At 44.6% G+C, this 288,358-nt stretch overlaps 3 protein-coding genes and 1 non-coding gene across 5 annotated transcripts; 2 read left to right on the forward strand and 2 right to left on the reverse strand.

Moving 5' to 3' along the window:
- Positions 1–154: 154 nt before the first annotated feature.
- LOC127190176 (U6 spliceosomal RNA) lies at positions 155–259 on the reverse strand. Its single transcript, XR_007830692.1, has one exon. It is a non-coding gene; the product is annotated as a U6 spliceosomal RNA (small nuclear RNA).
- Positions 260–9,679: 9,420 nt separating this feature from the next.
- Mettl9 (methyltransferase like 9) lies at positions 9,680–54,090 on the forward strand. Of its 2 annotated transcripts, none has more exons than XM_051145159.1 (5): positions 9,680–9,908; positions 23,010–23,200; positions 27,784–27,993; positions 33,058–33,242; positions 53,359–54,090. In XM_051145159.1, the coding sequence occupies exons 1-5, from the start codon at positions 9,744–9,746 to the stop codon at positions 53,559–53,561; spliced, it is 954 nt and encodes a 317-aa protein (XP_051001116.1). In that variant the 5' UTR covers positions 9,680–9,743; the 3' UTR covers positions 53,562–54,090. The 2 variants fall into 2 exon arrangements, with proteins under 2 accessions (XP_051001116.1, XP_051001115.1); XM_051145158.1 differs by having other exon boundaries at positions 9,682–9,908; positions 53,356–54,089.
- Igsf6 (immunoglobulin superfamily member 6) lies at positions 43,936–51,777 on the reverse strand. The gene is made up of 5 exons (XM_051145160.1): positions 51,711–51,777; positions 47,644–48,003; positions 45,721–45,824; positions 45,099–45,149; positions 43,936–44,786 (listed from the first exon to the last, which is right to left on the reverse strand). Exons 1-5 carry the CDS (start codon positions 51,775–51,777, stop codon positions 44,550–44,552), a joined length of 819 nt encoding a protein of 272 aa, XP_051001117.1. The 3' UTR covers positions 43,936–44,549.
- A 16,310-nt stretch (positions 54,091–70,400) lies between the features above and the next one.
- Positions 70,401–145,541, forward strand: Otoa (otoancorin). The gene is made up of 28 exons (XM_051146986.1): positions 70,401–70,491; positions 71,339–71,367; positions 71,460–71,490; positions 71,608–71,635; positions 73,507–73,594; positions 75,854–75,985; positions 78,589–78,824; positions 82,186–82,289; positions 87,622–87,722; positions 94,579–94,718; positions 98,248–98,371; positions 101,836–102,051; positions 105,207–105,374; positions 107,266–107,403; positions 109,816–109,874; positions 110,546–110,663; positions 111,645–111,718; positions 112,071–112,206; positions 113,207–113,397; positions 116,615–116,708; positions 121,237–121,366; positions 123,755–123,942; positions 125,906–126,061; positions 136,334–136,476; positions 136,887–137,023; positions 137,539–137,636; positions 142,773–142,968; positions 145,402–145,541. The coding sequence occupies exons 1-28, from the start codon at positions 70,401–70,403 to the stop codon at positions 145,503–145,505; spliced, it is 3,450 nt and encodes a 1,149-aa protein (XP_051002943.1). The 3' UTR covers positions 145,506–145,541.
- The last annotated feature ends 142,817 nt before the right edge of the window (positions 145,542–288,358 follow it).

Below are 288,358 nucleotides of genomic sequence, written 5' to 3' on the forward strand. Positions count from 1 at the left end.
ATCTCTCAGACCTGAAATATAATAATAATAACAACAATAACAATAATAATAATAATAATAATAATAATAATAATAATAATAATAATAATAAAAAAAGACTTCCTCCTCCTTGTTCTCCCTTTTGAAAATGGCTATGCACCTGCTCTTTAAGGTTAAAAATATGGAATATTCTTCAGATTTTCATGTTGTCCTGTGTAGGGAGCTTGCTAATCCTTTCTGCTTGTTTCAATTTTAGTGTATGTACCGACAGAGTGGGTACTCTTTACTGCAGTAGAATAGGGGTCTAGACATAGTGGCTCATTCCTATAATCCCAGCACTCAGAAAGCGGAGGCAGAAGAATCATTGCATGAGTTCAAGGACAACCTAGAGGTGTCACAGAGTAAAATTTTGTCTCAAAAAGACCCTAAAGACCTTTCTAGGAAAATATTACAGCTGATTGATAGATCCATGCAGCAAAGTAGCAGGACACAAAATTAACACACAAACCCCAGTAGCCTTTGTATATACAAACAGCAAACTGAGAGAAGAAATCAAGGGCTGAGGAGGTGGCTCAGTTGGTAAAGAACCTGCCTCACAGGCTCACATGAGGCCTGAGTTGAGACCTCCAGCACCCATATAAAGGCTTGGCACGTATTTGTAATCCCAGCACTGGGACAGACGAGGAGAGGTGGGGCCATCCTTAGAGCTCACTGGCCAGTGAAAAAAATCAGTCCCCAAAAATAAGGTGGAGCATGAGCAAGGAATACAGCTGATGTCAACTCTAGTCATGCAAATACACCTGTGTACACACTCGTGTGCACCTGCGCACACCCACTCACACCCACACAAGCATGTACCTACTTTACACAGTATACCAAAAAGGCAGTGACTACGTATAACTCACCTAAAGCAATTTGTTTAAATTAGATGTCCATTTGAATTGCAACAAATTTGGCTCCACTGCCATTTATAACTTTGATTATAAAAAGAGATATTTCTTGGTGGGAGACCAGCCTGACCTATATTTACATGTACACTCCACCTTGCTTAAGTTCTTAAGCAAAACTGGCTTCCGCGTGTCTCAGCGGTGGTATTGGGGGTAGCATGTGGAATATGAGTTCCATCGGTCATAGAGGAGATTTTGTGCTTGAGAAAGGCTGCTGGAATTGAACACATCCTGAAATGTCTCAAACTTTTACCAAAGGCTTCAACATTGAGACCAGGCATGTAGTTAACGTGTTCAGGACCTTGACTCCAATAACCAGTATTTTGATCTTAGAAAGCTAATAAACTAAGAACAGAGTAACTCAGAAACTGTTCAATATTGACTTCATCTATGTTTAGGACCCTGTATGAAACAAACTTTGAAAAGTGGCACTTTAACCAGAGAGGAAAATAGTAGGGAGTTTCTCATTCTGTGTTTAAATTTTTAAAAAGAGACAGTGTCTTGTTATGTAGCTTCTCCTTGGTCTAGAACTCACTATGTAGCCCATCTGGCCTTTGCCACATAATCCTTTACCTCGCCCTCTAAAGTGCTGGGATTGCAGACAGGCACTGCCATTGCTGGTTTGATTGCCCAAGCACCACTCTCTTTCATCAAAATGTTCTGGTTTGTAGAAGTTTTCTGATGCTCTGTTCTCTCTCTCTCTCTCTCTCTCTCTCTCTCTCTCTCTCTCTCTCTCTCTCTCTCTCTCTCTCTGTGTGTGTGTGTGTGTGTGTTTGGAGAAAGAGTCTCATGTAGGCCATCTCAAACTTGCTATACAGCCAAGGATGACCCTGAATTTTGTGGGTGTGGTTCCAGGTTGTGTGCATGTTTGTGGAGGTCTGGGGACAACATTGGGTGTTGTTATTCAGACACAGGCATTGTCTGCCTTTCTTCTTCTTCTCCTCCTCCTCTTCCTCCTCTTCTTTTTTTAAAGATGTGGTCTCCAACTGACCTGGAACAAATGTTTCTGTCTCTCTAGTGATGAGTTTACAAGCATGAGTCATCATTTGTGTGTGTGTGTGTGTGTGTGTGTGTGTGTGTGTGTGTGTGTGTTCTGGGGATCTGACTTAGGATCTCATGATTGCAAGGAAAATACTTCATTATCTTTTCAGTCTGACTTTGGACTTCTTATCCTTTTGTTTTCCTCTTTTGAGTGCTGGGATTATAGGTATGCACTACCATGTCCTGTTTGTGCAGTGCTGGTGTGCTAAACTAGGGCATTGTGTATGCTGGGCAAGCACTGCGCTATATCCTTAGCCATGCTCACTTTGTATGGTATTGAAGTCTGCACCTTGCACTTCATGCAAGCTCAGGGAGCACAGTATCAGCTGAGCTCCAGCCCAAGCTCCAGCTAAGGTTCCTCCCCCAGGCTCTATTCTCCCTCACCCCCACAATGAGTTGTACCCATATTAATTATGAGGCAGATCCTAGACTTAATTATAAAACAAGCCCAGATTATATGTGGCTATTAAAAAAATGAATCACAGTTTTCTCCAGAGAAGAGACATAGTTCTGTCTGATTTCTGGGTTGGTGGATTTCCCAAGTACCCCCTTTCATCAAAATGTTCTTCCTCATTTCTAACCACTTTGTAATTGTGCAAAGACAAAGTAGACACATGGCTATACAGTGTTACAGCATACAAACTCTTCTAGATAACTTTGTTTATGTATACAAATATTTGCTCTGTTAGAAAATATTTAGATTTTAAAAATGTTTTAAAAGGATTCTCATGGTTCTGGGCAATGTTTTTGTGTCTCATATAAAACAGAAGTTTGAATTTTTTGAGTCGCAAAATAGGTTTTTATAGTCTCAAAGTAAGTGTATCAAAATGAGGTGTCATAAAGTTATATTGTGAATTGGGTGGAGAGGGAGAAGTCACTCATAAGGCCAAACCCACATATGTACAAGAGAGAGCAATTAAGAGGCCATACATAAGGGTTGCTTTGAAAGCACATTTAAAAGAAGATGAAAGAGCTCTGGACCTTTGAAAATGCCTCAGAAAGAATGAAAACAAGAGCTTTCTCCTTTTATCAGGCTTCTGACTCATAAACTCACTTGAAGGGTCCATATTTAATACACACACACACACACACACACACACACACACACACACCCCACATACACACACACACAGCCCTTGGTTTTTGGATAGTGTCTCACTGTGTAGCTCAAGATAATAAGCTTGAAAGGATACATGTGGCACACACACACACACACACACACACACACACACACACACACACACTGGACTAAATTGAAAGTGATGGCACACACAAGTGGCTAAATTGAAAGCACACACACAAGTGGCTAAACTGAAAGCGATGGCTGCATATCCTTGAGACTGCTAAGTACCTTGTCTAGAGACAGTGGGGATGATCATCACTGCCATTTGATTGCTGGCTGAATGCAAAGCATGGTTATAGGTTTCTTCAAAATTCTATAACCATGATTGCTCACATTCTAAAAGGTTCTAGGAAACATCCCATTTCTGTTTCTGTAGTCATTCAGGGTGTATCTATAGCCCAGCAGGAACTTGGCAGCTTAGAAGATGTCAGAGGGAGAAGAGCATGGTGGCTTCCCAGCACTCAGGAGGCAGAGGCAGGTGGATCGCTGTGAGTTTGAGGCCAGCCTGGCCTACAAAGAGAGTTCCAGGACAGCCAAGGCACACAGAGAAACCCTGTCTTGAAAAACAAAAAACAAACAAACAAAAACAACATCAAAAAAAGGGAAGATGTCAGAAGGAGGGCCACAAAGCCGTCTATCCTTAGAGCAGCTTGCCCTGGAGAGTCCTGCCTCCAGGACTGTGTTTCTCTAAAGCTTTCTAAGAGTATACAATTCAGCTTTAGTACTCAGCACTCATTTCATGGTTGCCGGTTGGGTCTACCTCCACAGGAGACAGCAAGCTTGAGGGATGTGAATTGCTATGCTTGTGTATTGTTCTAGTTCTATAGTCTTGGGGCCTGGCTTGCAACCTGCCTTGCTCAACAACTATTACTGAGCATGTGGAAGTTTCTTTCCTTTGTACCTTGTGACATAAACCGAGGTCGGTGTGAGACTGTCATTCGGGGAGAAAGGGGGTTGAACTAGTTCAGAATGCTCTGGAAATAGGTGAAGCATCATGCCTGCTACAGAGGCAAAACGATGAATCAGGTGGGAAAAGTTATATAAATCAGAGAGCAGGAGACAAACAGCTCTGAGAAAGTAGATAACTTGGGTTTGCTGCTTGAATTTGTGATTTTTGTTTGAACATTTGATGGCTTTGAATTTTGTACTCCTTGCCCTCTGTTCTCATTCTCATTCCCTTAGGACAAAACCTTGTAAGCTTAGATATTACATCATCATGCTCATCGTAATGGCAAAATACTTGACAGAGACAGCGCGAGTGAGGGAAAGTTTCTTCTGAGTCTTGGTTGCAGCCCATCATGGTGGAAAAGGCGTAAGCGTGAGGCGGTGACTGCCTGTTCACACTGTGGCTGCCCAGGAAACAGAACTAGAGAGAAACAAGGACCGGTTGCCAACCTTCAGACCCTGGCTCAGTTCTACTTCCGCTAGCCAGGCTCCGCTTCTCTAAGGTTCTAGTCATCGTTCTCTGAACTCCTACCACAGACAGCATCATCAACCGGAGAGCAGGCATTCAGAGCACAGGCAAAGCTGGGGGAACATTCCAGACATGTTAGCTAAAAGAAACTACCACTCTAGGTCTTAAGAAAATGATCTGTGAAAAGACATAAATCACATTAGGATCATGCATAATTATGAGAGGGTTATATTATAGTTGACAAAGATTTCAGATCATTGATTATCACAGATGAATTGTAAAATCGACCAGCTGTAGGTGAAGAAAGGGCGTCTGAGGAAAGAAACGATGATCATCCAAGTTAAAGATGATAGCACAGCAGGTTCTCACTATGTGTTGAAGTGCTATAATAAGCCTTTCAGCTTTGGAAGAGAAAGACATGGAGAGGTCAAGTGATTTTCCTCCAATTACATAAGCAAGAAGACGCAGCCCGTCTTCCACACCATGTAGTGTCTCAGGCTCAGATGCTCAGGTGGTGCAGCTCCCACGTGAGCAGCCCTGAGAGGTCTCCAGGGAAGCACACTTCGTGATTTGTGTTTGCTACTGCAGGTCTTCAGGTCTTTAGGCTGCTATTTTGTTTTAAATTAAACTGTGTGTATGAGTGTTTTGCCTGCCTGTGTGTGTGTACCCTGTGTCTGTCTGGTGCTGGCTGAGGGCAGAAGAGCGTGTTAGATTCCCAGGAAACGGAGTCATAGATGTTTGTGAGCCACCATGTGGGTGCTGGAAATCAAACCCAGGTCCTCTGGAAGAGCTGAAAATGCTCTTAACCACTGAGCCCTCTCTCTAGCCCACACTGCTATTTAAAAAATTTAAAAAACAAACAAACAAACAAAAAACCCAAACCAAACCTGTTTTCAGTTTCATCTTGACTTTGATTTTTTTCTGAGATCAAAATGATTCCACTGCAAATGAGTCAAGTTTCCAGGGGGGGGAAAAAAAAAGTCTGTCACATTCATTAAGGAAAAACAAAGTTTAGCCAGGCAGTGGTGGCACATGCCTTTAATTCCAGCACTCAGGAGGCAGAGGTAGGTGAATTTCTGTGAGCTCGAGGCCAGCCTGGTCTACGAATCCAGTTCAGGACAACCAAAGGTACATAGAGAAACCCTGCCTCAAAAAATGAAAAAAAAAAAAAAAAAAAAAAAAAAAAAAAAAAAAAAAAAAAAGAAAGAAAGAAAAAAAGGGTGGGGGAAGTTAGTAGAGGAAAATGTTTAATTCCGGACACTTACATTTGTTGCTTTGTGGCAAGAATACCTTGATGGGAAGTGTGGAGAGCCAAACGGCTCACCTAATGACCGCCAGAGAGAGAGGTTGGAGTGGGAGAAGAGAGGGACAGGAAAGAAGGAAGAAAAATAATGGGCATGCACACACGCACTCACATGCACTCACACCCACTCACACAAGCACATACTACTGGCCTAACATCCTTCCAGGCCCCATCTCCAAAAGGTCTTATTGCCTCTCAATAAATAAAAGGTTGGGGACCTGTAGGAAAGACTAAGTTTTGTCACAGGGGAAAGCAATCTTGGCGGGCTTTACCCTTGGACACACCATGGATACCCTGAGAAAGACTGGGTGGAGCCATCCTGGGCCTGGATTTCAGGAAGCGGGCCTGGGGACTCCACCTGGACTATTTTTTTTCTAATCAACCCTCAATGGGAGAAGGAGACCACCCTTCGCAGAGAGGAGAGAGCAGCAGCAGGTTCAGACCAGGCTTGAGCGCACGTGGATCAGCAAACAGACCGGACCAGCACACAGGCCAGAGACACCTAGGGACCCATCCTGTGGAATGGATACCAGAAGGTTCACTCTTTTTTCCCTCTTGTGTAAGCTAGTTGGGTTGTATAATAAAATTTAATTGTTAAGAAACAGAGCCTACAGTGACCAAGTCTTTTTCATAGGGACCCTATGGAGATATTTAAGATTGGAACCACCAGCTGGGTGGTGGTGGCACACCTTCAATCCCAGCACTGGGGAGGCAGAGGCAGGTGGGTCTCTAAGTTCTAGGGAAACCTCATCTATAGAGTGAGTTCCAGGACAGCCAGGAAACAGAGAAACCCTGTCTTAAAAACCAAACCAAACCAAACCAAACCAAACCAAACCAAACCATAATAAATAATTTACTAATCTTAGTTTTTAGATAAGGTGCTTAAAACCACAGGACACATTTAATTTAATATATTGGGCCAAACATACCTTTCTCTGAAGGTGTACCAAATATTATTAAGAAGCTTAAAAACATTTGTCTGTGGGCTGGAGAGGTAGTTCTGTGCGTAAAGTGACCTCTGCACAAGATGAGGACATGAGTTCATATTCCCAGCATCAATGGTATGGTAGTAAATGTATGTAACCCTACTGTGTGTGTGTGGGGGGGGGGTGGCAGATTTATCAAATTCTTGTGTCTTGGGTCTAGTGACAGACCCTGTCTTAAAAAAATAAAAAATAAAAAGAAAGAGGAGAGGACACCTGAAGTCAGCCTCTGGCTTCCACAAGCACACACACAAACATCTGAGAAAACATTCAATTACATGAACCTTTTTAGACCATTAGCTGCACAAGAAGTGCACAGTGGTTTTATGTCTTCTGCAAATCCAAGTCTCTCTATCTTTCTGTGCTTTTTCTTCACATTGTACCTTGAAATCGAAAAGCAAATATGAAGCTGGGAGTGGCAGCGGATGCTTGTGATCCCTTTATTTGTGAGGCTGGATGATTGAGTTCAAGGCCAGCTTAGCCTATACAGCAAGATAAAAAGGAGAGGAGGGCTAGAAGGAGGAGGGAAAGGGGGGGGAGGGAAAAATTGGGGGGGGGGAGGGAACTATTACTTAAGGAACAATTCCCTTGGCTGGATATTTGGAAAGTAATCCAGCCACGGTTTCTGGTAATAGAACAGAAATCTAGCCTAGACACCGGAGGTCAGCAGGCACAAGATGGCAGGTATGTGACTCTTGAGTCTTGCTAACTGCATTTCAAAGCCACATTGCAAAGAATATTGGCTCATATTTTCCTTTTTGTATTAGGGGTCTCTTTTGCTATTCCACCAGGAGGTTTTAAGGTACAGAAGTGACATCCTAGTAAGGAGGCCGTCCCAGAGGGCAATCTGAACTTCTGCTTAGGATATTTACCCTTGCAGCTTTCCTTCCTCCTGATTTGTCATTCAGGAGGCTGAGAGGAGCCACGGTAAGGCTTCTTGGATGGATCGAACAACCAAGAGCTGGGATACCACCTTCTGTGAAAAGGTTTGCTATCAAATTTTCTTTTCATTTGCTTATGCTGTGATGTGATTTCTTCCTGTGCTTCCTAAATGCAAATGACACCTCCGCAAGCAGTTTGTGATTATAGAGTAGTTTGAATGTGAGGGTAAATTTTTTTTTTCTAGGTGTGCTTCTCAGGCATAGAATAAAATTTGCTAGGCTTTTAAACCTCTCAGTTGGCCCCAAATTCTTCAGATCCTATCAGATGCATCTTTGCTTTTTGTTTGTGTGACATAGAGGTCCTGGAGCTGCGGTTAGGCAGTTTTCTGTGCCCTTTGTCTTCAGAAATGGAAATGCGTGTTACGTACACCTGTTGTCTGCACATCTCCCTTTTACTTAAAAAAAAAGATGAAAGCTCTAGTTTGTTACAGAAGAACGTTATTGGGACTCAAAGAGCTGATGTAATACCATCATTTGCTCTTTCTACTATCGTTTCTTTTAAGCATGTTGGACCAGCACTTCTAGAAAGTTGAACTCTATTTAGTAAGATATAGTCTTTGTTTTTATACCCAACAGGGAGATGTCAGGGAATCTACCAGAATGAGAGAATACAAAGTATACCCTCATCTCTAGCCTTGAATTTTGTGTGTGTGTGTGTGTTATATTCAATGCACATTAGGAACAAAATACTCTTATTAAGGAAAGATGGCAAGCTGAGATTCTTTAGCATCTAGAATGTTTGTGGGTAAGAAATATTTCTCATTTGTGGGTCACTATTTCATAAATGAAAATATCTTTAGTATGAAATTTAACAAAAAAAAAACGAATTAGTTTTAAACCAAAATTAATGTAAAGAATCTCTGACGCTGTCAAAGGAAAAGAATGTTCCAACAAACAAACCTAGGAAGGCGTGAATAGCAGGCCAAGGAAATATGTCACTTTTTAGTTGTAGCTGAGTAGCAAGCAGGAAGTTGAGAAACAGGAACTCCTCCTGGCCCTTCAATTTGGAAACATTAGGCTTCTTCCTGCTATAAATGATCAACGAAACATCCGGCTAAATCTCCCAGAGCTGATCGACTTTAAGGGTGCTGGGTCTAACTTCTGTCAGCTTAAGGAAACATGACAACCAGGGGCTAACTTGTGGCCTTCCTTGGCCAGCAGGGTGCTATTTCCCATTGCATTTCCTCGAGTGGTCCAGCAGCATCAGCTTCCAACAAAGGCAGCACTTTCACTTAGGAGGGCTTCGCAATTGTGTGACAGCAGCTCTTCGGGCTGGGGAATGCTGAGGCCAGGAGCCTTTCCCCTAGATTCTCTGCTTTGCAGCTGCTGGGTAGCTTTTGGGGTAGGGAGTCAGGTTTATCGGCCCCAGATAGAGATTATTAGCTAGATAGTCAAGACCGCAGTACGGGCAGCGCTGGTCTGTCTGATAAATCTGGGTCCGAGTGGGTCTGTACTTGGAAAAGAAAGGGATCAGCTCCCTTCTTCCTCGAGTCAACCTGAACGATTAGGTCACAGTCCCGCCAGGATGTAGTGGAGGGGCCCACAGGCAGCTACTAAGGCAAGGAAAGACCGGAAGTCCTGCAGGCCCCACTTCGGAGCGGCGAGGCTACAGTTAACCCCTTTCGCAAGACTCCCCAAATCTTCCGCCATTACACGCCCGACGGCCGCCGCAGGAAACGTGCACGCCCTTTTTCCCGCCTCCCCAGCCGGCCTGTCCCCGCTCATTGGGCAGGGAGAACGCCCCTCCTGCGTCCTGTACGTGCTCCGGGTGGAAACCGGAGCTGGAGCAGGCGTTGGCGTTCCGGGACGGGAAGGGCCCCGCGGGGGACGTGAGAAGGCCGCACGCCCGCCGCTCCTCCCACCCCCCCCCCCCGCCTCGGCCCCGAAGGGGGCTGCTCGGGCGAGTTGGCGGCGATGGCTCGAGCTCGGGCGGCGGCGGCGGCGGTGGCTGGAGGCGGCGGCTCCTCCTCCTGGGCCCGGCGGTGATCCGAACTGGCGGCCGCGGCCCCCCGATGAGACTGTTGGCGGGCTGGCTGTGCCTGAGCCTGGCGTCCGTGTGGCTGGCGCGGAGGATGTGGACGCTGCGGAGCCCGCTCTCCCGCTCCCTGTACGTGAACATGACGAGCGGCCCCGGCGGGCCGGCGGCGGCCGCGGGCGGCGGGAAGGACACGCACCAGGTACTGGGCCGCGGGGCCCTGCGGAACGGGGGCGTGGCGCTCGGCCTTCCCGCGCTCGGCCCGGCTATTGTGCGGGGCGGCGCGCGCGGGCCTCGGCCCCCCGGGCCTCTCACAAACTTTTCCCGGCCGGGGCGCGCTGGCCCCGCGGCGCCTTTTGTTCCGCGGCGCGGGCGGGGGCGGGACGGCCTTCGCTGCCGGGGCTCCCCGGACCCCAGCTTGGGCGCCCAGGAGCCCCGCATTGTTCCCGGGCGTCCGCGCCCGGCCCTGGAGCAACTTTGGGGGTGGGCCGCACAGCTGGCACTGGGGCCTGAGTCAGAAAACAGCCCTCAGCCATCACCCGGGGCCAACCTTCCTCTCCGCCCCCCCCCCCCCCCCCCGAGGAACAAAACCGAAAACCGGTCTCTCTTTTTGTCTAGCCGAATCTCCGAACATACAAAGGGGTATAAAGAAATTTAACCCGGCCTTGTGAACGGTTCGGCTGACATTTTCCCGAAGCACTTAAAAAAAAAAAATGTGTTTGACAGGTCTGGGCTCCCAGCCTAGGAACCCTTCTCCCCTTCTGCCTAAGAGACTAAGAGACGTGTCCTTTAAACTTGCGTTTAGTTAGCTGACCAGAAAGGTTGGCATGAGGAGGAAAATGATGCAAGCTTTAAAGGGAGAGGTTTTTTAAAAGTCTGAACTGTGCAGCTGTGAATTCTTGTTGTAGTTAATGGATCTTTGAGCCGTGGGATTCTACTAGTTGAATGGTCTTTTTCATTAGCTGTTTGTACCACTTACAGAAGTATGCATGGTTCAGCTGTTGAATTAAGAAGGAGGCATTTCATATTTGACCGTAAGTAGTTGGTGGCTAACCTTGGAGTCACTGAAGAGAAGCCTTTGAATTTAGACAAACTTTGGGTTTCTAAAAGGCAGAGTTTAGGACATCTTGCTTTTACAGAGAGAGAAGTAAGGGGTTACTCCTCGTGCCATTTTGGACCTCACCTTTCCATGTATAAAAGTAACATTAAGTTTTTATTTGCTAATTACTGGCATGTGTTGCTTTTTTATGATGTTGGAATGGAACTCAGGTCCTGGAAACTGTTCTATTGTTGATACTCAGGTCCCCTTTTCTACTTTGGAAGGATTCCTAGATTTACATTAAAAAAAAAAAAATCACCTAGTGATTGTGATGTTTTAATGGCCACTCACGTGGTATTGTTAGGAGTATACAATCTTAAATGTAATATCCATATTTATCGCCATGGTTTTTTTATGCTGGCTCAGTGTCATAGAGACAACTCTGAAGGGCTGTGCTGTTGACTATACAGGTGTCAGAATGCCTCGTGCCCATGTGGAGCAAGGACTTGAAAGTGCTGCTTTTAACAAGGAGTGGATAGGAAAAAAAAATATTCCCTCTGATGAGGAATTATGGCTGGGTCTTCCAGTTGTTGGTATTTATAATAACACTTGTGATTGCTGCAGTGGCTTGATTTAAGTGCTCATAAAAATGGTGCTTATGGGATGGTTCAGTAGTTAAGAGAATGTGCTGTTCAGTTTCCAGCACCCACATCAGACGGCTCACAGCCCTGTAACTCCAGCTCCAGCAGGATTGGAGATCTCTGGCCTTCTTGAGCACACACGTGCAATCACACAGTATGTTTTAAAATAGTTTTAAAATTGTAAAAACCTAAAAAACTGGGGGCTGGAATGATGACTCAGCAGTTAAGAGCACTTGGCTGATCTTCCAGAGGACCTGAGTTCAATTCCCAGCACCCACGTGGCTGCTTACAGCTGTCTGTAATGCCAGTTCCAGGGGATCTCACACAGACAGACATGCAGGCCAAACACCAATGCACATAAAATAAAATAAATATTAAAAACAACAACAAAACCCCCCTGAAAAGCTGCCTTCTATAGCCTAGGGAGAATGAGAGCAGTGGACACTATCTTAGTATTTCCTAATAGAAAGCATTTTCTCATTGTATACATTCATTTATTTCTATGGCGCTGAGGATCAAACCCAGGACTTGTACATACTAGGCAAGTATTGTATACCACTGAGCCACATCCATAGTGTGTGTGCGTGTGTGTGTGTGTGTGTGTGTGTGTATACATATACGTATGTGTGTATGTATTTAATTTTGATACAGGGCATTGTACCTCTGGCTGGCCTAGTCTTTCTTTGTAGTCCAGGCTGGCTTTGAACTCAGTCTTTCTGCCTCAGCTCCCAGAATGCTAGGATTATAAGTGTTCCACTACCATGCCTGGTTTGCCCCTCTTCCTTTTTCTTCTTCTTTTTCTTTCTTTCTTTTTTTGCTTTTTGAGATTGGGTTTAACCCTGGTTGTCCTGGAACTGTAGACAAGGCTAGCCTTGAATTCAGAGTATGTGCTGGGATTAAAGGCCTGCACCATCACTACCACCACCTGGCTGCCCTTAGTTGTTGTTGTTGTTGGGTTTTTTTTTTTGAGACAGGGTTTATGTAGCTCAGGGTGGCCTTAAATTCACAATACTCCTACCCTAGCTTCCTGAGTACTGGGATTATTGTAAGTGTGCATTACTGTACCCCTCCAGACATTATTTTTGAGGTGACTACGTCTGTGCTATGAGAATAAATGTCTCTAGGTAAAGGTGAAAATGACCAGGAAAAAAGTGTATGTGCCTAGAAACCACCATGAGTGAACACAGAGTGGAGACTGTCCTTTCTGTACCCCGGCAGGGTGTATGGTTTATTTCTTTTATATTTCAGAATCCTGGTTTGCTGCATAACTTTGTTGCTTGTGAAGTAACTTTAATGGCTTCCTCCCTTCAAATTAATAGTTTTATAGAGGTTTTCTGGTGTTCATGTTTGCTGTGTGGGTTCCGTGGCCAGCCACATCTGTTTCTTCTGGTGTTCATGTGGCTGTGTGGGTTCCATGGCCAGCCACATCTGGTTCTTCTGGAGTTGCATGAGCGAAGAGTTATGGGCTAAATCATACATAGCACAGGTTTTCTTGGTAGTGTTTTATGCAGGATTTATGGTGCAGGCTTCTTTGGTTAAGAGAAAGATCTGGGGTAAATTTTTTCTCATTAAAAATTGCTGGTTAGTAGTTTGAGCTGGAGATGCAAGGCCCCACTGGTTTAGCTAGAACACACAGTGCCTCCGTCCAGTGTACTCCAGAGCTGGGTTATGCTGTACCTTGATGAGAAGCAAGGGTTTCTTTTGGAGACGGACATGACCAGCAGACTCAACTGTTCTCATTGATTTGGGTAGCCTATGAAATAAGAATAGTCTCATGTTTTTAAATCATTAGCAATGGGGGTGGAAAATAATCTTTTGTAGCTTGAGAATTTCACATATGAAATTCAAATGTCAGAGTCTTCAAATCACGTTTTGTTAAAACAGCCACCATGTTGGTTTGGCTATGGACTGTGGGTGTGTCCAGAGTAAAAGACACAGAGTTGAGTAATCACTGTCCAGTAGTACTTTTTTTCTGGTCTCTTAAAAGTAAATATCTTAAAAAGTCTGTTTTTTTCCCCCCTCAACAGAAACATCCCAGCTTAGTTAATCAACAGTATATTCTCAGGCACAGGCTGGGAGGGTGGACAGACTCACTGGGAGAAATAGAGTTAGATGCCACTCACTGTCAGCGCACTCAGACAGAAGAAGAAAGCAAAACCCCTCTGGCTGTCATCTTTTTGGTGCATTCTACCTAGTGCTTAAAGTTAAAGAACTATTACGGAGCTATTGAAAGTTGAATGGCTGCTCAGGACCCCAGGAACTAGATTCTCAGTAATAACAGTCATTCATAGCCTCTCAATTGATGGATCGAAAGGTTTTTATAAAACTCGTTGGCACTAAACTATGGCAGTTTTTTCAGGTGAAAAACTTCAGTTTTTTTTCACATATAACATTTAATACCTGGAATTATTTGGGGTCACTTAAAATTGCAAGTTACATGTATAACTGGTGCTTAATATTTTTACCTTCGTATATAAGATCAGAACTGCTGTGCCAGCCGCTACAATAGATTGAAGGTAGAATTGGAATATATATTTCCAAGTGAAAGGATACTTGAATGTCACAGTCAGAGTCAAATGTGCTAACGGACAGGCTGAGTTTCCTGTCCCTTTATTCCTCGTTTACCGTGTGAGGTTGGCAGAAGGGAGGCGTGAGTTAAGCTTGCCTCAGAGTGCTGGCGAGCTAGGCAGACAGACTGTATGGATGGGTATCTCTCTCTGCCTTCCACTCTGGAAGCCTTTGCAGCCGAATACTAAAGACTCTGGCGAAGGTTCCTTTCCTCTTTGCACCCAGTGCTGAAGCCCTTACACAAGTGCTTGCCTCTGTCCCGTGGAGTTATCATGTCACTCTTTGGAAGAGCCTTAGAGGACCCTGAACTCTTTACTAAAAACAGTCTGTTGCTTGGCTCATCAGAAGTTTTGTTGAAATGTTAGGGTTATAACATACTAACCATGAGAAATATTTGGAATGAGGACTGCTATAACAACTTGATCTAATCTACATAAATGGTTCTCTCCTATGAATACGAGGGCACCTTTCATTGTGTGCATTGAAATTGTTACTGGAATCTACAGTTTATGCTGCTGAATGCTCTACAGAAAATGAGCATATTGAAACTGATGGAAAGACTACAAGAAGACCATTAAGGCTGGCAGACTGGATCCAGGTGGGTCAGCTCAAACTGCTGTACCAACCAGGGACAATGGGTGCAGTAAACCTAGAATCCCTATGCAGATCCAGCCAATGGACAGCACATTCTCCACAGCTGTGTGGAGAGCTGGGACTGACTCTGACATGAAGTCTGGTGCTCCATATTTCACCACTTCCCCTTGGTGGGGAGGCCTGGTGACACTCAGAGGAAGGGGAAGCAGGCTACCAGGAAGAGACCTGATAGGCTGTGATCTTATAGTGGGGGACAAGGATGAAAGAGGGAGGGAGCGGGGAATGGGAAGATACAAGTGAGGAGATAACAATTGAGATGTAATCTGAATAAATTACTTAAATTAAAAAAAAAAAAAAAGAAATTGGTGGAAAGACATAGATTTATTTACAAGTTTTGGCCAGTACTGGAGAGAGAAAAATTCTCAGTCAATCTTGTCCTTGCCAAGTATTATAATTTAAAGAAAGTTTGCACCAAAAGCCAGGAAACATGCATGTATCTATTTAATTATGGGCCTAAATTACCAGAATTGGGTGCTAAGTCTCTCTCCTGGTCCATGGGCCAGGGCTTTGGGGGCTAGCTTTCTTCCTTCACTCATTGTTGATCTATCTTGGAGGAATCCTAATTCCCAGGGCCCCATTACACATCTCAAGTAAAGAGATACATTGTGTTGTAGAATCTGGGGATGAAATTTTTGAGTACTTAACTTTAAAGAATATAGTTCATGGGCTTTTTCTGCCACCTCTTTAATTGGAAAGACTGTTGATTCATTAAATTTATAAGCTACCTCTCCTTTTTTGGGGTCAGGGCCCCCCCAGGAGGAGAATGACTTGGGTGCCCAGACTGGTAGTATAGCCTTTCCTTGAACTGTTTGCGCCCCCCAGACCAGCCAGCAGTTTCCTTCAGACAAATGAGCAGTCATTAAGCTTTTATTGGGTGCCTGGTACCTTTGAGTAAGTCAGGCTTTATAGCCCTTACAACAGCTCTTCTTCTTCGCAGCCGGTGCCACTTTAAGTTGAAGACTGAGAGCAGAGAAGAGAGTCAGTTGGTGGGTGGAGTTGGGATTTGAATCTAGCTTTGTTTCAGTAAAAGGCCCAAACATTCTCCATTACTTCATATAGTTCTTTCCAGCAACCATGTGTTCTCTGAAGGCCGTGTGAAAATGGGCTTGCCTTAATAAACTGCATCCACTCCCATGGGCCTCTGTGGAGGTGCTAAAACTAGGGCAGTGTGTATAAACTAGCTGAAGATTTGTGGCTTGTGGTTACTCAGTGGTAGGACTGCCAATTGATGTTCTGCCTTTGTCCCGTTCGACCATGCTTTGGTAAAACTTAAAGCGTCAAGACAGGGGCAGAAGTCAGGTCACAGGGCTTAGTCCCACCAGACTGCCACTCACTTTAGAGGCGCAAGTTCCAGGTCCCCAGGCTGCCATTGTCTTTCATCAACTTGGCTATATGTTCAGAGGTTCCTGCAACCTCACCCCCCAAGTTTCATAATTTGCTGTAATGATTCCCAGCTTTAGGCATAATGGATTGAATCACTGTTTATGGATGGCCAACCTCAATCTTAAGCATTTTTCTGTTCTTGGGGTTGTAGGGTAGGTTGGAATGTTCCAGCTTCCTAGTCATAACTTTTCCTCCTTCCTGTTCTGGGAATCATCTTATTCATGAACAAAAGACATTCTTCTTAACTAAAAAAAAGATTTGCTTATTTTTATTTTATATGTATGAGTATTTTTTGTTTTCCGAGACAGGGTTTCTCTGTGTAGCCATGGCTGTCCTAGACTCACTTTGTAGACCAGGCTGGTCTCAAACTCACAGTGATGCACCTGCCTCTGCCTCCTGAGTGCTGGATTAAAGGCATGCACCACCTTGCCCGGCCTGTGTATAAGTATTTTGACTGCATGCATGTCTGGGCACCATGTGCATGCCTAATTCCCGAGGAGGCCAGAAGAAGGCATTGGATACCCTGGAACTAGAGTTACAGAAGGTGATGAGCCACCTTGTAGGTTTAGCTGCTGAGCCATCTCTCTGGTTCCCAGAAAACAGTATTATGACCATGAAGATTTCCCAGAAGTTTAGGAGCTCTGTACCAGGACTATTTATTTTTTTATGTCACACTGTGTGAAGTCAATAAACTGTGAGGGTTTTTTGTTGTTGTTGTTGTTTTGTTTTTCTTTTCTTTTTTTTTTTCTTTCCCTTTCTAGTTTAGACAAGATTTCTCTATGTAGCTCTGACTGTCTTGGACTTGCTTTGTAGACCAGGCTGGCTTCGAACTCAGAGATCTGCCTGACTCTGCCTCCCTGAATGCTGGGATTAAAGGCATGTGCCACCGTCTGGCTAATAAACTATGTTTTATAATTTTCAAGTTCTTCTGTTGTATTTGTATTTTGAAAGAAAAGAATGCTCATTGTATAGTGTATGTTTGGCTGGTAGAAAGTTCTAAAAAATAATTTTAGACAAAGTTAACTGTGTCCCTTAGCCTTTGACAATCAGCTGTGATTTCATAGAAAATTGCATTTCTTTAACTCTAAAAGTGACCCATGAACTAAGACTATATAAGTATTAAGAAATGTTTATGTGTCTAATGAAGTTTTAATTTGTGTATGTGTGTGGTGGGTGCATTCAGCGGGCAGGTGCACGGGCTAGAGGAGGACATTGGGTACATTCATTCCTCTGTCACTCTGTCTTATCCTCTTGAGACAGACAGGCTCTTTCACTGAACCACAGCCTCATGGTTTTGGCTAGGCCACCTGGCCATTGAGCTTCTGGAATCCACTTGTTCCCACCTTCTGACCCTAGGATTACATCTCACACAGACATGCCGAGCTTTTTATGTGTGTGCTTGGGATTTCACTTGAGATTCTTATGTTTTCAGAGCAAATGCTGTTACCCAGTGAGCCATCTCTCCAGCCCATGAAGAAGTTTTGAAAGACAGTATGATTTCATGTCCCATTTCCTTGATTTAGTAATACTGTCAGAAACACCACCATGGTACTGTTACCTACCCAATGCAAGTAACCATAATATTGCTAGGCACTATAATTTTAAAAGGTGTTTATCACAGCCTACTGTGCTTAGCATTGGTAGGTTGTTGGGTTTCAAAGTTTACTTGATTAATAAGCTCGCAGACCTTTAAAGGAGAATGATAATGAAATGCCCTTTTAGACACTACAGCTGAGGAGTTGAGCCCTATGTAGTACTGGCACACAGCCCTTCCACCATGACATTTAATGTGTAGTATTTTGTTCTTGCCCAGTACACCTTTGTCTCTGTAGCCTTTGAGGAACATTCATTCAAAGAAGTTATTATGTTGGAAAATGCCCATGAGTCTATAGGCAGTCACCCAATGCTGTGAGCTCTGTAGCGCTTAGCCTTGTAAGCCTGGTTGTCTGGAGAGCAGTGACTACAGGGCTACCACTAACTGTGTGGGAGCTTGTGCACTGTCTCTAGTGGCTTCTGAGCAAGGTTTGTTTATTGAGGGCTCTGCGAGTTGGAACCCAGATCATAGTCTCATTACTACTTGTTTCCTTTGGTTTCAGGTTTTATTTTCCCCTCCGGAATTCAAATTCCCTCAACCTAATGAGTCCCTCCTTTAATTTAATCAGCAGCAGTCTTAGACCACAGTTAAGCCAAGATGGGAAACACTACTGGCTAAATCCAGTTCTCATATAGGTTCTCGGGCGGTGGCCGCTGCTTGTTCGCTGGGGACATTCTGTGCACTTGGGGTGGTGCTACTAGCATCTGATGTGTAAAGGTAATCTATAACAAAGGATTATCAGACGCAAATGTCAGTGCCAAGATTGAGAAACCCTGGCCCATAGGAATACACTGTCCAGACTGGTTTTGGTTTTTTGTTTTCAAACTTGTCCAGACCAGCTTCATTGGAGCTATGTTGTTTTGAAGCCATACTGGATACAGTGAAGCAAGAAGAACCTCCCCCCCCCCCCCCCCGCCCATCAAGACAGGGTTTCTCTGTGTAGCCTTGGCTGGCTTCGAACTCACAGTGATCCACCTGCCTCTGCCTTCCGACTGCTGGGATTAAAGGCGTACAACACTAAGCCTTTAAAAAAAAAAAAAAGATGCTCTTGGTATATAGTCCCATGAACGGAATCTAGAACAGCTGCAGGTGCTCTGGGACTCTGAATTTCCTGTGTGTTCACAATATAGGTGGTTTAACCCACATGGAGTAGCTCATGACTGTAACTCTAGTACTTGGGAGGCCAAGGTAGGGTGATGGCCTCTAGTCTGAGCTACATAATGAGCTCCAGACCAGACCACCCTGTCTAAACACAAACAAACAAACAAACAAACAAACAAACAAACAGGTTTAAGACTTTGTCTAAAAACCAACCAGCCAACCAAGAAGTTATGTGGTGTAATTGCAACATAAAGATTAGACAGAAGTCTAGTGGGTACTCACTGTCTCTCTTCCATGTTTGATTGTGCATGGTAATGCAGTTTTGTGATCGCTAGGTAGATAACTTTAACCACTGTTGGCAAAGTTGGGGTTAAGCAAGGCCTTGTAGAAACCCTGGAGTTTGAGAAACAACCCAGTGACAGGATGTCTCTGTGGTTATCCTTGTTAAAGATGGAAGTTGTTAAACTTGCTATGCGTGAACGCTTTGACAGATACATCATTTGTCTCTGTCTACCAAGCTGAAGGCAGGTATTTTCCCAGTCTTTATGGTTCTTTTAGTCTGTGAGGATGGATACCAAGCATGCAGTTGTTAAAGTTGCTATTCAGCTGATACATGTTGCCAAGGAGACATGGGAGTATCAGAGAGGGTTAGTACAGGAAACTCTGAGCTACTCTGGAAGTTCATGGAAACTGAGGGAATGCTGAGGCTAGGCTGTACTAACAAGGAGAGGGAGCACAGCAGGGAGAACAAATGGCATGTGAAATAGCTATGGGAAAGGAGCCCTTAGAGAGCGCAGAGCACTGTCAGTGAGGGCAGAGTGTCATGGTAGTACATGCTGCGAGGTGAGCCTGTGAACAAAAAAGGGACAATAACCTTGTAAGGCCTTAGAAACCATGGTGAGCTCTTTGACGGTTATTGATGTTATATATATTAAATTTTACATGCTAAGAGGTTTGCTAGGTCATGTGTGTTTTCAGAGTGCTTACTTTCTATAGGATCAAACTGCCCACCTACAAGTAAGCGTGTTTGCCCTGAAAACAGTGCAGATGAATACGAACATGTGTGCATGTTTGTGAATGTGGGTGGCACTCAGCATAGCCTTAGATGTCATTCCTCAGGAACTGTCCACTAGGTTCTCTTTGAGATGGCCTGTCACTGGCCCGGAACTTGCCAGGTAGGCATGGCAAGGCTGGCTGGCCAGCAAGCCCCAGGACTTTATCTGTCTCCATCTTCCAAGCACTGGGTTATAAAGTTAATACCACATGCCTGGTTTCTTCATCGAACTAAGGTCCTCATGTTTGTAAGGCAAGCAGAGGTATCCACAGTCTCCACAAAACATTTAAAATGTATAATTTGATAGTTTTAAATATTTTCGGAGTTGTGCAACCATCACTAATGTCTAATTTTGAAAAAAAAATTACTTCCTCAAAAAGAACACTTATGTCCATTAGAAGCCACTCGCTATTGTATTGTTGCCCAAGGCCTGGGCCATGTTATCTGCCCTTTGTCTCTGGATTCCCATAGCATGGATGGATGTTATAAGCAGACTAATTACACAGCGGGTGGCCTCTTGGGACTGACTTATCTTACTTTTTGTTGTCAAAGCTCATCATCTGGAGCATCAGCCTGTACTCTGTTCTTTTTATGGTTCAACGGTGCTGTCTTGTATGTATTCCCTACACTTTTTACTCATCAGTTGATGGACAGTTGAGTTGTTTCTGCTTTTTGGTAATGATGATTGATGCTGTTGTGGACTTGAGGCTTGTATCGCATAACTTGTCAGGGGGACATGGACAGAGAAGAGCTTTACTCCTTTTTATTCTGCAGCAAATTCCATTGACTAATGACTTCTGTCACTTTTATTTCTGTGAAGAGATACTACCACCAAAGCAACTCTTATAGAATAAAGTATTTAATTGAAGGCTTGCTTACAGTTTCAGAGGTTAGTTCATTATCATGGCAGGGAGTGTGGTAGCACACAGGCAGGTTGATGAGCAGTAGCTGAGACTACATCCTGATCTGCAGGCTGAGAGAGGGACTCTGGCCTTGGCATGGGCCTTTGAAACCTCAAAACCTACCTCCAGTGACACTCTTCCTCCAACAAGGCCACATCTTCTAATCCTTCAAAATAGTGCCACTCCCTGGTGACTAAGCATTCAAATAGATGAGCCTATGGGGACCATTCTTATTCAAACACCACAAAAACTTCTGTGGCAGGAAAGGTTCAACCACATGTGTTATTATTTATGAATGGAGAAATATGCTATTAAAATTTGGGTTTTTCCCCCCCTTGGAGTTTTAAAGCAATAATAGCAGTTAATGATGCCTCTTCTTGCTTACTTCTGAAAGCCAGAATCCATTGTTATTCTTGTTGTCCATTTACAAAAGGATGCTGAGAAATTCTTAACTCCTGGTTTTCAGTTGGATGACTTCTTGCCCACATTAATAGAATGTTCCTGATTGCCTCTTAGCAAGGTACTGGATTTCAACTTGATTAGTCATTTCAAAGTAAAAAAAATAACCAAAAGTCAGAGTAACTCAGAGTTCAGAGTTCAGAATGTGCACAAGGTCATGAGTACAATAAAGATGGTTTATGAGCTGTACTGGGGAATAGCTTTGGGCTCTGTAAGTTTTAAGGATTAGTAAATGATTAAACAAGAACATTTCCAGACCAAGAAGAGAAGTGTAGGCTGTGAATTTAAGCCATTTTATAGTTTGTCACTGTAGGTAGAGACAACAAGGAGTTTTAGGTAAAGCCCAAACTGTTTTGGTAATAGTGGTTAAATAGTAAGTTAGTACAAAGTAGACAATAGTGAGAAAGGTTTGATTTATTCAGTTTGGTATATATAGGGTGTATAAAGGATGAATCACTGACATTTAGTGTGACCTTTTGCATGTTTTTGCTGGCTTACAATTGTTTTTCTTTTAATGTTAGTGTCAGGAAGACTTACTGCACTCAGCATTTAGTGATCATAGAATGACTGTAAAATTGCTCCATTAACTATGCAGGAAGTTATGGGACACTTACTGCTGGTAAATGTTCAGATTTGTCAGGATTTAATAAGTCACTTTTGGCTAGTGGACTCCTTGTTTGGAAAAATTAGTATTTTCCTAACAAATAATGCAATAAAAGTGTTTCCACTGTGTTTAATGGGCTTGTTGCTATCTGACTATGTTAGAAGACTCGCTACTACTGCTTTCACAGGGGTCTGATAGTATGCTTTGTGCTGAGCCTCAGGACTTACCTGCACTGTACCCTACCAAGGTAAATACTAGTGGCATCACGTTTGTCTGCTAAGGAAGGCGAGTCTGAGCTTTCCCTTGCCTGAGCTCACATAGGAGCTGTAGACCCATTTACTTAGGGCTCTGACACGGAAGCTGCCATGCAATCTACTCTCTCGCTTTTCTGCTACACAAAGTCTAGGGAGACTGGAAATGTTTGTTTTGGAAGGCTAACTAAAGAAAGGAAAGAAATTATCTATGCGTGTGACTGTGTTGCTTGTGTGTACATACATGCATCATGTACATGCTGTGCCCATGGAGGTCAGAAGAGGCATTGGATCTCCTAAAACTGGAGTTACAGGTGGCTGCAAGCTGCCCTGTTGGTGCCGGGGAACTGCATCTGGGTCCTTTGCCAGGTCAGCCAGTGCTCTTAACCACTGAGCTATGTGTCTAGCCCTGGAAGGTTAATTTTGTCTATAGTGGTGGACTTTTGTTTTAACAAATATGTTCTGGCTAGAGCCTATTCCTAAACATTTTTGGAGTGAGTCATCGCTTGATCTTGACTGCAGAGGGAACTCAGGTGGCGTCTTGAGCTTCTCTTGCAGTCTCTTGAGAGCTGCTCACGGGGATGCTGCTAAAGCACATCCCAGGATGCCCAAAGGTCTGAAGAAAATAGGCAACTGGATCTGTTTTCCAGAGCATTGATTAATCTTTGCCTGCTCTGCTGCTGACTTAGGTGGCGGCCTTGAGGTGGTCATTGGGTTGTGTGATGCTGACTGAGTCTCAGCTAAGGAAGGTCTTCTGTCTTGACTCAGGTGTGATGGAAGCATGGGTCAGGGTTCTAAGACCTGGGCTGATGGTCTGCGGCCGGCTGTGCTGCATGACCTGAAGACCCGCTCTCAGCCTTCCTACCCACCTAGAGGGCTGCGTGATGAGAATGAAGTGAGAGGTCACATGGGCAGAAGCAAGGATGAATGGCCTCAGAGTCATGAGATTATATTTGAAGATCTTAGACTAGATTTTGTCTTTCTGGTTTTTGTTGTTAGATTTCTCAGGTATGACATCAATTATATTTAATCTTTTCTTTTTTTCTTTCCTAGTGGTATGTGTGCAACAGAGAGAAATTATGTGAATCTCTTCAGTCTGTCTTTGTTCAGAGTTATCTTGATCAAGGAACACAGATCTTCCTAAACAACAGCATTGAGAAATCTGGCTGGCTATTTATCCAACTCTATCATTCCTTTGTGTCATCTGTTTTTAGCCTGTTTATGTCTAGAACATCGATCAATGGGTAAGTGAACATTAGAGCCCCACCCCACCCCTTTCATTCTTAGGCTTAAAAAAGGAAAGAGGAAGGAAACCTTGTTCTAGAGACTACTTCAGCTACAGCTTTGTGAACTTCGACTTTCAAAATTTATTGTAACTTTGTAAGTAGCCTTATTAGCCTAGATTTCTGTGATGGGAGACTTCACTTAGTGCATTTCTTGCTCCTAATGTCCGTGGAATCACCAAGAGATGGCGTTAAAAGGTAGGTTCTGAGTGGGTTGGTTCTGAGAGTCTCTTTTTTGTCGTTTTGTCTTTTGAGACAGGGTTTCACTCTATAGACCAGGCTGGCCTCAAACTTACAGACCCATCTGCCTCTTCCCCACATGCTGTGACTGAAAGAGTCCACCGCTGCACCAGCTGTGGATCCCCTCCCCAGCTTTTCAAGACAGGGTTTCTCTGTAGCTTAGGTTGGCCTCTAACTTACAGAGATCCATCTGCCTCTGCCTGCTGAGTGCTGGGACCAAAGGTGTGCACCACCGCCGCAGCCAAAGGAGTGCGTTTTAAACAGACTCCTGGCAGTAGGCTACAAACTGTGGTCTTTGGAGTAGCAGACGGAGGCCCTTATGCTGAAGGGGAAGGTCTTTGCCTTAAGCCCACATCCTACTGGTAGATTTTTTTTTGGGGGGGGGTATCTTATTTAGCTCAACAGTAGGGGAACAGTGTGTTTTGAAACATCTGACACTTGTCCTTAACATAATGCCTAGGCTTACCACAAACTTTGTCACCTTAGTGTAGCATTCTCTGCCCACACACCGGTTCCTTCATATATCTACAGAAGAGACTAGAAGAGACTTTATATATAAATGTTATTTGTCACTTCTTAGTTGAACTTTTAAACATTCCTATGGCCCTAGAATGGAGAAAGCTAAATTTTAGCAACCAGTCATGATGCTTAACAGGCCTTGTTGTGCCTTCTTTTCTTTTCCCTTGAGGTTTGGATCAAGTGTTTGCTAACCATCTGGATCCCCAGTCTATCATCTGGTCCTTAAATATGTTTTCAGCACCGCAAGCCATCCCTCAGGAGTTCTTACTTGATTTTCACCCTTGTTTATATGAGCTTGGCTTATGTTTGCTTCAGCAGACATTTGTTATTTTGTATTGGGAGTTGAATTTATACAACCTAGCCTGATGTTTTGTTCCTAAAATTGAATGTGTTGAATTTCTGTCCTATGCCGTTTATTCTTTGATGGAATTCAGATGAGTCACCATTGCAGAGATTCTTTATGGGGATTCTCTATCTCTTGAGTGATAAGAGGTGGGAGTCTTTTCTTTAGAAAGTGCTTACACTCAGTACTTTATATGATTCTATCAGTTTCAAACTAAAGTATTTCCCTTTTCCTTTACCTGTTGGACCCACTTAAAATTCCTTGTTCCAGAATTTGGTAGTTTGATCAAAGAGACAATATAATTAGTTACCTTTGGCTTCCTTTATCTGTAACTCTTCTGCCTTCACCTTTCTGTTTCGATGGAGCCTTGATATGTTGTCCAGATTGGCCTCTAACTCCTGTTTTCTTGAGCTCAATGATATATCTCTTGCATACTGTCTGTCTTGCTCATTTTACTTTTTTTAAAAATCTTTTAAAAAAATATTAATTTATTCATTACATCTCAATTGTTATCCCATCCCTTGTATCCTCCCATTCCTCCCTCCCTCCCACTTCCCCTTATTCCCCTCCCCTATGACTGTGACTGAAAGGGACCTCCTCCCCCTGCATATGCTCATAGGGTATCAAGTCTCTTCTTGGTAGCCTACTGTCCTTCCTCTGAGTGCCACCAGGTCTCCCCATCCAGAGAACATGGTCAAATATGGGGCACCAGAGTTCGTGTGAAGGTCAGTCCCCACTCTCTACTCAACTGTGGAGAATGTCCTGCCCATTGGCTAGATCTGGGTAGGGGTTCAAAGTTTACTGCACGCATTGTCCTTGCCTGGTGCCATAATTTGAGCAGGGCCCCTGGGCCCAGATCTGCCCATAATAATGTTCTTCTTGTCTTTGTGTGTATGTGTTTGTGTTCGTGCACACACATGCATGTATATATGCCAGTGCCAGGGCGTACCAGTGGACAAATGTGGGAACTGGTTTTCTCCTGTCATGTGGACCTGGGGATTGGATTTAGGTAGTTAGGGTTGGCACCTTTGTCCACTGAGCCATCTCACTGCCCCTCCTCCCTTGTTAGATGTAGTGCCCTAGTGTCTCTGTCCTTGCTTTGTCTCCTGTTCTCAACTTAGAACTCAAGTTTGAACCCACTGATATTTTCCATTATGCAGTGGTACTCTACAATAGGAATAACTACATAGTCATGGCGAAACCTTGAGCCAAGATACTTACCAATTTCTTCATGGTAGAAAGAAGGCCAAGTGATGAAGAGAGCTGTTGTTTGTTGTTTGGTTTTGTTTTTGCTCTGTGTTTCTGGCTGCTCTTGAGTTTGAGGCAGCCCTCCTGCCTCTGTCTCCCGGTTGCTGGCATAAGAGGCATGTGCTTCCATCCCCAGTTGAAAAGTATTTCTTTTCTTTTTAAAAAATTGGTGGTACTGGGGATTTTACTGCTTGGTACAGTTGAGTCAAGGACTCTACCTACCACTAAGCTGTATTCGTGGAGAGACATGATAGGGCCAGCACAGTGGAGGCCTTCTCTCTCTTTAGTGTGTTTCCCAGAGGCCTTGACATCGTACTAGGACAGATGTACTCGGTAATCCAGTTGTGTAAGCTAGACATTGTAGGAAGTTTAGCTTTTCAGGTCTTGCTGTGCTTCTTGAAGGATGGATTTGGTTCTGCTTAAGTAACTGGGCTTGTGGATTTTGACTCTTTTTGACATTGTCTTTTTTTTTTTTTTTAATGGAGCCTCCATTCATTGTTTATGTTCTTTGCAGATAAGGTGATATTTTCCTTTTATTTTTAAATTTTTTTCTTAAATGTAGAATTGGCAAGTTAACTTTGTGAGTTTTGACCTCAGATGACTCTGAACCCCGATAATTTTATAGTGTCACATTAGGGTTCTCCACATCCCAAGTATATGGCTTGGGAAATATGTTTTATAGCTGGGAAAGTTTTAGGCAAAATATTTTGTGACTTATTTGGTTCTGTGGCACGAAGTCAGCATCAGGGTGTCTGCTTGACTGGATGCTGTGTGGATTTCGTGCAGTAATTTCAGCAAGTACAGCCCTTTTTCTCACGTGTGCTTGTTTTCCACCAGCAGTGAAAACAATGGGGATTGCTTATGTCTCTACCAGATATGGCTTCCTTTGGTGAGAAGTGCTTAGCAGCATGCTTAGCTGTCTTCGGGGTCTTCTTGGCTCCTACTCCCAGTCTTTCAGCATTTGTGTGAGGCAGAAGATTTGTTGTAAATACATTATTAGATTTTGTTAAACTCTCTTATGGCCTTAGTGGCAAAAGAAGAGAAGGAATTTATTCCATTAGCTCCATGCCTTTTATTACTGTTGCTGAAGCTGCTCCTACTGCAAGCACCGTGTCGCAAGCATCTTGATGGTCATTGAACAGGAAACCTGTTTTACATTCTGATTATTTCCAGGAAGTGACAGGAAGGTGCAGATTTCTCTGCTTCTTGTACCAGTGGTTTTCAGTCTGTTTTCCAGGATCTGAGGAGGAGTTGCCTCAGAAGCTGCTTCAGGCTAAAAAGGAAATCTTAAAAGTGGCTGCCAGCAGCTGCAGGCTCTAGGCCTCGCTGCAGTGCTAAAAGCCCCATGGATTTTGTACAGCTTGAGTTTCACTTCATTTGAAGAAAAGGTTGTTTTGCTTAATAGGGAATTCCTGCCTCAGACAAACCAGGATTTGGGAGCAAGAAGGGAGTAGGGAATGTGCGTGGAGGCTGGCTAGGGCCGCACCTGCTTTTCTGAGGGAGTGCTCCTTTGGTCTTCATTGAACCTCTGTCAGCCTTGTCTTATTGCTTCAGTCAATATTATCAGTTTGAAGTTTTCTTTTCTTTCTTTCTTTCTTTTTTCTTCTCTTTTCTTTTTTTTTTTGGACCTTTAATAAGTTATAGGTCTTATCTAACTGTAAAACAAACTAACCTGAGTATGGACCCACTTCCTTAAGGCCAGTTGGCTGATCTCACACGGGAGGTTCTTTTCCTCTTTTAAAACATTAAAAATGTATTTTTAGGGTATCTTAGAGCTCTTTTATACAAAGCTATTATTTCCTGTCACCCATTGTTGAGTCCATCTTTCTGAAAGGCCAGTTTGACTCCTCTGCTGAGTGCTGTGGTCTGGCTCTGTTAGCCTGGCATTTCTGCCATTCCTTCCACCTTCTCTTTCTATTCTGACTTCGGTTCTCACTTCTATTATTTAATTTCTCCTGCACTTTCCCTTCCTTCCCTCTACCATCTCTATGTATTTTGGGGTATCATTCACCACTAAAAAGAAATCATATCTTTACATGATACTTTAGTGAATTTGCTTTTTAGCCGTAAATGATAAGCTATTTTAATCACATAATAATTTTATAAAGTCAGAAACTTTTGGTGCTGTTTTCATTGTGTATACAAAGAAGCCCTTAATATTTGTAGATTTCAACTTTTGTCCTTTTTTCTTCAGGTTGCTTGGAAGAGGCTCCATGTTTGTGTTTTCACCAGACCAGTTTCAGAGACTGCTTAAAATTAACCCGGACTGGAAAACCCATAGACTTCTTGATTTAGGTGCTGGAGATGGAGAAGTCACAAAAATCATGAGCCCTCATTTTGAAGAAATTTATGCCACTGAGCTTTCTGAAACAATGATTTGGCAGCTCCAGAAGAAGAAATACAGGTACCAGCTCTAGAGGTGTGCTGGGTGTGCTGGGCGTTTCCTGGCTTTAGATGGATTTCTTTTTGAGAGTGTGTGTATGTGTATTTACATACTTTTCCCCTCGCTCCCTCCCTCCCTCCCTCCCTCCCTCCCTCCCTCCCTTCCTTCCTTCCTTTTTGGTGGCACTGAGGATTCTCTGCAGGGCCTTGTGCTTGTTCAGCAAGCACTCTACCTCTACCACGTCCTAGTGATAAACAGTTTTCCATGTTTAAGAATTAAACACACACACACACACACACACACAAAGAATTAAACACAAATCATTGGCAAACCAGAGGAAGGGAATTTCCTGTGGTAGCAGTATTCTGAAGCACAGGACTTGCTATCAAAGGGAAGACAGAATGAGTGAGAGACAGCTGGGATCAGGGAGCTATATAGGAGGACATGTGCTCTTGATAGGACCTTGCCATGTCCACATATTTTATACACTTAAAAACTATTTTTTTTTTTTTTGGGTAAAATATATTTTATTCTAAGATATACCATTTTATTAATTTAAAAATCTATAATTAGGTCAGTGGTATTGCTGCATTTTATCATCCATCCCCACAACTTTTTCATCTTCAGTAACCACCCTCTTAAATAATCATCATCTATTCTTCTTTCTTTCTAGCCCATAATCACCATTCTACTTTGAATGAGTTTGACTATTTTCTGTACCACATCTAAGAGGCCTTATGAAAGCCCTTTGACTGGCTTATTTCATTAAGTACACTGTCCTGGTGGTTCATCTGTGTTGTAGCTTTACATTTCCGTAGTATATTGTATATACGCCATACTGTCTATGTTATGGATGTTTGGGTTGATTCTGACATTTGTCTTAGTTACCTACCTACCTTTCTTTCCTTTCTTTCTTTCTTTCTTTCCTTTCTTTCTTTCTTTCTTTTCTTTCTTTCTTTGAGACAGAGTCTCTCTATGTAGTCCTGGCTATATTAGAACTCACTTTGTAGACCAGGCTGGCCTTGAACTCAGATCTGCCTGCCTCTGTCTCCTGAGTGCTGGGATTAAAGGTGTACATCATCACCTGATTTGTCCTAATTATTTTTCTTGCTGTGCTAAGACACTATGACCAAGGCAACTTATACAAGAAAGAGTTTATTGGGCTTGCAGTTTCAGAGGATGAGTCTCTGACCGTCATGGTGGGGAGCATGGTAACAGGCAGGCGTGACCCTGGAGCTGTAGCTGAGAGCTGAGACAAGAGCCATACAGCAACTGGGAAAGGCAGGAGTGTTTGAGCAGCCGCAAATCCCACCCCCAGTGTCACCTCCTTCAACAAGACCTCCTCGCCTTTCCCAAATAGTCCTACCACCTGGGGACCAAGTAGCCAAGTATATGAGCCCATTGGGGCCATTCTCGTTCAGAGTACCACAACCATGCCAGAGGATAGTATAAATGCCTGTTTAAGCCCCTGTGCTCACTTTTAGGTATATGCCTAAAACGTGGAATTGCTAGATCACATGTTAACTCTGTGTTTTTTCTTTGTTTGTTTTAGATCTATTTTATGTGTATTATGTCTTGCCTGCATGCATGTCTTAGCACCATGTGCATGCCTGATGCCCACAGAGGCCAGAAAAGGATTGTTGGGATCCCTATAACTAGAGTTACAGATGATTGTGAGCCACCGAGTGCTCCAAACTTCTGGCCGTCTCCCTAGCTCCCTAAGTCTGTGTAACTTTTTTTTTTTTGACAATTTACCGTACCTTTTCCATAGCACATATATTGTTTACATCTCCACTAACCGATTTGTTTACATCCTTGAAGGTGAATAGTTGGATCTCAACCCCCTTCACCCCCCTCTCCCCCCCGGCAAACAGCTGTCAATAACGATGGGTATCAAGTGTCAGGTTCAGTTTGCAAACAGTCTGGTGCTTGAGAGACACAGGAAGAATATTTATTAGGTATGAAGTCTGTGAGTTCAGGGACTTTGGAAGAAATTGTAAGAGGCTTCTCTATACACATTGGCTGCTTATACAGTGTGGAGGTGAAACCTGCCTTTAGGAAGTTTGGAAGCCTTGGACAGAGAGTTATATCTTCACTCACTTTCCTGTCCATGTGTCTTTACTTAGGCTAACCTTAGTCATAGCATTCGCAGCTTTGGTGCAGCAGGACCAGATAAAACCTTTGGAAAACATGGGACATTTTGGATTAGAGAAGGGACAGACCAAGGGTGGTTGAGGAAGGGAAGATTGCTGTAAATATGTGATGAGACTTTAAATGGAGGGAGGAGGCAAGTGTAGTCTTTGCTGTGATCAGGGACAGCTGGGTTCCAAAAGTGGAGTTACGGATAAGGACATGAACCTTTCTCACATCAGTGTTAAATTACTGTTTGGGATGTTATATAGTAGGAAGTTTAAATGACAGCATAGTCTGTTTTGGTTTCATCCTCAGTGTGTGTGCTGGAGGACCTACATTGTAATAGTTAAAATACATTACCCCTCCAATTAGAAGTTAGTTCATAGTGAGCTGGGTGTGGGGGCGCACACCTGTGTTCCAAGCACTTGGGAGGCAGAGGCAGGCGGATCATGGATGTTCGTGAGTCCAAGGCCGTCCTGGTCTACAAAGTGAGTCCAGGACAGCCAGGGCTATTACATAGAGAAACCCTGCCTCCACCCCCCACCTCCACCCTTACCCCCACAAAAAAGTTCATATCAAAACGTGAATAATTTGGCCTTTGTTATAATGACATCTTAAGTCATGCTGGGTTTCTAATCTGTTCCTACTTAATCTCCCCACTTAATTAACACTCAGGCAGGACCGGTGAGCATGATGGTGGGAGGAGAGAACTGACGCTGCACGTTGTGTTCTGACTCCCACACGCATGCGTGCAGTGGTACAAACATACACATAAATGTAATAAGAACTAAAAACAATGCTTACAGTGGTCTGGGAGGGAGAGTAACAGCCTCTTCATTTACTTTTCTTAATGGAAAGATGTTAGAGGCTGAAGTGCATGGATGTCGGTCATGCTTAGCTGCGTAGCCTGGCAGGCCTTCTTTAAGGAGAGTTGTCATGGTTTCCCTCACCTTAAATGGCGAGGGCCAGAGTCCTTCACCTGAACAACATGCTAGGAGGGCCTCCAAGTTCTAATTTCTGTGCTACATTGTGAACTTGCTCAAGACACTTTTCATCTTGTCATAATAGGAAAAATTCCAGCACCTTACTAGTGCAGCTACTAGTACAGCTTAAAGAATGGAACTGGGTTTATAAACGGAACTTTAAGAAATGAAGTAAGGATGAGATTGACCTGCTGTCAGCACAAATTTTACTCTCCCAACGTTAACACTTTCTAAATTTTGCTTCAGAGAGTGTTTTTCTGTTTTCTAAAATTCCTAAAAATACAAAGGGACTGGAGAAAAAAAAAAAAAGAGATTTTTCACTACATATCCTTTTGCAAACAGCCTGAACAATTTTACCATGAGTAATTTTGCATAAAATTATTATTTTAACCAATTAATCATGTGCTTAAATTTTCATTTATCAACCTAATCCTCCTTAATTACATCCTTTTCTCTGGATAGGCCTTACCTGATTACCAACCGCTAAGGAAGACTAGGTGACGGAACCAAGTAAACAGGCTAAAAAGAAACACAGGAGACTGCTTTTTCCAAGTTAGTCTAAACAACAAAATTGTTCTTAAATACATGACACTGACCATACGCCCCCCCCCCCAAACACCCTGAATAACCATCTCACCTATAACTGTTTTTGTTGTTGTTAAAATATTAATTAGCCATCAGGCTAAGCACACTCGGCACCTCACACAAGCCCACTCTGCCTTGTCTGTGGCTGCTCTGAGGTGGATTGAGTAAGAAGTCATCTTAGGGAAGCGTGCTGCTTTGTGTCTGCTTCTCTTCTGTTGCAGACCGAAGAGGATTGGTCTTTATCTAATATGTACTGTTAAAGCGTTATACAAGTATTTCTATACAGCTTCTTCCATTGCTTCACAGTAGAACTGATGACATTGTCTCCTGAAGGCAGTCTGCACAGTAGACTCTGTTCTGAAGCACTTGTGTGACGAGTTGAATCCAGCTCCTGATTTCATCACACAGCAGTCTCACAGTGACAAAGTGCTTCTGAAGCGCTAAGGCCACAACTGTTTCAGGAGGTATTTAGTGCAGACAGACACCTGTACAGCACAGGAACTGCCTGCTTTCTTGGTTTGTTATATACTTGTTTGGAGTAGGCCTTAATTTTACAAAAACACAGATTGAAAAGAAGATACACCTGAGTGGTTTGTGTTACTTATTGTTGTACTCAGAGACGTAAAATACCAACCAGGCATCGTGGAGCATACCTGTAATCTCAGTGCTGGGAGGCAGAAGAAGGAGTTGGAGGCCAGCCAAAGCCACATAGCAGTATACCAGCTCAAAAACCAAATTTAAAAAGAAAGAAAGGAAGGAAAGAAAGACAGAAAGGAATGCTATAAGACAAAATATGGACTGGGGATCTAACTTAGTACAGTGTTTGGCATGCAAGCGTGAGGATTTAAATGCAGTGCCCAGTACCCATGTGAAAAAGCTAAATGTAGTGGCATGGACTTATAATCCTAGCACTGGGGAGACAGATCAGGAGAATCCCTAGGGCCCACTGGCCTGCATAGCCTAATTATTGAGTTTCAGGAAAATTGAAAGTGGGTGGCATCTGAGAAACAACACCCAAGATTTACTTCTGGCCTCTACAGTTGCCTTTTCCCCCTTACTTGTCCTTTGTATAATTGCACATATAAATTATAGGTACATAGTTTGAATCTACATTGATTTAGAAAACAAAGCTTAGTTTATTAATTGGCATCTTAGTTTTTGCTTTATATCTTTTCAAGACAAGAGTCTCGCTATGTAGCTCTGGCTGTCGTCTAGGAACTCACTATGTAGACCAGGCAGGTCTCAGATTCAGAGGTCTACCCGTGTCTGCCTCCCGAGTCCTGGGGGTAAGGCTTGCATCACGACTCCTTCCTCATCTTGTTATTTTTAAAGCTATCTCTAAACGGGAGAAATATTAACCAAGTTCTTTTTTTTTCCCCCCCAGAGTGCTTGGTATTAATGAATGGCAAAATACAGGGTTCCAGTATGATGTCATCAGCTGCTTAAATCTGCTGGATCGCTGTGATCAACCCCTGACATTGTTAAAAGATATCAGAAGTGTCTTGGAGCCCACACAAGGCAGGGTCATCCTTGCTTTAGTTTTGCCCTTTCATCCCTATGTGGAAAACGGTAAGTATAGGCAGGCCAACTCTTCTCAGAATGCCTGTCTATTGGTATTTGTGATGTTATGTTATAAACAACTAAGCATAGCCTCGTGTTTCTGTATTTGTGCTGTGTACAGTACATTTGTATCTGTCCTCTCTGGCTTTCAATGGAGCTTGAACCACTTAGTGGCTTATAAGCCAAGTCAAGCAGTAAATTGTATCTTTTAATCTGCTAGTAGATATTTGCTAAATGTCATGGCTGTTTTGTTTTACATTTTGTGATTCTTGTCCCAGGCTCTAAAAATGATGAATGTTCACTTTTGAAGATTAAAAATTAATTTTATTATTTTTAGGATTGTCTGTGTGTATAGTTGTGCATGAGAGCACAGCATCTGCAGAAGCTAGAAGGTAGTACCAGATCCTCTGGGACTGGAGCCCTGCATGAGTGCTGGGAGCTGAACTTGGGTACATGCCCTTCACCTTGAAGCCATTCGTTTCTCCAACCCTTGTAGTATGATTTTGTAAATGAATGGTGCTCCTCTTCAGCAATACTGATTAAAGACTGTACTGGAAGAGATGGGTTCTTTCCTGGCAGTTATGTTCAGTATAACTTCTGACCCTCACTGAACTTAGTGTCACAGTCATTCATACTTTAAGCTGCTGTGGTTTGTACTTTAAGTCATCTTGAAGATTATGGCTTTAATTCTGTCCTCTGTTTGATAAGTTAATGTATATTAATATACAACTACTTGTTATATATGTTAATATTTTTAAAGTTTTTAGTTCTTTTTTTTCCCTGAGACAGTCTCATGTAGCCCACGATGGCCTCAGACTTACTATGTAGCAAAGCAGAACTTGAAGTTTTGATCCTCCTGTCTCCACCTCTCCAGCGCTAGGATTTATGTGGTGGTAGATTGATCTCACAGCTTCCTGCTGTTTGGCAAACACTCTACCACTCAAGCTATTTCTGTACCTCCTACTTTTCTAATTGCAATGCCCAATTGGACATTTCCTCAGCTCTCAAGTACTTGCAGATATTTTAAAGGAATTCCTTGGTATTTTGTAAGGGTTAGAGTCACTAAATATTATGGAAATCCATATTTTAATGAATAATGTTCCTGTTTTCTGTAATTGTGGAATACTGTGGATTTATATTACTGTGTGTGTGCTTGCTCCTTAAATCTCTTCTTTTCCTTGTTTTTCACCCAGAGTCACAGTCCTTCCTTTTTTCTTTCCTTTTTCCTCATTATTTCTCATTTGCTTGTTTGTTTTTGGAGACAGGTCCCTGTAGCTTCAGCTGGCTTGGTCATGATCCTTGTGTTTCAACTTCCCTTGTGCTGGGGCTACAGTGGCACCGAGACAGGCCCTCCCTCCCTACTCAGTGCTTGTCTGTGCATTTACTAAATAATAAAGGGTTTTGTCATTAGTAGGGAAAACAGGAATAGGAAATCTACCCCCTTCACCTGTGTGCGTGCGTGCGTGCACAGAGGAGGTTGACATGAGTTGTCTGTTGCTCTTCATCTTTGCTTCGTGAGACAAGGTCTCATTGGACCTGGAACTCCAGCTTTACGGCTGGACTGGTTGGACAGCAAGCCCCAGATAGCTGCCTGTTTGCACCCCGCTGAAATTACAGTTCCACGATGCCACACCCATCTCTTCTGTGGGTGCTAGGCATCTGAACTCAGGTCTCATGCAAGCATGTTACCTACTGAGTCATCTCCCCATCCCAGTTCTTTCTTTTTTTTTTCTTTTTTTTTTTTTCATTTTCTTTCTTTCTTTCTTTCTTTCTTTCTTTCTTTCTTTTTTTTTTTTTTGAGGCAGGGTCTTAGGAACTTGCTGTGTAACTCAAGATGGCTTGAACTCCTGGTCTTTTTCCTTCTTCTGCCTCTCAGGAAGTGGGCCACAGGTGCTTATGAACATACCAGGCTTAAAGATGGAAAACTGTAGACATGGGAGGGCAGGGAGGAAATGGATGGACTAAATGCCCTCTCTTCGATCTTACGTCTTGTACATTACATTCCTATTGTTGAATGGCTTTTTACCCTGCTTTAAATGTGATATATGTATTATATCGTATGTGTGTTACACAGTGAAAAGACCCAGTAAGTGTCCTCTGATCTGACCTTGCTGCAGTGCCATTCTCTGTGGTTAAGCATTGGCTCTATCTCTGCATTGTACTCACTACTCATTGCGTTGTAAGGATCTGGCTTCCTGTGTCCTGTTGGGCAACCGCATGCTAAAACTTAAATGCTACTTCCTGGCATAGCAGGAGGTGGAAAAGCAGGAGGAAGAAACATCAATCTAACCACAAATTTCATTTCCTTGTGTTTCTGACAAGAAGAATTGAAAGGAAGTCAAGCTAAACAAGAGAACAGTCTTCAGTTAGGGCTGAGAACAAGCTCCTTGATTGTGGGTGTCCAGAGCCGCCTGTGGACTCTGAGGAGTGGCCTGTGACACATTACAAACCTGAGACAAAGCTTTGTTGCTAGGGTGACCTTTATTGACCTGTAACTTCTGCAGATTGTCTGGTGCACTCTGTTGCTGCTGTTGCTGCTTCCTCTCTTCAAGTCTCTAATTAGATCCTGATGATTTCCACGGGAAACTGTGAGGCCAGGAGACCGCAGGGCACAGAGTGGGCTTGTGTGAGGTGCCGAGTGTGCTTAGCCTGATGGCTAATTAATATTTTAACAACAACAAAAACAGTTATAGGTGAGATGGTTATTCAGGGTGTTTGGGGAGGGGGGTGTACGGTCAGTGTCATGTATTTAAGAACAATTTTGTTGTTTAGACTAACTTGGAAAAAGCAGTCTCCTGTGTTTCTTTTTAGCCTGTTTACTTGGTTCCGTCACCTAGTCTTCCTTAGCGGTTGGTAATCAGGTAAGGCCTATCCAGAGAAAAGGATGTAATTAAGGAGAATTAGGTTGATAAATGAAGATTTAAGCACATGATTAATTGGTTAAAATAATAATTTTATGCAAAATTACTCATGGTAAAATTGTTCAGGCTGTTTGCAAAAGGGTATGTAGTGAAAAATCTCTTTTTTTTTCCTCCAGTCCCTTTGTATTTTTAGATCACTTTAATCGTGCTTCAAATGTTACTCTACCTGTATGCAGGTAGAAGCCGTTAGGAATACTTCAGATGCCTTTTCTCTTAAATATATCTAGGAACACATCTTAGTACTACACGTGTCATTACCTGAATGTAAGCATTGGTGTGCTGAGCTGGCTCAGACTGATTCATAGGACCTGACTGTGACATGGAGTGGATGCTCTGAGTGGGCTGTTAAGTAGGATTGTTATTGCTTTAGATCACTGTTTAGTTGATACTTTTTAAAAATTAATTCACTTATTTTCATTTTATGTACAGTGCCTGCATGTTTGAGGGAGTCAGATCCCCTACTATAGGAGTTATAGACAGCTGTGTACTGCTATGTGGGCGCTGGGAATTGAACCCAGGTCCTCTGGAAGAGCAGTCCATGATCTTAACTGCTCAGCCATGTCTCCAGCCCTGGTTGATATATGTATGTATGTTTTCCTGTGTAACAGCCCTGGCTGTCGTGGACTCTCTTTGTAGACCAGGCTGGCCTTGAAGTCCCAGAGATCTGCCTGCCTCTGCCTCCTGAGTGCTGGGATTAAAGTCATGCACCACCACGCCCGGCTGGTTGATATGTTTTTGACAACTCTGTGTAAGAGTGTACAAATCTAGGAGTTAATACTGTGTTTTGTATCTGAGTGTTCAGCGTCTCTGGAGATGATCATACTAAAGACACCCTCTTTCCACTGGGAGGCCTCTTTCAGACAGTGGCACGCTGGCACTTCAGTCTTCTACCATTTTCATTTAGTGTAGCACTGGGTTGTATTTGTAAACATTAAACATTCTAACTGAAAATTTCACGAATGCTATTATTACTACCTTTTTTTTTTAAAGCAGTGCTAGAGATTACACCCACAGTCTTATATGTGCTACACGGGTGCTGTACACTGAAGTGTATCTCCGGCCCTTTAACATTTTTACATTGCTTTATTTGCTTCTTTGTGTGTGTGTTGGGAGATACATATGTGGAGAGCAGAGGCCAACTTGTGGGACATGATTCTCTGCTTCCACCATGTAGGTCCCAGGAATTGAGGTCGTTAAGCTTGGCTGCAAGCACCTTTACGCTCTGAGCCATCTTACTGGCTCCCACTTTTTAAAAACTGATTTATGTACATGCGTTGGGATATGTGAGTGTAGGTTTTTGAGAAGCTGGTAGATAAAAACAAGGAAATCCCAAAATTTGTGGACAAATGGATGGGACTAGAGATGATCATACTGAGTGAGTTAACCCAGAAGCAGAAAGACTTACATGGTATATAATCACTTATAATTGGGCACTGGCCCAAAAGGCATGTCCCATGAAAGTCTTCACTTACCAGGAGATTGGGATAGATGTGAGGACATCCTACTGAGACTCTAGGTAAGAGAAATATAGGAGATGGGGAAATAGAAGGACCCAGAGTGCCCTAGAAACCTACAAGAAGAGCATTGTGATGGGTGGATTGGGGCCCAGGGGGCTCTGCGCAAACTATGGCACTAACCAAGGACAATACAAGTAGTAAACATTGAACCCCTACTCTGATCTACTCAATGGACAGGACATTCTCCATGATTATATGGAGAGCGGGGACTGACTTTGACATGAACTCTGGTGCATCATATTTGACCACCTCCCCTTGGTGGGGAAGTCTGGTGGCACTCAAAGAAAGAATAAGTAGGCTACCAAGATGAGACTTAATAGCCTATGACCATATAGTGGGGGAGGAGGTTCCCCTCGGTACATAGATCTATGGGAGGGGAATAGGGTGAAAGCGGGAAGGAGGGAGGAATGGGAGGATACAAGTGATGGGGTAACAATTGAGTTGTAATCTGAATAAATTAATAAAATTAAAAGAAAAAAGAAGCCAGTGGATTCCCAAGGAGCTAGCTGTGTTACATGGGTGCTGAGAAGCACAGTCCTATCCCTGTTAGTGCGGTAACGGCTCTGAACATCTCTCCAGTCTCTCTGCACCCGCGCCCCCCCACCCCCATGTCCCTTAGTGTTTATTTGAGATAGTGTCTCACGAGGTTGTTCAGGCTAGCCTTGAACTCGGATATCCTCTCTTAACTTCTGAAGAGATAAGATTAGAGGTAAGCACAGTGCCTCATGGACAGCATTAATACTATTGATAAGTAGTTACTTACAGCTGATTTATGTTATTCTGCCTTTATATCATTGTCTTGCTGATTTTGTAGAAAGTAATTAGAAATGTTATGCTCTGTTTTATTCCTTGGAATTTTTTTTTTTTTAAATAGAGGTTTATTTATTTACCATTATGTATACAGTGCTTTGCCTGCATGTACACCTGCAGGCCAGAAGAGGGCAACAGATCACATTACAGATGATTGTGAGCCACTATGTGGTTGCTGGGAATTGAACTCAGGTCCTCTGGAAGAACAGTCAGTGCCCTTAACCTCTGAACCATCTCTTTAGCCCAATTCCTTGGAAATTTTAGAATTATTCTTTGAAAGTGTTTAGGCCTGTGCTTTTGAGGAATAACCTGTTAGTGACTGTCTTTATAAGGTCCTGGTCTGATTAAATTAGACTGTTGCTGCTGCTGCTGTTGTTATCGTTATTGTGTCCTGCTATATAGTCTTGGTTGGCCGGAAACTTGCTATGTAGCTTGGGCTGGTCTCAAATTTATGTTTGTCGTCCTGCCTCTGCTTCCTAAGTGCTAGGATTTATAGGTATGCCCATTATGCCTAGTCAGACATTCAGCCGAAAACTCTCACGCAGAGAGAAATAAGCAGGACTCCCAGTCTGTTTTGTGGAAGAGCTTAGTATCAGAGAACTAACCCCAGTTTGAATTTGAAATATGGGTTAGCATGGCCTCTCATTAATCTGAGAGCCTCACCTAGCCAGAGTGGCTAATAGCAACCTTGGAGTTTGTTATGAGGGTTAAGACATGTATTGAACAGTGACTGACTGTATGGGTCTGGATTTTGGTACTTGATCCATGCTAGATTTATTCTAGTCTGTCCTTTTTTTTTTTTTTTTAACTGTGTTTTTATTTGGGACTTTATTGATCATACTTGTTCATAGTTCCTCAGACAGAAGTATTTGCACCTTTTAGTCTGCCTTAAACTCATAAGGAAAGCGTCAGAATCTGAAGGCTTCGTTCTGCACTATAGCTGACTCAGAGTGTGCTTTCCATTGCGTTGTGTGCTTCCACGGCTAGATTCCTATTGCTCACAGGGTTGAGATTCCCACAGAGGTGAAATTGGAATCAATGCATTTGAAAATCCCATTGGCATATCTTGGCGGGCAAATCAGGGTAGAGACTATAGAGAGAAGACTTCTGGGTGCATTTGCCTTTTCTGTGTTAAGCCTCTCACCATTGTGCCAGGAGGTGGGCCCTTTGAGAGGTGACAGGGTTTGTGAGGTGTGTGTCTTTTGCTAAAGGCCCCAGAGCCTGCACTCCGCCTTCAGCAGTTTGGAGGAGGGACCTCATTAGAGCTCATAGTGACCATTTTGATTCCACTTCAGCCTCCAGAACTCTGAAAAAGACATTTCTGCTGTTCTGAAACCACAAGGCCTACAGCGTCTTCACTGTCATGGGAGACTCCAGTTGTGGGAGGGTACAGTTTAGTCTTTTTTTTTTTTTTTTAAATAATTATTTATTTTTATGTATTTGAGTATTCTATCTGCATGTACACTTGCATGCCAGAAGAAGGCATCAGATCACATTGTAGGTAGTTGAACCACCATGTAGTTGCTGGGAATTGAACTCACGACCTCTAGAAGAACAGACAGTGTTCTTAGCCACTGAGCCATCTCTCCAGCCCCAATTTAGTCTTTTTTAACAGGGAAATTTTTCTGGGTGTTCAGGGTTCAGCCAGGAGCCTCTGGAGAAGTGTCAGTGAAGGGGTTGGCGGGCGAGTGTTTCTCATCTCAGTTGAAGTGCAAGAAGTTTTAAAATTGTTGTTCAGTTGTATTCATACAAAGGTATTTGAAGGCCTACTATGTGCTGGGAAGAGCCAGGCAGTGGAAATACAAAGATAAGTGGACAGCAGTACAGGCTGTAGCTGTGATAGGCAGTGTCGGGATGATGTAGTAAGAGACAGGGCATAGTGCTGTGGGGCTAGAGAAGGCAACATCACTAACTGGGACTAGGGAGGCTTTGTGTGCACGGCACTGGGCTGCTGTGCTTGTTGTCTTTGTTTTTACAGTGCTGGGGTTGAACCCCGGGCCTTGTTCTTTTCTATTGAGCTGTCTTCATAGTATGTTGCAAACTCACAAGAATGCATGTAAAAGCATGAAGATGCAGATTTCATGGGGCTTGGGGCAGAGCAGGTTCATTGTAAGCCAAACACAGAGTGCAGAGTAGCCAAGTGCTCAGCGAGTATTGATTGGGCCCTATTGTGTGTGACATCGAAGATACAAGTCCTTCTTCTGAAAATACCTTCCAAATTTTAATCTAAAGCCACCTTTGAGGCAGTTCTTGCATTCATCCTTCAGCACACACATATTAGAATGCAGTCCTAATACATTAGAGAAGTGTTTCCTGGGAACAATATCAGAACACAGACACTGACAGCAGCAGTAAGTGGTACATGCATCCAGTACTCTGCTCTCCTACATGGATCTAGTACATGCCCCTTTTCTGCCACCTCATGCAGAAGTTCATTTATTTTGCCTAAGCTGCTAGTTTTACAGGGAGGGGTTTGCCTCTTGGAGTTCATAGGAGGTTCGTTTTGGAGTGTGGAGGCAGAAAGATGAAGAGTTCATAGGCGACATGAGGCTGTGCATCAGAAAGGGAGGGAGGGGGCTGGGGGGATGGCGCAGTGGTTGAGAGTGCCGTTTCTTCCCATCACTCACATTGGACAGATCACAACCACCTGTATGTCCAGCATCAGAGGAGCTGATGTCCTTGCACACATGTGCACAGACACAGACACATCATACACATAAATAAAAAATAAAATAAAAATTTCAAACAGCAAACAAGCCAACCAAAATACTGCTGTGTGTGCCACTGTTTTTATTCCTTTTGTGTGTGTAAATTGCAAACATACATATGCATGTGTATATTCTATACATAGAGATTGTGTGTGTGTACACAAATAAAATGAGGTTACCTGCTCCTTCCTCTCCAGTTTTTGGGACACACATTATCAGGATTGCACTGATTGGAGCCACCAGTGTCAGACTCTTTCCAGAGAGACTTAGAAGTGTGTGAAGACTGGATTTGTATTTTAAGAAGAGTGTGTGTCATATTTTAAGAAGAGTGTGTGCCATTTAGTACTTGTTTAGAAGCCATTGTACTGAGATGATACACTGTGTTCGAATTAGTGAGCAGTGCATATAAAGTTGATGCTTTATGTTCAAAGAACAATCCATGTCAGACTCCCTCATCCACCTCCTTTTGTTTTCTCTGAGACAGTGTGTCAACGTGTAACAGCCTGACTATCCAGGAACTGGCTTTGTAGACCAGCTGGCCTCAGACTCACAGAGATACACCCGCCTCGGCCTCCTAAGTACTGGGATTAAAGGCATTTGTCACCATTCCTGGCTTGTGTCACCTCTTATTAAGATAGTGAGGACCTTTCTGTACCAGGCCCGAAAAGTGCATGGCCCTGACCCTCCTTGGGTCTGCAGTTCTTTGGTAGCAGGCTGACATTCAGAGTCAGGTGTGTGCACTTGTTCTGAGGCATTTTCTGATCTGCTTTAGGTTTCTCTGTTAATATTCTTCTAGTGTCTCTTTTAGTCTTGATTTGGTTGGTAGTACAACCTAAGCTGCTTTGCATACCTCAGCAAGAGACTGCATTGCCCACTGCTCTTTTACAGTATCAGAAGAAATCATTTTTACAATGAATTTCTCTTACTCAGAACTTGGCCTTCTCCTCATTCCTTTTGCCCCTCTCACTTGGTTCTGGTGGTTTCATCATTTCCACAACTTAGGAAGCTATTTATCCCCTATCAGAGCTGAGACTGGGTGACTTTAGGCCTTATCCCAGCTGTTGGGATCCCTCACCTAGGATGTTGGGTGAACTGACAGGATACACATGATAACGATTTTAAAAGACTGATAAGATGAAGGTTTTTGTTTTTGTTTTTTTGGTGGTGGTGGTGGGGTGTGTGTGTGTGTGTGTGTGTGTTTGTGTTTGTGTTTGTTTTTTAATTAGGCTCCTTAGACTGTGCCTGGAAAATTAGAGAAAGAGATCCTCCAGTTGGATTTTCTTGAGGCGTTCATATTTTGTAGTTACTGTTAGTGACAGCTACTTCTGCTCTCCCTTCTGGGCTGGCTGCTGTCTCCTCCACTTGTCTTTTCTTTTGGTGGTGGTGGTTGTTTTTGAGATTTTTCCTATAATCAGAGGTGACCTTGAACTTCTGACCCTCTTTATACCACCTTCACAACGTTGGGGTCACAGGCTTGTGTCCTGCTGCTGAGTTTATGTGGTGCTGTGCATCAAACCCAGGGCTTTGTGCCTCCTAGACACGCACTCCGCCAATTGAGCTATACCCCACTCTCTGTGGTGCCGTTTTAATTGGTTTGTGTCCATTCACACTGCCGTAGATGCTGGAGTTGCACTGTGAGTGGTTTAAGTAAGAAGTAAGCACATCTATGGTCTTCCAGGGCTGGGGAGTGCTCTTCTGTTTTCGTAGGTGCCGTCTGTCTCCTGTGACAGGAAACAGTGAGCTGAGTTTAAGGTTATGTAACCAGCGCTGTCATCCTACAGCTACATAGGAGCTACTTTGTAACCACACAAATTTGGTCTAGTGTACACTTTGAATCATTTTTTGGGTATGTGTGTTATGTGTGCACACATGTGCTTGCATACACACATGCGAGGGCACATGTACGTGTGTACAGTACATGAGTAGTTTGAATTTCCTTTTTACACGAGGGCCTTCCCCTCCCACCCTTTGTTTTGGTGGTGTGTGGTCTTTTGAGACAGGCTATCATGCAGCCCCAGACTGACTTTGAACTTGTTGTGTAGTCAAGGACAACACTGAGCTTTGACCCACTGAGTGCTGAGATTACAGGTGTACGTGACCATTCATTCTCATCTTGGTTTTGTTTCTGAAATAGGGTTCAGGGTCTTGCTGTGCAGCCCAAGCTGGCCTTGAGCCCTAACCTCCCAAGTGCTGGGGTGACTTCTATGCACATTGTCACTTTTCCAGTTATTCTGAAAGTCTGCTTACCATTTTTTCTTTCTTAAAGAACAGTGTCTCACTGTATAAGTCTAGCTTGCAAGTTGCTATGTAGACAGGCTCTGCTTCCCAAGTGCTGGGATCAAGGTGCACACCACCACATTTGTCTCACTTTATTTATTTATTTATTTATTTATTTTTCCTTTAGAGTAGGATGGGAACTAAAATAAACTCTGTCTGGAGGCTGTTGTCAGATCTTTGGCGTGGTGCTTTAAAGTTCTTAGTTCTAATCGTCTTTCAGAGTGCTTACTTTTTTTTTTTTTTTTTTTTTTTTTTTTGGTTTTTTTTTTTTTTTTTTTGGTTTTTTTTGCTTTTGTTGAAAAAGCACCCTGGAGCCAGAGGCAGGCGTGTCTGTGAGTTTCAGGCCAGCCTGGTCTACATAGCAACTTCCCATCTAGCTAGAACTACACAGGGAGACTCTTTTAAAAAGTAAGATAAAATAAACCCTAGCTTTAATGGGAAAAAGTGCGAACAGGTTTTTGTTTTTATGCTTTTTATGTCACACGGGATGGGTTAACTATGTGGATGATACTCTCTTTTGGTTAAAAGGGTTAGATTTTTATATGTAAAACTGATGCTGGGGATGGAACCCAGGCCTTAATGAATATTGGGCAAGTGCTTTGCTGTGGAGCTACACCTCTGGTCCATGGAAAGCTCTTACAGATTGGGTAACTCTTCCATCATCTCATCTTCAAAGGGTGTGCGTGGGGGAAATCACACTTTATAGTCATCATCCTGTTGTAGTTTTTTTCTCTCCTAGTCATCAGTTCTCTGTGTACGTTGTCAGAATGCTTAGCATCTGTGCCATGCATTGTGGGACCAGATCTCCTTAAGGCAACATTCCCTTGGGAATCCTGCCTGGCTGAGAGGCACTATGTCTGGAAGTTGTCCAGACCATTCTGTCTACAGCGCCTTAGCCCTACAGCTAGCAAAATGCTGCATTTGTATTATTAGCAAAGTTGTTTTTCCTTTATTGGTAACAAGTGACTTAAAAAGACACAGGTATGTAGCACTGACTCTGGGCCTACTGCTCACTGGGTGTAGTATGAAGTAGTTCCTAGTCGATAAAAGCCCCTTGCCTGTCCTTAAAACAGTTTCACATCACTAATAAGGAGGCCTCTGACTGTTGAAAATATTTGCCATGCTTTTTGCGGAACAGGTTCTCTGATAAGCACACTTTGAGTGTTTTCTAAAGGAAAAGTTATTATTGACAGCTTGTTGGCAGCATATTCTTTTCAGTGATAGGTACTGTTTTATACTTACAGGTTGTTGACTTGTTTCCACATATCTCCTATGGTATAATTCTTGAGCGATTTCCCGAAAGATACGCCGAGCACTCATCTGCAAAATAAAAGGGAAGGTGTATTTTTCAGGAGGATGAGCTCTACCTTATTGCAGGGGGCTCAGCAATGGGACCCCTCCACAGCCACACAATTAGCTCCTGAGCTCTGAGTGCATTCAGTAGAATTTATGGCTGAAAGCTGTCAGATACAGATGGCAGCGTCCTCCCCAGATACTGGCTATGGATCCCTAACAGGGAATGGAAGCCTCCAGGGTAGAAGTTACTGTGTTGTTTTCTGGGCCTCCTAACACAGTTTATGTTTGAACTGGTTCCCACCCACAGCGGTGTGAAAACACAAGTTCTAGCAGTACCTTTTGAGAGTCTTCTTTGGTGTCTCTGCTTCTTGGGCTGTTGGGTTTTAACTGCCAGGAATAAGACAATCTGTGAGCATTTTGTGATCTTATGCTGAGAGAGGGATTAGCTGGCACAGGGTTGGAGTGACACACATGAGGTAACTTCATAACATCTTAGGTGGTTTTGTTTAAAACTTCAGTAGATGCTTATTTATAACATACAAATAAATCCTAGTAAGTATTTATACCTCAACTTTTTAACTTATATACAGACCAGAGATATTTAGATCTTGAATATTTTAAGGCAACTTCTAGTGTCTTCATTAACTATTTCTGCTCTTAAAGATTGTTCTTCAGGTTTTCCTAGATAATAGAAACCTCTCCCCTCCCCAGTCCTCACCCTTGCAGTAGAAAGCCAATACAGGGGCTTAATCCCCCAGTCTGGGCTTTAAAGAAGAAACACTGTGAATGTTGTCTCTCATTAATAGTCTCAGTGGTGAAGGCTCAAAGTGACTTCAGCCTCTGACGTGGAGGCCCCTGAAGTTGTGAGCCAGGTAGTTGCTGGACCAGCTGTTTCTGAGGCAGACAAATGAAAATACCCTCTTTCTGGTAACATTCAAGATGAGAATATTAGACTTACTTTGAAGAAGACTATGAAGATCACACACACCCCGATGGTGTAGACAGAGAGCAGTGTTAAGAGTACTATCAGGAGACTGTGCACATGCCTGCCGAGAAGACTTTCTTCATGGAAACAGAAAGGACCAGTCACTGTAGACGCATATTTCTGCAGATGTCTATGAGAGTCACTTAAGCTACATTAGAGGCGGAGCCTGAACTTGCTGTGCTCACCCATCCCAACAACGTCTCCCTGGGGCCCCATGAGTAGAAGGTGCTCAAGAACGTGATAGAGTCAGCTCAATGGGCTTTAAATGTGTTAGACCAGAAATGCTTCTCCATAACATTAAAACATAAAAAAATTAAGTTGAAGAGCCAAGCATGATGGCTCACACCACGACACTTGCAAAACAGAAGCAGATGGGCTCTGAGTTTGGGGCTACTCTACTTTACATAGTAGGTTCCAGGACAGTGAGGCTATCTCAGACAGACAAACTGAGTTGAATATGTTGTGGTGCTAAGACTGACCTATGTTTTAATTTTTCTTTTTTCCAACGTTCTTACAGTACCATACTGCTGATTGAACCTAGTGCCTCACACATGCGTAAGCCTTCTTTCTGCTACTGAGCTACATCCAGCCCAAGAATTACTTTTTAGAAACATTACTTAAACACACAGGCATTTACATTTTCTTTGGTTAGAAGTGATGAACGAGAGTCACGAACTCTGCTGGCTCAGTGCAGATATTTTCTTGTGTATTTGTTGGTGTGGCTGTTAAAAGCTAACTGGTGCTGCCTGGTAGAAACTGGAGGAGGCTGTCTATTGAGGAGTGGAGAGCCAGCTCCTTGCTTTAACGGTGGCTGCTCTGTGTGACATGTGCTTCCACTAGTGAAGCTCTCCAAGGAGAGATACTGAAACCATTTTCATATTCTGAATTCTCCTTTTGGGCAGGAAGTGACCTGTGTTCAAAGGGGCGATTAAGTACCATGTGTGCTTTTCAGTACTGATTATGTAAAACACAAGGAACAGTTATATAAAATTATTTTCTATTAACCTATAGTTTTAGCTAAATATCCCATATGGACTCAGTTTATATAATGCACATTTTTTTTTTTGTTTGTTTGTAAAACATCGCAACATTTTGCTCAGATCCATAAACTCTTATCTTACAAGCACAAATTATAATATAAATCTGGCAGTATAGTATGTTAGCCTGGGCATTATCTTGACACAAGCTGCCAGTTTCCAGAACCTCCTTGACTGACTCCATCTAGTATCCACAGATGCGGAGGCAATGGTAGACCTTCCCAGTTTTCTCTCCATCTGCAGACTTACTCCTGACAGCTGAGCAGCCACTCCTCTTTATGCTGCAGTGTCCTGTGTGTTTTACAGCTTTCTTAGAAACCGGTTAGCCATCGCATCACCTAGAGCATCACTCTGTAAGCGCAGCAGAAATGACCAATAAATTGGACTCAGAAAAAAATGAAGAGAATTAAACATAAATTTGGAGGGAAGCCAACAGTAGATCCTTGGCCATTGTCATTATGCCTGGATTTCAGGGAAGAACAACTATCGACTCTGGCTTCCTGAAGAGATCCCTGACAATCCCTCACTCAAATGCAGGATTCAGACCTACCTAAACACCAGCGATGTCACCAAGCCTTTCCCTTGAGTAGTCTAAGATAAAGACATTTCAAACAGAGTGTGGTAGCACATGCCTGTAGCACCAGCTCTTTGGGAAGCTGAGGGAAGAGGAGAGCTTAGAGCAAGAGTTCAAAGCCAGCCTAGAACAATAGATAGCAAGACTTGATTTCTTTTAAAGGAAAAAAAAAAAAAAAAAAAAGCGAACAACATAAGCAACAACAAAAATTCAGAAGAAGGCTTCATATAATCATGAAACTAATATACATCTTAACAAAAATGTGATGTAGCTCTTTGGACTGACCTCTTACCACCAGTGTTGTCCCGTTTCCGGTCTGTTTAGCTCTCGGTGTCACTTCGTGAGGAAATGCTATTCCACAGATGTAAATTGCACTGTCATTTGGAGACACCCTGTTGACAGTGAGGAAGACTTGGTTCTGGTCCAGGATTTCTTTCACTGTGAACTTGTCTGCCTCATTTCTGCATCCATCCAAGCACAGAGCCTCAGGCTGGTGAGTCCCACAGCGAAACCACAGGCTTCTTGGTTGCTTTGAAGAACATTCAGTTGTGGAAAAGGTGCATTCCATGGTGACAGTCTCAGAAGTGTAGTCCACCTCTAGGTAGCCTGGCTGCAGCACAGAGACTGTACAGGCGCCCACCACACCTGTGAGGAAGCACATGCATATTGAGGGCTTTGCTGTTGCTGCTGTTTGTCACTGTTGGGCCAGGGACCAGTCAGTCTGTTTTTTGTCCTGTTCCCATTGAAAGCAAGACTGTAAAGACAACAGGGGCCCTTACCTGTGCTAACTCATTGCTGCTGTCTTTCCTCATGGTCATTGGCATGCCATTTGGCTAAGTGAGGATAACCGCAGAGGTTCTTGTGGGATCAGTGTGGTTGTTAGAGGTAGTGTACCTGAAGCCAGAAGGACACTCAGTGCTGACGAGCATTCCCTTGGTTTCAGGCCACCCTTGTAATCTTGAATGTCCTCATGTGCACCCGTTGCTGTGGGTGTGATTGAGCACATGAGCACATGAGCACATGAGCACTGGCAGATGTTTTGCCTTTTGGCCTGGGCTGCCTAGAGATGAATCTGTGTCCATTTGGGAATTAGGATGACAGGAAGGATGTATCTCTGAAAAAATAGAGCCCTGGCTCAGCTCATGGCTTCCCTGACTGCTGTAGAGCTGAGGCCAGGGAGGGAGTCCGCTGTGCGTTAGTTACTGTACAGTAACAAAGAGAATACAGACTGGAGTTGGAGTCTATTTCTGTGATTGTAGTTCTGAGTGCTGCATGAGTTCCTGCCATGGTGGGGATGTTGCTCCCTCAAGCAGTTATTGTAGAGTCAAATGTGATGACACCAAGGCCACAGTATTGCTGCCCCTGCTGTTGCTATTCTCCATCTGTGGAGGTGCTTCAGGCTTGAGTTTGCACCTTCACCTTCTAGCCCAGATAGGATGCTGAAAAGTCATTCAGGTGCTTCTTAATAGGAAGTCCCCATAAGCCCTTTGGAGCAAGGAGCACCATATACAACGTAGTATTGGGTGAAGCAGAGGCGAATTTATGTGAGTTTTTAGTTCAACTTCTGCCTAGTTGTATTGGCCATATGGTCTCAAAATAATGGTCTAAGTGGTTTTACTCATCCTACTGCTCCTGAGAATGGAGGGAAATATCCTCTGGGCGGTGGTGGCACACACCTGTAATCCCAGCACTTGGGAGGCAGAGGCGGGTGGATCTTCATGAGTTGAGGCCAGCCTGGTCTACAAAGGGAGTCCAGGACAGCCAGGGATACACAGAGAAACCCTGTCTTTTTTTAAAATCCAAGTCCACTGTTGGTTATATTAATTTAGCAGTGGTTCTAAACCTTCCTAATGTTGCAAGCCTCATGCTGTGGTTACCCCAACCATAAAGTCATTTCACTGCTACTTCATACCTGTTGTGAATCAGCTGTAAATAAGCAGGGTACCTGATAATTGACCCCAAAGGGTGTGACTCACAAGTTGAGAGCCACTGACTAGGGGCTATGGCTCTTTTTCACTTAACATTTTCTTCTGCAGGTTCCCACCCAGAGCAGCAAAGGCAGTAAGGTTAGTCACCGCATTTGGGGGAGTCTGTTCTTGTTTTTCTTTTTGAGTATTGTGTGCTTTGAGGTAAGCTGAGGAGGCTCTGTGCTGACTTGCTGAGAGGAGTCAGTCAGCGGGGAGTACCACCTGGCTTCCTGTGTACCAGGAGGCCCAGCCCCAGGGAGTGGGCTCAGGCTAGTCTGCGAACTGCAGCCCTGCTCTGCCTTAGAAGTCCAGAGGCTGCTCTACAGATTTGAAATGCACTGTCCTGTCGTTCCAACACTGCAGACAGAGCCCCGGTCTCAGGTGGCTTGCTTTCAGGTGAAGATTGTAGAAGTAAAGCCAACTTTTAACACTGTAAGAAGCACTTGCAACTTAGGAGTTTCCTCTCTCAGTCTCAGGGTGGGAGAAACCAAGCAGGCCTGGGAGGGGACAGTGCTGTACCCTCCCCCTCCAGTTGAGCAACACTAGTGAAAAAGAGAAGTCTGGATAGTGTCTCACCAGAGCCCTCTCCTGTGAAGTTTTTCTTTTAGGAATTTTTAGGTTCTTTTCGTTTTTTGTTTTAAATCAGTTTCCACTGAAAATGTTGAAAGTTTAGCTTGGTGGAGGAAATAAAATCAACCTACTCTTTTTTGAAAACTTAGAAAATAAGTAAGAACTTAGTTTTGGATACCTTAAGCTTATTTTGTGGCTGCTGTGTCTGTCTGCCTGCCTGTTCCAGTGTGGCCATGTAGGCATGAGTGTGCAGGTGTGTGTGTAGGCCAGAGGACCGCCTCAGCTGTGTGCTTCAGAGTTATTTTACTTTTGTTTTTACACAGAGAGTCTCAGTGGCTGAGTAGGCTGGGCTGGCTAGTGAGCCTGGGGGATCTGTCCAGCCCTGCCTCGTCATCACTCAGATTTTAAGTGTGTGCCACCAGGCCTGACTTTTTTTTACATGGGTTTTAGAAATCACATGTAGGTCCCTCTGCTTACGCAGCAAGGACTTTACTGAGTTAATCTCCCAAGCTCCAATATTACTTTTATTATTGTTGTTGTTGTTGTTTTTAAGACAGGGTTTCTCTGTGTAGCCCTGGCTATCCTGAAACTTGCTCTGTAGACCAGGCTAGCCTGGAACTTAGAGATTTGCCTGCCTCTGCCTCCTGAGTGCTGGGATTAAAGTTACACACCACTGTCCTGCCCAACATTTATTATTATGGAAAATGTCAAACAGATGCAGCAGATCCCAGCACCGCCTGGGCTTACTCAGTCTTGTCCATCTCTCTGCACTATCACATCTGTTTACTCCTTTATTATTATATCTGCCAACATTTCATAATAGATCTGGAAAGATAAAATTTTTCTTTACCTCCGGCTAAAACAGTGAACAAAAGTAGTGTATATTCATTGCAGACAATAGAACAGTACAAGACAGCACCACTTTTCTTTAGCCAGAAGAGCCACTGTTAACATTTTGATATAACTCATCTCTCCTCCCTTTCCCTGCCTCCCCTTCCTCCGCTATTCTCCGGTCTGTTTCTTGTGTGTGCTGGAGACTGGACCAGAGCCTTGTGTATGCTAGGCAAGTGGCCTACCACTAGGCTAGCTCTACCTTGTATTTCTTTACAGATGAGAAAAAAGATTAATTTCAACAACTTTGGCTTCATTTCTGCCCCGCAATCTTGTGAGTAAAGCTGAGATTATTTAAACTATGATGAAAGAAATAACTGTTACAGCGCTAGAATAGGTACAAGGCAGAATTGAAGGTTAGTTACATTATTGGGTGGCTTTTCTCTACAAGTTACAGCAGCGTTAAAACTAAGTTCTTTTCACCCTTCAGAAACATTGTCCTATGGGAGTTTCAAGCAAATACTGCACAGCGTGCAGTAGTCCAGAGCTTGCCTGTGTAGGACAGACTGTTGGTGACTAGCGCGTGAGGTCCTGAGCAGGCTCTGTTTGCTGAGATGTGCTCAGAGCCGCGCAGCAACGAAAGGGCTAGTGTGAAGCTCTTCCCCCGCCTCCCCCCGAGACAGGGTCTCTCTGTGTAGCCTGGGCTGTCCTAGACTCACACTGTAGACCAGGCTGGCCTCGAACTCACAGTGATTCACCTACCTCTGCCTCCTGAGTGCTGGGATTAAAGGTGTGCGCCACCACTCCCGGCCAGCAGTGCTTTATTACCTAGTTCTGTGTGGAAGAAGAAAACCACTGCCTTACTGTAGTGCCGTGCACCTTAGACTATCTGGTACGAGCTTAAAGTGTACATACATTAGGTGGGAAGCAGCAATTCATGTAACGAAATAGAGAAAAGGATAAAAAAAAACCGACCCTTCTTACCGATATGAAACAGGATCAGGCTGATTTCTAGCTGGAGGCCGATCTTGCTCCTGCTCACAGGGCTCATCTCTCTGTGCATGTGCTGGGTGTGCCCTCGGGAGGGTGGCCTTCCTTTCCTTTTTCAGAAAGGAAGAAGTAAAGAGAGGAACTTGGATTAAGCAAGCGCAAACAGGAACTTTTAGAAATTGTGTAAACATGGTTTGTAATAAGTTTTACCATTTAAAGTTGAGATTTCAGTCTGGAGCATGTTTCTAAGTATGTGTGTCTATTAGAAATTGTAGACATTTCATGTTCTCTGTGGAAGCGTGCTTTACTCCCAGCTGTGTTCCAGAAAGTCATGTGGTTCTCAGGCAGTACCTGACATTTTCAGAGTGTTCTTGTTGGTATGGTTTGCTGTTGAATGCCTCTCAACCTGAGCAGCAGTAGGAGACCGTGTTTTCTGTAGGCCTGGGAAAAAACCAGTGACCACAAGTACACAGCTGCTGTTGAACATGTGCATCTGACTTGAACTCAAAGACTCCTTACTGTTCCCAGCCCCTACTAGTCAGATGGTTCTTTGTAAGTAGCAGGAACTAACTCAGGCTGATCCAGCAAAAAGACTTGTTACCAGGATTTGAAATGGCTCCTGGAGTTTTGGAAGGCCTGGAAACCATGTGAACTCAAAAGTCAGGAGGAACTTGAGTCCTGCTGTGACCCTGCTCTGATGCTGGGCACTGGGTGCTGCAGGCCTCTCTAGCACCCACTAATCAGTCCACCTCCCTAGCCCCTTGATGTCAGTGCCTCATTTCCTTCTGGGTCACCAGCTTCTTGTCCCAGTCTTGACAACAGACTAAGGTGCTGCACCAGTTTGCTGTTGCAAGCAAGGCCAGAACAGCATCCCCTCCCACCATGAATTAACTTTCCTGTCCAGGAGAGAATGCAGTCCTGGCCACCGAAAAGAGCGTGCAGTGCTGGCCACGGAAAAGAGAATGCAGTCTTTCCCCTGTTCCCTGTGTACTGTCACCTGCTGGTGGTAGATCTCCTTAGCATCAGAACCTTCACTCTGTGTTTAGTGGCATGTCACCACAGCCTCTAGGAGCACCCCACATCCAAATGTGCTCTTGGTTTCGTCTGTGTACAGTCAGAGTAGGGAGCATGAGGTTGCCTGCTTCCCACACCCCAGGCTCCTAATACACGTACATTTGGAAGTGATTGGCAGATGACTTAAGAGAATGGGTCAGCTTCTCTTGTAGAGCTCGTGTATTTCTGTGAACTAAAATTCCCCATGAACCTATTAATTTTCATCTAGGCAACTCTAGACAGGAGCCTAAGTGTTTTTATGCATGTGATTCTTGTACTGTCCAAAACCTTCTTTGAAATACTAGTGGTTATTCTGACAGCATATTTCATTATTGCTGGCTATTTTTCTGAGTCACAAAAGAGGCTCTATCAGTGTAGGCCATGGATGCGGGTAGCATGGGAGCATTGCTTTGAACAAGTTCTGTCACTCTTTCCAGGATGTGCCTACCTGCCTTGAAGAGTGTGGAGAACCGTTGAGACACGGCGCATCTCACATTGGTACCTGGAACTCTAGCTCTCCCTCTCCTTTCCTCTTCTAGTGAGTCATTTGTTCAAGGATCTAACTTAATGTTTTTATTTGTTCTAGTAGGTGGCAAGTGGGAGAAACCATCAGAAATTTTGGAAATCAAGGGACAGAATTGGGAAGAACAAGTAAATAGCCTGCCCGAGGTGTTCAGGAAAGCTGGCTTTGCCATCGAAGCTTTCACTAGACTGCCATACCTGTGTGAAGGCGACATGTACAATGACTACTACGTTCTGGACGACGCTGTTTTTGTTCTCAGACCAGTATAAACATGTGGAGGCCGAAGTCTTCAGAGTCACTCCTGGAATCTGCCCTGCAGAAGAGGGGATGCGTCCAGTGATGTGGGGGGAGGGGACCTCCGGGGACTGCCATTCTCAGTATCATGTAGGAATTTAAAAAGCCAAAATACTAATTCTTTCTTTGTAGTGTGTAAAGGAGTGTTTTTAAAAGAAAACCCAACTCTTTGTGTATTTTTAATCAATCAACTCGTTACTCAGAGTCACGCTCCAATGCAGGTCACTCTCCAATTATGATGGAAGATATTTTTTATACTTAATTGCTTAGGACTCACTTCCAGACAAAGCAATAGTCATGATGTCATGGAACCGATAAATGGATTGTTTTTAATAAATGAAGACTGGCAATAAAGCTGTTCATTCAATTCCAGATATTGGTTATAAGGTAGAGCCACTGATAACTCTTTCATGTTTAGAAACTCCTTCTGTTACTATTCAAAAAATGTTTTTAATCATGCTAATAAACGTTTTTGGAGATGACTCTCACCCTCCTTGCGTTCTGTGCAGCTTTGCCTTCAGGAATGCCCAGTAGGAGCATGGCCTGCAACGTGCAGGCAGAGCAAGGTAGGCAGGCTCCGGAGAACGCAGCTTGTGGAGAACCCCAGACAGTGTGACACCTCTAAAATGACCAGCCTTATTGGGATACAGTATTCCAAGCAGCACCTTCCTCAGTGTTGTGAAACACCTGCTTCTGGCCAGCCTCTCCCACAGCTTTGTTTTCCTAGACTTCCTCATGTTCTAAGGATTGAAGCAGTCCATTGCATTGACTGACAAGATGCAGCCTGACGTGTTTATTCAACTTCTTCATATGCTTTCTTCCCAGAATCTGGCTTATCTTCAAATCCTTAACTGAGAATAAGGATGTTTACTGAAGGCCATATAAAATACATGCTAGAATCCAGGGTACCTCCAATAAACCCAGAAACATGGTGATAGGAGAGACCTCATTAGCAATATCAGTAATTGTGGACATTAACCCAGAACATAAAAGTTCCAGTAGTCAGAGCAGTGACATTGTTAGTGACGTAGTCACAGTGTGTTATCCAGGTGCTCATCTCCTGTTCACATGGCAAAAGCGACAGGGTGTTCATTAGGAGCAGCATCCCCCCAGCTCCACCTCAGCAGCCCGCAACTGTTGCTGTGTAGTCATACAATGGGTTTGTGGTTGATTCACAGTTGTTCGTGGTGTGTTATATTTTTTTCTAGGACTTCAGGTAAATGAAGTATAGATGGAGTCCTAGATAGTGAACATAGGAGTGGAGCAGCCCTAACATACTTCTTTTGCAGTGGAGACTTGCTTCTTTACCTAGCTGGCATCATTAGGGGCTGCTCTTTAATCCTGTCAAACCGGGGAAGGCTATTCAGAGGCAGGTAGCTTCAAAGGAGCTCCTGTCTTTGAAGTTGAGGTCTATTGAGGAAAGACTGTAGAAAAGCATAGAAAGCACTTGTGTATACGTATTTTAAAGACAATTTCTCAGGAAAATTGGAGGTTCTCTGAAGACCAGTTTATTTAAAATGCTATTTTGTGGCTTAGAAACCAGATGCCCATGCATTTCCTATCTCATCTGGGAAGTCTTGCTGGCTGTGTTGTGACTGCTGGCCACCAGGTGGCGGTGTTGCTTACTGTATGGCAGTGGTCCACCTGCATGGAATCATGCTTTTCTCTCCAAGTAAAACAATGCTGCCTTGAGTACACCATACCTGGTGTAAGTGCTCCAGACCCAGTGAAGGTTGTGTTTGAAAAACCAAGAAGAGCCCCATCTGTGGTCAGGCAGGTTTGCCAGTTGACCCTAAAGGTAAGTGGAGAAAGAAAACAACTTGCACCTGGGATTCCTGGTGCCCTGCACCTGCCTTCAAAACCCCTGGAGTGTTGAGAGCATTGATTACAGAGAAGGGAGGGGAGAGGACACAATGTCCCCAGTCATTTCCCCTTTGGGTGAGGTCATTACAAGTGATACTGTATTTTCCCCCATCCTGTTTGAATTGTCAGCAGGCTTTTTTTTTTTTTTTTTTTTTCTTGTTTTGTATAGCCAACTTATAATAGTAAGCTGGACTGGGAAATAAATGAGCGCTTGATGTTTCCAGCCTCTCTGTGAAGCTCTGTCTTCAGAATATGTCATTAGGATTGTATAGAAGTCAGGCTTGGCACCCCACAAGCTTAAGAGTCCATGTAGCAACGATGTAACGGGTTGGCAGGTAGCTGAGTTGTTTGTTGAGCAGGCATGAGGACTGGAATTTAGGTCCCTGGGTAGTCGCGGAGAACTTGAAATTCCAGCATCTGGGAGCCAGACGTCCCTGGAGCAAAGTGGCTACCCCGGTTAACTGAAACAGTGAGCCACAGGTTCACTGAAAGCTCCTGTCTCAGTATATAGAGTGGAATGCAACTGAAGAAGCTACCAGAAGTCTGCCTTGGACCTCAGCGCACACACCCACAAATGTACCCGTACACCCAAATAGACACATGAGTGTGTGCATACACAATACAACATAATGGAAGAAGTTCATATTATATCTACCCGAAGACATACTTCTGATGCAGACGGGAATGAAACACCCTGGAATTAAACAGTATGTTGCCTGGGATTCTAAGGTCTCTTGTAACTAGTGGTCAATGAGACACTGGCTACGAGGCTGTGACAGGCTTGCAGCTGTACACATCTGCATTTCGCTTTATTAGTTCAGTCTATCTGTTCTTCCAGGTAGGAATTCTAAAATTCTAGAAGCGTCTTAATTTTAAACCATTTTAAAGGTAAACTGACGGGACTAATTCTAGGTTTGTAAAAATGAGAGTTTTATCTGATTTAACAGTCATCTAGTTGGCCCTAGTGCTGCTATTCGGTGGGCCCATCTCATGTTCAAGGCTGTTGGGGTTTCACTACTTTTTCTTATGGGCTTTTTCCTTTACTCAGTTTCCATTCAGGAAGTCCCACCCCATCAGCTAGTTTTTGTTTTGTTTTTCAAAGAATTATTTTTATTTCATGCTTATGAGTGCTTTGCCTGCATGTTTATGTGTGCTGGCATGTGCACCCGGTGCTGGTGGAGGGCAGAAGAGGGTTCCAGGTCTTCTAGAACTGGAGTTCCACTCTACTGTGAGCTGTTCTTTGGGTGCTGGGAACTGAGCCCAGGTCCTCTCAAGAGCAGCCAGTGCTCACTGAATAGAATGTCATTTGATTTTCTTCTTTTCCATTTTTTTTTAATGCAGTCAAATACATGTAACAGATTAACCACCAGCCATTTTGTTAGGTGTAGCCATTACAGTATGATCTTTTCTCTCATTTGGCTCTAGAACACTTCTAGAACCCTACGTATTAAATAGCCAACTCTGTTTCTAGGTTCTTTGCATATATAGAATCATAAAGTTTTTGTTGCTGTTGTTGGTGGTGAGTTTTTTGTTTTGTGTGTGTATGGTGTGTGTGACTGGCATATTTCACTTAGCATATATGAAGTTGCAGCCATATTTATACCATGTTTCAGAATTTCCTTTTTAAGACAATACTATCCCCTTGTATGGGCATAACCACATTCTGCGTATGCATTTCTCTACCGATAGATAATCGGAGTGCTTCCATATTTCAGCTGTTGTGGACCATGCTGCTGGGAACATTAAAGTATAAATGCTTCTTCAAGACTCCTTTCAGGTTTTGGGAGCAGATACCAAAAGTGGAACTGCTGGGTCCTATTGTAATTCATTCTAGTTTTAGGTTTTTTAAAGAAACTACAGTGATGAAACCATTTTATATTCCCACCAACAGTGCACAAGAGTCGCAATTTCTCCACGCCATTGCCATTATTTATTTAGATAGGAGCCACCTAATGTGTATGAGGTGACACTGTTTGGTTCTCACTCCCTAGTGATTAATGCATCATACTTTCATAGTTCAGTTTGGGGCATTTGGCTTCGTTTTTTCATAAAGTACTCTTTGTAAATATCTTCTGGTACCCCAAACAACAGATTCCTTTCTCTCTATGAAATCTTAGACTTCGCTGGAAAATTGGGAGAATATTATTACATAACTAGAATTTAAGAGTCCCTCTGGGTTTGAAAGTCACTGTGTTCCATTCAGATGAATTAATGCTTTCATTATAAAGTCATTTTAAAGTTACTTTGAATACCTGCAAAACAGTGACATAACACTGCCTGTCTGCATTTCAGTTCTAGAACATAAGTAGGAACAGATAGAATGCCTACATGCTGTTAGCAGACACCTTGATTAGGATTTGACATGATATTGATTTAATTTTGAGCTGGGGGTCTTGCTACGTCGCCAGGCTGGTCTCAAACCGAAGAGTACGCAGTGATCCTGGTTCAGCTTCTTGAGCAGAGGGACTGCAGCTTTGTGCCACTGCCTTGGCTGGAACATTGTGTTTAAGTGTCTGTGAGTCCCCAGCCCTCCCCCAGGGGTGAGTTTGAAGTGGCCAGGGCCATGAGACTGTCCTTAAACTCAGACTCAGTCCCTCAGCACTTGTATCTGACACATTGATGGCTGTCACAAAAGCCACTGGTCACAGAGCCCTGCTGAGCTTTCTGCATTCCAAATGTCACACTTCAGAAAAGAAAAACATAAAAAGAAGACCACGAAAATGTGCCTAGGTCTGTAGCTGCTGTGCACTGCTGTTGACTGTTCTTGGTTGGTGTCCATGCAGGGCTCCCAGTGCATGTGTGTGTGTGTGTGTGTGTGTGTGTGTGTGTGTGTGTGTGTGTGTGTGTGTGCGCGCTGGTTCACATGGGAGTAGATGCTTTTATTTCTCTAGGAGAGGTCATGCAAAGCTCACAGGCACCTGGCTTCTAATCAGAAGCTGCAAAAGATGCAAAATGTTTCCTATCATTTAGGGCTTGAGAACAAATTGAACCAAGGCCTCGGGGACAAAAGGATGATTTTGAGCATGTTGGAAAAAAGAATATAAAAATTAATTGGTGGGCATCAGAACACCTCAGCGGGACCTTTCTGAAGAAGATGTTTAATGTTGTTGTGACAAAATGATATAAAATTTAGGATGACTGAGATGTTTCATTAAATGGGAGAATTGCAAGAAAGCCTCTCGGGTCCGTGATTATATTTTCACTGAGTAAGATGAAAAACAGGTATGCACAATCTCACTGACACAAACCCATTATTTTAATGTATTTGTATCTCATTTTAATAAAAGCACATATATTAGTAGTTGCCTTTTTTGTTTTGTTTTGTTTTAGAGATGAAAGAATTTTCTTGTGTTTTTATTATATGATTTTTCTTAAAAGATAGTCTTTCCATGTGTGGAGGGGCCCAGGGCCTGGCATGTGCTAAGCTCATTCTCTATCCATGAGCTACACTGTCAGGCCAAGACTATTGTGCAGTGGATGCATGGTCATCTAGCCACAGGCTTGCCGCTGAACACCTAGGATGGCTCTCTCCCTGCTGTCTCTGATATGGGTGCATCAATTATAGCCTTGCTAGTAAGAATGGCTTCTTTTTTCTGCAAAGTTCCCACCATGTTTTTTTTTTTTTAATGCATGATGCGTTGTCTAGTCTCATGTCTATTTGATAAACAAACTAGAGTTATCTGAAAAGAAGGAGCCTCAATTGAAAACCCAGAAGATCCAGCTATAAGGCAGTTCCTTAATTAGTGATTGATGGGAGAGGCCCAGCCCACTGTGAGTGCTGCAGTCCTGAACTGGTGGTCCTGGGCTCTGTAAGAGCCTGGAACACATTGGCACAGGAGACAACTTCCTGAACAGAAAACACCAACAGCCCAGGCCTTAAGGTCAACCATTAATAAATGGGACCTCAGGAGGCTGAGAAGCTTCTGTAAGGCAGGAGACACTGTCAACAGAACAAAGCGACAGCCTACAGACTGGGAAAAGATCTTCACCAACCCTACATCTGACAAAGGTCTAATATCCAAAATATATAAAGGACTCAAGGAATTAAACACCATCAAACCAAATAACTCAATTGAGAAATGGGGCTCAGAACTAAACAGAGAATTCTCAACAGAGGAATATCAAATGGCTGAGAAACACTTAAAGAAATGCTCAACCTCCTTAGTCATCAGGGAAATGCAAATCAAAACAACTCTGAGATTCCATCTTACACCCATCAGAATGGCTAAGATCAAAAATTCAAGTGACACCACATGCTGGCGAGGATGTGGGGAGAGAGGAACACTCCTTCATTGCTGGTGGGAATGCAAACTAGTATAGCCACTTTGGAAATCTACCTGGTGCTATCTCAGAAAACTGGGAATAGGGCTTCCTCAAGACCCAGCTATTCCACTCCTTGGAATATACCCAGAAGATGCTCCAGCACACAACAAGAAAATTTGCTCAACCATGTTCATAGCAGCCTTATTCATAATAGCCAGAACATGGCAACAGCCTAAGTGTCCCTCAGTAGAAGAATGGATAAAGAAACTGTGGTACATTTACACTACGGAACACTACTCAGCTATTAGAAACAAGGAATTCCAGAAATTTGTGGACAAATGGATTGAACTAGAAATGATCATAATGAGTGAGTTAACCCAGAAGCAGAAAGAGTCAATTGGTATATACTCATTTATATCTGGACACTAGCCCAAGGGGCATGTCCCATGAAAATCTTTATTTTCAGTAAAGTGACATAGAGGGGAAGACATCCTATTGGGACTCTAGGTGAGAGAACCATGGGAGAATGGGGAAATAGAAGGATCCAGAGAGTCCTAGAAACCTACAAGAAGAACATTATGATGGGCAGATCTGGGCCCAGGGGTCCTGCTCAAACTATGGCACCAGTCAAGGACAATACACGCAGTCAACTTCAAACCCCTACCCAGATCTAGCCAATGGACAGGGCATTCTCCACAGTTGAGTGGAGGGTGGGGTCTGACTTTCACACGAACTCCGGTGCCCCATATTTGACCACATCCCCTGGATGAGGAGGCCTGGTGGCACTCAGAGGAAGGACAGCAGGCTACCAAGAAGAGACTTGATACCCTATGAGCATATACAGGAGGAGGAGGTCCCCCTCAGTCACAGTCATAGGGGAAAATGGGAGGGAGGGAGGGAGGAATGGGAGTATACAAGGGATGGGATAACAACTGAGATGTAATATGAATAAATTAATAAAACATTAAAAAAAAAAGGCAATGCAGTCTGAGCTAACCATGAGGAGCAAGCCGGTGAGTGGCACCCTCCACGGTCGTTCTATCAGCCTCCAGGTTCCTGCCCTGTTTGAGTTCCTGTCCTGACTTCCTTTGATACTGCACAGTGATAAAAAAGTATAAGCCAAACGGACTGTTGTTTTTAGTCATGGTGTTTCATTGCAGCAATAAAAACCATAAGACACATGGCTATCATGTAAAGAGCCTTTCTCACCCAGCTTCAGCAACTACAGACACATCCCAGTCTCATCCCATCCTGCACCCCAGGATTCCATCTCCTTCATGCATTGCTTTGCCTACCTTACAGTTTGTAAATATGTTTACAAAACTTTTTTTTTTTTTTTTTTTTTTTTTTTTTTACTTTGAAATAGGATTCGCTATGCAGTCCTGGCTGGCTCAGAACTTGGTTTAAAGGTTAGGCTGGCCTGAAACTCACAGACATCTGTGTTCATCACACCTGTCTAAGATGGGACTTTTAAGGAGCCTGCTACAAGGAGCATGTCTTTAATTAGCCTGACTGCCAAGTATCCAGAGGCCATATAACTCCAACTGTAATTGGCTTTTTTGTTTTTTGAGACTGGGTCTTGTAGCCCATGCTGCCCTCAAATTCATCCAGTCTCAGATTCCCACATCCTGCAGTGACAGGTGTGCCTTCACTCCACCCAGCTCGCTCGACTTTTAATTTTGAATGGTGTCTTTGAATCTGGATCCAAATAAATTCCCTGCATTGTCATTGGCTGCTGTCTTCAGTGAAGCTAACCGCCCCTGTCTGGCTGCTGGGTGCAGCGGGAGACCCCAGGCAATCTGGCCTTGGCAGGGAAGCGGGTGGAGGAGCTGCGTGGGGAAGCCGAGCTGTCCTGAGAGGTGTGGCCCTGGCCCCACTGCCACCAGACACAACAGTGGAGCCTGAAGCACAGCAGGTGAGGACCTGAGGGCCAGGCACTGGGGACTGGAGGAGTGAACAGACTGAAGGATAGTGTGGGTACACAAGCCTTATGGGCTCCTTGGTATCCGTAGGATGGTGAGAGAGAGAGAGAGAGAGAGAGAGAGAGAGAGAGAGAGAGAGAGAGAGAGAGAGAGAGAGAGTGTGCGCGCGCGTGCGTGCACGTGTGAGCTGACACGTCTCTGAAAGGCATCAGAACCTGCTTAATAACAGCAACAGAGATACACTATTGTAAGAACACTTGCAGCAACAATAGCATTAGTCACACATAACAGCTACTGCTGTTTGAGTTCGGAGAGCTGGACTGGGAGCTTTGGGAATGTTAAAGGTGACATGGCAAGGTGATAGTTAATGTTTGCCTGGTTCTTGTAAGGAAATGTGAAAAGATGGGGCCAGTACACACTGGGTATATAGTTTATTTTGCACTGGGCAGCGAATGCAATCCCTACACACATACTAGATGACCAAGCTCTCCCCATGAGCTATCCCAACCCTCCCATGATACATTTATGAATGCCTAAAAATACAATTTCATGTCATCCTCATATGTAAAGATAGAAAAGGCCAGAGAGGTTAAGGAATTTGCTCAATTGTACACAGCTAGAAATTGGTAGTCCAAGTTAAAGTTGTGGTCCTATTCCTGGGTTGTGTCTGGTACCTTGGTTTGGGATCTGGGATTGTTGAGCATGTCGGCATTTGCAGTTCCTTAGCTCAGACTTGGCTCTGTCACCTAAGAGCTGCATAGCTTTGGCCTGTTGACTTGACTTCTGAGGAACAGCTTTCTCATTTGTGAAGTAGGCACATTGGTGGGGTTTGCCTCAAAGTTTCTGCAAGAATTTAGTGTGACGATGCACGTACAGGGCATATCCCTGGCTGTCTCTGAGGGCAGTATTTCTGAGGGCCATGAATCTTAGGGGTACTGCCACTGGGTTTTAGAGTATGCACTGCCATTTGCTTGCTGTGTGAGCTTTTCAAGTGCATGAACTTGCCTGTGAAACACAGCAGAATGAATGCGGCTGATAGAGTAAACAGCGAGGGAGTTAATATGAAGGACCCCTGGTGAGGACGGCATACAGGAAGTGCCACCCCTGGTGAGGACGGCATACAGGAAGTGCCACCTCTCCTCTCCTTCCTTGCATTACAGAAGTCGGAGCCTTTCATTGCCGGTCAAGGCAGGTGTGACTGAGAGTTTGTGTTCTGGGCAGAGAGGAATAGGTACTTAGGCTCCCGCACCCCTTCCCTACAAGCTCACTATCCCCTGATTTTGGCAGCCCTAAAGTAGGGGGTCCCAACATCAAATACTGAAATAAAATGTCTCTGTTTGTTTTGTTTTTGTTTTGGAGAAAGGGTTTCACTATGTAGCCCAGGTAGACTGGCCTTGAACTGGCAGTGGTCCTCCTATCTCTGACATCCTCCAAAGTACTAGGATTGGATTATAGGCATATGGCCACATATCACACTCAACTATGAAATAATATCCCCTGTGTGTGTGTGTGTGTGTGCGTGTGCGTGTGTGTGTGTGTTGGTGTCCATGGGCCCATTTGTGGTGCTCATGCCACAGACTTTAAATGGAGCTGCCTCACAACAGTGGAGAACTGTTGGTAGATGTCTGGGTGGCATGTCCCAGCCTGAAGGAAACTCTTAGCATCACTTCTCTAAGTGCCTGGCCCACAGCCTGAGCAGTCTGAGCAGCCCCAGCAGCCTGCTACTGTCTCAACAGTGACTGGCAGGTTGTGAGTTACTATGGTGGAAGCTCCTCGGTTACAGTTGGCAGGACAGCTGGTCACTCCCTCAGGCCACCTCTGTCCACAGGAGCTCTATAATGATCGCTGCTGTCTTCATCAAGGTCCTACCAGGTGGTTTGGTGGCGAAGGGGCAGGGCCACTGAGACAGCTATCAGCTGTTCTCCACCAAATGGCCCATGCCTTGCCCAGTCCTTTCAGTCTTTTGACCAGCCCTCTAAAAGAGAGTACCCCAAAGGAATTTTAGTTAAAACCAAATCCTCAATTGGCAGTGGGCTGGGGTTTCACTGGACTGAAGACATTCTGTGGCCAGAAAGAGGAGCGTTTATTTTGTAATCGTAAACCTCTCACAGAGGTAACAGGATAAGTGTAGCCATGAGCACAAGAAGCCTCATTGTCTGGGAAACCAGAGAACCGTGGATGAAGCTGATGGCCCTGAGGCGTGTGACCAAGGAGAAAAGGGAAGGAGGCCAAAGGTTTCCCAACCACCCAAATCCAGGAAGTGATTGTTAGAGCTGAACATAGCAGCTTCCAGGGGCAGGTGACACACAGAATGTTCTAGAGTACCATGGGCTCTGGTTGTTCGGATCCTGTCAGAATGCAGGGTTTTGGTGTCTGGAGATTTTGAAAGCATTCTGGCCTGCCTTTACCCTGGAAAGTCAAATGATCACAACCGCTTTTTGATGTTTGCTGTGGAGGCTCCCTGAGGGACTACACACTAATGTAATAAGTTAGGAGATACTGATGAGAGTTGGACTAAGGAGTGTTGGGGTGCCTGTAATTTCTAGATACCACCAATCCAGCGTAGGGTTTTCTTTAGCACCAGAAGTTCCTGTTAATACTGAAAGAGGGTGCTCTTGCTTCCTTAGTGCTGGAAAAACTGAGGGAAGTTCCCTTTTAAGGTTCTTAGTCTCATAAACAGTTTATACCCTGATTCAGAAGGAAGGTTGAAAACAATTTTATTGGAGTTTAAGAGAAAAACATAAAGAGGGGAGGTGATAGTCAGGGGGGTAGTGGGGGGTGGGGAGGGGTGGGGGAAACAGAGAGAGCTCAACACCCCAGGGCTCTGTGGTCTCTAATAGCAGCCCTTCACCGGGCCTTCTTTCATGCTGTGTTCATTAGATGAGGCCAGCATGAGGAAGTCTCCCTCTGCAAACCAGCTTCTTTCATGTTAGTCCAGTCCTAATTACCACTCATATCAGCTCTCTAGGGTGTGGCCTGCCTGGGGTCAGTAGAAGCAGAGTGCAGTTCATGGTCTTCATCCTACTTGATCCCCGAGCACCCTTGCTAGGCCTCCTCGTGGTCCCCTCTCTAGGGTGTGGCCTGCCTGGGGTCAGTAGAAGCAGAGTGCAGTTCATGGTCTTCATCCTACTTGATCCCCGAGCATCCTTGCTAGGCTTCCTCGTGGTCCCCTCTCTAGGGTGTGGCCAGCCTGGGGTCAGTAGAAGCAACGTGCAATTCATGGTCTTCATCCTACTTGATCCCTGAGCATCCTTGCTAGGCTTCCTCGTGGTCCCCTCTCTAGGGTGTGGCCTGCCTGGGGTCAGTAGAAGCAGAGTGCAATTCATGGTCTTCATCCTACTTGATCCCCGAGCATCCTTGCTAGGCTTCCTCATGGTCCCCTCTCTCACCTGAGGTCTCCCCACTCTATGACCTTTCAGTTTTCTTTCCTGCTTCCTCCACATCTGCCCAACAAGTTTTTTACTTAAAAACAAAACCAATAGCCAGAACCCAAACAACAACAACAAAAGAAGTGTTTACTACAGCTGAGATAGAGAAAATGTCAAGCATTTACACAAAGAAATGTGGACATGCATTGGTAAGTGGTAGAAACAGTGCATGGCACTGCAGCATTGCAGATTAAACCATTGTGCATGCTTATGTAGTCCAGATACGACAGGTCAGTCCTGCCATGTGGTCACTTACAATCAGAACTGGCTAAAATGTATATATGAGGTTTCTGTTGCAGACACACAATGTTTCACAGTAAGCAGTTTAAAATTCCATTTATGTATTGATTTTGTGTGTGTGAAAGTGTGGGTGTGAAAGTGTAAATTTCATATGTGGAGTGTTTATGTTGTCAAGAAATATTTTTTCTTTTCTTCTTCTTCTTCTTCTTCTTCTTCTTCTTCTTCTTCTTCTTCTTCTTCTTCTTCTTCTTCTTCCTCTTCCTCCTCCTCCTCCTCCTCCTCTTCCTTCTCTTCTTCTTCTTCTTCTTGAATCAATCAGCTTATAAAGCATAAAGGTCTATTTCAACTCACAGGTTTGGAGGCTCCTCCATGACAGGTCGGTGCCTGTGGTGCGACTGCTCATCATGTCTGGAATGTTTAGTAGTGCATAACTGTTCACTTCATCAGCCAGAAAACAGGGGAGGAAGAGGGAGGCTTCAGGATGCCACAGTCTCCTCCCAATCCCCTTTGAGCACCCTCCTGTCACTGACCCAACCATAGAACCTTCCACAAGGTTCCACCTCTCAAAGGCTCCATCACCTCCTGAGAGTGCTATCCTGGGGAGCAAGCCTTTAACATGAGCTTTGAGGGGACATCGGTTATCCAAACCACAGTTCCATTCTGCACTCGTGAGCTCTATAAATCAGGCAGCCATTTGAGCTGACCAAAGGTGTAATCTGCTAACCCCTCCATTAAACTGTCAGATGGCTCAGCAGAGGCCCTTGCTGCAAGGCCTGATGACTTGAGTGCTATCCCTAGAATCTGTGTGGCGGAAGGAGAGAACTAATGCCTACAAGTTGTCCTCTGACCTCCACATCAACCCTATGGCATGCTCCTCAAGAGAAATAAAATTATTTTAAAAGATGAGGGCTCCTTAGAAAATGTAAAAACACAGTTTTCATGATCAGATTTAAAAATACTAGTAATTATTCTTTGAAATATGCACACACTCAAGGCTTAGATTTCTCTAAGTTGTTTGTCTTTTTTTTTTTTTTTTTTTTTTACGATAAAGGCTGGTAGAGAGCCCAGGTTGGCCTTGAAGGAAGACTTGAACTTTGACCCCCATGTCTCTGCCGTCCGAGTGCTAGGATTCCAGGTGTGTGTCAGCACGCTTGACTTATGTGGTGCTGGGAATTTAGCCCATGGCTTTGTGCTAGGCAACTGGACTGCATTCGTAACCCTAATTATTTTCTTAATGTTGTATTGGAATCAGAATTCAAATTAAGCACTATGAGTGATGGCTGTATCTTTTGAGCCTTCCATTTTCATTCACTAGATGTGCTAGATTGTTTGCCCCAATATTTTCCAGTCTTGACTTTGCTGTTTGCATTTGGGTAAGCTGATGACAGAGTCTCGCCCTCCTCCAGACCCACCATGTGTTGCTCCTGAAACATCTCCTTCCTCTCTGTGTTTGTTTCTCTGTGATCTCATCTAGTTCATATCCCCAGTGCCCAGGTAAAAGCCAGAGGCAGTGGTGCACACCTATAATCCCGGAGCTAGAGAGGCATCCCTGAGGCTCGATGGCCCACCAATTTTGCTGAATTGGCAAGGTCCAGCTTCAAAGAAAGTGGGAAAGCCTATCTCAAAAGGTAGGAAGAGTGACTGAGGAAGGCACCTGATGGCAATTTCTGGCCACTACAAGCATGTGTGAATATACACACACGCGTTTGCGCGCGCGCGCACGCACGCACGCACACACACACACACACACACACACACACACACACACACACACTTGCAAATAAATTATGCTCCCAACTCCAAAGGCCTTTGTGTCTCTTTTCTTTTTCTTTTTCTTTCCCCAGATATTCCTGTAATTCATTCCTTCCTGTCCTCAGAGCTTCCCTGCATGTTTGACCATGGCTCCCATTCCTTCCTTACTTCTCTTTCCTCCGTGGCATCCATCGCTCCCTGACGTAAGCAGAGTTGCTCGATTGCCTATTTGTTTTCTTCCTGTCTCCCCAACAAGCTGCTGAATCCTCAGAGTGTAGAATAATGCCTGGCCCCTGGTGCTGCTCAATAAACATTTGATAGATGAACACATGAAATAATTCTGCAGATATAAATATGTTCCTTAGCCATGCCCATGCCTGGTTCTCTACAAGAGAAGTAGTGGCTTTCCCACCTGGCTAATTGTCTCGAAGTCTTAGAGAATTCACAGAGGGCTCCGTGGAAGACTTGGGATTTATAATGAGTTGAGTTGACCAGGCCAAAAGGGATCTTTAGCCAGGAGGAATATTCACAGAGGATTGTGACCTGGGGAATATGACATCTTGGAAGGTCAGAAAGAAGCCCTGACTAGAGCCTGGGGCGGGGGGGTGAGGCACAAAAAATTAGGTGGAAGGGCCACTAAAGGGGTTTCTCCCAGGGATAAAAAGAGTGTAAATGACAGGCATAGACTAAAACTTTGAAAACTGCAACCGACTTCTTTGCTTATTAAAAACTCATGCTCAGAACATGTTCCGAGCAAAGCTCCATTCAAAGGGACTAATCTATTTCCCAAAGGGCAGTATAAGGTGGGTGCCAGGGCTGGTTAGTTTTGTCAACTCAACACAAACTAGAGTCACCTTGAGAGAAGGAATCTCAACTGAGAATTGCCTCAGTCAGACTGGCCTGAAGGCATGTCTGTGGGAGATCTTCTTGGTTAAAGAAGTAGGAGAGCCCAGCTCACTGTGGGTGGGGCCACCCCTGTGCTGGTGGTCCTGGGCTGTACAAGAAAGCAGGCTGAGCAATCTATGAGAGCAATCCAGAAAGCAGCACCCTCCATGGCCTCTGCCTCAGCTCCTGTCTCCAGGTTCCTGCCTTGATTTCCCGGGATGATGGACTGTAAGCTGGCAGCCAGATAAACCCTTTCCTTCTTAAGTTGGTTTTGGTCAGTATTTATTTGGTTTCCGTTACTCTTTAGATTTCAGCTTTCAGGATGTAATAACATCCACTTGCTAAAAACACACATGTCAGTGAGAATTGGTAAGTGTGGCTTCTGTGTAAGACCCACTGCAATCAAAAGGTAGACATTCCCACACTGAGACCGGAGAGACGACGCAGTTCAGAGCACAAGCTGCTTTTCCAGAGGACCCAGTTCAAATCCCCGTAACTCCAGTTCCAGGATGATCTGATGCCCTCTCCTGGCCTCTGCAGGCACTGCACACATGTAGCTGCAAGCAACCACTTACAAACACAAAACAAAAATAACGTGAAAGAAGTTTCCATCATCTTCCCTAAAATTCTCTTTTGCTCTTTTGCAGCAAGGCCTCATAGTGTCCCAAAGTCCTCCTGACTTTGTCACAGTCTTGGAATTTCACATAAATGGAACTGTACAATATACCTTTTTTTGTAAACAGTGTGTGTGTGTGTGCGCACACGCGTGAGCATGCGCACATGCGAGTGTGTATGTTCACACATGCTTGTAGTGGCCAGAAATTGCCATCAGGTGCCTTCCTCAATCACTCTTCCTACCTTTTGAGATAGGCTTTCCCACTTTCTTTGAAGCTGGACCTTGCCAATTCAGCAAAATTGGTGGGCCATCGAGGCTCAGGGATGCCTCTCTAGCTCCGGGATTATAGGCGTGCACCACTGCCTCTGGCTTTTACCTGGGCACTGGGGATATGAACTCAGGTCCTCATGCTTGTGTGACAGGCATGTACCTATGGAGCCACCTTCCCTGCCCCGTTTCTAGATTTTTTCACTCTGCTTGTTGCTGATATTCATTCTTGCTGTTGCATGTATTGATCATTTGTTCTTTTGTTCCTGTGCACCACATGCTTTTCTTTTATTTATGGTGCTTAAAATGGTTTTGCAATTTTGAAATACAGATTGACAGGAAGTTAAAAATGTGGAATGAGGAGGCAGGCGCGGTGGCGCACACCTGTAATCCCAGCACTCAGGGAGACAGCGGCCGGCGGATTGCTGTGAGTTCGAGGGCAGCCTGGACTACAAAGCAAGTCCAGGACAGCCAGGCTACACAGAGAAACCCTGTCTCGAAAAACCAAAAACAAGCAAAGTGGAACCAATCTTTGCATCTACATGTTTCTATTTCTCTTGGAAAAACCCGAGATTGAAATTCCTTTTCTTTTCCTTCTTCCTTCCTTCCTCCCTTCCTCCCTCCCTTCCTTCCTTTCTTCCTTCCTTTCCTTTTTGGAGATTGGGTCTTACATAGCCCAGGCTGCCCTTGAACTTACTAGGCAGCTGAGGATAACCTTGCACTTCTGACTTTTTAGCCTTTCCTTTCTGAGTGCTAGGATTACAGGTGTGTACCTCCAGTGCCAAGTTTATGGTGCTTGGATAGAACTTAGAGCTTTGTGCATGCTAGGCAACCTCTCAACCAACTAAGCCACACCCCAATCCCTGAAATTCCTTGACCATAGAGCACTAAGTATATGATTTTATAAAACTCTAGCAAATAGCTTTCTAGTCACACCATCACCATTTGATGCTATCAGCCTTCCTCTTTGAGTCACTTTAGTGAGTGTGTGTGTGTGTGTGTGTGTGTGTGTGTGTGTGTCTCCTTGTGGGTTTATTTTACCTTTGGTTTATCCCTGGGATAATAGGAAGGTGTGTGCCATGCACGGGTTTAAATTATGAAAACAACCGTCTGTCCTGTCTATTTATTAAAAACCACAGATGGAGCTTATTTTGAGCAGGTCCCTGCATAAAGTGACTCACATTCTGTGCGCATACTGGACACTTTTATATCAATTTAAAGCAGTTCACTTCTGTTTTCCATTGATCCATCTTCTTGCTGGATTGTAAGATTTCTTACATTCTGGATCCAGAGCACGTGTGAAAGATGATAGGGTGAGCACTGTGAGGCACTCCTCTTTTCTGGGTGCAGTGGAACAGGGGTGGTGGTCAGAATAGAAATGGGGTGTTGAGGTCATTGGAAGAATGATGAATGCGTTTTACACACACACACACACACACACACACTGGACCCATTAATATTTTAAAACATTTTTGAAGAATTTGTAGCATGTCCCCTTTGCTACTGAGTATTCTTAAATATATTTTTAAAAGAAAAAGACACCTGAATCACCTCTGTGCTTGCCTTAATGGCAGGAGAATGTCTCAGGAACCTAGGATGTGCTCCCTTCTCCTGGTCTTCCTTCTGAGCCATGCAGGTGCATGTCAGAAAGATGCAAGCTCCACGCAGGGTAAGTCTCAAGGAGAGAAACACCTTTTATGGCTTCCACACTTTTAAGGGATGTAGCTGGATGTGTCAGTCTTAGCTCATGATGCATTCAGGTGAGAGAGGGGTGAGTTCTGTGTGCCTGTGGATAGGTGAAGGTCTTTTAGGTTTATTATGCATGGTTTGTCTTACTTTTTGTTAGTGCATATTATTTGTACAAAATAATAAATTAATTATAACATTTTCACACATGCACACCATGTACTTCAATGAAATTCACCCCCAACACCTTTCTTTCCCCTACTCCCCATGGGCTCACTAAAGCCCACATATGAGGGAACACCCAGTGCCTGCCTTTATGAGTCTGCCTTATTTTGATTAACATGATGATTTCCAGTTCCAATGTTTCTCCTGCAAATGACATAACTTCATTCCTCTTTATGGTTAAAAAAAAGAATACTCCGTTGTTTATATAGACCACATTTTCCTCACCAGTTTTGCTGATGGATTTCCAGGCTGGCTCTATATCCTGGGAACTGTGGATACTGCCACACTGAACACACATGTGCAGATACCGCTGGTGTGCTGCCTCAGCTGCCTGCGTGACACTGAGTGGATCATACGGTAGTTCTTGATTTCCACAGCAGCTGGACAAACTGACACTCCCATTGACAGTGTGGAAAGGTTCTCGGTGGTGGTTGTAAACTAAGGTTTTCTTACACTGGCCATAGTGCAATGGCTACAACTCATGGAAAGCCTGAGGGGCTTTTGCTGGGCTCCTGTGGTAGCGACGCTGGTAGCGACGCTTGCCTTTATGAAGGTCATACTGTTCAGTTCTAGTCACACATCCAATGGCTTTTTTTTTTTTGCAGATTTACAGCCATTGTTGCAGAAAATGGCGGTGAGTGTTCCATTTTTATTTTAATCAAAATCCCTTCCACGAGCGCTGCCAAATTTGAATGTTATACTCGATGTTATCTCTTTGCCTTTTAGGAAGAAATAATAGAGGGAAGCTATCTGCATGGTAATGTCCCCAGTCTGTCCCCATGTGTACCTTCTGAGACCTTCAAACAGAGTACGGGTCTGGCGCCTGTGGAATGATTCCGTTTAAAGCTGTCTCTTTATTTTGTCCCCACTGTAGCATTACTGGATCTCATACAGTTTGAAAGGTAATGTGCCTCTGAGGGGTTGGAAAAGATGGTCCCCGCCCCCCCCCCCACCCCCCCCCCCGCCCCGTCCTCCTCGTCCTCCCCGCCGCCCCCAACAACCGTCAGGCGGAGTTCCTTACTTGAGAAAAGTAGTATATACTCATTGCAAAGAGCACCAGCCAACATCCGGTGTTTTAGTTGAAACATTTGCTTCCCAAATACTATTGCGCCAGTGATGTAGCTTAAGACCAAGGTGCCTGAAGCCCTCCTGAGGAGGCAGCACTATCCACAGTGCAGCTGCAAGAGAAACACGGCTGTGTTTACTGCCCCCGCAGGCTGGGCCCTCCCCCTGCTCTCTATCCCTTTGGGCAGGAGAATGAAGCTGAGGGTTGGGGGGAAAGGGAGTGGAGGCCCCACCGCTGGGGAGTGGCAGAGCTGGAGCGTGACCTTGGCACCTGGCTCCAGGGCCTGTTGCCACCACTGCTCTGCTCTCTGCTGCTCAGGCCTGTACGAGAGACTGAAGAGATGGGGTGATATGGCAGGGTGGCAGAAATTCTATAAAGAAGAGGGAACGCAGGCCTTCTACCCCCACCCCGCCCCCAGGGACAGCCAATCATTTCTAGGGAAAGGCCCCTGTCCCCATCCCTCCCCTATAAGATCTCCAATGGGAGGTATTAGATACACACTCTCAGGCTACACTTTATTAACTTACTTATTCTATGTCCATCCATCCATCTATCTGTTTATCTACAATGAAAAAGAGATGACCAAAAAAGCTATTTGTGTCAGGTGGGAGTGGCACATGCCTTTAATCCTAGCACTCAGGAGGCAGAGGCAGGCAGACCTTTGAATTTGAGGCCAGCCTGGTCTGCAGAATGAGTTTTAGAAAAACCAAGGCTACGCAAAGAAACACTGTCTTGAAAAACCAAACCAAACCAAACCAAACAACAAAAGCAGTTTGTAGGGGCTGGAGATGGCTCAGTCAATAAAGAGCTTGCCTCACAAACATGAGAGCCTGAGTTTCGCTCCCAGAACCTGCATACAAGTTTTTGGCCTGGCCATGCTTGTAATTCCAGGGCTGGGGCACACAGACAGGAAGTTCTTAAGCTTTGCTGCCTAGCTAGTCTAGCTGAATCAGTGAACTCCTGGCCAACAAGAGACCCTGTCTCAGTGATGCTTGAGGTTGTCTTCAGGCATTTCCATGAAAACACACACACACACACACACACACACACACACACGCCTGTATACACACAATATATACCTATATACACACACACATCTGTGTATACACATACCTGTATAGGCATACATACCTGTATACACACACATATTTGCACAAACACCTGTGTATAACACACACCTGTATATACACACATACCTGTATACACACACATATATACACACACACCTGAATACACACATATACACACCACCTGTATACATAATACATGGACACACCTATATGCACACACACATGCACACACCTGTGTACATGCATACATACCTGTATACACACATATATGCACACACACTTGTATACATACATGCATGCACACACCTGTATACACACATACATACCTGTATATACACACACCTATATAGACACATACATGCACACACCATACATGCATACATACCTGTATATACACATACATACCTGTATACACACACACACACACACCTATACACACACACACTTGTATGCACACTCATGAACACACCCCTTCCCACATTGCCAGGTGAAGGCATCCCTTATTTCTTGACATAAAGATCCCTGGCACCCCGGCCCATTCCCACCATCCTCTCTGAGCCTCAGAGCACATGGCTGATACAGCAGTGTTTGCAGGGGATCTGGCCATTGATTTCCTCCCATCTGTCTTTGCTTGAAGCTCCCATGTGTGGACTACAGACCTGTCCCAGAGAGTCCTTGCCTATCTGAGCTCACGGAATGTGCCCTTCACCATCCCCAGCCTGCAGGTGTGTATGTGAGACCTGTCCTTACGTTCTGCTATTGGTCACATATTAGTGCAAACCAGCTGTGGAAACTGGAGGGACTTTACTGATTAAAGACCAGCAGGGGTGGATTAGACACCTTTCTATTACTAAACACAATCTCCGAGACCAGGGACTTCTGTTTCTACAACAAAGTCCCCAAGACAGGAACGAGTTTTGGCATGAAGGAACGGATCAGTAGCTAAGAGTTTTTGCTGTTCAAACATGAGGACAAGAGTTCAGATCCAAGCACCCATGTTGGTGGCTCACAAATGCCTGCAACTCCATATACAAGGGATCTGATGTCCTCTTCTGGCCTCTGCGAGCACGTCTATACACATATGCACACATGCTCACACAGATGCATATATACACAAACATGAATATTAATTGACTTCACAGTTCTAGGGGCTAACAGGCCATCGCCCCTATGAGAGGGAAAGATCACATGGGGAGACAGGAATTTGGGGCAGGGTTCATGCTCAAGATCACTTTAATCCTTTCTTCAAAACGGGACAGTGTCTCACAGGAACTGTCTCAGTTCCTTCCAAGGGCAGCAGCCCTATCACCTCCCATTCACACAGTTGTTGGTGACAGCAGTGGACATTCAGCTAGAGCACCAGGAGGGCACAGTGTGGGGTGTGATTGATGACTGGGGTGTCTCTGCATGCTGGTAACTCAGGACGATACCTTGAGAACAGCACGTGAGACCAAGGATGTGTTATCTCGGCACTTGCACACCACTGCTCTGTTTAGCAAAGATGCCACCTCGAAGTTGGTGAGTAAAGAAACCGCACAGTTCTTTGTTATTTCCAGTTTTAATAAAAACAGAGATCTCAGCAGACAGTCACACCCAAACTGCACCCACAGGGCTGCTTGCTTGTTATTTGATTCACCTTACGGCTGGAGGGGCTGTCGGGCCCACATTGCCTCTGTCTTCATCTCTCCCAGCCTTGTAATTAGCAGTAACAAGTAACCTTTGTCTCTCTGACAGTAAGATTTGCCATATTGTAGGTATATCACCGCTACATGCACATGCACATCTTCATTCTTAGCTGATTGGCATGACTGCAGACACCAAGAAGGAGTAGGGAAAAATGGTGGCCACTGCCGAGCACTGCTGCTCTAGGCACCTTCAAGAATGCTGGAGACATTTAATTCTCACAACACCCCACATGGTGGGGCTATGTTTTCCAGATGTGAGTTCTAAGGCCCAGGTGTAGGACTGCCAACTTAGTAAACAGATAGAGGACGTCCAGGGACTAGAGGCATAGCTAGGTTGATAGAGTGGTTGCCTGGCATGCATGGAGACCTGGGCTTGTGCCCAGCACTGCAGGAAATGGGCACGATAGGCACACACCCACCATTCCAGTGCTGGGGAGGTGGAGGCAGAAGAATCACAAGTTCAAAATCATCCTCGGCTGCACAGTGAGTTTGAAGCCAGCCTGGCCTACATGAGACCCTGTCTTAAAAGACAAAGCACAACACTCAAATAGATGACATCTAATTAGACTGACGTTCAGATAAGTGTGAACTTGAAGATTTGCATACGTTCAATCTGTCTTTTATATCCAGTGTTTGCCCACAAGCGTTATTTCACACTGGCTTCCCAGAGCCTATTTGTGTAAGGAATATTTAAGCAACTGAGCATGGCCAGACAACTGTAACCCCAGCACCTGGGAAATTAAGGCAAGAGGAATGTCGGTTTAGGGCCAGCCTGGAGCACATAGCTCCAAAGCTGAACAACAGCAGCAGCAAAATCCAAAAGCTCCGAGGTCAAGAGGAAAACAAGTTCATAAATAGCAGAGAAGCGGCTGGCAGCCCGACGGGGCACTACAGACACAGATTAAAGTGCCTGGGTTTCCGTCTGGGCTCAGCACTGGGGATTGAGTGGTAGGAAGAAACCAGGGAATACTTGGCTTTCTAGAAGAGGTCTGCGGCTGAGGGCATGGACCAGGCAGGCCACAGAATGGGGAGATAACCTTGACCACCTGAGGGAGAAGCACGCTCAGTGTTGTTCATTCTTTGCATTTCCTAAATGGAATTGGAAATTTGGATTTTGTAAAGAAATCCTCGACTTCACAGTATTTGCAACTACAGCCCCCCCCCCCCCCCCCCACCCCATGCAGGCTTCTTGACAGCTGGTGGACTCTGGTGAGTCAAGGGCAACAGCTAGGCTGCTGGCCATGGTGCTGCTCCGCTGCTCTGTCTTCTGTCCTCACGGATTAAATCTCTCATGCCTAGGCAGTCATGGAAACCCACTTGAAGCAGTATCTGTACCAGCCCTGGAAGCTGCTGGAGGACCTGAGGGACACCGATGCCCAGCAGTTCCACACTGCCATGAAATGCCTTTTGGAAGAAAAGTGGGACCGGCTGGTGAGGCATCAGATGAATACCGGGGAAAGTCGGTATTTGCTGGGCCATTCTTGACTCCTTTCTCTCTTCTGCATCACCTCCCCAGCCTGGGACTCTAGGACCTGGCTTTTCTCCTTCAGTTTCTCCATGTTACATTTTTCTATTCTTATGGGCACTAAGTGTGCTGACGGTCTTCTAACAGTTTGAGTTGGTAAGCCTGAGGGTGATTGCTGTGTGCAGTGGGTGTAGAGAGAAAGGGCTGTGCCTGTCTGTCCTTAAGGTTACAGTGTAGGATAAAGACAAACAAATGATCACAAAACAAGGTTAGTAACACTTGCAGCACAGAGAGCAAGATCCCCAAACCCCAGAATGCCTTGAGGCTCCAAAGCTGAGGGCTAGCATCCATTTATTGGGGAGAGTTAGGTGTGGATCATTGCTCCAAAATGGAGTCAAGCCTTTGCCAAGCCTCAGTTTTCTCATGTGAGCTCAGGATGGAAAGATGATTCTCGTCCTCCTCCTCCTTCTTCTTACCAAAGATTAGTTTATTATTTTATTTTTATTGTATGTATACGAGAGTTTAGTCTGCACGTGTGTATGTGCACCACATGTGTGCCTTGTGCCTGTGGAGGTCAGAAGAGGCCATTGGGTTCTCTGGAACTGGAGGTTCTGGAAGGTGTAAGCTGCTCTACACGGGTGCTGGGAGTTGACCTGAGGTCCTTCGCAGGAACAGCAAGTACTCTTCATTGTTGAGCCATCTCTCCAGCTCTAAAATGTTAAGATTCTTATTAGCTTTAATTCACATGGATTTTTGTGAGGATTTAAACATTTTAATGATTATATATTTATTTTTATTTAATTATTTTGGTAGTGTTAGGGATCAAACCTAGGGCCTCAGGAGTGCTGGACAAGCTATATTCCTAACTCTTAATCCGTCTTACTTTAATATTAGCTATTAAAATGTAACAGCCACTAGTTTGGTATGAATAGATTTCGTTTTGAAATGAACTTCAGCTTTTAAAATAGATTCAGTTTAAAATCTATAAAAATATGTTATAATGCTTATTGAGGCATATATATGTATATATGTGAAATGTTTTTCTAAGGGAATGACCAGCAAGGAACAAGTGAATAAAAATGTAAAATTTGTAGGCCATATCCCCCAGTCACAATTAGTTAATTCTGCTATTAAGTATATGCCAATAAAACTTTATTTACAACAACAAGAAGTGACTCAGTTTTGTCTCGTGAGACAGATAGCCTGTCTGCCACTGTTTTAAGGATTTAGCACATATGGATTAATTTAATCTTCATGGCATACTTCAAAAAATTTAAAAAACGTCACCATTTAAAGCTAGGTTTGCTGGCTCAGGGCTGCCATCCGAAACTCAGGAGGCTGAGGCAATATGAGAATTTGGCATTTTCTGGGCTACATAGAAAGTTTCAATTCAGACTGGACTACAGAGTGAAGCACTGTACACACACACACACACACACACACACACACAGAGGAAAAATCTCTGAAGGTTTATCATAGTGTTCAAGTGCTGGCATAGGATGCACAATGTTCTTAATTTCATCCATAGTACCTGTAAACAAAATAAAAAATTAATTTTGCATTTTAATAACTAGATGAGGAATGGAGTCTTCGAGAGTCTAGTGATACACCTTGGAAGTATTGACTCTGAGGTTGGAAAATAGGTTCTTGCCCATGGAAGCTATGGGTCTCTCCAGAGTGATGTTTTAAGGATCTATGAAACAAAATATAGGCTACAAAGGAAGTCAGTTCTCTTGAAGATCACGTATAGAAAGGCCCAGTACAAATGCAGAGGTGAACTACGCATTTCTTTAACACATCCACTAACTAATAGAGCTCAACGGCAGGTTTGGTGACTTCTGGAACCCTCAGTAGGTATTGACTGTAAAGCTCTCAAGATTAACTGTGATGCACTGTGAAAATGCCCACCATCCCTGCCCTGACAAAGATCCTGCTCTCCTGTGAAGCCTGGTGCCTAGGATGCCCCCACCCCAGAGGACACACCACAGTTCTATGTAATGAAAGTGAAGATGTGATACCCATGCAGTCCATCTGGTACAGGAAGAGCAGGTGAAAGCCTGGCCTCTGACCCAAAGGTGATGGAAACTTCTAGAAGTTCCCACCTAGCAGCATGATATGAAACTGTGACCCTGAATTTCTTCACGAAGCAGAATGTGAGTCCTTTCCAGTACTGTTGAGTCAAGAGGCAGCTTGCATGTGACTATAATGGTTTGAATATGAAACATGCCTCATGAGCTCATGGTCCCCAGCCAATGGGACTATTTTGGGAGATGTGGTGGAAACTTTAGGAGATGGGGCCTAATGCCAGGAAGTAGGTTACGAGAGGGGCCATGGTTTGAAGATTGTGGTGGTCTCTCTATTTACCTGTTTTCTGTTAGCAATGCAGTGAACAGCCCCCCTTGACAAACTTCCACCCCCGTCACGTTCTGCTTAAGGACATGGGACCAAGTGACCATGCAGCAATCCTTCTGAAACTAGCAGACCAAATAAGCATCTCCTCTTTCAAGCTGTCTTCTCATGCTCTTTGGCCACTAAGCTGCAGTGACTGTAATTGCTCTCACCCCTCCAGGACCTGAAGGACACTGTCATCAACTTGAGAGACATTCGGGAAGAGGCCCTTCAGAGCCCTGGTGTGAACCGCAGCCTTTTCCTCATCATACTGGAGCGGTGTTTCCAGGTGTTGAACCCCTTGGAGTGTGTGGAGGTCCTGGGCAGGGTGCTCAAAGGGTCCTCAGGCAGCTTGCTGCAGCCAGACATCACAGACAGGCTACCCCAGGACCTGCGCGAGGATGCCTTTAAGAACCTGTGAGTCATTCCCTCTGAACTCTTAATGCTGTGTGCTGCTCAAGGTCTGCTGTGAGGGTTCAAGGAGGTTAATATCTAGCAAGGGAGAAGGGAACGGGCACAGGTAGACATAAGTCACCTCAAACAGAGCTGAGAGATGCTTTGATCAAAACTGTCTTCTCTCTCAAATTGTAGTCACCTGGAAACTAGTCCAGTTTTTGCCACATCTATCCACCAGCTGCCCTGTGGTCTGTTTCATGATTTTATTATTCTTCATCTTTTCCACTAAAAAAAAAAAAAAAAAAATTGTGCTTTAGGGCCCGGAGAATGGCTCAGTGGTAGAGCTTTGGCTGTGCAGGCATGAGGAGCAGAGTTCAGATTGCCAGAGGCCATGTAAATGGCAGGAGGATGTGGAAGTCTGCCTGTAATTCCAGCCTGGGAAGGTAAAGACAGGGCATCTCCAGGACAAGCTGACTGGGGAGTCCAGGCTTGTCATAAAGCTCTGGGCTTGATTCTGCCTCAATGAAGAAGGTGGAAAAAGCAAGCAATGAAGATTCCCAACATCAACATTAGCCTCCACAGGCACGGGCACTCACGTGCTCCCACACACGTGCAAAGAGACATGTGCACCACACATAGATACATGGAAAAGAAAAGAGTTAAAGAAAATTTGGCCTCATTTCCATAAATGGGAAACCAGTATTTTTGTTTTAAGTAAAAAGAAAAAAAACTTAAAATACACTGAAAAGCAGTGCTACTGTATCCTAGCTGTCTGCACTGCTCTCTTGAATATATTAGTCAGTTGTAGGTCAGGTACCTTGGACAACACACACTTATCTCTGGGAGCTGGGACATCCAAGGTCAAGGCATGGTAGATTTGGAATCTTTCTCCTTTCTGGTTCATAGCAGTGTCCTTTCGCCATGCCCTCTCCTGGCAGAAGGGGCACAAGAGCCCTGTGGAGTCTCTTAGGCAAGGCCACTAATCCGTCAGGAAGGCTCCAGCTCCTGACCCTGATGTGATTTGTCCCATTTTTCTCTCCTCTTCTCACTCTACCTGCCCTCCCTTTTCTCTTCCTTATGGATGAGGAAATCGAAGGGTGGAGAACCTAGATGGCTCACCCTAGGGCAGTAGTGTTCCATAGGGAATTGTAAACAGCAGTTTTTGGAGTGAAAACTCTTTTCTTTAAATGATGCTTACCATTCTGCATGCATATGTATTTGTTTGTTTGTGTGTTTGTGTGTCTGCATGTCTGTGCCTTTCCACTTTCCCTGGTTTTTTAACCATGGGGTGGCAGTGACGGTGGGCTGCTTTTAATCCCAGCACTCATGGAGGCAGAAGCAGGTGGATTGCTGTGACTTTGAGGAGAGTTTGGTTTACAAAGCAAGTCCAGGAAAGCCAAGGCTGCACAGCAAAACCCTGTCTCGAAAAACAAAAACAGCAACAAAGAAAACAAAACAAAAAACCCAACAAAACAAACCAGGAGGTGGTGGTGCATGCTTTTAATCCTAGAACTTGGGCGGCAGAGGCAGTTGGTTCTTTATGAGTTTGAGGCCATCTTGGTCTACAGAGTGAGTTCTAGGACAATCAGGACTACACAGAGAAACCCTGTCTCAACAAGCAAGCAAAACAAAACAAAACAAGCACTTGCTGCTCTTCCAAAGAACCTGGCTTTGGTTCCCAGCATCTGTGTCCTGCGGCTCACAGCCACTTATAATTCCAGTACCAGGGCATCAGACGCCCTCTTCTGGCCTCTGCTGCTACTGCACACATGTGATGTGCATACAGGTAAGCAGGCACACGCAGAAATATACACAAAATAAAATAAAAATTTAACAAAAGACAAAGGGAAAGAGAAAGAAATAGAAAATATAAAGACAGTGTGGGGGTTAAGGGGAAATTTATATGCTCACACACAGAATGCCTGGGGAAGGGACTGATGGGACTGTACATTAGAAAAGGCGGATGGATGATTGACATGGTGAGTTGCAGTCATGGTGCTAATGTGGAAAGTTGTACTTATGGTCTGGGTGTGAGTGGAGAGGCTCCCAGGACACAGAAGTTTGGAAGGTTTTTTCAGGATGAGCTGAAAGGCTGGGCAGTTCCAGAGGCTATGAAGTAAGTGGCAAGCCCGATTTTTTTTTACTAACTGGGACCTCTGGGTTGGGTGAGAAGGAGAAGATGGTGGCTGGACCCATGGGGGTAGTACAGCAATGACAAATCATACTGCAATGACTTACAAAGTGATAAGATCATTTCACAAGAGCAGGAAGTTATTTGTCAAAACACCAGAGACTGACAAGTCTTGAAGACAATTAGAAAAATCAGAGATGGGCTGTGGTGATGGCAGAAATGCACAGTGGTATAGCTGTGGTGGAGACAATTGGTGGTTCCTGAAAAGGCTAAACAGGAGGGTGGGGGTGCAGCTCACTGGTACAACAGGTGCATCACATATGGTGTGAGGCCTCAGGTTAAATTCCAAGCACCAACAAACAAAACAAAAGGTGAAAACAATCTAAATATTCACTGGTTGATACTTTGACAACCAAAATGTAGTCTACCCACATAATGGAATATTATTTACTCATAAAAAGGGACGAAGGCCCGATACATCCTCCAACATATGTCAGCCTTGAAAACATCCTACAGGAGCAAGAAGCAAGACATAGAAAAGATGATTCAGTCTCCAGAACAGGCAAATCCACAGAGAGGAAGTGGGTTAGTGGTTTCCAGGTTCTGGGGAGCTGGGAGTTGAGGGGTGACAATAAGCTGCTGGAAATGTTGACAATGATGGGTTTTAGTGAATTCCAGATGTAATCAAGTTGACAACCAAGAGCAGCCATCACACACCCACTCTCACACAATGCATATGTGAAAGTCAGAAACCAAGATTTGTGCGTGCTGCCTTTGGAGGCTGAGTTACCTCCCATAATACAATATTTTTAGTTCCACCCATTTCCTTGAAAGTATCATGATTTCATTTTCTTGAGACATGATATTCTTATGCAGCCCAGGACAGCCTCAGATTTGTTTCATATCTAAGGCTGACCTTGAACTCCCAACTTTCCTTATTCTATTTTTGGGAGTGCTGGTGAATTACATACCTTAAAGAGATGAGTTATAGGGCTCGTAAGCTGTATATCAAAAATGTTATTGCACACAAAGAAAGAATTCAGAGCGGAGGAAGCAGAGACGAGACCCACAGGCTGGCCTCTGCAAGGTGCTTGGTTGTGAATGGGAAGAGAAGAATGAAGAAAACAGTCAGCACAGCAAAGGCATGCGAGGGGTTTCTGCACTGCAGCCCTGGCAAAGTGCCGCATGGCTCCTTCATGGTGGGCATCTACCTGTGTGTTGTTAATGGACACCCGTGTCTGTGCGTCTTAGATCTGCAGTGTTCAAAGACCTCTATGACCAGACCTCAGCCCATGCCCAGAGAGCTCTCTACTCCTGGATGACAGGGACCCTGAGGACACCCTTCAACGTCACTGGTGAGACCTGCTTGTCAGGGAGGGGATGGGGTTGCTTGGAGTCCTTTGGAGGGAAATTCCACCCTCCAGACAGATGCTTCACTTCCCAAATCGGGGTTGATTTAATCGCTTTTGTGATTTTCATTCCATTTCCTCTGCCACGCTTCCCAAACAGCCTGCTCTTCAAACGCTGGAGTTTCTGAGATGGGGATGTGTCTACCTTACAAGTGACCGCTGCGTGTCCTTGTTCTGCGGTGATGTCTTTCATTTTATGAGAGCCTTTAGAGTGGGATTACAAGTTTAAAGCCTGTGTAAAATGTGTGCATTGAAGTGAGATAAGATGGTTTTTGTTAGAAAATTTTCTGTTGGTTCTTGGCAACCAAAGCAAGGATTCCTTGGGGTGCATTTATTTGACAGTTGTGCACTAAAACCTTGCTTATGTCCCACAGTGGCCAAGGCGGAGGTGGGAACAGTGTAGAGCTCCTCTCTCTCTCTCTCTCTCTCTCTCTCTCTCTCTCTCTCTCTCCCTGTGTGTATATGTGTGTGTGTGTGTGCGCGCGCGCGCACACGCATGTGTAGAGATCAGAAGGCAACCTCAGTTGTTGTACCTCAAATCATCACCATCCTTTTTGAGACAGGCTCTCTCTCAGAGATCCAGGGCTTGCTGGCTAGGTAGGCTAGCTGGCCAGCAAATCCCAGGGATCTGTCTGCCTCCATTTCTCCAGTACTGGAATTCCAAGACCATGCTACCACATCAGGCTTTTGTTATTGTTGTTTTATTTGTTTATTTTGTTTTTGAGACAGGGCCTCACTATGTAGCCTTGACTGGCCTCGAACTCACTAAGCAAACCAGGCTGGCCTCAAACTTATGAAGAACCGTTGTCCCCTACCTCCCCAGTGCTGGGATTAAAGAAAGGCATGGATGGCTTGAAAAAATGAGTTCTGAGTATTAAGCCCAAGTCTTCTTGTGTGCTTGACAAGCACTTTACCAATGTGTAGTCAATTGTGTGCACTGAGCATGTGTAGACGTTTCACTTGTCCTTGCTCCCTGAACAGTTAACAACCGTTAGTGCAGCATGCTCATTCTGTTTGGCATTATAAATGATATAGATATGACTGAAAATGTAGGAGGGGAATGTGTGATGACTGCTCATTTAGATAAGGGACCAGAACAATCAAGGGTTTGGGTGGTCTGCAGGGCGTTATAGGCTCTTGGCTCATTATGTCTGATGACATTACAGAGACGGAAAGAAAAGAGAAAGAGAGATAAACAGGGAATCCTGGAAGAAGTTGGTTAGCTAGTCTACCTAAGTTGGTGAATTTTGGGTTCAAATAAGAGACCATGCCTCAAAATATCAGGTGGGGAGCAGCCAAGGAGGACACTATATTCAGCCTCTGACCTTCACATGTGCATGCATACATACACACACGTACATCATGCAAAAGCTAGTCAGTGTTTTAGCCTTTTAAGCTTGTATGTCATCAGACATTGGATCTTGAAATCAGTCAATGACAACGGGTGAATGAGGGTGGGGTCTTACCCCAGTAAGGCTCTATATGGACATTGGTATTTAGACTGATACAGTCTTCTTGCTTTACCAAAAATCAGTGGTTCTTTTTTTTTTTTTTTTTTTTTTTTTTTTTTTTTTTTTTGAGACAGGGTCTCTCTGTGTCGACTTGGCTGTCCTGGACTTGCTTTGTAGACCAGGCTGGCCTCAAACTCACAGCGATCTGCCTGCCTCTGCCTCCCGAGTGCTGGGATTAAACGCGTGTGCCACCACGCCCAGCAAGTTAGTGGTTTAAAATTTTCAACCATGTAAAAGCTATTCTTGGTTTTCAGACTATGTAGAAACTTGGTGGCCCAGGTTTGTCCCATGGGCTGGGGTTGGCCAGTTTCTGAACTAAGAAACCAGGGGAAACTTCCCCAATGAATGTTATCTGAATTAAGTCTGAGATGAAGAGGTTCACTCTGCCATGTGAAGCTCAGTGAGGGGAGACACTCAAGGGTGAGGGACAGCAGGCACAAAAAAAGCTTTGGAGTGAGAGTGAGCTCATTGTTTTGGGGGGACACAGAGGAAGCCAACAGATCAGGGGAACAGGATATGGTGGCCAGTCCTTCCCTGGAATTAGTCTCCAAGAGACCTGTGGGAGTAACTTTAAACAACATATAACCAATGTCTTACACACATGTGTGCATTCACTCTGCCTAGCTTTAGTCATGGCTTCCAGGAGCCTGAACCTCACACCACATAACCCTGAGGAGGTCACTCAACTCTTTATTGTCACTCTAGTTAGGAACCAATTTTCCTTCTAGAATTCCCAGATGTGGCAAGTTCCATTGTTAAATTACAGTGAATTCAAGTGCGTTCTATTTGAACCCTAAATTCTCTTAGTCCATGAACTTCCCAGAGGTAATGGGCTGTACTTTGACCATTAAAATACTCCATGCCTGGGGATCATGGCTCTGCAGAAATGCAGCTCATACTTTGTGATTGGTTGGAAAAAGGCCAACTCAGTTTAGATCTTGGTGAATGTTGTGGTCCTTCCTTGTGGTTCTGTCCTTCACCAGTCATCCCAGATGTCAACAGTGGTAGCTACACACTTTAGTTTAAAAGTATTTGTGTGTGTGTGTGTGTGTGTGTGTGTGTGTGTGTGTGTGTGTGTGTGTGGTGTGGGTGCATGTGCTCATGTGTGTGATGGCTAAAGGTAGTAGACATCAGATGTCTTCCTCAATTACTTTCCACATTATTATTGCAAGACAGGGTCTCACACTGAGCCTGGAGCTCACTGATTGGCTAGACTAGCTGGCCAGTGAGCACTGAGGATCCATTTAATGATCCAAACTCAAGTCCTTGCACTTCTGAGGCAGCAATGTACCATGGAGCCCTCTCCCCAGCCCCCAGCCCCTGCACCTCTGACTCCCTAGCTTGAGTAGATAACAAGGTTGTTGTTTGTTTGTGAATCAGCCCATGAAAAAGCTGACATGTCTGTCTCATTTAGACCTTGCCAGTGTCCACATCTCCCAAAACAGCCCTTGGTGTCGGATTCATATGTTCTCACTTTTTCCTTTTCCCTAACAATACTATGCTGTGTGTAAAGATCTGTACCAAGGGCCTGGGGTGGGGCAACCTCAGCTTGCCCAGATCATTGAAACTCCATGTTGGGTCGTGACTGTGACTGTTCTTAAAGACCTAATGACATGTCATAAGTGGGGGATTTCAAATGCCAGAACTCAGTGACGCAGACGCCCCTGGGAATTGCCAAGAGAAAGAGATTATTTCCTTCTAAGGAGATAAAAAACAGCTTAAGCTGGATTTGATAGCACAATCCCAGGTATGTGGGAGGCTCAGCAGAAGGATTGCAAGTTCAAGACCAGCCTGGGCAAGTGAGTAGGACCTTGTAACTAAGTGAAAACAAGGCAGAGAGTTTTTTAGTGGCAGAGAACCATTCCTGGCAAGTGTGAAGTCTTGGATTCCATTCCTAGTATCACGTAAATAAAAAAACAAAACAAAGCAAAAGCAAAAGAAGCAAATCTGAAGGGCGGCGTGGGGGTAGGGGGAGATGGCTCAGTTGGTAAAGTGCTTGTCCCGCAAGCTTGAGGACCTGAGTTTGATCCCCAGAGGCCACTCAAAAAAGCCAGGCCTGATGGGGATATGTTCATAGCTTCAGTGTTGAGAAGGGAGAGATAGGTGATCCTTGGGCTCACTGACCAGACAGCCTAGCTTGCTCAGTGAGTGCAAGTGAACAATCCCCCAAACAAAAACAAAAAATAAACAAACCAAAAAGGAGTTGGATGAGAATGAGAAATGACACCGGAAGTTGTCCTTTGGTGTACACACACACACACACACACACACACACACACACACACACACACACACACACACATACACACACAAAGCTTCATTCCAGGCAATCAGAGGTTCCAGGGGACCTTAGGAGAGCTTGCCTTCATTCAGATACAGTGCATGGTAGTTAAGGTATAATCTAGTTATTATGACTAACCAGATTTAAATGAAGGTGGCGATAGAGAGTCAAGCATGCTGTAGGCTGTCAGGTTACTGACTGAAGAATTGAACTTAAAGTAAATCACTATATTTTCTGGTCTCAATTGTTGAAAAAAAATCTGAGGACCTAACAAGTTCCAGGTCCACTGATCTGCGTGCCACACAGTCAAGTAGCGGGTCTCAGTGGTGGCTATCTGTGGCTTGTGTGTAGCATGGGGCTTCACAGTGGGACTCAATAGATGGCAGCTGAATGAATTAAAAAAAAATGCCATAAAGAGTCCTGACATCAAAGATGCCTTGGGTCACCACACACCATGTGGCACAAACGCACATGCACGTATGTGGAGGCTGAGGTCAGTGCTGGGAGTCTCCCACAGTCCCTTTCCACCCTTTAGCTTACTGCTTGTGGAGGCCACAGGAGAGGGTCAGGTCCCCTGGAGCTAGAGTTCTAGATGGTTGTGAGTGGCCCGACACAGGTTCTGGGAAACTGAACTTGAGTTCTCTACGAGAGCATTTCGGGCTCTTAATTGTTGAGCCATCTCTACAGCTCTTCCAGCTTGTGTTTTGAGACAAAATCTTTTGTTGAACCCGGAGCACACTAATTTGGTTAGGGTGGCTGGCTAGCAAGGCCCAGGAATCCTCCCATCTCTACCTCTCCAGTGCTAGGACTGCAAGTATTAAAGACAGGCCACTCTGCCTGTTGTTTGCTTTCTTTTCTTTTCTTTTCTTTCCTTTCCTTTCCTTTTCTTTTCTTTCCTTTCCTTTCCTTTTCTTTTCTTTTCTTTTCTTTCTTTTCTTTTCTTTCCTTTCCTTTCCTTTCATTTTCTTTTCTCTCATGTTGGCTCTGGGGAATCAAACTCAGGTCTTCATGACTGTATTGCAGCATTTTTATAATTAATTAATTAATTAACTTTACAACCCAATCATAGCTTCCTCCCTCCCCTCGGTCTCACCCTCCCTTCCTCTTCCATGTATCTCCCCTTCCCTACCCCTCAGAAAGGCGAGCTTCCCCACCATGTACCCATGCCAGCTCATCAAGTCACATCAGGACTGAGCACACCCTCTACCATGGTGGCCTGGCAAGGGAGCCCCACCAGCGGGAAGTGATAGAAAAACATGCAAGAAAGTCCTTGTCAGAGACATCCCCCGCTCACCTTACTAGGGGACCCACAAGAAGCCTGAGCTGCCCATCTGGTACATCTGTGTATGGGCCTAGGTCCAGTCCATGCATGGTCCTTGGTTGGGGTTTCAGTGTATTGCAAGCATTTTAACAGCTGAGCCACCTCCCCATTTAGAAGCTGTTACTTGTTTATTTGTTATTTATTTATTTCTCTTTTTCTCTGTAGATGGCTCAGTTTCATGGGTCAGTGCAGAAAAATTATGGATTTTGGGCAGATACATGGTTCACCTGTCATTTGAAGAAATTATGAACATTAGTCCCATAGAGGTAAGTTGAAAAGGTCTGTTTCCATGTCCTTGTCAATACACCTGGAGTGGGGCATTCTCTAAACTTCCAATGTTTGTAAAACAAAGATGGCCTGGAAACCATCCACCTGCCTCAGCCCATCTACCTGCCTCAGCCCATCCACCTGCCTCAGCCCATACACCTGCCTCAGCCCATACACCTGCCTCAGCCCATACATCTGCCTCAGCCTATACACCTGCCTCAGCCTATACACCTGCCTCAGCCCATACACCTGCCTCAGCCCATACACCTGCTCAGCCCATACACCTGCCTCAGCCCATACACCTGCCTCAGCCTATACATCTGCCTCAGCCCATACATCTGCCTCAGCCCATACACCTGCCTCAGCCTATACACCTGCCTCAGCCCATACACCTGCCTCAGCCCATACACCTGCCTCAGCCCATACACCTGCCTCAGCCTATACACCTGCCTCAGCCCATACACCTGCCTCAGCCCATACACCTGCCTCAGCCCATACACCTGCCTCAGCCCATACACCTGCCTCAGCCCATACATCTGCCTCAGCCCATACACCTGCCTCAGCCCATACACCTGCCTCAGCCTATACACCTGCCTCAGCCCATACACCTGCCTCAGCCCATACACCTGCCTCAGCCCATACACCTGCCTCAGCCTATACACCTGCCTCAGCCCATACACCTGCCTCAGCCTATACACCTGCCTCAGCCTATACACCTGCCTCAGCCTATACACCTGCCTCAGCCCATACACCTGCCTCAGCCCATACACCTGCCTCAGCCCATACACCTGCCTCAGCCCATACACCTGCCTCAGCCCATACACCTGCCTCAGCCCATACATCTGCCTCAGCCCATACATCTGCCTCAGCCATACATCTGCCTCAGCCTATACACCTGCCTCAGCCCATACACCTGCCTCAGCCCATACACCTGCCTCAGCCCATACACCTGCCTCAGCCCATACACCTGCCTCAGCCCATACACCTGCCTCAGCCTATACATCTGCCTCAGCCCATACATCTGCCTCAGCCTATACACCTGCCTCAGCCCATACACCTGCCTCAGCCTATACACCTGCCTCAGCCCATACACCTGCCTCAGCCCATACACCTGCCTCAGCCCATACACCTGCCTCAGCCCATACACCTGCCTCAGCCCCATACACCTGCCTCAGCCTATACATCTGCCTCAGCCCCATACATCTGCCTCAGCCCATACACGTGCCTCAGCCTATACACCTGCCTCAGACCATACACCTGCCTCAGCCTATACACCTGCCTCAGCCATACACCTGCCTCAGCCTATACACTGCCTCAGCCCATACACCTGCCTTAGCCCATACACCTGCCTCAGCCCATACACCTGCCTCAGCCCATACACCTGCCCTCAGCCCATACACCTGCCTCAGCCCATACACGTGCCTCAGCCCATACACCTGCCTCAGCCCATTACACCTGCCTCAGCCCATACACCTGCCTCAGCCCATACACCTGCCTCAGCCTATACATCTGCCTCAGCCCATACACCTGCCTCAGCCCATACACCTGCCTCAGCCCATACACCTGCCTCAGCCCATACATCTGCCTCAGCCCATACACCTGCCTCAGCCCATACACCTGCCTCAGCCCATGCACCTGCCTCAGCCCATACACCTGCCTCAGCCCATACACCTGCCTCAGCCTATACACCTGCCTCAGCCCATACACCTGCATCAGCCCATACATCTGCCTCAGCCCATACACCTGCCTCAGCCATACATCTGCCTCAGCCCATCACCACACCTGCATCAGCCCATACACCTGCCTCAGCCCATACACCTGCCTCAGCCTATACATCTGCCTCAGCCCATGCACCTGCCTCAGCCCATACACCTGCCTCAGCCCATACACCTGCCTCAGCCTATACACCTGCCTCAGCCCATACACCTGCATCAGCCCATACACCTGCCTCAGCCCATACACCTGCCTCAGCCCATACACCTGCATCAGCCCATACACCTGCCCAGCCCATACACCTGCCTCAGCCCATACACCTGCCTCAGCCTATACATCTGCCTCAGCCCATACACCTGCCTCAGCCCCCATACACCTGCCTCAGCCCATACACCTGCCTCAGCCCATACACCTGCCTCAGCCCATACACCTGCATCAGCCCATACATCTGCCTCAGCCCATACACCTGCCTCAGCCTATGCACCTGCCTCAGCCCATACACCTGCCTCAGCCCATACACCTGCCTCAGCCCATAACCTGCCTCAGCCTATACATCTGCCTTAGCCCATACACCTGCCTCAGCCCATACACCTGCCTCAGCCCATACACCTGCCTCAGCCTATACATCTGCCTCAGCCCATACACCTGCCTCAGCCCATACACCTGCCTCAGCCCATACACCTGCCTCAGCCCATACACCTGCCTCAGCCCATACATCTCCCTCAGCCCATACACCTGCATCAGCCCATACATCTGCCTCAGCCCATACACCTGCCTCAGCCCATGCACCTGCCTCAGCCCATACACCTGCCTCAGCCCATACACCTGCCTCAGCCCATACACCTGCCTCAGCCTATACATCTGCCTCAGCCCATACATCTGCCTCAGCCCATACACCTGCCTCAGCCTATACACCTGCCTCAGCCCATACACCTGCCTCAGCCATACACCTGCCTCAGCCCATTACACTGCCTCAGCCTATACATCTGCCTCAGCCCATACATCTGCCTCAGCCCATACACCTGCCTCAGCCTATACACCTGCCTCAGCCCATACACCTGCCTCAGCCCATACACCTGCCTCAGCCCATACACCTGCCTCAGCCCATACACCTGCCTCAGCCCATACACCTGCCTCAGCCCATACACCTGCCTCAGCCCATACACCTGCCTCAGCCTATACATCTGCCTCAGCCCATACATCTGCCTCAGCCCATACATCTGCCTCAGCTCATACACCTGCCTCAGCCTATGCACCTGCCTCAGCCCATACACCTGCCTCAGCCCATACACCTGCATCAGCCCATACATTTGCCTCAGCCCATACACCTGCCTCAGCCTATGCACCTGCCTCAGCCCATACACCTGCCTCAGCCCATACACCTGCCTCAGCCCATACACCTGCCTCAGCCTATACACCTGCCTCAGCCCATACATCTGCCTCAGCCTATACACCTGCCTCAGTCTATACACCTGCCTCAGCCCATACATCTGCCTCAGCCCATACACCTGCCTCAGCCCATACACCTGCCTCAGCCCAATCTATTTCTACCTTTTAAACCAAACTCTTGGAACAAAGCCTCTGAGGGTCAGTGGTGGAGTTGTATTTTATCAAAGAAGAGCTAAGGAGAAAAATGAATTGTGGATAACTGAGAGCTTTGACATGGCCAACATGATATGAAGGAAGCATTGACTATGAACTGAGACTCACATGAGGGGATTTTTTTTTTTTTTTTTTTTTACTCAAGAAAAGCCAAGAACAATAGCTATCGAGTTTCTAGTCCCTGGAAGCCTGAGCTCAAGCCAAAGTAACATGGATTAATGGCTGCTTCTATTAATGGTGACTTCTATTAATAGCGACTTCAATACCAGCAATGATTGGGTCTGAGCTCCGGACTTTACAGTGGAGAAATGTTTGTGGCTCATGTTACTTAACAGTCAATTTGTCTCTTTCCTTCTGATGTTGACTCAACGGCATTAAGATCCCTTCTGCACTGCGACTTTGAAATGTAGCTTCTGGTTTTGTTTGTTTGTTTGTTTGTTTGAGACAGGGTTTCTCTGTGTAGCCTTGGCTGTCCTGGACTCACTTTGTAGACCAGCCTGCCCTCGAACTCACAGTGATCTGCCTGTCTCTGCCTCCTGAGTGCTGGGATTACAGGAGTGCACCACCATGCCCGGTGAAATGTAGCTTCTGAAGAATGCTCCAGTAGAGGTTTCTAAAGAGCAGGGGGCTGAACTCAATTGAAACAAAAACAAAAAGCACACGAGCCTTGTCCTTCCCTTTTCATCAGATGACAGTCTTCTTCAGAGAGCAGGCCACCCAACAATGTACGGTTGTTACAAAACCCAAGGCAAGACTTGGTTCCTCTCGTAACATTGTGTGTGTGGTGTGCATCCGTGAGTGTGGGTGTGCATGTTGCCATGGTGCCTGTCTGAGGGACCGAGGACAGCTTTCAGTTGGTTCTTCTCTTCCAAGGTGAGCTGAAGAAATTGAACTGAGGCTTGCACAGCAAGCGCCTTTCCCTGCCAAGCCACCTTGTCAGGCCTGATTCCTCTCCATTATCTAGGAGGCTAGGAACACATCAGACATCTTTGCTGGTTCCAACTCTTGGTCTTTAGAAATTGGGGGACTTCTAAGATTAGGCATCCCCGGGCAACTTCTCATGACCTACAAAAATAGAGAGTGATGGGTTTATATATAGTCAATGGGTATAATCCTCAAGGGAAGATTTATGGTCGCATTCTTTTCCGTGGTGTCTGTGTGTGTGTGCACACGCATGCACACATGTGTGAAACTACATTTACATATTTGTGCAATAGTTTATGTAGGCCCAAAGTTGGTGTTAGATGTCTTCCTGGATTGTTGTCCACTTACTTTTTAAAATTATTACTTTGTTATTTTTATTTGTATAGTATTTTGTCTGCACATATATCTATGTGCCACCTGCAGTGCCTGGTGCTTGTGGAGACCAGAAGAGAACATAGAATCCCCTGGAACTGAAGTTACAGCTGGTTGTGAGCCCCATGTAGGTGCTGGGAATTGGACCTGGATTCTCTGAAGGAGCAGCAAGTGTTCTTACCTGCTGAGCCTTCTCTTCAGCCCCGGCTCTCCTCTTTGTTCATTTGGGCAGGGAGTCTAGCAGAGCCTAGAGCTCATCCATTCTGGCTGGGATACAGGGGGCTGCTACTCCTGTCTGATTCTTTATGTGGCTTCTGGGGATCTGAACCCTTTTCCTCATGCTTGGGTTTTACCCACTGAGCTATTTCCTCAGCCGATTGAGAACTTTTTGAAATACAGAATTAGAGTGCACCAACACATAGAATGCAAAGCCCCTTAGAAATAGGAAGTAAGAGCTGGGCATGGTGGCACACACCTTTAATCCCCGCACTCGGGAGGCAGAAGCAGACGGATCGCTGTGAGTTCGAGGCCAGCCTGGTCTACAAAGCTAGCCCAGGATAGCCAAGGCTACACAGAGAAACCTTGAGGAAAAAAAAATAAGTAAATAGGAGGTAAAACTGTAATGAGACCTAGTGCAGTACAAGATATCAGTGTGACACCTTTGGCCATGTGGGCAAAATGGAGCAGGAGTATAGAGTCTGAACAACACACTTAGTGCTATGTGTAATATAAACGCTACATTTTATATCTTGCACAGAGAACACATACTCTATCCATCACCACAAGGCCATCTATAAATTTGTTCATCCATTTCAAAAATAATTTTAATTCTTCAAAGCAAAAAGAAAGAATTGTAGATTGTATTGTCTGACCTCAGCACAATAAATCTAGGAACACATGCACAAATTTTAGCTGTAAAAACTTTCAGCCACTGGGAATGTTAAAGAGTAACACCTACCTGCCCAGCCTGGTGGTGCGCAACTGCAATTCCTTCCCCAGGACCTAAAAAAATGCTGGTGAGGATAGAGAGAAGAGGGAAGCTTTAAAGCCGGGCATGGTGGCGCACACCTTTAATCCCAGCACTTGGGAGGCAGAGGCAGGTGGATCTATGTGAGTTCAGGGCCAGCCTGGCCTACAAAGTGAAACCCTGTCTCAAAATCAACAAACAACCCCCAAACTAGATCTCCCATATGACCCAGCTACACTACTTCTGGGTGCTTACACTAAAGCTTTTTAAAAAAAAATAATTTATTTAGTTTTATTTTTATGTGCATGGAATTGGAATTACAGACAGTTGTGAGCTGCCATGTGGGTGCTGGGAATTGAACCTGGGTCCTTTGGAAGAGCAGGCAGTGTTCTTAACCACTGAGCCATCCCTCCAGCCCCCTACATGAAAGCTTTAAAGGCAGCCCTCACAGAGACACTTGCACACCAGTGTTCATCGCAGCACTCTCCAACAGCAGAGTGATGGAGCCAACTCGATACCCAAAAAAAGAGGAGTGGATAAGGAAAATACGGTCTCTGTGCACAATGGAACTTTTTTTCATCATACCCTTTTTGTTTATTTGAAATTAGTGTGATTTTTACTTTTTAACGATATTGTGTTAATTCCTTAAGAATTTTTAATTATATTTTGAATATATTCACTTTTATACCCTTACATACAATGTTGATATTGCTGGTTTTTTTTTTTGTTGTTGTTTGTTTCTTTCTCCCATGAAGCACAGTTTTACACAATGGAAAATTTCAGCCACAGTGAATGAAGTGAGGTTGTTTGCGGGCAATGAGTGCAGCTGGAGATAATCATATCAAGCTAATTAAGTCAGTCTCAGAAAGACAAATATAGTTTTTTCCTGATTGCGGTGCCAGATTTTATTCAGATACATAAAGCCATGTGTGTATGTAAGACATAGAAGTAGAAGTGAAAATTTTAGGGGAACAAATGTGGCTAAGAAGACAGGGAGAGGTGAGAGAGATGAAGGGTAAGGGACTCTGGGGAAAATAAGCTCAACATACAGTATATTCATATAAATATATTTGTGTAACATAGTGCCATATACAATGAATACATACACCGAACATCTAAAAAATTCATAATAAAAGAAAAGAAATAAAGCAATATGAGGACTGGTAGCATAGCCACATGGCTGAGGTGGGCACAGCACAAGCCACTAGGATGGGCCCCCACTGGACCACTTGACCCTCCTCACTGACCTCCCTCATCTCCCCATCCTTGTTTATCAGATTGGGCTGTTTATCAGCTATGACAATGCCACCAAGCAGCTGGACACGGTGTATGATGTCACCCCCGAACTGGCCCAGGCATTTCTGGAGAGGATCCGCTATTCCAGCTTTGACATGAGGAACATATCCACCATCCACAGGCAAGGGCGGCCCTGGGCCCTTCTGATATTTGGTCTAAGGCTTAGGGAGATGGCTCAGTTAGTAAAGTGCTTGGCAAATGATCGTGAAGACCCGAGTTCGAATACCCAGCACCCAGGTAAAAAGCTGGCTGTGTCAGCGTGTGTGGTCCCCCATCACTGAGGGAGGACATCAGGCAGAGAGGAGGATACTGGGAGCTGGCAAGCCAGCCAGGCTAGGTAACTGATGAACTCCCAGTTCACCGAGAGACCCTGTCTCTAATACATAAGGTGGAGGGTGACTGAGGAAGACACTTGATGTTATCCTTTGGCTTCTACATGGATACACACACATGTGGGTGCATTCTTACACATGTGCATGTGTGCTCATGGGTATACACACACACACAGACATAGGCACACGCACACACGCATGCACACACACACACAGATATATACAAATGCAGGCTACCAGCTACCTGATTACAAATCCACGGTTCCCTGAGAGCAACCCCACACTTCTTTGCAATTGAAGAGAGGAATTTGCTCCTATGGGCTTGTCACCCTTCAAATATTTCTTGAAAGGGAAAAGGGACAAATCCTTGAGCATCACCTAGAACCCAGGCATTTTTGTCACCTACCCTAGCACTTCTTCCAGCCCTGAGATGGAGCTAGGCCATCTTCAGTACCCAGGGTGCCACTGTAAGGTGCACGTAGCATTTCCGTTAGTTTGGGGCAGTGTTGGAGGCAGCTGGTAGGTTCCCGTGTTTGAGAGAGAACCCCTTGTTACTACTAGGCTGTCAGCTCTAGAATTTAGTCATGGTACCATGACCCTCATCTCTAGCCATTTCTAGTCAGGGAGGTCTAATCCTGGAGGGAGGGAGTGGGTCAAGCAGGGGAGGAGGTGGTGAGAGCATCTGTCTTAGGTTGACTTTTGTTGCTTTGATAAAATATCATGATCAAGAGCAAGTTGGGGGGTTATCACAACTTACAGGCTGTAGCCCATCACTGAAGGAACTCAGGGCAGGGACCTGAGGGCAGGAGCTGATGAAGAGACATGGAGGGGTGCTGCTTGCTACCTTTGCTTCCTATGGCTTTCTCAGCCTGCTTTCTTATGGAACCCAGGACCATTTACCTAGGCTTGGTACCTCCCACAGACTTGCCTACAAGCCAGTCTGATAGAGGCATTTCTCAATTGAGGTTTCCTCTTCTGAGATGACTCCAAGGTTGTGTCAAGTTGACAAAATATCTAACCAGCACAATATCTCTCCATCCTCTCGGGGTCTTGGATGTTACATCCCATCTTACCCTAAAATACCTCCTTAGGTCCTCTCAAAGATTTATATCTGACATATAACATGTGCTTAGTAAATAGTATTCCTTTCCTAGGACTGTTTTGCAAATAAAGTTGTGTTTACTTTTCGTGTATAGAATATAGTGCTGGTCAATTTTTGTCACTGTGGCAAAGTGCCTGAGAGAACTAACTTAAAGCAACAAAGTTTCATTTTGGCCTCCTGGATTTGAAGGATTCAGTCCATGGTTGCTTGGCCCCTTAGCTTTTAGGCTTGGGGAGGTGGAAGCAAGTGACAGAATAAAGCTGTTCAACTCATGGCACCCAGGGAGATTAGAGGTGGGGGCGGGGAATGAAAGTATCAGGGCAAAATATGTCCTTCCCAGTTCCTGCTTCTTCTAGAAAGGCCCTGCCTCCTTATGTCTTTACTACCTCCAATATCCTATGAGACTGCGCATCTATCAATGGGTTAATAGACAGGAGATTCTAGCCCTTATGATTTAATCACCTCCCAAAGGGTCCACCTCTGAACACAGCTGTGCTGAGGACCAGATTAGCAACATAGGAACCTTTGAAGGACATTCAAGACTGAAACTACAGGGTAGAGGAGATGGCTCAGTGGATAAAGCCACTAGCTATGCAAGGGGGAAGACCTGAGTTCAAATCCCAGCACCCACAGTGTAAGCATCTGTAACACTAGCTCGTCTATGAAGAGATGGGGGAAGCAGAGACAGGAGGATCTTCAGAAGCTTGTGGGCCAGTGAGCTTGGCATATATATCTGTGAACAAGAGAGACCCTGTCCTTAACAATGTGGAAGGTGAGGACTAAACCCTAGAGGTTGTGCTCCCACCTTCTCCGGCCATGACACTCACATCACACACAAGTGTGCACAACCCACACATATTCATGTCCCTACCCATGAACGAAAAAAAAATAACCCATAACATATATATAGATTACCTTCTATATATACATTGTGTGTTTGTATGCATGGTGAGAATGTTTAGTGTCTACTCTGAGCTCTGTTGTTAACTATAGTCACCATGGTCTCTAGAACTTATGCCTCTTATCTAATTGAAATTCTGTGTCTGTTGACATTTCTCCTCCAATACCTGGTAACCACCATCTTATTCTTTCATTAGCTCAGTGATCCTCTGTGTCCATGCTCGAATACAGCCATATCATTCTGAGGGGGTTGAATCAGGGCGCTTGTGGTCAACCAGCCTGTCTGGCCGTATTGAGCTGGCCAGTCCTCACATGATCTCTAAAACTCATCATTGGGTCTGCCTGTCCTGACTTCCACAGTCACCCTCAATTTCTCATGATGCACTATGAACCTAGTTACTAACAGTTCAGAAAGACAGGCTCCTCCTTTATGGTAGCCCACAGCATGTGCTGCACTTTGGTAGGCAGCTACCTCAAAGAGGAGTCAAGCAATTCACCAGAGGCAACTATCTCACAGAACTAGCCTTCAAACTCAAGTTGGCCAGATTCTATGCTCTCAACCACTAGATATATTGCTCCTAGCTAGACCAGAGTTTGAGCCCCTCTGCTCTTGAATCATTCTGCCTGTTTGCTTTGTTTTGAAGTCTTAGCGTAATCTGGGTGGGTAGGCAGTAAAGTATCCTGGGAATAGAGCTGTCATTCCGGGTGGATGATCCTACATTTCCAAGTGGGAACAGGAAGGGCTTTGGCGTCCTCCTTTCCCTGTGTTTCCCCTCCCAGGAGACGAAGTGGCTTAGTTGGATGGATCTAGATTTAAGTTCCAGCTCCATTACCTGGGATCAAATTCCTTGATCTCTCTGGGTCTCAGTCTGCCCTTCTGTGAAACGAGGATATGTTAGTTATTTTTCTTGTTGCTGTGATTAAAATACCTGACAGAAGCAACTTAAAAGGAGAGTTTGATTCTGGCCCATTGTGGTGAGGAAAGCACGGCAGTGGGGGTGAGGCTACGGGTCCTTACAGCATGACTGACAAGAAGCTGAAAGCAAGACCAGAAACAAGAACAGGGTATAACCCTCAAATGTCACCTCTCCAGCCATCCTGAGCCTGGGGATGACATTCCACATTCAGCCAGTACCAGAGGCTAATGAAAACCTTCTAGTTGTTGAGAGGCAATGATCCAGGTAGAGGGCACAGGACAAAGCAGGTGAGTGATGGCCTCTGTGTTGACATGACTCTCACGGTTTGGATTGTGGGAAAGGGTTGAGAGGCTCTCAGCTCTGAGCAGCCCCGCCAGCCTCTCTTATCTTCTCACACAGGTTGGGGCTGTTGGTTTGTTTCTATGATGATGTGGAGCTGCTGGACGCTGCCCTGGCCCAAGTCCTCCTCCACCAGATGCTGAAGTGTAGCCGCCTCCAGAGCTTCCAGGCTGGCATCCAGAAGGTACAGATGAGGTGTGGGTCACTGGCTCCTTAGCCTCAGTTTCACCAGTTTGTCCAGCCTTTGAGAACAGAAATGTGTTATTAGGTACTCCAGCCTCAGCAGATGGTATCTTCAGTCCTGGAGGGGAGGAGCAGAGGGAGGAATTAAAAAAAATGTAAAGAAAACATGGATGTGTTTTAACACCATCAGAACATCCATGGGCAGCTGAAATGAGTGGAAGGGTCATCGGAGAAACTGAGCATCTGTATGGAGCACATCCTGGGCATGCTAAGTGCAGATCCTCTCAGCTTTGGGGTGAGGCCAGCAGTGCTGACAAGTGGCTGAAGGGCAGACAATGCAATAGTAGTACAAGGGGCTCCACAGGAGTAAAGGTTCTGCCACACTCACCTCAGGGACAGACGTTTTTTGTCTGGGGAAGTGGCCTGGGCATGCCATGTTTCTAAAGAAGTCCAGAGGCCCAGCATGTTGGCACAGGCCTGTGATCACAGCTGCTAGGTCATCTGAAGTAGGAGGGTCACAAATTCAGAGTCAGCCTGAGTAAGACCTTGTCTCAAAAAAAAAAAAAAAAAAAAAAAAATCGAAAGGATTTACAGCAGAATTCTTGCATAAATTGTGTGGGTTTAACCCTGAAAATTGCAGAGACAAAAAACAGTTGCCAGGGCAAGAACCAAGCTGATGACCCAAGTTTGATACCCCCAGAACCCACATGGTGGCAGGAGAGAACCGACTCTTGTAAATTGTCTCCTGATTGCTACAGACATACCTGGTGCATGAGTGACCCTCTTCTCCATGAATGAACGGATGTATGAATGTAAAATGAAAGTCTTTGGTGGCTCCCAGCACAGGCAGGATGGAGGCACCCTGGATGAGTGTCTGTTATTTACAGAGCTCCTAGACTTCTTTCTGGTCAAATTAGCAAATACAGATGGTTCCCTGCCTCCACCCTTTTCTCTCTCAGTTTATTTTAGTTTTTGAGTCAAGCCTGATTATGTAGCCCTGGCTGGCCTCCAATTTGCGATCCTCCTGCCTTAGCCAGCTGAGTGCTGGGATTTCAAATATGTGTTACCATACCAAACCTTCTTATTTCTATGTTATTTTCTCACTCAAGTGTCAGATCATCTTTTAATCAAAAGATTAGAGCTGTAACATTGGAATCTTGTTTTATCAAGCGGGGGGGGGGGAATCTTGGTAAAGCCATCATCAGTACTTCTGCAGCAGTTTTTCACACAGAATTTCAAATGTGTTACATTTGAAATTGTTATACTTGGCATCACCCATCATGGTCATCTTTGTGTCAAGGCCTAATTTTGTGCTTGAAGAGAACATGGGGGACACATTTGGGTCACTGGGAAACAGGTTAGGGACCCGGAGCACAGCAGTTCTCAGACTGGAGGGTGCACTGGGTTCATTAGTTAAAATGCACACAACTGGGTTCTGTACCACCAGCTCTGATCTCTCAGGTCTGGTTGTGGCCTGGAACTGTGCATCTCTAGCTGTCACGTGCTGCTGCTGCTGCAAGTGACCAGGCTTTGAGAGCCACCACTGTCATCCTCCCTCCTTTTCCAGGAAAGGGAGCCTGCTGAAGTGACTCTGAGACAGTGTCTTCCACTTAGCTTTGCTGCCTCCCAGTGGCAATTTCAAGATTGCAATTTCAAGAGTTAGACAAGTTCACCCCCGTTAAAACCGTTCACTTGCCTCATGCTTACCAGTTACTTATTTATTTTTGCTTATTTCTTTTTTATTAATTTATTCAGATTACATCTAAATTGTTATCCCCTATTTGTCTTCTCCCGTTCCTCCCTCCCTCTCTCTTTTACCATATTCTCCTCCCCTAGGTCTGTGACAGAAGGGGACATCTCCCCCCACCATATGGTCACAGCCTATCAAGTCTCGTCTTGGTAGCCTGCCTATTCTTTCTCTGAGTGCCACCAGGGCTCCCCACAACAGGGAAGTGGTCAAATATGGGGCACCAGAGTTCATGTCAGAGTCAGCCCCTGCTCTCCTCACAACTGTGGAGAATGTCCTGTTCATTGGCTAGATCTGAGTAGGGGTTCAGTGTTTACTGCACATATTGTCCTTGGTTGGTGCGGTAGTTTGAGCAGACCCCCCCTGGGTCCAGATCCACCCATCATGATGTTCTTCTTGTAGGTTTTTAGGACCCTCTGGATCCTTCTATTTCCCCATTCTCCCATACTTCTCTTACCGAGAGTCCCAAATGTATTTCTTTATTGTGTTGGCGTGTGCATGTTTCTGTGTGTATGTACATGCACATGGTGCCTATGGAGTCGGAGAACAACACTTGAGAGTCAGTTCTTTTTGTTCACCTGTGGGGTCTGGGATCCAACTGAGGTCATGAGGCTTCGTGGCCAAGAACATCCACCTGCCGAACCATCTCACTGGCCTCTCACGTTCTTTGTACAGAGGACGTGATACAGTTGGTGAATAGGTGGTAGGACCTTCTTCCTTACCAGAATCAGATGGGAATTCTTGACTGTAATTAGGGAAGTATACTACAACAAAAATAGTCATTAAGACAGTCTTAGAACCATGCAGACATGTATGAGACATGCTTTAGGTGAAAATATAGAGCATTAACTAGTCCTGTTCATCTTCATTATAAATCTATAAGAACTTCATACTGTATATTTCTAAAGGCATTAAACCAATTAGACAGATATGCAGATATGCATCAACTTCTTTCTTTCCTTCCTTCCTTCCTTCCACCCATCCCTTCTTCCTTCACCTCTCCTTTCCTCTCCTCTCTTATTCGTTCCTTTATCTCCTTCCTCCCTTCTCCTCTTTCCCTATGACTCCCTCCCTCCCTCCCTCCCTCCCTCTATCTCCCTCCTTCCTTCTCCTTTCCTCCTTCCTTCCTTTCTTCTCTTTACTTCCCCTCCCTCCCTCTTTCCTTCCTACCCCTCTTCCTTCCTACCTCATTTCCTTCTCTCCTTTGGAATGTGTTCTACAACCAAACCCTATGCCCATTTGATCAGTTCCATAGTTACTTTCACAAGTTTGGACTTTCACTTTGTCTTTCTTGTACTGCTGATAATTATTTTTATGCAGATTATATATTACCATGGAAAAGCCCCTGGATAGTTCACAAAAGAAAAGCAACCAAATATATGGATACAAAGTTCAAGAGCACAAAGGAAAATAGACACTACAAAAATGTGGTGGAGTCATAAGGGAATAAAATTCTTCCAGCCATGCCTTCAGATTGATTTAACAACCCATTAATATTTAAATGAAACCCGAAGTGAAGTTTCAGCACATGAAAGCCAGGCCTGGAGGATGCATCCTCAGGAGGCCAGTCACTGCCTATGGCCAAGAATCCCTTGCTTTGCCGTCTCTGGGCCCATGGCTAGGGAGGGCGGTATGGAGTCCTTACATCCAGATGCGGTTGGAGGGAGCCACTGACTTGCTTTCTGTCAAGGTTCATAACCAGTTTGTTATCCTTCTAGCTCAAGGCCAACCTCCTGGACATTGCCACAGAGAACCAGACCCTCAACGAGACGCTAGGCTCTCTGTCCGATGCGGTTGTGGGTCTTACCAGCAGTCAACTGGACTCGCTTTCTCCTGACGCAGTGCACAGCGCCATCTCTACCCTCAACCAAGTTAAGGGCTGGAGCAGGAGCCAGATGGTCATCCTGTCTGCCAAATACTTGGCCCAAGAAAAGGTCGGCTGGAACCCTCAACCTTCCTGGGGTGCTTGAGGGCCAGTGGAATGTTAATCAGGTTGCTGTAACAAAACAACACAGAGCTGGTGGTTTAAAAACGACAGAAATTTCCCTCTTACAGTTTCGGTAGCTTCATTTTGAGGCCTGTTTTTTGGCTGTGGACAGCAGCAACCGTCTTTCTATGTTCTTATGTGAACTTCATGACAGCAAGCTTGCTCTCTGTCTCTTGGTGTATATTTGTATGCTCATTTGTGTAGTTATGTGTGGAGGCCAGAGGGATGTTGAGATGCCTTCTTCAGGCATTCCTCTGCTTTGTTTTCTTCAGATAGGATCTCTTATTGACCTTAGAGGTTGGCATTTTGACTAGACTGGCCAGACAGCAAACCCCAAGGATCCTGCTGTCTCTGCCTCCTACCCCAGTGTGTTTATGTGGGTGCCTGGGACCCAAACTTAGTGTCCTCATGCTTGGGCAGAAAGCCTTTGCCTATGGAGAGCTGTCTCCCCAGTATTGGGTTCTCTTCTGGTAAAGGCATTAACCCTGTCAGTTCAGGGCCTGCCCAACTCTAATTATCTCACGACTCAGGTTTTCTATTCCTGTGGTAAAACACATGGCCAGAAGCCACTGGGGAGGAAATGGTTTATCATTAGGGGAAGCCATGACAGGAACCTGGAGACAGGAACTGAAGTACAAGCTATGAAGGAATGCTTCTCACCAGCTTGTTCCCCATAACTTGCTCAGCCTACTTTCTTGTACAATCTTGTACAACTCAAGGCCATCTTGTACTACTCACAGTGGGCTGGGCCTCTCCCACGTCCATCATCCATCAGGAAACTACCAGACAGACTTACCTATAGGCCAATTGAGGTATTTTTTTTTTTCAATTGTGAGTCCCTCTTTCCAAATGACTCTAGCTTATGTCAAGTTGGCATAAAACTACCCAAGACATCTCGTGACCTCATTGCAATCCGACAGCATCACACAGGGGTTAGGATTCAGCATATGAATTTTGGGGAGGACACAAACGTGCTGTCTATAACCATCAGCTGTGTGCAGACACAGCAGAAGCAACGATACAGAGGACATGCTGAGGAGATTGACTGGGGTTTCATCTCCTTGTTGTGTGACATGAAGTAATTGCTTAATTTCTCTTTGTCCCAGTCTCCCTATTGGTAAAATGGCTCCTGCCTTCAGTACTGCTGCAGATAACTCCTGCACTGCACAGGGAGGTGGTTGAGCATGGGGGTGGGATGGGGTGGGGGAGAAGGGTCAGGCTGTGAGCTCTTAGAGCGAGCTGCTACTGAACCTTGGATACTTGTTGGACACACCCGCTGGGATTTTCTTTGTTCTTAGAGCTCCCTGACACACCTCCTAACCTGCACACTAAATGGATTGCCATGGCTGTGACAGCCACCTGACAGAACCAGGCCGAAGAAGGAAAGATTTACCTTGCTTTGTGGAGTCAGAGATTTCAGTCTGTGTTTGGCTGGCTCTGCTGCTTTGAGTATGAGGTTATCGCACAAAGCTTGGTGGAAAGACTGTGTGGAAGAGTAGGCTGTTCATCTTGAGGTGGCCAGGAAGCTGAAAGCTCTCTGAAAATGTTCTAAAGGGCACGTCCAGAGCGTGCGTTGTCTCTTAGGTATCTCTGGATACAGGTTGGCAGTCAGGATTACCCATTACATGAGGGTCAGGTGTGAGGCTGTTTTATCTCAGCATTGCTGGACTGTGGAGAGGGAACTGTGAGGGAAGGAAGTCCCATTTGGTGGGTGGGAGCCTTGGTCCACAGTGTAGCTTTCTTCTGGACTGTCTTATGGTGTGTGTGTTGGGGTTGCCTCTGTGTTGGGTCTAGTTAGAAAGCCTCCAGACCCCTGGGACTTGGTTCCTAAGCACTTAGGCATCCCACTCTTTCTGTTTACACTCTTCACCGCCTCCTAGGATGTCAATAGGCTCTTGACATTTGGATCGGGACCAGTTCTAGTGTGGCAATAATAACAAGCATTTATGAAGTGCTTATTGTATGCTGGGATCTGTTCTAAGTGGGTTAATAATTTAGTCTTCCTATCAACCTAATGAGCTCATGATGTTAACAATCTTCACTTCTGAGGTTATTTATGTGGGACACAGAGAATGTAAGGTACCAAATTGCCAACATCACAGTGGAAGAGAAAGACAGCAGGCAGAACCCAAGGCATCTGCTGCAGAGTCTGCCTATGAATGAATGCCTTCTCCATCACCGCACCATGACCATTGTACTGGCTTGTTTTACTTCTTATGTCAGCTATACACAAGCTAGAGTCATCAAAGGGGTTGGGGGAGCCTCAATTAAGAAAATGCTCCCATAAGATCTGGCTGTAGACAAACCTTTAAGGTATTTTCTTGTCTAGTGATTGATGGGAAGGGCACAGCCCATTGCGAGTGGTGCTACCCCTGGGCTGGTGGTCTGGGGTTCTATAAGAAAGCAGGCTGAGCAAGCCATGAAGAGCAAGCCAGTAAGCAGCAGCCCTCCATGGCCTCTGAGTCAGCTCCTGCCTCCAGGTTCCTGCTCTTTTGAGTTCCTGCCCTGACTTCTTTCCTAAGCCAAATAAACACTTTCCTCCTTAACTTGCTTTTTGGTCATGGCATTTCATGACAGCAGTAGTGACCCTGAGTAGGACAACCATGATTCTCTTATGTTTGTTTAATTTTGTACTCAGGCCAAGACCGGCCTTTGTTTTGTTCCTCTAGGTTCATGGTGAGGCTCTGAAGACCTTAGATTTTCGGGACCTTGACTAAGGCTCTTGGGGTGGGACGGGACGTGTCCATGATATTTTCTGTGCGAATAACTTCAGGGACCAGAGGAAGATTGTTGCATTTCCTCCCTATGCTGGACAAAGAGGCTTGTGTCTTCCTTAGTGTCAAGTACCAAAATCAAAAGCCCATTAATAGCTTAAGGGTAGCTATTATGATCAGCATGGGCTTGCAAAGTGTAGCAGTCTACACCAGAAAGCTTACTATGGCCACATGTTTTGATATTTAAGTGTCTTTTTTGATAAGAGGAAGGAAGGTCTATGAGCGCAATATCTGCCTTGCTCCCTCCCCATTGGACCCCTTGGTTGTCACTCATCCAGGTATCTGTGTCAGGTTGGCCCAGTGATCCCCATGGCTGTTTCTCTGCTAGGTGCTGTCTTTCTACAATGTCAGCCAGATGGGCGTGCTGCTGGCGGGGGTGGGCACACAAGCCTTCTACAGCATGGATCACAGGGATCTCTGGCAGGTGCTGAGAAGCCCTGTTTCCCAACATATGTCTGATTTGTCACCTGCCCAGAAGCAAGGTGTCCTCAGCAAGGTGAGAGGTCCTTAGCCACGTGGCTTACAAAGGAGGTGGTTTTCAGAGTCTGCAAATAAACTATGGCTTTGGGCTGTTGATTTTGTCTGGAGTTATCATGGTGGTTGGTGTGTGTGGGTGTTCTGAATCCAGAATCTGTGGCCCCTGGTGGCACCCTCTTCCCTTCCGGACAGAGCACCTTTAACCATGCTACACTTTTCTCAGACCCCATTGCTTTCCTAGAAAGTCTGATATGGAAGAATTTTCCCAAACCAAGCTTCTTGACTGAATTTTTATGATCATTATTTTTAAGGTATGATCTCATTGTGGAGCCCAGGCTGGCCTTGGAGTCTCTGTTCTCCAGCCTGTGATGGAGGCATCTCATTGCCTGCACGTGATAGAAGCATGTACCTTCCATTACAGTTGGCCCTTAAAACATTTCATACATTTGTTTGAATCCTGAAGTTAGCAGAGGGGTTTGGGCCCACTGTGTTGATCTTTTGGGCATTTTGTTCCGCCATGCCTATTGTGTTCAATTACAGAATCTGCTAAGAATCCAAACCCAAGGTGCTTGCTTGAAAACACCAGGCTGGAAAAAAAAAAAAAAAAAGGGCCCAGCATGGTGGCGCATACCTTTAATCCCAGCACTTGGAAGGCAGAGGCAGGTGGATTGCTGTGCATTCGAGGTCAGCCTGGTCAACAAAGTGAGTCCAAGGCTACACAGAGAAACCCTGTCTTGAAAAACCAAACAACAACAACAACAAAAAACCACCAAGGCTCTGTGAAGAGCAGTAGTGAATATGGTTAAAATAGAATATGAGTATATTAATAACTTTCTTTTGTAATTTTAAACCCAAATACCTGACATACACAAGTTAAGGGAGGAAGGATTAACTTGGGCTCATGGGTTCAGGGTGTCAGTTCATGGCTACTTGGCCCCATGTGCTTGGACAGAGCATCATGGCAGTAGGAGTGTAGTCTTAGAAGAACTGTTCACCTAATTAATGGCTGATCGAGAAGCAGAGAGCAAGACAAAAAATGGCCAAGGGTAGTACATCTCCAAAGAGCTATCCCCTACTGACCTACTTCCTCCAAGTAGGCCCCATTTCTTTTTTTTTTTTTTAGCAATGTATATATGTATATATGTATGTATGTATGTATGTGTGTGTATGTATGTGTGTGTGTATGTGTGTATGTGTGTATGTGTGTGTATGTATGTATGTGTGTGTATGTGTGTATGTGTGTATGTGTGTATGTGTGTGTGTATGTATGTATGTGTGTATGTATGTGTGTGTATGTATGTGTGTGTATGTATGTGTGTGTGTATGTGTGTGTGTATGTATGTGTGTGTGTATGTATGTGTGTGTGTATTCTCATCTCTTTACAGCCTGATCCCAGCCTTCTCCCTCCTCTCTTTACAGTCACACCCTCATGCCCCTTCCTTTTATCCTTATCCTTTTTCTCAGAAAAGGGGAGGACTCCAAGGGGTATCAACTCACCCTAGCACCTCAAGTCCCAGTGTGACTAAACATGTCTTTTCCTGCTGGGGCTTGACAAGGCAGCCCAGCTATGGGAAGGGATCCAGGGTCCTGCAACAGAGTAGAGACAGCCCATTCTCCCATTGTTAGGGGACCCATATATTGATAGGCCCCCACATTTTAAAGTTTCTCCCAACTCCCCCATAATAGTGTTACCATCTCAAGGAACTAGTTTCCAAACCGTAAGCTTCCAACATGCCACTTTTAAGCCTCAGTTTCATTACCTGTAAAGTGAGATAGCAACAGTCCCTACTTCCTGTGGTTGCTAAGCAGATTGAATGACTTTTGTGGACCAGTAAGCAGTGTCCAGATACACACAGAACTCAGTGTCCCCTTTATAAGTCTGCCACTATCTTTCCTTTCAATTTTGGCAGCTGATGGAAGCAGAAGATTCTTCAGCTATTGTGGAGGTACCAAGAGTTCTCTTTAAGGAAGTGTCTCTCTATGGTTTATGGAAAGAATCCCAATTCAATGCTTCAGTCCTGAAGGAAAAGGAGCTTCGAAGGAGCCAGGTAGGACTGCAGTGCTCACAGATCAATACATATTTCTTTCTATGGCACCGAGAATAGAACCCAGGGCTTCCTATGTGACAGGTGAGTGCGTTTCCACTAAGCTACATTGCCAACTCTGAGTACACACATCTCACTATCTGTCTTTATGGGAATGATTTCTTTAGGGTCAGTCTGATAATACACTTTATTTCTTTGTTATTAAACCTAAGAAGCAGAGTAGTGTGTGGCAAGACATTAGACCAGGTGGCAGGATGAATTCTGGCTGCTGTTTATTAGCTGGGAGGAGTGACTTCTCCTTGCATGGACTCAGTTGTCTTATGTGCAAAATGAGGATGATTACAGGCAACAGTTTTCATATAGGACGCCCCGACCAAGAGCCACACGCTGTAAATGTTCCACACCATGGGACTTATGGCTAGATAGCGCCTACATTCAGGGTGCTCGGAAAGGGCGGTGCTACCTAGCCTAATCCCTGGCCGTGGGACCGTCCCAACTTTCTATTGAGTTACTCACTTTCATTTTCATTCATTCTGAAATAATTTTACACATGCATGTGTATGCGTGGTACATATCTGTGCATGCAATGTGGAGGCCAGAGGTCAACCTCCAAGTACCTTTCCTGGTCACCCTTTACCTTGCTTTTTGAGATCAAGTCTCTCAGCTCTCACCTAGAACTTGCTGACTCAGCTAGGTTGTCTGGTCAGGGAGCCCCAGAGACCCCCCTGTCTTTATATTATCAGTGTCACCACACCTTGCTTCTTTTTTTGGGTTCTGGGGGACCAAACCTGTATCCTCATGCTTGTGTGGGAAGTGCTTTATTGACTGAGCCCAGCCATCATCACTCCTGAAATGTTTATGTGTGTGTGTGTGTGTGTTGGTCAGAGGACAAGCGTGAGTATCATTCCTCATCTTCTGTCTTGCTTGAGACAAGGTTTCTAGTTGTTCACCAAGGCAAACATGCAGCTCGCTGGCCTAGGAGTTTCCAGGAGTTCCCTGTCTCTGCCTTCCACCTCGCCACAGAGGAACTGGGATTACATACATATGCTATTGTGCTTGGCTTTTACGAGGGGTTGGGAGGTACCAACTTGGGTCCGCGTGCTTTACCTATGGAGCCATCTCTCCAGGCTCTGGAAATGTTTGTTGAGCACAGACTTACCATGTTCTCGGCACCACTGAGGAACCAGGAATGTGGGAGCGAACGAAACAGCAGGACGCCGGCCTTCGTGGGGTCTTTCCTGAGGCTGGATGGTGTCACATCACCCTTGCTATGTGACAAACCACTGCCAAGTTCAGCAGCTTGAATAATTGTTTTATTTGGAAACCTCACCTTTCTGAGGACAACACTAAGATACTTTTGTCCCAGTAGTTAGGCTGATGGGGGTTTCATTTCCTGATATCCTGAAGTCTGCTGGGGAGGGTTCCCAGGCCTGCTGTCCTGGTTACCTCAGGGGCTGTACACAGGGCATTGGAAACTTCCTTTCGCGCAGCTTTTTTTTTTTTTTTTTTTTTGCCTAGGCCTTTATGAGACTTTAAGCCCTCAGCTGTCATATCCCAGAAGCCTCTGTCTAACTCTAGCTTATAATTTACTGCGTTTGGGGAATTACGTTCAAAGTTTTAGAGTCTATAAAATAGACAAATGTCGCACTCGATCGCTTCTGCAAGTTAGGTATTCTGTAAAATTTCATTCCTTAAAACAAATGGCTCCCCTGCCTACACTGTAGCATTCTAGAGTGCTCATCTGGGAGGGCGTGAGGGGAGTGTGTGCTGTGGGCATGAGCGTCTTTATTGACGTTACTTCTGGGCCATGCTGGTCGCATCATTGCTGTTGTCTGGGTTCAGGACCAGCAGGTGAGCACATGAAGGGGAACCAAGGGCGGGAGAGGGGGCCCTTTACAGGGGAGCAGCTTTGTGAAGCTAAAACAGTAAGATGTCAACCCTGCCACCCTAAGTCACTGCTCCTTTAGGGCAGTGGTTCTCAACCTTCCTAAGCCTGAGACCCTTCAATACAGTTACTCGTGTTGTGGTGGCCCCAGCCATACATTATTTTCGTTGCTATTTCATAACTGTAATTTTTGCTACTGTCATAAATTGTAATGTAAACATCTGATATGCAGATGGTCCTAGGCGACCCCTGTGAAAGGGTCATTTGACCTCGAAGGTCTTGAGACCCACAGGCTGAGAACCAGTGCTTTAGAGCATGGAGACTCATCTGGAGTGCGGAAGGCTGTAATCTGAGATTGCTCCTGACATTATTTCACCTTCTGGCTAGTGGTCGGAAGGGCCGTGGGTTAGTAACGATCTGGCTTCAGCCTCTGTTTAGCCATCTATGCGATGAGATCACAGTGTGGCCCTTTCCCTACGGGGCCTTGATATGCCAGACTCCACTACTGCTGCCCATCTCTCTTTTCTCAGGCCCTGTTCCTCTATGAGCTTCTGGAAAAGACCACAGAAAGGCCCGAGGAGCTCCTGAGGTAGGACAGCATGACAGCCTGGCCTGAACGGCTCTGTGAAACCTTCTGCAGAGAAGCCTGATTTCACAGCAGGGCCAAGTGAGCTGTGGGGAACTATCAAAAACCAAGTGAGGGCCAGTGAGATGACTCAGTGGGTTAAGGCGCTTGCTGCTAAGCCCGATGTCTTGAGTTCAAGCCATGGAACCATGGGGTAGAAGAGGAGAACCAAGTCCAGCAGATCGTCGTCCTCTGATCTCCACATGTATGCCATTTACATGCGCATGCATACACACACAAAATAAACTCAATTAAAAAAAATTTAAAAGCGACTTAAAGGAAGAAAAGTTTTTGTCTTGGCTCACAGTTTCAAAGTCCTCAGTCCATCATGGCACGCAGGGCAGAGTGGAACACAGCAGTTCACATCATGGTGGGCCACGAAGCAGAGAGGAAGACAAGATGTAGCCATGCTCCCAAAGACCTGCCCCCCAGTGACCTATTTCCTGTTTCTAGAATATCCCAAAAATAACACTCTGAGGACCAGATGCTGAAATTCAGAGCCTGTAGGGGTGTTTGATGATCCCATCATGAATTAGTGCTATTTAGTGCTCAGCCTGTGTTAGGTGAAACATGCCTTCTTTGGTCCCTTCCTTCTTCTTCTCCCCTTTCTGAGAGGCCCTCGTTTTGTTTCCCAGTGCTGGACAGCTGGTGAAAGGGGTGCAGTGCTCACACATTGATGCCATGAGTGCCCATGTCTTCCTGGCCCACTTCCAGTATTTCGAGAACAATTTCTTCCTGCTTTCACCAGATCAGGTACCACTGGGGCGTGTTCCTGCTTCTAGCTCTCTCCTCATGCCAGGGTTGGGCTTAGATTAACTGTGGTGTCTAAAGATATTTATACCAAAACTATGCAGATAAAATATCGAACTGGCTAGAACCAGATATAGAAAGCACATCTGCTCCCAGGGTGGATGTCACTGATAAATTATCTTCCTGGGTGGATAACAGGTTGCATTCCAGGTTCCGGTAATTCTTTTTGTTTGTTTGATTTTTGTCTTTTGAGAACAGGGTTTCTCTGTATAGTCCTGGATGTCCTGGCACTGACTCTGTAGACCAGGCTGGCCTTCAACTCAGAGATCTGCCTAGCTCTGCTTCCTAAGTGCTGGGATTAAAGGCAGGTGTCACCATCGCCTGGCTCATCCCTTACCTCTTATCTGTAGGCACAAAGACCCTCTCTCCAATATATGTAAAAAAACATGAAGTCATACTAACTACCTTTCTCTCTCTCTCTCTCTCTCTCTCTCTCTCTCTCTCTCTCTCTCTCTCTGTGTGTGTGTGTGTGTACAATCATCACGATACTATATAAATCTACATTATTACATCAAAATAGTGGCATAAGGACCATAAAGCACTTTCTGTCAAGCCTGGAAACCTGAGTTTATAGTCCCTAGGATACACATGGTAGAAGAAGACAACTGACTTCTGAAATTGTCTTCTGAGCTCTAAGTGCATTCTGTGGCATACTTGCTCACATACATAAATGAATAAACATAATGAAAAATCAAAACAGTCACATAATATCCTGTGCTATTCACATGCCAGGCATTTGACTTCCTATTGAGGGACATAGATGCTATCTCATTCTTTCTTTTGTAGTCATAAATGAGATTGTTCCCTCAGCTATTAGTGTTCAAAGGAGTGGTACCTACGCCATGAGGCACTCTGTTACATAAATGGGCATTTATAAAGCATTGTATGTTCTTGCTTTTATTATTGTTGATGCTTATCTTGCAGGTCAATTGTTTAGCATGGAAATACTGGGAAGTTTCAAGGTCCTCTATGCCACCATTCCTCTTGGCCTCCCTCCCGTAAGTGAGCCCCTTTCTGACTCAGCCACCAGATAAGGAGGGGAGTCCCCAGAGTTTGTGATCCCCCTGGCTTTTATTAAGGAACCAGAGGCAGGGTGGAGAATGCCTTAGACACCCCATGACCTAGGAATTTGGGATTACTTCTGAGCTCTGAATGGACAATGTTTCACATAGACTCTAAATTAGATTGTGATGGGCAGGAGACTTGTTTTCACACACAAGGTACATCTCTGGGAGAGCTCATGCCTACAGGGCATCCCTGGGGGTGGTATCTGGTGCTGATGTTGCCTCTGGTACCCGGGGCCAGTGTAGAGCAGACACTGCTTTCTTTCATCTTCTGGTCTCTCTGTAGGTCCCACCTCCTGGCATCAGTTCCTCCCTCTCGCTGTGTGCGTTTTCTTATCAGCTTGGGGAAGAGACACTTGGACACCTTGGTTTTAGATTCCCACAAAAGAAGTTTGATCATCAGAAAAGTGCAACATTGTGTGGTAAGAGGAATTCCTGAGAGACACTCTCCTTAGTACTCTGTCCATTCTGTGTGTTTGTGACAGTCTCTGGGAATGTGTGTGTGTGTGTGTGTGTGTGTGTGTGTGTGTGTGTCTCCAGAAGCTGTGGAGGGGAATTTGATGGGACCTTGAGCCTGCAGTAATGATTACCAAGTCTGCCTTGTAAAAGCTCTGACTCAGAGCTGGCACTGAAACTATTGCATGGGGTGATCTTTGCCATTCTGGAGACTTCCATCTTGGAGAGAGAATGCTGGACAGCCACTGTGAAGGAATGGGTTCTTTTCAAGCCTTGTGAGCAGTTGGTTCTGTGGAAAAACCCTTCCTCAGCACCCTCGTGTGTAAGGTGGATGCAATAGGACCTCATTCTGCAACTCCTGTGGGCATTAAGCGGGTAATGCTTTGCTGAATGCCAGGGTCCTGGACAGAATGTTTGGGGACCTGGACATTTCTTTATCTTTACAAAGCACAAATGACTGGTTCTTATAGTTCCTTTGATAGTGGAATGGACTGAGGCCCATAACACAGCACAATGTCCTACCCCTAGCAAACACTCTGTGCATGCTACGTTTTGAGAAAGAGTTCTGGAGGCTCAAGTGCTGCTTCCTATATCAGGCCATGATAACTGCCTTATGTTGCTGATGATGGAGCCCAGGATCGCGTGCATTCTGGGAGAGTGCTCTACCACCGAGCTGTTTGTCTTACCCTTGCTTATCAAACTCCACAATATTCCTAGAACATTAACAATGACAATAGTCTCCGTTTACTGAGTGCAGAGCATGCACTAATCTGGGAGTTCCCAAGCACCTGAGACCCGCTTTCCTGAGTCAGGGAATCAGACTCGCCACCATCTTTGGTGGTCTGTGGCAAGGCAGGCTATTCTGATCCAGGAAGCTTTTTGGGGTTTGGGGATGGGGAGTTTTCTCAACAGGTCATGAGCTTGCTCCTAGCTGGGTCTCTCATCAGCTGTACTTGTTGGTTTCAGGATGGTGTCATTGCTGATGAGTACACTGTGGACATTGTGGGTAACCTCCTGTGCCACCTGCCAGCTACCTTCATTGAGAGAGGGATCTCACCCAGAGCCTGGGCCACCGCTCTGCATGGCCTCAGAGGCTGCATGGCTCTCAGCTCTGAGCAGAAGGCTGCTGTGAGATTCAGGCTCCTGGAGCAGTGGGGGTAAGAGGGGCCTGCTGTGGGGGTGCGGCAGGTTGGGTGAGAGTGGCTTGCTGCTGCTTCCTCTTCTCTGCGAAGAAGACCACTAGATTAAGAAAAGAAACCTCTGCTGACTCTGAATATGTGACCTTTCACCTCTTGGCTTCAGGCTCCCTGCCAACTGGAACAGTCGCAGCTGGCAGCAGGCCATCAACTCACCTTGATGTTTGGAGGTGAAGGAGTTTTGAGGAGATGGTCCTTTAGGGCCTCATTGGCTGAGTGCTTGCTGCACAAGCATTGAAACTGGAGCCCAATATCCAGAAAACATGCAAAACAGCAAGGTGTAGTGACATGTGTCTGTAACCCCAACCTTGGGGAAGTGGACCTAGCTTAATTGTCAAGCTGCAGGACACTGAGAGTCTCTGTCCAAAAACGACAAGAGGTGGACAGCTCTTGAGGACTCACACCCAAGGTTATCCTCTGGCTTCTTCACACACCTGTACATATATGCACAGGGACTCACACACATGTACATGCACTCACAAAGATATGACACTTTAAATGTAGTATATTGGTATTCCATTGTTTTGGGGGCTGCTTTCTGAATGCTGGGGATAGAGGCCAGTGCCTTGTTCATGTTAGGCAAGGGCTCTTCCATTGGGTTCCATCCCCGGCCCTTGTTATTTTGAGGCAGGTTTTTTTTTCTGTGTAGGTCCAGCGGGCCTTGAGTTATGTAGCCCAGGCTAGTCTTGAATTGTAATTGCCCTGTGTCAACTTCCTGAGTCCCAGGATTATAGGAATGTATCACCGTACCTGGCAAGAAGAGTTCTTGGCTCATAGAGAGGTTGAGAGGAAGATAGAGACTCCTGTGTATCTCCTCTGCCCACTGAGTCCTCCGGCATCGCTTCCTTATTCCGTCATTCCCTACTACAACTGTGTGTGTACTCTAATCCATGAACTGCGTATTTATTCTAATCAAATCAGCATCATTGTTGACATTATCACCCAAGGTCCCGAGTTTACCCGAGGGCTCACTCTTGGTATGCATCCTTTAGACTTGGGCACATGTGTGATGCCATAGTCCCCATTAAAATTTCATCACACTGAGCCCATTAAAATATCATACTTTAATCCCAGCATCAGGGAGGCAGAGTTCAAGGCCAACCTGGTCTACAGAGTGAGCTCGAGGACAGCCAGGGCTACACAGAGAAATCATGTCTTGAGATGCCAACCGTCTCAGTCGGGAAATGCATTTGCAGCCAAGTCAGATGGCCTGAACTCTGCTCCTGGAACCCATATGGTGGAGGGAGATAGTGGAAAACTGTAACCTGTTTTATGACCTTCCCACGTGTGCCATGGCACGTGCTCCCCCATAATGTAAAAATGATAAAATGAAAAATAAGAATATTTAGTGTTTTTCTACTCTTACCAGCCTCTGCTCTGCCTAGCCAGTCCTCCACCCTTTCCCCCTGGTCACCACTGATAGCTTTGTCTTCTCTGATGGTCACATAGTGGGAACATGCAGTACTTAGCCTTTTCAAACAGGCTTCTTTCACCTAATGCCATTTATTTATTCCTGCCTTTTCATGGCTTGATGCTTCATTTAAATACCCCACTGTCTGGAGGTGTCTGGAGTGATTTATCCACTCACTCACTGGAGGGCATCTCCATGCCTTCCAAGTTTTGGCCATTATAATTAAAGTTGCTGTAAACATTTGTAAGCAGATATTTTAGGGACATGAGCTTTTAGAACCCTTTTGTAAATGCAGAAGTGTGCAGTTGCTGGGCCATATTGTTTTGTAAGAAACCATTGAAATGTCTTTCACAGAGGTTGCCCCGTCTTGCAGTCTTACCATTAATGAGGGACAACTTCTATTTCTCTACATTATTATTTTTGTTAAGATGTTAACAATTGGCCAGTGACATAGCTCATGGAGTAAAGGTGCTTGTTGCTAAGGCTACGATTTGAATTCTATGTCCTGGATAATTTGGTGGAAGGAGAGAATTGACTCCTCATGCCCACTGTGACACATGCCCTTCCTCCATAAATAAATGAATGCAATAAAAATTTAAAAATAATATTTATGCTGGGCAGTAGTGGTGTACACCATTAATCCCATCACTCAGGAGGCAGAGGCAAAAGGATCTCTGGGTTCAAGGACATCTTGGTGTATAGAGTGAGTTCCAGAACAACCAAGGATACACAGAGAGACAAAATGTATTTTAAAAAGATATTATTATTGATGATGAAGAAGAAACCTGGATCTAGGTAAATGTGAACTTCCTGGATCCAACCAGAACTGTCATTTCTTACATAGAATTTCCTGTTGTGGATCAGACATGTCAGTAGGACCTTGATATCAGTTAGTGTTGAGATGACAACTTTAAATGTTTTATATTTATATTTAATTTTTAGGTGTATGTGTGTGTGTGTGTGTGTGTGTGTGTGTGTGTGTGTGTGTGTGTGTGTGTGTGTGTACATAGTGCAGGTGCCCATGGAGTCCAGAAGAGAGCATTGAATCTTGAACCCCTTACAGGTGATTGTGGACTGCCTGATATGGGTGCTGGGACCCAAACTCTGGTCCTTCAAAGAACAGGAAGTGATCTTAACAGCTGATCCATCTCTCTAGCTCCTTTCCCCCTTTTGTTTTCAGTTCTTTTGGAGACAGGATCTTGCTCTGCAGCCCATGCTGGCCTGGAACTAACTCACTATGTAGCCCAGCATGGCCTCAAACTCCTAGTGTCCCACCTCAATTACTGAGTGCTGGGAATAAATATTTTGACACTAGTCATTTGTCACAGGCATTTTGCTATTTTCTAGAGTGTCAATGACTCTTCCTGAAATGTTTATAGGTAAAGAATTCTATAGGTGGACTTCAAGTACGGCTGGATCCGTGCCCTCAAATGGTGTTATTATGGTTTTATTTCTCCCACCCCTCATCTCAGTGGCCTTAGTGTGGCCTGCATTTTCTCCATGTGGTGACAAGGGTGACCTCTAGTATTTTCTTTCATGGGAGAGATACCAGAGAAAAGGAAGAACCTCCTGGTAGTTCCAGCAGAAGTTCCAGGGATGGCTCTGATTGGTCAGCCTATACTGATTACCTATTGTTTTTTCCTTTTGGTCAGAGAAGTGAGAAGACTTCACTGACAGCCTTTCTGGGAATGAAGGATGGTGGGATGCAACAGTATCAGCTATCACCACAGCACGCCCTTTCATTTTGCTTCTTGTATCTCTTCCTAGACCTCCTCAGAACTGGACAGCAGAGACGACGAAGGACTTGGCACCTTTCTTAGCATTTTTCTCAGGAGATGAATTACACACTGTGGCCACAAAGGTATCACTGTGCCTTATATTAAGAAGGCTCATGGAGGGGCTGGAGAGATGGCTCAGTGGTTAAGAGCACTGTCTGCTTTTCCAAAAGACCTGGGGTCAATCCCCAGCACCCACATGGCAGCTCAAAAGTGTCTGTAACACCATTTCTGAGGTATCTGACACCTATATACCAATGCACATAAAAAAAAAAAAAAGTCCAAGAAGACTGAAGACTGAAAAGTCCAAGAGACTGAAAAGAAGAGGAAGTGTGGTTGATTATAACTTGTCGGTTTGTTGACAGAGTCTGTGGTTCTTGAAACTTCTACCAAGTCTCAGACACCTCTGATATTTCTGGCTTCATGTCAGATTATCCAAGGCTCTAGGAAAGCTGGTAGCTAGATGAACCCAAGACCTTCCCCATGCAGATGTGGTCAGTGCAGCTGCTGTCACTCATCTTAGCACTCTGCTGTGTGTGAGCACCTGACACACACGCCCATTCTAGATCGTAGACCCAAAGGGGAATAGTCACATGGACAATAATCAAAAATCTTTACTGTGTGGACTTCAGCTATAATGTAAGTGAGTCAAAGTCAAGCAGCAGGGAAAACAAGCACGAGCCTGCCTGCCCTCCTCTGCTGTGAGCCTCCGTGGCTGTGAGCAGGGCACGGGAAAAGCAACAGAGGGAGTCATCCCGACTCAGGGGTTTGGAGGGTTGGTTAGTTGGTGCTGTGTGCTTGGGCAGAACCTCACAGCGGCAGGAGGCAGGAGTGTGTGAGGGAGGCTGTTCTTCATTCCTGGTTCATGGAAAGCAGGGGGCAAATTCAGGACAAGACCATGGCAGGTTGTAACCTTCAAGGCTATGCCCTCAGGGACGTACTTTCTCTGACTAGATCCTGCCTCCTTCCTGTTCACCACCTCCCAATAAAACTGTCATAACATGAACCCATTAAGGGAGTGATCTATTGATTGGGCCAAGCCCTCATGATCTAATCTCACCTGGAAAACTCAGAGACACACAAAGGTGAGCTGCACTAATCTAGAAGATTCTTAACCTAGTCAAGGAGACAATCAAGGTTAATCACCCCAGTGATGACAGTCCCCACAGTCTTACTGGCATCGACCGGGATGGGGTTGTTTCTCTCCCTCTGCATCCTAAGTTGGCTTCTGAAGCTGTTCATGGCTCTCCTGACAGTGCAGGGCTCACACTTTAGGAAAAAGAATCCCATTCGCTTGAGGGCTTTGGCTGGACAGTGGCACACCACCAGCCAAAGGCAAAGCTCTTTCCTTGGAGGTAGAGGAAAGTGATCAGTTCTAGGGCAGATCATACCCCATGTTCGCATACCCATGCTCGTGCATGCGTGCGCGCACACATACACACACACACTAGCACAAAGTGCACAGTGTGTGTGCTTGGTGGGGCCTGAGCAAGGGCCTGCCACCCAGTGTCACATACTCACAGCATATATGTCCAGCCATAGAAAAAAAGATCTTTTTGGTGTCCAAATATGTAATCACAAACAATATATATGTGAGTATTATATGCAGATCTGGTATTAAAAAATCACTTGTGAGGTTATAAAAAGACTTCTATCAACATGGCAAGACCTGAGAAACAGCATGGGGGTATAAAAATCCCTGCACTGCAAATGACTCTGGTGCTAGGATACTCAGTATATGAGTAAATATTAGCTAAATTAATTTTGAGCATGTGCAAAACAGAAGTGGTTCAGAAGTGTACAGGAGAATGGTTAATGCTAAATTCAGGGTCATTGTTGCATCTAAGAGTGAGCGAGGTGGGGGGGGAGAGGTAAGGGGAAGGGTAGGGAGAGGGGGAGGGCTGAGCCTGTCAGTTGTATCTGTGATGTTTTATTTCTGAAGCTGCAGGCGTTGTTGGATTATTCTCTATGCTTTTAAAAATAAAACAAGATATACATACTTCTGGTTAAACAGATCCTGAATGTCCCAGAAGCTCTTGGATGCAAAGCAGCCCCCCTTCCTTGAGAGGCAGTCTCCACTCTCAGATTCCTCGGGTTCTTTTCAGAAAGCCCCACCCATGTGTGCATGCACAACCCTCTTAAAACTAGAAAGGAGAAAATCCCAGGCACTTGCCTATGCACTTTGCATAAAAAATAAAACAACAACAACAACAACAACAACAACAAAAAAAACCAAAGCAAACCAAACAAAAAGCCCCCAAACCCTTATAACTGTAAAGGCCATGGCTAAAGGCACTTGCTGCCAAGGCTGAAGATCTGCGTTTGAGCCCACAGACTTAGATGATAGAAGAGAACTGACACCCCAAAGCTGTCTTCTGACCTCCACACATTTGCCATGGCATGTGCATCCCCCAAATAAATAAATGTTTAAAAAGTAAAAATATTAACTATTAATACAGTCACGAGGGATGGGGGAAGCACAGGAGAAATACATCCTAAGGTGATTTCCTTATTGAGCAACACTGTAGACTAGAACATATCACACAAACTGATAGCAACAAGTGACATCATCTCTTGGGCCCACTGTTATTATGTGGCCCATTGACCAAAAATTATCAAGCAGGACCTAGCTATCCCTTCAAAAAACTATCTTCCTCCCTCCCTCCCTCCCTCCCTCCCTTCCTTCCTTTCTTCCTTCCTTCCTTCCTTCCTTCCTTCCTATGTGTGCGTGAGCGCATGCATGCATGCACATGTGCATGTGAAAATCAGAGAATAGGGGAATCAGGTCTTCTTCCACTATGTGGATCCCAGGGATGGAATAAAGGTCGCCTAGCATTGGCAGCAAATGCTTTACTCACTGAGCCAACTTGCTGGCCTTTGGCTGGCCTTTTGTATAACTGCTTAAGCAGCATTGACACACACACACACACACACACACACACACACACACACACACACACGTGGGACCATTATTGTACTTGTTGTCCATCCTTGACCGAAGGGGAATTGACTATGCAGTGTGTGAATGTTGCAGAACCTTAGTGGACATTAGAATAAGCTAGAGAGAGCCACTTGGTGGCACAGACTCATAATCCCAGCACTCTGGAGGCTGAGGAGAGAGTATTGCAAGTTCAAGGTCAGCTTGAGCTATTGTAAAGTGACCCTGTGCAAGGGGAGCAGGGAGGGAGGGAGGGAGATAGATAGATGAAGCTCTGAGGAGACTCTGGAGTGGTCACCATACTGGACTCTCTGACTTAGCATCTATGGCGTTCAGGGTTGACTGTATAATTTATAGGCATCTCTTTCATCCATCCAGGGATAAGAACTGTATGTGTGCCTGGTGACTCTAGTTCTGAAAGGGGAGGTGCCTCACCACAGGTCTTTTCTCTTCAGGGGGCACATGTCACAGTGAGGCAGGGCCCTGTTAGAGGGCCTGATACATTTTCTGGGCCCATAGGCAGGCTTCCTAATGACATCTCAACAAAGCAGATTGTTTCTATATGAGGAATGACACCTCCTCAGGTGCCCCCCAAAACTCTCTCATTGTTAACCTGTACCTAGAATTTATATGTAACCCTCCTCTGCCTATGTATCTTATGTGTATTTGGGCTGGAGAGATGGCTCAGCCATTAAACGTTAGGCTCACAACCAAAATACTTTATGTGTGCGAGTGTTTTCCCTATGTGTATGTCTGTGCACCGTGTGCAGGCCTGGTGCCTGAGGAGGTCAGAGGGTTTTGGGTCCCCTGGAACTGGAGTTTTTGAAGATAGTTGTGAGGCATCTTGTGGGTTCTGGAAATAGAACTTGGGTCCTCTACAAGAACAGCAAGTGCCCTTAACCACTGGGCCATCTCTCCAGGCCCCAAGTTTGACTTCTTGACATGAACTCTGGTGCCCCCTATTTGTCCACTTCCCCTTCGTGGGGAGATCTGGTGACACTCAGAGGAAGAGTAAGCAGGCTACCAGGAAGAGACTTGATAGTCTGTGATCTTATAGTGGGGGACGCGGTCCCCTTCTGTCACAGACCTAGGGGAGGGGAATAGGATGAAAGAGGGAGGAGGAGGAATGGGAAGATACAAGTGAGGGGATAACAATTGAGATGTAATCTGAATAAATCACTTAAATAAAAATTAAAAAATATTAAATATAAAGCTAAAAATTAAAGTAGTTCCAAACCAAGAAAGATATGCAAACTTACATCTTTTATAGATATTATCAGCCTGCTTCGTGATGGCATACCATTCAATAGTCCTGGAAAATCTCCCATTATCAGTCCCCTTGGTGATGGAGTACCATTCAATAGTCCTGGAAAATCTCCCATGTGCAGTCGTTTACACCAAGTCCAGCATTAATTATTATCACTTTATTTTTGTCAATCTGATAGGTGGAAGGTGATGCATGTCTGTTATTTAGCATTTATCTTATTGTTGTGGAAATCAAATATCATTTTGGTAGTATTCCTTATTAGAGACAGCATTAGTTGGATGAGGGATTAAATTTATATATCAGGCTATTAAGAAGAAGAAAACCCCACCTTGAGGCATTAAGTAGTGATACAGTTTAAATTCTGATTTAAATGCATCTCACGTGTTCTTTCTTTTCCTTTTAACTCCAGTTTCCTGATATCCTTCAACAAACAGCTTCTAAGATGACTGGGATGTTGCTCCCCAAAGAATTCCTCTGGGCTGTCTTTGCGTCTGTTCGGAATAGCAGTAAGGAGAGCCCCACCTTTGACCCCACCTCTGGTGAGTGTCTCTAGGGTGTCTGACCCTGCATCTAGGGTGGCATTATTTTAGGTCGAGTTTGTGACATAACCGAGCTTCCTTCTCAAATGGCAAAACCCACAGGACAAAGAGTGACAGCTCTGTAACATGATTTGAAATCAGGTACCAGGCTTAAAGGTTTGATGAGTGAACATGTGACAAACATTTCAGTAGATTTGGCTTATGGATTTTGAAGATTTATTTATTGTTATTTTATGTGTATGGTGAGTTTTGCCTACATACATGCACGTGGCACATGTGTGCAGTGTCGTCAGAGACCAGGAGAGGGTGCTGACCCAGATGGCTGTAAGTTGCCACCTGGGTTCTAGGAATTGGACCCAGGTCCTCTGAAAGAGTTAGTGCTCTTAACTGCTCAGCCATCTCTGCAGCCTTAATTTGTCTTATTTTAAAGGATCACTATAGCTTAGCAGCTAAATGGCATAGGTCGGTAGGGTTTGAATTCTGACTTTGTCACTTACTGGCTGTGTGACTTTCTCTAAGATCTTCAGGCTCTCAGTGACTCAGGTCCCCCTGCTCCTTTCTTTACTTCTTTCTTTTTTTCCTTAAAATAACTTTTATTTGGTACTTTAAATTAAAACATTTTTTTATTTTACTTTTATTGAATGTCTATGATTTACATGACATGCCCCAAAATCCCTCTCCTCCCCCCCAGTAAAATAAAACAGACAAAAAATCTTGTCACAGAAGCTGTAGTGTATCACACAGTATAGCCTTTTGTCCACATATATTTCCTTTCAAATGTTCACTGCTATGAGTCATGGGTCTGGTTTGAGGCCTACCCTATTGTTACTGGGTCCTCACTGGGGCTGCTGTCAGATATCCCATTGTTGCCGTGTGTCAGGGAGATTCTTAATCTTTGAATCTGCAGGTCTGGCCCCTTCATGGTGAGGTCCACTCAGAGCTCTGTATCACGGCCCACTCCCTTGTCTTCAGGGCAGGGCCCACTCTCTTGTTCCCATGTCATCATGGCAAGACCTGCTCTCCCACTCCCCGTCCTTGGTACAGGGCCAGTTTTCCCGCTCTTGTCTCCTCAAGCCAGGGCCGGATCACTTGCTTCCTTGTACTCAGGGTAGGGCCCGCTCCCAGGTCATCATGGCAACTCTGGCTCTCCTGCTCCCATGTCCTCAGGGCAGGACCCGCTCTCCTGCTCCTGTGTCATCATGGCAGGGCCTGCTCTCCTGCTCCCCTGTCCTTGGGACAGGGCCAGTTCTCCTGCTCCTGTGTCCTCAGGGCAGGGCCCACTCTACTGCTCCTGTGTCATTGTGGTAGGGCCAGGTGTTATCATGGCAGGGCCAGCTTTCCTGTTCCTGTGTCCTCAGGGCAGGGTGCTCCTTTCTTTTTTTTAATAGTCAGAGTTTCTTTCTGTAGCCTAGTGGCTTGCAACTCACTGTGTAGTCCAGGCAACCTCAAATTCTTATTCCTTCTGCATCAGCCTCTCTAGTGCTGGGATTACAGGGCAGGGCCACCGTGCCTGGCTGCATCTCAGGTTTCACCTCTGAGGTGGGGTTATGTGAACTCTGGATTGCAGTGGTCACTGTGGTGGTTAATGAGCTTAAACTTCCCCAGTCTCCAAAGGGCTTGAACACTGGAACTTACCAGAAAGTACTTCTTCCTCTGCCACCTGCTTTTGAGACTGGGTCTGGCTATGTCACCCTAGGTTGAGCCTGAACTTTGAGTCTTCCTGCCTCAGTCTCCTGAGTACCAGGCCTACGAGGTGTGTCACCATTTTTATAATCTGTACTGAGTGCCTGGTAAATACAGACTGGTACCTGGCATGAGGAGAGCGGAGTTAATCAGAATTGCCAGTGATGGTGATGGGGGCAGTGGTGGTTGGCAGCTGTTTGCTTACTCATTTATTCAGAGTGAGATTTCATTGTGGTGTGGTTGCTTTAGGGCCACCCATAGCCTGGGAAGGAAATCCTTACCCATACTCCGTAATTAAGCTCAATAAGCTCTTTGTTCCCTCAAGTTAGAGTTGGCTGGAATTGTGCACTGGTTTGCGTTGGAGCCCTGTAAGGAAGGGGAGACGTTTGTTTAGGTCTCCCCAGTGAAGACTTCCTGCAACACAGGCTCTCTCAGTGACCTGTAACTCACAGATTTGGTCAGTAAGGCCTCTGACTCTGCTCTCCTAGGACTAGGATTACAGGCATATACCACCTGCTCATTGCAATGCGGTGAAGCCTCTTGGTGGATGTGTAAAGCCAGGTCATGACCACAAAAGGCCAAGGGTGGGAGCCCTTGGTTTCCTTCTATCAGCTTTAGTGAAGATTATCACTTAAGAAAGCAGCTAACATTTCCCGCAATTCTCTTCCCCCTACTACTCCCTCACATCTCATGAGTGCCCCTCAGGTTGCCATGGAGTTGTGGCTCCCTCTTCAGATGATATCTTCAAGTTGGCTGAAGCCAATGCGTGCTGGGACCCTGAGGTCCTTCTCTGCATGGAGGAGGACACTTTCGTCAGGAACGTGGAACTGCTGGGGGCTGTGAAGGGTTTCAGCCGTGCTCAGCTGACAGCCCTGAAGGAGAAGGCGGCTCAGGTGAGCTAGCCTGGATGAACAGAAACCATTGCTGAAATTTAGTAGTGTGGCCATGATTTCATCATCTGAGTTAACATGTCTGTCCTGGGGCAGAGGCAGAGCACAGGTGATGTGTGCCTCAGCCAACCAAATTCTGTGCATGTTCTGACTTAAACTGCTTGCAGGAATGTTACCTTTGTTTGCTGCTCTTGGAGAACCCCAACAGCTGTCTGCAGCTGGCCTCCCCAGCAGCTGCTGCAGATTCATCCAAAAACAGGAAGAGGGTGTGAAAGGGATTGGAAGTAATTTGTCATTTTTAAAAAGTTCCCTTGGGGGACTGGGGAGGGGGATGGCTTGGTGGTTAAAGCACTTTCCTTGAGGGTGTGGGGAGCGGAGTTTGGATTCCTAGCACCCAAGTTAAAGCAGGTGGAGTAGGGGGGCCCAGCATAATCCCAGCCATTGGGAGGTAGAGATGGGGGTGAGCAAGATCTCTTAGCCCAACAAACCCAAGCAGTGAGCTCTGGGTTCAAGTGGGAGACCCCTGCCTCTCTTTATAGCAGTGGCTCTCAACCTTCTCCATGCTGTGACCCTTTAATACAGTTCCTCATGCTGTGGAGACCCCCAACCAAAAGTTATTTCATTGCTACCTCAACACTGTAATTTTTGTACTGTTCTGAATCATAATATAAATATCTGTACGGGTTGTTGTGTCTGTGGCTCTCAGAACATGCAGATACAGGATATCTTGGTTTGCATTATCAGTTACAAAAATGATATCACACTCATAATTCAGTAACTTGTCTTCCACAAGCAATGTGGGTTTTTTCCGTATTAGAAAGATAAATATACATCACTGTTTTGTGACTGGTCTTTATTTAGCTAGCCTTAAGCTTTGGATTCTTTGACTTTTTTTTTTTTTTTAATAATATTAATTCCCCATGCCAGCCAGCTTTCTATTGCAAATGTGACAAAGTACCTAAGTAAAGGTGACCCAAAATGAGGAAAGGTTCTTCTTGGCTCATGGCTTCAAAGGCTTCAGTGTAAGGTCAGTGGCTCTGGGTTTGGGTCTGAGGTAAAACAGAATATTGTGGTGGGGGGCCATGATGAAGCTTATGTGTTCATTCATGGCAGCCAGGAGAGGGGGATGATGATGACAGACAGACAGACAGACAGACAGACAGACAGACACATTCTCCAGTACCCTTCAAAGGGTTGTGCCTACGTGACTTTTTTTTTTTTTTCATCCTCACATCCTAATAGTCCATTTGGCTGTGAACTCATCAATGTGTTAATAGCTCCCCCATGGCCCAACCACTTCTTAGTCATGACCACCAGATGGAAACCAAGCCCTCAACAAATGAGCTTTTCAGAGAAGGCTTCATGTTCAAACCCTAAATAAGCCCTTGTATATGTTTGAACATACGGCTTTGAGCACTTGTCTCATAATTTTCTTAGGTTAATTTCCCAGAAAAAGAATGCCCCCAGTGAAAGACTATCAACTTCGGCAAGGATTTTGGCACAAATTGGTACAAAAAGCTGTGTGTGTGTGTGTGTGTGTGTGTGTGTGTGTGTGTGTGTGTTGTGTGTGTTGTGTGTGTGTGTGTGTGTGTGTGTGTGTGTGTGTGTGTGTGTGTGTGTGTTTCATTCTATGGGACTGCTATAAAATACTTTATACTGGTTAACAGTTCTGGTGGCTAGGAAGTCTATGATCAAGGCTCTGACAGATTCCATGTCTGGTGAGTGTGAATTTCTTTTAGATGATGGTTTTCCACAGCATCTTGCCCTAATACAGTGGAAGTGGGCGGGAGCTCTCAAAGTCTCTTTCACAGGGCAGGAATTTCATTTGTGAGGGTGGAGTAATTTTCTAATGCCATCACCTTGGGGATTTTTGTTTCAGTGATGGATTTTGGGAGGATAGTAAGTATAGACCATGGCAAGTTCTGTGACTCATGTTTGGTCTCGTCTGTTTTCGTCCCACCTAAAGGTTTGGGGCCTGCCTTCTCACTGGAAGGAACACCACATTGTCTCCCTGGGGCACATTGCTTTGGCTCTTAATGAAAGTGAGTTGGAGCAATTGGACCTCAGCTCCCTGGACACTGTAGCATCCCTGGGCCAGCAGACAGAATGGACCCAAGGACAGGTGAGTAGCTGTTCCTGGATTCTTAAACGATTCTCATTCCCTTAATTGATGACGTCTGACTTTATATCCCTGAATAGATTTATAGCATTAATAATAGCTTCTTTTGTGTCCTTGCTAATACTTCCATCATCATTGTCATTTCTCAGTCTCTTTTTCTTTCCTTCTTTTTAAAAGAGATTTGTTTTTATTGTTAAAAATTTTATGTATATGTGTGTGTTGTGTGTGCAGAGGTGTCCTTAAAGAGCAGAAGAGGGCATCAGTCCCCACGGAGCTGCAATTACAGGGGGTTGTGAGCTGCCTCATGTGTTTGCCTGGAATTAAAGTCTGGTCCTCTGGAGGATCACATAGTCATCTCTCCTGCTTCTCTCAGGATCTTTCTCCTAATTAAGGGTTGTACTTATTTGAGAGCCTAGTAATTTTTCACTTGCTCAAAGGCAAGGCAGGGAAACAATGACACCTAGTAATTTTTCTGGTTGATGGGTATTATAAACGTCACATCATTAAAAGTTTGATTTAGGTGCCAGATGGTCATGGTGGAAGCCTTTAACCTCAGCAATTGAGAGGCAGAGGCAAGTGGATCTCTGAGTTCCAGGGCAGCCAGGGCTACACAGAAAAACCCTGTCTTGTATCTCCCCCAATTTAAAAAAAATTTTAGTTGTATTCTTATAAAGAATACTAGGCTTTGCTGTGCTTTGAACTATATCTAAGTGTTTGGTAATAATTTTTGTCTTTTTGTTACATTCTTTTGAGCTTCGCAGGGCCAGAGTGATCTTTATTCTGTGGCTAATCCTTCACTGAGATATGGTTCTTCTATAGATTGTGACTATTTTCCATGTATTTCAAGGTCTTTCCACTCTGGCTGGTGGGAGTGAAAGCTTCTTTCCAATGCCACATGAACTTTAAGAACTGCTTAGCCTACCACTGTCTCCTGACTCTTATTCTCTGTGTGGTTTTATTCCTGGCATCCAGATGTGTGGAAAGCTGGACTCAGTGTTCAGGAAGACGTCTTTGCTGATTTGTAGAACCCGCTCTGTCCATTTTCCTCCTCTTTCTTTGTCCCTGAAATGAGAGATGCCTCAGCCTTCCTGAACTTGAACTTCTCTCTTACCTTTTTGTATAATTATTTATAGGAAAAAAAATCCAGACTGTCAGTTCTTTGAGGCTGCTCTTATAGGAAGAAAACAATCTAAGAGTTTGATTTCATTTCTCTGGGGACTACTTCCGACATTTATACGGGCTTAGGCTAGATCCTGGGCACAGAAATTGTATCCATAAAAGATGACTAGCACATATTTTTTTTCCTTAAAAATATATGGTTACGCATGCATGTTTCATCACATAATAAATATGCATTGAATAAATGAATGCTAAGGTACTCTCATCTTCTAAGGGCCAGCAGAAGTGGGCTGCTACTTGCTGAGTGCCGGGATCTGAGCTGGTGGGGAGAGTAGCTTGCTAGGTTTGCTATTTGCCCTCATATCTATGTCTTGAACACAGCTAGCCCACTGGGCTCCTGGGTTCCTGCCTGATGGTGTAGAAAGTGCCTTGGAGGACAATTTTAAGGCTCATTTTTGCTTACCTTGCTTCATGATCACCGTTACACGCATGCTCCCTGGCTGTTCAATTCTTTAATGCCATTACTTTCTATGATTTGCTCAGTTTTCTAGTTGTTTATGACGGGTTGAGAATATTTCGTTGTTGATCTCCTGCGGGCTAAAGAAGGTCTCCCAGATTTCAGTTTTGATTGAGCGAGGTATTTGGGGTATCTAGTTACAATCGCCCCCAGTTAGCTTCATTTGTGGCCAGCTACCCCTTAGTGGTTATTTTCAGCTACCTAACTAGCAGCGTCATCAAAATGCATCTCTTCCTCATTTGTGATATCAGAAAGTCCCACCGTTAACACCACTCAGCTCTGAGCAATCACTCCTATTTGGGGTAGAATATGTTGGTAGGTTATACCTGCTATAGTTGAGTGGAGTTCCTGTCTTTATGACTACACAGTGATCTGAGAGCCGGGCTGGGTGTGTAGCAGACTGACTAAAACTCTTCCACAAAGATCTTTAATCAGAAGAACTTTCTAGAAACCCACAAATGCAACTGGTTCCACTGCAGGAAGGAGCTTTACAGACAAAAGTCATTTAAAGATCTTGAGAGGGAGGCTGGACAGACAGTGGTTAAAATCATTTGTTGCTCTTGCAGAGGACCTAGGTCCAGCTCCCAAAGTTCACAATGCACGGCACACAGGGGCACCTCACTCCAGTTCCAGGGGATCTGATGCCTTCTTGTGGCATCCACAGGTACTTGCACACATATGGTACAATACATACACTCAGGCACATACCCATATACGTGAACATTAAACAAAAAAAGATTTTGAGATGTGAATTATCCTGTTGGGCCCAGAGTGATCACAAGGAGCCTTCTACGAGGAAGCCAGGATGCCACAGCCATAGAGGAAAGTTCACTAAGGAGAGCAGAGGCGGGCAGGGTTTGAGGTACAAGGCTGATGGTTTTGAAGATGGAAGAAGCAGTCATGAATTAAGAAATGAACTAACTAGGAGTTCGAGAAGCCACGGAAATGCAGCCTCTCTAAAGCTCTTGAATGGAACCCACCCTACTGAGTTATTTTAGGACTTAAAGCCTCCAGAACTGTAAGTGAATACTTATGTGTTACCACCAGGTGGTAGTTTGTGACAGTAGCAGATGTGACTAATGCAGAATAGTTGACAAAAGGAAAAGTAGTGGCATCATTCAGCCACGGGGGTGGGCACTAGGCAGGCAAAACCAAAGCATGGCCTCTTCTCTCACGGGGTTTTCGTAATCAATGTTCTGATGTCCCATGATTCTGTGTGGCATCTTTCAAACACAGCATGGTGTCAATCATGTCTTACCTGGAGCAGGGCAATATGGAGAGCCTGGCCACGAGAGTTGAATGAGTTAAAAGACAAAACCTATTGAGCAGTAATATATAAAGGTCAGTAAAAGTTAATTGTTGCTTTAGTTACTTTTCTCACTGTTATGACAAAACACCTGACAAGGAGCCATGTCAGGAAGGAAGGAGTTATTTTGAGTCACAGTGTGAGGGGACATATTCCATTGTGGGGAAGGTGTGGCTTCAGGCAAGGAAAACATGGCTGCATGAGAAGGAGGCCAGCCGGGTCACACTGACTGGGCAGTCAGGAAGCAGGAAATGAACAGGAAGTGAGGCCAAGTTAAAACTGGCAAGGCTCACTTCCCCGTGACTCACTTCCTCCACAATCACTTCCCTTTCTCTGAGTTGGTTTCCCTGTTTGAGGAATGAAAAAGATTAAACTCAACAAACTGAAGTCCCTTCCACCAGCACTGGGCAATCCCATGGTTCTCTGACTCTAAAACTGGTTTTGACTAGTTTGTGAAGAGCCACATTCCATTCCTGATATTAAAATGATTTTATTTGCAGCCTGGAAGAAACTGAAAAATAGATCTAACTTAGATGCTAGTGCATCCCTTCCCCACGCGCCAGCTTTAATTCCCGTGGATGGCAGTGAGATACACCAATATGTTTGGAAAGGATATGAAAACGTAACATTTGCATATATCATTTGCAGTCAGTTCTTCAACTTCAGCCTCCAATCAAACCTTTAAATGCATGCTTTTAGATTAATAGTCAGACCTGGAGGAACTACATTAGCAGATAGTTCAGCTTAAAACCTAATATAAGGGAAAAAACCTATTATAGAAGTCAGAGGGATGAACAGAGAGACTGAAATCTTACAGCCACTCATTTTTCAGTAGTTATTATTGCCTACAAGCATTGGTATTAATTGCCTCGGAAGCATCACATATACAGTGGCCCAGCCCTTCAAGGAAATACGTTTTGACTTATGACCTTGTAGGCTGAGCTTGCATTTTTCTGGGTTCCAGGGGCAAGGACAGTTTAATGCCACATCTTCAAAGCCGTTTTATTTGAATTGTAATTATGCACTTTCATTTTAAAAATGAGCATCCATGATATTTGAGAAGCACAAATTGCCATGAGTCAACTAGTAAAACCTGATTGTGAAGATCTAAAAAGAAAAATTGTGTCTGTGGCCATACCATTCTGAATGAGCCAGTCTTGTCTGCTCTTAGGAGCTAGGCAGAGCGGGGCCTATCTAATACTTGACTGTACGGGGATACTGGGTACTGCTGAATCTCCAGTTTTTTTCCCTTCAGAGGCAAACATCTTCATTGGCTAAGATGAATGTGGTCTCTCACTGTCTGGGTTTTAAAATTGTGTGTGTGTGTGTGTGTGTGTGTGTGTGTGTGTGTGTGTGTGTGTGTATGAGAAAGAGAGAGAGACAGAGAGTGACAGAAAGAGAGAGAGAGAGAGAGACAGAGAGAGGGAGAGAGAGACACACACACATACACGTGCACGCACACACACACACACTCAGAAAGAGAGAGAGAGAGAGAGAGAGAGAGAGAGAGAGAGAGAGAGAGAGAGAGAGAGAGAGAGAGAGAGAGAGAGAGAGAACCCTTGGTCGACACTAGGAGTCTTTCACATGCTCTTTCCAGTTTATTCAGGGTCTCTCAATTGAACCCAGATCTCACTGATTTGCCTAGTCTAGCTAGCCAGCTTGCTCTGGGGATCATGCCCCTGGCATCAGAGTGCTAGAATTACAGGTGAGCATCCATGCTGACCTGGCATTAATGTGAGCTCTTCTTCACACTTTCATGGCAGGCCCTATAAGCCATGCCCCTGCCTCTGTCTGGTTTTTCACTATAGAATTGTTAGTTAATATTGTCTTAGCCTCTTCATACCTCAGGGAGTTATTTGTCAAAGAGAAACAATACTAATATTTGGCTACTAGGGTTGTGGTGAGGAATAGATGAGACAGTGTGGGTAAAGCTGTCTGAAATGGCGCTGCAGACGCTGATTACTCAACACGCTAGCCTTTATTACTCTGCATGCATATTACCACCCAGTCAGATGCATGGAAGCTGAAGCAGGCCTTCTGAGCTCATCTATAGCAGCTAGGAGCTAGGTAGCCACTGAGGGCCACTCATCTGCAGCCAGTCTGCTAACTTCTTGTTTCTGTAACAAAGCACCCAACACAAATAAGAAAGGAAAGGTTTATTTCATTCATGGCTTCATAAGCGTTGGCCCATGGTCACATGCCCTCATGTGCTTGGGCCGAACATCCTGGTGGCAGGCGTTGGGGGGTGGGCGGGACATCCTGGTGGCAGGCATTGGCGGAGGTGGGGGACTTCAGCTAATGGTGGAGTAGACACACAGAATAAGGAAGGCACTGGGGGTCAGGATGAATCTTCAGAGGGAAGTCACAGTAGTCTTATTTCTTCCATGAAGCTCCACCTTCTGAAGTTTCTACAACCTTTCGAACTAGTGCCATCAATTGGGGATCAGGCGTTTAAGATATGAACATTTTATGTTCACAGTTTTGTCTTGTGATGGCATCAAAGCTGTGCCCTTTCAGAGAAGCATGTATTTTTCCTATGATATCTATGGGTCATTCATTCTGATGGCCATTTATTCACTCAATCATAAAACACATAGCCGGCTTTGTGCTGGACATTTGGAACACAGCGGCGAGCTAGACATGGTCCTTTGGGAAGCTACCAGTGAGACGGACAAAAATTTGAAAAATTGTGAGAAGTGACACAGAAGATGGATGGGATGCTCACACAAACAGTGCGAGGGGATGCTGCTTGAGGTGAGGGAGTCCAGAGGGATAGTTGTCTCTCTGAACGCAGAAGCTAAATAGACTTGAGGGGCATAGCAGCAGCCACATGGAAAGTGGAACCCCACTGCGGCGTTTTAGTATTTCTCAGCACTTCTCTCAACATCATAACCATTGCATTGTGTGATGCAGATGACTGACACAAAGAAGGGGCCATGGTGCCTGTGTCCTGTGACCTATGCTCCCACTGCAATGCTGGGTGTCCATGCTTGGATGCCTTCACCTCATCTTTGTCTTCTGACCTCTTGTAATCAGTCTTACCTGCTCTTACCAGCACTGAAGGACCCCCACACTTCCTTATGTAGCTCAGCCCCAAGGAATTGACTCGGATCCTTTTCAGGTACAGTATAGGTAAATCAAGTGAATCAGGGCCCATTCACTTATTAGCAGCTACAAACCCAGCGTAAACTAACCTGGGTTTTAGTTACTGTTCGTTTGCCATATCAAAACACTATGAGCAAGGCAACTTATTTTTTTGAACTTGTTTTTTTATTTAATTAATTTATTCAGATTACAACTCAGTTGTTATCCCATCACTTGTATCCTCTCATTCCTCCCTCCCTCCTGCTTTCACCCTATTCCCCTCCCCTAGGTCTAAGACCAAGGGGGACCTCCTCCTCCACTATATAGGCTATCAAGTCTCATCTTGGTAGCCGGCTTATTCTTTCTTTGAGTGCCATCAGGCCTCCCCACTAAGGGGAGGAGGTCAAATATGGGGTACCAAAGGTAATGTCAGAGTCAGTCCCCGCTTTCCACCTAACTGTGGAAAACGTGCTGTCCATTGGGTAGATCAGAGTAGGGATTCAATGTTTACTACTTGTATTGTCCTTGGGTAGTGCAATAGTTTGAGCAGACCCCCCTGGGCCCCGATCCACCCATCACAATGTTCTTTTTGTAGGTTTCTAGAACCCTCTGTGTCCTTCTATTTCCCCATCTCCTATATTTCTCTTACCTAGAGTCTCAGTAGGATGTCCTCACATCTATCCCAATCTCCTGGTAAGTGAAGACTTTTGTGGGACATGCCTTTTGGGCCAGTGCCCAATTATAAATGAGTTTATAACATATTAATCGTTCTGCTTCCGGGTTAACTCACTCAGTATGATCATTTCTAGTTCCATTCATTTGTCCACAAATTTCGGGATTTCCTTGTTTTTAATAGCTGAGTAGTATTCCACAGTATAAATGTACCACCGTTTCTTTATCCAGTTTTCTACTGAGGGACATTTAGGTTGTTTCCATGTTCTGGCTGTTATGAATAAGGCTGCTATGAACATGGTTGAGCAAATTTTCTTGTTGTGTGCTGGAGCATCTTCTGGGTATATTCCAAGGAGTGGAATAGCTGGGTCTTGAGGTAACCGTATTCCCATTTTTCTGAGATAGCACCAGATAGATTTCCAAAGTGGCTATACTAGTTTGCATTCCCACCAGCAATGAAGGAGTGTTCCTCTCTCCCCACATCCTTGCCAGCATGTGGTGTCAGTTGAGTTTTTGATCTTAGCCATTCTGATGGGTGTAAGATGGAATCTCCAAGTTGTTTTGATTTGCATTTCCCTGATGACTAAGGAGGTTGAGCATTTCTTTAAGTGTTTCTCAGCCATTTGATATTCCTCTGTTGAGAATTCTCTGTTTAGTCCTGAGAACCATTTCACAATTAGGTTGTTTGGTTTGGTGATGTTTAATTTCTTGAGTTCTTTATATATTTTGGATATTAGACCTTTGTCAGATGTAGGGTTGGTGAAGATCTTTTCCCAGTGTGTAGGCTGTCACTTTGTTCTCTTGACAGTGTCTCCTGCCTTACAGAAGCTTCTCAGCCTCATGAGGTCTCATTTATGAATTGTTGACAATAAGGCCTGGGCCGTTAGTGTTCTGTTCAGGAAGTTGTCTCCCGTGCCAATATGTTCCAGGCTCTTCCCCACTTTTTCTACTAACCGATTTAGTGTCTCTGGTTTTATGTTGAGGTCTTTAATCCACTTGGACTTGAGTTTTGTGCATGGTGACAAATGTGGGTCTAATTGCATTTTTCTACATGTAGACATCTAGTTATACCAGCACCATTTATTGAAGATGCTATCTTTTTTCCATTGACTAGATTTGGCTTCTTTGTCAAAAATCAAGTGACCATATGTGTGTGGATTCATTTCTGGGTCTTCGATTTGATTCCATTGATCAACCAGCCTATTGCTGTGATAGTACCATGCTGTTTTAATTATTGTTGCTCTGTAGTACAGCTTGAGATCGGGTATGGAGATTCCTCCAGAGGATCTTTTATTGTTTAGGATTGTTTTAGCTAATCTGGCTTTTTTTGTTTTTCCATATGAAGTTGAGAATTGATCTTTCCATGTCTTTAAAATAGTGTGTAAGTATTTTGATAGGGATTGCATTGAGTCTGTAAATTGCTTTTGGTAGGATGGCCATTTTTACTATGTTAATTCTCCTGATCGATGAACAAGGGAGACCCTTTCATCTTCTGATGTCATCTTCAATCTCTTTCTTCAGAGATCTGAAGTTTTTTCAAACAAGTCCTTCACTTGCTTGCTTAGAGTTAATCTTAGATATTTTATATTGCTTGTGACTATCGTGAAGAGTGTAGTTTTTCTAATTTCTTCCTCTGCACGATTGTCATTTGTATAAAGGAAGGCTACTGACTTTTTTCAGTTAATTTTGTATCCAGCCAATTTGCTGAAGGTCTTTATCAACTGTAGGATTGATCTGGTGAAATTTGGGGGGGGGGTCACTTATATACACTATCATATCATCTGCAAATAGGGATAATTTGACTTCCTCCTTTCCCATTTGGATCCCCTTGATCTCCTTTTGATGTCTTATTGCTCTGGCTAGAACTTCAAGAACCATATTGAAGAGATATGGAGAAAGTGGGCAGCCTTGTCTGGTCCCCAATTTTAGAGGGATTTCCTTGAATATTTTTCCATTTAATTTGATGTTGGCTATTGGCTTGCTGTATATAACCTTTATTATGTTTAGGTACGTGCCTGAGCAAGGCAACTTATAAAGGAAAGTATCGAATTTGAGGGTTTACAGTTTCAGAGGGTGAGCCCAAGGCTATCATGGTGGGGAACATGGCAGCAGACAGGCAGACAAATAGCTGAGTTCTGGAGCAGAAGCTGAGAGCTTACATCTGATCCACAAGCACAAAGGAAGGAGCCGGGGGTGGCACTAACTGGAAATGGTGTGGGCTTTCAAAGCCTCATAGCCCATCCCCAGTGACATACCTACTTCAACAAGGCCACACCTCCTAATCCTTCCCAAACAATTCCCACATATGAGCCTGGGGGGACATTTTCATTCAGATCACCACATTGCTCACAGGTTACAGACCAGATAGTTTAGTTTTACAATTAAGCTTAGTTGTTTAGGGGTTAAGATGTTTTCAGGTCTAGATAGATGTTTTAAGTTGATAATGACAAAATATGATAGATATTGATTTACATTCAGAATTTTAGACGCACCAGGATAGGAAAGATGCTTTCTTCAAGGCTGCCAAATACAAATGGCCAAAACACGATGAATCTAACATTTATATAATTCCTGATTGTTTTGTGTTTCTTCTTGCTATAGGTAGTCTATTGTATATTTGTGTAATAATATAAATGCACATGTAAAAAAAGAAAAGTTTAGTTTCACAGTTCAGGTACGCCTTCATGCAGAAGTTTCATCACAGTTGCTGGGAATCTAGCTCTGCATATCGAGGGTCTCTGCTTTCTCTTGTGTTTACTTCATTCTGAGGTGGGAGGCCTTCTCAGTGCAGTGGGTTTGAGAAGATACCTGTGCACGCCATTCCAAGGGTCCCTGTGTGTTTCTTTCTGAGTTCAAGATGGAAAACAAAAGCTCTGCTAATTAATCTAGCCAAAAATCTTGGTTAGTCCTACCTGGAACACATGCCTAATCTAGAGCTAGTCACTGTGGCCGGACAGAGAAATGGCACTATCAGGGGAGGAGTAGGCATGTGGGACCTGTGGATCCCATGATGCAGCTGGCTCCAGCTATAGCACATGAGAGAGAGTGGTTTTCCAGTGGACAAGTCATGAGGTTTGAATAGTTTCCCTGCTGGAATTATGCAAGACCCTGTAATCAGACAAACTTCTTTGGAGACACCCCTGGGGAATTTTTTTAGCATAAAAATAATTTATATTCTCTGAAATTAATGACTGAGGGAAACATACAGTTCTGTAGAAAAGAGAGTAAAAATCATTTAAAATCATTCTAGCTTGAGCTTTTCATGCAGAAATAACATTTGAATTGGGCTAAAACACAAAGGATGGTTGGGCTTAAAGAGTTGGAAATACAGAAGCATGTTTCCTATGGAAGAAAGGATGGAGCAGAGGCAGGGAGGCAGGGAGGCAGGGAGGCAGGGAGGCAGGGAGGCAGGGAGGCAGGGCATAGGAGGCTTTGTTGGAGAGTTGTAGAGACAGATGCTGGAAATATCCAGCTATGGATGCCCAAGAACTTGAATGGTCAAGCCACATGGAAATTATAATGGTTTCCAAAGGAAATAAAATAGCAGATATTTATTTTATCTTATTATTTTTAATAGGCTAAATCCATTCTGCAGTCATTCCTTGAAGATTCAGGCTATCGTATCCAGGATCTGAAAAGCTTCCATTTGGTTGGGCTTGGTTCAACTCTGTGTGCTATGGACACCACTGAAATACCACTCATAAAAGCCTCAGAATTCAGGTAACCAGAATACTAGTCTACAAAATGGCAAATGTTCTATTTACTCACACATTTGCCATTTCATCCATTCATTTATCCATCCATTTATTCTCCCTCTCACTGATATGCCCACCCATCTACAATCTGTGCATACATACACCCACCATTCATCCACTCATCCATCCATCTATCCACCCACCCATTCATCCATCCATCCATCCATCCTTCTCCACCCACTAATCCATCCACCTACCCATCCATCCATCCAGTCACATACTTTCTACTTTGTAATCATTGTCCCTTTCTGGGGTAAAGAAGGCAGTGGGATTCTCTGGATCCTGTCTAAGTGCCAAGATTATATATCTTTTGCACACGCTGGATGGATGGCTGGAGAGTCCCCCAGACTCACCAGATCCCTCCTCTCTAACCAGGGCAGTGGTAGCCAGAATTGGGACACTGCTCTGCAGCACCCCTGTCTTGGCTGGGTTTAAGAAGAAAGCAGAAGTTGTATTTGGGACACCCACAGAGTGGACCAGCTCCATCTTGCAGGAGCTTGGGACCATCGCAGGTAAGAGGTCCCTGAGCACATCCTCTCTCTTTGAATTTAAAATTGGGACTAAAGTAAAACATAACAGAACAAAGTAGTAATCCTTGGCCACATGAAGCAAACATGAGGGAGTTCTAGCAGGATCTGGATGTCAAGACTTAAGCTGCAAGGGACAGTGCTCATAAGTCTGCATTTTAAATGAGCCCTCTTGGGGGTTCTTGTGCACACCATAGTTTCAAGAACATTGATCTAGAATGTGATTTAATTGGCCCCTAAATAAATGCATACCTAGTCTTAAAGTGTATAAATGAACCTCCTTCTGGGTATACACTCCACGGTGGGAGGCCAATCAGGGTTAATGTGACCCACATATTTTCCTGAGTTGATTAAGGAGCTGGGTTCCTTAGTTGGCTTTCTGGTGAGGTAAGGAATAGTGCTTCCCCAGACTCACTGACCTGTAGATTATGCAGAACTGTTAACAACACTGTAGAGTTCCGGCAGCTTGAGCTAAAGACTTGTGATTCCTTCCTCCCTAGCTGGATTAACTAAGGCAGAGCTCCGAATGCTCAACAAGCAACTGATGCCACATTTCCAGCCCTCAGCCATAAGATGCCTGCCCGGTGAGATGTTCAAAGTAGGTGCTCATTGCTTCAGGGAGTGACAGGATCTCAGCCTCATTTCAGGTCATACAGAGAAACAGGTGACAGGCCTGGCTTCTTGGGGCTTCTAGGCAGCTCTTTGCTTTCATGGCCAGAGAAGATCTGTGTGCCAGAAGTGGATGCCCACATGGTAATTTCATGTAGCTTAAAAAAAAGTAGCTACATTTATTTGTTTGTTGCTTCAATTAATTAATTAATTAACTAACTTTACATCCTGGTAGGAAGTTCCCTTCCCTCCTCCCCTCCCAGTCCTTCCCTCTCCCCTCCCCTCTCCTTCCCTCTCCTCCCCTTCCGTCCCCTCCCCTTTACCCCCTCCCTTTCTTTCCATGGGTATCAACCTTGGCATATCAAGTAGGACTGGACCCATCTTCTTCTATTGAGGTTAGACAAGACTGTCCAATTAGAGAAAAGAGATCCAAAATCCGGCAACAGAGTCAGAGGCAGCCCCTGCTCCTGCTGTTAGAGGTCCCACAGGAGGACCCAGCTGTACCTCTGTTACATATGTGAGGGGTCTAGATCTGTCCTATGGATGCTCTCCGGTTGGTGGGTCAGTTTCTATGAGCCCCTATGGGTCCATATTAGTTGATTTTTGTAGGTTTTCTTGTGATGTCCTTGACCTCTCTGGTGCTTTCAATTCTTCCCTCTCTTTCATAAGATTCCCCAAGCTCTGCCTAATGTTTGGTTGTGGGTCTCTGTGTCTGCCTTCATCAACTGCTGTGTGAAGGCACTCAGATGATTGTTATGCTAGCCCCCTGTCTGCAAGAACAGTAGAATATTATTAGTAGTGTCAGGGGTGGGTTCTCTCTTATGGCATGCCATTCAAGTTGGGCCAGCATTTGGTTGGCTGGATCAGAGGCTTTGTGGGTGGGTTAGTGTCCCTCTTCCCTGCCTGGCTACAGGAGTGTCCCCTGTGGTCCCCTGGCTACATATCCCCTGATGGAAGGAGTCTCAGCTAATGTCACCACCATAAACTTCTGGGAGCCTCCCCAGACTCACAGATGCCCCCCACAAGATTTCAGTTCTCTCTCCCAGCCCTCCTTTTCCCCACACTTGACGCCCAGCCCTCATTCCCCTCCCCACTTCCTCTCTCACCCAGTTTTCTCCCTCCATCTACTTCAGATGTCTATTTTATTTCCACTTCTGAGCGAGACTTCTGTATCCTCCTTTGGGCCCTTTTAGTTATTTAGCTTCATTGGGTCTATGAATCATAGCACGGCGATCCTGCACTTTATGGCTAATATCCACTTATAAGTGAGTATATGCCATGCATGTTTCTGGGCCTGGATTACCTCACTCAGGATGATAGTCTCTAGTTCCATCCATTTGCCCGCAAATTTCATGATGTCCTTGCTTTTAATAGCTGAGTAGTATTCCATTGTGTAAATGTATCACAGTTTCTTTATCCATTCTTTGGTTGAGAGACATCTGGGTTGTTTCCAGATTCTGGCTATTATGAATAAAGCTGCTATGAACATAGTTAAGCAAATGTCCTTGTTGTATGGTGGAGCATCTTTTGGGTATATGTCCAGGAGTGGAATAGCTGGGTGTTGAGGTAGCACTATTCCCAATTTTCTGAGAAAGCACCAGATTGATTTCCAGAGTGGTTGTACAAGTTTGTACTCCCACCAGCAATGAAGGAATGTTCTCCTTTCTCCACATCCTCACCATCATGTGCTGTCACCTGAGTTTTTGGTCTTAGTCATTTTTATGGGTGTAAGATGGAATCTCAGAGTTGTTTTGATCTGTATTTCCCTGTTAACTAATGATGTTGAACATTTCTTTAAGTGTCAGGTGATTTTTAAGGAAGTTAAAAACTTTTTAATCTTATTATTCTTTTTAGCCCCCTTCTCTTCACAGCACATGGTACTGACTTTCTCTTCCTGGAGGTACAACAAGTTCATAAACCTTTGTGCAAAGCCCCTGCGGACATATACATTTCAGAATTCATAAACTTTCAGGTTTTGTAAAGGTCACATCAATGCATAGTGTGTGCCTTAACACTCTAGCAGTGTCTGAGAGAGCATTGGCAAGCAAACACATTAATTTGGGGGGGAGAAATCTATGACCAGCCACACTAGACATACTAGAAATAGCCTCCTCTCCATTCATGTCCAACTTCTGCTGGGTTGTAGTAAACTTTGGAAAAAAACGTTCAGTTTTCAGAGTTTGTGGGCTTTGGGTTTGCAGCCAGGGATCACAGGGTTCGAGAGGACAGTCTGCTGTGATGATATAGGGGTGACCTGCATGTGTGCCACATATGTGCAGTGCCTGGCAAGGCCAGAAGAGGGAATTGTATTCCCAGAGACTGGAGTTATGGATGACTATGAGCCTCTGTGTGGGTGCTGGGAATGAGGAATGGAATCTGAGTCCTTTGGAAGAGCAGCAAAGGCCCTTACCTGCCAAGCTCCCACCCCCCACGCACAGCCCAAGACAGCATCCTTCACTGAGCTAGAGCTAAACAGAGGGTTTAGGCTGGCTGATGAGCAAGGGACTCAACTGTCGCTGTCTCCCCAGTGCTGGGATACTGGATGAGATTCTCCCCAGCCCAACTGCCGCTGTCTCCCCAGTGCTGGGGTACTGGATGAGATTCTCCCCAGCCCAACTGCCGCTGTCTCCCCAGTGCTGGGGTACTGGATGAGATTCTCCCCAGCCCAACTGCCGCTGTCTCCCCAGTGCTGGGGTACTGGATGAGATTCTCCCCAGCCCAACTGCCGCTGTCTCCCCAGTGCTGGGGTACTGGATGAGATTCTCCCCAGCCTTTTCTGTTTTTGGCATAGTGCCTTATTATGTCGTTCAATTTGCTTAAACGTGGTACGTAGCCCAGGCTGACCTCGAACAACATCCCCTGTCTCAACCTCCCGAGTGCTAGGATTATAGGTGTGTGCCATTACTCTTGGTTCAGTTTTGGTGCTGTTGCCTTTAGGGTAACACAAGGACACATCCTGTCTACCATACCAGGATGCTGGACACCTACAACACATCTGCACCCTGCACTACTATTTGGAGGAAATAAACAGCTAGCCTCAAGGCTACTGCACCACTGTTGCTGTGACACACCCACCCCACACCCCCAAACCTGAGAGAAGCAACTTAAGGAACAGGGTTGTTTTTTTTTTTCATCTCAGAGTATAGTGGATTGCAGTCCAGCATGGCAGCTGGAATCACTAGGTCTGTGTCAGACAGGAAGCAGAGAGGGGACCAGAGGCAAGAGCAGGATGTATTCCTCAAGGCTCACTAGTGCTATATACTGCCAGTGTTCTACTTGCCCAGGTAGGCCCTGTGTCTCAAAGGTCCAGCGAGGGTTGCTTCTAACTCAATCATTCCAGCTACTGAGCAAAGGCCTCCTTCCTCTCTGGACAGGCAGCACTGGGGAACAGCGAATCATGGCATTTCCCCAGCACTTCCCTCTGGTCATGTTTGGTGTATAGTTGGTGCAGCTTTTTTGTTCAGGAAGTTGCCTATTCTTGAAATTTCTATTTCAACTACATTGTAACAGGCTCCAGGTTAGACATATCTGGGGGCTAGAGATTGTCTATCGGAAGAGGTTACAGCATAGTGCCTTCAGGGGTCAGGAGTGTGATGCCAAGGATGCAGCGGGCTGGGTGTGGCCTGAGCTGAGCTGAAGAGGCCTGGCTACAGGGGAGAGAGAGAGAGAGAGAGAGAGAGAGAGAGAGAGAGAGAGAGAGAGAGAGAGAGAGAGAAGAGTGTGTGTGTGTGTGTGTGTGTATGTGTATGTGTGCATGCATGTGTGTGTGTGTGTGTGTGTGTGTGTGTGTGTGGTGAGTGTGGGCATGTGTATGTTTCTCACCACAGCTACATCGATGCAGTGTGACCACATGGACCCAGTGTTGCTGGATTGTCTTTGCTTCTTCAGGGACAAGCAGCAATCTCCATTCTCATGTGAAATCTCCTGATTTTACATGCTGGCAGCCAATTTTGAATTTATACTTGAAAACACCATGGGCCTAGGGATCCAATCTGGCTTGTGGGTCACAAGTCAGCAGCAGTCGAAAAATAGATAATTTTTGTAGTACGACTCTGTCAGTGATAGGTGTGAGTCAGCCTGGCACCTACAGAGGGAGGGACAGTGTCTTGCCCCCGCCCCCCAGCTAGGCGGGAGGGCACGAAGAGCTGCTTCTGCCTGGGGGAGTGCAGAGGCTGGAGAGGCAGGCAGGATTCCCAGCCTGAATACCACTGCTGAGTTCAGCAGCCTGCGCTGTGTCCTGGGCTGCCGGGGAATGCTTGGAAAGACTGTAAACAGAGGAATTCAATTTCGGGAGGGCATCTACTTGGACAGGAGCAGGAGTGAGTGGCCAATAGGAAAGAAAGGGATAAAGGAACATACGGATTCCTAGCTTACTTGAGGGACTTTAAAACAATCAGGACATGTCAGAGGCTCTTCTGCCATGCCATCTCATCCTAGTGTCCCTGGAGCTAGCCACGGAGTCCTTTTGAAGCTATGTGACTTCAGAAAATATCTTGTTCATAGCCCTGAAAATCACAGTGTGCCCAGTAGAGCCCCCAACTTCTACTGTCCATGGTAGTAATAACAGAAAAATCACTGCCCTCGCCCTCCTCTGAGATACCAGGATTCATCCTAGAGTATTCTGGTAGTTATGACAGAGGGGCAGGGACTGGCCTTGGAGGTGAGTCCTCTGAGTCACCTCAAAGCAAGTCCAAAAGCCTAGAGAAGTGACGTAACTTGGGAAGGTCACAAGGATGGTATGTGCTCAGATTCAGGCTGTCACTCAGGCCAGAGCTTGTTTCCTCTGGTACAAAGTAATAACCAACACTTCTATGAAAAGCCAAGACCCCTTTAATGTTTCTAATTACTTCAAGGCCAAAGTCTCAACTTGGAGTTAGAATGGCTTCATACCCTTGTAATACTTAAAAAAAAAAAAAATCTCCCATGCTCTCTTTTTTAAGGCTGCTGTTGGTGGACAAATCGAACAGGATTCAAAGATAGTTTCTTTCAGCTTTTATCTAATGCTTGCTTACAGTCACGGTGCAGGGGCATGACAAAGCTGTGAAGCTTTGAGCAGACAGATAAACGAGGTTTGGAAAATCCAGAGAGAATGTACCGATCCCCGCCTCCTGTTTCCTGCCTGCAGGAGCTCTCCACGGAGCAGATCGCTTCTTTGGGTCCTCAGAATGCTGCCTCTGTGACCTTCTCCCAGCGCCTGCAGCTCAGCTCGGCACAGCTGCAGAGCCTCCAGAGAGCGCTAGATGGCGCCAAGACTCCCTCCTGGCAGACCGATCCTGAGAGTGCCAGCCCTACCTGGCTAGCCTCCACTGGGTCCCCAACAGGTGAGCAGAACAGCACTTAACTCAGCCCCACCCCTAGCCCCCTTCTCTGAACCTTTATCTACCCTGAAATGTGGGAAATTCCCATGATTCTGGGTGGAGACTTGAATATCTGCTCTCAAAGATAAACCGGAAGTTCCCACCTAGCTTCCTTTGAACAATTCAGCTCTTGCATCTTTGAAGCCACCTGGGGGGAGTCTTTAACAGACTTCAAATTCCACAGAATCTGAATCTCTCCGGACTAAATTCATTTCAGTGACTCCTTTCATCCGCCTACTTGCTGTCCAGTATTTTTTTTTTTCTTCGTTTTTTGAGACAGGCTTTCTCTGTGTAGCCTTGGCTGTCCTGGACTCACTACGCAGACCTGGCTGGCCTTGAACTCACAGCGATCCGCCTGCCTCTACTTCCCAAGTGCTGAGATTAAAGGTGTGGGCCACCACGCCCGGCTTTTGCTGTCCAGTATTAATCAACCACTGTATATCTCTTTGAAACCTATTATATAAAGGCTGAGAATGTGGATGCAAGTAGGACAGGTGATGATGGCCCCTTGTCAGTAAGAGCTCAAAGCCATAAGGCTAGGGAGGCAAAAAGCAGGAACAGATGATGGCAAGTGAGGGCAAAATAGGGAGAAAAGAGGAAGAGAGGGAGGGAGGGACAGAAGGAGGGACGGGGGGGGGGGGGGGCGGGTGAGAGAGGGAGGGAGGGGCGGAGGGAGGGACAGTCCCCCAGAGTGGATGCCATTACTCCTGCTGCTATGGCTTTCTCCTCTTACTCCTTTGACTCCTTTCCTCAGCCCCTCACTCCCTCACATCTTCCTGACTCCTGAATTGAGTGGGTACCTCCTTTGGATTAGGTGTGGGTCTATACTTCTGGGAAGACAGTTTAGAGCAAGCCAGACGCATCATCCTTGCGCTCACAAATTCAGTGATGGAAGCGTAAGAGAAGGCATGGTGCTGATGTGACTCAGAGAGAAGATGGTGGCGTGTGTCCCAGGAGGGAGCAACCGGAAACCACCCACACTAGAAAGAGAATTTGGTACCTATCTAGGACCCCCTTCCCTTTCTCTCTTCCTCCACCTTTTTTCTTAATTAACAACCACCATGCTCACTCCTTTCCTTCCATTGAGGATGGAGAGTTGAGGACCTAGCAATATCTGTGGCCACAAGCAGCACTTCCAAGTAGGAGCCATATTCTTGGATACACTTGTGTTTTGCAAATTTTCATGGAAACATAGAATTCATATGGTATTTTGCATGGTGATACATAAAGTGGATAAAGCATATAGTTTTGAACATATAAGGCCTGAAAATTATGTGATGGACCTTTCCCCGCTGTCCCCCATCTCCCAGCTTTTCAGTTCCTCTCTCCAGGGGTAACCAATGTTAGTACCTGGTGTATTTGTCTGCACGTACACAAACAACCAGGTCTACACAGGCCTTGCACATTTAATGTCCTACTGTACCCTTGTTCTGCACCCTGCATTTGGGATCGGTGGATCTAATGGAATCCCTCACTGGCATTCCACCCTCTGTGGGAACAAAACAATGGGTGGTTTTAGGGCTGAGCCTTAAGCCTGACCTGATTTATTGAGATTCTCAGTTGGATTATCATGTTTTCTGTTACAAATGATGCAGCGGTGCCATCTGTGCACATCCCAGTGGCAAGTACACTTTAAAAAAAAGGATTTATTTATTGCATATGAGTGCTTTATCTGCAGAAGAGGGCATCAGATAACATTATAGATGGTTGTGAGCCAACATGTGGTTGCTGGGAATTGAACTCTGGACCTCTGGAAGAGCAGGTGGTGCCCTTAACCACTGAGCCATCTCTCCAGCCTGGCAAGTACACTTTTAAGATAAGGGGTAGGTACTATTTTCTCTTGAAATTGCAATGTCAGAAAGGGCAAGGCAAGACCTTACATTCCCTTCCTCCATTTACCTCACAGACCCCTTAACAGCTGCCATTAGGTGAATCGGTTTTTTTTTGGGAGCCGGACCCTTTGTCCACCTCTTGTTTCTTAAACATCTGGGAGTGATGCTTAAATGTAGATTCTTGGGCTTCCCCCAAGAGTTCCTAAGTCAGCATTGCTAGCAAAGCACCTAGACACCAGCATCTTGGACAAGCTCCCTGACTCCTTTGATTAACGAAGGTATGGCATATGCCGAGTCACACAATCCCATTGTGTTCCTTCTCCTCCATCACACCCATTTAAGAGATGAAGACATGGAAGGTTGCAGGAGAGAGAGAGAGAGAGAAAGAGAGAGAGAGAGAGAGAGAGAGAGAGAGAGAGACAGAGAGAGAGAGAGACAGACAGACAGACAGACAGACAGAGAGAGACAGAGAGACAGAGAGGATGCAGGGAGTTGGTCATGATGCCTCTATCCTGTGCAGTCTACAGCAAATTCATGGACCTTCCTGCCTTGTGTTTGCTTTCAGGAGAGCCCACCTCCCGGGTTCTTTGGCTTGGCTGTCCCCTGCTGCTTCTCATGGCCCAAGTTCCTATGCTGAGCTGTCTGTTTGGTGTGGTACAAAGCTGGTGAAGGTGTGTAGAGACAGAAGCTGCTTTCAGACTGTGGGAGACCTTTACCCAAAGAGCCTCAGTGAGGGCAGCGGGACTCTGTGGCCTTGGGAAATTATTATTAAAACCATCTTGCAAATTCTTAAGCTACCATGCCTCCTTAGTGGGCTCTCTTTTCTTTCCATCCCATGTTGGCTTGGAGACAGAGAAGCTGTGGTGATGTAAGGATGAGAAGAGAGAGAGAGAGAGAGAGAGAGAGAGAGAGAGAGAGAGAGAGAGAGAGAGAGAGAGAGAGAGAGAGAGAGACTCTTTTAGCCGGGGCGTGATCGTGTCTCCAGCCTGGCTTGATTTCCCTTCCCTGGAGCACCAGGCAGCGTTGGATTTCTCCTTCAACACTTAGCTGGGCTGAAATAAATGAATCTCTCAACAGAAGCCAATATTCCTGCCTGATTGCTGCGACTAATTGATGTTTTGGTGGGTATCACATTGCTTGGAAATTAAAACATTTAACATGGCTCAACATTAAATCAATTTTTAAATACATTTTCCAGATGTTTCTATTTCCTTGGGAATCAGTGGAGTTGTAAGTTAACCTTTCTAAACCTTTTTTTAGTTTTAGTAGAGGGTGTGGTTTTAATCTGCTCTGGGGTTTGGTGAATGGGCTGAAATAAAAAGATATAAAAAATATATTGGATATGTCAATCATTGAAGCAGTTTCTGACTAGTGCAAAAAACTCAACCTCTCCCCTCCTCCAACTTGTTTCTTCTGTGATGAACTTCTTTCTAGAAATTGTCAGGTTCCTTTGATGTTAGGGACAAGAATTCAGAGCAATGGAAAGATTGGGGTAGATTGGCCTTTACTACTACTGGAAGCTGTGTCATTTGCAAGGTGACCATTGTGCCACTTGGCTCTCTCTCTCCTCTTTTAAAAAATCATTTGTTTTTATTTTATGTATAAGGATGTTTTTTTTTCTGTGTGTGTGTCTGTGCTGCACATGTGCACCCAGTGGCCATCATAGGCCAGAAAGGGGAGTTGGATCCCCTTGGATGGGAGTTGCAAATGGCTGTCAGCCACTGTGGTGGTTTGAATGAAAATGCCCCCTATAAGACTCACAGGGAGTGGAACTGTTGGCAATGTGGCCTTGTTAGAGGAAGCGTGTCACTGGGGGTGGGCTTTGAGGTCTCAGAAGCTCAAGCCAGGCCGAGTGGTTCACTTTCTCTTCCTGCTGCCTGCTGACCCAGATGTAGAATTCTCAGCTCCCTCTCCAGCAACATGTCTGCCTGTGCACTGCTGTGCTTCTTGCCATGACAATAACAGACTAAACACCTGACACTGTAAGCCAGCCTCAATTAAATGTTTTTCTTATTAAGAGTTGCCATAGCCATGATGTCCCTTCATAGCAATAGAAACCCTAACTGAGACAATGCCATGCGGATACTCTGCAGGAGCAGCAAGTGCTCTTTACCACCGGGCCTCCATCCTGGGTTTCTCCAGCCTCCATCCTGGGTCACTTAGTGAGTCCTTAGTAGCCCTTTCCACCTGAAGATGAAGATGGGAAGGGGAGCTAGTGTGAGCCTTCCAAAACCTGTGGTCCTTTCCCATGAGGCCGATGGAGTCCTACAAAGGGTGCTGTTGTCGAGGCTGATGACCGTCATCTGTGGCTGCATGGAAAACTGCCAAGACTACCCTGTGGTAGATGTGCTTTTATGCCCATGCGTGGCCCTGTTTGCTTTTCTTCCATCTTGGTGTGGAAGTGGTAGCAAATCCTGCTTCCAAGCATGGATTGCTTCTTTTGTAAGCATCGCAAGTTCCCAAATTCAATGGGTCAGACCAGATGCATCCCTTCAGAAAGGCCTTGGTCCTACCAGCTATCCTCACTTCCTATGGCCTTGATTACCCTGGAAAACTAAAGACAGCAGCAGCAGCAGCAGCAACAACCCCTTTCACTTATTGTGCTTGTATGTGTAAGGTTGCATTACATGCAGGTGTGCATTCATATGTGTGAACTTGTACGTGCATGTGAGGGCCAGAGGCCAACCTTGGGTGTCTTCCTCAATTACTGCCAACTGTGTCTTTGAGACAGGGTCTCTTGTTGGAACTTATGATTTGGTCAGGCTGGGGGATGGGGTCGGTGAGTTCCAAGGGTCTGCTGTTTCTACCTCCTCAGAGCTCAGGTTACAGGTTTGAGACACCACACTTGGATTTTATTTTATTACTTTAAATTTTTGTAGCTTGTTTTGTTTTAGTAAAAATGTAAAGTAGCAGTATAATCTCATTGCTCTTCCTTCGCTTTCCTCCCTATGTCCTTAAAAATATGTGGGTTCTGGGGACTAAATTCAGGTAAGACATGGAAAGCAGTGCCTTGACAGAGATATTGTCTAGTGTTGTATGGGTGTGGCCTGCCCTCTGGTACTCGGATGGAAGGGTGTCCACAACTCCGAGGGCTAGGAAAGTATCCCAGCCCTGAGGTGGGACAGTGTCCCAAGGTTACCCTGAGGCATGGCAGCCAAGGAACCTCACAGCTCTGAGAGGAAGCTTCCTCAACAGAGATGATGCAGCTCCCAGGAGAGGGTCACCCCCAAACACCTCAGAGCCTCGGAGCCTGAGCTCAGCTCCTTCTTCATTTCTTCTTTTTTTTCTCCTCTTCTTTATTTCTTCTTCTAACAAGTGAGTCACAGCAGGCAGTAAATCTCTTAAAAAGAGATTTATTGGAGGGGAGAATCCAGGAGTGGCTGCCTCTGCTCCAGGAAAGACACAGCCTTTGTATAGCGTTTCTTGAGGGGCAGAGCTTCCTGGGGCAGGGATTTCCAGAGTGTGGATTGGTGGGATTTCAAGCCTGAGCTGGGGGAAGCTCAGGGATTGGTGGGTTTTTGTCCAGACTTCTCATCCCAAATTAGCATAATACTACTGAGGGGCTGGGGATGGCAGTTACAGAGGTCTGGGGGCTGGATGGGCTGCTGGAGCTTTCTCAGGCTGAGGTCTGTCTGGCCACTTTTCTGCCTTGAGGGGTAATAAAGTTTATGACGAGGGCAAAATTTAAGTAGGCTGAAGCAGGAACAGTCACCATGGACAGCTCCCATGTAGGCGCTGACAATGTCAGGAAGGAGGGGATGACTGTCCAGAGGTGAGAAAAAGGAGTGGTAGTGAGCCACTTTAAATTTTAGTGGTCTGATGCTCAAGGCTAGACATAGCTTTTGGGGGTGAGGATTCAGTGGGCAGAAAGACTGGGGGTGGGTTAGCAGGGGGCTCCCCACAGCTTGGGGAAGGTAGCGTCTCACAGGGCTGCGGGGCAGGGGGCAGTGGATAGCAGCAGGCCCCATAACTTAGAGATGGGCTGCTGCGGCTTGGGGATGGGTTGCTACAACTTTGGGGCAGAATACTATTGCTTCCCCAGGCAGAGACGTAAGGGATGGGGATGGAGGTAGTGTTAGGCTTAGTCCTGTGGAGTGCTGTGGCTCTGGACTATGCTGCTGCTGCTGCTGCCTCTGCCACATGTCATCTGTGTCAATGGTGGAGAAATCCCTACATTTAGCACCCTCCGTGTGTGTGTGTGTGTGTGTGTGTGTGTGTGTGTGTGTGTGTGTATGTGCGCGCGCGTCTGTGTGTGTCTGAGACAGGGTCTCAGTATGTAGGCTTGACTCAAACTCCCACTTGTCTCAGCAGTACTAAGCTCACACCTGCCCACGGAACTCTTTGAGTTCTGCTTACTTTGTGACTTTTGTGAGTTATCTTCTATTGTGGTCACTGATTTTTGACCTTCCTGGTAACCCCTCCCCTCTGGATAGTCATAATGACATGCTATCATAATGACGGAGAACTGGCCTTGTCAGGCTGCTGAAAGGCCATTGCTGTATTGCTAGCTTATTTCACGGTCATCAGGACCTGACTGGATGGGTCCTGAGATGGTTTGCCTTTGCGAGACAAGAAGACCGAGCCCCAGAGAGGTTAAGGAGCTCTTTCAAAGGCTTCCCACCTAGGGGACTGAATCCTGACTTCTTCACCTCTGTGCAGTGCTGCCTCCTGAATGGATGACTTTAACTTCTCTAATACAGTAGATCAGAGAAAGATTCTGTAAATCCGTCACCTCCTTTTCTGGCAGGAGGCCAGCTTGCCTTACAGCACAGATAATTGGTGATGGCCTCAGGCAGAAAGACAAATGTAGCTTGTGCCCTGCAGGACCCCCGGGGTGTTGGGCTGAAATGCCTAGTCCCTTGCATGCCGGAAAGCAGTAGGTCACACTGGCAGGTGAAGTCCCATTCACCTGTCAAGGTCATCCCTCCCAGGGGACTCCATCTTCTTAGCAGGTTTGTAGAGAGATGCGGGGATGCGAGTCGTTTGCGCTCAGATAAAGCTGTGCTGCTGCCTTTTCGGTTATTAACCATTTTGAATATCATTCAGTAGGGTTTTTGTTTTTGTTTTTGTTTTTGCCTCAGCCTGTTGGCGAATGGAAGTTGAACTCAGTTTTTTTTCTCTAATTCTGGTATCCAGAGGGTCATCCACAGTAGACGGTGATTAGCTGTACTGCCAAATGAGGGTTGTTCTGTATGTGTGAGAGAAGAGTGTGGGGAGGAGAGAGTACACTTGACTTTGCTGAAGAAATACTGTCATGGGTGAGAGTGACAAGTTCAGATGAAGTAGCTGCCATTTCTTTGACCTTAGAAGTACGTTGTGCTTGGGGCTGGAGGGGTAAGAGCCACTGGTTGCTTTGTCAGAGGACCCAGGTGCAGTTTTCTGTGTCCACATGGCAGCTCATGAGAATCTGTAACTCCATTTCCATGAGACCAAACACTCTGGCCTCCAAAGGTACTAGGCCCACATGCAGTAGGTACAGTTATACATTTGGTAAAAACACTCATGCACATAAAATAAACTTAAAAATTAATAAAGTACTTTGTCTACCCTTTCTTCTTGAGGGGCCTTAATTATCTGTCTGTCTGTCTGTCTGTCTACCTATCATGTATTTGCTGAAGTCTGACCTAAGGAAGAGTTTTGCGGGCTAGGTGTGGTAGCAAGTACGTGTAATCTCAGCACTCCAGAAGCTAAGGAAAAGAATTGTGGTCTCTATGGTCAGATCCTATTTCAAAGATTCAATATATGCTGAAAAGTTAAGGATTGCCAGGCCACACAGCACACTTGGTTGGAATGTCTACAGAGTGTGGTCTGGGGATGATTCCCCATCTGCAAACCCATTTTGGATGTCTGGTGATTCTGGAGACTCAACAGTCACCACAGGCAGTTTATTATGTGCCCTCGTCTTCACTGCCTCAGGAGCTGCCTATTCCATAAAAGTAGATGAGTCCTTCTGACCCACGGGCATATCTGTAATCACTGGTAAATGGATCGTATTTATTTTCACCCCCTTCATGGGCTTTTATGAGTCAAGCCAAGATGCCAGTGACATAAGGAGCATGGTGGCACTGCTAGGAGAGAGCTGATGTGAGGAGTTCCTTCTAGCCTCAGAGACCTTCTGGCACATTCCTCTATGGTACTCCCAATGATCTGCCTACCCCTTTTGTTAGGACTACATTCACAAGTCGTTTGCTCCAGAAGCTGATTCTGTGAGATATAGTGACTCATTAGATGAGTCCACATCCCCACCCAGTTCGATTTAAGCTTTGGTCACTGCAGTGTGAGTAGACCTGCCATAATCTAATAGAACTTTTAAATGTGTGTGCTTGATGAGGCTTCCTTCTTCACAAGAAGGGGCACACGGAACAGAAATGAACTCAGTCCATACCACGGAGACAAGTCTAACCCAGCTAACCTCAGCCTGCCCAGTGAAGCCTCCGTCAATCAAAAGGCCCTGCCGTGTGGAGCACTCCATCGGCTCTTTGCACAGGGAGGGCCCTTTTCTATTGCTAGGTAGATGATGCACTTTACCTCTTGAACTGACCTTTCTGTCATCTATTCAGTACTAGGGCCTCATTCATTCAGCTCGTGTGCTTCCAAAAAGTGCTACTCAGTACCAGGGCCTCATTCATTCTGTTTCCAAAAAGTGCTATACTGCTCAACAGCTGATAATGGTCCCTCACAACCTCCCTGACACACTTATGTCCTATCTCAAAGTACAGGGGCCCTAGACATTAGGTTGAGAGAGAAGTTGTGTTTGAGTTCATGCGTCTGACATGGAAGTCCTGCACACTTTGCCAGGATAGACTTTGTGCCTAAAACCTCACCAAACTATTCTGCCTGGAACACTCACTGTTCTACAATCAATCGGTCAGTCTCTACAGATTGGATTCTTATTCAGCTGTTGGAGTAGAGAGGGAACCTCCCTTTGGGATACTAGACATCCTGAAACGATGGGGAGAGGGCTGGCTAGATGGGCCAGTCAGTAAAATGTTAGCTTTTCAAACACAAGACCAAGTCTGACCCCCAGGATCCACATATAAAAGCCGAATGCATGCCTGCAGGTCCAGAACTGGGAGGCAGGTAACATCAGGTCCTAGGAAAGGCGTTGTTTTACAAATAAACTTGTAATGTAGACAGCACTGGAGAAGAAATTAAAGTTGAGGTTGTCTTCTGGTCACAAAATGCAAGTGTACACGTTTTAAACACACACACAGAGACACAGACACAGACAGAAGGGCAGGGCAGAGAAAGAGAGAGAGAGAGAGAGAGAGAGAGAGAGAGAGAGAGAGAGAGAGAGAGAGAGAGAGAGAGAGAGAGAGAGAGATGCACAGAGACAGAGACACAGGGACAGTGACAGAGAGACAGATGGAGTGACAGGCATAAGGAAAATGCAGTTAAGAAATGGTATGTGTCTCAGCAGTTAAAAGCACTTGGTGTTTTGCTCCTCCAGAGACTCCAAGTTCAGTTCTTAACACCCATGTCAGGCACTCACAAAAAGCAGCCTGTAATTCCAGGGATCGCCCTCTTCCGACCGCTGCAGGAATCCGTGTATTTATGTGCACTTACACACACACACACACACACACACACACACACACACACACACACACACACACACATGCACGAGAATAAGTAATTAAAATGATATTAATACCGAAGGTGGGGCTCACATTCTCTCCTCTGTCTCTTCCTTCCTCCCCTCATAACTAGGTAAGTCTTCCATTGCTGGACATCCTCAGTCCTTCCAAATAAACAGCTTTTTGCTGTGGATGGCTCTGAAAAGCTTCCTAGGGTGCTGCCCACGGAAATTTTGGCCTTGAATTTGCACTTGGTGTATCTGAGGCTCTGATAGGTTAATGGGACACAAACTTTATTTTCACACAAATGGCAAAGTGGCAAAATAATTCACAAGGTTATGAGACCCAGACCTGTTCTGGAGACTCTAGTGAGTCCGTCCGCTCCCCTGGGCTGTTCTTCCTTGGGAATTGGGTCTCAGAGGTGAGTCATACATACCCGCATTTGGATTGTGACCTGCTAGTTTAACTGGGCAGATTTTTCTAGGCCTTCAGGGCAGCCAATGTCATCATTTTCCACCTTTCTCCTGATTTAGCATCATCAAGGGCAAGTATTCCGGGTGTCCGGGAGAGGCCTGGATTCTCATGTGGTTGGCATTTGCTCACTCGGCAGCCTGCTGTTGTCAAGTCTGATTTTGTAGCTGACATTCAGCAGTGTCCTGCTGCGGCTTGTCAGGAAGACCTCTCCTGCCCTTGCCCAGATAGTGTGGTCTTGGTTGCTGGTTTACGGCCAGGAGTTTAGCATCCATGACGGTCCCCATAACCAAGCATCCACACTCATCTGGTGAAGTATGCAGCTACAGAAGTGAGAACAAAGCAAAGCTAAGAACTAACATCTATTGATACTAGACCTTGATACCAAATCCTGTGAATATGCTATTAGAATTCTTCAGTCCCTTCTTTCTCCATGTCTTTTTTCTCTACTCTCTCTAATAGTGTTTCTTTTCTTTTCTTTTTTAATTTGGGGACAGGGTTTCTCTGTGTGGCTCTGGCTGTCCTGGAACTCACTCTTCAGGCTTGGCTGGTCTCAAACTCAAAGGTCCGCCTGCCTCTGCCCCCTGGTGCTGGAATTAAAGGTGTGTGCCACCACACCAGGCTTCTCATGTCATTCTTGTGGCAGGCTCAGAGACTTTCTCTGTATGGTCCAGTCCTGTACTTCTTAACAAAGCCTCTAGGTTTGGATAGGACGGCAGTAATTCCTTACCCATGATTTCAGTTGCCTGTTGTCCTAAATTATTAGACTAAAAGTTTCTGAAATAAACAATTCATAGCTTGTAAATTGTATAGTGTTCCGAGCGGCATGATAGAACCATTCTACCCAGGGTTTGAACTATCCTTTTGTCCAGAGTAGCCACGCTGTATATGCAACCTGCCCATTACTCACTGAGCACCCATTTTGGTACTAGGTTGTCTGTAGTGACATCAAAGTGACTATGTTGAAAGATTCCTTATTTTATTTAGAAAAAGGAGGGAGAGAGTAGCAATGCTGGTGAAATCAGATCTGCCAGAGAGAAGCTGCAGAGAGGTCCCTTAAGTCAAAGCTCAAAGATGTTACTTTGTGGGAAAAAGGAAAACATGCACTGGCATCACTTTTATTTTATTGTGTTCCTATAGTTGTTCTAGTTTATTATTACTAATCAGTTAATCCCATATCGTGTCTAACTTACAGATCCAACCTGGGCACATAGGTATGTATGCATAGGCAACAGCAATACATGTAGGGCTTATTCGCCTTCAGCTTTGTGTGTAACGATTCAGCTTTTGGCATCTCCTGGGGACTCTTTCCTTTCTAGGATTCTAGAATTCTCTCCTGGTAGATGTTGAGAGTGGGGAATTACTATGGTTTAGAGTTGTAAAGTCCTCATGTGTTGAAGGGTTGGTCCCCAGTTGCTGGCACTATTGGGAGGGAATGGTGGTCTTAGCAGAGGCCTAGAGGAACGAGGTTGGATCAATGGGGATATGCCCTTGAAGAGAACATGAGGAGTTGGCTGTTTCTCTCTCTCTGCTTCCTCGCCACTATGTGGTGAGCAGCTCTGCTTTGCCATGGGCCTCCCTACCACCTGTCATAGGCCTAGAGATAACAGGGTCAAGTGACCATGAGCTGAAACCTCTGCACCCATGAACCCAAACAAACCTTTCTTTCTATGAATTGCACGTCTGATTTATTTTGTCACTCTTACGGAAAGCTGACTTACACAGGACTGTAATCCTCCTGAACACTTTGCCTGGAGTCACTTTATCTCTTCTAGAGAAGATTTTCATGCCAAATGATGTTTTGTATAGAGGTTGGAGAGATAGTGCAGACTCTTAAGGGCTTCCTGTGCAAGTATGGAGATCCAAAGGTAGACCCCAAGTGCCTGTGTAAAAAGCCAGGCATGGTGTGTGCCCATAGTACCTGCCTGTTTGGTAGAGACAGGCAGATCTCTGGGCCATGTGGGCCACCTGGCTCTGGTGAACTGGTGAGCTCTAGGATTAGAGAGACCTTGTCTCGAAGAAATAAGACTTCCATATTACATATGGGTATGAGCGCACCAGCATGTGCATGTGCGCATGTGCGCGTGCGCGCGCGCGCGCGCGCACACACACACACACACACACACACACACAAACACACACATGATTTTGGAAGCTCACCTGTTCATTCCTTGGAGAGTTTTTATAACCTCTGCCATTTGAAGTAGCCCCAACCACATTGCCCAGCTTTTAAATTACATTTTGGACAATTTCTGCCTCACATCTCTACACTGCTCTGCCTTCTTTTCTCCTTTGCTGTCCAACTGGGATGGGCTAGTGGGACCCAGCAGCAGACTGGATGGTAGAAGGAGACATCAGGGTCTTTATTTGTTCAGCTTCTTCCTGACAGACTGAGAGGTGGTGAGGGCTTCGATCTCCTCGAAGGCCACTGTTCCTGCTGGGAAGTTTCGTCCTTTCTTTTTCTTTCTTTCTTTCTTTCTTTCTTTCTTTCTTTTTTTTTTTGTGACAGGGTCTCTCTGTGTAGTCTTGGCTGTCCTGAACTCACTTTGTAGATCAGGTTGGCCTCGAACTCAGAGATCTGCCTGCCTCTGCCTCCCCCAGTGCTGAAATAACAGGCAAGTGCCCGGCACCTGGCTTGGGCAGCTTCCTTATAGCTAATTTCTCTCTGGGTCTCAGGACCCCCCTCTCTTCCCATCCTTTCCCTTTCAAGCCTGGTAGGCAAGAGCTCCAGTAGTTGTTAATTCCAGGGCGCATCCTTGGTTTCTCCTAACCTTGCCCACAGTCATGTAAATAAATAGTTTCTCTTCTAAACTGTTCTCAATGATGCAATTTGAGGTGAGACATCTTTTTCCTTCCAGAGGACTGCTTCATTCCACACAGCTAGTGTCAAAGAATTAACCCTTAAAGGATGCAAGGGAGACACTATGGACGTTCCTCTGCTTCCCACCTCAACATAGGCAGAATCAGCTCCATTGATATTGTCTATTTTCTCAGATCAACTTTGTCTTTGATGCCACAGGGATGCAAATCTCTTACTACTGTGTGGGTACAACTGGATACTGTTCTTGTAGCTAATGACTCTGGATACAACTGTCAAATTAACCCTGGTCTTTCCTGAACTGCTCCAGCCAGGGAGCAATTCCAGTTCCCCAAACAAGACCTCACTAGGATGTCTGCAGATGACTGCCTCTGGGCGCCTCCTAATTGCAGGTTATTTATGCGCCTCATCGTGTGCCCTCTAACAGTCCATTCATACAAAAGCACTAGTGGGTAATTGTGGCAGACAGCCTTGAAGATGGCCCCAGATAATTCTGTCTTCCTAGTATTCAGGCTCTTGTGTAGTTCTGGCCCAGTGGAGGCTGGATTTAGCAACTTGCTCTTAATCAGCGGCATGTAGAAAAGTGATTGAATATCACTTCTGAGATAAGGTTACTAGTGACTGGGCCTTCTGTCTTGCTGGCATCAATCTGTCTTGCTTCCTCACTCTGATAAATCAGTTCCCACATGGCAAAGGCACAAGTAGGGCTTCTGACAGCACCTCACAAGTTGAATCCTGATATGGGATCTTCCCTGGTCAAGTCTTTTGATGAGGGTCTTTCATCAAAAGACCCCTGAGAGACCCTAAAGCAGACCTGCCTCACCCACGTTCCAAGTCCCTGGCCCACAGAGACTGAAGGAATAAGCTGCTGTTTGAGGCTGCTAAGTGTTAGGATGATTTTTTTTTACACAGAAATAGGCAGCTGATACCACAGTGTAGATCTTATTAATGGGGCCAATACAGTGAAGGACTCAAAGTATTTACCTTGCATTACTTACAACAAATGACAATTGATCAACCCATGAGGGTTCTGCGCGTCCTCAGCTCTTTCCTTGTGGAAGAATTTCCTCCCCTCCTTTTGTTCCCTTTCTCTGCTACTGTAGAGAGAAAAAAATCTAGTAAAGTCAAACATAGCAAAATTAAAGAATGGTTGCTCTCTCTTTCCTTCTCCAGAGTCTCTGTAATCGTGTAGTCGGGGTCCGCCTCAGCCTCGCGAGCTATGCACTACCATGGCCAGCTTTCACCTTGTAGTGGCAAATTCTATTGTTTTTCCAACACTGGGAAGAAACCCAGGACAAATGCTCTACATTGAATACATTTCCAGCCCAAGAGTGGTACTCTCTGAGTTTTTGATTCTTTGTCCATTTGGAAAAAAATTTAGTTCTTTTTTTAAACGTTTACCCCCAAATTTGCTGTGAAACTCCTCAAGTTCAGAAGTTGGGGCAACTCCTCTGTGTTAAGCACAACTCACCTTTCTTGGACAGAGCAGGTAATAGAGATGTAAAATAGTGATAGATGGAAAATATTCAGGACACACAACAGATCTGGTATGAAGAGATTTATTGTGCAGGAAGGGGAAAGAGCAGAGAAACTAAAGGGTACCCATGACTGTCAGATACACACACACACACACACACACACACACACACACACACACACACAGAGAGAGAGAGAAAGAGAGAGAGAGAGAGAGAGTGACAGACAGACAGACAAACAGACAGAGACAGACAGACAAACAGAGAGACAGAGACAGACAGACACACACACACACACACACACACACACACACACACAGACAGAGACAGAGCGACAAAGAGAGACAGGAAGAGACGGGGTGGGGGGAGAGACAGAGAGACAAAGATGGAACGACACACACACAGAGACAGAGAGAGAGACAAGGAGAGAGAGAGAGAGACAGAGAGACAGAGAGAGAGATACAGAGAGAGACACAGAGAGAGAGAGAGAGACAGAGAAGCTGAGGAAGTGACAGAGAGAAAGGGCAGTCAGGTTATAGCCTACACACCTGGTACAGGTGATGATGACATAGGACCCAGGTAGTGACATAAGTTCATGTCAGGACCCTAAAGGCCCCTGAGGGCAGGCCAGTTGAATTGCCTGCACACCAACATAACATAAAGGCCTCTCAGCTTCGGGTGTATGTCACCATATATGCTTATACATATAAACAAAAATCCAACCCAAATGCCCTCATGATGTTTAAATCGAGTCCCCCGATGTGTGTGCTACGAGTACTTTGAAAAGCTCTAGGCGTTTAACCGCATTAGATGACGCTGCAGCACAAACAGAGTTAGTTAGCCAGAATATTGGCTAGAGATTCAAGAACATGCATCTGTTGAACTCGATGAAATCATTTTAGACATCAAGGCTGTGAAATTGTTCCAGCGAAACAATGGCGTCGCTGTGACGCGTGCCTGCTTCGTGCATGCTTGCTTCATGCAGGTAGATTCTGGCAGGGCAGAGGTACCGAGACGTACCTAAGGCTGCAAGAGGGATAAATGTAAGATTTTATATCACAGTTTCAAGCATGGGAGCCAGTGAATCAGGAGAAATGCAGTGGCGTAATTACAGTAGTGGTTAGACAAATATAGAGGGAAAACCCCAAGAGATGGAGTTATAAGACACACACCAGACCATGGCAAGTGTGGGTGGCCTGCTCTTGGCTCTGCCTTTGTGCTGTAAGAACAAATTCCTCCATTTTTCCCTACCTCAGACTTGCTTCTTGTGACAGTCTGCATGCGAAATCTCTCCCAAAGTCTGGGAGTAAAGGCTTAGTCCTTATGTGAGGATATTGGGGGGTGGAGGGAACTTTGAGGTAGCACCTAGCTTTCTAGACACTGAGGGTGCAGCCCCCAGATGATAGTGGACCCTGCCTTTTCTTCTTTCTTACTTAAAAACCTGCATGTATAATCTTTTTTAAACTATAACTTAAACATACACCTATTCAAACATATGCCTACTCATATCATTTAGTCAAAGAAAGGTGAACACTGAGTATATATTGATTTGTAAATGATAATTAAGTGAATTTTTTGTCTTTTAAGAATGTTTTTAATTGAAATACGATTTTATTATTTCCCTTTCTCAAGCCCTTCTCAATCCTCCTTAAAAATCTTCCTGTGTCTTCCCCGAAGCTGACAGCCTCTTTTTCTTTGATTGTTATACACACACACACACACACACACACACACACACACACACACACACACACACACACACACACACACACACACCTGGCTGATTCCATTTCTGTTGTTGGCATGTAATGGTTCTCAGGCTGACTACTTTGCACTGGACAGCCAGTAAGGGGGCTCATCCTGGGTGAGGCTAATTCTCCATCTCCCAGCAGTCACTGGGGCTGGGAGTTCTTTAGCTTTAAACTTCTTGGCCATGAGGTGAGTGGCATCCTCTATCATCTGCCCTTTTATGGTGTTCTCTTACCTCATTACAACATGAGCCAAAATGAACCATTTCTTTAGGTTTTTATTTATTTTTAATTTTTTATTAATTTATTCTTGTTACATCCCTTGTATCCTCACATTCTTCCCTCCCCCCCATTTCCCCTTATTCTCCTCCCCTATGACTGCTCCTGAGGGGTATTCCCCCCCCCCCCCCAGTATATGCTCATAGGGTATCAAGTCTCTTCTTGGTAACCTGCTATCCTTCCTCTGAGTGCCACCAGGTCTCCCTCTCCAGGGGACATGGTCAAATATGAGGTACCAGAGTTTGTGTGAAAATCATACCCCACTCTCCACTCAACTGTGGAGAATGTTCTGTCCATTGGCGAGATCTGGGTAGGGGTTTAAAGTTTACCTCCTGTATTGTCCTTGGCTGGTGCCTTAGTTTGAGCGGGACCCCTGGGCCCAAATCTGCCTATCATATTGTTCTACTTGTAGGTTTCTAGGACTCTCTGGATCCTTCTACTTTGCTATTCTCCCATGCTTCTCTCATCTAGAGTCCCAATAGGAAGTCCTCCCCTCTGTCCCAGTTTCCTGGTAAGTGAAGGCTTTCATGGGACATGCCCCTTGGGCTAGTATGCAGATATAAGTGAGTTTACACCATTTGAGTCTTTCTGCTTCTGGGTTAACTCACTCATTATGATCATTTCTAGCTCAATCCATTTGTCCACAAATTTTGGGAATTCTTTGTTTTTAATAGCTGAGTAGTATTCCATAGTGTATATGTACCACAGTTTCTTTATCCATTCTTCTACTGAGGGACACTTAGGCTGTTGCCATGTTCTGGCTATTAAGAATAAAGCTGCTATGAACATGGTTGAACAAATTTTCTTGTTGTGTGCTGGAGCATCTTCTGGGTATATTCCAAGGAGTGGAATAGCTGGGTCTTGAGGAAGCCCTATTCCCAGTTTTCTGAGATAGCACCAGATAGATTTCCAAAGAGGCTGTATTAGTTTGCATTCCCACCAGCAATGAAGGAGTGTTCCTCTCTCTCCACATCCTCGCCAGCATGTGGTGTCAGTTGAGTTTTTGATCTTAGCCATTCTGATGGGTGTAAGATGGAATCTCAGAGTTGTTTTGATTTGCATTTCCCTGATGACTAAGGAGGTTGAGCATTTCTTTAAGTGTTTCTTAGCCATTTGATATTCCTCTGTTGAGAATTCTCTGTTTAGTCCTGAGAACCATTTCACAATTAGGTTGTTTGGTTTGGTGATGTTTAATTTCTTGAGTTCTTTATATATTTTGGATATTAGAACTTTGTCAGATGTAGGGATGGTGAAGATCTTTTCCCAGTCTATAGGCTGTCGCTTTGTTCTCTTGACAGCGTCTCCTGCCTTACAGAAGCTTCTCAGCCTCATGAGGTCCCATTTATTAATTGTTGACCTTAAGGCCTGGGCTGTTGGTGTTCTGTTCAGGAAGTTGTCTCCTGTGCCAATATGTTCCAGGCTCTTCCCAATTTTTTCTTCTAACTGACTTAGTCTCTCTGGTTTTATGTTGAGGTCTTAGATCCACTTGGATTTGAGTTTTGTGCAAGGTGACAAATATGGGTCCAGTTGCATTTTTTTACACATAGACCTCCAGTTAGACCAGCACCATTTGTTGAAGATGCTATCCTTTTTCCATTGAATGGATTTGGCTTCTTTGTCAAAAATCAAGTGACCATATGTGTGTGGATTCATATCTGGGTCTTTGATTTGATTCCACTGATCAACCAGCCTGTTGCTGTGCCAGTACCAAGCTGTTTTAATTACTATTGCTTTATAGTACAGTTTGAGATCAGGTATGGAGATTTCTCCAGAGGATCTTTTATTGTACAAGATTGTTTTAGCTATTCTGGGTTTTTTGTTTTTCCATATGAAGTTCAGAATTGAACTTTCAATGTTTTTAAAAAATTGTGTAGGTATTTTGATAGGGATTGCATTGAATCTGTAGATTGCTTTTGGTAGGATGGCCATTTTTACTATGTTAATTCTTCCAATCCATGAGCAAGGAAGATCATTCTATCTTCTCATGTCATCTTCAATCTCTTTCTTCAGAGTTTTGAATTTTTTTCAAACAAGTCCTTCACTTGCTTAGTTAGAGTGACTCCTAGATATTTTATATTGCTTGTGGCTAATGTGAAGGGTGTGGCTTTCCTAATTTCTTCCTCTGCAAGCTTGTCATTTGTGTATAGGAAGGCTACAGACTTTTTTGAGTTAATCTTGTATCCAGCCAATTTGCTGAAGGTGTTTATCAGCTGTAGGAGTTCTCTGGTGGAATTTTGAGGGTCACTTATGTACACTATCATTTCATCTGCAAATAGGGATAATTTGACTTCCTCCTTTCCCATTTGGATACGCTTGATCTCCTTTTGTTGACTTATTGCTCTGGCTAGAACTTCGAGTACTATATTGAAGAGATATGGAGAGAGTGGGCAGCCTTGCCTTGTTCCCGATTTTAGAGGAATTTCCTTGAGTATCTCTCCATTTACTTTGATTTTGGCTATTGGCTTGCTGTATGTAGCCTTTATTATGTTGAGGGAAGTGCCTTGTATCCCCGATCTCTCTAAAACTTTAAACATGAATGGGTGTTGGATTTTATCAAATGCATTCTCTGCATCTAAGGAGATGATCATGTGGTTTTTTCATTTTCAGTTTGTTTATATGGTGGATTACATTGATGGATTTCCATATATTAAACCATCCCTGCATGCCTGGAATGAAGCCTACTTGGTCATGATGAATGATATCTTTGATGTGTTCTTGTATTCGTTTTGCAAGTATTTTATTTAGTATTTTTGCATCGATGTTCATAAGAGAAATTGGTCTGAAATTCTCTTTCTTTGTTGAGTCTTTGTGAGGTTTAGGTATCAATTTGACTATGGCCTCATAGAATGAATTTGGTAATGTTCCATCCATTTCTATCTTTTGGAGTAGCTTGAAGAGTATTGACATTAGCTCACCCTTGAAGGTCTGGTAGAATTCTGCACTGAAACCATCTGGCCCTGGGCTTTTTTTGGTTGGGAGACTATCAATGATTGCTTCTATTTCTGTAGGGGAAATGGGACTATTTAGCTTGTTTATCTGTTCTTTACTGAACTTTGGCAAGTGAAATTGATCAGGAAAATCATCCATTTCCCTTAGATTTTCAAAATTTGTGGCATATATGCCTTCAAAATAGGATCTTATGATTCTTTGTATTTCTTCAGTGTCTGTTGTTATGTCTCCCTTTTCATTTCTGATTTTGTTGATTTCAATACTGTCTCTCTGCCTTTTAGTTAGTTTGTCTAACGGTCTGTCTATCTTATTGATTTTCTCAAAGAACCAGATCTTGGTTTTGTTGATTCTTTGCATTGTTTTCTTAGTTTCTAATTTGTTAATTTCAGCCCTGAGTTTGATTATTTCTAGACGTCTACTCCTTTTGGGTGTTTCTGCTTCTTTTTTTCCTAGGGCTTCCAGTTGTGTCGTTAAGATGCTTATGTGCGATGTTTCCAATTTCTTTTTAAAGGCACTTAGTCCTATAAATTTTCCTCTTGGCACTTCTTTCATTGTATCCCACAAATTTGGGTATGTTGTTTCTTCATTTTCATTGAATTTCAGAAACTCCTTGATTTCTTTCTTTATTTCTTCCCTGACCCAGGTGTCATTTAGCAGAGAGTTGTTTAGTTTCCACGTACATGCAGGCTTTTTGTTATTTCTGTTGTTGTTGAATTGCAGCCTAAGAGCATGGTGATCTGCTAGGATACAAGGTATTATTTCAATCCTCTTGTATCTGTTGAGGCTTGCTTTGTGACCTATGATGTGATCAATTTTGGAGAAGGTTTCATGGGGTGCAGAGAAGAAGGTATATTCTTTCTTGTTTGAGTGAAAGGTTCTATAGATATCTGTTAGATCCATTTGACCCACGGCATTGGTTAATGATGTTATTTCTCAGCTTAGTTTATGTTTCAATGACTTATCCTTCAGTGAGAGTAGGGTGTTGAAGTCTCCCACTATTATTGTTGGGGATCGATGTGTAGTTTAAGCTTTTTTAGCTGATCTTTTACAAATATGGGTGCCCTTGTATTGGGAGCATAGATGTTCAGAATTGTGATGTCATCTTGGTTGACTTTACCTTTGATGAGTATGAAGTGTCCTTCCTCATCCTTTTTGATTAATTTTGGTTGAAAGTCTATTTTGTTCGATATTAAAATGGCTATGCCTGCTTGCTTCTTGGGACCATTTGCTTGGAATATTTTTTTCCAACCTTCTACCCTGAGGTAATGCCTATCATTATGGGTGAGAAGTGTTCCTTGAATGCAGAAGAATGTTGGATCTTGTTTATGCACCTATTCAGTTAGTCTGTGTCTTTTTATTGGAGAATTGAGACCATAGACATTGAGAGATATTAATGACCAGTGACTGTTAAGAGTCTTAATTTTGATGTTGGTTTCAGTCGAGATTTTGTGTAGTTGTGTTTTTGCCTTGGTATAGTTATCTATTTCCTGAGTAGTTTTGGTTGTAGCTTGACCCTTTGGGATGGAGTTTTCCTTCTAGTACCTTCTGTAAAGCTGGATTTGTGGATAGGTACTGTTTGAATTTGTTTTTGTCATGGAATATTTTGTTTTCTCCATCAATGGTTATTGATAGTTTTGCTGGGTAAAGTAGTCTGGCCTGGCATCTGTGGTCTCTCAGGGTTTGCAGGATCTCTGTCCAGGCCCTTCTGGCTTTTATGGTCTCTGCTGAGAAGTCGGGTGTAATTCTGATGGGTTTGCCACTAAATGTTATTTGGCCTTTTTCCCTTGTAGCTTTTAAATATTTTTTCTTTATTCTGTATGTTTTGTGTTTTGATTATTATGTGACGGGCAGTTTTTCTTTTCTGGTCAATTCTATTTGGTGTTCTGTAGGCCTCTTGTATGTTTATAGGCATCTCTCTCTTTAGATTGGGGAAATTTTCTTCTATAATTTTGTTGAGAATAGTTTCTGGGCCTTGGAGTCTGATATCTTCTCTTTATTCAATGCCTATTATCCTCAGATTTCTTCTTTTCATGGTGTCCTTGATTTCTTGGATGTTTTGTGTCAGGAGTTTTCCAGATTTGGCATTTTCTTTAATGCTTGCTTCAAAATCTGTGATTGTATCTTCTAGACCTGAGATTCGTTCTTCCATCTCTTGGATTCTGTTAGAAAAGCTCACCTCTGTGTTTCTCGCCTTCTTCTCTGAGATCTCACGTTCTTATTTTTCTTCTGTCTGTGTGTTTCTCATTGAATCCATTTTCATCTTCAGATCTTGAACTGATTTTTTGATTTCTTTCATCTGATTGTATATTCCTGAGTTTCTTCCATTGCCTCTTTATAGGGCTTCAGAGTTTGAACTGTTTTCTTGATTTCTTTCATCTGGTTGTTTGCATTTTCCTGAAATTTTTCCAGTTCCACTCTATGTGCTTCTTTTATGTCTCTCGCCTGTTTGGCTGCGTCTTCCTGCATTTGATTATGAATTTTATTTGTTTTCTCCATTATCATCCTTATTACTAAGGATTTGAGGTCATTTTCTTGTATTTCCATTGTGTTTGAGTTCCCTAGGTTGTTTCCTTTGGGGTAGCTGGAAACTGGAGACGCCATGTTGTTTTGTTTTGTTTTGTTTTTGCGTATGCTTTTATGCTGTTCTTTACACATCTTGCCATCTCTGTTTTTGTTGGGTAGCTTCCAGAGTTGGGTAGATTCACTTGTTTTCTCACAATTTACCTAGGCTGGAAGCTCTGATGCTTCACTGGTGTGGATGGCACAGGCTAGCCCTGTTGTTTTGGACTCTCATAGCCAGTGATCCTCAGCTCCCCTGTATTGTGGGTCCTGCAATCATTCTGGGTCTCTGAATGAGTGTTGGGTCAGGCCAAAGTATCCACAGCCTTCTGGGTCCCCTGCCAAGTCCACCCAGGGACACTGGGCCCGAACTACGCTCCAAGCTCAGCTAGATTTTCAGGGCTTGAACTGTCTGCTGAGCTCAGCTAGGGACTCTGGGCCCAATCCATGCACTGAGCTCCCCTAGGGACTCTGGCCCCCAAATGCACACAGAGTCCAGCCAGAATTTTTGGGCTGGGAATGCACACCAAGCTCAGCTAGGAGCTTTTGGCCCAAAGCGCACACTGTGGTCAGCTAGAGACTCAGGGCCTGAACCTTCCTCCAAGCTCAGCCAGAAATTCTGGATTCAGACTGCGCACCAGAGTCTTAGAGCCTGGACTGTGCCAAAAGCTCAGCTAGAGTCTCTGGACCCAATCTGTCTGCCAAGCACAGTTAAGGACTCTGGCCCCAAACTGCATGCCGAGCTCTGCCAGAATCTCCGGGGCGGAATTGTGCCCTGAGCTCAGCCAGGGACACTGGACTCACACTGTGCGCTGAATTCAGCCCAGGACTCTAGGCCTAAATTGCGTGGAGAGTCCAGCCAGAGTCTCAGGGCCACTGAGCCTGTGCACAAAGCTCAGCTAGAGTCTCTGGGCCCATCCTGACAGGCAAGTCCAGCTAGGGGCTCTGGGCTGAATCTGCGTGCTGACCTCAGTCTGAGTCAGAGTAGCAGAACTGCTTGCTGAGCTGAGCTAGTGCCTCGGGTGGAATTGCCCAGCCTGTGTCACAGCAGGGGAGCTGCGGCTGACCTGAGCTAGTGCCTCAGGCAGAACTGCTTGCTGAGCTGAGCTAATGTCTCCATGGCACTGCGCACTGAGATGAACTTGGGACTCAGAGGCTGGACTGTCCGCCGAGTCCAGTTTGGGTCTCAAGGTACCGCGTGACCCAAATCCTGCCCAGAGTCCCCTTTCCTGCAGCAACTCCCACCGGCCACCACACCAATTGCCTCCGCCGGAGAGCTCTGAGCTACAAACCTCAGCCACTGCTGCTGCTGCCGCTGCTGCTCCAATCCAAGAAAATCCGCGCTCCTCCCGTGTGCAGGGGCACGCAGGTCCTCTGCACCCTGGTCCCTTTGAACCGTGGAGCACTCCTGCTGCTGTGGTGTGGGGACCTCGGTGTTCTTGGTTCAGAAATCTGTGCAATTCCATGAATTGTTTACTGGAGCTTCTAAACACGGTCCACACTTCTCGCCGCCATCTTGGATCTCCTCCCATTTCTTTTTAATAAGTTGATTCTCTTAGGTATTTTGTGACAGTAATAAAAGCCAATTAACACACATCCTTTGGACCTATTTCCACCCAGTCCAGGATGATACTTAAAACAAAATTTGATATAGCCATACAATGGAATATTATTTAGCAACTAAAGCAGTGATTCTCAGTGTGTGGGTCATGATCCTTTCATAGGAACCACATATCAGATATCCTTATATATCACATATTTACATTATTATTCATAACAGTAGAAAATTACAGTTATGAGATAGCAATGAAACAATTTTATAGATGGGGGTCACCACAACATGAGCAGCTGTATTAAAAGGTCACAGCAGTAGGAAGGCCGAAAGCGACTGAGTTAAAGGTAGGAAGCACAAACTGTCAGACTTACAGAGGCAGAATGTAGAATGACCGTTCCTAAGACTGGAGAGAGACCAGGGAGAGAGTCTTACCAATGGGGCAATATTTCAGTTTCTACAGAATGAAAAGAATTTTGGAAGTGGGTGGTGTGATTGGGTGCTTTTATATCACTGAACTGCACATTAAAAACAGTAGAGACTTACGAAAAGAATTACTGATATGGGCTACAAAGTGGATAGATCTTGAAAACCTGATGCTAAGTGAGAGAAGTCAGACTCAAAATATATCCCACATATTATATAATTCCATTTCTGTGAAATGACCATGGTAGGCTGATCTATAGAGACAAAAATAAACTACTGCCTGCCAGAGGCTGATGGGAGGGGCTGGTAAAATAGGGGGTAACTGCCGATAGAAATGTAATTTCTCTTTGGGGTGAATAGAATGTTCTAAAATAAATTATACTGAAAGCTGTACCCTTTCATGAGTATATGAAAACCCTCTGAACGGTAAGCCTTACATGGTGAATTTTATTGTATATGAATTGTACTTCAATTAAGGCTGTTAAGAAGCCGACTGTATGACAAGCTTGAATGTGGTAGTGTTGCCCATTAGCGGTGCCCTATGCAGTCTCAAGTGAGAACAAATCGAGTTTGGCTACAGAAATTCGAGGGCAAGCTGTTCTCAAGTGAGACCTTTCTACAAAGTTGGACTCTGTGAGGTCAACGCACATTTCGGCATTCTATGTTGGTGGGTTTCACATTTGCTGAGGCAATCAGCCATCGGCTGAAAATGACTTAAAAACACTGTGCCTCACTGAGCATCAAGTGTAGGGCTGAGTCCAGAGGGGCTATCCTGGGCTACACATAGCAGCTCATCTGAATAGCAGCAGGAGCCGCCGCAGCCACAGCTGCCACTGCAGCCGCAGCCGCAGCAGCGAGGGATTACATCAGCACTGATCATGTGCAGTCTTTTTTCTTTGCCACCATTTCATGCATAATGTGGTGTAGCGTACTTGTGTGGGCCCTCCACATCCTGTCAGGCATTCTGAGTCATCTACAGATGATCGAAGGGAGGATGGGAAGGAGCTTACATGCAGGCATCATGCAACCATACACGTGGGGCTTGAGCATCCCCTAGCTTTGATACCCATGGCCCATTTTGGAACCCACCCCCACAGACACCAAAGGACAACTGTGGCAGAACAGATGGCAGAAGAAACAGGTCTGCTCAGAACCTTACACTGACTCTCCATGGCTTTCGGAATCAGAACCCATTCTTAAAGTCACCTGAAGACCCAATGCATGGCATCTCTACTCTATTCACTCACACTAGAATCTTCACTGTTCCTCCCATGGCTCAGACTTTCTCTTTCTATGGCCCTGGGTCCTTCCTGACTGTTCTCACTACCTCTGAGGCACCCCACCATGTCTGTCAGGGCTTGCTCACTCATCCCTGTTTGAGGATGACCATTTCCCTGATGACTTCATATAAAAGTGTGCTCTTGGGCTGGAGAGATGGCTCAGAGGTTAAGAGCACTGTTTCTGAGTTCAATTCTCAGCAACCACATGGTGGCTTATAACCATTCATAAGGAGAATCTGGTGCCCTCTACATAATAAACAAACATTAAAAAAAAATCACCCAGTGGCGGTGGTGGCGCCTGCCTTTAATCCCAGCACTTGGGAGGCAGAGGCAGGCAGATCGCTGTGAGTTTGAGGCCAGCCTGGTCTACCAAGTGAGTCCAGGACAGTCAAGGCTACACAGAGAAACCCTGTCTCAAAAAACAAAATGATAAAAAGATGTCTTTAGGTCTAGATAAATATTTTAAGTTGGCAGAGATGAGATATGATAGATATTGATTTTCATTCAGAATTTAAGACTCACCAGTATAAGAAAGATGTTTTCTTCAAGACTGCCAAATTGCCCTTACTTTTAGCTCTACTTCTTATGTAACTACAAGAATTGTTAAACATAATGCTATTTTTTAAAAAATCATTTAAATTTTTGTTTGTTTTTATTTTATGTGTATGAGTCTTTTGCTGCATGCCTGTCTGTGTACATGTGTGTAGTATCCATGAAGACCATGGTACAGACATAGCTCAACCTCAAAAGGTGCCATAGTCTTTAACAAATTTGAACACTTTAAAAGTATAATGTCTCTTGACTGTGAGTTCCTATAAAAATAAACAAAACCAAGTCATATATGTCCAAAATAATGTCATATGCTAAAATTTTTCATTGCATATGGAAGAATCAGATCACAGCTAAGAATGTTCAAAACAAAACCTGGAAACCATCAAATCCCAAATCAAATGCCATAGCTCCATGTTCAGTGTCTTGGCTTTGTAATGTAACTGGTTGGGCTCCAAAGGGCTTGGGGGAGCCCCTCCTTCCAGCTCTGTCACCTTAGCACACATAGATTCTCCCTAGGCTGGATCTACTCCATGTCTCTAGCCCTACTTGGTAGACATCCTTACAACTCCAATATGTATGTATGTATGTATGTATGTATGTATGTACATATCTATCTATCTATCTATCTATCTATCTATCTATCTATCTATCTATCTTTATTATCTTCATCATTACAGATTGTGTCAGGTTGACAATTAAAAATAACAATTACAACATGTCTCTGGACCATAGTGATTTCTTCTAAAACTTTAAAACTAAACAGTTTATATCTTTAGGATCTCCTAGAAGCCGCTCCCCCCAGGCCCGCCGCCATAAGTCACTTCTTAATGGAGGTCTGAGGAGATTTGTCAGTGGTAGACACACTAGCTGTGCAAGCAGGAGGACCTGAGTTCAAGTTCCTTGAGCCCATGTAAAAGTCATACTTGTAGAATGAGCATCTGGAATCCTAGTGCTTCTGTAGGTCGGAAGTGGAACAAGGGGCACCGCTGGGAGCTCCTGGGCCACCTAGCCTTGTGTACAGCAGTGAACAAGAGAGCCTGTGTCAGACAAGATAGAAGTGAGGACCAACATGAGGTTATGCACACACACACACACACACACACACACACACACACACACACACACGAGAGAGAGAGAGACAGAGAGACAGAGAGACAGACAGAGAGGCAGAGAGAGTCAAGACATATTAATAAGGAAAGGCTTTATCTGTGCATTCAGCGCTAGGAACCAAGGCTTATTTCCATCTGCAAGAGGAAGGTAGGAAGCCTTGTGTACAGCAGTGAACAAGAGAGCCTGTGTCAGACAAGATAGAAGTGAGGACCAACATGAGGTTATGCACACACACACACACACACACACACACACACACACACACACGAGAGAGAGAGAGAGACAGAGAGACAGAGAGACAGAGACCAGACAGAGAGGCAGAGAGAGTCAAGACTATTAATAAGGAAAGGCTTTATCTGTGCATTCAGCGCTAGGAACCAAGGCTTATTTCCATCTGCAAGAGGAAGGTAGGAAGCCTTGTGTACAGCAGTGAACAGAGAGCCTGTGTCAGACAAGATAGAAGTGAGGACCAACATGAGGTTATGCACACACACACACACACACACACACACACACACACACACGAGAGAGAGAGAGAGAGACAGAGAGACAGAGAGACAGAGAGACAGACAGAGAGGCAGAGAGAGTCAAGACATATTAATAAGGAAAGGCTTTATCTGTGCATTCAGCGCTAGGAACCAAGGCTTATTTCCATCTGCAAGAGGAAGGTAGGAAGCCTTGTGTACAGCAGTGAACAAGAGAGCCTGTGTCAGACAAGATAGAAGTGAGGACCAACATGAGGTTATGCACACACACACACACACACACACACACACACACACACACACACACACACACACGAGACGAGAGAGAGAGAGAGAGAGAGAGAGAGAGAGAGAGAGAGAGAGAGAGGAGAGAAGAGAGAGAGAGAGACAGAGAGACAGACAGAGAGGCAGAGAGAGTCAAGACATATTAATAAGGAAAGGCTTTATCTGTGCATTCAGCGCTAGGAACCAAGGCTTATTTCCATCTGCAAGAGGAAGGTAGGAAGCTCAGGCAGTAGCTGCTACATGGGTGATGCCCATAACCATAACAGACACTTAGAATTCCTTTGGTGAATTGCAAAATAATATTAATGTTGTATAGATAAATGCAGAAAGCGATTCTTCTTGCTGGGAGGAGTGGATATCAAATGGCAACTTTCCTTTAGGCCGAGGACCTTTGGGCCAGGCTGGGTGGCTTATTCCACAGAAAGAGCAGGGGCCACTGCTCACCTTGGCCTGTGCCTTCATACAGTGAGCACATGGAAGAAAACAAACATGACCATGTCGACTATTAGTTTTTATTATAAAATCCAGCAATTCAGCAGAAAGAAGTATTTTTAAATTGGAATGAAATAGAGATAGGCTTGGATGTAATGTACAAGGAATGCCATCCTGGGCGAAGGATGTCGCATAGGATAAGTAAACTCTGCCTCCATCAGGTCTAGAAGTTTGGCTTCAGGTTAACTCAATCAACAGCTTGGTTCCCTTCATAGAGAAGGAATTAAATTATTTGATTGAATAGGCGCTTGTGTGGCACACAAGAAGAATCTGATTGTGCCTGTGTTTATTCTAAGGCTGATTTGAAAACTGACACTTGAATATATAGGTAAGAGGAGCCAACTTGTTTTGAAATAGTCTTTTTTATTCTTCTTCTTCTTTTTTTTTTTTTTTTGGTTTATTAGTAACTACGAGGTGATTTATTTCCCCCCAATAGTTCAAAGCCTTTTCTGTTTTTGCTCAGGGAATAATGTTTTTACTCATTCCAAAGATGTAATATTTCTGCTAACAGCAGAGAAAGATAACGAAGATAAGAACCTCCAGGGCTCTTTGAAGACAAAATGGTATTCTGAATTGGATATTCATTATTGTGAGGGGATAAATCTCTAAATCTGGGTTTTATGAGTTTAGGATTGTTTGTCTAATGGATTTCTTTATTTAAACTTCAGGTGCATGCATGATCATTTTGAAGAGCGGAGAGATGGACAAATGCTGCTTGAATTATAAGTCTTTTCAAAGGCATTTGAAAACTTGTTTTGGGTTCAGTTCAGCTAATTTTCCCACTCCAAAGTAGCTGCAGAAATGGCCAGTCCCCTTTCTACACTTGGAACGAGGGACTAGATTTTCAATTATAGTTTCTTTGATCCCAGAGCAGGGCTACTCAGAGTTTTTTTTTTTTTGAGGAGCTAGGATAGGGAGACGGGTTCAAATGCTGCAAGTGAGAACTCTGGCAGAGGAGTCCCTGGGTTAGGTTCGCTGGCCCAAGCATGGACTATCGCTCTTCAATGCTTGGTACTGTTGTGATCATTAAATAAACTATGGGCCAAAAGGACTTAGAAGTGTCAATCAGTGTTGTCTGTGCATATGGACTGCTAGCTTGGGTCTGAAGGGTCCCACGCAGGTTCATGTTTCACAGTTTTGTTCTACAGCTGATTTGGAAGCTGTGACGCCTATAGGAAGAGGGGCCAGATGGCGGAAGCAGGTCACTAGGGATGCCATCATGACCTGAGCTCTACTATGCCTTCCAATGTTGTGACAAGCAAGGGCTCTGATACTGTGAGCAAAAATATATCATTCCTTCCACAAGAAGCTGTTTCCGTTACTGCGATGCCAAACCACAGGCACAGGGATGGAATTGTGGATGGACTTGAGGACCCTTGGACCAAGGGCTGTAGAAGAACAAGGACTTAGGGTTAAACAGGCAAAGAAGGCTGTGTTGGTGGAAGAGCTCTGCACAGGTTATCAAAGGAGATGGCATTTATGACAGACCTGGAAACTTCAGCCACACACTGACGTCCAGCTGTGTGTGAGCGAAGAAAGCTGGACAGAAGTAACTTAAAGAAGGAATAATTTATTTTGCTCATGGTTTCAGAGGGTTAAGTCCACCGTGTCAGAGAGCCTGGGGAAGAATTGGGGAGTACCTATGGCAGCTGGGGGCCAGGACAAGGTGTAGCTCTTAAAGAAAGCTCCCCAGTGACCTGATTCTTTCAGATGACCTCCACTTCCTGTCTTCTATATCTGCCAATACTGCCACCACACCAAGACTCTACCAAGTGGCTAATCCGTTAGTTAGGCCAGAGCCCTCAGCATCTAATCCTCTCTGGAAAAGCTCCCAGGCACATGGAGAGTGTGTTTCACTAACCTGCTAGGTGCTTCTCAATCCACAACAGCAGATGCTCAGGATGAACTGTCACAGGCTGGAAACCTATCCTGTAAACGGAGGCACTGTTATAGCAGTCGGTCTTCCAGCTCTGATATGAATTGTATACTGTTTCCTTAGTTCTGATGACCTGTGAAGTACACTCACATATCACCCAGCGACAAGAATCCATTCTGAGAAATGCACCGCTAAGTTGTGTCCCAGGTATGGAAACATCACAGCTTGTACTTACACTGATTAAGACATGTCCTGAATTACTAGATGATTCAATCTCTTGGGACTGTTGTCCTATTTGTGACTTGTCACCAACAGAAACATAGTTATTCCTTATGAAGCTGTGCTCTATTCTTCCTCAAAGCCTCTAGAAATGAAGCTACTGGGTTCACATTGGATGGCCATAATTAATTTTGAAAGCTGCATTTGGGTTTGAAAGTTGTAACCTCTTATTTTGAAGTAGCTCAAAACTCACAGGAGGTACAAAAATAGTGCAGAAACATTCTTTGCCCATTGCTTGCTTCCCTTGGTGATATTTACATAACCCTATTATGTTGTCGAAAGCCGGAAATTGATGTTGGCATAATACTATTCCAATTGATTTTAAGCTGTATTTATTTATTAATTCTTTAATTGATTTAAGTGGGGAGTTATCCAGAAGCAGCTTATTGCAAACCTTGAATTTCCTGGTCTAAGAAGTTGCAATTTGTCTCCATGATAGCTAATAGCTTGTTCTTTAGAAATTTTCATGCTATTCCCCTGCGGTGAAGGAGATAGTGTGATTTGCCTCATCGTGGGGCACGTAGGCTGGGGGACAGAGGACAACAAGTCAGAGACATGTCCAAACCCTGAAAGTTTCAAACCTGAGACCGAAAAAAAAATCTCATCTTGAGACTGGTAGGAGTAGGAGGGTTCCCTCCCTGCTTCTGTGCTTGTATGCCTCTGGTACGTAGGCTGGAGACCCCCAACTCAAAGCAATCAGCTGGGTGCAAACAGAGCATCACCAGCATGCTAGCCACGGCCAATGGAATGCATCCATCCCCAAGCCCCTCCCCACGCTCCAAGGTTCTTATAGGTACTTGCTCACCATGGAATAAAGGGACATAAGCTGCTTCATCAATGAATGAGCACAGGCTGATTCACCAAAGATCGTCTAAGAGTTGCTGTGTCACTGAGCTGTAACACTTGAAGGGCTATTTCAGAGAGGGCCTTTTCTCGTTCTCTGGACATTCACCGCTGGATCCTCAGAGCTGCCTACACAGTGGCCTTGCCAGTGGGACTAGAGCTCCCACTGTCACTGTTCTGGTGCCCGCATTGCCCATGCACTGGCCGGCCGACTGCTCTGCTTTTCATCCCTGTTGGTGAAGGGCTATAATTGCCTGTAAGAGCTGTAACACTCCCTGACCCCAACCCCTCACTCCCAGCTAGACCTGGATCCTGCAGACCCCACCTGTTCTAGATTCTGCTTCATTCTTCCCAGCTCAGTGTGCAGCAGTGCCTGTACCTAGACATCACGAGGGACAGAGCCGAACATGGAACCACACCCTATTATACTGAGAACCATTATTTGAGAACCATGTATAGGCAACGAGGGTTAATTACATTTTAGTCTCTCTCTGTCTCTGTCTCTGTCTCTCTCTCTCTGTCTCTGTCTGTCTGTCTCTCTTTCTCTCTCTCTCTGTCTCTGTCTGTCTGTTTGTCTCTCACTTTCTCTCTCTCTCTCTCTGTCTCTGTCTGTTTGTCTCTCTCTTTGTCTCTGTCTGTCTCTCTGTGTGTCTCTGTCTCTGTCTGCCTGTATGTCACTCTCTCTCTCTGTCTCGTCTGTTCTATCTTCTCTGTCTCTGTCTGTCGTCTTGTCTCTGTTCTGTCTGTCTGTAGTCTGTTGTTCTCTCTCTCTCTCTCTCTCTCTCTCTCTTTCTCTCTCTCTCCCCCTCTCATGTGTACGGATTCCCACATAGGCTGGAAAAGGGAGTTAGACATCACTTGGAGATGGAGGCACAGGTGGTCCACCAGACATGGGTGCTAGGAACCAATCTCGGGCCCTTTGCAAGAGTAGCAAGTGTTCTTAATCACTGAAATATCTCTCTAGCTCCAGGTATTTTTGGATTGGCAGCTATGATGGAGACCAGAAAACAGTACAGTGAGGCTCCCTCTCTATTTTTCACTGATTTCTAGCTGGGACCCTGAAAATGCAATGGTGATCAATACAAGTGGTCTTTGACCACATGGAGTTTGTGATCTTTCTGGGAGAGGTAGACATTAACTACACAGTCTTCCACATATTTGTATGCATTTGACTTTCATGTTGTGGAATTACTCAAATAAAACCATGCTACTCTAAATGGCTTTACTTTAATTTAGACAGTTAAAGAAGCTGACATGATAGGTTGCCATAAAAATAATGAAAAGAGTTTGTCTTAGTGTTTCTAAACTGTGATAAAACACCACAACCAAAAGCAACTTGAGAAGGAAAGGGTTTGTTTGGTGTGTACTTCCACAGAAAACAGTTCATCATCCAAGGAAGTCAGGAAAAAAACTCAAGAAAGGAAATTGGAGGCTGGAACTGATGACAAAACCTTGGGAGGGGTGCTGCTTACTGACTTGCTTTTCACGGCTTGATCAGCCTCCTTTCTTACAGCACCCGGGACCACCTGCTCAGGAATGGCACTGCCCACAGGCCAAACTGATGAGGGTATTTTTCCAACTAATGTTCTCTCTTTCCAATGACTTATCTTGTGTCAAGTTGACAAAATACTAGCCAGAACAGATGGCTCATCTGGAACCAGGGTGCCTGTAACTCCAGCTCTGGCAAATTGAGACTGATGGATCCCTAGGGCTCACTGGCCAGCCAGGCTAGCCAAATCAGCACTCTCCAGGTCCAGTGAAACGCTCTGTCTCAACAAACAAGATGGAGAGTGGCTTAAGAAGACATCTGGTATCAACCTCCTGCTTTTACACACATTGCACACATAAATACTCACATACCCACACACAGAAACACACACACATATTAATAATAATATATAATAATAATAAATATAATAATAAAAGATTAAGGACTGCTAAAAGACTTGTTGATAAGAGGAGCGACACAGTTTCCGCAACCCCCAGCATTGTGAAAGACATTTTCTCAGACAAAAAGAGCTGACAATGGAGAGTACTTATGTACTGTGACCTCAGTCTTGCACTGAAGGAACAAATACAAGATTTGGGTAGGGTAGTAGATGGGCAAATGCAGAGAAAAATCTATCCCATCTGACAAACAGCACTATGAAAAGGGCAGAAATGGTGAAGATGGATCACCAGGAAGAGTGCTGGCTTTTAGCATTGACTGCTAATGGTCTTCAGGCATTGTTCACATGTGTCTGTTCAACTACTTTCAAAGGTAGTGAGTGTGCTCTCATGTCAGAGGTGAGGAAGCTGAGGTCTGGAGGTCTTCAGATGCCACGCTGTTTTTAGGACAGTGGTTCCGCTCACATCTTTGACACATCTCTTCTACCTCACTCCTTGGCCCTTGAATAGTCATCACTCTCTTCCCAACAGTTGTGTGTCTCATCACCTTGTTTCCAGTCTGGCTGGTGAGACAGCTCAGTGAGTGAGAGTGCTTGCCTTGTGAGCCTGACTACCCGAGTTCGATCCCTAGGACCCATGTAAAGGTGGAAGGAGAAAAACTACTCCACAAAGTTGTACTTTGACCTTTACACGTGTTGTGGTGTATGTTAGCATGTAAGTAGCTTCACAAGCCTGCCTCCAGGTTGCTTAGCAACCTCTGATGTCATCACAGGGGCCCAGGATAAAAAGGACAAACCTGCCATCTGTCCGTCTCTTACTTTGTCTCTCTTACTCTTGTACACTCTTACTCTTCTCTCTCTCTCTCTCTCTCTCTCTCTCTCTCTCTCTCTCTCTCTCTCTCTCTCTCTCTCCCCCACCTCCTCTCTGTTTCTCTCCATGTCCCCCACTTCCTTTCTTCCTTCCTTCTCTTCCACACTCCTACAATAAATCTCTTCACATTCATATGTCTCACACTCCCATCATCATCATCACCACCACCACCATCATCCTCCGCCTCATAGCTCCAATTCATCCACTTCTTTCTTTCTCTGCTGTCATCACTCTGGGATTATAGAACATCTCAGCAGGACCTGGCCCCAGCCTCTCAACGCACATCCACACTTTCTCTTTTGCCTCCTGCCTAGTCTGTTTTCTCAGCGGAAGCCAGACAATCCTCAAACAAACACTTATCTGATCAAGCTGCTGTGTTCATTAAGTCTTCAAAAGCTCCCTTACAGTTGCTAGAGAACCCTAGACTCTTATCATAAGTTCCAAGGCCCAGCATGGGCTGGTCCCCGCAAGCCTCGCAAGTCCTATCTTCCTTCTGATCCTCAGTTGCTGTGCCCTAGCCACATGGTCTTTCTTTCATTCCCTTAACTGCTTCCTTGGTTTCCTTTTCCATGGTTTTCACTCTTGCTACCCTGGCTACTTGAAATACGTTTCCACCCTCATTGCTCCGACCCAGTTCCTTATCTTTCCGTTTTCACATTGAATATTACTTCGTTCACTCTCTGGATTAAGATGAGCCCCTGGTCCCATAAAGGGAGAGTTGCATGGTTTTCTTTGGAACATTTTACAGCATGTACGAATGTATGCGTGTGGGGTTTTTTGAGCACCTATAGCTCCCTAATAGATCATAAATTCCTGGAGGTCAGAGACTGTGCTTTCTATTTTTTTGCTGTTGTGTTTCCAGGGCACATGGAGTACCTGGGGGTCCAAATAGCCACACATTTATTGAGTGAAGGAACAAATGGATGGAACATAGGATTACTGACAGTTCTGGCTTCGGGGATTTTTGTGTCTCCCTCCTCTCCTCTCGATTTTCTTTTTCCCTTCTTTCCCCTCCCCATCTTCCCTTTCTTTTCTTTCCTTGACATAATCTTGTTTTGTAGCCCAGTTTGGCCTTGAGCTTACAATCCCCTTGCCTCAGTTCATGAAATGTTAACATTATTTTAAGTTAGTTTTTTTAGTTGGTATAGAAGATACTGATTTCATCACATCCTTTCAAATATGTACATTCATCTCATCACCCTCTTTTGTGCATGTTGGTATCCCACCCCTGTGTCCTCCCCCCACCAGCCCCCTTCCTCCTCCTAATGAGGCCCCTGCCTTCTGCTTTGATGCCCCACTGAAATCACTGATGGTATTTTCTCAAAGTTACAATTTGGCCTAAAAGGTAGAAGAATTAAAAGTGAAAACTTGAAACTGGTGTCACATGCATCTCGATAAGTGGATGTCTATCTACGTGGCTCAGAGTCTCTGCATTGTTGTGTGACATTGCCTCTGAGTCGGCAGCAGTGAACTTGACCACAGATGTGCTTAGTGCACTGCCAGCCACAGTTAGCAATTGAGTAGTGAGCAGCCGTGTCAGCCCTAAAAGCCTAAGATATTCTTAGATGCTTATTTTTATAATTGGTTTTATTATGGAGTTGCTAAAATGGTCCAAACCATATGTCTCTCTATCGAGAGAAATCTGAGCACTGACTGCAGAAAATCAAACACTGGCAAAAACATTGAAAAGCTACTTGTGTAACTTTGGAAGTAAGAACTGGTATTTTTTTTTTCAACTCCCAAGAAAAGTCTGGGCTTGGAGCAGTCCAATATGAAATGCAATCAAACACAGTTAAAAAATTGTTTGTCTCTTCATTCAAGGTCAGTTCAGAATCACTGTGAAAGGTATAGGCAATAATAAAAAACCTGGTGGAACCTGGAGCTGGAGAGAAGGTTGGAATTATTTTTGGGTCAAAAAGAGCCAGCCAAGTTGAAAAAGGTGACCTTATTGAGTGACACCAACAAATGGGTTCAAAAGATGTACTTGCGAGACTGGTGAGAGACATGGGTGGACAGTTCTTTATATTTTAATGAAAGAGAAGTTGGCTAGCTAGCCAGCCTTACACTAAAAGCCTATGTGGACATGCCAATCCACCTGCTGATGAGCAGTTGTCAGCAGGTAAAGCAGTGTGTGTGTGTGTGTGTGTGTGTGTGTGTGTGTGTGTGTGTGTGTGTGTGTGTACAAATGCATATGCACATGGATGCAGAGGACAGAGGTTGAAGTTGGGCATTTTTCTCTAGTACTGTTCTTAGCTTTTGAGACAGGGTCTCTCACTCAATTTGGGGCTCACTACTTGGGTAGACTGACTGGCCAATGAGCTCAGACTCACCAGTGTATGCCTCGTAGCACTGGGATTGCAGACCTGGGGCTGCACTGGCTGTTGAAGCTCAGAACTCAGGTCTTCATGTTTGCGCAGCAAGCATCTTACTCACTGGTCCATCTCCCAGGCCCTGGTAAGGCATTTTCAGTAAGATATTCTCTTCTTCCTTTTCTAGGCACTGTTGACATTTGCCATTTGGTTCCAGAAATGTACCATGTGTGTGTTGAGGTGCTTTGGCCCTGGAAGGACAATGCCAAGCATAAGTGCACCTGGACGGAGGCTGACTTTCCTGGAAGGATCTTTCAGTGCTGCAGCGTCTTACTAATCACAGTGTTGCAGGGAGTTTTCCTCACTTATTTTTCCTGACGGCAAGTAATTTATTCTTCCATGAGAACAATTAAACAACATCTTCAGTGATGTTTTTCAAAGAGGGGGTGTAATTATATGCTCATGGTAAAAATTTAAGCAGCAGAGGAAATGAAGGCTGCCTTCTGATTGGAGACCTCAGAAGCGGAGTTTCCTGGCGGTGTGCACAGGGCTCGTGCTAGTTCTGTGCATGCTTCTGAACATGTTTCCCTTTTCTTCAAGGCAGCACTACACTATATTTCTACCTTTTAAGACAAATTGAGGTGAAATTCATATCAAATTAGCCTTTTACCCATTAAGTTTCCCCCCTTTCCACTTTCATGTGTCTGCGGTATGCAGGTATGTGCATTCACACCAGCATGAGCATGGAAGTGGCTGTGCATACGCATGTGCATGCATATGGAGGCCCAGTGGGTATCTTCCTGGACTACCCTTTGACTTTATTCACCGAGGCAGGGTGTCAGATCCAGAGCTTGTTGATACAGCTAGTCTCACTGGCCAGCTTGCTCTGGGTGATTCCCCTGCCTCTGCCTTCTGAGGCTGGCATTATAGGGGCCCTCCATGCTCACACTAAGCGTTTGTGTGGGCTTCTGGAGATCTGAGCTCTGGTCCTCAGGCTTCTTGAGCAAGACTGTTAACCACTGCTAAATTGACCCTTCTTGTAATGTGTATGGAGTATGCACACGTGTATGTGTGTGTGTGTGTGTGTGTGTGTGTGTGTGTGTGTGTGTGTGGTGCATTTGGATGTGTTTGTGCATGTGACTGAGGAGGTCAGAGGACGATTTTGGATGTCATTCTTAGAAATACCATCTACCACCCTTGACACAGGGTGTCTCAGTGGCCCAGAGCTTAGCAGGTAGGCTAGCTTGGCTGGCCAGGGACCTATGGGAATTCCCTTGTCTCCACTTCCCTAGCATTAGGATTATATGTGAAATTTGCCATATTTACATCACAATTAATGGCCTTTCATGCTTTCATGTGGCTGTGCAGTTACCACCTCATCTAACCTCAACTATTGCATTCTCTTTTGTTCTTTTATGTTAGTTTTCACTTAATTGCTGTAGTTTGGAAAAGTGTATCCCTGCCTCTGCCTTCTGAGACTGGGATTATAGGGGGGACTCCATGCTCACTAATCATGTGGGTTTCTGTAGAGCTGAACTCTGGTGTCAGATGCCACCAGGAATGCACAGTACTTCAGAAGATGGGACCTTGTGGTAGGTCATTAGGTCATTGAGGGTGTGCCCTTGAAGGGTATCATGGGACCCTAATCTCTTAGTCACACTCTGCCTCCTGGTACATGATGTTAGCATTTTCCTTCTCCTCATGTTCCCTCTATTGGTTCATCCAGTGCAATGGGACAATTGCTTCACCAGAACTGTGAGACAGATGATCCTTTTCTTTTTTATAAGTTAATTGCCTCATGTGTTTCATTACAGCAACAGAAAGCCAACTAAACAGTACGGTATGGAGCACTTCTTTATCTCCTTCATGTTTGTTCTATGGATCACTCTTGGGCCAGACTTGGAGATGAGCTTGCTCAATGCTGCATTGCAAGGACTGGGGGGTGGGCTGCCTGAAGCTGGCAGGTCTTTCAGAATTCTGCTTAGCTGTGAAGCAATAGTATGCTTTTCTGGAATGACACATCAGCCAGTAACTGAGCAGGGGGCTGCTATCAGAGTCGATCATTTCTTTAGTAAGCAGATCTTCATTAGCTCTACACTGAGCTTTAATGGCCTCTTCTGTCCAATTCACTCTCCTCTCTTTTTCCTTCCTTGGTGTTACTCCTTAGTAAACAATTTACATTCTGCCTCTGCATTTGCTATGCAGAGAACCCAGTCAACATAAACCGTATTTCCTGGATCCCGTCTCCTGATGATTGGTGATAGGCTCTACCAGTCTTTTTGTATTGTAGACAGTGCTGAATGCACATCTTTGCAAGGCATCAGGAGGCTAGAGGTCGAATTGTGGGTTGGGTTAAAATTTGCATTTAAAATTTTAATACAAATTAGGTAGCTATCCCCTCCTCCCACAAAGTTTCAAAGGCAGAGAGAATCATTTTCTCATAACTTTGCCAACGGTGTGTTATCACACTAAAAATTGTCCCCAATGTTATAGGTAGTATGTTATAGCTATTTTAAATTGCTTTTCTTTTTAAAAAGAGTAAAAAAAAAAGGTCTGTGCCCATGGGGGTGCCTGTGGTGGAGTTACAGGCGGTCATGACCTGCCTGAGATGTGTGCTGGGAGCCAAACTCTGGTCCTCTTCTAGAACAGCGGTGCTCTTCCCTACTGTGATTCTTGCTTTCCTTGTATTACAAATGAGGTTTAGTCCTTTTAAAAACTGTTTTAAATTATGTCCAACAAATGAAAAATAATGTTTCATATTAAAATGAGCTCATATAAACATTCTGTATTGGATTTTAAAGAGATAACAATTTAAACCTTCTGTTGTAGAGGACTACTTTGTGCAAGTCCCAGACATCTCTGGGTACAAATTTTCTTCCATGTGCTGTTAGGAAAATTATGATTAGCTAGATACAACAGTGCAGTTGGATGTATGAACTCATAGCATTTGTGAATGGAAGGGGAGGTAGGCATGAAGTCCCATGCCTAGCTGAGGAGTGAGAGATGGAGAGAGAGAGACAGAGAGAGTTTTCTTTAAGGATGTGTAAGAATGTGACCCTGGTAGGTTGACCACAACCTAGTGGATGGCTATGTATTTGAGTATATTAATAGTACAAATTTGACTAGGTTAAAAATTGAAGACACAAAGGTGGGTGGGTATGGGAAGATGGCTCTGGGAGGAGTTGGTAGAGGAGGATGAATGTAATAAATACAAGATATGAAATTCTCTAAGAATTAATACAATTCTTTGAGAAGTCTTGTACACTGATTTTAGGGAGATTTTCATATATATATACATATATAGTTAACTTATTCATATTACATCTCAGTTGTTATCCCATCCCTTGTATCCTCCCATTCTTCCCTCCCTCCCACTTTTCCCCTCCCCCCTTCCCTGTGACTGTGACTGAGGGGGACATCCTCCTCCTGTATATGCTCATAGGGTATCAAGTCTCTTCTTGGTAGCCTGCTATCCTTCTTCTGAGTGCCACTAGGCCTCCCCATGCAGGAGACATGGTCAAATATGAGGCACCAGAAATAGTGTGGTCAGTCCCCACTCTCCACTCAACTGTGGAGAATGTTCTGTCCATTGGCTAGATCTGGGAAGGGGTTCGAAGTTCACTGCACATACTGTCCTTGGCTGGTGCCATAGTTTGAGCAGGACCCCTGGGCCCAGATCTGCCAGTCATAATGTTCTTCTTGTGGGTTTCTAGGACCCTCTGGATCCTTCTATTTCCCCATTCTCCCATGCTTCTCTTACCTAGAGTCCCAATAGGATGTCCTCCCCTCTGTCCCACTTTCCTGGTGAGTAAAGACTTTCATGGGACATGCCCCTTGGGCTAGTGTCCAGATATAAGTGAGTATATACCACTTGACTATTTCTGCTTCTGGGTTAACTCACTCATTATGATCATTTCTAGTTCAATCCATTTGTCCACATATTTTGGGAATTCCTTGTTTTTAATAGCTGAGTAGTATTCCATAGTGTAAATGTACCACAGTTTCTTTGTCCATTCTTTTACTGAGGGACACTTAGGCTGTTTCCATATTCTGGCTATTATGAATAAGGCCACTATGAACATGGTTGAGCATATGTCCTTGTGTGCTGGATCATCTTCTGGGTATATTCTAAGGAGTGGAATAGCTGGGTATTGAATAAGGCTTATTCCCAGTTTTCTGAGATAGTTTTATTTGTGTGTGTGTGTCTGTGTGTGAATCTGTGTCTATGTATGTGTGTGTTTATGTCTGTGTCTGTGTGTGTATGCGTGTGCATGTGTTGTGTGTCAGTGTCTGTGTGGGTTTCTTGTATATGTGTATCTGTATCTTTCTGTGTGTCTGTGTATGTGTGAGTGTCTGTGTCTATATACAGGTTGTTTGTCTATATCTACACATTCTCTCTCTCTCTCTCTCTCTCTCTCTCTCTCTCTCTCTCTTCCTTCCTCCCTCCCTCCCTCCCCCCTCTCTCTTTTTCCCTCTCGTGTGTGTGTGTGTGTGTGTGTGTGTGTGTGTGTGTGTGTGTGTGTGCCATATGAGTGCAGGTACCTGTGGAGGTCAAAAGACAATCTGCTGGAGCTGGAATTGCATGTGAGCAGGAAGATGATAGACAAAGAGCTCCACCATTAGATATAGAATTACAGACTGTTTTGTTAAGGTTCATGAAGGAAGAGAATTTTTATGAGACCGAGGGAGGTCTTAGAAGAATCATAATAGTTTTCTGGATAAGGGCAAGAAAGAATGGTTTGGCTATACTGTTTCATTCACCTTTTATAGGCTGCTATGACAAAATGCCACAGACAAGGTGGCTTATAAAATGTAGAATTTTATTTCCCACAACTGTAGAAGCTGAGAGATCCAAGATCAAGGAAATGTGAAGCCAATTGCAAGCAAACAGATGGTTCTATGTCTGTCTGTCTGTCTGTCTGTCTCTGTTGGCTGGGATATCTTGACTCTCCTCCATGTAGTCTCTCATTCTCCACTGGGCTAACTTGGGCAGGGTTGTCTATGTGGCGATAGGGTCCTAAAATGTACCTACATGCAAGACCTTGTATCTTTTGCTCTGGACCATCACTCTGTTATTTATACCACATTCTATTGGCTTAAACAGGTTGCATAGCTAGCCTAGATTCAAAGAATGAGGAACTACGTACCAGCTCTTGATGGAAGGAGCCACGAAGTCATATTGTATGGAGAGGGACACAAAATGGGTGAACACCTGACAACTTTATTATTATTATTATTATTATTATTATTATTATTATTATTATTATTATTATTATTATTATTGGAACAAAGTGTGGAATCTATGTTATGGGACTGAACAGATTTTTAATCTGGACCCAGCAGTGGCAGGGCACATGGTCAAGGTCATTTTTGCTTGGCTGTGGTGGAAGCTTTCAGGAGCTCTTGTCTTACCTTGTCCTTTGGTTGACACTCTTTGAATGCAAGGTCTAGAAGGGGGCTGGGGATGATATAGTATCCAGAGGGCCAAATTTGCTCCTCTTGCTTGAAACCCTGTGGGGAAATTCCCCATGATTTTGGCACCTCTAGGCCTCCCAGTGAGGTGTTGTAGAGGGCTTTCACAGAGAAGCTTAACTTGTTTGTAGTTGTGAAGCTAATGCCATCACCACAAGCTGAGCTGTGAAAAATCCCAGACTTGTCTAAATTATAATTTGTTTGTTGGGCCTTAAGGGAATCTGGAAAGCCAGCTTCAAATTCTCTCACTGTGCACACAAGTGTATTTCCATAAACTGGCATTTCTCTTCTGAGCATCTTCTAGGACAGCATTTTGTCAAGTATGGTGTGTAGGTTGCGAAGTGCTTGCTTCTCCATAGCTTGCCTTTAGACTCTGCTCTCTAACGCCTAGGCACCATCCCACTGGTCTCCTCTGCTGAGATGCTCTGTCCTCAGGAGAATGAGATGCTCACTGCTGCTCTTCCACCACGCATCACTCTAGCAATAGGTGTTCATTACCCTGGCAGGTGCACTTCAAGACAGACAGGTTATTTATTGAGACTAGACACATTTAAAACGAGCTAGTCTGAAGAACAACATTGAGCAAACAGAGGCTGGGGAGATGTCTAGGCAGTAAAACCCTTGTCTGACAAGTGTGAGGGCCTAATTTTGAGTTTCTCGAGCCCACATAAAAATCTGGAAATAGTGACACATACCTGTGAGCACAGCATTGTCAAGATGTGGGGCAGAGACAGGTGGATTCTTGTAGCTTACTGGCTAGACAGCTAGCCTGCTCCATTCATGAAGTCTCAGGCCCACAAGAGACCCTGTCTCAAACATAAAGGTGGAAGTCACTTGCATCCTATACTTGTATGCATACTCCACCTCCTCTTCCCAAGAAAACTAATACTAAGTAGATAATCGGGTAAGAGTTACATAGCCAAACTAGGAAGGTGTAATGGTTGTAAATGGGATCTTGAAAGCACTCAGCTAAGATGTGTCCTGTGCCTTACGATACTAAAAGCTCCCTTCCCCCTTTAATAGAAGAGCCCCTTGATTCTAAGGAAGAATCAAGATTGGGGGAAGGTTGGAAAAAGATAAGATGTTTGATTTTTCATGTCTCATTGCTTCCTAGATTTACTTCTGATGTCACAGGGTAGCAAACACATCTGGCCTCTCCTCAGCATCTGGCCTCCAGCCTTACAGGTTCAGACCAGCCAACAGCTGAGAGACTGGGGCACTGTATTAAAAGCAAACCCTCGGTGCTGTAGAAAGATCCCCTCCACAGAAGCCAGTGAGAACACCAAATCTGGGGGCCTGTACCCCCTTGGTTGCATCATCACTAAGCTGTTAAGTCCAGACTCAGTCTTCTAGGAGGCAGTCTGGAAGTCAAAAACCAGACTTGGGAAGACTGTAAGGTAATGTGAGCAGTGGAAGATGAGGGTTCGGGAGGCTTAGAGCTTCTCAAATGTCTTATCTGTAGTGGACAAATAGCAACCTTGGTGAGATCCCATTCCGAGAAGTCAGATGCCATTTTCTTTTTGCTTTAGGGAAAAGGAGTTGATGCACTCTAGAAAGTCACCCCACACAGTGTGGAGGGGACACCAGTCCTTCATATAAGACCTTGAAAGAAGCCAAAGAGATGGCTCAGGCTGATGAGTTCTCCTTGGAAACTCCACCTGCAGGGTCACTTAGCTTACGTGAGAATGAGCCTAAGAGAACACCACCAAGCGGAGGTGTGGTGGTTGGTGGCTGCCTCTCAGAACAGCTCAACGAAAGCAAGCAGGGGGAATATGACAGACACTTAGTGTGTGAGTTTTAATTTTATTTCACACCTGAGAGAAAAGTTGGCTTAACCTAACCTCACAGAGAAGAAGGGGCACAAAGAAAGGCCCCATTCGCACCTGAATATCACGGCCAAAACTTTTCAATTTAGACGCCCAGTCTTTCACCGATTCCTTAATCTTTGGAGAGATTACGACGTACTGAAATTTTCTGGTTGAATGTTTTCTTTTAGGAAACAACCCGTTAGGAACAGAGGTCCAGAGTTAGAGGCAAAAGCAATTCAGAACCACAGTTTTTCTAAGATAGCTAACAGTTCCACTTGAAATGATCAACATGACATAGGAAAAATGGTTCCTTGGTTTCTGCACCGATTTTAATCTTTTTGGAATTTTTCTTCTACAAGTGGCTTAAAAAGGACCAGTTTTGCTGTTTGCTGACAAGTCTACCTAAAGTCTTACCATAAAACCTTTTTTAAAAAATTATTTTAAAGATCACCTAAAGTTTGGCAAATGCTAGGAAGAAGCACATTGGAGCAGCTTCCTTGTTTTTGATTCCACAGTTACTTGACGTGTTCGACGTGTTCCTTGGCTCTCTAGCTCACCAGTTCTCAAGTCCCACAGGATAGGGGCCATTCACTCACTCAAATGTTTACTAAGGGTCCAATATCTGCAACTGTCTCCCTTAACCCGGAAACATTCTATGTTTTCATTCATTGCTGTCTACTATGGTCCTTAGCTTGCAGTGGCAGGAGACATCGGCCACTGACCCAGGAAGTAATCTGTCACCTTAAGCATTGAGGGTATCTCTGAGATGGGAACACTGTCATCTCTTGTATCTAAGCAAGAAATATATTTACACATATCCAGTCATTTTTGTAGAGATATACAATAGCACCAGTTTCCATTTGTTAGACACACAGTGTGGTAGGAGCTACTCTAGCCACCTGACAATAGTGATGTGACAATCTAGAGTCACCCAGGAGATAAAAGAGTTTCTGGTTTGAGCTCATTGAGGAGGTAAGATCTATGATATTTGCATGTGGCACCGTTCCACAGGCTCGGTCTCAGACAGGGTAGAAAGGAGGCAGTCAGCTGGGCAGCAGTCGTCCCCACCCCAGCCTCCTCACTCCTGCCCACCACACCTTTCCTGCTGTGAGACTGTTCTCTCAAACCCTGAGACAAAACAAACGCAACCTAAGTTGCTTTTGTGAGGGGTTCTGCTGTTGCAGTGAGAGAATAATTAATTCAAATGACATCTGACCTCTTCCTGCCCAAATCTGGCTCAGATGTCAACATTAACAATGCTACCCATCCCCTGAAACAGTACGAAGGGTTTTGTTTTCCCCCTAATGGAGCTTTCTGGAGAGAGCAGGGGCTGGTGCAGAGGCAAGGTGTCCTGAGAGAACAGAGAAAGCCAGCTGCTTTAGCATTGCTTAGGGAGTGCGGCTCAGTGAGGGGTACTGGGTGCTGTGAAGGACCTAGTATCAAAAGAGGGAGAATCTAGGCTTTCTTAACAGCTTTCTCAGAGGGAGAGGGAAGGGGGAGTTTGGAAGACATTAAATACCCAGTATCAAAGGCGAACTCAATATACATCTTTATGGTAGCATGCCCATGACAAAGGTGTGCCATCTTAACCATTTCAAGTGCACGTCTCCATGGTATTTAATACATTTACCGTGTTGTACAACCTAATCACCGTTCTTCTCCATAACCTGTTTTATCTTGTAGAGCTGAAGCTCTGTCCATAGTAACAGTAACTCTTCATCCTTTCTTCTTCCCGGCACCAGGCCTCTCCCAGTTCCCCTGAATCTGACCACTCTAGGAGCCTCTTATAAGTAGACCCATATACTGTTTGCAACTGGCCTATTTCCTTTAGCAGTACCACCCCAAGGTTCACCACATATAACATATTGTAGAACTTGTTCAGTTTTAAGGATGATTAATATTCCATTGTATATTGTTATACCCTATTTTGCTTGTCATTCATTTGTTGGTAGACGTGTGAGTTGTGTCCTTATTTTAGCAGCTGTCAAAATTGTAAATATCTCTCCTTGTGTATGCATCAAGATCTTGCCTTCAATTCCTTTGGGTTATATGCCTAAGACAGATTCCTGGACCATATGGTCTATCTTTCCTTTAAAAAACCCAAAGATTTATCTACTTATTCTTATATGTTTGAGTATTTTGTTTACATATATTATATATAATATAAATATATAATACAACTATATACATATATAATATGCAACACATTAGTATAGTGCCTGAAGAAGCTGGAAGACAGCAGTCAGACCCCCTGAAACTGGAATTATATGGCTATATAACACTATGTGGGTGCTGGGAACTGAACCTGGATCCTCTGTGAAAGCAGCTAGTATGCTTGACCACTGAGTCGTCTCTCCAGCCTCCTAGCCTATGTTTTCAAATATGCTGTGTTTTATTTGAGTTTGAACTTGTTTAATGAAGCCTGTGGTGTTCTAGAAGGCATATCCAGAGGATGACAATGGAGATAAAGGTTTCTTTTAGTGATCCATTCAGTGGCTGACTCCGCGTGTGCTGAAATGTGAGCAGGGGGCTTGGTCAGAATGCAGATGGATCTAAGAAGCAAGGCTTTGTACACAGTGTTAGCACACCCAGCATGAGTGGCATTGATTTCGATTTTGGCTGTCTATGATGCAAGAGACTCATTGAGCTCTTTACCCCGGAGGAAGATTTAGAGGAGGGATAGACGTTCTTACCATTGGCCAGACTGGGTGGCCAGATCATTGGCAATGGCCTGCAAGTCTAGGAAAATGTGCAGACGGGGCTTCTGCCCAGGCGTTCCATGTTAATTGGGCTTTCTGGCTGGCTGGGATGGCCTTGTACACACTCCTTCCTTCTGAGAGATGACTTGGCTAGGAATGGAGAACAGCAGCCTTCTAGCCAGATTTATTGCGGTGGCTGTGGTTAAGATTTTGTCTGCAAAGACTGTGCTGTGCTAGGGCTGTTGGGGTAACTGAGGCGAAGGAGTATTGCATATCTTTGATGGTGAAGATAAAGTATAGCTGGGCATATGTTAGAATAGGCACAGAGAAGGAGACACTTGGCTAAATACAACCACAAAGCACATACCAGTTGCTGATTAGATGAATTCAGCAGGCACTGGGTATGGCCATGACATTAACTATGATATCCATAGTGGGTCATCATTCCTTCCTTCTAAGGTGAAAGTGTGCCAAGCTGAACTCCAAAATTGAGAAATAGACCTTCACAATACATTTCAACTTTACATGCCCTGTTCCAATCTTATTAAACATTCTAAGCAGGATCAGGGAGGTCCACAGGGGCCCTGTTTTGGTTAAACCCAATTTTAGACATGAATGACTTAATTTAGCCTTAATTTAGTACGTGTTGAAGGCGGGGGACGCAGCCCAGTGGTAGAGCACCTGCCTAGCATGCACAAAGCCATAAGAGTAATCCCAAGTATGACAAACACAAAGATCATCACCAGTGGAGGCAGAGAGTTCTTACTATTGATAGTTTCCTTTTCTTTGAGGGAGGTGGGGGACTCAGGAAGCTGGGGGGAAATCTACAAGGTGCAGGTAGGTCAAACGTGTAAGCCTCACGAGGCCCCTCCTCATAAGCCATGAGTGATTGCTGAGGGGGATGGGACTTGTGTGTGGAGCAGTCTGCAAGTTCTTCAGGGAGCTCCAGGGACACAGTTTTTGTGAGCTGTCACCCAAGCTTCTGGTGCTGCAGCTGTGTTTGAGTCACCCGTGTGCTTGGGAGTAACCCTCCTTAGCCATTCTCCTGTAAGTAATTTCAGTAAACATTGGTTATCAAGGCGGACGTGGGTGCAGTGGTTTCTTGGGTCCGTCATCAAGGCTTTATTTGAGGTGAGTGGGCATTTGTTCATGTCTCCCCAGGAAGAGTCATGCAGCACTTCCCTATTATGGGATGTTTCGGGGCAAAGGATATTTTGACCATAAGGAGCTTAGGCGAGACAATATTTGTAATGATTAAGGAGGGAGGTGTCTCTTGTTTTAATGTTTATAAAATCTCATAGTATAGGGAATACCTTGTTTCAGTATGGTGGGGTCCCTGGGTGGAACCATAATATGAAACCCTGACTAACGCCGGGAAAATTTGCTGGCTGTCACATCTTAGTAGGAGTTAAAGGTAATTTAGGCTTTCGGCTGTGGAGCTCCAAAAGCTAGTCTCTTTTAACTGATTGTGTGTGTGTGTATGTGTGTGTGTGTGTGTGTGTGTGTGTGTGTGTGTGTGTGTGTGTGTGTGTGATGTATTTCTCAGTTGAGCTCCACCTTATGGATTTTTTTTTTAAAGCAGTCTCTGTCACTGAGCGTCAAACTCATGGATTGGCTAGACTGGCTTCTGGTGGGGAAGCTTCAGGGACCCGCCTCTCTGTGTGCTCCTCACCACTCCTCATACTGGGATCACGGATATGTGCCACAATACCTGGGTGTTAGGTGGGTGCTGGGATCCAAACTCAGGCCCTCATGCCTGCATGGCAAGCACTTTACCAACTGAGCCATCTCCCCGGAACCACTTTTGCATTTTTTGGAGCGGATTTTGAAAGCAAATTTTAGATATATAGCTGAGCCAAATTGTGGTCCTCTGCTGTAGCTTTCTGTATCTTCTAGAGTTATTTATTTGGTGATAGATGAATACTTTGAGAAGGGAGTTGCTACTGTGTTTATAGTTAGAAATTTCTTTTCCCACAGAGTCCCAGATTAATCTAGTCAGAATGAGAGTTCTCCCACGAGATGGCACTTTCCTGGGTTTAAGGGATGGCCTTCTGGCTGCAGTACAGGATGCTGTAGGTATTTCCCCTGTAACTTTTAGGATGAAAATCTTGGCTCCAACAGAGGCATAGACAGTAGCAGCAGCACAACCAATTTACAGGGTCCTGGTGGTGTCAGGAGTGGGTGCTCAGCGTCATCCTTCTACCCAGTGGGCATAAATATGACATAGCATACTAAGAATGCTCTACAGTAGGGGCAAAAGAACTCACAGTGCTTGAGACGTCCAACCTGAATCTAGTGCTAGCAGTGGCTTATGTTGGAATGGAGACATGTAATTCCGTCTCAGAACACAGTGTGTCCTGCCTAAGGCACATGGCCAAGGCCTTTTTAAGGCAGTCCCAGCCCCCACATGCTGCTCTTTAATTCTGCTACTGAAACTACTGATTGAGGTTGGTGAAGTGGATGAGGGAGGCTTGAGGGAAACTGAGAGTCGAAGGAAATTGGGAGTTCAAATATAAGGCGGCTCAGATCAAAGAGCAAAATAGACAACAGGCAGCACTGAAGTTTGTAAAACACAGTAGCTGGCTCACAATGATGTTGGAAAGTGAGTGTCAGCCAGTGGGCAGAGGCTCACAATGAATTCCTGCAAGTGCATGTCAGCCAGTGGGCAGAGGCTCACAATGCATGCCTGACAGTCGACAGAGGCCCACAGTAGATGTCAGCCAGTGGACAGAGGCTCACAGTGTATGCCAGCCAGTGGGCAGAGGCTCACAGTGTATGCCAGCCAGTGGGCAGAGGCCAACAGTGTATGCCTGACAGTTGACAGAGGCCCACAGTAGATGTCAGCCAGTGGGCAGAGGCCTACAGTGTATGCCAGCCAGTGGACAGAGGCTCACAGTATATGCCAGCCAGTGGACAGAGGCTCACAATGCATGCCAGCCAGTAGACAGAGGCTCACAGTGTATGCCAACCAGTGGACAGAGGCCAACAGTATATGCCAGCCAGTAGACAGAGGCTCACAGTATATGCCAGCCAGTGGACAGAGGCCAACAGTATATGCCAGCCAGTGGACAGAGGCTCACAGTATATGCCAGCCAGTGGACAGAGGCTCACAGTATATGCCAGCCAGTGGACAGAGGCTCACAGTGTATGCCAGCCAGTGGACAGAGGCTCACAGTGTATGCCAGCCAGTGGACAGAGGCTCACAATGCATGCCAGCCAGTAGACAGAGGCTCACAGTGTATGCCAACCAGTGGACAGAGGCCAACAGTATATGCCAGCCAGTGGGCAGAGGCTCACAGTATATGCCAGGCAGTGGACAGAGGCTCACAATGCATGCCAGCCAGTGGGCAGAGGCTCACAGTATATGCCAGCCAGTGGACAGAGGCTCACAGTATATGCCAGCCAGTGGACAGAGGCTCACAGTATATGCCAGGCAGTGGACAGAGGCTCACAGTGCATGCCAGCCAGTGGGCAGAGGCTCACAGTGTATGCCAGCCAGTGGACAGAGGCTCACAGTATATTCCAGCCAGTGGACAGAGGCCCACAGTATATGCCAGCCAGTGGACAGAGGCTCACAGTATATGCCAGCCAGTGGACAGAGGCTCACAGTATATGCCAGCCAGTGGACAGAGGCCCACAGTGTATGCCAGCCAGTGGGCAGAGGCCCACAGTGTATGCCAGCCAGTGGACAGAGGCCCACAGTGTATGCCAGCCAGTGGGCAGAGGCCCACAGTGTATGCCAGCCAGTGGACAGAGGCCAACAGTATATACCAGCCAGTGGGCAGAGGCCCACAGTGTATGCCAGCCAGTGGGCAGAGGCTCACAATGAATGCCTGACAGTGCATGTAGTCAGTGGGCAGAGGCCTACAGTTTTGCAAGCCTGCAGGGGAGCCATTCTCAAGAGAAAACAAGAAAAGAATGGCCCCAGAGTGGGGAAGGCTGCCATTGCCTAGACAAACTGCTCATAGCACTTGTGATCACCCTGAACAGGTGGGCTGGACCCTATCACCCTCAAATTTGGTTCATACAACGCACAGATACTATATACACACTCCAACAAAGTGACAAGGTCTTTTGGTGTCAAATTACATGATTAATGAAGTGTTACATTCTAAACAATTATGCTGTGGGAAGGGGTGCCTTTCCCATGAGGTCATATATGCAAAGTTTATGGCTGTCTTTCGTCCATGTCCACATCAATTTGTTGTTAGTAGAAAATGTAGATGAAAATCCATCTTTGCTCAGGTCAAGCTTGGCTCTGTAGGGAAGTAGCAAGAAGAGAGATTTCAAGCCGTGATTTCCTCCTTCTTGTGTCCAGAACTATGTCTCTTTCATGGGATGCTGAAGCCACTTGGAATGTGAACTACTTGTCAACTCGCACATAAGAGTATCAGAAGCCGAGGGGCATCGTGCAGTGTGGGTGTGACTCCTGAGACGAATGGATGGAGCTGCACTTGCCTTAGTCCTAGCTCTAAAGTCGTAAGATGAGGATGCTACAGCATTGTCTTTCCTACGTGCAGAGTGTCGGTAGACTAAAGGACGCCACCAAAAAGCCCCGTGCTCAAGCAGTGCCTGACTGGTTTATGACTCGGAGCAGAGACACCACCCAGAACAACGCCTCTCTCAAAAAAACCTCATCTGCTCTGGAAAGACGTGTCCCTTCTATTTTAGAGCTGGGACTGCAGCAACTCCACATTCCCTCAGTTTGCTGCTGTGTAAAATCACTCACCTCTTCCTGGGGGCGGGGCTCTAGGGGAGAGGGGGCGGGGCACTGTCACCAGTTTAGTGCATTCTGACTGCTTTGGGAAAAAAAAATCATTTTCTGTCAGTCCCTTTAGAAACAGCCACTGAAAGTTGGTTTTCTTCAGGTTTAGCTGGAGGAGATGTCTGTCTGGACGGCTGCAGTTGGCCTCAGCTGGCACACTCACAATCACATATGCTTCCTTGAGTCTCCCACAATTGGCGCAGAAACTCGGCCAGAATCTTGGAAGGAGTCTTGGCTAGTGCCATGAAAGCTGGCCCTTAGAGGAGATTTTATTTGGTCGCAGAATGGATGCAGACTATTATGGTCTTCTTGTTTACACATAAGTGTGCTGCCAGAAAGCAAACCCACAAGTTCTTGATGCTGAATTGCCTGAGTTTGCACTGTCTCGAGGAAATGAACACACCCATCCAGAACAATTTGGCAGGATTCATTCAGTTACTGCTGGACATACTGAGGAAAAAAAAAATGGTCACTTGGATGCAGCAAATATTGTCACTTAAGCTCCTTCAGTTACAATCAAGGCTGTTGAAAGAAAGCCAGGAACTCTTTTGGTCCAATAATTTTCCTGTAGGGGAATGGCTCCTTAGCCGAAAGCAAGGCTTAATACAGAGCCGAGCTAAGACTGACAAGGCCTTCTCAGTGTTTAGATGTGAAAAATCTGAAGGCATCTAGACATATTGAAGAGCTTCTCTGAGGTGCCTCAGCCGCAGACCACCTTTGAACGGATGCTGCCTTAGAGCAGTGGTTCTCAGCCTTCCGAACGCTGCGGCCCTTTAATACAGTTCCTCATGTTGTGGTGAGCCCCACCCACTGTATTTTTTCATTGCTACTTCATACCTGTAATTTTGGTACCCTTATGAATCATAATATAAATATATGATACGCAGGATATCTGATATGTGACCCCTATTGAGACCCATAGGTTGAGGACCACTTCCTTAAGTGGCACACGCTTACAATCCAGCATTTAGGAGGGTTAGGTAGAGGATAGTGCGTCCTGGGCCAGCCTAGGCTTCATGGTGAGACTGGTCTCCAAACAAACATACACACCTACACAGGGATCCCCTGACTCTTCCCTCACAGATCAAGCCTTGTTAACTACAAAAGAAAACACATATTGCTGTTGAGGGCTCAGAGGCCGAGAGCTTGCTCCACGGTCATGGGGACTTGAGCTCAGATCCCAGCACCCACACTGAACAAGCTGAGTGTCCCCATAAACGCAGGAGGGTTAACAGGGGTTGCTGATTCCAATGCCGAGACTCGAGCAGCCCCCGGCCTTAGAGAAGCAGTCCGTGAGTGATGAGAGACTACACAGATGTTCCCTTCTGGCTTCTGCCTGCACAAGTGTGCACACCCATGCGCACATGTGTGCATTCACAGGTGCGTGCACAAACGCATAAAAGTTAAAAACCTAAGAGAAATACGGAAAACAGATGGCGTGAGTTGAGTTGACCATTTCCAGGGGGATCTGGTGCTGCTGTCAAACCTCACTTTAACTATGCGAAGTGAGCAACAGCGGTGGTAATTGTACCGCTCTTGTGGGGAGGGTTCAGAATCCAGACCGTTGGTGGTATTTCAATGAAAATTTGAAATGGACTTGGCACTAATATCAAAGGTGGCACCACAAATTCAGTCCCTCCTACCAGCCAGGAAACCATAGCATTCTTGTTAAAATGTGATATGGAGAATTAAAATTTTTGTTTTATTTACAATTTTGGATCTGCTCCCTCTCCCATTTAAATAGGCCTCGCATCTCAGAATAAGTTATAAAATAATGAGACCAAGGCTTTCATTTCTCCCTTTTTTGGAAGATTGCTTTTAACTTCTATTTATGTACAGGATATGTACTTCCAATGTATAATAATTTAAATGCAAAAATTTTGGTGTCTCTGTTTCTGTTCATTTTTCTGAAAGGAGGGGCATGACTCCCCGGGCTGCGATGATTATAAGGGAAGAGCTTGCGGCATCCGGGCAGGTGGGGCTCTCCCGTTTCTATCCCATCTGCTGCCATCGCTTGTTTAGGTGACTGAGCCCTCCCCATGTCTTCGCATCCCAGCCAACTCTCCTTTAAAAACAAGCCAGCCAACCTCCAACCCAGGAGGGCTAATCAGTCTGGTCCCTGGCCCTTAAATCAATCAGTACAGCATTAAAGCTATGTATGGGTTTGCCAAAGGTAAACAGATTTCTATTTAAATGTTATTGCTCTTATTAGCATCCGCTGTTTTCATTATAAAGACACAGAGCAGTTCTTTCCTAATCTAGTTTATAAATTATGCTTATTACTTTCAAATGCTGAAAAGAATTTTTCTGTTGTTGTTATCAATGTCCTTTTTTTCTTTTCTTTTTTCCCTTTTTTCTTTTTGCTCCTCATACTTTCTTCCTCTGTGGTGGGCTGGGAATCTATGGAAGTGGTTGCTCTTCTCAGTGGCTCCCTTCCCTGTGTACCCTGGGTCTCTGCTGCTCAGACTCCTGAGCTGAGTGGGCCTTCTTTGGATTACTCTAACGTTGCGTATTATGTATTACATATCTGCTTTAGTGCCACTTTCTGTCTATGGCCATGAATATTGATTTCTGTTACATTAGCTATATAAAGTGTCCCATTTAAAATTGCATTTAGATAAAAGAGTGAGTTGATTTAAAGCAGGTGTTGACAAACTTTTTTCTGCAAAGAGCCAAATAACAAATATTTAGCTGTAGCTGGAAAGTAACCAGGGACTGTGCATAAACAAATGGGCACGGGCAGGAAGGCTTACTCCCCGATTTAAAGGGAACTATTATATAAGCATGTGGGTAGTAAACGGGCAAAGCAGTACTCAGAAAGCCAAAATGTCAAGGCCTTAACAGTGAGAAACTTTGATTCAAGCTATCACTTTCCTCAATATATGTATGTATATATGTATGTATGTATGTATGTATGTATATATGTATGTATGTATATATGTATGTATGTATATGTATCTGTTAGTTATGTTCTATGTATTGTATATATATATGTATGTATGATATGTATGCATGCATGTATGTATATATGTATGTATGTATATATGTATGTATGTATATATGTATGTATGTATGTATGTATGTATGTATGTATATATGTATGTATGTATATATGTATGTATATATATGCATGTATGTATATGTATGTATATATGTATGTATGTATGTATGTATGTCTATATGTATCTATGTATATATGTATGTATGTATATATGTATGTATGTATGTATATATATATGTGTGTATGTATATGTATGTATGTATATGCATGTATATATGTATGTATGTATATATGTGTGTATGTATATATGTATGTATGTATATGTATGTATATATGTATGTATATATGTATGTATATATGTATGTATATATGTATGTATGTATATATGCATGTATATATGTATGTATGTATATATGTATGTATGTATGTATGTATATGTATGTATGTATATATGTATCTGTATGTGTATGTATATATGTATGTATATATGTATGTATGTATGTATGTATTCTCATTGTACACAATGGCAGACTTCATCGGGACATTCTCTCATGCAGTGTGACGTGTATTACAACATTAATGTTGCATGTTCTATGGCACTGCTGCTCTGCCTCAGGCACGCTGGCAATCCTAGGAGCACACATCCCCATAGTAGGAGAAGCTTGCTACCTCCAGAGACAACTAGAATAAGCCAGTGGCAGCAGGCTATGAGCGGCATCAGTGTATGTGCACAGGGGCAGGAGGGTGCTGTGTCCATCCTGAGACAGTGTCCTTTCCCACCTGTGGTGGATAACACTGGTGGCCAACTTAACATGATCTAGATCACCTAGGAGACAGGCCTCTACTATGCCTCTGGAGGGCTGTCTAGATTAGCTTAGCGCATTCCAGGGGCTGGGGTGCTGCATGGCATAAGATGAGGTAAGCAGAGTGCAGGCCTCACCACCCCTTCCCTCCTCGTTGTGGATACAACAGGACCAGCTTTCTCAAGCTCTTACTGTTGGATCTCCACCATGAGAGACTGTACCCTTGAAACATGATCCAAAATACATTTTTCTATTAAGTTGTTTTTGTCTGGGTATCTGATTATAGCCGGAGAAGTAATTAATACACTACCTTTTTTCCCAGATTGTTCACTAAGCACTTTGTTAGCCTGTGCCCATTTTATAGATGAGAAAACTGAGGTTCAGAGAGGTTCAGAATACCTGAAGGTCTCAGCTGGTGAGGGCAGGAGGAAGGATTCGAACTAATCTCACTCTGAGAGTCCTGTACTTACTCATAGGGGGTGATTTTGTCCCACTGACACCGATTTAGAAATTGCTTTTTTTCCTTTCAGGATTTGAAGTGGAAACCAGCTCAGGCTTTGGGCAGTGGTCTAGCTGTGCACATACCTTTAAGATCTTCCTTCACAAGACTTCCACATTGTGGATAAAAGCTGAGCTCTTTATCTGCTTAGGATAGGACGGGGACCCATTAATTAGCCTGAAACTGAAATACATCTTCATATCAACTCTCTGGGGTGGCAGTCACAACATGCCGCACACTGGCTGGATTAAGTCGGTAGGCATTTGTCCTGGACTTGGGTAGCCCAGGAACCCAAAAAGTAAGGTGGCAACAGGGGGTTACTCCCCTCTGGGGGATCCTGGGTAAAATCCTCTCTGTCTCTTCTGGTTTCCAGTGGTGGTCACTGTCCTTTGGCCTGTGGCCGTATCTTTCCAACCTAGACCACTGCCATCACGTGACTTCCTCCTTCTTGTGTCCAGACCTACGTGCCCACTTCTCTCTGTCTTCAGGACACCACTTGTTGAATTTAGAGCTGGCCTGACTCAGAATCACCTTTGTTATGGCGGAAGCTGAAATGTTCTCTGAACGAATGGTCTCCAGCTCCTAGGAGTGTTTTGGGGGCTGAAAGGCTTCATTGGTAGAATGAGGTCATTGGTACACTACAGGTGGCTACTGCATTGATCGATTGACTGATGGACGGGCTGACTGATAGGTCCTGCTCTGTATCTTAAGCTGCCTTGGATCTTACCAAGGCTGGTTTTGAACTTGAGATATTCATGCCTCCCTCTTAAAAAAAAAAAAAAACTGTGAACAGTGGTGCCCAGCTTGTTTCTATTTCTACAAATTGAAACCAGGAGGAATTGAGAATTTAAGGATCAAGGAATAACTCATCTGTGGGAAAGACTGTAAGCTTTGTTACAGGTAGAAACAATCTTGGCGGGCTTTACCCTTGGACACCCCATGGATACCCTGAGATAGACTGAGTGAAGCCATCCTGGGCCTGGAATTCAGGAAGCAGACCTGGGGACTCCACTTGGACTATTGTTTTTCTAATTGACCCTCAAGGGAGAAGGAGACTGCCCTTCTCACAGTGACTCAGGCAGGCGGAGGAGCAGGAGGAGGAAGAGGAAGAGGAGGAGGAGGAGGAGGAGGAGGAGGAGGAGGAGGAGGAGGAGGAGGAGGAGGAGAGAACAACAGGTTGAGACTGGGCTTGAGCGCACGTAGATCAGCGAACAGGCCGGACCAGCACGCAGGCCAGAGACACCTAAGGACCCGTCCCGTGGAACGGATACCGGAAGGTTCACTCTTTTTTCCCTTTAACCTTTTTTCCTTCTTGTGTAAGCTAGTTGGGTTGCATAATAAAGTTTAATTGTTAAGAAACAGAGTCTACACTCATCATTAGCTGCAGCCTTGCCAGTTGACCTCAGACACTCTGGGCAGCCGTGCTCTTACCTGCTGCATTGACAAAGGCTTGGCAGGCCAAGCTTCCTGGCCCTCTTGTGGCTGCGTCCCTGGGCACTGCTGGGAGCCCAAAGGAGGGGCTTTCCCGAGTGGAGGTTCCTATGCATTTGAGCAGGGAACCTCATTCCCAGTGTGGCTGGTTGGGCCCAGGACCAGCACTTACTGCCACCTGGGTAATTGGTTTTCTGTGTTCATTTCAACAGTGAACAATATTAAACGAGGCTAGAGATGTGATGGAGATAGAAGCATTGTAGAAGGAACAAAGAAATGTTAACGTGCGGAATCTCAGGTCTAGGGAAGATGAGGGACGTGATAATCGAATATTAAAACAGAGGAGATTACACTGCAGCTCCCGTGCCATTCATCATCGCTTTCATCCCGGGCTGGTGGCGGAATTCAGAGGCTGACGAGACTCCGGCATTATCTCTGAGGTTTATTTACATCTCAAATCAGGTTGTACTGACAAGACAGAAAGAAATTCCAGGGAAGAAATGTAACCAAGCGATATATTTCTTGCAGAAAGTGCAAACAAAATAAAGACTACCTGGTTCAATGTATCATCTCAGAAACGATCCAAGTGCTTAAGTCTGCTCTTTGTATTTCTTTCCATGAGACTGTCACGTACCCCTGGAGACCACATCTCTTCTGTCCTCTTCCCAACCTCTCTGTCCCCCACTTCTAAAACACTGATGTCTTCCCAGGGTCTGTTTTCCACACCACTCCCTTCTCTCTGTAAAACCCCCGGGGGCCACCCCACCTTCACGGGCCACCCCACCTTCACGGCTTGATCCCTGGCAGGCTTTGAGCTAATGATTCCAAAACTGTGCCTTCCTTGACACCTACCACTTGCTCTTTTCTCCTGAATTATTTAAAAATCTTTCTGAGTAGATAGAGGTTAAGCACCCTTCATCCAAAATGTTTGGGATTTGAAGTGTTTTGGATTTTGGAAAAGTATTTCATACATCTAATAAAATATCTTGGGGATGGGACCCAAGTCTAAACTCAAAATTGCACTGTCAAATACGTAACCCGAAGCTAATCTTATACAGTATTTTAAATAACTTCATGCATAAAAAAATTCACAGCATGGATTTTTCTACTTGTGGCATGTCATGTTAACCCACAAAAATTTTCAAATTTGGGGTGCTGTGGGTATCAGGGTTTTGGGTTAGTGATTCTCAATCTGTGTGATGGTCCCACGGTTAAAATATAGGTGAAAATTTCTAATTCACTATCCTCTTTCTCTTGTATTTGACTCATTTTAGAATGATTTGTTGATTTTATTTTATGGGTATATTTTGCCTGTACTTATGTATGTGGACCATGTACGTGCCAGACGTCCCAGGGGATCACAAGAGGATATCGGGTCTCCTGGAACTGGAGCTACAGGTGGTTGTGAGTCACCATATTGTTGCTGAGATCCACACCCAGATCCTCTGAGTGAGCAGCCAATGCTCTAAGCCCCTGCCTCATTCTTTTCTGAAAAAGAGTTTTAGGCCCTACAAGATGACTCTGTGGGTAAAAGTACCTGTGCTCATGCCCAATGACTTTAATGCAACCCCAGGACCCACCTGGGAGTGCATACACACACATACACACATACACACACATACACATACACACACACACACACACGCATGCATACATGCACGTATACATGCACACACATTCATACACACATGCACGCATGCACACACATGAACACTCATGTATATGCACACACACACAAATACACACGCACATGCACACACACATGTGTGTCGTCAGAGAACAACCTGCAGAAGCTGTTTTTCTCCATCTACCATTTGACTCCTGGGGACTTACCTCCTCAGGAGAGCAACCATTGCTCTTAGTTTCTTATAACTTCTTCCAGAACCTTCACACATCTACAAGAAAAAAAAACCTACAAATGTTAAACATGCATTCATCACTTTTTGGTTTAGATTTTTCCATGACAGGGTGTAGAGAACATCTCCATTCTCTTTTTTCTTTTGTAAAATTTATGATTGCACAACATTGGACTGCCTGGGTGTCCCATGATTCATTTCAGCTCATTCCTACAGGTGGGCAGCTGAGAAGCATTCTGTCACTTTCTGGAATGATTGATTTCCTGGGCAGCAGGCATCCAGATACGAGGTTTAACATTCCTCTGGGTGTGTCTAGATGAGATTAACTTTGTGCTTGCCGTAGCTGATTGTCATCTCTGCCCCCAGAGTAGATGGGCCCCACCCAATCACATACAGAATATGAGGAATTCTTTTCCAGCCTGCTTGTTTTGTCTTTGGACACAGCTCAGACAGTAATTTACACCACGGGCTTTCCTGGGTCTTCTGTTCTCAGCTGTTGTAATTGTGTCAGCAAAATACTTATTCATTCCCTCTCCTTCCCTCCCTCCCTCCCTCCCTCCTTTCCTCCCTCCCTTCCTCCCTCCCTGTCATTCCTAGCATCCTCTACAGATACCTTGGCTGCTCAAGGCCTTCTGTGTAACCTGTGCACAGCCTCCTGTGTACTTTCTATCATGTCTACGTTACAGTAAGTCACTGTAAATACCATGGAAATAGTCACCAGACTGTATTGTTTAGGGAGCAATGACAAGAGAAAAATCTGAACATGTTTATAGCATATGCACTTAAAAATATTTTCTTTTCTTTTCTTTTTTATTTTTTATTATTAATTTATTCTTGTTACATCTCAACGGCTATCTCATCCCTTGTGTCCTCCCATTCTTCCCTCCCTCCCCTTTTCCCCTTATTCCCCTCCCCTATGACTGTTCCTGAGGGGGATTACCTCCCCCTGTATATGCTCATAGGGTATCAAGTCTTTTCTCTGTAACCTGCTGTCCTTCCTCTGAGTGCCACCAGGTCTCCCCCTCCAGGGGACATGGTCAAATGTGAGGAACCAGAGTACGTGAGAAAGTCATATCCCACTCTCCACTCAACTGTGGAGAATGTTCTGACCATTGGCTAGATCTGGGTAGGGGCTTAAAGTTTTTCTCAGCCATTTGATGTTCCTCTGTTGAGAATTCTCTGTTTAGTTCCAAGCCCCATTTCTCAATTGGGTTATTTGGTTTGGTGGTGTTTAGTTTCTTGAGTTCTTTATATATTTTGGATATTAGACCTTTGTCAGATGTAGGGTTGATGAAGATCTTTTCCCAGTCTGTAGGCTGTTGCTTTGTTTCTTGACAGTGTCTCCAGCCTTACAGAAGCTTCTCAGCCTCATGAGGTCCCATTTATTAATTGTTGACCTTAAGGCCTGGGCTGTTGGTGTTCTGTTCAGGAAGTTGTTTCCTGTGCCAATATGTTCCAGGCTCTTCCCCACTTTTTCTTCTAAGTGACTTAGTGTGTCTGGTTTTATGTTGAGGTCTTTAATCCACTTGGATTTGAGTTTTGTGCAAGGTGACAAATATGGGTCCAGTTGCATTTTTTTACACATAGACCTCCAGTTATACCAGCACCATTTGTTGAAGATGCTATCCTTTTTCCATTGAATGGATTTGGCTTCTTTGTCAAAAATCAAGTGACCATATGTGTGTGGATTCATATCTGGGTCTTCAATTCGATTCCACTGATGAACCAGCCTGTTGCTGTGCCAGTACCAAGCTGTTTTAATTACTATTGCTTTATAGTACAGTTTGAGATCAGGTATGGAGATTCCTCCAGAGCACCTTTTATTGTACAAGATTGTTTTAGCTATTCTGGGTTTTTTGTTTTTCCATATGAAGTTCAGAATTGAACTTTCAATGTCTTTAAAAAATTGTATAGGTATTTTGATAGGGATTGCATTGAATCTGTAGATTGCTTTTGGTAGGATGGCCATTTTTACTATGTTAATTCTCCCGATCCATGAGCAAGGAAGATCCTTCCATCTTTTCATGTCATCTTCAATCTCTTTCTTCAGAGTTTTGAAATTTTTTTTTCAAACAAGTCCTTCACTTGTTTAGTTAGAGTGACTCCTAGATATTTTATATTGGTTGTGGCTAATGTGAAGGGTGTGGCTTTCCTAATTTGTTCCAAATATTTTCTATATAGTATTGTTTGAATCCATAAGTATGAAACCTATGGATACAAAAGGTTAATTGCAGGTGTATGTGTGCCTATACATATCTTATTGATTTTGTTTCTCTGAAGAACATTGTCAAACACCCTTGCATTACCACAATGTAGTAACAAGAAGCTTTACACTAATGCGACCTCACACATGCTCCTGAATATCCTTAGGATAAATTTGCCAAAGTGAGATTGGGGCACAGAGGATATGCGCATTTGTAATTTTGTTAAAATGCCAAATTGCTCTTGGCAGGGACTGCATAAAATCCAATCCTCACCAACAGTGTAGGAGGCTTCTTGTTCTCCACAGCCCTTTTCAACAAAAGGTGTTATCACATTTTCAGGTTTTCACCCCATAGATAGATGAGAAATGGTTTTCAGGTAGCCAGCTTGCATTTCTCATGCTGTGAGTGAGTTTGAACATCTGTTTGTATATTTAAGAGACATTATTTATCTTTTTCTGTGAACTGAATAATCACTTCCTTGGCCCATTTGTTTTGATTTGCGTTCTTTTCTAGGGCCAAATGCAGATGATTATGATTACTTTTTTTTTTTTTTTTTTTTTTTTGCTTTGTTTTTGAGACAGGATCTTGCTAAGTAGCTCAGGCTGTTCTGGAATTCACAATCCTCCTGCCTCAGGCTCCTAAGGCTTGGAATCACAGTGGATACCACCACACCCAGCCGAGTTCCAAACTTCAATGTTCAATACTTTTTTTGGGGTGTCTTAGACATACCTCAATTTACCTTAGCCCCCCCAAGAGAACTCTCACATTCCCCACTTCTTCTTGCTCCAAACTGTTGTGTCTCTCCATTCTGAGTGACAGGACCCAGCACAGAAACTGAAAGGCTATTCTAGAACCTTCTCTTCCTTGTTTGTTTAAGCAACACTGTAAGCATTCCTGACCCAGCTCCACCACTGTGCCAGGTGAACGGGGAAGCCAGCCTGTTTTGTGGCCATAGATAGGAAGGTGGGTGAGAGTCCCGGGACCGGAAGCATATGAACCATGGGTACCAAGCTCTAGCAGCAATGGCTCAACTCCAGAGTGGATGGACACCATTCTGAAGAACACGCTTTGGCCACAAGTAAGTAAAGCTAGTGCCAGAGAGGGAAGCTTAGCCAAATTCAGAGACGAACTTTAAGGAAGATTGTATCACCTCATTTTGGGGGAATACCACCATGACCTCAACTGATTGCTCTAGGACAGCAGTTACCAGCCTGTGAGCTGTGCCCTTTGGGGGTTGAATGATCCTTTCACAGAGGTTGCCTAAGACGATTAGAAAACACAGATATTTATATTACGAGTCATAACAGTAGCAAAATTACAGTTATGAAGTAGCAACGAAAATAATTTTATGATGTGGGGGTCATCCCAACACAAGGAACTACATTAAAGGGTCGCAGCGTTAGAAAGGTTGAGAACCACGGCTCTAGGGTCTCATGAAAATAGACCGAATCATGTCTTACTCAGCTTGTATGCCGAAGCTCTCATTGCCAATGTGACTGTTCTTGGATATAGTGCTTTTAGGAAGTTAATTAAGGTTAAATTTGGCCAAAATGGTGAGGCCCAGATTAGATAGGACTTTCATCTTAAGGAGAAGGAAGGGGAGAGAAGATGGGGAGGAGGAGGAGGAGGAGGAGGAGGAGGAGGAGGAGGAATGGAAACACCAGGGCTTGTGACATCCTTTCTCTTGAGCACAGAGGACAGGCCATGTAAGGACACAGCAAGAAGCCAGCTGTCCTCAAGGCAAGAAGAAAGTCCTCACTAGAGACCAAGACTGGCACCTTGAACTTCTGTCAGAACAGTGAGAAAACAATTGTCTGATATTTAAGCCTCCTACTCACTGATATTTTGTTATAGCAAGCCCAAGAAGACCCATGGACCCAGGTTATTGTCTGTAATTCATTTTAGTTATGTGGGATCATGAGTAAAAGCTCTTATCCTTTTTATAAAAGTCTTCATCATTCCCAGGTGGATGACATGGGTGCACACGGTCAGTAACTGGATTCAGTGGTTCAAACAAACAAACAAACAAACAAACAGGGAAGGCATGAGGTCAGGAGAGAGATGTTGGGGGATTATGGGGGAGCTGAAGGGCATTGAGGGATGGAAATGATCAAGATAAATTGTATACATGTGTGGAAACTTTCAAAGAATAAATAAGAATGAAATATTAAAGAACTTTTAACCTATCCCTTCCTTCTCCATTCTCTAATTAGGAGCTGGAAACTATGGCAGGGCCAATATGGCTCACCATATGCTTTGAATAAAGTTTTATTGGAACACAGATCACTTATTTGTACATCATCTGTGGCTGCGTCTACATTCAGATGGGATTGCTGATTAGATATGACGGAGATACGCAGCCTGTAGGGACTAAAGACTTACTATCTAGCTCTCTACAAAAGACCACAGCCCTAGACCATCTCCTGAGGTAAGTACAGTTGCCTACTCGATGTGAATTCTTTCATCTAATGTAACTCTGTGTGTGCTTGTGTGTGTACGTGTGGAGGGGGGGAGGGAGAGAGGAGAGAGAGAGAGAGAGAGAGAGAGAGAGAGCATAAGATTCATTCACAACGTTCTCCTTTCAGTTAACTTTTTAAACATAAATTTAATTTTTAAATTTTAATTTATTCACTTTACATCCCAATTGTAGGCCCCTCTCTCATGTCTTCCTGGTCCCATCCTCCCCTCCTTATCCCCCCTTATCTCTCTCCTAGTCCCCAGCCTATCAAGTCTCATCTGGACTGCCTGCATCCTCTTCTTTTGTGGTGTGGCAAGGCCAGCCCACCAGGGGGAAGTGACCAACAAGTGGGCACCAGAGTCCATGTTAGAGGTAACCCTTACTCCCCATTTTCAGGGACCCACAAGGAGACTGTGATGCCTATTGAATCTGAGCAGGGAGTCTAGGTCCTCACTATGTATGGTCCTTGGTTGTTCATCGGTCTCTGCAGGCCTCTCTCCCCTGGGCCAGATTTATAGGCTCCATTGTTCTCCTTGGGGGGCTCCTGTCTCCTCCATGCCCTTCTATCCCCCAACTCTTCCATAAGACCCCCTGTGTTACATGCCAAAGTTTGGGTGGGGTCTTTCAGAGGACCTCTATGGTAGGCTCGCGTCCTGTTCTTTCTCTTCAACTGCTTTTGGTGTCTATTCTATTTGCCCTTCTGAATGAGAATTAAGCATCCTCCCTAGGGTCCTCCTTGTTATTTAGTTTCTTTAGGTCTGTGTATTGTAGCATGGTTATCCTGTACTATGTGGCCAATATCCACCTATACGTGAGTATATACCTAGAGTGTATGTGTTTCTGGGTCTGGGTTACTTCACTCAGGATAATATTTTCTAGTTCCATCCATTTGCCTGTAAATTTCAAGATTTCCTTGTTTTTAATAGCTGAGTAGTATTCTATTGTGTAAATATACTACAGTTTCTTCATCCATTCTTTGGTTGAGGGACATCTAGGTTGTTTCCAAATTCTGGCTATTACGAATAAAGCTGCTATGAACATAGTTGAGCAAATGTCCTTGTTGTATGGTGGAGCATCTTTTGGGTATATGTCCAGGCATGGTATAACTGGGTCTTTAGGTAGCACTATTCCTAATTTTCTGAGAAAGTGCCAGATTGATTTCCAAAGTGGTTGTACAAGTTTGCACTCCCACCAGCAATGGAGGAGAGTTCTCCTTTCTCCACATCCTCACCAGCATGTACTGTCACTTGAGTTTTTGGTCTTAGCCATTCTGATGGGTGTAAAATGGAATCTCAGAGTTGTTTTGATTTGCATTTCCCTGAGGACTAAGGACACTGAACATTTATTTAAGTGTTTCTTGGCCATTTGATATTCTTCTGTTGAGAATTCTCTGTTCAGCTCTGTACCCCATTTTTCATTGGATAATTTGGTTTGATGGTGTTTAATTTCTTGAGTTCTTTATATATTTTGGCTATAAGCCTCTTGTTGTATGTAGGGATCCTCCACAACAGCTACAAAAAAAGAAAATATCTTGGTGTAATTCTAGCCAAGCAAGTGAAAGACTTGTACAGAAAAAAAAAAAAAAACTTTAAGTCTCTGAAGAAAGAAATTGAAGAATATATCGGAAGATGGAAAGATTTCCCATGCTCATGGATTGGGAGGAGTGACATAGTAAAAATGGCCATCTTACCAAAAACAATCTACAGATTCAATGCAATTCCCATCAAAATGCCAGCATAATTCTTTACAGACCTTGAAATATCAAGTCTCAATTTTATATGGAAAAACAAAACCTTTAATAGCTAAAACAATCCCATACAGTAAAAGATCTCCTGGAGGTATCTCCATCCGTGATCTCAAGCTGCACTGTAGAACAACAGTAATAAAATCAGCATGGTGCTAGCATAGAAACAGACAGGTGGATCAATGGAATCAAATAAAAGACCCAGAAATAAACCCACACACCTATTGACACTTGATTTTTGACAAAGAAACCAAATCCATACAATGGAAAAAAGAGCATCTTCAACAAATGGTACTGGTCTAACTGGATGTCTACGTGTAGAAAAATGCAAATAGACCCTTATTTATCACCCTGCACAAAACTAAAATCCAAATGGATCAAAGACCTCAACATAAAACCAGACACACTAAATCTGTTAGAAGAAAAAAAGTGGAGCCTGGAACTCACTGGCACAGGAGACAACTTCCTGAACTGAACACCAACAGCTCCGGCTCTAAGCTCAACAATTAATAAATGGGACCTCATGAAATTGAACAGCTTCTGTAAGGCAGAAGACACTGTCAACAGAACAAAATGACAGCTCACAGACTGGGAAAAGATCTTCACCAACCCTTTCAGTTAACTTTAAGTTAGCATGTGAAGTAATGACCTCCCAGCTCTGCAACCGACCACTGTTAAATGTAGCTCCCAAACTCACCCCATCTGACATGTGCCCACAGATTCAACACCTCAGCACCTGCAGCTCCAAGCAGCCACCCTTCCATATCTTTCTCTTGAGCACCGATCTTGGAGATTAGCAGACACAGGCACATTACACTGCTGTATCACCTTCTGAAGTAAGAGACCATTACTGTTGCGTGACTCTCCTGTTTGGGCGATTGAAGACTTCCTTTCTCTACCATAAACAAAAATACATGTCCTTACATTCACCTCTTTATGAATGATTCTCTGTGGTCTATATTATGACTAGAATTGTTGGACAAAAAAATGAGACACTTTTAATTGAAATTTAATTCCACTGTTGAGTAGGTTTTGCATTTTCATGATTCAAAATTTTAAAGTGGGGCCAGAGAGGTGGCTTGGTGGGCAAAGTGCTTGCAGTGCAGGTGTGGAGATCTGAGATGGATCTTCAGGATTCATATAAGGCCACAGGTGGTGGCACCTATCTGCAACCCTGGCACTTCTGCTGTGAGATGGGAAGCATAGAACATGAACATCTTTGGGGGTCTGTCATTCAGCTAGCCAATCATGTGCAGAGGGGAACAAGAGAGCCAGTTTAAAGATAGAACACAAGGCCCAGCACCCAAGGTAGCCTCTGACCTCAGCATGCACGCAGTAGCACAAGTTTACCTATATTTACACACATACACACACACACACACACACACACTCATACACAAATTGTACATACATGTACACATAAGCATAAAAACATAAAAAAATGACACCCAAGATGTACATCACAAAGTCTTACTTTCAGCTCTTCTTTAATCATTTCTTTTTCCTTTTTTTACCCCCACAGGTTATTGCATTCTTATATATCCTTCAGGATATTCTTTATGAACATAAAACAAGGAGACACACATCTCTATTTTCTTTCTTATACACGAGGTAGCACATTATATATACATACACACATAGACATATATACATGAACACATACTCAACATATCCAGGATGCCTTTCTATAGTCATGAACACTTCTCATATAAGTATGTGTGTGCTTATTCCCTTTGTATAGCTAGTAGTTGCTTCCTGTACTTTTTCCATACCTTTATGTACCAAAATTTAAGTAGTACATTTTACAAGAATCAGTTTTTCTATGGTGATGATAATGATGATGTTTTTGAGACAGGATCTCTCTGTGTAGCCCTGGCTGTCCTGCAACTCACTTTGTAGACTAGGCTGGCCCTCAGCACATAGAGATCCACTTGCCTCTGCCTCTCAAGTGCTGGGATTAAAGGTGTGCTCCACCACACCTGGCCAAGAATCACTTTTTTCTATCATCTTGCTGTTAACAATAATGCATACACACCTTAAACTTCAACAGTTGGGACCATGTTACCCTTTAAAGGGACTGTGCGTTTCTGCCTCCTGTTGGGATACATCAAAGAGATGAAAGCAAAGTTGCCTGTGCACCTCCTACTCCGGCAGAACCAACTGCTCCAGGTTCCTGGACGCTGCAATCTCCGCCTTGTGTCCTCACTGCTTTTTAAATCGAAACCCCTCCTTGTGCTTAGTACATGTCCGGAAAACACTTTCTCCACATTTCACCTTGAAAACCTGGGTTTCCACCGCCAACTCCTGCGGGCTGAAGTGATCATTTTTCTAATAGCTGCGGAGGCTTGCTTCTGTGTTCTTGCCTGTTTAAATCGTTTGCCTTGTTTCTGTTTTCTTCACCAAAGAGAACATATCTTTGTTCATCTTTGTGTCCCTAAAACAGAAGACAGTGCCTATGTTGGAGTAGCTGTTTAATAAATGTTGGAGGAATGAATAAATTAACAAGCAAATGATCTCTCAAAACAGAGATGAACCGATCAAATTGAATTTGGACAATGACTCCAAGGGTGTGTTTATCCACTGGTTTGCCAATCATGCAGATGAGCTTATCTTTGTCTGCTGATGGAGTTTCAGTGTAATTTGCATGCCGGAGGGGGAGGCTGTCAATTCACAGAGGATTCTTCTCAGCATTTGTCATTCATTGTAGAACATAAGCTTGCTTTGGGGTTTATGCAGCACAGCGCCGGCCAATTAGAGGAGATTGCAGCTTTGGAAACAAACATCTGCTTGGTGCTGGGTAAATAATATTCAGAGTCTGGCGTTTTATGTCTGTCTTTGTGATTCATTGGAATTCCATATAATTTTGCATTTGGCCGTATACGGCTTAAAGAAATCATGGCTATGACCTAAGTTACAGCTACAAAAACAAGCCTGGTGACTTCAACTGTTGGCCTTGGGTATCGGGAGTGTTTTTCAGTTTGGAGTGATATCTGGGACTAGAAGTAAAAGTTCATTTACTGTTAGTCATGTCGCATAAAGGAAAGCAGAGAAAATTCATGCCTTAAAATTATATTCGAGATAACATATATATATATATATATATATCTGGATCTGCCTGTTTGTCTGACTGTCAGTTCATCTGCCTGCCCATCCATTCGTCCATCTACCCATCCATATATCTCCCTTCTCTCTCATCTATCTTTCTTCTATTAGTCATCTATCTATCTATCTATCTTTCTATCTATCTATCTATGGATGACAAAGTCTTACTCTTTGGCCCAGGCAGGCCTAATACTTGTCTATAGCTCCAGCTTTAACGTCCTAACTGTGGGACTGCAGGTGTGCACAATTATCCTTCTGACATAATCCTGCTGTAGAAAAATCCTGGGATGCTGTCTGTTCTTGGCTGTTGCTAATTGGTTGTCCACTTCGTAGGGTCAAGAAGGACCAGAGAAGTGAGAGAAGAAGAGCAGCACTGTCCAGCCCTTGTTCTTCAGTAGGGTCTTCCTCGGATGGCTTCCCATACTTCAGGGCTAAGATAACCCAGTCTTATATGATTAATTAAATAAGCTGGATTGACAGGATTTGTGCTGGGCTCTCAACTAGCAAAGGGTATTTCTATGTGTTAAAGCTCATGAGCCCGAATCATTCCCAGGATACTCCCCTGCCTCCTCAGAGCAGCCATACTCGACAGAGGCTCTGGATGTGACCCAGCTCAGGGCGAAATGCCCATGAACTCTGTTACTCTTGTTTGCAAATAAAACCATTGAGTGCATTGGTATCTTCACCCACGGGATTCATGCAAACACTATCCAAATGCTTCCTGGGGAAATAGAAAGGGCCAGCAAAGGGCCTGCTGCTGGTGGGCTTGAATACACACACACACACACACACACACACACACACACACACACACACACACACCACAACCAACATACACATATCCAAAAAACCAACACACACACACACAAATTCCCCCCCCCAAAAAATATACACACAAAACAAACAAACAAACAAACAAAACGCCGAAGTGTCAGAGAGGTGTAGGGTGTTTCTGATATAATAAAAGCTACCAAACTTCAGAGATCTTATAAAAAAAAAAAAAAAATAGGGCCATGGGCTTTCAATACAATAGCCAACGGAACTTTAAAAATATTCATGTCTGGTCACCACCCACAGATATTCTGACTCCGTGAGCATTTTAAACATACTTTCCATGCTATTCTGATGTAAGGCCAGGTTTTGAAATAAGTCTGAGATCTAGTGTATGGATCATTGAGTCATCAGACCTTGAATAAGGATGACTTTCTTTTTAACACATTTATCACACCAACTCTCTCTCTCTCTTTCTCCTTCCCTCCCTCCCTCTCCTCCCTCCCTCCCCTCCCTCCCCTCCCTCCCTTTCTTCCTGCCTCCCTTCTTCCTTTCCTTTTCTCTCTAGTCAGAAATCCTTAAAAGCTTTTTGTCACTAAACCATCTGGTGGAGAAATCTCCCACTAGCTTTCAAATGCCAAACCTTTCTCACTAGCAATTTTCTTTATGATTTTTTTAAGGAAAAGAATGAATTATATTTTTTTCTATGAAAGAAAATGCATTAAAAACAGAAACATTCATTATGGACCATTAGCACTTGTGCAAAAAATATATTATGTCATCTTTGTCGGATACAGGTTCTAGGCGTTTACTACAGGCATTTCTTCTGGGGTAGAAAGTGGACTCAAAGATAGGAAACAGGGCTGATGAAATTGGCAAGATGCTCTAAGGGCAGAAGAAACACATGGAAGAAAGGAGATTGCTGACATCTGAATGTTGAACGTTCTTGTGTTTAAGACTTGGTCTCCAGGGGAATGTTGCTGGGACTTCCGTAGATTGTCAGAACGTTCCTAAAGGGAACTGTGAGACTGTTGTTTGTCTTGTCTCCTGAATCAGCTTCCTGGGTCAGGGGTGGTGCTGCTGCCTCATTGCTTCCTTCTCTAGGATGTGCTGCTGTGGCGGAGGCTGAAAATCAGGAGCCACGTGAACTTGTACTTTGATCCTCCAGGACACATTTTTGTTGTTTTATTTTTTCATTTATGTATGTGTATGCATGTATGCATGTGTGTTTACATGCCATAGCATGTGTGTAGAGGTCAGAGAGCAACTTCCTGAGTTAGCTCTTTCTTTTTACCTTGTGGATTTTGGAGATCAAACTCTAGTCTTTCAGCTTGGAAACAAGTGTCTTTACGTGCTGAGGTGTCCCACTTGCTCCCAAGCCTTATTTTCTCATAAGCTAACTGCTGCTGGCGTTTGGTCATGGTGACAGAAATCTGAGTCTGTGACATGGTGGCAGACCACTTTACCTCAAAGAATTGAAAGATGCTTTGTGTGCTTCCTGCTGTGGACAGGGTTTATGGCGTTAGGCCATATGCGCCATATGCACTCCAGCCTAGTTTGAAGGTTTGTCTGGGCTGTACCTTGTACAACCTTTCAGTTCAAACTCACCCACAATTTCATAAAAACCCACACCCTGTGACAGACAGCAGTGATATTATTAAGAGACTTGGAAAGAATGAATCTGACAGTGAGTTCTTGGCCTCCAAGGAGATGGATTCCCTGCATTTTATTGTATGGTATTCTACTTCACCAAAAGTGGTGGGTGATGACCCCTTCCTAGCGCTGGGAGGCGGCTTCCCAGCAGGAGTAGAGGGCCCAGCTCCCCTTGCATCACATACGATGTCATTAGTCCTTATTGATGAGTCAAGGGAAGGAGTTACATGCTTCACTGCTGGGTCTGGGCTTTTATTTTTTTATTTTTTATTTTTATTGAAAAATGAAATCGTTCATATTATATCTCATTTGCTATCCCATCCCGTGCATTCTCCCATTCCTCCCTCCCTCCCACTTTCACCCCATTCCCCTTCCCTATGACTGTGACTGAGGGGGACCTCTTCCCTCTGAATATGATGCTAGGGTATCAAGTCTTTTCTTGGTAGTCTGCTATCCTTCCTCTGAGTGCCATCAGGCCTCTCTATCAAGGGGACATGGCCAAATATGGGGCACCAGAGTTCATGTGAAAGTCAGTCCCCAGTCTCCACTTAACTGTTGAGAGTGTTCTGTCCCTTGGCTAGATCTGGGTAGGGGTTTGATGATGACTGCATGTATTGTCCTTGGTTGGTGCCTTAGATCAAGCAGAACCTCTGGGCCCGGGTCTGGGCTTTTAAGGAGGTGGCACAGTCTTCATTCTCTTTCCTTTCCTTCAAGTAAATGAAGGTGGCTCCTAAGCTCTAGTGGTAGCGGAGCCACAAGATGGAAAGAGCCTGGGCCCCTGGGTCACCACTCAGAAGAACATTGCCTGCTGACTAGATACTCCCTTGAAAAACTGCTCTCTGTGCTAGAGCATGCAAATTTGAGGCCATCTCTCTGACTCCATGTGAATTGCCTTCTAACCAGTCACTGGCCGACCTCTAGGAGACTGAAGACCTTCATCTGGCTTCTCAGCTTAGTGGTCCCTTTAAGAAGAATGATTCCTTCTAGTATCCAACAATGGACAAACAGGAGGATTAAATATATTTTGTTCTGTGACAAACATTTGAAAGCAAAAGAGGATACTCAGATAACGACATGAATAGCTAGAGATGCTGAGTACAGGAGAGGGTTGTTGATGTTGAACTATCTTCTGAATGTTCACTTTATACTGAAAGACAAGTACTGCTCTCAGACACATCAGAGAGGCTTGTTCTCACAGTGAAATGGCAGTGAGTACAGACTCATGGCTGCTCTGGGTGGTGAGAATAATTAACTGCTGTGTGCTCAGCCCCCACCAGGACATCTGTATCACTCAGGCTCAGTGGATTTTGTGGAAGGAGGATTATAAAGCATGTAAGAGCTGATGATAGGGAATGGTACTCCTTTTGTATGTAATGCCATTGAACCATGAAATCATAGCAGTTGGGTAGGCATGCACAAGACTGAGCTTATCAAAGTCCAGTCAGGGATGAAGGAGGGGCTCATGGACTCCTCTTCTTCCCTGAGGAGCTATTGGCTACTGATGGATACTGGGGGCTGGACAGAGTCATTGACTTTAGCTGTGCACCTGCTGAGCCCACCAGGCTCCAATGGATAGTTCTACACTCATGGTCATGCAAATAATCGTGGTTAGATTTCATGGGTCATAAAGCAAAACAAAAAGACTTAAATGAGAAAAGGAGTCTTATAGGGAGGTAGAGAAGGTGGTGAGGGGGAAATCGAATGCTTCACGCACATGCACAAACTTGTTGCAGAATAAGTTTATTTGAAAGAAAAGAAGGAAATGACCACATCCTATAGCCAGGCAGGACTCCCAGTGGAGGGAGGGGGACACCAACATACCCACAAAACCTTCAACCCAAAATTTGTTCTGCCTACAAGATGAGCAGGGAGCAAAGATCAAGGGAAGGCCCAAATAATGACTGGCCCTACTTAAGACCCATCCCATGGGAAAGAGCCAACCTCTGTCATTATGAGACTCTACTATGCTTGTAGAGAGGCTCAAGGACACCATAAGGAGACCTACAGAGTAGTCCAACCTGGGCCCATGGGACCTTACAGAGACCAAGCCACCAACCAAACAGCATGCATGGGCTTAACCTAGGCCCTCTACACATGTGCAGCAGATGTGCAGCTTGGGTAACATGTGGATTCCCAAACAATTGGAGGAGGGGCTGTCTTTGAATCTGTTTCCTGCCTTTAGATCCCTTTATCCTAGCTGGGCTGCCTTGTCTGGCTTCTGTTTGAGAGAATATGCCTAGTTCTGGTGCAACTTGATGTGCCAGGGTGGGTTGGTACCCATGGCGGGTTCCTCTCCTCCGAAAAGAAGGGAAAAGGTAGAGGGTAGAGGGGGTATGAGGGTGGGACTGGGAGGAGGGAGGGACTGTGATCAGGACTAAACTGAACAAATAAATAAATTAATGGAAAAAAAGGAGGGAAAAATGGAGAGGCCTGGAAAAGCAAAGGTCTCTGGAACAGCAGACAGACAAATGGACTCTGCTCCTTCGGATGGTAGGAATAGTTTTCTTACAAGTCCTGTCCCATAACAAGCTTTGTGTCTTCTGCAGTAGTAACCATGCAGAGACAGTTGTCACAGTTATGACAGCAACCAATGATGAGGGTCACTTTGCAAATAACATGTAGCATAGCAATAAATATCCTGGAAAGTCTGCCATAAGCCAGAGAGTGGGCCAGATACAGCGTGAACAACAGCAGTGCGCCTGCCAACGAGTGTGTCTCCAGAGTGCTGATGAAGCAGGCAGGGTGGCAGAGCTTAATAATGAGAAATATTAAGGGACAGAGGCCAAGCAGGAGTATGGGTGGGGAGAAGGGACCTGTGACAGCGCCAGGCAGAGGGCCTTGAATACAAGCCCTCATTCTGCAGCTTGCACTTGCTGGGGATGCAAAGAAGAACGTGTCTGAAAGAGCTGGTCATTTATGTAAATGTTATTTGACACGTGAGCCGTGACCACAATGACAATTGTGACCTGGTATTCTGAAATTCTTCTAGCAGCACAGTCATCACATGACTCTGATTGGAGCCACAGTAAGATCTTTTTTTTTTTTTAAAGATTTTCTGTATTTATTATGAATACAGTGTTGTGTCTGCATGTACACCTGCATGCCAGAAGAGGGTATTGGATCACATTCTAGATGGTTGTGAGCCACCATGTGGTTGCTAGGATTTGAACTTAGGACCTCTGGAAGAGCAGTCAGTGCTCTTAATCTCTGAGCCATCTCTCTAGCCCAAGATCCTTTTAAAAAAGAATGAATGTAACTTTCCTTTTTTGGTGGAAGAAAAATAGATGCTTTAGAAAAGTAATAGTTTTCCAGCTTGCCCAGTAGCCCCTTAGAATGGACACTGAGTTCAGAGTGAAAGTTGAGAAATCTGAAACTCTGTGCTGTGCTTTGTATTAACCCTTCACGTCCTGGATTGTGGACAGATTGTGCACAGTAAGCCATCCTTCCCTCCACTTTCAAAAGAAGCATATTATGAGCATTACGGTATATGAGTACACAGCAATCTCATATTCCCTCTTTTTCTTTTATCTTCTAATTAGAAGTTTGGGACCTAAATCAATACTTTTATTGAAGTGTTTACTCACTACCACACTCTGTCCTCACACCCAGACTGCATTTTAAATGTGCATTGTTCTGCGGCACTTCTCTTAAAGCTATGTTAAAGCCTTTTCTTGAGGCTGGGCTGATGGCTTGGTGGTTGAAGTGCTTGCCATGCTAGCACAAAGACTAGAGTTCAAATCCTCTAAGCCATATAAAAACTGGATGCTGAAGCACACGTCTGTAATCCCAGTGTACCTGTGGTGGGGTGGTAGGTGGAAACAGAGGCTCATGGGCCAGAGCGGTGGGTAACGAAGGGAGCGGCACTCACTGCTTACCTTCCCACTCCTCTCTTCCAGTTCTCCCACTACACTGACACATGCTGGGCGGCTTCCCATTGATCTCCTGCCTCCGACTCTCACAGTCTTGTGGAAAATCACACCAAGAATCAGGTAGTGGCCAGGCTTGGTGGCAAACACTTGTATTCCCAGCATTCAGGTCGCTGCGGGAGAAGGATCATAAGTTCAAGGCCAGCCTGCAGTACATAGGGGGATCCTATTTTAAAAAGAAAAAAAAAAAAATCAGAGGATGGAAGATTTCGTATCATATTGTGTTATTTGCTTCCCAAATTGTAAGTAATAGAGCAAAACACAAAACAGGGCCCGAGAAGGTCAGTGGAGGCAGAAGAGGACAAGAGAGGAGGCAGGATATGTAGGGTGAGTTGCTGGGGCACCACAGGAACTGTCCAAGGTACTACAGCGAGTGTTGAGCCATTACTGGATACCCAGGACATCTGTTTGAATTTTGTCTCCAACAGCAGCACATGAACCACTTGAGATTCACAGAACAGAAGGACTCACTTATCCTGACAATATTTTTTTTCTATGACAGTAAGAATAAATAAATGACCAGTATGGAAGGCTGGCCAGTTTTCCTTTCTGGGCTCATATTGACTCTCAGCATCTAGTGAGTCTAGAAATGAGCCTCTGAGCATCACCCTTCCTCCCTTTCTCCTCCTCGGACCTGATGTTCCTCTGTTTTTCATCATCTAAAACAGACAAAAATCTGTCTGTATTCTACTGCATCTCTCACTCACCTCATCCAACCCCTTGCCACGTCTGTAGAGTCTACCAAACCCAGGGCACTAATGCTCCCTGTTTTCTTGCTTTTCCATCTCTCAGCATCACAATTACCTTTAGAAAAAGCAAACCTAATCAGGTCTCCCTGTAAACCCTTTAGCGACTCTTCTCTGCCTTCAGGATAAATAATGAACTTCTTAACATGACCCAACAGGATGCACAACAGGATTTCTTTGCTCTGTCTCACTCCATCCTCTCCCCGTATGCTCTTTCTCCCCCTCCAAACTGACAGAGTTTTTCCTTCTGCCCTTCTTGCGTGAACAATTCAGCAGTCCCTGTCACTACCAGCTCACACTTGCTTCATTGCTTTTCCTCCTTCTTTTCCTTCTATTTTTCACTTTTATAAGCAACTTTAGAAAAGGTCATACTAAGTTTCCCAGGCAGGGCTTGAGCTTAGGATTTTCCTGCCTCAGTCTCTTGAGCATCTGGAATTACAGACTTGGCTGACATGCTTTATTCTTGGCTTAAATATCATGTGCCCCAGGTGACTTGTAGCAGCCAGTATCTACCATCAATATATTCTTGAGGTGCTGTTTATGTCTTCCCAATAGTAGTGAACTTACTCACAGTTGGTCTTCTCCCTTTAGGCTTTGCTTCCTAGGACAGAGCCTGCATCTTTCTTGTTTATCACTGTATCATCAATAACCATGTTCGGTATAGAGAAGATGCTTAGGAAATAGATTTTGAGTAAACAACAGGCATTTAAGGACTCAGATGAGGAGATGCCTGAGCTGAACACCCAAGGGCCCAGGTCTCTGATTGTCCAGTAGCCTAGAATCATCTGTGAGGCAGGAGTTATAAGGCCACAGCATTATGCATTGCAGAGGAAAGGCCAGCAGATCTTCTGCCTGCTTCTAGATGCCCCTAGTAGGTTGGTAAGCTGCATTGAACGGGGTACCAGCCAGGGATCGCCATGTCAGGAGGCCTTGGGGGAGGGAGATGATCTGAAGCTACAGCAGATGGCAAGTGCTGTCTTTAGTTTTAACATTTAAGGAAAAGAACTGGGAATAGACACTAGGCTCAGTGGCAGTTTTGATGCATTTAAATAAGCCTTGCAAATCATTTACAGAAATGCAGATGACTCCAATATTCTTCACTGCCTATGAATGGTTCTAGGAGCTTTCACCTGTCCACCTTTGTCTCCTCAGTGTGTAGTGCAGTGCATAGCACAGGGTGAGTTTTCAGTTGGATGGGATGCCTGATGAAGGCGGGCATACACTGACATCGGCAACTAGGTCAGCATTAGTAATTAGTCATTGTCCCAGGGTCATCTTCCAAAGTACAGAGACCATCTTATGTCCCTTCATTCTCACTCTCCTTGCTTTCCTGTCCTACCCAAGTCAGTGCTGTGACACTTGATTAGATCCTGGCTGTCATATTTCAATCAGTTCCAGCTTCTGTAACAAATTAGCAAGAGCCAGGGTCAAATAGCAAACAAATGCACTTCTTCCTGAATCTGGAAGATTAAGATGCTGGGGGTTCATTTATGATGAGGGCTGTCTTCCTAATTTGAAAATGGCTGTCTTCTTGCTGTACCTAAAATGAGAGAGGACAGAGGGGGGAGAGAGAGAGAGAGAGAGAGAGAGAGAGAGAGAGAGAGAGAGAGAGAGAGAGAGAGAGAGAGAGAGAGACAGAGAGAGAGAGAGAGAGAGACAGAGACAGAGAGAGAGACAGAGAGAGAGAGACAGAGAGAGAGAGAGAGAGACAGTGAGAGAGACAGAGAGACAGAGACAGAGAGAGACAGAGAGAGACAGAGACAGAGAGAGACAGAGACAGAGAGGAAGAAGACAACAAGGAGGATGCTAGCTAGGGTTTTATTGCTGTGAAGACACCATGACCACAACAACTCTTATAAAGAAAGACATTTAACTGAGACTGGCTTACAGATTCAGAGGCTTAGTCTGTTATTGTCATCATGGCGGGAAGCAAGGTTGGCACTCAGGCAGACATGGTGCTGGAGAAGGAACTGAGAGTTCTACATTTGGATCCCCAGGCAGCAGGAAGAGAACTGCAATGCACTTCCTCCAACAAGGCCACACCCCCTAACAGTGCCTATGGGACCATTTTTATTCAAACTACCTCAGAGGAGGAGGAAAGAAATGTGGGATGTTTTTCTTTTTATAAATGTGTGTTTGTGTGTGCAGATGTATATGCAGGTAGATGTGTGTGCATGCGTGTGTGTTCACATATGGAGACCAAAAACCAACCAGTATTAGGTGTTTTTCTTAATCCCTAATTATCTGTCTGTCTGTCTATCTATCTATCTATCTACCTATCTTTCTATTTTTGAGACAGTCTGCCACAGAACTTGCATTTCACAGTTTCAGTAATTAAGAAGTGGCATTATTTATATCTGGCTTCCTGTAATTCAGAGACTAAATGTAGAATAATCCCAACTGATAATACATACAATTTAATTGGACCTTAATAAAGAAACCTCCTTAGATGATGTCAATGATAATGCCCACCCAATTAGTACCCAAAGGTCCTGTCTGCAGACAACACCACACTGGGAATTAGAGGCTCGACGTGCTGCTTCTGGAAAGACAGGGCATTCACACCACAGCATTGCCTGCCTGCCTGTTTTGTGAGATCAGTTTCCGGATAAGGGACTTGAGGACTAGGTGTTGTGGTTAACTTCCACTTGGAAATGGGAACAATAACTCCTGTCCCACAGATTTATTATAAAGCTGAAATGAAGCTGCACAGGAAAGTGCTCCGGATCATGCCTGACATGTAGCCAGCAAAGAGCTGAAGAGGAAGTATGCCATGGTGGCTGTGGCCACAAGCCCTACAGTCACAGAGCCTCAGGCTTAAACTATGGTCCTAAATGTTCACACTGTATAAACAACTTGACAATTTCACCCCTTTTTTTGGGTGATGTGGATAGAACTCAGAGCCCTGAATGTGCCGGGCGTGTGTCCTACAACTAAGCTATACACCCTCAGCCTTCATTTAACTTTAGTGTTTCAGTGGAGAGAGGGATGCTAAGTAACTGTGTAGCTCACAGGGCTGATATAGGATTCAAATAATGTGTGTATTAACTGCCTTGGCTTGTGGTGAGTGTTCAATTAGTTCTCAATTAGAGCTGGGAAGAAGTGTGAAGTACTTACCTATTTGTTTGTTTGTTTGTTTGCTTTTGAGATAAATAAAATTTAAATTTAGCTCTCAGCTGTTTGAAATTGCCTGGGGACACTTGGGGTTGGGTGGGTGTGGCATCTTTTGTCCTCTCAGTTTTTAAAGATAAATACTTGAATTTCCATTTTTCTCAGTCTCCACAGGCTGACTTCCAGATATTTCCTACCAGTTCCACCTTTAAACTATATTTATCATATAGTTTATCATAAAGCTTCTTCCCTCCGGCATGGACATTACTCTTACTTGGGCCACTGGGTACATTGGCTATAGCCTCTTACAAACCAAGACCATTCCACTCACCTAGGCAGTGTGTGTCCCACCCCTCCCCACTGCTTAGCAACCTCTCCTTGCTTACTCCATTGCAAGTCCACCAATCTATGTGCTGTTTCTTCAGTCCAGGAGGCAAACTCTCAGCCTGGAGATCTGCATGAGCTGTCCCCTTTTCCTTCAGTGCTGGCCTGATTATTCACATGGCTTGTTCCTTGTGCTTTGAGTTCCTGCCTCATCGCTATCTGCAGGAGACCTTTCTTGGTTACCTTGTCTATTCAGCAATGGCCAATCCCTCCCAAGTCCCTGTTTCCAGCATTGCTGCGTGCTTGCCCTGTCTTTGCTCAACACTTACCCCATGTGCCATTTTGCATGTTTCACTTGTTTTTTTAAGATGATGTAGATTGCCTGTCTCTTCCTCTTAGGATATAAGTTGTGCTAGAACATGGTACTTAGTACCTAGTAAGTATTCATTAGGAACTCGCTAGAGGGGTCTGGAGAGATGGCTTAGCAGTTGAGAACACTGGCTGTTCTTGCAGAGGACCTGGGTTCGGTACCCAGCACTCACATGGTGGCTCACAACCATCTGTAGCTTCAGCTTCAGGGGATTTTTACACCCATTTCTGATCTCTTTGGGCATCAGGAGCACAAATAGTGCACATACATATATGCAGACTGATACTCATACACATAAAAATTTAAAAATCTAAAAAAATTAAAAAGAAAATAGTTGGAGGAAAGAACATCATAGACATTTTTGTTTGTTTCTTGTTAGCTTTTTTTTTTTTTTCTTTTAAATCAAGTCACGTTATAATCCTGGTTGCCCTCAAACTCACAGAAACCTTCCTGCCTCAGACTCCAGAGTGATGGAATTATAGGTATGTATGGCCCATGCAGAATGATTAAGGGGAGAAACACACCAAAGAAAAAGAGTCCCCAAAAGACAGGAGAGGAATCTTAAATCAGAAAGCAAAGGCCTGAAAAGTATTTGACATTTTTTTCCCACCAATGAAAATACCAGACTTTTCTTTTCAGATTATAATGCAAAGTAAGATAGCTCCCCAGCAATTACTGGTAGAGAAATGGTTGTCTCTCTAGACAAGGTTGACACTCTGCAGTCGGCTTCGGCATCAATCCAGACTCGTTGGTCTCTGCAAGGCTTTGCTTTTGATCCACTCTGTTAGCTGCTAGGGTGACTGCTTCCATTTGTAAGGCAGGAGTCCTGTCCCTGGGAGGCAGGTCCCCACCTCTGCCTGCACTCTCTATTCATGTTTTAAATAATTAGATTCTGGAGTGATTGACCATGGAAGATCAGTTCTCAATCACTCCTGAACACATTAAAATATTCGCGAGTACATGAAATAAAAATGTTGCTGTGCCGGGAACATTGATCAGAAGGGTGATGTTTATGTTGCTGTGTTAATTGGATTTCTGCAACAAGACGTGTGGTTGGGTGGGGTTTATCTGATGAGACAGAGGCTGTGAAAGCAACTTCTGGAAGCTGTTCAGGGTGGCTTCAAGGTCAGGGACCTGAGGGTGGCCTCCTGAGAAGATGAGGGAGGTGATGGAAGCCTAGAGAAGTCTTGCAGTCCAAACTTCTTACCAGAGAGCTGTGTAGAAAACAGCATCTCTCAGATTGTCCACAATTTTAATGAATGTCATGTTTGAGGTAATGACCTGCGCCTGGACTTCCACAAAGCCCTAGAAACACTTTCGCACATTGAGTTTTATCTCTCATGCTGCAGTGTGCGGCATCCAACATTACCGTTGATATCATCTATGGAGGACTCTTTCCCAGGTTCTTTATTAAGGTTTAATTAAATTTTATGTGTTATCAATTAGGATTAATCTACATTTAGTCTGAATTAGAGGGAGCCAATTATAAATAACACCAGTTCTCATTTATTCCTGAATACAGAATGAAGGGTTTTAAACTTCCCTTGGAAAAAAAGAAAAAGAAAATCCAAATCACCCTTCTGTTGGTCCAAATACGGACTTTCAGAAGAGCTTTGTGCCCAGGAGACCAAAAGTTCTACTAAAATAAAATGAAAAGATGAGAATTCCTTCAAGAGAGCATCAGAGAACAGAAAGAGGGCAGAGAGGAAAAGGTGAGGCTCGGCCAATGGGTGTTCATGTCTCGAGGTTTCACCTGGAGCAACAACAGAGAGAAACAGAATTCTCTCGAGTCATTTCATCTTTGGAGAAGAGGCCAGACAAGCCAGCGCTCTGTGGTAGTGAGTACTGCTGTTGTTTCTTTATCTCCAGCCCTGTTCTTTCTGGGCACAGGTGAGATTAGGCTCCTGTCTTCTTCCTGCCTTGAGCACACACAGGGGCTTGCAAGAAGAGGCACCAGTCAGAACAGCATCATCCGGAAAGCACACACAGCAAACGCCATCCATGAACTGAGAGGAACCATGGTAGGGACTTCTGCCTCACGGTGGTTAAAGTATCTGGTGGGAGCACCTTTGACGTGTGATCTCTGAGGGTTGGAGTCTGTCACGGTGCGATGCCATGGGCATCTGCTCAGTGGATGGCAGCGCTGACGGTTTATGTGGTACAGGACCAGCGCAGGGCTGGAGCCTTCAAAGGCTTACCTTTAGTGACCCACTTCTGTCAGTCCCACCCTACCTCCTTCCACGGCGCCCCACCCCCACCCCCAAATAGCACGAGCAGGTGGGAAAAAAGCCTCTGGGGGTATTCTGGATTTGAACTGTAACATATAGACTGCTGGTGGAAATGAACTGGTGCAGTCATTACAGAAATCAGTATGGAGTTTCCTAAAAAAAAAAAAAAATTACAAATAGAATGACCATATGACCCAGCTATACCACTCTGGGTATTTGTCAGAAGCCAAGTCTGGACCAATAGAAATAAATGCCTACTGCCATAGACTGAGCAGTCATTCATACCTTCCCACTGTGACAGACAACCCTCAGAGATCATGAGCCAAAATTCACCTCGCTCCTTTAAGGTGCTTCTGTCATTGACTTTAATCACCATGAAGCAAAGATCTCTACCACGGTCCCTCTTGCTTCATCCTCAGCAGTGTTTGGTGTGTTTGCTTTCTCGATGATGCTCTTCTGACCGGTGCATCCTCTTGAAGTTCACTAGACAACAAGTTCCTGTGTGTGTGTTCAAGGCGGGAAGAGGAGAGGGGATACCAGTAGAGATACCTGCACACTCATCTTTATTACGCTGCTATTCATAAGGACCAAGATATGGAACCAACCTAGGCATTCATAAGTGGATGCATGGGTAAGGAAACTATAGAATGTACGTACAATGGATATTAACCAGTGATAAACAATGGAATTATGTCATTTGCAGGAAAGTGGATGAACCTGTGTTGGGTGAAATAAGCCAGACCCAGAAAGACTAATATTATGCTTACACTCACATTACACTAATATCTCTCTAATATTACACTTGCTCTCATATGTGGAATCTGAAAAAAAAAGATATGAAAGGAAAAGGGTGAGGCAGAGGGGACAGGAGTGAAGGGGTGACTATGATGGACATACTTTGGAAATGTGTGAAATGCCATAATGAAATCTACTGTTTTGGACAGATAATATACACTAACAATGTGTGTGCATGTGTAGAGGTCAAAGGTCTATACTGAGTGCCTTCCTCTGTCGCCCTCCACCTTACTTTCTCCCACTGAACCCAGACTTTGCCATTTTGGCTCCGTTGGCTAGCCTGCAAGCCCCAGCATCTTTCTGTGCCTGCCTCTCCACCTGGGAGACAGGTAAGCCTTTCCATGGGTACTGGGTATTCTCGTGCTTGGACAGCACTTTATCCCCAGAACCATCTCCCCGGCATGTACGCTGACAGGCTTTACAACTTACAAAATATCGTGCGGTTTGGTGTGCTTCACTCATCTTGCTGTGTGATTCTGGAACACAGTGCAGGCAGAGCCCTCACTCTTCCAAGCTGAGTGGGCTGCTATCCACCTTGCTCTGCTGCTGTGTAGTGCATAGGAAGCAAACTTCGGTTAAGTCATTGAGATGCCGAGCTTCTTATTTTTTTTTTATTTTTGTGACTTCAGCATAACACACCTCATCCTGCCCGGTAGAACCTTGGGCGTGTGAGCTCAGCTGTCTTGTAAACCCTAGTGCCTGACTTATGGTGTCAGTTCTATGGACAAAGATAATGAAGAAATATCCAAAGGGTTTCCTTCAATATATGGCACACAAGGGCCCCACGATAGGTGTTTGCAAAGACTGCTGTGGTCTTAGATGTCTCTATATCATGCAGAGGTGATGGTGCTTGCAGTGCGCTGACAGCATGTTCAAAGCCTGATTGATCCCTTAGCACCTCAATATCAAACAGATCCCTATTTATAGAACAAGGATACTGTACCAGACACTGCAAAGTCCCCTCTGTTAAAGGGTTTACAAAGTTGTAAAATGTACAAGCTGTTAACCCCCACCCCACCCCACCAGCTCTCTTGATTGATCCTAGGATACATGACTAGTGAAAAGACAAAAAACAAAACAAAACAAAACAAAAACAAAAACAAAAACAAAAAACCTTATGACAGTTACATAGAGAGCTAGCCTGTCTTGTGGCACACTTGTGGGCTTGGGTTTTGTTGTTGTTGTTGTTTTGTTTGTTTTTACAAACACCACCAAGTGTGACTTGTGGTTTGTAACATGGGCCTGTGCATATTTTCCTGCTTGAGCGTCACCTGAGTGTGTGCAGCCAATATCCAGCGGATAAACCATGTAACTTCAGAGCCAGGTTTTCTTTGGTGACCTGTACGCTTGATGGTGCGTGCTACTCTGTCAGGAAAGCGCTGTGAGTTCCCATATCATGGGAAACCCAAGGGTCACGGTGAGGACATTTCAAATGTGATCTGCACCTGGTATTAACACTAGAATGACATTGTAGTCGGGAGGTTTTGGGTCACAGGTGACAGAGGAAATCTATTAGCTCTTATAACTTGAAAATTCAATGATCAAACCATTGGGCTTTCAAGTATTTAGGTATTTAGGCAATATCATTCTCTCTCTCTCTCTCTCTCTCTCTCTCTCTCTCTCTCTCTCTCTCTCTCTCTCTCTCTCTCTCCCTCCCCACTCTGACTTGCTTCTCTGCATTAATTTGACTGCCTTTTATGCATTTAGTGACAAAATGGCTCCCCTCCAGGCATTCTTTCATATGAATAAAACCAGGAAAACTACTAACCCTGTATTAGAACATTCTAAGGAAAGTTCTTGGAGGGTTCCAGAGTTCAGCTTTCAATCTACAAGACCTTCTAAAAAATGTAAGAACATCCAATAAAGAGATAGGCAAAGGAAGGGAGTGGGCAATGTCAGACAAGAAAAACGCAAATAGCTAATATGCAAATGATGTTAAGTTCATTCTTATGAGAGGAAGAGGAATGCAAATCAGAACCACAGTGACTCTGGAAATTCATTAGTATGGCCCAAATCAAAATGACTTATAGTCATGGCTTTGTTCATTGAGAGAATGAAGAGTCTCCTCCTTTGAGGTCTGAATAGGAATTGTTTTAGCCAGTCGAAGGAAGAAAATCTGGATGGAGCTCCTGAAATGTAAGATGTGCATGTTCTTTGACTCAGAAATGAAAATAAACATTCCATCTATTACAAATATCCCAGACTTGCAAAATCTTGAAAATAAAGGAATTGTCCAAAAAATGGAGACTATTAAAGAAATTGTAGTATTTTTGTATTCTAGAATTTTATGCAGTGATTGAGAACAGGTCAGAGGAGGTGTGTGTGTGTGTGTGTGTGTTCTGTTAAGTAAGTTTGTATAATATGATCCTAGTTTTGAAGAACAGCCTACTTTATGTAGTAGGAAATCTTCCATGTGGCTTTTCATGAATGAACATTTATATAAACTCAGGAAAAACATGAAAAGATAAGGTTTTGTATTTATTTTTAAAATTAATTGTTTTTAGGTTTAAAATCTGTTTTAGTTTTTATGTGTGTGTGTGTGTGTGTGTGTGTGTGTGTGTGTGCATGTGCTCATGGGTGTGTGCATATGACTGCAGGCACCCATAGAGGCCTGAGGAGTCAGATCTCCCTGGAGACGGAGCTGTGAGTGGTTGTGAGTTGCCTGACATAGCTGCTGGGCGTCTAACTCTGTCTTCTGGAAAACCAGTACGTGCTCTTAACTGCAGCGGCGTTTCTCCAGTCCCTGTATTAACTGTTTTGAAGGCAACGGGGGCACTTATAGCAACAACACAAATAGTACTAATATGGAAAGAAAACTTTATTAAATAAATTAAATTATATATATATTGTATATATGGGTATATGATATAAACATATATAATACATATCAAATTAAGACTGTTTTCTTATAAGAAATCAGAAGGATACAGAAGGACATGTTAAATCTTTAAAAAATATATTTATTTATGTGTCTTGTGTGCATGGGTGTGAGTGTGTGCATACATATGGCACACATCCCCTCTATGAGTCTTGGGGGATTGAACTCTGTTTATTAAGCTTAGCAGCAAGTGTCTTAACCTGCTGAGTCATCTCATGGCCCTGACACCTTGAGTTTTGCAATTGACATATTGGGATCTGCATGTCTTGTCAGGGTATATTTCACAGAAGGTTGGTACTAGTACTTACTGTCCAGTTTAACTTGACTGTGATGGAATGGTCTTGATCATGCTGGGCACAGAAATGCACTGGGGAGGTGCATTTTTGGCGTGAGCAATGATATATACCAAGTCTGTAATTGGTAGTTCTCTTCTGGATGGTAGAAGGATTTGCCCCTGATTGCTAAAAGAGATTTGCTCTCCATTACATATGAGTCTTGTGGATTCAGTCAGTCAAATGAAGGTATCTGTATTAGTTACTTTTCTGTTGCTGTGACAAAACATTTGACAAAGAGCAACTTAGAGGAGAAGAGGCCTTACAGTTGCAGAGGGGATACAACCCATCACCACGAGGAATACGCAGCACACAGTAGAAGCAGCATGAGGCTGGACTGCCAGCCAGGAGGCAGGAGCACCACACTTCATCAGCACACAGGAAGCAGAAAAGGAGAACAGGAGGGCCAGGCTGTAAGCCCACCCTCAAAGTGATGTACTTCCCTCCAGCAAGACTGTACCTCTTAAAGGTCCAATAATAATAATAATAATAATAATAATAATAATAATAACAATAACAACAACAACAACAACAACAATAATGTAGTAGTAGTAACTGGGGACCAAGTGTTCAGTATATGAACCTATGGGTGACATGTTTCATTCAAACCACAATAGTATCTGTTGTAGGTTCATTGTCTGTAGGCTTGATTTTTTCCAAAACCTACTTTATTTATGGTTCTTAAACGCTTCAACCTCACTTCTAACCCACTAACCAGAGGAAGGGGAGAAAGAATGTTAATAGGAAAAAGGGATTGTGTATCTGTTTAGATGTAGTTCCTTGGGCCTACTCCAGTCTGCGTGGACACCAGCAGTCCAGTCCAATAGCCAGCACCAAACAGCAACAAGCATCTGTAGAGGTGGCACAATCCACCAGAAACCACAGGGCTCTGCTGAATGGGCACAAGTCTGTGGAAGCAGCCAGAATCAGCCGGAGTGCCAGGATGAGGTGAAGCGAAGACCAGCAAAGACCAGCACCATCCCACAAAGATCAGCGAAGTGTTGCATGGCGTAGAAATGTCAAAAGTGTTATTTTTATGCTCCTTCCCACCATGTGCCTGCTCCCAGCAAAACATCACATGCCCTCTGTTCTAGAAAAAAGCATCATATGACCCCTCACAAACAGCTTTCAGCAAAACACCACGTGACACGACTGAGTCTTCAATGAAACCGGAGCTTCCACTTCAATGGCCTCTAAGAATTACATGTGGAGGCCTCATGTGACATGAGCTGGGGAGAAAACTGCTTCTTTTTCACTTATTTTAGGTTATTATGTTAACCAAGGAGTCAATACCATTCCTTGTGATCAACAACCTTAATGTTTATATCCAACCCAACCTGTATTCACCTAGTGAATGTTAACCAAGTACCAGGCACCATGCTAGACACAGCCTTGGTCTTGAATGTGCTCAAAATCTGTGTTCCTCACATTTATACTGAGCAGCCATTACTACCCAGAAATGGGATGACAAGAACAATCTCCTAAGAAGTTATAGAGTCTAAGGAGAAATAAAGCGTACAGTCAATCACCATTTAGAGAATAATGAGAGCGTGAATAAAACATATGAGAATGCGTGGAATACAGCCAGGGCTCTCAAACCACTGTTTATTATTGCAAATAAAAAATAAATGAAGCTAGCTTTAAAATCAAGAAGTATGAGAATTAGCAAAAACTTTAGAAGGACTTCAGGAAAACAAATCTTTAAGGAACAAAGCAGAAATGCACAGAGTCTAGAGCAGAAAGTGAGATGTGTATCAGAGAGGTGGTTCTGGGTGGAAAACCCATGGTTTCTCTTAAACTCTGGCACACTGCCTCAAGAGGGGGAAAACAAACAAAATTATCAATGGTGAGATGCTTTCAGAAGCCTGTGGGAGATTAGAAACCTAAGATATTACCAGGCACAACTCTCTGCAACGACACAGATTTGTTTTTGTGAAATACGCATTACAAAAGTTAGACTTATAAAAAAGGAATCAGCCTGAATTGAAAAAAAAAAGTCATATAAACGTAAATGCAAATTACAAATGTTAATCCTAAAACAGCCGCTTTGTGTAGATATTCCTCTAATTTTTTCTTCAGACTTTCCAATAAAAGTTTTTTTTTTTTATTTGACTAATGGTTCCAGATTATAGAGAAGCATAGAAAACCCTTTAATTCATTTTATGAGGGTAGCACAACCCTGAAATCCAATCTTGAAGAATATAGTGCAAAGGGGGAGAGGAGGCGACCGTGGCACTAGATGAAAACTATAAATAAAATAACAGCAAACAATTCGATAATGTGCTAATGGAATCATTCTCCATGACCAAGTGGGGTTTGTCCCAGGAATGCAAAACCTTTTCTTCTGCAGTTCATTTTATTTAAAAAGAAAGAAAATAGAATCTTAGAGACAGATTCAGTCATCCTTCCTTTCTGGATACTCTTGACTTCCATGACTCCCTCTTCTATTCTCCCCCTTCCAAAAGCCGGAGATCACAACTTTCTTGAAACTGGTATTTATCCCTCCAGTTTATGTATTCTGTTGTTCCTACGACTTTTAATAAACTTTCCACAACTGACCATACATGAATTTTGTATGCACTTAGAGTGTCATAGTTGGCTATATATGAAAAGTGTCCGTCTCGAGCTTGCTTTTTTCCCTCTCATGACTATGATTTTGAGATTTACCCATGTCCACACAAGAGATACAGCCTGTTCATTTTTATAAACACAACACATTTATTTAATTACTCATTTTCAAATCATGCTTTCCTAGTTTCATTTATGTTGCCGTGATGAGATACACTGACACAGAGCAACTTGGAGGAGAAAGAAGATCATTTGGTTTATAATTCCAGGTTACAGTCCATCAGTTTGGGCATGTCCCAGTGGCAGGGACAGAGAGAAAGGATAGGTACATCCATGCTCACCCACTTGCTTGTACTAAGCCCAATTTCTCAACTCTCACACAGTTCAGAAACCTCTGTCAGGGAATGGCGCTGCCCACAGTGGGTTGGGTGTTCCCACATCAACAGATCAAGATAATTCCCTCAAGCCATGCCCACTGGGCAATTCAATGTAGATTATATCTCACTGAGACTTTCAGGTGATTCCTGGATAGGCCACCATTGCCCATTAAATGCTATCCATTGCATATGTGGACATTGTTCTAGAGAGAACATTGTGTTTGCTTCAAGTTACTATGTTGACACCCTAACAGTGCATTAGGAGGTAGGGGGACTTTGGAAATCTTATAGTCTGGATCTTGCCATTCCGAAGTGTGTATATTAAAGGCTTCATTCCCAGATATTAGGAAGTCGTAGGAACTATAGGAAGTGGGGTTTAGTTGGAGGAAGCAGGTCACTGGGGACATGCCCTTGAAGGGTATATTGAGATCTGTCTCTCTGCTTCCTGACCAACATGAGATGAGCTGCTTTTCTCTGCCAGACGCTCACTGGCATGATATCCTGCTTTGGCATTGCCTCAAGGAAACAGGGCCAAGCAAGTATATGATCCATAATTGCTTTGAAAGATTTGAAAATTTGAGCCAAGAAAACCTTTTTCCTCTTTTTAGGTTGCTTAACTCAGGTATTTTTACAACACAAAGCTAACGCAGGACGTAATTAAGTTCTGAAGGCAGAGCTCCCATGAATGGAATCTGTGTTCTTATCAAAGAGACTCCAGCACTCCCTCAGCCCTGTGAAGACAGAATGAGAGGGAGGAAGTTTGCAGGCTGGGAGAAGTTCCTCATTGGGACCTGAAAGGCTGATGCTTGAATTCAGACTCCTGGCTCCAGCCTTCCAACCTCCTGTTGTTTATAAGCCACTGAGTTTGCAGTGTTTTGTTATAGCAGCGTGGACTAAGACAGAAATGTAGGTTGTTTCTTTTCTTAGATGCTGTTTTAACAATGCTAGAACAAATGTGTACACTTCCCCACCCACATGTGTGAATGAGGCTGCATCGGCAAGCCTCCTGTTAGCAGGCGGGGATATTTCTGCCTCCCACACCTTGCTAACTCTTGTGTGGGATGGGCTTTTATTCTAGTTTTAATTTGCATTTCCTTGATTACTAGTGAAGTGGAGATTTTTCTACTGTCTGTTGGTTCGGAGGGTTTCCTTTCGCCTAAGTTGTCTGTTTATATTCGTAGCCTAATTTATACCAGATTAAAGCAATTCTTTTCTTGTCATGTTGGGGGAGGTTTCCATATATATTTTAAATGTTGAACCAGAGTTGTTTTATAACAGGAAATCTATTCATAAAATATTCCATATGGTTATGTCAATAGGTAGCAAAAGGCCCTTAATAGACCTGAGGTTTATTCCTGACATAAAGGCTGTTAGGAATGTGAACTAAAGCAAGACAAAACGTATCTTTTGACCCTAAGAATACTTCAAACTGGAAGAGGAAACACCAGATAACATTTCCTCCGTAGACAAAGAGACTCCCTGCTATGGGCAGAATTGTGGTCCCAAAATCTATATGGTGAAGTCCTAACCCTCACATACCCCAGAGTGGAGCTAGAGATGGTCTTCTTAAAGTGTTTATTCAGTTAAAATGAGGCCGTTAGTGTCTCCCTTGTTCTTACAGGGTGAGGAAATTCAAGCCCAAACAGTGAAGAGGAGAGGTCACATGGAGACACAGGAGAAGGCAGCCATTTGTAAGCTGAGGTGAGAAGCCTCGGAGAAAACACGCCCACTCACACTTTCATCTTAGACTTAAGCCTCTGGAACCATCAGAAAATAAACTTTGTTGTTTAGTCTCTCTCTAGCCCATCAGTCTTAGATATTTTATCATATTGTTGTTATGTCATATACATTAAGTGTCTCCTATATGTATAACATATTGTGAAAATGTTGCCCAGTTCCCAATGCCAGCGGTGTTATGCCATAATAAAGAAACAAGAGATTCCACTATCAGGAAAAAAAAAAAAAAAAAAAAAAAAAGAGTGTAGGGGTGGGTGAGATGGCTCAGTGGGTAAAAGCATGATAAGCTAAGTATTGTTGGGAGCCCAAAGGTCCTTGCACTCACAGACAAGCCCTAGGGAAACCAGGAAGGTTAGACACTCAGGACTGTATCTTCTATGGGAGAGAGCCTGGGAATGGAGGTGGTTAATGATCTGTGCTATCTGAAGGGCCAGGTTGTACCGAGCTCCCACAACCAGGACACCAGGACAGGAGGTGGCTAACAGCCCAGATGATCTCTGTGCTATCTCAGTATGACTGAGAAGCACTGTTCTCCATTAGGCCCTTAAGATAACACACATAGCTTACCTGTAGAACCCACTTTCATGGAAGAAGTGAGACGTACTTTGAGAGGAGTTTCCATGTAATGACTCCTCCTGTGCTCACAGTATGATGTTACATCAGGAAATGTCTTTCCAGACTGTGCTGTACTTAAATATGCCTAAAATAAACTGCCCAGTGTCAGACTCGAGAAGTTAGAACCAATGCCAGTTGTGATGAACTGGATTTCCTTCTTACTCCACTGGTGGTGGCAGAGACTCCCCCACAAAGTAATGACCCCCCAGAACTCATTTAAAGGTGAAAGGAGAGAACAGACTCCACAAAGTTGTCCTTCAGTCAAACACATGCACTGGGGTGTGCCCTCCCTAACACATCACACCCGTACACACCCACAAATACTGATAAATATAAATTTAAAACTGATGTGACCCCTTGTTAGGAATTGTCAGAACCTCCGTGGGAATGCAAGGATGGTGGTTGGCTAGGAGCCGAACACCTGCAAGTCAATAGCTAGCTAGCTATTTTCAGTAACACCAAAATATAAAATAGCCAGGCTGCTTGCAACATGACAAGTGCATGAAGAAAACCCTAAGCACTTCCTGAGCAATAGAGATGGTTTAAACCCACAAAGAGATTGCTCAGTCATCTGCATTAGAACATAAAGAATTTAGAGATTCTAAATTATTCTAAAAATAGCCAACACACGACATGTGGTGTTTACATTGTGAGTAGCTTAATAAATTAACTCTATGGTTCAGTTAGGGTAGTTTGAAAAAGTGGATGTTCAAGATAGAGTTTATATCTTCACAGTTTATTGCAAAGCTCTACCAATTAGAACAGCATGGCGTGGTTCTAGAATTTACCACCAGGTCAGTGGACCAAGGACTGTATCCTGGAAAGACATGAACAAGTGTTTGTTTATTCCAGATGAGGGACCACCAGCGTACTGAAGGAACAGCTCCACCAAGCCTAGGCTGGGAACCAGTGAGCGTATGGGCTTTACCTATAGGAGTGTGGGCGAGGGGTTACTTGCAGGACTGGCCCCCAAACTGCTGCATCATTAGAAAGTCCCACCCTGCATGCATCATGACTCCCCCATACTCCATTGATGGAGTCCCTCCTGCCCTTTATATACTGCAGCACCACCAAGGGAACACGTGCCGCTGTGGAGAGGGAGCACTGGAAGTGGGGTTGGGGTGGAGTCTCGGGGTTGGGGGGTGGGGAGAGGTTTTCATAACCTCCACCACCTCCCTTTTTATGAAGGAACAGCAAGAGGCTCACATGTGCTGAGGGTCTCCTGTGGGGAGTCACAGCGGCCCTGATTAAGGTGGTGATGGCAATTATGTTCAGGGGACAGCATTCCACAAGTTCCGTATTCTGCTTTATTATGCCAACCAATGTAAGTGCTGGCTGGAAAATAAATGATACAAATGTATTTAAAAAAAAAAAACAACTTTAAAAACTTAAAAAAAAACAACTATGGGTGTTAGATCCCTTGGAACTAGAGTTACAGCAGTTGTGAGCTGCCATGTGGGTGCTGGGAATTGAATCTGAGTTCTTTAGAAGAGCAGCCAATGTTCTTAACCACTGGGTCTTCTTTCCAGCTACCCAAATGTCTTTTTTTTTTTTTTAACACAGTGCTAAGGAGGAAATTGGGAAACAAGTTTTCTTCCTATTCACATTCATTTATCATCTAATTATTTAAAATTTTTATTATGTTTCTTTTTTAACATATACATTTATATTATTGCACATGGGTGAAATAAACTACATACAGCAGGAAGAACCACAAGACAATCAAGAATTACATAAATGTTACTTTCATAGTGATTTGGCTATTTGTATCTGACAAACTTGAAGTAAACATCTTCCCTATCTTGTTGGGTCTAAATTCTAAATTTCTGAATGGAGATTAATATCTATCACATCTCATCTCTATTAACATAAGACATGTATTTTGATCTAAAAACATCTTAACCCGTAACCTACTAAGCTTAATGGACAGATTAAATTATCTGGTCTTCAAACCCATCAGATACTTAAGAAGGGATAAAACTTAAATACTTGCGTGAACCCGGAGTTCAGGTTAGCAGCTTCCAAACTTAAAAATGACTGAGACAGTTTACTGCCTGAACAGTCACCCAACACTCTCTATAGTGTTGGAGCCTCATCTTCAACCTTCTGGCCCAATATCTCTGACAGACATATTTGCGAGGCAGGGACTATTGAGGGCTTGCTTATCCTGTCTTGGCAGAACTTGGCCATTGACTCTGCCTGCATCTAAGGTTGCCCATTTTTAGGCAAAATTCTGTCTGTGGCAGAAACAAGGACATTTTTTCCCAGTGGCTTGTTTGCCATATTTGAATCCATCTCCATAAGGCGGTTCATTGATGTTGGTTATCTTCTTTGAGGCAGGCTGTTAACTTGCCAGGAGTTAACTTGTCTTGTTGTCAAAGAATCTTTAGAATAATAAAAACATCTTTAAATGCTATATTCCGTAGGTCTTTGAGGTTTCTGAAGACCTTATTTATCTATTTTCCCTCATGTATCTATAGAGTCATATCTATCTATCAGACCTAGAGTATATATTCTTGTGATAAAATTAGACTAGCTTTTGGTATGAGCATGATTTGCATCTATATACAAAATTCAATCCCATTGAATTAAAAATAACCTTATTTGTGAATAACAATTAGGGCCTTGAGATGAGGAGTAGAGTCAATAATCTACCTTTCGCTCTATCCTCCCTCTATATTTCTTTATCCCTGTTTCTTTCTTTTCAGCTCCTATCTCCTTACCTACAAAAGAAAGACAAAGGAAAAGAAATATGTCCCTGAGCCAAACCTAGTTTCCTCTCTGTAAAAGACCAAAATACTTATAACCAACTCCCAATGAAAATAAGCATCTGTAGACCAAGAGAGTAAACAGAAACCTGTCCAACGCCCCTTTGAGGAAATGGGACATTGTTCTCTTAAAGTTTCTTCAGGTTGATTTAGGGCGAATAATTCCTTTGAAGTGCCCTCCCCCCCAACAAATTGGGGAAAATGGTTACATAAGCATTTATGGTCCATTTTTCAAAAGTTGTGAAGTTCCAGGCTTAATAGGAGTCCTGTGTGGGACAGTCTGAACTAGTGGACCAGTTGGGACCACAAGCTTTCTACAGTGCTGTCCTGGAGGCTGTCCTGTTCTGATGGGTACCCACAATGGAGGCACCTGGACCTGGATCATGAATGGTGCAGGGTAATAGCATCCAGGTTGCTCAAAGGAATCCTGCCAGGTCTGATCCAGGGTCGGTGTCCAGTTCTTTTGTTCTGAAAACATAATTTCTCACAAGCATAGTACAGTCCTAACATTGTGATGGTGTGAGGTGTGCGGGATGCACAGAGCAATTAAGGCTGGCTCTCTGCTCACTGTATGAGCAGAAGTAAGACATCTGCAAATCTTCCTTCATGACATACCAAGAATGGCCTCTAATTATAAGTCACAGGGATGGCTCAGTGGTTAAGAGCACTAACTGCTCTTCCAGAGGTCCTACGTTCAATTCCCAGCCACCACATGGTGGCTCCCAAATAGGCTTTTAAAGAAACCAAAGAGGAAGTGTTTGAATTAATTGGTTGGCCAGATAAAGGGATCCAGTGTTGGATTATGACATTTGTGTCTGTTGCTATTGGCTTTGGTACAGGGTTACAATCACCCTACCTATGTGCAATAATCAGGTTCCTGTTGTTGTAACTAAATGCCCAAGAAAGATCAATTTAAAGGAGAAACTTGTTTATTTGGACTGAAGGTTTAGGGGTCTTCAGTCCATGGGCACTTGGCAGTGTTGTTTTGGGCTTGTTTCAGAGCAGAGAACTATACTAGGAAATCATGTTGAAGAGAAGAATTGCTCACACCTTGGTAGCCTGGAGGCAGAGAGAAAGTGAAGGGACTGGGTTTCCAATATCCTGTTCCTGGGCAAGTTCCCAGTGACATCATTTCCTTCCATAAGACTGTTGCCTCCTAATGGCTTTACCATGTCCTATAGAGCCACAGGCTGTGACCAAGCCTTTATCCCATGGTCTTTTGGGGGACACTGTGACTACAAACCATAACACTGTCTCATCCCTAGTTTCCCTTTTCTTGGCTGTGCAGTTTCTATAGGCTCCTTTATGCCATGGAAAAGTCATGTGGTAGGATCTATTCTTGAGGGCTGTGGTAGGGAGATGGTTCAGTCAGCAAAGAGCTTGCTGTAGAAGCATGAGTCCAATACTCCAGGATCCATCTTTTAAAAAAGCTGTGTGGTAGCACATGCCTGAAACACAGAACTGAGACTATGTTTGGCTAGTAAAAAAGAAGCTGACTCCATAGATAACACTCACAGTTCTTAAGAAACCATGCTTAGGGAGGATGTCCCCACCGGAGCCCTCTGGTTCACTTCCCTAGGCAATTGAGCAGGTCTTAGAGGCACCAGGAAATCAGAGGTCTGGCTTCTGCTCTGGTCTTTGCCCCACCCTTCATCTCAACAGCACAGGCGGTGTAGGAGAGAGCCTGGTGGGGTCTTCTGGCAAGCCAAGGGAGCCAGGGGTGTTTAGGAAGGGGAAGGATTCTGTGGCTCATCCAAAGACCCAGAATATGTGTGTGAGTGTGAGCATGCAGGTGATGTAGACTGCAAGAAGGAGTTGGAGGGAGAGATATGAGGAGCCCCTCCAGTATGGTGTAGGATCAGGGGATTGGCACACACTCTCCTTCCCTGACAACTGGCAAGGCAGTAATAGTTCGGGCTCTGTGGCCCTATGGATCTTGTTTTAGCTCTCCTGCCCTAGGAGTGGGAAAGAGCCACAGGCATTAGAAAAAACAACAGGCTCCAATAAAGCTTCATCTACACGAACAACGGTGCCTGAGACTTGGTCTGTGGATGACACTTTTCAGAGTCTGGTTCAGAATATGGTCTTGTTGTTAGACCAGTCCCCACTGCTTCCTTGTAGGATGCTGGGAAACACTTTCTGGGAATTCCATTTCCTCTTGTCTAAAGTGGGGGTGACAACAGTACATGTCACAGTGCTGTGTACAGCCAGTGCTCAAGTAATGGCTTTGTTGTCAGCCTCACCTTTACAGTGATTATTTCTAGTGAAGGACAGCGGCTCTTAGAAAGGTCACCCTAGGACAAACTTGATTCCCCTTCTCCTGCCTTAAAAATAAAGTCAGAACACCAATTGCACTTAACACTTATGTCACCAGGCACAGATCCGACACTGCCAACTCCCTGTAACATCTGTTGGCAGGTCTGTGGATACACTTCACATCAAATCTGAATTCCTGAAGGATCCACACTCATTTTTGTGCTTTCAAATTGGATCTTGAACTTGAGAATTTCACAGTACTGAGACAGGTTGGGACTTTATGGTTGTTTGGGAGGGTAAGTCATTGCCCTCATAAATAACATTCTGACTTCTCAAGTGTTCCCCGCATGGCCAGCCCATCCTTCTGCACTTGGGCTAATTTCTTCCTTGCTGGAAAGTCATTTGTCCTTGGGTGTTCAGGAAGGGACATACATTTTCCTTTTACCCTTTATAGTCTCCCAGAACATCCCCAAGTCCCTGCTCTGGGGATTACCTGTGTGGTGACATCGTTTGTCACTGTCAGAAGCCAACATGTGGTATCTGAAAAGCTGGCTTTTATCTGATCAAAGTGCCCCTGGCATTAAGATGTCCAAATTATTTTATTTGATTTTTTTCCAGAGCCATAACTCAGTGTCTGAGGTGTATCTTGCAGTCATTGCTTTACCTGAATCCCCACTGCTTTGATCAGGGCAGCCATGCTTGCTCCGGGTTGCTGCAAGGGTTTCCTGGTGGCCTCGCTGCTTCTGCTTAGAGGTCCTCATTAGTGGCCCCCCACGAATTTCTCTATATAGTGGCCATATTTTGTCTTAATGCAGCTCAAGTTGTTTTTAAAATTCCCCAATGTCTTCCCCCACTCTTAGAAGAAAATTCAAGCTTTCTATGGCTGGTGATCCATGAGGCTCCACACCACCTGTCTCTCTGCTCCCTCCCCAATCTCACTGAAGCAATTGGTCCACTATACATTTCCATATACAGAAAAGAATGGCCCACCTTAGGACTTTGTACCTATTGTACCCATCTATAACAACATTTGCTATGAATATCTTCTTGTTGTTGTGGCAGTTGCTATAGGTTTATCGCTGCCACTCCTTCTGGAGACTGAAGGTTCTGAAGGAGACTGTAAATACTCCAAGGCCTATTCCAGAAACAGGCCACTTGCAAGTCTTGGTTCATGGCAGCGTCTCTTGGACATCTGCCTCCATTGTCACATCTTCTCCACCCTTCTGTCCTTTTTTCCATTATAAGGACTTTGTGGCTGCAGTGGCCTAACCTGAATAGTGCAGTATAATTACCCCCCACTTCCCCACTTAATGCCATTGCATCTGCCATGTCCCTTCTGACTTGTGATAGAACAGATGTGCTTACAGGCTCATGAGATTATGAAATGGATACTTGGGGGCAGAGCAATATTTAGGCATCACATGACTTTTCTAGAATTGACCCATTTCTCTTTTATTGAAAATAGATTTTTCATGCAACATATTTTGATTATGTTTTCCAATTCCCAAACTCCTCCCAGTTCTTCCAAACTCCCCTCAAATCAGGAGCCCCACCATTTCTGTCTCTCTCTAGAAAACAAACAGGCATCTAAGGAATAATAATAAAATAAAATACAGTAAGATAAAGTAAAACACAAACATGTCAGAATAGGAAAAATATCAAAGAAGAAAAAGCACAAGAACCACATATAAATTCAGAAACACGCATGTTCTCACATACAGGAATCCCATATGAACCCAAGACCAGAAGCGCTAATATACATACAAAGGACCTGTAAGGCAGGGAAAAAACCCTAAAAACTAAGTGCCCTGGCTTTACATTATGAGACAAAGAACCTTCAATGATACTGTTGAGTTTGTGTAGATAGTCTGTTGCGCATGGGACCTACCCTTAAGAGCGGTTTGTTTCCCTAGTGAGACTGACTCCCTTGGAGAAAACTAAATTCTCACTTGCTAATGTATATCAGTTGGCCACAGCTTCTTGGTTAGGGATGGGGGCATTTGTCCACTTCTCCTTTCAGCTGTAGTGCCCCATTGGTGCAGGCCTGTGCTGCCTTGTGCATGCTGATGCAGTCTCTGCAAGTTCATATGTGTATTCACACTAGCCCTGTTGTGTCTAGAAGGCTTTGACTTCCTGGTGTCTTCTATTCCTCCTGGCTCTCAGACTCTTTCCATCTTTTCTTCTGCCAAATTCTCTGACCCTGAGGGAAGGGATTTGATGGACTGAGTGTTCCAAGTCTCTCACTCCTTGTATACTGTCTGGCTGTCGGTCTCTGTATTTATTCCCATTTGCTGCAATAGGAAGCTTCTCTGATGATGACTGAGCAGGGAACTGATCTGTGAGTATAACAGAGTGTCGTTAGGAGTCACTTTATTGCTGTGCTCCCTTAGCAGATCGGTAGTAATTGGATTCTGTTCATAAAGTCATCTCCTGTGCCAATGACTTCAAAACTAGCCCCCGTTTCTCTTCTATCAGATTCAGTGTGTCTGGCCTTGTGCCGAGGTCCTTGATCCATTAGGAGTTGAGTTTTGTGCAGGGTAATAAGTGTAGATTTATTTGCATTCTTCTACATGCAGCCTTCCACTTTGACAAGCGTCATTTGTTGAAGATGCTGTGTTTTTTTTTTTTTTCCAGTGAGCATTTCTGGTTTCTTTATGAAAAAAAAAAATCAGGTGCTTATTTCTGAGTCTTCAATTCTATTTCATTGATCAGCATGTCTGTTTTTGTGCCAGTACTATGTTGTTTTTATTTCTATTGTTCTGTAGTACAATTTGAGTTCAGAGATGATAATATCTCCAGCAATTCTTTTATCATGCACAAGAGTTTTGGCTATTCTTTTTTTTTTTTTTTAATGGGGATTGCATTGACTATGTAGATTGCTTTTGGTAGGATAGTCATTTTAACTATATTAATCCTGCCAATCCATGAGCATGGTGGGGAGCGGGGGGAGGGCTCTTTCCATATTCTGATATCTTCTTTAATTTCTTTTTTTTTCTTTCTGTTTTTAATTTCTTTCTTCAGTGTTTTAAAGTTTTTAATATGCAGAGTTTGGTTGTGGACTCTGCCTGCATCTAACCTTGCCCATTTTAAGGCAGAATTCTGTCTGTGGCAGAAATGAAGACATTTTTTCCTAGTGGCTGGTTTGCCATATTTGAAGCCAACTCCATAAGGAGGTGCATTGATGCTGATCATCTTCTTTGAGGTAGGCTGTTAACTTGCCAGGAGTTAACTTGTCTTGTTGTCAAAGAATCTTTAGAATAATAAAAACATCTTTAAGTGCCATATTCTGTAGGTCTCTGAGGCTTTTGAAGACCTTATTTAACTATTTTACCTTGTATATCTATAGAATAGTTATCTGTTAGACCTAGGATATGTATTCTTGTGATAAAATTAGACTAGTATTTGACATGACCATGATTTGCATCAATATACAAAATTCTAAACCAATGAATTAAAAATAACCTTACTTGTTAGTAACAATTAAGGCCTTGAGTTGAGGAGTAGATTCAACAGTCTACTTTTTGTCTTAAATGAGGTATAGAGCTAAACAGAGAATTCTCAACAGAGGAATATTGAATGCCCGAGAAACACTTAAAGAAATGCTCAACATTCATAGTCATAAGGGAAATGCAAATCAAAATGCCTCTTGTAATTTTTTAAAATTTTATTGAGCAGTTTATTCTGTCTATATATTCTTGGGTGTGTGGTCTTCCTGTGGAGTGTGGTTGATGTGCCTTTCCACTCGTCATTTGTATATATGAAGGATACTGATTTTTGTGTGTTAATTTTGTATCCTTCTACCATTGTAGAGTATCCACCAGAGATGACTACTCAGGTTTAAGCCAATAGGAAGTCTTTATTAGCTGGCTGAAGACTATATTGGGTGTTTGGGACCAGTGGAGTCCTGAACCTTTGTCAGGCTGAGCTTTTAAGCACAAAAACGATATCCTGGATTGACACTCTTCAATTAGCAAGACCAATTATCCAGAACCACAGAAGCCAAAAAGCAAGGTTAGTACATTTAGGGACTTTCCCAGAACTGTGAACTTTAATGGATTAGGTCTTTGTTCTCCTTTTGACAGGTGATGTTGCCTACATGCTGGGGTTCATGGTTTGGATAGTACTTTCATGATGGCATCAGTTGTGATAAGGTCCAGGGGCCTGTTACACTACTTTGCTGAAAGTGTTTGTCAACTGTAGGAGTTTTCTGGTGGACTATTTAGGGTAACTTATATATATTATCATAACATCTAGAAATAAAGATATTTTGATTTGTTCCCTCCCTATTAGTATCTCCTTGGTCTTTTTCAGTTGTATTGCTCTAGCTAATACTTTACCAGTACTCTATTGAATAGGCAAGGAAAAGAGTGGACAGCTTTGTCTTGGTCTTGACTTTAGTGGAAATGTTTTGAGCTTTTCTCTGTTAAGTTGATGTTGGCTATGGTCTTGCTGTAATTCATCTTTATTATGTTGAGGTATGTCCCTTGATTCCCTAATTTCTCCAGGACTTTTATCATGAAGAAGTGTTAGATTTTTGTCAAAGGAATTTTCTGCATCCAATGAGATGATCATGAGTTTTTGTGTTTCTGTTTGTTTATAGGGTGGGTTACATTAATTGATTTACATATGTTGAACCATCTCTGAAACTCTGGGATAAAACCTACTTGACCATGGTGGATGGTATGTTTGATGTGTTCTTAGATTCAGTTTGCAAATATTTTAATAATTTTTACATCTATGTTCATAAGGGATATTGGTCTATAATTCTCTTTTTTTGTTGGGTCTTTATGTGGTTTAGGTATCAGGATAGCTGCAGCCTTGTAAAATGAATTGGGCAATGTTCTTTCTGTTTCTATCTTGTGAAATAATTTGAAGAGTATTGGCGTTAATTCTTCTTTGAAAGTCTAGTAGAATTCTGTGTTAAAACCATCTGGTTCTGTGCTTTTGTTGCTGGGAAATTTTAAGTAAAAAGTTTTACAGAAAGTTATATATCTGTTTAAATTGCTTACCTGGTCCTAATTTAACTTTAATAGGTGGGATATGTAAACTTTCTGTGTTGCCGATAATCATTCCTTTCTAAATGCTGATCCTGATCAAAAGTTACCTCTTTCGGGTGTACACACACACACACACACTCACACACACACACACACACACACACACACACACACACATAATTGTCTTTTTATGTTAGATTTTTCAATTTGCTGGAGTACAGATTTTTAACGTATATCCTTACGATTCCCTGGATTTCTTTAGTGTCTGTTATTACCATATTTTTTGGACTATATGATATACCTGACCATGAGACACATCCAGTTTTTAGAGCCGTAAAACAAGAAAAACAGTAAAAACAGCAATCAGACCATAAGATGCACCTTAATCCCTCCCACACACTTTTGGGGGTGAAAGTGCCTCTTATGGTCAGAAAAATGCAGTTTGCCCCCTTTTTCTTCTCTAATGTTAATTTGTATATTCTTTCTCTCTCTGCCTCTTACTTAAATTAGCTAAGGTTTTGCTAATCTTAATGATTTCTCAAAGAACCAACTATTTGTTTCATTGATTATTGTATTTTTTTGTTTGTCTCTATTTTATTGATTTCAGCCCTGAGTTTGATTATTTCTTTTTGTCTGCCCCTTTGGGGTGTTATTTCTTCTTTTTGCTCTAGGACTTTCAGGTGTGCTGCTGAGTTACTACTATGAGATCTCGCCAACTCTTTTTTTTTTTTTTAATGTGAACACTTAGAGCTGTGGATTTAGTGACTCATCACCACCTTCATTGTGTCTCATAAGTTTGGGTATGCTGTGTTTTCATTTTCATTAAATTCTTAGAAGGTCTTTACTTTTTTTTCAACTTCTGTCTTGTGTGGGAAGGAGTAAGCTTTGTCACAGGTGGGAGCAGTCTTGGTGGGCTTTACCCTTGGGGCACCCCATGAATACCTTGTGACAGACTGAGTGGAGCCATCCTGGGTCTGGAATTCAGGAAGCAGACCTGGGAACCCCACCTGGACTATTGTCTTTCTAATGGACCCTCACCGGGAGAAGGAGCAGGTCCTTCCCATGTGACTGAGGAAGTTGGGGAAGAGAGAATAACAAAGTCGGCTGCAGGGAGAGGGTGCAGGCAGCAGAGGACAAGCTGGATCAGCACGCAGGCCAGAGAGACACCTAAGGATCCGTCCCGTGGAACGGCTACCAGAAGGTTCACTCTTTTGTCCCTTTAACCTTTTTCCTTCTTGTATAAGCTAGTTGGGTTGCATAATAAAGTTTAATTGCTAAGAAACAGAGTCAACAATCTTGAACCAGTTTTCATTCAGTGGTGAGTTGTTCCATTTCCATGAGTTTGTAAACTTTCTGTGTTGTCGATAGTCATTCCTTTCTAAATGCTGATCCTGATCAAAAGTTACCTCCTTGGGGAAGCTCTATTTGCTCAATTTTTCATTGCTGTGACAAAATGCCAGTGCCAGCTTAGGGAAGGAAATGCTTACTTTGGCCCAGAGTTTCTGGTACTTCCGTCTATTGTGTCAGAAAAGGCATGGTTGAGCTCATGGTGGTAGGAGCATTTGGCTGACGCTTCTTATGTGACATGGACCGGGAAGCAGAAAACAGATGTCAGAACCAGAAGGGGGCTATAATCTTCCAAGTCTTACCCACTAGAAACCCACTTCCACTGGCTATGCCTCACTTCCATAGTTCTCAAAATAATGGCACATTATTATCAGTGTTTTGGGCCAGATTGGCTGGCTAATCAGGAACCTCCTGTCTGTGTCCTGTCACAGCGCTGGGCTTACAGGTGTACACTCCTCCATGCCTGAGTTTTTATCTTTGTTGCTTGGGATCCAAGTCCTCATGCTTATGATGCCAGTTCTTTACCCATTTATCCACCTCCACATCCCCTTATTAATTGAGAGTTTTGTCCTCTAAAGCTAAAGACACCCTTCAGAGGGCACAGAACCCGCCAGCATGCATCCCAATCCCTGAGATCCTCTGGGCAGCTGGCATCCCCCTCCCTACTGCCTTGGGCTAAGGCTGAAAACTTTTAGATGGGCAAAAGGAGAGGATCTTGGCTTATTCCCAAGTCAGCCTGGCCACTAGAATCCTAGGTCTAGTGAGGTTAGGATGCCAGGGGTTCAGACTTGCCATTCTTTTGCAGTAGGGAATCAATGTCATCAAAAGCAAAGACTGAAGTGCAGCAAGGTTCAGCACACAGGCACAACCCTTGCCTGCTAGTTACAGTCTCAGCGTATCCTCATCTGAACCAGAAAATGGCCTGTCTGGTTAGAATGCCTTCATGCACTGAAATTTATGGTATTAATCCCAGCGTAGCGGGAACCTTTTCCAGCAGCGGGCTCTGTGTTTCAGACTGGCCTCCCTGAAAGCAGACCCTAAGACAAGGATTTGCATAAGATGATTTATTAGGCGAGGCTCTAGGAAACACTGGGAGAAGGGAATGGAGGAGGATCAAAAAGAGTGTGGGTCAGTTCAGCTCAGGGCTATGAGGATCCATGTCATCTGGGAGCTCAGGGTAGTACAGGTTGGTTCCTACAGGAGCCAGTGTGCAGAAGCCTATATCTGCTGCTGACTGGCTAAGGACTGTCCACCAAGAAAAGTGGAAATTCTCACTCAGTATACATAGACCAAGTGAAGCCAGGCTTCTGACCTATCACATAGATGTTGAATGAATGAAAAACACTCTAGGCTTGTGTGCAGAGTACAGTGAAAGAGCTGAGGATGTGGAAGGAGAGCCCTCAAGAGTGGTTATGGTATAAACAGAGCCACTGATTGATGCAACACAAATTCACCCATTCTCATCTCTGTGCTGGGCTCTTGGAGATGCTGGTGAGATGAGAAGCAAAGGATGGGGAAGGCTGAGTGGAGTAAAACCGAGAAGAAAAGACCAAGATGGTATGTGCAAAGATCTCACAGCAGGCTGACAGAGGAATGGAAAGAAAGCTGCTGTGTCCAAGCCCCCAGCAGCAAGTGGGGAGCAGCAAGAGATTAGCACATGGCTTGCTTTCCCACATTTGCCGCCTGATTTCTTTTTGATGCTGTTTTAATGTCCTTTAGACTCAGATCTGTGCTCTATGCCATGGTATGTTCACTGGGAGCAGAGGAGAAATGGGGATATAGAGAGGATGTGAGGTGGGAGAGTCTATTTTCAACTGTTCATCTTTTCCCCACTGAAGCTTATAGCTGAAATTAATACATAAATTTACAGCCGCAAGTCAGTTGTGATAAATAATCCCAGAAGTGTTCCGATTATTTACATTTTTATGGAATCTTGCTTGAGCAAACCCAGAGAGCGCACCAGGCACTTGAAGAATTATGTCTTGTTCAAAACCAATTTAATAGCAATGGAAAATAAAGCCATCTGTGGGAACTTGTAGAGCAGGGTAGTAATTCTCTGCCAGATGAGCAATATGTGGAAAGCACTAAGCTGGTCTGGGCACACCGAGGCTGGAGCACTTGAAGAGCAATAGCCTAACACAGTCCATCTGAGGGCATCAGCCTCCCAGGGTTTCTGGCTCACACATCAGATGGGTGAGGATTCTGGTCCCCTAGCAACCTAGAGATCACTCCTTACACAGTGGAGCTGATTGGCGTGGGTTGTTGGAAGGGGATGAAAGATGGTTTGGGGAGGAGTGAAGAGCCTGGGTTTGGTTTTAATGATTTAAGAGATTGCATCTGATTTCTGTGTGTGACATTGGCAAGTTACTGTTTCTTGTTTTTCCCATTGGGGGGCACATACTTAAATTTGTTTTTAAAAGGGATGTATGACTGATTTTTTTAATACTAGTGGAGCGCTCCCATTTTTCTTCCCCCTCTCTCCTTCCTACTCTTCTTCCTTCCCTCCTTCACTCCTTTCTTTTTCCCCTTCCTCTTTCCTTCATCCACCTCTCTTCTCTTTTACTTCCTCCTTCAAATCCTCATTCTACTTTCCTTTTCCTTTCTTTCTTCCCCTCCTCCTTCATTCTTCCTCTTTTGTCATCTTTTGACAACTTTAATGAAGCATAATTTACATACATCAAAACCCACCATGGTATATGCATAGGTCAATGAAGTTTAGAAAATTCATATAATGTCACAGTTGTCCGCACCGACTCCTGGCACAAGCTGACGTTTTCTCCTTTTCATTTATGGCCAGTCTTCCTTTGGGCTGTGGCTCTGGGCAGCCGCCATGGCATCCTCCTCCTTTTCCATCTCCTCAATTTCCTTTTGTAGGAGCCCCAGGCAAACAGAATTGTGTACTCATTAGTTACATATCTGACTTCTTTCACTTAGCGTATTTTCTAGATTCATCTGTGATCTAAGGAGAGTCAGTTTAAGCCTTCCTACTGCTGTGTGTATATATTGCATTTTGTCATTTCGAGCCAGAATTGCTCACTTTGGGCACTATAATAAATAAATTCTCTGTGAGCAATTGCAGAGAGGTCTTTATACTGATGCTTAGTTACATTTTCCTTGAGTAGATACTTGTAAGCAGAATTGCTGGGTAGTGTGATAAGTAACTCAGGGAGCTGCCAAAATGTGTGCCAAGTAGGTGCCCTCATTTGAAATTCCAGCATTAGCATGTGATGGAATCAGTTACCTCACATTCTTACCATCCTTGTTAGTGACGCTTCTCAGTTTGACCACTCTGATGTACACACCTCCATGAATCTCTTTGTGACTTACACTTGCAGTCCCAAGATAGCTAACAGGATGGGAACCTTCTCATAATTCATTAATCATTGGTGTATAATTTTAGTGACCTATGTATGTGAGTAGTTTATTCAAGAAAAACTTATAGGGCTGAAGATTTATCTCAGTGGTAGAAGACATACCTAAAGTTAAATCCCAGCACCAGATTTTTAAAAATTAAAATGAAAACATAAAGAAAAAAATAAAATTAATTCATTATGCTCAATGCAAGTCAATTGTATCTTGTGAGGGACAGTTTTGCTTTGTAAGAATTCATTCTGGCTAATGAGACCAGAGAAAGAACTCACTTTCCCTAGAAAGACATTATTAATCCATCCCTGATAAATCTGCCCTGATCAAACCAGAGAAGTGTGATGGGAAAAGGAGGAAGAAGAGAGAGTTTGAGGAAAAGAATAAAGAGGCGTGGTATCTGGGTAACGCGGTGCACACCTGTAATTCCAGCACTCAGGGAGGCAGAGACAGGCAGATCTCTGTAGTTTGAGGCCAGCCTGGTTCTATAACGTGAGTCCAGGACATGCAAGGCTACACATAGAAACTCTGTCTTGAAAATCCCAGGAAGAGGAGGAGGAGGAGGAGAAGAGAGAAACAAAGAAAGGACAGAGGCTGGCACAGTTGGAAGTGGGAAGAGAGACTGTGTTGAGTGGAGGGTGTGTGTGGAAGGGAAGGCTGGAAAGACAGAGCCCTTGGCAAATGTTTTCTTCTTGTCTGTCTTGTCTTTGCAGTTTTTAAGTTACCTCTTTTAAAGAGCAGAAGTTTTAAGTTTCAATGCGGTTCAATTTGTCATTATTTTTCTTTCATAGATTGTCCTTTTAGTGTTATTTCTAAGAAATGGTTTCCTCATCCAAGCTCACAAAAGTATCTCCTAGAGTTTTTATAGTCTTAGCTGTTCTATTTGGGTTTATGATCCATCTTGAGTTAATTTGGTGGGTGGTGTGAGGTAAGGGGTATCCAACTGTTCACACACCATTTGTTGAAGGACTATCATCTCTTTTCTGCATTTTCTTGGCTCCTTCCTGGAAGTCATTTGATCACTTCTGAGTGAGTTTATTTCTAACTCTTAGTTTCTTTTTAAAGAATAATCTCTTTCCCATTTGATCCAAGTTCATGGGAAAGTATTTGGAAACTCTACCCTCTCGTAGACAAGGAAACAACCTGGGCTACTCTGATGTTCTCTACCCAGGATTTGAATCTGAAGCTGAGAGACAAAGTAACTCATCATAAGTGGAGTTAGATTTAGTTGTAAAGATGGTTTCTATCCAGAAGCTTTCCAAAAAAAGCCTTTGCAACCAGAGAGGCCTTAGCAAACTTCTTAGGACACCTAAGAACAGAGGATTGATTTGGCTTACAGCTTGAGAGCGTGGGGAAATCCAAGATCAGGCAGGTGGTTGCATCTCATGAGGGCCTCAAGTCATGATGGAAAATGGATGGGGGAGCAGCTACGTGTAAAATATGAGGGTCATCTTTATAAGATGTCCATCCTGGACCTAATGAGCTCACTCTACTGAGAAGGCACTAACCTGTTCCTAAGGAATTTGCACCCCCCTCCACCCCCGTGACCCATACTAGAGATGTGTGACGAAGGATGAGAAGCCATCATGAGAAGCGAAATAACAACAAAGCCAGTGTGTTAGGAAGGGGGAGACCCTGAGCTGAGTGTATGAGTGCATGGAATGAGGGAAGGAAAGCTTGCGAAGGCCTCTAGGGCAGGCCCCAGCAAACTCTAGTTGGAGGCCTGAATTCTGTTTGCTTTTAAAATAAAGGTTTATTGGAACTCAGCCACAACTGTTTGCATCTATGTTGTCTGTGGCTGCCTGTGTTTCTTAGCAGCAGACTCAAGTAATTGTGGCAGATATGAAATGGTTTTCAGGACACAAAGGTGAAGAGCTTTCTCTTCTCAGTTAGAAGTCTGGGATTCACCAAATGCCATCAACTTTACCTCTTCGTGGATCCGAGAGCAGCTCTGTGGCAATTCCTGTTAACTTCCGCTCTTTGATTCTGTCTCCTTCTTTCTGTCCCCAGCAGTCGTTGCTTCCTGTGTTGCCTGGAGCTTTGGTGTTTCCTCTTCAGCCACTCCTGCTTTTATTCCAAAGCTGTTGCAGCACATTCTCCACTGTGTGGCCAAAGTATTCTTCACCATGTGCAGAAATGGCAGTCTTTCCATGGCTCCCTGGTTCTCTTGGAATAGTGACTGAAAACTGCAATATGGCCTTGACTGTCTTTCTAGAGTCTTCTGGTGAGGGCTTTCCAGCCTTTTGGCTCTCTGGACCATGGTGAATAAAGAATCGTCTTGGGCCACAAGGTGTACAGCCTATAACTTTCAGATTAGGAGAGCACATATGCGTTTATTTTGTGTGCTACTACAACACAGCTTTGTCATCTGCCAAGTTCCTGTAAGAACCACACGATTACGTTGTGAAAAACTCACAGGAAACCTACAATGTCTTAAGTAAGCTTACAGCTTTGTGCCGGGTTGTATTGCTAGCTATCCTGGGCTTTATGTAACCTGAAGGCTTTGAGTTAGACGTCTCTGCATCTGGTGTCAGGTCCACACCCACCATTCTGTGCATTCTTCCAGGCTCTCTCCAGAACAGGATGTTCTAACAGACTATTTTCATTGCTCTTCTGTGTGTGCCCTCCATACTTCTCCAGTGACCCCAACCACACTCCATGCTTCTTCAGTGAGACCTTTCTCATTTCTCCTCTGACTGTCACTTCGCCAGAGGAGACTCCAGGTCGGTGGTGTCACTCCAGGCTGCGGCAGTTCTGCATCTCCATCCTCCGTCTTCCTATCTCGTTGCAATCACAAGACTACATTTGTTTCTGTTAGTCAATTAGATATCATCCCAACTAAACAAACATTTATTTAATAAATGCAATAATTGAATAACTAATAGTGGATAATTATTTAGCTATCGGATTTTAGTCTGGTGCCACCACCATGACAGAGAGCCATGTCTTGCATTGTTGGTCATGGTATCTTCAGTTGTGTCACACAGTGCCTGGCATGTAACAGGCTTTCAATCAATATCTATCAAAATGTTAGGGAATAAATCTTATTCCATCTACCTCTGGGTGATAGAAAAGAATCTGCTGTGTAGCCTGCTGTGGCTTTAGGTGCCAGAGCCTCAATTTTATCTCGTGAGAACAGCATTTAACCGGGAGAGTTGACCCCAGCTGGTGTTGGTTGAATGCCACTTGGAGACGGCAGCAGCAGAATTCCTCCCAGCCAGTGTCCGCAGGCCCAGCCGGTGTCCTCAGGCCCAGCCAGTGTCTGCAGGCTCAGACAGTTTGTACTTAGCTTGCTTTTCTCCTCCTGTGTCCCAGCCAGTGTCTGCAGGCCCAGCCAATGTCTGCAGGCCCAGAAAGTGTGTACTTAGCTTGCTTTTTTCCTCCTGTACGCCAGGCAGTGTTTGCAGGCCCAGCCAGTGTCTGCAGGCCCAGCCAGCGTCTGCAGGCCCAGCCAATGTCTGCAGGCCCAGCCAGCGTCTGCAGGCCCAGCCAGTGTCTGCAGGCCCAGCCAGTGTCTGCAGGCCCAGCCAGTGTCTGCAGGCCCAGACAGTATGTACTTAGCTTGATTTTCTCCTCCTGTGTCCCATGAATCAGTCACATGGAGAGGGATGGGGCCCTGACGTGTTTACTCTTCTAGTTTCTCTACATCAGATCTCCTAGTCATCCCATCCACGAAAGATGCTAATGAGAAAAGGCAGACAGGTGTCTTGGTGCCATGGCACCCTTCTATCTCCTCCACTATCTGTTAAGCATTCCAAAGGATGTGGACACAGACTTTTATTTGTTTTCCTGGCCCTAAACTGGCCCTTGACATAGCCAGTGATTGCTTTTTTTAAAAAAAACCACGAAGGAAAACTAGATCCTTTCATCCACTGATAAGGTGTCAGGTGACAGAGAGATCAACATCCCAACACATAAATCTGCAACTAATCCTTGGGAATCAATATTTTTCATTAAGAACCTGTGAGAGTTGGGCCATTATGGGGAAAATCTGTTTAGGTTGACACCTTGATGAAGTTATTCAGTTCAGGGGCTTAAAGTCATTGAAAGGTAATAAAGAGCACAGAGCAATCTCGGGGCTGGTTAGGGGAGAAAACGATGGCCGTATTGAGCTTCAGGGCAGTGAAAGATGGCCTCCTGATTTATTGGGGAATGATAGGGTGTTGGCCTCTTGGGCAGACCAGGGCAGACACAGTCAACATGGCAGCCTCTCATCCCTCTGCAGTCGCTGCTCTTTAGGAGCTGTCTAGCAGTCAAAAGGCACTGGGGAGACATCTTAGGGCTCTCAGGATATTTACAGGGTTCACTAAGACCCCACTCTCATAACAATCTTTCACATTTTGGAATTTGTCCTGTAGGCCATGGTTCAGTGGGGGCACTGAAGTACAGTGTTCTAAATGGTTTAACAATGACATTGAGTTAAGCTAGGGAAAGCAACCAACCAACCGACCAAACAAAGAAACAAAACCAGAGGCTTAAGGCTGCGGATGAACCCCGGCTGGTAGAGTGCTTACCTAGCATGCTGGGCTTATCACTGGGCTTGGTGGGACACACTGTGATCCCATCACTCAGGAGGTAGCAGCAGGAGCATCAGAAGTTCAAGGTCATTCTTGATTATTTACTTAAAGAGGCCAGCCTGGGGGTTCATGAGAAAAACAAACAAACAAACAAACAAACATACCCTCCAAGCTCATTCCAATGTGATCAAGGAAAAAGCAGGAATTCAGAGAGTAAGAATCACATTGGGTGGGGCTTTGAAAATGTGACTTCTTGGTATCTTGATTTTTAGAAAACAACTCCGGTTAGGATCCTGGCTCCATCTTTTTACAGCCACATTTCTTTTTCCCCCCTCCTGGGACCCCTATGGTGAATTCTCACCATTTTTGGATAGATCATCTATACAACAAACAAGTCCCTCTCTTTAAGTTAGTTATTTATCGTGCATTATTGTGTGTATGTGAAGTGTAGGGGTACAGGATACAGCCTGTGTTTTGAGGTCAGGAAACAACTTTGTGAACTCAGTTCTCTCCTTCTACCTTGATGTGAGTTCCAGAGACTAAATTCAGGTCATCAGACTTGCAATGTGGGGTGTCGCATGGCTTTACCTGCTGAACCATCTTGCCGGCCTCAGTCTCTCTCTTGTTTGGTTGTTTTGTTTTGACTATGGATTAGCTCTCAAAGCATTCACTCCCTGTATTCACAGGCGCTATCAACCACACATGAGAACCATTTAGACCATGAAAGTTCAAGAAAGTGCCAGTATGGGAGCGGTTTGATGAGCTTTAGTGTACTATCTAATTAAAGCAGGCAGACAGCATCTGTTAGGTCCAGCGTGGGTCCCCAAAACGGCAGTGCTGGTGACAGTGTCCTAAACAGAAGGAGTCTCACTGGGTACACAGGATTGTTATTGAATAAACAGAGGCCTAAGCTGAGCACTCCCCAGGAATCTCAAAAGGTGAATTTCTGTTTTCCAGGAAAACCACTACCTCCCTCACCCACCTGCAATGGTCAATTACTTCAGGCAAGGTCATCTCCTGTTGACCCCAGCAGCCCAAAGGCCCCCACTCTGCTGCCTGTCATGTAAAACCTGCTTCCATTCTCACCCAGCTGCTGCTCTTTGCTCCCATGAGGCAGCCCAGCAGTTTGATTCCATGGATAAAATTTTCTTTCTACCCACCCGGGTGGTTGAGGTTTGGTGGTTTCACTGCACCCTGGCTTACATGTCCACTACAGAGGTAAGGCTGAGGAAACAGGAAAGAGATGAAGGGTACAGAGAAGCTTGTCTCACTGGGAAGTCATGCTGGCAGCAGATGGGGTGTGTCCGAGCAAGAGCAGTGATGAGCAAAGGCCTGGACTAGGGCAGCAGGCTTAGGAAGAGGAGCGTTGACTGGCGAAGAGAAAGCAAGATAAGTGGACGGGGTTTGCTCAGAATATGCATTTGGGATGCACTTATTGGTGGGGCTTTCACTGTCCTCCCTTCACCCAGAAAGAGCAAGATGAAGAAGCTAAAACTAGGAAGAATTCAGGTGAACACCAAGAACTAAGGAACTAAAGGGAGGAGGGGAGAGAGACAGAAAACAAGAAGGGGACAGACTTGTGGGAGTCAGGGGAAGGCCAGCCTTGACACTATCCAAGTGAAGTACCATTTACCTTGGCAAACATGGTGCCTCCTACTCTCAGTCTGAGTGTGATGTGGGGAGCTAGCAAGCAGTGGGCGGAGGGGTGGTAGGAATCCGCACTCTGGGCTTCCACTCCACCGTGCTCCCCAGAGCTGTGCTCAGTAGAGGTTAGTCTTCTCAGAGCTTATTGGGAACAGTATCCCCTGGAGATTCTGTATGGAAGTGGAGCTTCTGTGTACAGATTATCCTTGAGAAACTTCATGGGAAGAGAAAGAGAGACTCAGCCTATTGCCAGCAGGGAGGACCACTTTATAACTGGGGGAGTCTTTGGCTGTTGTTATGAGTGCAAGGGGGGAGTGGAGGTGAGTACACATCTTTTCACATAAAAAAATGAACACCTAGGTAAGTGAAAGGATGAGGTGTAGGGAAGAGATGGAAAAGGCAGTTTGTGCAGATCTTCCTTTGAAGGAGGAAGGAAGATCAGTATATTAGCGTCTGCCCATCCTTCTGATGGAATTGGGTCCACGACACAGCAGGCCATTGAGATTCTGAGAGAATTAGCTTAGGGCATCAGCTCTGAGCTCACTAATTTTCTATATTATGTTGGCTTGCCCACAGGAGTTGTCAGACCAGCACTTATTTCTTAGTCTTATGGTCGAATGCTCCATTCGTTTAGTCATTCAACCAATGTCCATTGAATATGTGGCATGTTCCAAACACCAGGACAATACAATTGCAAGAACAAGGACAGCTAGGTACAAAGCTGAAGACAAGCCAACTCTGTTGCCATGGAGCTTAGTGTGTTGTCAGGGACAGGCAGCCAGGCAATGGTAAGTGTGTTATGTGATAGAGGCCTTGCTCTGGATCAACCATGAAGCCAAAAGACTTCCTGGAAGAAGAAGCAAATGAGGCTAAAAGGCACATGAGATAAGCCAAGCCACAAGCCAGAAATAAGTGTCCTAGGAGGGAGACACGCCAGAGAAATGACCACAAAAAGGTAGATAGAGAAGGCAGGGCATGTTGGAGAAGTGGAGTAAGGCCTGAGAGGCTGGACTGCGGAGGAACAGGGGCATCATGAAGAGTGAGGATAATGCAGAGTTTCTTGGCATGGGTGGCTGTCATGTATGTGGTCACTACAGCAGTCCCATCTCCTAGTTCTGACAGGAAGGCCGAGAGAGAGAGAGAGAGAGAGAGAGAGAGAGAGAGAGAGAGAGAGAGAGAGAGAGAGAGAGAGAGAGAGAGAGAGAGAACACAACGCCATTGGTCAGAATTAGAATTCTGGTAGCTTGGCGGGATATTTTCTATAGTTTCCTGAACGTCCCCACCAACATTCATGTTGAAACTGAATCTCCATTGTGATAGTTACCATGTAGGCTGTGTGGAACCTGTGAGAGGTAAGTAGGTCACAGGTCTTCCCTCTTAATGGTTAGTGAGTTGTTTTAGATGTCTGGGAAGAGAGGGAGAGAGGGAGGGAGGGAGGAGAGTGTGAACAATCACCACATGTATTATGTCATTAAATACGTATCCTAACCTAGAGGGGACTGATTGTGTCCACATGTTATGGTAGGCAAAGCGTGAACAGGGCTCAAGTAACTCATTTACCCAGCTGGGAAAAGGCCAGATTTGGATCTCAGATCCACGTGAGGTGAGGTGAGAGATCCTAGCTACCACATGCAGCCATGACACCTTTCTCTCTTCAGCTCACCCTCTCTTCTCCAGGTCCCGAGACAGACTTCAGGGTTCTAGGAGCAGCTCAGTGAGACGAAAGACTATTTTCCTCTCTGTAAGCAAAGCTAGTGCAGGCTCCTTCCACCCTGATGCTCTGATAGTTTCAACATGGCTGGTACCTCATGATCCAAGATAGCAGCTCAAACTGAGCCGTCATGTCAGCATTCCAGCCTGTACAAGAGAAGACGGTGCAAGGAAGCCACCAGCTTTCTCTAGAGTCACATATAACACCCCGCTTCCATCTTTTGGCTAGAAACCTGGCACTGAGACTCAGTTCAAGTGAATCTGAGAAGTGTGCCCTCTCCTTTCCTTTGTATTCATGTAGCCAACTAAACGTGGAGGGAGAAAGAAGAGAAGACGCTGAAGGAGCCATGGCTTCTGCCACTGGACTCCTTCTAACTCTCTGGGTGAGCCTCCTTTGAAGGCTGGCTGCATAGTTAGTCATCTCGGCTAGAGCATTTAGGAACCAAAAGTGCCAAAACCACTGACTTAGAGCGGTCCCAGCACCCACTTCTGAGATCTGAGTATGAAGTCACCTCAATGTAGAGGTCTCCTCCGTGGGTGGGTCAGGCTTTTGCCCACTGCGAACCCAGGGAAGCTAGCTCACTCAGCCTTCCTCCCAGGAAACATGCTTGCTGGCCCCAGCACAGACCTGAATGTTGTTTTTCCAGAGGCACCAATAGCCTTGTCTTAGGCGTTAGTTCTCAAAGGGCGGTGAAACTGTCTACTGATGCCTTTATATGTGGTGACTGTTTGGTTTATTCCTCAATTTCCTTGTAGCCTCCAGAGTCCTGCAAGGAAGTATTATTCCCTCTACAACTGTAGTGAGTCCACCAAGGCTCAGAGAGAGACGAGGAGACTTTCCCAAAGTCACTCAACAGATACCAGGATTTCGTGTCCACTGAGAGACTCTACCCCTACTTTGGGACACTCACTGCTGGCCTGTCTGTGGGTTTCCCGGTCCAGTTTACGCTTCCTTTAGTTAAATCAGAACTCTTCCTTGCTGCGCATCTTCCCCTCTCCTGTCCCACTCTCGGCTCTGTGTGCCACTGTGGTTTCTATTCACATGCACCCTTCTGGCTTTGGCCTTGGGCTCATCTTGGACCTCAACCAACTGGACCATCTCAACCAATTGGGCTTTTCCCAGGGGAAAGGGGGCAAAGACGTGACATGAGCATGGATGGAGAGTACAGGAGCAGAGAAGTCTGATGGTAGAGTTGAAAGGCTTTAAGCTCTGCAATGTTCTGGGGACAAGATAGAGGATCTGAAGAATTAACCTCAGAGATGTGAAGGAGGAGATGACCAGGGACACCTAGAGAGTGACCTAGTGGGGTCAGGTCTCTCCAGAGGCTGGAGGGCCTGTGTGCAGAGCTACATCAGGCCATAGCATGCTCGAACATCTGCCCCAGGGTGTGAGGGTGAGGAACAGCTGAAGGGGCATCTGTCCAGCCTTGTTACTGTGCCACATGGTGGCACAACACCGGTAGTCCCAGCACTTGGGAGTCTGAGGCAGGAAGATCACAAGGTGAGGCCAGCCTTGGGCTACGTAGTGAGACTTGTCAACACAATCAAACAGAGCACAACGCAAACTCATATAGTCTGTCTACGCCATGTTTATTAATGCTCTTTAACTCACTTAGTCATTTAAAAACTAGTCAATCATCCAATAAAACGACAAAACACGGAATAAAACAACAGTGAGGACGTTAAAAAGCATTCCTCTCTACTTATGCAGCTGCTGAGGGCTTTTGTCAGCAGCAGGACTGACTGCCAATTGATACACAGCCACTTGAACTTAATTGGGTAATTGCCATTGCGGGGACATAGTTTGTGTTCTCCCGCCCCTCCTCCTCTAGATGGCAGCATAGAGCAGCGGTTTACCCGGGACTTTTGGCCTTCAAAACTTGTCACTGCTAACTAGGCATGCTGTTCAGTTAGTTGCATAAAGCGAAGAGGATGATCAAAACCTACGTCATAGGGGTAAGAGTTTCTCGAAACATCTAGGTCATAATCAGTGCACCACTCCTCTCTCTTCTTTTTTCCCTCCCCTTCCTGTTGCTGTTGCTTTTATCATTTATATCATTGCTGTTGTTGTTGTTATTGTTATTATTATTGTTATTATTATTATTATTATTATTATTATTATTATTATTATTATTATTATTATTATTATTATTATCCACCACTGTGCCGCGATGGGGAGTCCCTCGTCTCTGCAATAACTTCCCTATGCTGGGAGAGGCAGCGACTTCACACTAGGCCAGAAGCTGCGGCCACCCAGCCCTCTGCAGAATCGAGTGATACAGCTTTTAGTTTGATCCTGTGACCCCCACTAAGGCAGTGAACGCTTGCTGCTGGTTTTGTGTGTGTGTGTGTGTGTGTGTGTGTGTGTGTGTGTGTATTGATCAGCGTCACAGGGGTGCGACTCGGGTACTGTTCTAGAAGCACTCACTTTGATTCCTCAAATAAATCTTCCCCCCGGGTCCTGCTAGCAAACTAATTGGGGGTTGATTCTGATGAATAAATACGTGGCTGCCGCCTGAGGAATGGACCACGCCGGCAGATGGCTGGGGCTTGAGAAACGGTTGTGGCCTTCCGAGGGGCCCATCAATAATAGATCGGCTCTAGCCCTGGGAGAGGGAAGCGTTTCTGCGGCAGGTATGAATTATGGATGCCGTTTAGGGTAATGCGGATCTATCTCAGAGGTTCCGCTCAGTTTATGTGCTAGTAAAAGCCGGCAATTTGCCCGTGTTCTAGCTATAATTTGCGCTACATTAAGGGACCCTCCTTTCCATAATGGATGTGTGGTTGGACGCAGGCGCAATTGGACCCAAAGGGCACAGCATGCTGGGCCGGCAGCAAGGCCAGGTGAAGGCCTGGGAACCAATCGCATGGTGAGGGCCTCTTGGCTGCAGGAACTGAAAGATATTTTAGCTCCCAAGGTCTGAGGAAGAAACCACACTCAAACCTAGTCCTACAGATGCACTTGACGTGGGCCTTGAGAAAAGCCCAAAAGGAAACTGCCTACTGGGCCAGAAAGATACCAGCCCTGGAAGGAAGCCATAGACAGGTGGGTAAAAATAGATTCTAGAGCCCTAGTTCTGCCTTCTCCATTTGCTAGCTGTATGACCTTTTATAAAGTACGCCCCCTCTCCATGCATTAGTTTTCTCTTTTAAATGGCACCAAGGCTGACCATTATGTGTTAAAAATCAGACATTTTGTCAGAGCCAACTGGTAATCAGAAAATCCAAGGGCTGGCTGTTAAAGATGGCCATCATTAAAAATTAAATTTTATAAACTTGCAATTAAAATTAAAGGCAATAAATACTCCAGACTCATCAATTCCTAATGAATCTCCTCCAGTTTACTCTCTGTGCTCGGGGGGCTATTTGTGTCTTTTTCTTCTGTGTAGTGACAGTGATACACAATTGTACTTCCCTCCCCATGACATAGGATGCCATCTTCACAGGGACAGGTGATGTGGGACTCCTCCACCTCTGAGGTCTGTGATGTCACATTGGTAACTTGCCATTGGTCATGGCGGGAATATTTATACCAAGGGTACTGGCAAATACTGCTGGCAGCACCCCCCCCCCCCCCCCCCAAGCTGGTCGCTCAACTTCAAGGAGCACACATTTAACACTTGTGGAGTGCTACTGGAGAGGTCACAGTCTAGTTTATTCAGATAGCCAACTGAGCTCTGTCTATTATGACGGACTCCCTTTCTCCGTGGGATTCTCTCTTCACCTGATCCCAATCGTGTAAGGAGTGTCACATAGACCTCTGGGAAGATTATAGGCCAGACCCTTTTCTGATAGAACCTGTTCAGCAAGCTCCTGGGGATCCCTGTAAGTCTTAAGAAAATGGCCTTTAATCGTACCTAGAAGTTCTTCCTCCACCCATAGGTTAATTAAGTACTGTGTTTTCCTTCGTGTGAAAGGACCCTGTTCCACTGCATGTAGATTAAGTATCCTGGCACCCCTATCCCTAGCCAATCAGACATATTCACCCTCAAACCCCTCTCCACTGCCCAAGGTTTATAAATAAAGGTTGGCAGGCTCGCTCTCTGGTGCTCGAGATATTCCTCCATCATGACCGTCCGAGACTCCATTTATTCTGGGGAAGAAGCTGCTGGATGCCCAGGGCTCGACGGTTGGTCAAGGCTGTCAAGGCAGCTTTAGTGCTGACCGCTGGAGAAGCACCTGCTGGGCCTGCCTTATGGCTGGTTTTGGGTGTCTGCCTGCATCCTCCGCCATGCTTAGCATAGCAGCTAAACGGAGAGCCGTAACACTTTTGGTATCATTATGGGACTGTGCAGCTCCTGAGTCTCCACTACTGTCTGACACTAGCCATTTCATTCTAAAAGAGCTAAACTGTAGCCCAGTGGAGAATCATTTTCACCTTTCCCTAAAGTGCTCTAGACATCCCTGAGAGAGGAGCTGCGACCTTTGACCTCAAGGTCAATCTGTTCTCTTCCAGAAGCAAGCAGCGCCTGGAAGAGCACCAGACCTGCCTGGCGTTGAACGACAGATATTGACCTAATAAAGTTGTTTAGGTGGTTGGATGGCTTATGCATTTATAGATTACCTGGAACAACATCCAGCACATAGGAATTATCATATACATCTTGCTATTATTTTCACAAATGTTCAGATTGTTTTTGAGCATGGATCTAGTGGTGATTATTTGATGGAGCCCTTTAAGAAGCCACAGCCATGTATGTTTTCCTTCCATCCCCTGTGATCCAACAGCGATTAAGGAAAGGTGTATGGACTCTTTTTGGGGCTGAATACAAACTAAAATTTCAGGGAAAATGAGGTTCACCCTTCCCCCCCAGTGTGTGCGCATGTGTGCGTGCACGTGCATGCATGTGTGTGTGTGCGTGTGCATGCCGAAGCCAGAGCAAGATTTTGGTGTCTTCTATTATTCTCTGCCTTCCTGTCTTGAGACAGGTTTCTCACTGAACCTGAAGCTCACCATTTTGGTTAGGCTGGTTGGTCTGTGAGCTCTTGGAACTTGCTTGTCTCCATCTCCTAATGCTGGGGCTACAGGCATGCTCAGACATGCCAACTTTTTTTTCCTTCTATTTTTTATTCTTTTTTTAAATTTTATTTTATTAATTTACTCATATTACATCTCAATGGTTATCCCATCCCTTGTATCCTCCCATTCCTCCCTCCCTCCCATTTTCCCCTTACTCCCCTCCTCTATGACTGTGACTGAGGGCGACCTCCTCCCCCTGTATATGCTCATAGGGTATCAAGTCTCTTCTTGGTAGCTTGAAAAAAAAAAAAGGCATGCCAACTTTTAATGTGGGTACTGGGGATTTGAACTCAAGTCCTCATGCTTGCTGAGCCAGTGGTGGTACTCACTGGGCCATCTCGCCAGCTGCCTCTCTGGCATTTCAAAGCACTTTCAAAGGCAAACCACTCATTCAGGTCTGTGTTGCCATGCCTTCAACTTCATTTATAAAAAGGCTGCTCTCTGCCTTGTCAGTTTGGGTTGTAAACGTGCCATGAGAGCCACTGTAATTGTTGACATCCGGTTCCTTTGGCTCAAATCTTGATCCTGTCATTGGCTGGCCCCAAGGCTCTGGGAAAGACCTGTAGTTTTGGTAAGACTTCTCATGTGTAAAACCGAAATAATAATATTAACACTTCTTGGCCATGAGATGAATTGGAATAAAATACTTGAGTTTTGCACTTTATCGTAGACGTGGTGGATGCTTAATAAATATGTCAACAAATGTGCTAACATGTACATATAAATAAACAGTGACTTGTTCTCAACAACATGCCATCCCTCATAACTTGGGTTGTCTGAGCTGATCTAGGTAGCTGGTGAGGGGAGACCTCCTTGCCTCATCCCCCTCACGCACATTTGTCTCTTAACAATGCACCTGTCAGCACACAGACTGTGACCCCACAGGGCGGCTGAGGCCCCCGCCTCTGTCCCAGCCTGTAATCTGGCCATGTGCTCCTGCTTAAGCCTGTAAGCAAACAGCCCCTCAGCAGGGCGAGAACTGACTGAGGAATGCATGTTCAGCACAGCAGTCTAGAAGGAATGGGCTCTGGCAGAAAACAGGGGGCCGGCGGGGAGGGTGTGCCTTGCTTTCCCAGTTGGAGCTCAGCAGAAAAGGCTGAGACGTTCTTTTCCCTCTCTAGCTCGGCTGCTGCTTTCAGGTCTTTGTGCCCTCAAAGTTTGCTTGTATTCGCTGCTAGGAAAGGAGAGACAGCTTTCTCCTCAGGTGGTCAGATCTTGCAAGTCTTGGAAGGAAGAAAGTGTTGGCACTGCTAGGAAGACTGTCTGAAGAGCCAGGCACCCAGGCTAGTGATTTTTTTCCTGAGGCTACCCTCAAGTGGAAAGAATGTTTGGAGCCATTAGACCCTGGAGGTGGGGTGGGGTGAGGGAGCCAGCTTCTGAATTTGTCTTGGAGCTCTATGGGGCCAGAGGAAGAGGAAGGAGAGACTAGTAAAGGACTCCTCAGGGACAGCCCTGTGCTCTGCGCGGAGTGGCTTTTGAACTTGGATTTGTGTTTGGTTTAGACAAAGAAGCATATTACATTTCTTTTTCAACCTAAGGGCAATTCATACTTGTGACTCCTGTAATGTGCTGGGCTCCTAACAGAGGTCTGATAAGCGGCCGCTCTCTTCAAGTTTCCGTTTAATCACAAATCTGAGTCCCACAGCAGCTTAGAGGTTGATTCTCTCCTTCCACCTTGTGGCTCCCAGGGCTTGAACTCAGGTCATCAGGCTTGGCAGCAGGTGCCATCACCTGCTGAGCCTTCTTGCTGGCTATAGTTTAGAAGGTAATATAAAGGCTCTTGGAGCTGGGCAAACCCAAGTTCAGATGGTCCACCCATCGCTTAACTGACTGTGTGAACCTTGGGTAAATCTTTAATCTGCCTGAAACCTCTATGGCATCGTTAGAGGATGGATCTCCTTTAGTATGCTTAGGCAAATGAAATGACTTACCTAGTGTCTTGAACTGGATACACATCACTGATAAACTCTGTTTCCCCCCTCAGCACTGGGGACTGAACACAGGGCCTTGTGCATGGCAGGCAAGAGCTCTGCCCCTGAGCTGTATCCCTAAACAATTGTCTGTGTTATGTTATGCTTTATGAACCAAGTAGGAAGAAAAAAAAAACATCCTGTTAAGTCAAGGAAGAAACAAAGGTTTTTAGTGAGGTCAGGTATCTCCTCTGGGGTCAGAAGAGCTCTGGCAAGCCCAACCTTGGCTTTCTTTCCGTTGAAGCCAGGAGGGAACACTGAGTTCCCAGGACCTCTCAGGGCCAGAACTCCACCACCCTACTGTCCCATGTTCCCCAAAAGCTTTTCAGAGCTATAAATATAGTTGGTGTCTGAGATTTGCTGGGTCATGGCTTTTGCCTAAGCAGACAGCTTGGTGTTGGCTCTTTTTCTCATTTCTCTCTCCCATGAATCCGTGGCTGTGTTTCACTGTGTGGTTTTTGCTTGAATCTTCCAGAACCACTTAAGAGAAGAAGGAATAGGATGCCAACTTCCAGTAAAACCCAGACAGTGAAAGAACCAAGTCTAATGTTGCCAGAGTCACCGATGTATCTGTTGGAGCTGTTTTTAAATTTTAAGTGGTATACTCACTTATTTAGTTATTTTTAGAGACAGTTTTCCAACTGTAAAAGCATAGCAATCAAGAAAACCGTGGAAGCCAAAGATTCTATACTTTTCTCCATCATTTTTAAAAAGCAAACAGTTTAGTAAAAATCCATGTCTCTAAATTCCATTGGATTTTGGAAATACCACCTTACTGAATTTATAGCTTTTCAAATTAATTACTCAGTAAATCAATTAGCCAGAAAATCCGTATTGAGTGCTTTTTGTGTGTGTGCTAACATGGGAGTCTGTGATCATGGCGAGATAAGAAGATGAAAAGCTCTGAACTCACAAATGTCTCACAGTCCCAGAGGGGAGACCAATCTAACGGCAATGCAATTAGCAATCAAGCATCTGGCCCTTGGGAGTGGCGGAGTTTAGACAGACAATAAATGTGTGTGTGTGTGGCATGAACAGGAAGACAAATGAGTCCCACGGTGAAGCATCCAATGGGGAAATGTCTTGTTTCTTAGGCCACAAGCGAAGAGAAAGTTACCCTTTCTCTTCATCTGCTTGCTGGCCCACCCACCTGTTGATGCAGTTAAAAATCCCATAGTCTTAATGCATAAATGATATGTAATGAATTTCATAGATGTACAATGCACAACTGATAACTTCTCATATTTATATGCCAGTGAAATCACCAAAACCACAGTTATAGTGAATGTGACTATTGCCTTTAAAGTTTCCTTGTGACTTTGTTTGTGTGTGCCTATGTGTTTGTGTACCTGTATGCATGTGCATGTGTGTGTCTGTGTGTGTGTGTGTGTGTGTGTGTGCATGCACATGCGTGCATGTGGTTGCATGGGCATGTGTGTGGAGATCCGAGGTTGATGCTAGGTGTCTTTCTCAGCTGTTCTTTGCTTTGATTTCGAGACAGGGTGTCTGAGTGAGTGAGGACCTCACTGTTTCGGCTGGACTGGCTGACCAGCAAACCCCAGTGCTGGGTGGGATTAGAAGCACATATTGTCTCACAAGCTGGGGATCCTCATCTCAGAAGCCCTGCCTTGTGCCCCTTTAATGCTTCTCCTCCACCATCCCAGATGCTGGCCGCCATCTGGAAATATTAGCTTGCATGTTCTTTTTAATCAAAGTAGATCAACATCTACTTTTTTTTTTTTTGTCTCATTTCTTTCACTTGGCATAATTATTTTGAGATTTATCTACATTGAGGTATAGCTACATTTTATCATATCTTATTGCTGAGAATTGTGTGAATTTACAAACATTAGTTGAATTTGCCTGTCAGTGTCTTACTTGGGTTGTCTGCAGCCTTTGGTTATTAGTTGCAGTGTTGCTATTAACACCCATGTGCAAAGTTTTGTATGGACATGAACTTGTCTCTCCCTGCCACAGACAGCGAGGAGTAGAATTATGGCGTCACAGACTAAGTGTATTTAGCTTTCTATTGGTGTATGAGCGGTGCAAACGAGTGAGCTTTACTACGACATTTTCACGTATGGCTACTTTGCTATATCATTCATATTACCTATAGTTAACCCCATCCCTGCTGGGCCCCTTCCTATTCTGTAGTTGTCCCCTTTCCTGTTTTCATGTCTTGCTTTTATTTAAATACTCCACTAGGAGAGTAAACATGTCTTTCTGAGTCTGGCTTAGCTTGCTTAACAAGATGATATCCATTTTCCCGAAAATGGTTCAACAAACAACAATCAAACCTATGACTCAAACTAACATATAGTCTCACTCTACCATGTTAAGCAAATACGTAAAGGAGTCAAAGTCAGTACATAGTCTAGACTTTACTAGGGCGCGTTTACTACATTCCCCACACCAGCCAACTAAGGGAGTTAGCGCAAGTGCCTATCCACAGATGAATGGGTAGAGAAAGCATGGCGTCTACGTTGGTAGCATAAGGAGTGTGTTCTTAAGGAACCGAGAAGCCACTTTCCAGAGTGACTGGTGTTGTGCCCTCTCCTCAGCAGTGTACCGACTCCTGTGCTTCTCACCTCCTCCCACCCTTGCCAGGTGACACTTGAGTTCTCACCACTCTAATGGTGGCAACATGTACTTCCATTTTAAGTTTCTCTAACGTCCAATGGCTGCGTCTTTTTTCATGGGTTGCTTCTTTCTTATCTGCATTCTTCACCAGTGAAACATCCGTTCCAGGATTTGGACTATTTGCTGGCGTGTTTGTCTTATTGTGACCTCTTGGCAGTTCCTTACACTTTTGACATTCTAGTCTGTTATCAGCAACGTCATTTATTAGATATGATTCTCTCTTCTCTACAACTTGTCTCGTTCCCTTTTTAAAGAAGTTGCTATAACATTTATTGTTTTGTGTATGCCTGTGGGTGAGCATGCACAAAAGCCAGAGGACTACTTTGGGGCACAGGTTCCCACCTTCCGCTATGTGTGTTCTGGGGATTGGACTTGGGTTGTCAGATTTACCCCCTAAGATGTTATTATGAAGGCTACTGTTTTGTTAATTGAAGTTTCTGGTTGTTCATTCCTGCCACCTTGCTAAAGGTACTTACTGCTCATAGTAGCCTTCCTGTTGAGTCTTTCGGAGTAAAGACAGTTTCATCTCTTCTTTCTGTGTGAATGCCTCTAGTATTTCTTCTCAGTTTGCTGCTGTCTGGACTTCAGCATGGTGTTGAGCAGAAGTGCTTGGAGCGGGTATCCTTGCCTTCTCCCTTATCCCCAGGGAAAAGCACTTACCATCTCACCATGGTTTTTACTGAGTGCTATTTGTAGTTGCTCTTTATTATCTTAGAAAACTTTTATCCTGCATTGCCGAGTGTGTATTAGAAATGAGTGTTGTGGATTTTTACAAATGATATTTTTGGCAGCTGTTGCGATAACCATATATATTATTCCTTCTTAGTTTATTACTATGTTTTGACAGGTAGGCTAACTCCTCTTGGTCATAGACCAAGACTATTATTCTTTAAAAATGCTCTTGGATATTTTCTTGAATCAATGTTGCATTCAGCTGAGTTTTGCCTCAACTTGCCGTGAAACCCAGACCGACCTGAACACTCAGTGCTCTTGTCTCCACCTCCCAAATTGCAGAGTCACAAGTGTGTACCATCCCCTCTGGTTTTGTTATTGAATTCAGTGTGATAATATTCTGGTTATCATTTCTGTGTATGATTGTGAGGACTGTTGGTCTGTAGTTTCCTGGTAATATTTTTGTCTGTTTCTCTTAATGAGGTCATGTTATTTTCACAGGATCGGTTAGAGAATACTTATTCCTTTTATAGAAAATTTAATATAAAGGTAGCATTGTCTCTTCATTAGATTACTGGTAGGATTTATTAATTAAAGCCATCTCCATGTGCATTTTTCTATTTCCATGTGTATGATGTACGTGTGTGTATTCATGCTTACATGTATGTAGGTGCAGTTGCGTGTGTACATGTATATGGGCCCCTGTACATGCGGAGGCTTGAGTGATGGCAGGAACCACCCTTGGCACCTCTTCTACCTCATTGATCAAAGCAGGGTTTTTTTAACCTAACCCAGAGCTGCTCAATTTGAATGGCGACGCTGGCTTCCTCTGAGGTTCTCCTTTCTCTGCTTTCTCAGGCTGGGTTTGCAGGTGGGGTCACCGTGTCACCCCATCCTTATAATCACTCTGGCGTAGGAACTCTGGCCCTCACACTTTGGTCTCCCTAGCCCTTTGCAGGCAAATTTTATCTAGGCCGTGGACTGCTCCAATTCCTGAGCCAAACTACCTTGGCTTGAACCCCAGACTTGCCAACTATGTGGTCTTGGCATGGTCCTCAACATCTCCCTGCAAAATTCAGGAGTAATAATGCAACAGTGCTTACTTCTGTCATGAAATTGCTGTGATGGTTAAGGGAGAGGATGTGCAAATTCAGTGAATATTCCCAGTCACTATTGCCATGAGCTGGTGTCTCATGGACAAACCTAAATCAGGAAGCAGCATACTTACTCCAAGGCTTGGAGGGAGGGCATGGAGTTCTCTTTCTATAGACACATTCTGGCCTCTAGTTCTTTACGTTTGTAGATTGCTGCAAAGGAAAAAGGAGGAGGAGGAGGAAGAGGAGGGGTGGAGGAGGAAGAGGGGTGGAGGAGGAAGAGGGGTGGAGGAGGAGAAAAGAAACTCATCCTATCTCTTCATCTGTGACCAAATTAACTTTCCCCAAAGCAAGGATATTAACTCTGGCAAATGTCAGCTTGTCACTTAGTGTGTGCTACACATTGTGCTAAGTGCTTCCCATGTGGTCCCCACTTTGTCTTGATAGCATTCAGGAGGCCGGTACCACTGTGGGGAAGCTCAATCTGAGAGGGAGGTACCTTTTCTTTTTGTAAGTGGTACAACTGGAAAGTGAACCTAGGAAATCTGACTCCAGAATCCTTATGCTTGTGTGTGTGCGCACGCGTGTGTGTACATGCACAGGAGTGTATGAGTGTGTATGTGTGTGTATACATGTGCGCACATGTGTGTATGTGTGTGTAATAAGGTATCATGGGAAGTCAAAGGTGGCCATAAGTATTACTTAACTTTCCCTAAGTTCTACAACACTCTAGAAAGAACCATTGTTATGTCTCACCTTCCATGCATACTCCAAGGTCCCTGAGCCCTGTGCAATTTGGCATGTGATTTCGAAGAAACGGGAGGCCGTATCACTTGGGAGGATTCACACACTCTCAGGCTCTGTTCTGACCAAGCGAACAAGAATTTGTGATTTAACAAGATCCCAGGTGATTTATGTGTACGTTAGAAGGTAAGAGTCACTCCTGTAAATCAATATTTCTTCAGCTTCATCCTTCCAGCTGCTGCAGGTGATGGGGGCTCACCAGCTGTTCTTTAACAGATATGATGTTTATATCAAGCACAAAATTTTGCTGGAGATGTAAAGTCAAATACATTGGATCAACCAGAAGGGAGCTACAGAAACCAAAAGATGTCTGCTCTACGTAAAGCAGCCACCTCACTCTAGCCAACTAGTGCCTGGAACTACAGTACCACTATCAGATCCTCTGATATTTTCTTCAGAGCTGAAAGTCTGGATTTCATCGAAGAAGCCTTTTTTTTTTTTTTTTTTTTTTGCTAAATGTTAACAACTAATCCAGACTCATTTGGTAACTTTGAAAGTACACACACACACACACACACACACACACACACACACACACATACACACACACACACACACATACACACACACACATACACACACACATACACACACACACATACACACACACATACACACACACACATACACACGCACACACACATACACACACACATACATCACTCTCACACATACATCACTCTCACACATACATCACTCTCACACACACATACACACACACATACACACACACATACACACACACATACACACACATACACACACATACACACACATACACACACATACACACACACATACACACACACATACACACACATACACACACACACATACACACACACACACACACACACACACACATACACACACACATACACACACACACATACACACACACATACACACACACATACACACACATACACACACACACATACACACACACACATACACACACACACACACATACACACACACACACACACACATACACACACACACATACACACACATACACACACACATACACACACACATACACACACACACATACACACACACATACACACACATACACACACATACACACACACACATACACACACACACATACACACACACATACACACACACATACACACACATACACACACACATACACACACACATACACACACACACACACACACACACACACACACACACACTTCATGCTCCTCAGAGAACATCAATTTGTGACCTCTGACTTGAAAAATGACTTCAAAATAGTGTGGCTTCCCAAACAGACCCAGTGCGTAGTGTGCATGAGAGTTCCTTTTGAACATTCAGGTCTATTTGCAAAGCACACGAGACATCCTGTCACTTGGTTATTTATAGCGCCGGCCATACTCAAGCATCTAGCTGCTGTTCTATCTTCTGCACCTCGTCACGTATCTGTTCTCTCTGCACTGACTGTCTCTTCATCACCTTGTCATCTGCCTAACTTTGATTCATCTCCAAGATGTAAGTCATTTTACCCCCTCAGTATGTATTTTCTGGTTCCTATCTGGTAGAGTTGACCACAAACACAACTGTGCCCCCTCCAAACTCAAGATTACACCCGGCTCTGCAAACGAACACATTCAGCCAATCGCTCATTCATATCTCTGTTTTCCTACAAACTTTCATGTGTCAGGAACCGAGTCTTAGTCCTCTCTGCTCAGCATCAGGGAGCGTCGGGCACGGCAGAATTGGTTGCACTTGTTAAGTATTGCAGCAAAACCAATATTACCCAAATAGAGTTCTAAAGAACAAAGACATTTACAAGAAACTCCACAAACCAGTGGCTTCTCATGGTTTCTGGGGCTTACGAATATGGTGAGCGTGTTGCATAATTGGGTATCTCTGGCTCAAGGTTTGGTCCAGGCAGCAGATGCAGTTTGCATGGGGCTGTGGTTAAAGATGATTTCTCAATACGGGAAATTTTGTTTCTGCACTACCTCACACGGTTGTTGGCAGAATAAAATTATTTGTGGGACAGTGTAACTGAGGTTCTTCATTCCTTGCTGACTGTCGGCCAGAGGATCTCCCTAGTTCTTTCCTACTTTCATTGGGAAAAGCACTGAGAAACAACAGAGTGCTAGCTTCCTTCAGATTGAGCGGGTGAGAGCCTGAAATGGAAGGCCAAGTCTTTTTGTAATGTCAACCCTGAAATGCTGCCACATGCAGGAATGTGGCTACCCGGAGGCACAGATCATGGGCCCATCCCAGGGGCTCCCTGCCATGATGCTTCATGCACTATGTGCACGGTGACCTGCTCATCCTTTGGGTTTCCGTTGCCCAGGTCCCAGCCCTGGTCCAGTCACCCCATCCTTTTGAGTTTACTATAGTTTGCACCGAAAGCTGCTTGGCCCGTAGAATTGCCTTGGAGGTTGTGTTTAATGAAGAGCCTGCCTCTGCCTCTAGGATGTCTACTTATGATTAACATCATCTCGAGAAATGATTATTGAACCTACGCTAGACCCACGGATAGGAGGCTGAGCATAGAGGAAAGGCAATAAAAAGCCGAACTAGAAGAAACATGGCTGGGGTGCTCGGAACCTGTCCTTCTGACTCAAGACCAAGATTTGCACAACTCGGCTTGATATCGCCACACTGTAACTCACACTTCCGCCCTTTCTCCAAACACACTGGGCTCCCCTGTTTTGCTTACATCTGTCCTTTCCCTCTCTGAGTGGTTTTAACCGTTGCCATTCTGCAGTGTCCTTTCCAACAGTCATTTACTCCACCCAAGGCCACGGCTCAGCAATTGGGTTATTTCTGAGAACAGTGGCTTTCCTGGTTTGCTCTCTTTAAAATTTTTAATTATTTTATTTATTCACTTTACATACTAATCGTAGCCCCTCTCCCTCTTCTCTTCCCAGTTCCACCTTCTCTCCCTCTTCCCCGTATCCTCCCTCCCCGGCCCCTCAGAAAAGGGGCGCCCCTTCATCTACATATCCTAGCACAGCAAGTCACAGCAGGCCTGAGTGCACTCTCGACCTGATTTGGCTTTTTTCAGCACTAACCAAAAACAGCTTGAAGAGGAGAGGGTTTATCTCATCTTCTGGCTTATCTTTCTTGCAGATAAGCATCTTACAAGTTTCCATCACCCAAGGAGCCAAGGCAGGAGCTTGAAGCAGCAATCTCAGAGGAACATTACTTACTATCTGGCTTCCAGGCTCACATTCACCTACCTTTCTTATACAGCCCTGGCCCGTCATCTGCCTAAGGCATGGTATTACTCACAGTGAGCCGGGCCCTCCTGCATCAGCTTCCAATCAAGAGAATGCTCCCCAACATGCCCACGGGCCAATCTGAGGAAGGCTGTTCTTCAGCTGAGGTTGTCTCCTCTAAGATGGCTCAGATTGACTGAAGGGGACATCTTTCCCCTGTATACGCTCATAGGCTATCAAGTCTCTTCTTGGTAGCCTGCTATCCTTCCTCTGAGTGTCCCAGTCATAGGGGAGGGGAGTAGGGGGAAAGCAGGAGGGAGGGAGGGAGGGAGGAATGGGAGGATACAAGGGATGGGATAACAATTGAGATTAATATGAATAAAATAATAAAATAATAAATAAAAAACAAAACAAAATGAACAAAACAGCAACATTTGGTCACTTGGTAATAAAAACTTATCAACTTGCTTAACACATACACACACACACACACAAAATGATGGCTCAGATTGACAACGAAGATTAGTCATTGTGGTTTGCTGTGTGGGATGGCTAGGTCCATTTCAGTTTATATCCTCCTGCTTCAGCTGGGTCCTCGCTGCCTCCTGGTCATTCTTTTAAGCTGTGGAAGATACCTGTTTAAGTATGCGCAGCAGCTATTTCTGCTTTTCTTTGTGTCTTCTAGCTCTTCTCAGCAGATGGGCTCATCATCTGTTTTATTAAAAATAACAACAATAACCCAAATTTCACTGACCATTACCGTGTGTTAGATGCCAGGGTAAGCAACGTAAAATGAATTATTTCAACTGCCACAAGGACTACAAATTAGCGTTGGCATTATTCTACTTGTGAGGTGAGTTCTGCTGAGAGGTATAATATGGTTGACAAATGTCCAACGGTAGAGCTGGGATTTGAGCCTGTGTTAACCTGGTCTTTAAGCGTAAGCTTCTGTTCAGTTTTACCAAGAAACAGTGTTGCCTGTGCAGTCTACTCACTCCCTACCTGTGTGACCAGGAGACTGAGAGGTGCCTCCACTCAATCCACACTTCACTGAGCGTGCTTGTCCTAGATGCCCCAAGGCTGTGTTGCCAAATAGTCTTCCAAGTTGGTCCTTCCTTCAAGACTGCTGGCTGTGCACATCATGGCCCTGAGTGCTTCTGGACCTCCATCAATGACTCATGCTTCTGCCTGACTTGACATCCCTCTTCTGTAGCTTAAAATTTAAGCTCTAAATGCACACGAGGGTCTGTCTTGCTTTTTCCTTTAGGCTTCACGTTCTCTGCCAATGACCACATTTACTCTGGGTGTTCCAATATCAATCTCTCAACAAATGACTCCTCTGTTAATTATTTTAGTCTTTACATTTATTTGAGGGGTCTGATCTAAATTTTAGGCATTTTTATGCTCTGGAGGCACTACAAAATCAACTCGATTCGGTGCATGCCAGCACCAGGGAAGCTGAGGCAGAAGGATCACAATTTTTAGGTCAGCATGAATTATGACATGAATTTGAGGCCAGCCTGACCTACATATCAAATCTGTCTCAGAAAAGAAAATCAACTTGACTAATCTCAGTGTCATCTTTCTCCAAAAAATCCCCACCCCAGGTTTCTGAGCCAAGTAGCAAACCCATGGACACTGTCTGGACCTTAGATAACAAATTCTGTTCACTTCTCTGAAGTTGTACTAACAAATATTTCTCAGGAAAGACTCCCATCCTGGCTCAGTTTTATACTGGACTTTTGCAGTAATTGTTTTCTTTTTTTGGAAGATTATTTATTTTTAATTATGTGTGTGTGTGTGCGCGCGCGCACGTGCGTGTGCATATGTGTGAGTGTGCATATGTGTGAGTGTGTGTGTGTTTATATATACTTGAGTGCAGGTAGCCATGCACACCTGAAGTGGAAGTGAGATCCTAGGAGCTGGAGTTACAAGTGATTGTGACATCCTGAGGTGGGTGCTGAGAACAGGACTGGTGTCCCTTAGAAGAGCCATATGTGCTCCTAAAGACTGCCTCTTCAATCCCTGGAATAATTTCATAGAGTTCTGTCTACTCTCAGTCTTTCCATGACTATCCATCTCCACAAAGGAGACCCACAGATGCTATTTTTGCCACTGCATAATTAATAAATACCAGATTTATTGGGCTCGCATTCCATGACCTTCTCATATTGCCACAACTGGCATCTCTAAATTTCTTAGATTATTAAAACAAATATGTAATAATTACCAGAATAGAGAAAAGCTCTTGCACTTTTAAGGTTTATTTTATAACTATACAACATGTAAAATGTCTGTGTAACCAGTTGAAATAGACAATCACAGCGAGCAAATCTATGTCAGCCATTTTGTGTCCCCAGTATGAGAATGTTAATATTTTATGGATATATAGATTTAATTTTCTAATAATTCATTGACATATGTGCATCTGTCACAGTGACATTGGGTGCGGCCTTTATCTTTGTGTTTTGTGAATCAGGCTTAAATAATTAGGTGATTCTACTTTCATGACACATCCAACATACATGCATGTGAGTCTTCCTGTGAGCTTACCAGACACCATGCAAAACAGTTCAGATGATCAAAGTCACTTAGTCTTTAAAGCAATCTATAGGACATGAATGACACAGATCTTTAGCAGAGAAGAGAGATGAAAAACTGAGAGAGTTAACAGTTTGTCCAGGTCATGCAGCCAGTAAGCAAGGCAGGCATGATGACCGGAGGGAAGCAGGATGGTGCCAACAGCAGTGTGTGCGATGCTAATTAGTTTGGTAGTGCCTATAGTGTGCGTGTGTGACAGTGTGTGTGCACATGCATGTGGAGACCAGAGGCTGTGCTGGTGTCGTCATTCCCATAGTATTGTTCTAAGACGGGATCTTTTGCCGAGGCTGAAGCTTGCTGATTCATCCATGGTGCCTGAGCTGCAGGTCCAAGGGACCGCCCCCCCCCCCCCCGCCTTTGCCTCTCCTGTACTAGGGTTACAAGTGAGTTTCATCACATTCAGCTTTTTATAACGGTGTCAGGGATCTGAACTCAGGTCTCCATGCTTGCATGACACTAATTTACTGACTCAGCCATCTTCCAAGACCAGCAAGGCAGATTTTGAAGACAGTCAATTAGAGTCAACCTTTCCTAGGGCCTCAGCTATATTTAAATAGTGTAGGGATTATTGGACCTTTTCAAAGGGTCGAGGAATTTGCATGTGAATTTCTATAAGTAAGTTGATCTTGACCTCCGCATCCTTCCGTAGCTATCCATCTGCTTGGCTTTCGTCAGTTTTCTTGTCATGCCCTCCTTCCTCCTTTAGACTTTCCAACTGTCGCCAGGGGCTTGCATGTAACTGCTCCATTATCCTGCAGCTAAAACTTGTCGTTAATGAGAAATCTGATGCCAAGCAGCTTGTGGTTCCCTCCTTTCCGTCTTTTGGTTCCTTCCTGTGTTCTTTACAGAGCTAATTGCTGCTGTAGTTAATGACCAGGAGCTTTGTGCATACAACACAAATGTCTGGTCCGCAGAGGTCTGTGGTAGGTATTGCTTGGCCCTTCTGAGACCTCTAGGCACACTCCAGTCCTTGGCTTTGCCCAGGTCCACAAACTGAACATCTCTGGCCCAGAAACAGCATCAAAGAAAGAACTCTGCTGCCAGCTCCATTAGTTTCCAAGGCCCAGAGTAAACATGAAGTGGGTCTGTTATTCAGGAGCCATGTGGTTATTTGCTTAAACAATTAGCCTGAAAATCACATGATCTATTATTATCTAAAAAAGTAAACAATTCTAAATAAGGGCCTCTTTAAAACTCTAGTCCTGCTTGGGATGAACATTAGTTTCTTGGGTTTAGATTCAGTAAAAATAAAGATAAGCAGTATCTGTGACTATAGATTCATGTTAGCCTTTTGTATGTTTTCAATAACCATTGTCCAAACACCAATAATGAAAGTATAAACCCTTCTTGGTGCAAAAAAGACCAATATCTTGTTTTCACTCCAGCTTCCCCAGGTGGGATAGTTCTTTAGCAGTTTAAAGGTGACTGTCTCTTTCCGCTTGGAAAAATGTCTGACTTGGGGGACTGAGAGGTTGAGAGATGCACCAGCCAGAGCGCCCAGAACCACTTCTTCACGTGTTAAAAATCATGCATGCCTGCATTCACTGAAAACACAAGCCGCTGTGTGTGTGCACTGCCTACCTGTGCTGGGGGCGCTTTGCTGCTTGACTGGCTGGCTGGGAGTTCTGGGGCCTTTAGGAGGGAGCACCTTGTGAGAAGGAGTTAGATTACTGTGTGGGAGTATCTTTGAAGGGGATGCTGAGATTCTCCTCTCTCTATGTTTACTCCATGTGTGCAGTGCGCTGAGGATCTTTGCTTCATTGTGGGCTCCATATCATCATGGTCTATCTCACTGCATCATTCCTCAAAACAACAGGGACAATGACCATGGGTGGAAATCTCTGAAACCATGATTAAAGCACATCTTTCCTTCTTTTCAGTTGTTTGCTTCAGGTATTTTGTTACAGGAACAGAAAGCTGACAAATAATATGGGCTTGGAGAAAATACCGAGCCAGGAACACTACATGACTCATGCCTTTTTCTGGTCAATGATGACTTCCTTTGAGTTACCTTGGGCAGCAAAATCCTCTCTGCCCAAAGCCTTTGCATGGAAATGTTCCTTTGCCTAAACAGGGATGTCTTTTCTCTCATCAGCTTGGTATCTTTCTCAGGAAACTCTTTCTAGGGCCTTTTAGTGTCCATATACTTGATTTTTTGGTACCTTGCACTTCGTCTTCCCAGCATGCAGCTCAGTTATAATTAAGAGTTATGACTTGCTGGAGAGATGGCTCAGTGGTTAAGAGCACCGCCTGCTCTTCTAGAGGTCCTGAGTTCAATTCCCAACAACTACATTGTGGCTCACAACCATCTATAATGTGATCTTATGTCCTCTTCAGCAGATAAATCACTCATATACAGTAAATAAAATGAACACATCTTTTTTAAAAAGTTATGACTTACTGTGGGTGCCCTTCCAGAACAAATTTCTTTTTTAAAGTATAATATTTTAATAAATTCTTTGAGAATTTTATGCATGCCTACAAAGCATTTTGATCATATTTATCCTCCCCCAACTCCTCCAAGATAGACACCGACTCTACATCCTCTCCCAACTTCACGTTCTAGACTTGTTTCTGAATGAGTGGAGTCCATTCTTTTATGTTATGTATCTCTACCTCTTGGCATAGTGCACTCTGCCAGAACCCAAAACCTCATTGGTAGGGAGGGGATGAGGTCACATTCCCTATTTGTTAGTCATGTCACAAGTAAGTGGTGGATATTTAATTGGCTTCCCCATGCTTAAGTGGCCCCTTTTCTGAAGTGGAGGTAATAATAGCACTGGTCATAGAGCTGTTATGAGAGTCCAGTGAAATACGGATAAGGCTCTTGTAAAATATCTTGTGTATAGAAAGTGCAGTGGTCAATAAATCTTTGCAAAGATGACAATGACAAATACAATATTGCTTTTTATTTATGAAGCCAAGTTGGGGTTATTTAGAAAAAAGTTTAATATATATATATTAAAGCCTTGACATCAAAAGAGAGAAAGGTTTAAGGAAAGGACAATATTACACATACTAGACACTGTGTGAGCATCTTGAGAGTTGCCACAGTGTTCCATGGAGGCTTTGAGGGAGAGGCAAACCCAGTCTGTCTGGGGGCAAGTCTGGAAGGGTCCACAAGCCATCAGTGAAGCCAGAGAGTAATTCTAGACTAAGAAATGAGGGGAAGGTCACTCTCAAGAAGGGCAAAGTCTCCAGGGAACCAGAAGGCTTGAGAAGTCAGTTTGCTTTCCCCAAGGAACTGCAGAGAGGCCAGTGTGGATGGGGCAGAATGAGTCAAGGGGGAATGATGAATGGAGGACAGTCACGCAGGCTCTTCACATCATAGCAAGGAGCTGTGGTCTTATTTGGAGGTGCTGGAAGGTGGTAGGAAGGAAGTCACATAGTCTGAATTAGAAGGGATGTTCTGGATACTATGTGCAGATCCTACTGGAAGGAGAGTGTGATCCTACTGTAAGGACATGTGAGCAGAGTACAACACATGGAGTAGGCTTTTCAGAGGGAGAGAATGGCACAAGCCCCGAGTTGGGAATGAATGTGATTTATTAAAGGAACAGAGAAATTTCAGGGTAGCAGGAACCTAGTGGGTTTAGAAAGCAAATGTGACTGGGTCCCATCATTTGATAGGTTTGGGCATTGTCCAGGAGAAAAGATGAAGAGAATGGGCTGGAATATAAGTAGGGCATTGATAGGAGTCCCAGCAGCAGCTCATTGTCTAACCAGAAAGCATACAGCTTTCTAGGTATTCCAAACAGATTGTCTAGGGGGGGCGTCAGCCACACAGATGGAAGAGGAGATGAGAAGCCAAGCATGGGTAGTGAAGCAGCTTCCAGCTATGGGCAGCAGGAATCAGCATTTTGACTGAGGTGAGGGGTGGGGTGCTGGAATCCTGACATTGGGTTGGGACTGTTCAGGAAGGACTTGATCCATTGTTATGATTTTGGTGTGGAATATCGTCCCTCCATATGCCAGAGGCTCATGTACAGAATGCTTAGTCCACAGAGTGAAATTGTTCAAAGATCTTTCTAGTATAAACTAGAGCTGTAGTAGGACACACCCAAGTAGACCCATGGTGGGGTCTGTCCAACCAAGCTCAACCTATGGAAGAGATGCAGTCACTTCCAGAGCCCCTGACTATACCAGAGGCTCAGAAGCCATAGCCTGACTTCTCCCTGTCTCAGCTTAGCTCTCCTGGCAATTGTTCCTCTTGGTCAGACTTGGTCAGAATCTGGCTGGAAGGGAACCCGAGAAGTTCACTTTACCGAGAAGAGTGAGATGGGACTTTGAGCAGAGAGGGCACACCTGGTCCAGGAGCCCATCTTCCAGGGAGATGACAGAAGCAGCAGTTTCTATGATGGGTTGGCAGGTATCAGGGAAACCAGCTAGGAAACCAGCACAGAGCTATAGATGATCTGTGGGTGCAGATCTTAAAATAAAATGTTTTAAGATGGAGGGGTCTCTAAAATAACAAGATTGTGGGGCTGTCATATACACTAGCCAGGAAAAGAACCAGATCTTGGGGAAGCTCTTTTAGCTAGCAATAGCAACAGAAGCAGCAGCAGCAGCAGCAGCAGCAGCAGCAGCAGCAGCAGCAGCAGCATTGGTGGCAGGAGCATCATCATCATCATCAGCAGCAGCAGCAGTAGCAGCAGCAGCAGAAGCAACAGCAGCAGTAGCAGCAGCAGCAGAAGCAACAGCAGCACTGGTGGCAGGAGCATCATCATCATCATCATCATCATCATCATCATCATCATCAGTAGCAGCAGCAGTTAGATAACAGTTGTGAATATGTTAGCTAAGCCATAGGAAAGAGCATTGCTTCATCATGGAAATCTGGGGAAGGAAAACATATAACTTAGAAGGGACAGACTTGGCTATCAATAAGAAAGGAAGGACTGAGAAGAAGCAAAGGTCTGGGAGAGGATGATGGCCCAAAAATGGATTGCTCCTTCTGAGCTGGTTGCTGCTGTAAGCAAGTTGTGGTGGCACCTAGGGCTGTGTGACAGAATCTGACTAAAGATTTTACTATATGGTCCTTTTGCTCTCTGTCCTCAAATTATTAAAATGATAAACTCCCGTTCCCATTCTGTCTTCCCCTCCATGCCCCAACCTTTGTGGTTAAACCTTAGAATTTGTTTCTTATCAATGATATGAACTAAAATATCAGGGATGGGCATGGAATGTGGGTTCAGCAAGCGCCCCCTCCGAGTGTAAGCTCTTCTTTGAATACAGGGTGAGAGCCAGTATTGGATGGCTCATGCTGTGCCCAACATCAGATTCTGGTCAGGGAGGAACAGTGACAGTGGAGAACGCACTTCAACTTTCTGAGTTTGAGGTTCTCCACACAGGTCTCTGCCATGGTTTGGATCTGGAGTGTCCTCCGCAGGCTCCTGCTGGTCTTGAGTTCTTGGTACCCAGAACAGCGGTGCTCAGAGGTGATGAGACCATGAGGGCTTTTACCTCATCAATGCATAGGATATCAGGATGCAAAGCCTGGCAGGGTGATGTGGGTCACTGGGTGAGGGCGGGGCATGGCTATGACTTTGAAGGATAATACTTGTGTTTCCACCTCCTTCTTCTAAACTCATCTTTCCTTCTTACCTTTCACGGTGTAAACAGCTTCCCCTTTCTCAATTTAAATATAGCCTGGTTGCCACCTGTTTGGGGTACTGACATAAGAACGAACTGAGATACACAATACAGAGACTAACATAGAGCAATCATTTGTTCTTTTATTGGAGCAGGCTTGCTTTTGTGGGAAAATTGTCCCAGATTTCCTTGCCACAACAAGATAACTATTAAACTCATATTTAAGATAATGTTAATATAACAGTGAGCCCAGGTGATGGTGAGAGTGTGGGAGTCACAGAGAACTGATGTTTAATAGACACGGATTGGAATACGGTCACATTTCTTGACGTCCTGTGACTCGGAGCATGTTAAATTCTTTGGGCCACAGCTGCATGTTGGAGAGATTTGAGTATGTTTAAGTCTGTCTCCCGAGTGTCCCACTAACAGGTAGCAGCTGAGGTCCTAATCTCTAGAAAACTTCTTGGGCCAATGGAAGAAGGGGACACTGTGTCTGATCCTGGGTCACTGGGGCCTTCTTTGGGTGAGTCTTTACACTCTCAAACTGGGTTCTGCATCATCAAGAGAGTTGGGAGAGATCTCCAAGGCTCCAGCTCTCCTGGGCTTAGTAGCCCATGGGTACCCACCCCCAACCTCTCATAACACACATCCCTAAGCAGGCAGAGTACCATGGGCCAGGTGAGGATATATGTTTTTGGGGACAACAGTTGTCCCCTGAGGACATGGACATGATGAGAGCATTCTGAGTGTACTCAAGAAAACACTGGCTGGTGAGGGAACAAGCTCAGCCCTAAGGTCTTCCCTGGAAGGGTCTGAGCGTCTTAGAAGTGGCATCTCATGCACAAAGTGCCACTTTGCCTCTGCTAATTTGGGCATAGACGAATCTCTGCCAACAATTACTTGTGAATTTAAAAGTTATTGATTACCTACTGTACGCCACTTATACTCAGATGTGTCATGATAAGGCAGCCAACCAGAGGGCTCATTCTAGCCAGAGAAGCAATGACCAAGCATCATAGCTAGGACATGGAACGACTCTCAAAGGTCACCATGTTAAAGGCTTAGTCACAGCTTGGCACTATTGGGAGGAGTGGTGGCCTTCCAATGTGGAGCCTAGTGAAAGATTTCAGGTCACCGTGGACATGTGTGTGCAGGGGAGAGGGAAACGCCAGCCATTTCCTTTCCCTTTCCTGCTGAGTTCCAGCCATAAGAGGTGAGGCTTTGCTCCATCACATAGTCACTTTCGTCTTTGCTGTGTTAAAATACTCCCACCAAAGCAACTTAAGGAAGAAAATATTTGGGGCTTACATTCCCAAGACACCATCCACCATTGTGGGGGATGGCACAGAGGCAGGAGCGTGAGGTGGCTGGCCATGTAACCACAGTCAGGACACAGAGGGAGACAAATGTTGCTCCTCAACTTGCTCTTTTTTCCAAGACCTAGCTCTGGAAATGGTATTTCCTAGGTTATAGTGGGTCTTCCTACCTCAGTTAACCTAATCAAAAAAGCCTGCACAGACATGTCCATAGGCCCATTTCCTAGATGATTCTAGGTCCTGTCAGGGTGCCAGTCAACATAAGCCCTTGCATGCTCCATGTCAAAGGCACCAAGCGGCAATGGACTGAATCCTGCACAACTGTGAGGCAAAGTAAATCTTTCCTGTTTTTAACCTGATCACCTCAGGTGTTTTGCTATATTAATGGAAAGTGGACTGACACACAAAAACACAAAGGACAATGCAACTTGAGGCACATCTCAGAAAATAGAGTATGCACGCTCTACAGTGGGTCCAGGAGGCCTTTCTGAGACCGTCACACACATACCTGAGAGTTTCAGTGTGAGGAGAGCAACACCTACAGTGAGAGGAAGAGAATGCCAGGTAGAGTGAACAGAGGGTGGATGCCAAAGCTTCTGGGGTGATTCTCACTCTTTTGAATGCTGCGACCCTTTCACACAGTTCCTCACGTTGTGGTGTCCCCCGACCATAAACTTATTTTCATGGCTACTCATAACTGCAATTTTGCCACCTTTATGAGTTTTAATGTAAATACCTGTTTTCTGATGGCCTTAGACAATTCTCCACCCACAGGTTGAGAACCGCTGGACTGGAGTGAGCCAGGCGCCCTACCCAGTGCTACCTTCAAGGTGGACTTTGGTTTTTATTCTGGTAGCCTTTCCCATGCTGTGGGCCTGGGGACCAGGCTGGGGTGTGACCTCATTTATGTTTCAAGAGGGCTCGGAAATCTTGGGAAGCAATTTTCTCTGCTGACTTAGGAGAATTAATTAGTTAATATCTGTGTGACACTTGGCAATCCTGGAGGAACAGAACATATTATTATTATTTCCCCATCGAAGCCTTATAAACGGAGGTTGCAGCACCTGGGAGTCCTGCCCAGAGGAGGCAGAATTGAGAAATGGACCGCAGGCCCTCACTAAAAAAAAACATTTCTTTCTCTTGCCCTGCTGGGAAATCTCACTTCCGCTTTTATAAGGCCAAAGAGGAACTTGGATTAATTTCAAAGAATGGCTTTTACCTTTACTGCTTATAAAGATATTAAAAAAATAACTTTTGTTTAAGTAACACCTCTCTCCAGGGAGCGTGCTCACCATCGAGGAGTTTGGTCCCTTGGCCCTGCCTGGGAGTAGTAAGGAAACCTACTACTTTTTTTTTTAATTAATTTTTTTTTGTTTATTCTTGGGATTGTATTTTAATTGTAACGTTTCTTTTGTCCTCTTTCTTCTGCCAGTCTCTCCCATCTACCCCTCCCCATTCTCCTTCAATTCAAGCTCTATTTTTCATAATTATTATTGCATGTGTATATGTATTTGTGTGTTATTTTCACCTTAAAAGCATGCAAGAAATGACACTAAAGTTTTCCCAGGAGCCTATGGGAGCCCAGTTGTCAGCAACTGTCTCTGCCTCTGTTCCTTATTCTTGCCTCTAATTCCTAGATTTTCACATGTGTTTTTGTGTGTGTGTGTGTGTGTGTGTGTGTGTGTGTGTGTATGTCTGTGTGTGTGTGTCTGTGTGTGTGTGTGTGTGTGTATGTGTGTGTGTGTGTCTGTGCGTGTCTGTGTGTGTATGTGTGTGTGTATGTATGTGTGTGTGTTGTGTATGTGTGTGTATGTGTGTGTGTGTGTGTCCGTCCATCTATCAGATTCCCTGGAGCTGGAATAACAGTTGCAGGCATTGTGAGCTGTCTGATGGGTGCTGGAACCTGAACTTCAGTCTTCTTGAAGAACAGCATGCATTCTTTTTTGTTTTGTTTGTTTTATTTTTTGGTTTTTGAGACAGGGTTTCTCTGTGTAGCCTTGGCTGTCCTAAACTCGCTTTGTAGTCCAGGCTGACCTGGAACTCGCAGCAATCTGCCTGCCTCTGCTTCCCGAGTGCTGGGAGCATGCATTCTTAACCATCTGCTAAGCTCTCTCTCCAGCCCCCATACTTTACCTCTGTGCTGGTGGTCCTCATCCAGTTCACTGAGGCCTGTTTTCCCTACCGGCAGCCAGGGGGATTGTTCGTTTCCCCTAAGCCACCCACACCCCACACACCAACCCACTTAATTGACGACTTCCAGAGATGAGCCCTGTTGGGATGACTAATGCCGCAGGTTAGGAAACTGAGGCTCACAGGAGCCAAGCTGTGTCTTGAAACAGCATTGCATGCAAGAGGCAGTGTGATGCCAGAATGTGCTTGCTAAGACATCACTGGGTTGTAGCATCAGCATGAAAAACTGACTGGGATGGCTCTGCAGATTCCTTAAAGATACAGGGCACCACCCTGGAGGCATACACATTATCACTTATTTATGTTTTGGGCAGCAAAAGCATTTTACTCTTTTTTTTTAAAAAATGTGAAGTGGTGGGTGTAGGAGGTGAGTGGGTGCGAAGGAGAGAAACGCCTTTTATGGATCGTCTGCTAAACCTTGTGAAGCCGTAGCTATGTCTCAGTGCCAGACGGCTGTGCCTGTTGACTTAATGGCTCTGAAAGATGACAAGGCTTTAAAAAAAATCGACTGTCACTGCGGAACTGGGAACAGATTGAAATAGAGTGTCTGAGTCATCTGTTAAAGATGCCACTCTGGGCCCCTGTCATACAATGCCCAGTTAGAGCCAGGGACACATTAAAAACATAAGAACTTTGCTTCAATTCTGATGCAGAAGGTCCTCGGCCCCCTGGGAGGAGACTGTGAGATGGACACTGCAGCTTGGCAAACACCCCATTTTAGGTGGCTGCTTGCCAGCTGAAGGGGGCAGCTGGCCTCTGGTTCAGCCATTAGTAAATGGGCTTCAAGTTCTCCTTGGAGCAACTAAAGACTGCAGTGGCTGCCCTGACTTTATGTCTACTCTGTGTCGAACAACCCTGGGTTAAATCTCTTGGGATGCCACCCAACCCAGCACCCTCGGCCCTACCTATGCTTAGCCTCCTGCCTGACTACAAGAAAGCTCAGCCTCTCACCTTTCTGTAACTTGTCTACGGGCTTGGGGACATTATTGAGAGGATCCAGTTCAGAAGCAGAGACGTTCTAACCAGTAAGTACCCACCAGGCCCAAAGGGGCACAAGACCACTCCACATAAATTGCCAAGAGTTGGGGGCCAGCAGAAAGCCAGCCTGGTTCCTTGAGAGCTATTGTGCAAAAGGTGCAATGCACATTTTGTTGACAAGGAGGACTTGGGAAAGATACTTATTGGTTTTCAGAAATGATGGTAGGTGAGGATGGAAGGCAAAATACTGATGACGGGAAAGTCAGCTGACTTTGGCTCCCCCTCCATTAATTACCAGCTGTGTGACCTAGCAAAAGTTACTTAGCCTCTCTGTGCCTCAATTTTTCCTGCTTTTTATGTGTATTGTGTTGGATGTTACTATTCATGTGTTTTTGCATGTTGTATGCCTCTGTTCATGTGGACGTGTGTACATGCATATGTACATGTTTTATGCATGTATGTACATGTGTATGTGGAGGTGAGTGTCTTCCTTGGTTGCCCACTCCCTTCTTTTTTCTTGAGATAGAGTCTCTCATTGAAACTGCAGCTTCTTGATTTAGTTAGGTGGCTGGCCAATTAGCTCCAAGGATTTGCCTTTCTGTGCCACATGTTCCATCACTGGAACATGACAAATGCAGCCACACACTTTTACATGCATGCTGGAGATCCAGGCTCTGGTCTTCGTGCTTGCATGACAAGCACTTTACCACTGAACCATCCCCATGACCCTACATCGTCTTCATCCCTTAATTTCTCTCTGTTTGCTAAAATTTACTCAGCAGCAGCATCAACACTATCCCAGATTCTTGCAGTTTAGACTGACTAATCCACTAGTCCAATGGTAAACTGAGGCTCCAGTGACGATTCAATTGGGAAAGTGCTTGGCCCAAAAGCATGAGGGCCTGAATTAGATTCCCCAGATGCCACATTAAAAAAGCAAGCTGTAACTTCCTGTAATCCCAGTACTGCAGGAAGGAGTAGCGCGAAGTCTCCTTAAGCTTTCTGGCCAGCTGCCTAGCTCAACCCGTGAGCTCTAGGTTCCATGATGGACCCTTTCTCAAAACTTAAGGTGAAGGGCAATTGAGGAAGGCATTCAGTGTTGACCTTTGGCCCTCATGCATGTACTAATGTTTGTGTACACCCACAGACATGCGCACACACACACACACACACACACACACACACACACACACACACACACACACAATCTTGTTTTCAACTTTAAGAGGGTGAGATGGGCTATGGGATGGTCTGAAGTGGAAGTGCCATGAGCTGTGGACCACAAAGGAAGAGGTTAACTGTCTTCGGTGAAGTGTCACAAGATTTCTTGACTTTCCTTGTGGATAACGTTGAGTAGCAGGAAAAGCATTTCCCACAGTGTGCACAAGAATTGGTGGCTCTTTGCTTTTGCATGTTGGGAGGGTTCCATGTGCTGTGTGGATGAAATTGGAAGTAAGCTATGAAAGTTGAGATGTGTCTTGACTGGTAGGTAGTTGGGAACTCAGTGGGGTAAAGGGAAGCTCTGAGAGCATCTTCCTAGAATACAAAGAGGAAAGTGAGCCAAGAACACAGTTGGAGTTCACGCCCAGCGATCTTAACACCCTTATACTCAACTCTGTGGCACCAGTCCTAGATGCCAGGTGACAAGGCCACTGGTCTCCACTAATGACAGTCAACTGGGACATGCCATAAGCTTGTGAAGTACAAGGCCAGGATGGATATCACAAAATGTAAGCCTACCTCTACAGTGCCAAAAGAATATCTGGTGGAAAATGTGGGTGGGACGTATACAGATCACATATTCTGAGCTCATACCCGGAAGGCCAGAGCCATGATTCATAGACATATCCAGTCTCTATTTGGGGGATGCCTTCAGCACAACTCAAGAGCTGTCTTTTCTCTGACCACCATTATTGAAGCCAGCTTAGGAGACCAGGAGATGGTGAACCATGTCTCTGCTTCTGTCCTGGCCATTGCCATTGTCCTAAGTTTGGACAGCTCTCAAGGAAGCCCAGTGGCTGTCATCAATCATGGCCAATGGGGGCAAATTTGTATCCAGTCTCCTGGGAAGCCTCTCACCCATCAGTTTGCTGCTGGGAAACCAGGCAGAGCTTAGCTAGAATATTCCACCAAAGCTATGTCTGTAACCACATAAGATCATTTTCAGAGCAAAGGTCGTGTCAGTGTTAGATTTCAAACCAAACAGTGTATCATTTGGGATAAATAAATAATAGAAAAAATTCCACACATCTGCATATATATATACATCAAAATATGTTATTAAATATTTTGCTTCCCACTTTTAAATCAAGCATGCTTAGTAGCTTACTGAAACTTCTGGAATCCTGCCACAGAGGGCTCATCATGGCGTCATTAATATTTGTATTTAATCAGACCTTTCAGCAAGCGTGTGAGCTATGAGGCTTAACTTCTTTTCAAACATCAATAAGGCCTGAAGTAAAAGCAACAGTGGTGCCTGCCTCAACAGTGGGAGTAAGAAGAGCACATGGAACGCTGCAACCAGCGCACTCCAGATCAGACCTCAGGAAGGTGAATGGGGTATGCTGACCGAACGCCATATCTTGTACAATCTTATGACATGGGTTGATCCTTACACAATGCAAACATATGAGGATCATCTCCAGTGTGTCAATGAACACACCAACAGTTTGTAAGTGGTAGGCCCACAAGGGAAAATAAGCTTGGGGATTAGAGGCACCGTCCTGTCCTGGTGTATTTCCTTTCCAGAAATGAGCGTCAGAACTGCAGACATAAATCACTCATGCTTTGTTGGTTTTAGTTATCCATCCATTTGGACTGAAATGTATATAGTTCTCATTCCTTGGTGGGGACGATATAACTCTCTATAAATCTTTCTGTACCGTTCGTAAAGTTTTGTGCTGAGAAATCCCTCCAGGTATAGTAATCAGTACAAATCTTGGCAGGGTGGACTCCGTTCTTTGATGGCAGTGAATGTTCTGTGGCCCGGGTCATATATCTGAACACCTTACTTCACACATATATCAAAGCATTTCAGGGAAATACCATTAATATGGCCAAGTCCAGACTCATACTTTTTCTGAATCCTCCTCAGTTGGTGGCACCACTGTCCTGGTCACACAAGCTATGAACCTGGGACCCTGGTTGTCTCCTGATTCTATCTCTTGAAATAGATTCTCACTTTGCATCACAGGATAGCCTGCATTTTGGGATGCCCCTGCCTCAGATTCCTCAGTGCCAAGATTACAGGTGCATTCCAGCCCCTCTGGATTTCTTCCCTCTCACTGAGTCATCACCTCCGTGTCCACTGGTTAATTAATCATGTATTGCTAAAAAGCTATTGAAGGTGGATTTGGCTCCATCCTCAGCTCTCTCTCTCTTGATTTTAGGCCCCTGGATACATTCTCATGACTGTTGCCAAGAGATATTTTTAATTCTACTTGCTTATTTTATTTTTGACAACTAATTTTTTCAATGTTTCCTTTATTCTTAAGATTTGATCCCCTCAATAAATTGTTTTGATTTCTGTGAAACAAAACAAACAAAATAAAGGGGGAGCGTGTGGAGGATCTATTTTAAGTATGACTTTATCAGCAAATACATTAATTATTTTTAAGGTCATTCTTTTTTTTATTTATTTTTTTATTAATTTATTCTTGTTACATCTCAATGGTTATCCCATCCCTTGTATCCTCCCATTCTTCCCTCCCCTCCATTTTCGCCTTACTCCCCTCCCCTATGACTGTTCCTGAGGGGGATTTCCTCCCCCTGTATATGCTCACAGGGTGTCAAGTCTCTTCTTGGCAACCTGCTGTCCTTCCTCTGAGTGCCACCAGGTCTCCCCCTCCAGGGGACATGGTCAAATGTGAGGCACCAGAGTACGTAAGAAAGTCATATCCCACTCTCCACTCAACTGTGGATAATGTTCTGATTTAAGGTCATTCTTTTTGTTGTTGTTTTGAGACAGAATTTCTCTGTGTAGCCTTGGCTGTCCTAGACTTACTTTGTAGACCAGAGTGGCCTCAAACTCACAGAGATCCACTTGCCCCTGCCTCCCTGAGTGCTGAGATTACTGGCATGTATCACCATGCCTGGCTTAAGGGCATTCTTAAACCTATATTACATATCAAAATCCATCCCAGAACTACAATCTGAAGTGCTCCTTGCTATAATAGAGGAGAAGTTCTGTTGAGACCATAGTGGTTTGAATCTGAATGGCCTCCATAAACTCATATTTTGTATGCTTGTTCACCAGAGCATAGCACCATTAGGAGGTGCTACTTGTTGGAGTAGGTGTGGCCTTGTTGGAGTAGGTGTGGCCTTGCTGGAGTGGGTGTGGCCTTGCTGGAGTAGGTGTGGCCTTGTTGGAGTGGGTGTGGCCTTGTTGGAGGAAGTATGCCATTAGGGGTGGGCTGTGAGGTTTCAAATACTCAAGCCAGACCCAGGCACTC

Source organism: Acomys russatus, chromosome 5 (genome assembly GCF_903995435.1).
Source record: "Acomys russatus chromosome 5, mAcoRus1.1, whole genome shotgun sequence".
Lineage (NCBI taxonomy): Eukaryota > Metazoa > Chordata > Mammalia > Rodentia > Muridae > Acomys > Acomys russatus.

What these genes read in the sequence shown, in the direction of transcription:
- Mettl9 (XM_051145158.1), top strand. Translation starts at nt 9,744, where the DNA reads ATGAGACTGTTGGCGGGCTGGCTGTGCCTGAGCCTGGCGTCCGTGTGG. An exon ending in GCGGGAAGGACACGCACCAG is followed by an intron (nt 9,909 to 23,009) that starts GTACTGGGCCGC and finishes TTTCTTTCCTAG; the next exon opens with TGGTATGTGTGCAACAGAGA. An exon ending in TCTAGAACATCGATCAATGG is followed by an intron (nt 23,201 to 27,783) that starts GTAAGTGAACAT and finishes TTTTTTCTTCAG; the next exon opens with GTTGCTTGGAAGAGGCTCCA.
- Igsf6 (XM_051145160.1), bottom strand. Translation starts at nt 51,777, where the DNA reads ATGAGCCCTGTGAGCAGGAGCAAGATCGGCCTCCAGCTAGAAATCAGC. An exon ending in CCTGATCCTGTTTCATATCG is followed by an intron (nt 48,004 to 51,710) that starts GTAAGAAGGGTC and finishes GCTTCCTCACAG; the next exon opens with GTGTGGTGGGCGCCTGTACA. An exon ending in CCAAAGAAGACTCTCAAAAG is followed by an intron (nt 44,787 to 45,098) that starts GTACTGCTAGAA and finishes TTTATTTTGCAG; the next exon opens with ATGAGTGCTCGGCGTATCTT.
- Otoa (XM_051146986.1), top strand. Translation starts at nt 70,401, where the DNA reads ATGTCTCAGGAACCTAGGATGTGCTCCCTTCTCCTGGTCTTCCTTCTG. An exon ending in GACACCCTTCAACGTCACTG is followed by an intron (nt 82,290 to 87,621) that starts GTGAGACCTGCT and finishes TTTTCTCTGTAG; the next exon opens with ATGGCTCAGTTTCATGGGTC. An exon ending in AGCAAGGTGTCCTCAGCAAG is followed by an intron (nt 105,375 to 107,265) that starts GTGAGAGGTCCT and finishes CAATTTTGGCAG; the next exon opens with CTGATGGAAGCAGAAGATTC.